We start from the raw sequence: 235,233 nt of genomic DNA on the forward strand, positions 1-235,233 counted from the left end.
AGCAGCCTTACTGCTGAGTAGGATAACTAATGTCACTATTGACAGATGATCACACAGCCCTCCAGCACAGGTCCTGATGTGCAAATAAAGGACGTCAATACTCACATGTGAAAGTGTCCCTAGAGGCCAAGTCTTTCGCTGTACCCGCATTACCCATTTGTCGGCCATATGGAGGTGGCAGAATGCAAAAGGAGGCTGCACAGGGTGGAATGTAGGCATGAAGGGGGTCAGATCTATGGCTTGGCAGGTGATGAGGTATATTGAGGTACAGGCCAGTCCCCTTTCCTAACATGTGTACTACCCCTGTGCGGCAACAAACATGGGTGTGGCATAGGAAGAATTGGTGATCAATGAGCGGGAACAATGAATGTGTGCTAGGTGTCCGGATACAGGCGATTAGCCTTTCAGCACACAACCTATGCACACCATATTCCAGAGCTTTTTGGTACACCAGCACGTGCATGGGTGTGAGTGATAATGCACTAGCTGACACTCATTACTGTACAGCAACAGCGGTTTCCACGCTTGCTACTTGCAGTGAGGAGGATGACAGGGGTTCAGACAGGGTGATAAACTAATGTCTGGCTCTATCATAATACTGGAAACATTTCTGGCTCATAAGGTATGTAGGATTCACTGCACTGTCACCCTCATACTGTACAGTCCAATGGTACGCTGGGCAGGAAGGTGAACATTTGGGATGATGTTCGGTCAGCACTTTGACCACAACCCTATCTCCACCCAGTCCGCCCACAATATATGCAAGCCCATCCCACCCAGCTTGTGTAATTGGTACGGGTCGGTGTGTGTCACAGCTATTATGACAACGATGTTGCTGGCCACTGCACCAGCCCATACCAGGATGGCATCTTGGGCTACAGGTGGTACCTAGCCTCTGCGTAACACACCCTCCCTCTGCACCAACCACTCTCAGGTTTACCCCTCAACCATGATACCATGCAAATTTACACATAGCCTCCATGTACTGTACCTTATAAGGGTGCACCCTTCTGGCAGCACGCCACCTGGCTGCACCCGGAGATGTCCTCCTCAAGGGTATATAAGGAGGGCCAACATTGCCATGAGCCCCTGCCATGCCCGGCTACAGTGTTGTAATACCTCACATGTGCATCCTTAACAATTGTGCTCCATGCTGCGCCACAGTTCTGTGGTCCAGGAGTTCCACTAGCTGGATGCGCAGACATTAACAGGCTGAACACTACATGCTGTATCCTCAGACATGGCAACCTGTCCTTCATGAGGTGGAATGTGCCAGGGAAGCAAGATGTGCCTAAGGGTGCTGACAAATAGCATTGCAGTGTTCAGTGTTGCACCTGGCCTGTGAACCACTACATACCCAGGCCACACAGTGGCATGGACATGTAGGCAACACCTTACACCATGTATGGCAAGTGGTCGATGGCTGAGAGCTTCCAGATGTCCACCTACAGTGACAGACCATCAGTCATGGATTGTGTCCTCCATGGCCGTACAAACAGAGTCATAATTGAGTACAGAAGTGTGTGACACGCGGTGATACAAATATTCGTTATACTCTACTGACTATTAACAGAACAACAATCATTTACATGCTGCAGAATCCCAGTGGACTTTCCTCCCTACAGGTGTGCTGTTCAGAAGGTTACAGGTAACCAATGTTGCTCACACATCATTATCAGCAGAATATTAGTGTTTCCACATACTGTATGACCTGTGGCAATGCCTGACAGGCTATATTTGGAGAAGCCCCCTTTACCTCACTGCCCAAGTATGTATTCCACAGGAGCTGGTGGACAGTGGTTTTCCCAGTCACTGCTAACTGAGCTGTGTGCAAGAATAGAGGGAATATGGGCCAGACATGGGCCTACATGTCCCTCTGCGTGACATAGATGCACCCATACCGCTCCGTTGGGAGGGTATATGTCCCATCTACATGATGTCCCTCAAGAAAGGTTTGCAGGTACAGGAGCTTCAAGACAGAGTATGTCGAACAACAGGGGTGAGGTGGGTATATAACGTGATGGTGACACAGGTCACACTGTATGTGGAAAAACTAATACTCTGCTGATAATGATGTGTGAGCAACATTGGTTACCTGTAACCTTCGCAACTGCACACCTGTAGGGAGGAAAGTCCACTGGGGTTCTGCAGCATGTAAATGATTGTTGTTCTGTTAAGTCAGTAAAGTATAACGAATATCTTTCAACACTGACAGATACCTGTTACTGGCCTGCACTGGTTGTCCAAACAACATGCGCCATCAACAATGACAGTTAACCTTGGAGAGTGGCTTGTATATGTGTGTGTGGCGAGGTGAAATATATGAAGACACTGAAGGACTGTGGACCACACAGTGTTGGCCGTCAGATAGTGGTCACATGGTGGACGTGGCCCACACTGTAAAGGGTCCATGCACACCCCACATCTCTGAGACGGCACCGGAGGGATGTGTGTCACAACGGATGGTGACCCCTTCTTGCAACCATTGCCCTTTTCTGACCATCCAATTAATATACTGGTGGCTAACACTGACTGCACACCAGCAGTCAGCACATCTGTGTGCACATGGACACCAGGTCAACACACTTAAGGCCTGTTGAGCATGCCTTCACCGGTTGCACCATGTAAACAGATATGACACATTAGCATTAATATCTTCACCTCTCCATACGACTAGCAACAGCCTAGTTATCTGGCTGCTGACAGTCTGTGCAACTCCTTTAATACACGGCATGCAGATAGCAACATAACCCTTCCCATGCCTCACCTTTCAGTGGCCCACAACCTTAATGCTAACACAGTAACTATAGGAAGCCTTCCCTGGCACACAACAAATCCATGGACATGATGCCATGGTGGGGATTAGGGATGTGAATCAGGTGATCGATCGTCTTAACGATCGATTTTGGCTGGGGGGGAGGGAATTCTGATCGTCATGGTTTTTGTTTTTTTTAAATCGTAAAAAATCGTAAATCGGGGGAGGGCGGGAAAACCGGCACCCTAAAACCCACCCCGACCCTTTCAAATAAATCCCCCACCCTCCTGAAGCCCCCCAAAATGTTTTAAATTACCTGGGGTCCAGTGGGGGGGTCCCGGCGCGATCTCCCGCTCTCGGGCCATGGCTGCAATAAAATAAATGGCACCGGTGGCCCTTTGCCCTTACCATATGACGGGGCAAAGGTAGCGCTGGCGCCATTTTGGTTCCTGTCACCTGACGTCACGAGTGCAGGAGATCGCTCCCGGACCCCCGCTGGACCCCCAGGGACTTTTGGCCAGCTTGGGGGGGCCTCCTGACCCCCACAAGACTTGACAAAAGTCCAGCGGGGGTCCGGGAGTGACCTCCTGCACGCGGGCCGTATTGCCAATCTTCAAAATGGCGCCTGCGCTACTTTTGCCCTCACTATGTCGACATAGTGAGGGCAAAAGTAGCACCGGCCGTATTGCCAATCTTCAAAATGGCGCCTGCGCTACTTTTGCCCTCATTATTTTATTTATTTATTTTTATTTAAGGGTTTTTTATATACCGAGGCACGTTTGCAAAACATCACCTCGGTTCACATTGTAACATAACTTAGCAACAAGCTTTACAATATTATCATTTTTTTTTTTTTTTTAACAGGGAGAGGGTTAAAAAAATTATGTCGACATAGTGAGGGCAAAAGTAGCGCAGGCGCCATTTTGAAGATTGGCAATACGGCCCGCGTGCAGGAGGACGCTCCAGGACCCCCGCTGGACTTTTGGCAAGTCTTGTGGGGGTCAGGAGGCCCCCCCAAGCTGGCCAAAAGTCCCTGAGGGTCCAGCGGGGTCCGGGGGCGATCTCCCACACGCGTGACGTCGGGAGCCAGGAAACAAAATGGCGCCGGCCCTACCTTTGCCCTGTCACATGATAAGGGCAAAGGGCCACCGGTGCCATTTCTTAACGCAGCGGTGGCCAGAGAGCGGGAGGAGATCGCGTCAGGACTCCCCCACTGGACCCCAGGTAATTTAAAACATTTTGGGGGGTGTTCGGGAGGGTGGGGGATTTGTTTTAAAGGTTCGGGGGTGTTTTAGGGTTTTTTTGGTGTGCCGGTTTTCCCGCGCCCTATTTAACGATACAATACAAATGCCCCTGACGATAAATCGGGGGCATTTGTATTGTATCGCGTATCTAACGATTTTGGACGATTTTAAAATTATCTGACGATAATTTTAATCGTTCAGAAACGATTCACATCCCTAATGAACATCCCAAGGATCCATAAGTGATGCAGCAAGTATATAAAAAGTATTAGATTGTCGTGGTAAAACCAATTGTCACAAAATACCATAAAAGTATTTGAAAAGAGCTTTGAAGACAGCTAGAGCAGAGTCAGAACCATCTACTGAGAGGCTCTGAGCAGCAGGAGAACTGGCGTGTCTACCCTAGTAAGGGCCAGCCTATGGTAGTTTTAGAGGTACTGTTTTTATTTCAGACAGAAAATTAAATAGTTTATCGAAAAACAGCATATCCAAATAGTGGCATGACGACTACAAGGCACCTACAGAGCAAGAAAGGACACAAATAATAGTGACATGAACACTAGAAGGCATACAAAGAGGAGCAAAGGACACCAATAATACTGGCATGAGCACCATAAGGCAACTACAGAACAAATAAAGCAGTAGCAGCAACAGTGGCATGAACACACTGAGGCATAAAGAGTTGGGTATGACAAACAGCACAGTGGCATGAAAACCCCCAAGATAAAGATTTCAGATATGACAAGCAGCAGAGTGACAAAAAATACCCAAAGCATAACGTGCAGGGCATGGAAAACAGCACAGTGGCATTAAAACCCCCAAGAAGTAGAATGCAGATTACAGCAAATAGCAGAGTTCACACAAAACTTCCAAGGCATAGAGTGTGGGAAAAAGCAAACAATACAGTAGCATCAAAACCTCAAGGCATCATGAGAAGGACAAAGGGCACCAACAACAGAGGAATGAACAAAAACATCCCAAGGCACCAAATGTGACATGAATAATCCAAGGCACCGTAGAGAGGAAAAATGATATCAGCAGCGGCAGTAGTTCCTTAAGCCAACTTGTGAAGGACTATCTGTTACTCCACTAAGCTCTGCAGCATTAAATATTATTGAATTCCATTTGATGCCTAAATCCTGCATCACTTACTGCACAGGCACCCCAGCAGCTTCCTACTTCTCATTCTTCATGCTGTGATGATAAAGCCAAACTATTTTCCTGGACCTCTTGATCACTTCTTGCAGGACTAAGCTGTCGTGTTGTTCCTTGGCTCTCAGGAAATCTTTTATTGCCAGGTGCAGCAAGTATGTAAAGCACTGGATCTTCTCATAGCCCACATCTTCCACTGACTTTTTCATATTTGCATCACTATCACAAAAAAACCAGGAACAATAGTCTTGTCTTTCCAATCTAGCTGCCCACCCTACATCATCTTCCTTATTGCTGCTGAGATATTCATCATGGTATAGTTCTTGTCTATTTCCTGGTATGCAGCAGGGCCCATTTGTATCCTGCTGTTTTGTTACTAGAGCTGTTGCATGCTCCTGCCTTATGCAGCTGCCTTCAGTGGGCTGTCAGGGAAAAATAGGTATGTGTAGAATTCTCTGTGGTTCATATGTCCTAATAAAATGGATGTTTTTCATCTCTATCTTGACCAGCTGCAACTGCATGTAAGCATTGCACAAATTTTACAGTCTGGGGATTACCTGCCTATTGAATGATGTCAAATAAAGGGCTAACTGCTGCTGTAGTTGCTTAAAGCCTATGTTCTCTATCTTCTGTAAGGATTGGTCATCCAAGGTAACCATTTTCGTGAAATAGTACGTGGCCACCTTTGATGCTGCCTGTATCCTATTACCAGACAATGGGGTGGTGACACATACCATCGACTCCATGGTGGCTTTCCATTAATGAGGGATTGAGGCTGCTTGCCTGTCACCTCATTGTAGAAAGAGGCCAGATAGAGTCTGTTTGGAGGACTGACTTTCCTGTTCTAGTGCTTTCCTTTTGCTGCTGTTACTGCTTTGTTGATTGGCTAGTATTGGTGCCATCTTCTGAAGATCCTCATTTCCCTCAGTACTTGCTCACTTGGTGCTCTAAGCTCCTTCAATGGCTTTTGGTATGATCTTTATGCTGATGACTCCCAGTTCTACCTCTATACCTCAGAAATTTCATCAGGAATCCAGTTCCACATCTTAGTCTGCTTTTCCGACTATTACTCGGACATCCCACTGTCATTAAATTTAACATGGCCAAGATAGAACTTCTTATCTTTCTCTCAAACCCACATTCCCATTCCCCTTTCTCTATTTCTGTGGATAACACTATCTTCATCCCAGTACCTGTAATCTTGGGGTCATCTCAAACTCTATCTCCTTCTTTACATACATCTAAAACAGTGCTAAAAGTATATCATTTTTTCTCTATATCATCCCCAAATCCCTCTCTCTTTTCCCAATGTACTGTCAAAACCTTATCCAATCTCATCCCTCTCACTTTGACTACTGAAAACTGCTCCTCATAGGTATCCCATTGAACATCTCTCTCCATTATAGTCTATTTAAAATTCAGCCACATAACTTATATTCCACCAATGTTGCTATGTTTATATAACACCTCTTAAATCACTACATCACTTCCCTATCCACTTCTGTATACAGTTCATGCTTCGCTTACTCACCTACAAGTGCATTCATTTTGTAGCTCCTCACTACCTCTTCTTCTTTTTTCCCCCTTTACACTTCTCTTCATGAACTCTGTTCATTGATTAAGTCACTTTTATCCGTGTTCCTTCCTCCCCACAACTCCTGATGTTACAATTCTGTCTGCGTCTGGGGCTGCGGGCAGCCTCTCACCTCTTTCTTCTACCTTTGTCCACGGCCCAGAGGCCGCCGATGCCCTCTCTGCGTGGCTGGTGCTGCCCCGGTGCTGCCCTTGTTGCCAGGAGGCTGCCGACAGTGTCCCCATGCGGTACAGAGACCGCTGACATTCCTGCTACTGCCCGGTGGCAGGGAGCCACCCAGGTGCAGCCCTTGCGGCCAGGAGACCGCCGACAGTGTTCTTTCGCAGCTCGGAGGCCATCGATGTTACCTTCTCTCCTCCAGAGGAGGGACCTCTATCCTTCCTGCGCCCTCACGGCTGGAGCTGCCGTTTGGTCCCTCCTCTGTGGCGGGGAGTCGCCTCCGTCACTGGGTGAGGGATTGCGGCCTAGTTCTCTTCCTGCTCTGAGCCGATAGGATGCCGCTCTCCAGGGTCCTGCCTTAGGCGTGAGGCCACGCCTCTCTTCCATTCTTAAAGAGCCCACGGTGGGAGTAGTCCTGCGGCCCCTCCTGATGACCTCATCATGGGTGTTTCTTCTCAGCCCTATAAGAAGGGCCTGTCTTCATTGCTTCATTGCCTTCACAAGGAGCCAGTCCTCCTTAGGACTTCTCTTCATTCCAGCTTCTCCTAGGCACTCTGTTCCATGTGGGAATTCCTTGTCTTTATCTTCGTCTTGGTTTCTCGTCGGATCCCTTGTCTTCATCCTGTCAAGCTTCGATGTTCCGACGTCCTTGATGTACCATCTTCAAGATCCCCTGAAGTTCCAGTAGTCCTGATGTTCCTCTGGTCCGTCTCTTCAAATCTTCGAAACCTCCTGATGTCCTAGATGATCTTCTTTTATCCAGATGGCCTTCTCCTCGGCAGCACAAGCCTCCGGAAAATCCCTGCTTTTACTGCTCCAAGCTTCAGGTTCCAAGCTCCGAGTTCCTTGCACCGAGTCCCTACTCCGTGTTCCTTGCTCCGAGTCCCTACTCTAAGTTCCTTGCTCTGAGTCTTGGATCCTGTGGTCCTACTCCAAATCCTGAATCCTGTCTGGGTCTTCGGAGTCCTTTGCGTCTGCCTTTGTCCATGCCTAAGAACTCTACCTGAATCTGTTCTGTTCCTGCATGACCCGTGCCTTGCTTTGATTGGCTGTGGAGGGCACATCTTGGTGCAGGCCTCGCTGGAGTCTTGGGCTTGTCCTAAGATTGGAGCCTGCTTCACCGTCCATGTGGTCCGTGACCTGCCTTGACTGGCTGTGTAGGGCGCACGGCATGGCAGTACCTACTCAGTACTCTCCTTGATCCTGAACCTCGTTTGAATCCTTCAAGTATCCTGAGTCTCATCTCAATCCTTCAAGTACCCTGAGTCTTGTCTCACTCCTTCAAGTATCCTGAGTCTTTGTCTGAATTGGTCTGTTCCAGCCCTCAGCCTCTATCCGTCCTGTCGCATCTGCCGTTCCCGTACGACAGGTCTGATGGGCTATTGAGTGGCTGGAGGGCTACTCCAGAGACCAACATTGCATTGCTGGTTCTCTGATTCATTCAGGTTTGGCAGAGGCCAGGGTCTCGTATCTCCAGATAGTCTGCCCGTGCTTGGGTACTCCTAGCCTGCCTCAGCGCTTCCCCAGAGCTCCTCTGCAGTCACGGTGTGGCCCAAGGGTACACAATCTTCAGAAATGGTACCATCCCCAGTGCATCCATAACACCTGACTTTGCACTTTCCACCTTGCTGTACCATATGTTTGGAATAGGCTTCCTTGAGTTGGTGATTCATGCTCCTTCTTTGCCCTTATTCAAATCCAGTCTAAAATCCATCTTTTTCAAAATGCTTTTAAATCTTAACCCCCTGGTTCTGATCATAGCCTTTTGGATTTAATAATTGTCTTAATAAATGAAATGTCAAAGTCTTGTATGTGCCCTGTATGTTATAAGCTCTGTGTGCATTTGAACAGTACTGTGTATATCTAGAAGTATTATCAAAATGATGAGTAGTCATAGTAGAAGTAAAAGTGTTCTTCTCAACATTTTAGCAAGTCAAGATACATGTTTTGTTTACCAAACATTGATAGTGTGTGCCCATCTTAAATAAACAAATACTGATTTGTTTTACAAACCTATGTCATAGAAACATATAACATGATGGCAGATAAAGCCCACATGGCCCATCCATTCTTCCCATCCACATCACTTGCTTAGCTTTATGGTCCCTAATAAAATAAATCAGAGATTGGTTTAAGAATATATTTTCTGTTAGATATCTTAAATGTATACTTTGCTGTATTCTGCTGGGACATTTAGGGTACATAAAGGAAGTATAACAGTTATGCTAATCTACTGTATTGTTTCACAAAAGGTGTTAGTATGAGTTATCAGTCACAACATGTAGAGACTTGTGTTACAAGTGCAGAGAATTATGTTATATACCATACACCCTGTCCTTGGGGAGGAAAACAGAGCAATTACAATGAGTTTTGCCTGGTCACCATGAAAATCCTAATTTCTACAGTGTTGCAAAATCGTAGTAATTTTCCAAGGTTTCACAATTTTGCCCACAAGACACAAAGATAGAAAGTCACACAGGTATAAAAAGGGCGCATTCTGCCAGGCAAAGTACCGCTTGGAGAATCTCTCTTCCAAAACTCTTTTTTTAAGCTGATCTTGTACTTTGACAGAAACAACCATGTCTGCAAAGGGTGGTGGTCATCATAAGCAACAGTGCCAAGATCCATGCCAGAAGATATCTGATCCATGTCAAACTTGTAAGTAATATAGCAGTATGAAAACTAAATCAGCATAATATTTAGGGAAATATGCTTCGTGATATAATAAATGCAATTTTGTAGCAAGGGACTTAATAGTTCTTTAATTGTTTTATAAGTTTCATGATCTATGGGACTTAGCAAATTTATATCAGTGAACCAGTTATTTAATGGTGAAAATACTGTTGTTAAATTAAATCTTAGTCAATTATGCTACAAAAAGTCAGTTTATAATTAACCTAGTATGCAAAACTACTTTGGTATATAGTTTGCCAGGCTTAAGTGTCAGACTTAACTGAATAATTCATGGGCTTTAACAAGTCCACTAGTTTCATCACCCCTGACTTATCCGGCTAAGTAAGTGACCGATAAACTACTTAACCGGATAGATCGGGGCACTCTGAAGGCATTCCAAGGAGGAGCAATATTATAAATACAAATATAGTGGAATGATGGCCTACGGGGAAAAAAGGGGGCAGGGTGGCGAAAGTATGCAGCCGGCCGCATCGCAGCAGTGCGCTGTGTGCCCAATGTGATTGCGGCCGGGCCGCACACTTTCGCCCCCAGAGCACCCCAGGAAAAGGTGATTATTTTCCGTGGTGCTGCCGGCGATAATGTGTAAAACATTATTGCCCACAGTGCTGCCGGGACAAACTCCGCCCAAACCCCAGCCACACTCCTCCCCTTCCCCTGATTTCAATTGCACTGCCGCGATGCGATAAGGCCCTAACACAGGTGATAAATGGCACATCGCAGTTTAAAGAATGACCCTGTTAGCCAGTTATCCAGATAACACCAATATTTGACATTATTTGGCTAACTTAGTTGACTAATTAACTGGTTAGATAGCTAGATATATTGAATAGTATAAGTTAATTGTATAAGTTTACCTGGCTAAAGGGCTGATGCAATAAAATTTGCAGAAAGTGGGCTCTGACTTTTCAGCGTCCGCTTTCTTAGCGCTTGCTTGGAGCCCGCAAGGGGAGCGCCATGCAATAAATAAATTAGGAGGTTGCGCTAGCAAGGAGGCGCTAGGGTTGCTAGCGCAACCTTAGCGCCTCCTTGCTAACGTGACCCCGCGGATACCGATGGTCTGCCAGTTATGAACACCGATGCCAATAAACTCGGCGTCGGTTTTCATTACTGCAGCCAGCTGGTTATGAAAACCGACGCCGAGCATATCGGCGTCGGTCTTCAAAGCGGCCGGCAGAGGTTTTTTTTTCTTTTTTTTTTAACTTTAAAAAAGTACAGAAAAGCAGTTTTTTCTGCTTTTCTGTACTTTTTTTCAGTGCGCTCAGCTATTAACGCCTGCTCCAGGCTGGCGTAAATATCTGAGCGATAAATGTGCGTCTGAGACGCACATTTATCTTTTTGCATTTGGAGTGAATGAGTAATAGCCTCATGCACGTGCATTTGCACGTGATGAGCGCTAGCTCATTCACTCCACGTCGGACGCGCGTTAAATAGGCTCTAATCCCCCTATTGCATTAGGGGTTGATTAGCGCCTATTTAACCCGCATCTGACAGCGGGTTAAACAGTGCGCTCGGCTGAGCATACTGTATTTGATTGGCCCCTGACTTAGCTGGATGCCCCAGAGCTGAACATTGCCCCCAGAGTGAAAACGCATGATGGATCTAAAATATCTTTCATTTAACTTTATAAAGGTTCAGCTGCAGTATTAATTTATTATTTTTCTAGTAGATAGAGAAGTATCTAGTGGAAAGAGAATTATTTTCACTAGCTAAGCTTCATTCAACCTTCAACCTCTATTGTAATATACAGGCCCACCAAAATAATGGACTGAAAAAGCAGGATCGTATAATTTCATACAGTGGCGAACAAAAGTACTCTAAATTTTATAAGATACGCGCGTAGCCGCGCGTATCTTATAAAATCCGGGGTCGGCGCGCGCAAGGGGGTGCACATTTGTGCAACTTGCGCGCGCCGAGCCTTGTGTGCGCTGCCCGTTCCCTCCGAGGCCGCTCCGAAATCGGAGCGCCCTCGGAGGGAACTTTCCTTTCACCCCCCACACCTTCCCCTCCCTTCCCCTACCTAACCCACCCCCCGGCCCTATCTAAGCTTGTGTGCGCCGATAGCCTGCTGCTGCACCATCACCCGACCCGGGGGCTGGTCCTGAGGCCTCGGTCACACCCCCCCGGAATGCCCCCGGACCGACACCATGACCCCCGGACCTCCCCCAGAACACCTTCCCCCCCAGAATGCCCCGAACGTTGCGCCGCCCCCGACACGCCCCCCCTAGCAAAGCCCTGGGACTTACACGCGTCCCGGGGCTTGCGCATGCAGGGTTTTTTTTTAAGGGTTACGCACTTAACTTAAGCACGTAACCCTTTTAAAATCCGGCCCTGTATGTTTGAGCAGGATTGGATAAACATCTAAATAATGAGTTCTACTCTCTTTGATCAATACAATGGAAAATGCCTCACCTAAAGACCTCTTAATTAAAACATCAAATCTGCTGACCAGATACAAATTTGTCACAAATACATTTAGTTATGACAACAATATCAAATTTTTAAAAGAACTCCCATATGGACTAGAAGAACAAGATGACACATGGAAGCTGAGGTATCTAAATACAGTAGATGTCCATTCAATACCAGGTTTCTCCAAGGCTAAATTCTAGTAGTCTGATCTAGTACAAAAACAACTTTTAGGTGAGGCATTTTATATCCATAAAACGTTGCCTGTTTTATGCATATAAACCCTGAATAGTCCAGTGAGACAGGTGGGATCTGAAACTTGATAATGCAGTTGACATACCCATACTGTGAGATTTCAGCCTGGATTGACCCTTTAAAAAAAAAAAAAAAAAAAGTGTCCCTTGTGTACATCTTTCTGAAAATCAACCACAATATGACTACTCTGAAGGTGGGGGAGGGGGGCAGGGAACAGCAGAGGGCATCAGTGACACAGGCTCAGAAGGATGAAAACATACATTACCATACACATCATTAAAGAAAGGTTTCACCATGTCAGTCAAAAAATGAAAAATGTTCTTAGGGAAATTGAAGCCTATAAATAAAACCCTAGGAATAAGTATCCAGAAATGCTGCACAGTTTAAGATAGGTGCTGAATGCTTTGTATATTGAATTGTTGTCTTCCCAAAACAATTACCGTAAATATTTTGACCACCTTTTGTTGGATAGTGCATCTAGAGAGAAAAAGAAAGAGAAGGAGAAAGAGAGAGAGATAGATATAGATATTTTACTGTCCTCCGAATGCCAATGGGGTTGATAGTCATATAACTGCACTGCTTTAAACTGCTAACTCTGCGGTGCCTAAAAGGTTAACTGCTCATAGGGATATTTCTCCTATCAACTTCATCATGCGGTAGTTGATTTACAGTATTATTTATTTCAGCTTTCTTTTTCTGTAGACATATGCTATATGAACAGCATTAACTTTTTAATCTTAATACAGTGTTGTGCAGGTTATGGATTCATGTTTTAATGAGACCTCAAAGATCCCAGTAAAACACCCACAAAATTGTAATAAAGCATGACAGACAATCCTAGTCTAGCTGTGCATAGCAATATCTCGGGTATGTAGATTTAGCCTCCTGAATTCATTGTTCTTTATAGATAATTTATAGATATGTCAGATATGTATGGTGAGACCGCACCTTGAATACTGTGTACAATTCTGGTCGCTGCATCTCAAAAAAGATATAATTGCGATGGAGAAGGTACAGAGAAGGGCTACCAAAATGATAAGGGGAATGGAACAACTCCCCTATGAGGAAAGACTAAAGAGGTTAGGACTTTTCAGCTTGGAGAAGAGACGACTGAGGGGGGATATGATAGAGGTGTTTAAAATCATGAGAGGTCTAGAACGGGTAGATGTGAATCGGTTATTTACTCTTTCGGATAATAGAAGGACTAGGGGGACACTCCATGAAGTTAGCATGTGGCACATTTAAAACTAATCGGAGAAAGTTCTTTTTTACTCAACGCACAATTAAACTCTGGAATTTGTTGCCAGAGAATGTGGTTAGTGCAGTTAGTATAGCTGTGTTTAAAAAAGGATTGGATAAGTTCTTGGAGGAGAAGTCCATTACCTGCTATTAAGTTCACTTAGAGAATAGCCACTGCCATTAGCAATGGTTACATGGAATAGACTTAGTTTTTGGGTACTTGCCAGGTTCTTATGGCCTGGATTGGCCACTGTTGGAAACAGGATGCTGGGCTTGATGGACCCTTGGTCTGACCCAGTATGGCATTTTCTTATGTTCTTATGTTTTAATACAATGTGTTAACTATACCATTCCATTCACACATATTAGTGAAAGATTTATTACAATATATATTTGTGAAATTCCTAAAATGGAGAGTGGAAAATCACTTTAATCATACTTGTCTTCTTAATTTCAGCATGCAAAGATGTGCCACAGTGCCAGGACCAGAGACCTAAATGCCCAGGTATGAGAAATCATATTTACTATGAAAATTAAACACACAGTACCACATACAACTGGAATAAGTTCCATATCTTTAACAGAAGCTGAAATAGTAATTTACAGTTTAATAAAGTAATGTTTATTGCTAATGTAGGCACAGTGGAAGGCATTCACTATTATAAACAAATGGAAGTAGATTTTAAAAGCCTGGCATATGCCAAAAATTGGGAGATACGCTCACAGTTTGGGCTGGCATTCACCCACCAAATTTTAGAAGCCACCCACATGCACGGGTAACTCCCACCACGCACACATCTCAAACGTTTTCTGTAAGGGGCGGGGTGTGGGCATGGTCTGGGCGGGACACGGGTATTTTGGGACTTGGCCAAGAGATGTATGCGGAAGTACTTACCTGCCTGAGCATGCACCCAGATCCCCTGCCACGAAAGTTTACTTCTGCTAGGGATGAGATGTAACTTAAAAAAAAAAAACAAAAACTAGCAATACCTGAGGGGTTTTAAGGACCTGGGGTAAATGGAGGGAGCATAAGATATTCACCCAGGGTGGTTTGGAGGCCCTTGCTGTTAATTGGGTGAACTGGTGGACGAACTGGTGAAACTGGCAATGGCATCAACGTGAGCCTCTTTTAAAATTCCCTGACTTTCGCAGTGGAATTTATGCTCATAGGTGTGCGCCCAGTTAAAATCGGGGGCACATATGCACGCGGTCAGGCTGTTTTATAACATGTGTGTAGATACGAGTGTAAAATATAAAATGGCTGTGCCGGAGCATTCGGACCCGCCCTCGGACCGCCGTCACACCTCCGGCCCCTTCCACGGACAGCCGCCAAGCCCCCCAGATACACCCCGAACGCCGCACCGCCTCCGACATGCCCCCCGACACGCCCCCCAAGCAAAACCCCGGCACTTACGCGCGTCCCAGAGCTTTGTGCGCACCGGCGGCCTATGCAAAATAGGCGCGCCGGCACGCAGCTCTTTTAAAATCTACCCCTATATGTGAAAGTATGATCATGAGAGGTCTTGAACGAGTAGATGTGATCGGTTATTTACACTTTCGAATAATAGAAGGACTAGGGGGCATTCCATGAAGTTAGCAAGTAACACATTTAAGACTAATCGGAGAAAATTCTTTTTCACTCAATGCACAATAAAGCTCTGGAATTTGTTGCCAGAGGAGGTGGTTAGTGCAGTTAGGTAGCTGGGTTCAAAAAAGGTTTGGATAAGTTCTTGGAGGAGAAGTCCATTAATGGCTATTAATCAATTATACTTAGGGAATAGCCACTGCTATTAATTGCATCAGTAGCATGGGTTCTTCTTAGTGTTTGGGTAATTGCCAGGTTCTTGTGGCCTGGTTTTGGCCTCTGTTGGAAACAGGATGCTGGGCTTGATGGACCCTTGGTCTGACCCAGCATGGCAATTTCTTATGTTCTTATGTTCTTATCAGAGGTTAGTACTGACAAGATGTGATGATGAAAATATGTTCTGAATGGTGAATGAGGATGCAAGAAACAGGCATTGTGTACAAGCACAGTTCATAGCTAGTTAGGGAACACAGAAAGAGAGATAACACATACAGTGTGGGATGATGGTAGCTCTTTTACTCTCGTTGCTGAAAGCTGCTTGGCACATTTTACTGTCTACACACTGCATTCCCTTTCTCAAAGTTCCAAAGTCACAAATAAATAAATACTGAGCACAAAATGGTAACATGACTTAATTAAAGTCATACGATTGTTACTTATTTAATGCCAGCTAGTATATTGTGAGTTAAATCTTGACCTTGGCTGGCTGAATAAGTGAGCATAGCACAGGCTCTGAGAAAAAATGGCTGAAGCTGGAAGCACCTAGCATATACCCAAATTAGTTTTAGTAACACTTTTTAAATATATATATATATATATTAGAACTGCATATCGTATTCACAGATACTTTGTAATGATTTAAAAGTGCTATTCCTGCCTGAATTATTATATCATTGCTTCATTTATATTAACGCAGATATTATTCTAGATATTATTTTGATTATAGATTATAATAAGTTTAAAGAATATTTTAGATTGTAGTCACAAAGTAACACATACGATAAATAGGAAATATGCACAAAACAAAATATTTTTACCATGTCTGAGTGGACCTGAAACATAGTTTCTCTTATCAGTAGCCTGGCAATATTTCAAAGCAAAGAACACATGTCCCATCTCAAAGGGCATAGAACCCCCGCACACCCTATGACAGATTCAGATTCCCTGCAGAGAGCTGACCAGAAAGCAAGACAATCTGTGCTATTACCGGGGGTCTCCAGTGCTGACGTGACTCTAAACGAGAACTGCTTAGCTGATTCACTAGTTGGGAAAGAGCCAGGAGACTCTCTTCTTTACCAGTAAAGTCAAACGGCTTCTGCTAGGCCTTTGTATATAAATATTCCCTGTTAGTGGGGGGATTAAGATATTTTACTCTTGCGTATTGTGCTGATATAATTTGTTTGTATTTCCACTGGCGCTCTCATAAGCGCTAGTTTTATTTTCTCACCATATTATACTTGGCACATATACTCTTATATCACATGCAGTTGTTAGTTGTTATTATTATTATTATCATAGGAAAGGGTTGTGTAATTTTCCCAGGTGCATTCTCCTGACTCCTCCTACTTATATCCCCTACTCAGCTCCACACGTGACACTGGGTAGTTGCAAATGAAGACTTATGGCATCGCTGCTGAGCAGAAGTTGAATTCCGAGCAGGAGGAAACTGCAGGATACAGAAAAAAAAAAAGACATAACTAATTCTGCTTTAACTATTTTGTTTTCCATAGATCCATGTGACCCAAGCCCACCCCAGTGCCACCAGGATCAGGGGAAAGGATATACTAAAAAGTGCTAAGTCAGCACAGAAAAGTTGTCTTCGTAATTCTCATTCATTTTAATTTCTCTGTTTAAAAGATGAAACGAGATAGCGTAAGTTGTGACTAAATGTACTGTTCCTTTCCTTATTTAAAACAGACAATGAAAAGCCTATTGTTTATGTGTTCTGGGTTTACCAACCATTCAAAGATGATTTTGCTGCTATATTAAAATTCCATTGTTCACCAAAATATCAATCTGTTGGTCTCTTATAATTAATCTACGAAAATTCTTGCATTAGCTGTTAATGTTCTTTTCAACAGAACATTTTTTTTTTTTTAGAAATCTGTTTATTATTTTCAGAAGACATATACATTATTCCAAGACAGATGAACAGCATCATGAAAATAAACATGCTCACATATTCTGTCTTTATTCAATAAATAAGTGTGGTATTCCAGATCATTCTGAAATAGTAAACAATAAAAGGAATGCATGCATTTCACATTTTATTCAAGGCCTGAGTTTCATTAAAATCAAATCACTAGTAAATCTAAGAGATGTCCTCTTTGTATCATAAAATACACTTATATAGGCATAAAAAAATTACAGATTCTTATATACTTATCTAAAAGTATATCTGTAAAATTAAACTGATAGAGGAACTTAAAATAAACATGTTATACAATGTTAAAATCAACTACCATATAGAACAGCAGCTGAACATAGGCAAAACAAGGGCAGGATACCAATATTTTAAACATTGTAAACTTGATTTAAAAAAATTCAAAAGCTGGCATAGTACCATGACAACTGAAACCAGAAGTAACTGAACATTGCCACAGTGGAAGCAGTAACTTTAACCCACTCAGAAACATGAAATTTATTATTATTGTGATGCCGAGCAGTCAAAATTAGCCAGAGAACAGACTGCAGGCTGGACTCTGGCAAAAATCTTTTCAAGCTTTTTTATTGGTGAACAATAAAAAACAAATAATTTAGCTGGATCGTGCAGTTTGTTATCTTGAGGCTTCTATCTCTCTCTGGGCCTCCCTCAGGCCCTGGCCTCTTATCCCTGCTTGTAGTGATCTACCCTAGCCCAGAATCCCTTGCTGGGTTGGGAGTTAAGGAGGACCGATGCAGATAGCTGTAGCCAGTCCTTTAAGGTGTTTTGAGGGAGTTTCTTATATGCTCCCTCACATACCCTCCCCCTCAGCGTGGCCTTGTCAGGCTAGGCATCCAGCCATGCCCGGGCTATTTCCCGACTCTTCCTCATCGGTGACCCATCGCTGGGTGGGCTGCCCTATTTCTCCGTGAGCTGGCTGCACAGGGCTATAAAATGAGGACAATCGCATTTGACTCCTGCTTCCATAATTGCTTGATCTTCCGGGGTCGCCTGCAGGACCTGACCAGTTGCGTATTCCTGTTTATCACCATTTACACTGGTAAGTGTCTCTTTTCTTTTATGATTGATGAACTGGCTTTGGAAAAGGTCCTCACGAACAAGTCTTGCCAGACCCTGAATCCACCAATGCTTCATCCAGTTCCAGCTGAATCACAAACTCCTTACGATGCTGAGGAGGAACATCCACTAAGATACAAGTTTGCAAATGTGTTCGCCCAGTCTTGTTCCTATTTTCTGTTTTCATTCTGGGGTTCTGCTGTTGATGCATGCTCTTTCATGTTCTGTTCCTCCAACTTGCGTTCACATTCTGTGTCTTCTAACCATGGACACTCTTCAGTGCTATGGTCCAGCCTTTCAGAAAGGCTGTGGACCACAACTTACAGTAACTTACAGTTCGTTATCTCAAGGCTTCCATCTCTATTTGGGCCTCCCTCATCCCTCAGGCCCTAGCCTCTTATCCCTGCTTGCAGTGATGTACCCTAGCCCAGGATCCCTTGCTGGGTAGGGAGTTAAGGAGGACCAGTACAGATAGCTGTTCCCTCAAAAATAGCCTCTGAAGACAATTGGGATAAAGGTCTGACTTGATAGACTCTGCCATCTTGATACATTGAAAGTTCAAACAAGTAAATCCCCTGAAGAATGACAGAGTTTGAAACTAAAGTGAACTACTCTTAAGTGTTTGTTAAAGCAAAATGTGCCCCTAAATGAAATAGTCCTCCACTTGCTTCAAGATTCCCAGAGGTTCCTACAACCACCATACAAACCATACGTAGATTAGAGTATGGTACATGAATGACTATTATAACTTTCACAAGAGCTGTAATGAAGCACGTAACTAATGCAAACATGTAATATACAGCTCTAAATTCACAAATAAGGCTCATGGCATGCAGAATAAATTCATATTGAGCACAATTTTCAAAAGATTTTACCTGATAACTTAGCATTTACCCACGTAAACCCGGGGGACGAAAATTGCCATACCCCATCTGCGAAAGGCAGGGATGAGGATGGGGATGGGGAAAGGGGGAGGATTCAGCTGGCGGACAACATGCTGGGATTTCAATTTGAAATTTCTATGTGCACTTGGCTCTTAGTACCTTTCAGTCCCATTTCCCTTCCACCCCACCATTAATGTAGAGAGCTTTTCCTTTCCTATAATTTTTCAATTGCAGATTCTATGGATTTTCAGTTTCTTTTTAGCAATACTGCAAAAGTATCACTGCTTCACTACCTTTCTCCAGGCTCTTCAGACACAGTACTTCCAAAAGTATTTCCCAAAGGTTGTCTATGGGGAGAAAAAGAAAGTTGCAACCTACTTCTTACAAAGCAAGCTCAGCACTTACTCTGAAACTCAGTGAAGCTAAGCCCTGCCATCTGGTGGCAGAACACAGTCACAAAAGCCTTTTATCAACATTATATCCTTTAACCAAGGTTATAATACTCCTTACATTTACAGGCTGATCTAGAACGGACGAGCTAAAAAAGCGTGTCTGTTTTCTGTGCCCGCTCTTTAAACGCAGGCACAGCCCCCTCTCCTGGGTGTGCGATGCAGCATGCAAATGAGGGGTTGTGTTAAAAGGAGGCGCTAAGGACAATTGCGCACCCCTAGCGCCTCCTTGGCCCGGGAGAGGTGGCAGTCGGGTTAGGAAAATGGACGCTCGTTAATTGAGCCTGCGTTTCCTAATCTGACCCGCCAACGCACTTTTTTTTTTTTTTTCAACATTTGGTTCCTCCAACTTAATATTGTCACGATATTAAGTCGGAGGATGCATAGAAAAGCAATATTTTCTGCTTTTCTGTACACTTTTTCAGACTGCTCAGAAATGTGCGGATTGGGCACACAATGTTTTTTACAGTATCTGGGACGAATGACTAATAGCCTCATCAACATGCATTTGTAAGTGATGAGCGCTATTAGTTTCAGGGGAGGTTTGGACGTTCGTTATGGATGCGTTAAACCCTTTATTGTATAAGGGGTTGTGGATGTGTGTCCAAAACACGCGTCCAATCCAGGTTAAGCAGTGCGTTCAGCTGAGCGCACTTTACAGTATCTGCCTGACTGAAACTACACACTAGCAAAATACCTCATCTGTGTACATAGTATTAGTTATCTTTCCAAAGGCAAGCTGAAGATTCTTCCCTACACAGTGGGTTTTCAATATAAGTGGGCGATTTACTAAAATACATTAGGGCTCTACTCTGTAGAAAATATCTCAGCGCAATGATAAGGGGCAACAGTCTGTATCTGGCTTGCACCAGGCCTGGAGCCCTAGGGGATGCTCTGAGCACCAACAGACCACCAGGGAAGCTCTCGGGATGCGCATTCATTTCATAATGTTTTCAAAATGAAACAGAAGAAACAAACAATACAATTTTATTGATTTACTTCCATTGTGTTTTGAAAGTTAAAAATATTTTAAAAAACATGCAGTAAAATTCCTCGCCCCTCACCTTCCTCAAAGAAATGGTACAAGAAAATAGTGTCATCCAGCCCTGAGAAGGTGCCATTTTAAACGCCATTCTATGGTGCTGGGCCGGCCGATGCCATTTTGATGTAGTAGAAAGGTGCCGATGGAAGGGCTGACCGGCTCCGAGACTTTTAAAATGGGCGATCTTGGGGCAGGAGGCTGGTGACCATCCCTTCTGCCCCTTGCTAGGACCTCTGCGGATGGGGAGAGTGGGGGCCAAGGTAGTTCCCAGCCCTCAGACTTTTTCTTTGCCAATGGTGAGGGGGATAAGGAGGGGGTATTGTTTAGGTTTCTTTTCGTTTTGGGATTTTTTTTATTTTTTTAAATGTTTACTTCATTTCTGTTCAGAAACAGAGATGAAATAAACCTTTACTGACATGAAAACCTGGAAAAAAATAACCCCAGCTAAAAATTGTTTTTTCTGGCCAAACACCTCTAGGAACTTCAGTTGGGGGTGGGCAGGGGTAGAGAGGATAGAAGGTTTGGGGGAGAGGGGGAATGCAATTTATGCCAAAATGGAGCGAGGTTTGGCATGGGGAGAGGGGCCAAGGATGGCAGGGATATTTTCATTCTTTTTAAAAGAACTTTTGCCACTGGGACCAAACCACTGGGACTGCCTAAAGGGGTGGCGATGGGTGGGTGGGAGGGTAAGCTGACCTCTCAAGACCCCCTAGGGTTTTCATGAGGCTGGGAGGAGACATATTCAGGCGGCTCCCTTTGAAAGATGGTGGCCTCAGGCTGTGGCGTCACCTTTGCATGCTGCACACCCAGGGGCACTTCACTACTATATTACTCTTGGTGGTGTTTTACTGATGGGAAAAGTCCTGCAGGTAAGAAGATACGGTAATGACCCAAGGAGCGGGGTACACTGGGGATCCCCTCTGATGAGTGTAGGCATCTCAGGAATACAGATCTGGTAGTGGCCTGCAGAGTGGGGTATGCCGAGGATTTCTGTACAGTAGATGTTGAAGAACTGGTAGAAATGCTGGATCCCAGAACAGGTTCCCGTAGTTGGTGTGTCAGTACTCTGTAACACAGGAAATGCTGAATAGCTTCTACTGAAGGAAAGGTGGTAGTAGCCTGAGGCTCAGGGTACACCGCGGGAATCATCAGTACAGTTCGTAAAGTAGTAGTCAGTAGAGATACTCACAATAGATAGTTCCAGGAGAGAGAGAGATCTGAGAAGCAGGTCTGGTAGCAGTCAGGCAGGTATGCCCTCTGAGGAGCGGATAGCCGGAAACGCAGTGGAGCCCCCGAGAAGCGGGTACTCAGAGCTTTGGATGCCAAGACCAAAGTCAGGAACAGGAAGTCCTCGAAGGAGGCGGATTCAGCAGGACGGAACTCCTTGCTAACTCATAGAAGGCAAGGGCTGGTCAGGTTAAATATAATAGCGGATTGATGTCATCGGGAGGGGATGCCCCCGAGGTTCCCGCCATGATGTGTACAAAGGAGGCCATTGCGCACACGCACCTAAGTAATTCCAGATCCAAGATGGCGGTCGGCAGCAACCACGCTGTCCCGAGGACGCCAGAGAGGTCTGCGGAGATTAGCAGAGACTGCCATTCTTCCCAGACTTGATGGTGCAGGGAGAAAAGAGGTGAGCATGAGAGGTCGCAGCCATCTGCGACCGACAGGCGTAACACCTATTTTGTTGCATTTCAAGAATAGCAAAAAACAATAGGACAAAACATAATTTTGTGTTGGTTTTGCCAGGACATTCTTGGTCACTGGGGGGAGGTGGGTGGGATTCCACCTGTTTTGTTTTGGTTTTTGGGGTTGGGAGAACTTGATTATTTGACTTGGGGGGATGGGGGATGGGAAGGGGCCAAAGCCTCAACTTTATTTAATGGACTGGCTACACATCTACATTAAATCTAATTTTTCACTTTGGGGGGAAGTTGCAGCTGTCTTGACTGGTGGCTCCAGGTTGATTCAGGGGTCAACACTGACCCGATTTGCCATGACTTTTTTTTCTGGCCCACAGCACTTTAAGGTGATGGCAGTCCCATGTGGTTGGGGCCGCCATCGCATTAAAGGGCCATGCTCCACATTCTTATGTCCCACGGTGTTTGCCCGCGTGACAAAAGAATGCGCCTAACAATCACAATGTTTTTTCAGGAGAGGAGCCCCACTATTTTGGTGACAACCCCCTGCGATAGTAGGACATCTCCTGTGATAAAACATTGCAGCTTAATGCCTCTAAACCTAAGTTTGTACCTGAGGCAATAGAGGATGAAGTGACTTGACCAAGGTCACAAGGAGCAGAAGTGTCCTTCAACAGTAATGTCATTGTATGGAAGCAATCCAAAAAATACAAAATTCTTTCACTTCAATAATATTTTTTGAAAGAGTATCATGGATTCATACCGTGAAAATATGGAGGAAAAGACCTCAGAGCTCTGGCATACTATGTCAGCCAACTCAAATATGACAGTATTGTTCTAATCATTGGTCAAAAACCTCCAACCAGCGAATATTTATTCAAATTTTAATCAATCCAGTTGTTTTTTTATATATTTTTTAGTCCAATTATTTTTATAAAATTTTTATATTTTCTAAATAGAATGAAACTAATCTTATACTGATAGCCTTTCTGTTGAGTCAAAAATCCTGGCAAAAGCCACCACCGCCATTGGCCAATCGTTTCGCCATAAGCTGCTTCAGAGCGGAAATTGAACTCTAAAACCAATGCAAACAGGACTTAAATGCAGGAAACATATCTCAAAATGTGATAGCATTGACCTGTATTCTTTTGCCAAAAAATAGGAGTTAAAGTCATCTCACATCACTTACTTTTGCCGCTGATGCAAACTTGCTGCCAGCCGGGAGCAATGCTCTTATCGTTTACTTGATGGCAGTCTCACGAAACGCTGATACATGCGCTATTTATATAGTAAATAAAAAAAAATCTGTTATTTGAATGATTAAATAAATGAAACTGATACATTTTTTATTATTATCAGAATTATCATTTATCTGAAGCTTGATGGGGATGCTAACGCTATTATTGAACTTGCGCTCCCAAAAAAAGTCTTGTCTTAATCAGGAACACAAATTAATGGCACTGTATGGAAGCATGCATGTATTCTTTGTTTGTATTGGACCATCAACAAGCCTCAATTGCGCACTAATGTGCCATGTCTCCCATGCATACCTAATCCCCTAAGCCCACATGTTTCTATCTTTATGGCTGGATTCCCTCTCCCACCTAATAGATACAGCACTAGTCCTTATCCTGGAGACATAATCCTGCCATAGTTAAAACCGAATCTAAATCCAAGTGATCCCAACAACTTCCGCCCTATTTCCAACCTTCCATTCATAGCCAAAATAATGGAAAAATTGGTGAACACCCAACTTTCCAACTACTTGGAAGACCACGGCATTCTGTCTCCAAACCAATATGGTTTTCGAAAAGCTGCAAGCACAGAAACACTACTTCTTGCACTTTCAGACTTCCTCCTCGCCGGCATCGATAAAGGCAAAGCATTTTTACTAATCCTCCTCGACTTCTCGGCGGCCTTTGACACCGTCAACCATTACCTCCTCTTAAAACAACTGGCAAATATTGGAGTGACAGCTACTTCACTAACATGGTTCAAAACCTTCCTGGAAAACAGAGGATATAGGGTCAAAATTCACAATACAGAATCCCAATATCACCACTCCACCAGAGGGGTGCCACAAGGTTCATCCCTCTCACCCACCCTATTTAATGTATACCTCCTACCACTCTGTCAACTACTCACAAAACTAAGCCTTAAACACTTCCTCTTCGCGGACGACGTACAGATTGTGATCCCTATAAAAGATTCAATCTCGTCAACAATGGAATATTGGGATAGTTGCTTATTAGAAATCAAACACCTCCTTACCAGCTTAAACCTAGTCCTTAATGCGTCGAAAACGGAATATCTCCTTATAGCACCTGAAAACAACATCACGCTCTCAAAGCCACCTACCCTCCTACAAACCACCCATGTAAGAGATCTAGGAGCCATCCTAGATAACCGTCTTAACCTCAAACCATTCATAAACCGAACTACAAAAGACTGCTTCCACAAATTACATATTCTGAAAAGAATAAAGCCACTTTTCCACGCGCAAGATTTTAGATCAATCCTGCAAGCAATAATCTTCTCCAAACTAGATTATTGCAATTCTCTACTACTAGGCCTCCCAGCTTCTTACACCAAGCCTTTACAAATGGTACAGAACACAGCAGCTAGAATACTTACAAACTCCAGGAAAATCGACCATATCTCCCCCATCCTCAAAGACCTTCATTGGTTACCGATCCACTTCAGAATTATGTACAAAACCATTATGATTATCTACAAGAACATCCATCAACACACTCAACTTGACTTACAAATCCCTTTTAAAAAATACACATCCGCCAGACCCATCAGGGAACATTACAAAGAATCACTTCAGGTACCTCATGCCAAAACTTACCAACATAAATCCTACAGTTCAAGAGCTCTTTCATCAGCAGGTCCAATCCTTTGGAACTCCATCCCACCGGACTTAAGACAAGAACCATGCACCCCAACTTTTAGGAAGAGACTAAAAACGTGGCTTTTTAAAAAAGCGTTCCCAGAACTGGATTAAATTCCCCACCCATCAGCACAAACACAAAGTTAGTGAACTGTAATAAACCCACTAACTTCATACTCAGTCACAGCATCTTATTATTATACTTCACAACAGCATCATATTTGATCATTTTTGCTACTCATCTATATTTTTATAATACTATACATATTTATTAATTGATACAGTTGGCTAAAATGTTAATATTCTTCCTTCAGTTTCCTCCCCCTTTCAGATCCTAGTTATTTTTCCTTGTTTTTTGTAACTTTCTCACATCCTAAATATTGTTATTATATCTGTTAAGTTTCATTCTATATGTGACGTTGAATTGGGAAATGTTTTACTATGTTACTCTCTGCCTTTACTCACATTGTTAATTGTAAACCGGGTTGATGTGATTCCTATCATGAAACTCGGTATAATAAAAATAATAAATAAATAAATAAATAAACATACCAAGGCTATGCATGGGTGAGAAATGCTCACCAAAAGGGGCTTTCTAGGTCCCTTGATTGCATAACCAACTACATCCTTATCATTTCAATGACCTTTTTCCTGCTGAGCCCTAACCCTTCTGCATCAGGATATAGGGATGTGTGTTTAGAAAACAGATTCCCAGGGATAACTAGTTTTTCTGCCCATATTACTTCTGAACCAGATATATCCCGCTTTGGTGTAAGGACTTCGAAGTACTAGAGATCCTGTCTGCACAGCAAAGCCATGTACACTGAGGAAGCCCTATTGGTGCGAAGAAGTAACCCTATCACAGTGAAATTATCACCCAATGTTATGACTAGGTCCATTACAAAAGTGGTTTTCTCTCACTTGTGGAAAAAAGAGGTATCATATAGTAGTGCAGCTAGGTGCTTTTTCTTCACAAACTCTCTGCCACGAGTTCTAATCAGGCAAAATGCTAGTGAATCAATGGCACTTTATTTATTTAACATTTTCTTATTAACCAATTTCCCAATTCTTAGAGAAATCCAAAGCAGCCCTATATGCTCCCTGATCTCAAGTTGTCCACGGCCAGTCACTTGTTCTTGTTGCAAATGTGAACTCTTAGGCTGAGACAGGTTGATGTAATCTGCAGGAAGGAGCCTTCAGGTCCCCAACATCAGCAGGAAAACCCAATGAAGCAGAGGTTTAACTGGAGCATCACCTCTACCAGCCCACATTCCCCTCGAATTGAGCCTTTGGATGCTAGGGCCGGCAGATCTTAGGTGGGGGCTTTTGCTCGTAGAGAAATCTGTCAATGTGGCCAGGTTGGAGCAGGAGAATATGAAGCATATCCAAAGGCAGGCTAGGGTCAGAGGCAGGCAGCAAATGAGAATGTCCAGTGGTCAAATAATGGTCAGAGGATCTAGTTTACTGATATTTATTTTTTGTATACCATCGTTCGGAAGAACCATCACAACAGTTTACAGCATAGTAAAAGAGATATACAATACATAAGATCATAAATACAATGCGTAATAAATAAAACAATAATAAAAATAGAAAAACGATTATTAATACAGGCAGCAAACACGAATAACTAGGAGTCAGATAGTGGTCAGTGGCAGGCTGCAAACAAGAATATCCAGGAATCAGGCCGAGGTCAATAATGGTTATCCATCCATAGGGCAGAAAGGACAGATAGGCAGGACAAGAAGGTAAGGAGGATAAGCAGGCAAGGAGCTTGTGGAAGAACTGTAGATGAAGACAAAGACCACAGCAACTGAAGACAAGGAACTGGGGAATGAAGACACACAAGAACTGGAGAAAGAAGACACAGGAATTGGGGAATGCTGGGGCAACTTGCACTATTGGGTAGAAGAGACAGCAGTTGCTGAGGTATGGACTGAAGGGAAAGAAGGCCTTTTATAGGCCAAGGCTTATGAGTTCATCCAAGGGCATGACAGGGAATTTCCCACTGCGGGCCCTTTATGTCTGGTGATGTCAGACGACAGACATGCATATGTCTGATCTATGCCTTGAACCGTGTATGAACAACTTCAAAAAGAAATTGAAAACATGGTTGTTCAAGCAAGCTTACCCAGAATAAAAGCCACACCGTTTCCAAAAAAATAGACCACCTCGCGTCTATTCTCTCTTCCTCATATTGAGGAACCATATTTTGTTATCCTCTCTCCTCTTCACATCGAGGAACCATGTTAATGTTAATGTTACCGTTATTTCTTTTCTCTTCTACTTCTTGTTACCCTCCTCCCAGTTTTGATTCCCCTGTTAAAATGTAATTTCCAAGCTTAACCAGTTTTGCTGTAAACCAGCATGATGTCCACAACTAATGCCGGTATATAAAAATGTTTAAATAAATAAATAAATAAATAAATATGCCTAGGGGTGGCCATGGATAGAACCAGCGCTATCCTGCCATGTGTTGCATCTGGCCTGTTGGAACGCAGCAGCCTGCTGTTTGGCTGCAGAAGGAATCATTGGCAGTGGCTCAGGCCTCGAGGTAAGTGAGGCAGTTCATGGGGGAAAACCCACGGATCACCAAAAGCAACAGTTCTAATTATGGCAACTGCTATCTGGGGCAAAATGAACCCCATAACATCTCTTGTACAGTGTTCCCAACCAGATAGCTGGTAGCTTACTGAAGCTTGGGTCAAAGATCATGACCTGTACAGTAAAAATTGCCTTAGGAACAGATAAGAGATAGAGAGCTCCACAGGTAGTCTTTGAGCCAGTGGAAGCACTCAGCAGACTAGGCGGCCACCTAGGATGCCATCAATCGGGGGGGGGAGGGCAGCATCATCATGGTTATGATTCAAAGCACCATGATGTGGTCCTGTGCCAGCGGGATGAAGGAGAGACTATGCCATTGCCAACAGAGGCAGAAAACAGATCAGTGCATCTCTGGCTCAAGCAGAGGCCCTGGGCCCATTCAGCAGTGAAAAGCAGGAGGAAGAGTAGCATCGTGGCCCGGGGCCAGAGCAAGCAGCAGAAGCCATCAGAGGGAAGTGAAGCAATGTAGTCTAGCCCACTCAGGAAGTAACATCGGCCAGTCCCTGCTCAGCATGAGGAACAAGAGGCAGAAAAGCATCAGCCCCCCACAGGCCTGAAGAAAGGAAGAGTACCGTAGGCCGTGGGGCTGAAGGAGGAGGCTGCTGTTGGCCTTGTTCTTCTGGGGGAGGGGCAGTGAGAGAGAGAGAGAGAGAGCATGTCTGTGTGTGTGTTAGTGTTTGTGGTAGTTGTGGGTGGATCCTTGGGCCGGTGGCAGATGACCACGCCCCCGGGGGAAGATCCCGAGAGGGACCACCGGTCAGGCTCAGAGTATGGAGACAGACACACACTAGTTCTTTTATTAAACAGTATATCGAACCACCAGAGGTGGCAGTAGTGAGCTGGAAGTGCCCGGCTGGGCTGTAGTCCCTCAGATACTGGAACAGCGATCCTGGATAACTGAGCTGTAGAGAAACTGAATATAGTGAGTAGGCAGGGTATGCAGAGTTCAGGAACAGAACCTTGATGGTAACACTCACACAATAGTCTCTTAGAAGCAGCCCAGGAGCTGGAATGAAGTAGGCCCTTGAGGAGCGAGTACCTGGTTCCAGGGAACGCTCTGAGAGAGAGTTGGTAACTCACTGCTGTTGTAGGCAGCGATGACTTCCTGGCAGAAGTGGTATTCAGTAGCAAGTCCGGGAACGTGGGCCCTCGAGGAGCGAGTACCAGTTCCAGACTGCGATCTGAAAAGCAAAAGAGAAAGCGAGGCCCCCGAGGAGCGGGTACCCCTGGTAAGTCCGAGGAGGCAGAGTAGCAAGGTATGCAGAGAGCGAATCCCATCTGCCGATACCTGGAGGAAAGTCCTTGCTAACTCCATTCGTTAGCGATTTCAGAGACCTTAAATATCCGGTGAGGATGACATCACCTCAGGGCGACACCCCTGAGGTTCACGCCACTGCTGGAGCTTGAGTCGGGGCCACGCCGCATGTGTGCCCTTAGGCTGTTGGGAAACATGGTGGAGTGCAGTGTCTAGCCTGTCCGGGGATGCCGGAGGAGAACGGCAAGATGACGCCGTGGCAGCCAAACTTCCAACCGGCAAAGAGGGAGTCGCCAAAGAGGTAAGGTGGGCGTAGTGGAGACGTCGGGCAGCGACAATCGCAACAGTGTGTATGAGAGAGAGGGTATGTCTGTATACAAGTATGAGAGAGCGCATGTCTGTATATATGTATATAAGAGAGAACGCATGTCTGGGTATGTACCCATGAAAGAGAGCATGTCTGAGTGTGTGTGTTTATGAGAAACAGCATGTCTGTGAGTGTGTTTATGAGAGAGAGGGTATGTCTGAGTACTGTGTGTGTTTATGTTAGAGAGAGAGCATGTCTGTGTGTATATGTATGAGAGAGAGCATGTCTGTGAGTGTGTTTATGAGAGAGAGGGTATGTCTGTGTGTGTTTATGTTAGCAAGAGAGCATGTCTGTCTGTATATGTATGAGAGAGCATGTCTGTGTGTGCGTATGAGAGAGAAGCTGCATCTCTATATTATATAAGAGATAGGGCATGGTGTAGGTATGTCTGTATCTGCGATAACTTCTAGGCAGTAGAGAATCTTCAGAGTGTTTAGGAACATGGGCCCTCGAGGTGCGAGTACCGGTTCCTATCTGCAATCTGAAATAATAACTCACAATGTCTGTATCTGCAATAGCTTCCAGGCAATAGACCCTTGTAGACAAATTCCTCTTATATTTGTAAGGTGCTAGGGTGCAGGACACAAAGGAACAGCCTTCAGATAAATGAAGCATCATCCACACATGCCTTGGAGTCCAAATAAAGATAAGAATTTACTAAGTTTACTGTTAATCATTACTAGTTAGGCCAACCAGACTGAAGAGGCACCCTTCTTTTTTGTTAAGTATCAGTTGGACTAAAGGCATGCTCTTGATAAAAGTCCACATATACATGGAATGCATGTACATTTACATGCTCTTTTATAAAAGTACATGTATATAAAATAGGTGCATAAATATTCCCCTAATCAGCTTGTAAATGGCTAGTAATTAGGTGCAGAAAAAAGGTATATAACCTCTGTGTGTGTTCCCATTGTCCAGAATGCCACAATACCAGGCAAAAAGGAACCTCTACTACACAAGTCTATCTTCCATCCCTAGGAAGTGGACCTGCTGGCCAAGGAAGTCATGAAAGTACAGACCATTCTATATGGGAAATCACTTGAGAAAATCAATTCCTAATAGAAGGAGAAGACTTGGCAGGCAATAAGGAACAAGATTAACATAGTCTTCTACAACCATTGTAATGTGGAGGACCTTTGCCACAAATGGTATGACTTGCACCGAAACATGAAAGAGAAGCAGGCAAAACTTCTGGCAAAAGGATCCTTTAGCCATATCATCTTCACTGCAGCTGAATGGCAGGTACTGAGCACCATCCAGGAAGTGGTTATAGTTGGGGTCAGCCATCAAGATATCTCCAGATCAGGAAGAACACAAGGTGAGTGTTTGCAGTCAACAATGAAGGGATGTACAGGATTGTCTCTAGTCAAACTAAATAAATTATTTTCTACATATATACATGTATATAGCCAGTCTCTTGGCTCTAATACCTGTAGGACCAGCATTATCAGTACGCCCTGATGAGCAATCATGAAAGTTTTTGAGTGCCAGCATGTCCACGCCTATATTACATAATGTTTACTGAGAAACATTAGAGCTTGAGAAACTGCTAAGCAGAATTTTTGCTGGAGGGTCAAAGTTGGGGGCCTTTGGTTGCAGCCAAAACCTGCAAAAGAAATCCTATGGTATGTCTGTTGGCAAAAACCCACAACTATGAGACAGCTCTCTACTGTTTACCAACTTGAAGGAGAAGAGGCTGACCAAGACTCTAGTGCACCAGACTCCAATTGTGTCTAGACTAGGGCAGAGATCTTTGGAACAGCCATTTAGTCCAGAAGCACAGGCAGAATCAGAGGCAGTAGCTTATATCAAGGCCATGGATGCCAGGCTGGAGGACAATGAGGAAGAGGAAGGACAAGAGGAGCAAGAACCAGTGAAGCATGAGGAAAAATGCTGTGACATGTCCGAAAATTCTGGCATCAGAATGGGTAAAAGTGGCCATAATCTCCTCTGCCAGACCTAAAGATGCCATTCATACCAGCGGAAAGCCAGATAATGGCTCATAATGGCTCAGAATGATCATCTTGAATACCTCCTTCAGGGCCTGTGGGGAGAGATGCATGACATCTGAGAGGTGCATTAAGAGGCAATGCACAATGTCCAAGGAGCTGTAGAAAGACTATAGATAGTGCGTAGACAGGGTATGCTGTATACATAGCCAGTAATAGATGACAATCTCACATATGTTCTTAAAGAGGCTCAGTAGCTGGAAAGAGTTAAGCCCTCGAGGAACGAGTACCTGGTTCCAGGGAAAGCTCTGAGAGAGCCGTGGTAACTCACGAATGTCTGTATCTGCGATAACTTCTAGGCAGTAGAGAATCTTCAGAGTGTTTAGGAACATGGGCCCTCGAGGAGCGAGTACCGGTTCCTATCTGCAATCTGAAATAATAACTCACAATGTCTGTATCTGCAATAGCTTCCAGGCAATAGAGAATCTTCAGAGTCTTCAGGAACATGGGCCCTCGAGGAGCGAGTACCGATTCCTGTCTGCAATCTGAAATAGAGAAAAGAGAGCGAGGCTCCCGAGGAGCGGGTACCCCTGGTAAGTCCGAGGAGGCAGAGTAGCTTAGAGAGACAAGCAGGTCTAAACAATCCCCGCTATGAATCTGTCCTTGCTAACTCGATCTGTTAGCGAAAGTGAAGACCTTTTATGCTGGAAGCGGATCACGTCAATACAGGGGGACGCCCCTGAGATTCGCGCCCTTGCTGGTACATACGTCGGAACGTGCGCGCGCGCGCCCTACGTCATCAGGAACATGGTGGATCCGCAGCGTCGAGCCAGTCTGGGTACGCCGGAGAGAAGCGGCATGGGGACGCCGCAGCAGCAAGTCATCCATCAAGCCCGCAGGGAGTCGCCACAGAGGTAGAGAGGGTGAAGTGAGGGCTTAGAGCATCCACGAACTCAACAGTACCTCTGACTGTGCATGTAAAAGTGCTCCCCAAACTGCTAGACCACCAAAAGCTCACCTCGAGTTACTAGTTGACCCTTCTGCAGTGGTATAAATAGTTGATTAGTATGTCTTTTAGCATAGAGGCTCTCTTTCTCTTTACTCCATTCCCTCCCTCTTTCTCTCCCCAACTTCTTTTCCCAAAACAGGACTTGCAATAAACATCACAAATCTAGGTTTAGGTATAACACCAGGAAAAAAGGTGTAGCTATTTCCAGCATGATAACATGCATTACACTATCACCACAATATTAAACACCCCTCATTTTCATAAACTCTGCCCAAACTCCTCCACTTTGACTAAAATTTAAAAATGTGCGTACACATCTCGCGCTGCAATGCCCTAATACCCATGACAAGGCCCTAACACAATTTGATGATTGACCCTGTATATTTGGCAATGACCTCTAGAATACATTCCTCAGAGACTACACTAAAGACATCCTAGATAATGGAACTGGGATCTTAGAAGGAGGAGGCAGATCATATTTAATGACTCTGTTGTGAATCTGTATGATTTTATCCTGAAAAAATTGTGCAAAGCCTTCACAATGGCTTTGCACAGGATTACTTACAATTAAGTTGCTCACCTCTTCCACATGGTTCTGGGCTGTCAATCTTTTAACTAAATGAGAATGTTCCTGTGGATTATTTCCCAAGGTTGAAAACTTGGCATTATAAAAGGTATTTTTGATATTATCTATCAAACAGACTTAGTATAGTGCTAAACTATCATTTGATCCAGTCCCCTTTTTTTGAAATGGGCTTTCCAGTTCATTTTTGGTTGCAGTAAGTTTTATTTTTGTTACAGACTCCTTTTCACAGACAGCAACCAATGAAGGCCCTGACTTTTATGGTCTGGGAAATTGATATCCATGGGGGTACCACCATAGGCTTGTTGGACAGAATGGATGGACTGTTTGGTCCTTTTCTGCCATTTCTATGTTTCTATGTCTTTACCATTAAGGCCGGGTGAACATTTAGGTCTGTTAGTAAGAGTGCAGGTTAATGTAAAGGGCAGGTGACCATTCAAATGCTGACCCTTTGCAGGTCTGGAATGGCCATCCCCCTGAGAGTCTATTTAGCAGCTTTCGACAGAGAACTTGGGAGGCAGCCCCTTATGATTGGCTGAGAATTAAGAAGTAGTAAGGAGTTTTGCTTAAGTTGTTTTTCAGGCCCAGTCAGAGGAGCCAGGCAAACCCTGCCAGGGTCCTTTTCCAGTGCACTCCTTGGCTGGTTAGGATTTTCCTTCTAGGTATATTTTTTTGGGTTTAATATTTTAAGTGATAGGTGCCTTGTGGAACACCGTACACCACCTGGGCCCAGGGCATGGGGAACCCTGTGTCTGGGGCTGTCCAGATTAGGGACCTATCCTCTATACCCTCCATGAGGAAGGAGCTGTCAGTGACCTGCTGTAAGGGGGAAATCTGGTGTTAAATTCAGTTGAGGAGAAAAGACTATGATTTCAAATCCAGGAGGAAGTTTTGGCTGCTCTTTCTTCCTGTATGAAGCACAGAGCTTCATACAGGAAGCTCTGTATGAAGCTCTGTATGGGATCCCCTTGAGCTGCTTGCTTCAAGGGGATCCCTTCCATCAGAGATCCAGACAGAAGAAATAAGGAGACTATGTAAGAACCAAGGCGATCCAGAAGATCTGCTAACCGTGAGTAAGGGAAATCACAAATCACTGGGGACATCCATCTGTTGGGAGAGAAAGAAAAGTTACTCTCTGTGACATGCACTACCATTATTTCCAAATTGGAAGGGGTTTTTGACCAAGCTAAAGAGATTAGGACTTTTCAGCTTGGAGAAGAGACGGCTGAGGAGGGATATGATAGAGGTGTTTAAAATCATGAGAGGTCTAAAACGGGTAGATGTGAATCGGTTATTTACTCTTTCGGATAATAGAAAGACTAGGGGGCACTCCATGAAGTTAGCATGTGGCACATTTAAAACTAATTGGAGAAAGTTCTTTTTTACTCAACGCACAATTAAACTTTGGAATTTGTTGCCAGAGGATGTGGTTAGTGCAGTTAGTATAGCTGTGTTTAAAAAAGGATTGGATAAGTTCTTGGAGGAAATGTCCATTACCTGCTATTAATTCACTTAGAGAATAGCCACTGCCATTAGCAATGGTAACATGGAATAGACTTAGTTTTTGGGTACTTGCCAGGTTCTTATGGCCTGGATTGGCCACTGTTGGAAACAGGATGCTGGGCTTGATGGACCCTTGCTCTGACCCAGTATGGCATGTTCTTATGTTCTTATGCTGCCTACCTGGGAACGCCACTTAACACAGTCTTGGAGGGTGAATGTTTCCCTGGCCCTGGTATGTGAGTCCTGCACAAATAAAGAGAAAGAGACTGTAAGAGAAGAAAACAAGAAAATTCTGTGGTGCTGCAGTTTAAGTTATTATAGCATTTATCATCAGTGTTTGCAGATGAAGACGTTAATTTTGGACACTAACTCAGTGACTCCAGAGTATTTCTTTCACACTCACTGAACCCACCATGAGGACAAGTCATCTCTTTCAAGGAAACACAAAGGAAAAGCAAATGTGTATAAAGGATATCCCTGTTACTCTGGGCCCTGAAAACAGAATTTTATCCCCACCAACAAAGGATCTTGACCCTCTGGGAATGGGAAACATGGTAGAGCTAATCCAGCCCTGAACAAACAATACATTTTTTATGGCCCCACCCATGCAGGTCAGGCACATCGGGGTGCGGTTACATTTTGAACATCCTGCCCGTTCTTCCAAAGGATACCAACCACAAGCTGGTTCTACTGACTGTGAGTGCCAACTGTAAGAGAGTGTCAGGACTGAGAGTAAGCTCCCATTCCCTCCCATCGAGAGAATCCATCACCTGATGCTAGAGAACTGGGACTTAGCTCTGGGATTGAGTATGGCCCCTGCTTCACAACTGTAAGAGAGTGTCAGGACTGAGAGTAAGCTCCCATTCCCTCCCATCGAGAGAATCCATCACCTGATGCTAGAGAACTGGGACTTAGCTCTGGGATTGAGTATGGCCCCTGCTTCAATTTGGCCCTAACATCAAAGTGGGGGACTACATTTATTTACCATATTATACAGGAGGATAGGGAAAACTAATATCATTCATGGGGAATAAGGCAGAGAAGAAGAGTGTGAGAGAGGCCAAGGCAGTGTGCTGTATGTGACTGGGCCTGGGTGAGGTAGGAGTGGTCCTTCTTGTAGTTAGATACAAAACCTGCTAAAAAAAAACAGAGAGAGAGAAAGAGAAAAGGATAATGATTAGAAGGGTTGTGCATTCATTTGAAACAAATGCATAAAATGCAACAAATTACACAATTTTTATTTTATTTATGAACCCCAGAAATTAATAGAGGGTACCCACAAATTTAAACAGAACATTTAATTTCAATTATTTGTTTCCCATTCAAGTCTATGTCCATTTGAAAAGTGCTGCAATGAGACTGGTAATTGTAGCAAACAATCAATGCTCGTGTGAGATAACAGCCTAGCTGGAGCTGAGGTGGGAAAAGAATGCAAGTAGACAAGACAGAGGACCAATCAAGGTGAAGTGTTTTTACGTAGCCTATAGCTGTATCTCTGTCAACACAGACATCTTGCCACTGAAAGTCCTGCGCATGTGCAAAAACATGTCATTTTCTCTGTTTAGTTTCACAGAGAAGGGTTGTCTTTTTAAAAGCTCTCTTAGAGTCAAAGAAAAAATTTAAAAAAAATAAGAGAAATGAATTTTGGCATTGGAAAAGTGATTTTTCCTGTCTTCCCTGTTGCAGTCACAGTGCTATCACTGTGAGCGTGAGACAGAGTTGCTGCTGCTTTCTGTCTGTTCACTGGAACAAGGCAAAAGGTATTGGAGAAGAGATAACAAAGCACTGCCAATGAAGAAATAAAAGCAGTGATTTTTGTGTCTGAGTGCATAGTGCACTGCTTGACTGGCAGAGAGAGAACAGAAGAGCAGCCTTGCCACGTTTTTCTCTGTCAGATATTTGTTTTCTGTGTGCAAAAAGAGTTAATCAGCAGTCCTCATGCATACACTGTGATTTGGTGTGTATGAGAGAGATATTTTTACACACACCAGAAGGTATAGTCGGAGAAAGACAGAGACTGATTTTGTGCCACTAGGCAGATGCTAACTCTGCTTGGCAAGTTGGCACTGTGCTTACTAAACACTATAAGTGCACTCAGTCTGCCAACTTGATTGAGAGTGTGTGTGACAGTGTTAGAGAGGTACAGGTGAGTATATTGTGACATTAAAACACCCAGTAGCCACTTCTAATTCCATCATGCCCCTGCGAGCAAAGGAGATAGGAGGAAATGGCTGGGTAAAGGATTGGGTGTTGCTGCAGAGCCAGCCCAGCCTGTGATAAGTATAAGCAGTACTAGTAAAGAAAAAAAGAGTCTTGCTCCTTGTTTTGGGGGATGTGCAGGGAACAATGTTTTGGGGTTTATTCCCCCAGGGTATCATTTTGTTTAATATGAATAGTTTTAATAGTTTGTAGAAATGAAATGAAGATAACCCTCAGCCTCAAAACAAAACAAAACAGAAAACAAGACCACCCCTGCACCCCATTTCTCCCAAATTACGGGGGCCAGAACCCCCCCCCCCCAGTCCCCACCTACTTTGTGGGGGGGGTCTTGACAATGCAGCTGGCCTGAGGCCTAGACCCAACACTTGGGCCCAGCCTGAGGTCTGGTTCTGTTGCTGAGGCCCAGGTCTGATACCTGAGCCTGGTCTAGAGGCCAGGTCCTGTTGCTGAGGTCTCGGCAGAGGCCCAGAGCTGGCACCAGGGCCCAGCCAGGAGGCTGAGACTGATTGCCAAGGCCTTGACTTAGATCCAGGTCCGAAACTGAAGCCTGGCCTGGAGGCTAGATCTAGTTTCTGAAGCTTTGGCTTAGGCCCAGACCCAAGCCCTAAAGCTAGGGACCAGGCTTCTAGATGTTCTCTTCTGGTCGTCATCCTCTTGGAGGATGTACTGGAGTGACATCACTCCAATGCCTTCCTTCTGAATGGAGGGCACGATTTTAATATATACACTCAAAATCGGAAAAAACTGGCACCAATGTGACAAAATGATATCATTAAGATTAAGGGTCACATTACTCTCATGGTTTTTGATTAAAGGAATACCCTCATACCAGGGCCAGTGCACACTTCCGCCTACCGGCGTCTTTTACCTTTATGTACCACCGCCACTCTGGCTGCCCAATATCAAATGCAATCATAGGGTAACCTCTATTTTGTTTAAAACCATGATGTACTGCCGCACACTTTTTAGCAGTACAGTTCATTTTTCATGTTTTTTTTGTTTTTTTTTTAAATTATGTATATTTTTTTTCTTTTTTTCAGAATATCTTGTTAACTCATTTACTTTTCAATGACGCTACAAGTCCGAATATTTTTTTCTTTTTTTCAGAATATCTTGTTAACTCATTTACTTTTCAATGATGCTACAAGTCCAAGAATCTCATTTGCTCTCTTTCATTTCAACTTTAGCCCCTGTTTAGCCCCTGACGAAGAAGTGACTTCGAAACACCAGCGGTGTCGGGCTTTTTTTGCAGAGCATTAAAATTTTGGCTCCAGCAATTTGGCAGAGCATTGTCTCTGGACTACCTTTGCAGAGCATTGAAACTTCGGCTCCAGTGAATAAGCAGAGCATTGGCTCCAAAGAACAAGATAAGTGCTAGATAAAAGCGTTTCTTAAAAAGGATATTGCACTTTTCAAGTTTAAAGTTGAAATGAAAGAGAGCAAATGAGATTCTTGGACTTGTAGCGTCATTGAAAAGTAAATGAGTTAACAAGATATTCTGAAAAAAAGAAAAAATATTCGGACTTGTAGCGTCATTGAAAAGTAAATGAGTTAACAAGATATTCTGAAAAAAAGAAAAAAATATACATAATTTAAAAAAAAAACAAAAAAAACATGAAAAATGAACTGAACTGCTAAAAAGTGTGCGGCAGTACATCATGGTTTTAAACAAAATAGAGGTTACCCTATGATTGCATTTGATATTGGGCAGCCAAAGTGGCAGTAATACATAAAGGTAAAAGACGCCGGTAGGCGGAAGTGTGCACTGGCCCTGGTATGAGGGTATTCCTTTAATCAAAAACCATGAGAGTAATGTGACCCTTAATCTTAATTAAAATATACAGACATATATCAAAATGGTGCCCTTTTTGCAGGCGGAAGACACCAGAGTGACACCACTCTGGCACATCTTCCTAGTAGAGGACATCAAGTCAAGAGGATGTTGGATGGAAGAGGATGTCTGGAGACATGGTCCTCTTCCTCCGAGCATGGGACTAGGCCTAGGCTCAGCCCAAGGCCCTGGTGATGGGACTATGCCTTTGAGTCTGTCCCTGGGCCTAGACTGAGGCTGAGACCGAGGCAATGGGACCCACCCTCCAAGCTGGGATCCAGTGTCAGTCTGGGGCCCAGTTCTGTGTCTGGGCCAGTGATGAGGCCTTGGCTATGGGATCTGGCTTCCAGTCTGGGCCCCAGCTTCAGGCCTGGGTTTGGGACAAAGCCTCAGTGACAGGACCTGGCCTGTGGGCTCAGACCTAATGTCGGTCCTAAGCCTGGGCTGCAGGACCCAGTTTCTGGGCCAGGCCTGTGCTTATGCCAAGACTTCAGTGATGGGATCTGGCCTACAAACCAGTCCATGGTGTCAGGCTTGGATGAGTCTTTGAGCCAAGGATGAGGATTTGGGCCAGGTCCCGGCATTGGGCCTTGCTTGGTCCTAGGCTTCAGACTTGGCCTTGGTGATAGGACCCAGCATCTGGGCCTTGGTCTGGTCTTAGGCCAAGGCCTTGGTGCTTGGCATCTGACCTGGGCCTTGGCCATCGCTTTGGTGACAGAACCTAGCATTATGAATGGGCTTCAGCATTGGGTCTGGGCCTGGGTCTCAGCCTTGGTGACGGAACTCAGCCCCCAAGCCAGGGACTGGTGAAGAACCTGGGTCTAGGTCAAGGACTCAGTCATAGAATTTGGTATCTGGGCTGGGTCCCAGTTTCAGTCCTGAGCCTGGGCCTTGACCTCGTTGATGGGACCCAGAGTCCAGGCCTGGCCTTGGCAATGGGCTTGGGCCTGGGCAGTGACTGTGATGATGGGACTTGGCCCTGAAATTAGGCCTGAAGCTAGGCGAGGTCTCGGTCTAAGCCCCACCACTGGTCATAGACCTAGGCTAAGGCTTTGGCAACAGAACCAGGGCTCAGGCTGGGTCCTGACATCAGGCCTGGGCCTAGGCCTCATGCTGGCCATTTTAACGGGATAGGGTAAGTGGGGGACAGGGAGGTTTCTGGCCCCAGCAATTTTGGGAGGTTGGTCCAAAGATATTTTCCCTTTTATTTTTCAAAACAAAACCAAAAGAAAAACCAACAAAATTTTGTCAATCTTTCTTTGGTTTCATTTTGAAAATTTTATAAAAGAAAATATGAAATGTCTTTCATTTTTAACCTCCGAAAGCCAGGAGTAGAAGCCAGCTCAAACCATTTGAAATTAAAATTAGGAGAACATGTGCCATTCCCAATTTTCTTGTTTTGAAGTTGAGGCATAAAACAGGAGAGCCATCTGAGGCTGGTGTTAGTAGGTCAGGGTCAAGGACAGGGGCAGCAGAAGTCCAACACCCCAAACCAGCAAAGTGCTCTTCCATGATTACTGCTTCTGAGACATTATTTTCAAAAGCTGATTCTGAGGAAGAATTCAGTCTTGGATTCTCTAAATCAGAAGATATTGAAGAACTAGTAACCAAAGAGAATTTGGGACATCTAGTAATGAGTGTCTTAACCTCCAGTGAGGAGGTGGAGAAGGCAAATGTTACTGATGGGATTGACATTATACACAGCGAATGGGAAGACCAACACCAAATCTGCACAGCCAGTTCTTTCCCCTACTTATGCTGAACATTCACCTCTTCCCCTGTTGTCTCTTTTTCTTAATACAGTGCTCTCGCAGAATCCAAACATCTTTTGTCTGCTGACTGTGACCCCATTTCACTTCTCAGGTCCTACTACTGATGAGCCTCCTGAATTGCTGCTGGCAAGAAAAACCTCCTCCTGGTCCCTCCCCAATGCTGAACTCCATCTGCTCCTGCCCCTCCAGTGATGTCACCGATCACGGAAGTGAAGAGTTGTAGAAGTCTGAATGGTGCAGTACACATGCCATTGTCTCAAGCACAAGGAGTGCAAATAAAGGAGCATGCTCTTTCATGCACGACTGAGTGACTGAGAGACTGAGAGTTAAATCCATGACCTGGATTGAAGGCTGAACTATAAGTTTGATTTAATAAACTTTTTTCTTTGCTTGTTGGGTATTTTTTTCTTCATATTCATTAGAAGTCTGACTTTAATATGTTTGTGATCACTGACCCTAATCCTACTCCCGTTATTATAGGCTGAGAGCATTATGGTACTTTAGCAAATACAGTACATAATCATTACTCATATTCATGGCATAATTTTGTATCCCTTCCTGAGTTAATCAAGTGAGTGCTGCATATTCTAGATGTTTCAATGGATTTTTTTTAAATTGAATGTGAGATCTGTTATCTTTTGTCTATGTTTAAATTATAGCCTGGATTTATTTTGTATCACTGAAATTTGGTTATCTAAGGTAAGTCAAATAACTTTAAATCAATTCTGCCCCCCTTAGTATTGCTAAATATCCCAACTGCAATCACTAGGTATGTGAATCGGTTTTTGACGATTTAAAACAATCGTCAGATATATTTTAAATCATCAAAAATCATTAGAGCCGTGATACAATAGCAATTCCCCCGATTTATCGTCAAAAATTCGTAAATCGGGGGAGGGGGGAGAGCGGGAAAACTGGCACACCAAAACAACCCTAAAACCCACCCCGACCCTTTAAAACAAATCCCCCACCCTCCCAAACCCCCCAAAATGTTTTAAATTACCTGGGGTCCAGTGGGGGGGGGTGGGGTCCCGGCGCGATCTCCCGCTCTTGGGACACGGCTGCATTAATAGAAATGGCGCCGGTGGCCCTTTGCTCTTACCATATGACAGGGCAAAGGTAGCGCCGGCGCCATTTTGGTTCCTGTCATCCGACATCACGAGTGCAGATCACTCCCGGACCCCCGCTGGACCCCCAGGGACTTTTGGCCAGCTTGGGAGGGCCTCCTGACCCCCACAAGACTTGCCAAAAGTCCAGCGGGGGTCCGGGAGTGACCTCCTGCACTCGGGCCGTATTGCCAATATTCAAAATGGCGCCAGCACTACTTTTGCCCTCACGATGTCATACGGGTCATATGACATACGGGTCGTATGACATAGTGAGGGCAAAGGTAGCGCTGGCGCCAATTAACGCAGCCGTGGCCTGAGAGCGGGAGATCGCGCCGGGACCCCCCCCCCCCCCCACTGGACCCCAGGTAGTTTAAAACATTTTGGGGGGGTTCGGGAGGGTGGGGGATTTGTTTTAAAGGGTTGGGGTGGGTTTTAGGGTTGTTTTGGTGTGCCGGTTTTCCCGCTGATTTACGATTTGATGATTTTTTAACAAAAAAAACCATGACGATCAGATTTCCCTCCCCCCCCAGCCAAAATCGATCGTTAAGATGATCGATCACACGATTCACATCCCTAGCAATCACTTTATAGAAGAGGAGAAGGTTTATTGATTGCCTATAAAACCTATTTGCAATTAAAACAAGAGGACTTGGAAATGAATCACTCTTTTGAAATGCTACTATTAACATCTGCTCTTTAGAATAAATGCTTGTGTTTAGTTTCAGCCAAAGTTAATCTAAATTCCATCATAATTCTAGGGGATTTTAATATTCATGTTGACAAGTCACCACTAGAAACAAATTGGCCAGATCTTCTATCTTCTATGTCAGCTTTGGGTCTCAAGCAAATCATTCATCAACCGATGCTTGAGGTGGCCACACACTAGATTTCATTTTCTTCAGTGATCAATTTAGATCACATGGTAAACCTGATATGAATTTGACTAAAGTTTTATGGTATGATCATCAATCAATTCACTTGTCTCTAGATTTCCCAATTAAGAAATTAAATCAATGCATTGTTACAGCTCCATATATGGCCTGTGGTCATATTAACAGTGAGCAATTAAAAGAATCATTAATGCCTAAACTTATATCTCTCTCGCTGAGTAATTAAACTACTTTAGTCACACACTGGTATTAAGTATTGAATTATTTAATTGATCAAACCTCCCCACAAAAATTGATTTGACTGAAATGCATGCACGTCGCCATTTTGGTACAATGAAAGTACCAGGCAAGCAAACATTTTTAAAGAAAAGCTGAAAGAAAATGATGAAAATTTCATACTCCTTCCGATAACCAATTCTATTTGGATCATTTTAAAAACTATAGAGAATGTACATAAAAAGCAAAAAAAATCATATTATTATAAAAAATATTCAGGCTGCAGGTAATTCAGTCAGTGAATTACTTAGAGTGTGAAATATCTCACTCGTAATTCAGACCGTCAACAGTCTTAAAGTATGAAACAACCTCTGATTACTAGTGAAGCCTTCATTGAATCCTTTGAGCACTATCTAAATCTTTCACTGATGATGTCCAGGGATTCTCGTCTGTAGTTAATACTATATGTTGGGAAACTTTAAATATATTTCTTAAGTTGAAATCATCCAAATTGTAAATGGGTTGAACAACCTTTCATGCACATTAGATCCATGCAACATGTCTGTTTTAAAAGTTTTACATGATGATTTTGTCTTGTATCTAGCTGGGTCAGTCAAATCACGTTAGGGCTTTATCACTGGCACAATAACGCCATAATACATATGATAAATAATGCATCGCGAGATACATAAGCAAATTCTAAAAATGTAGTCAAATGGTAGGAGTTTGGGTGGAGTTTATGAAAATGAGGGGTGTTTAACTTTGTGTGCGATAGTGTAAAACATGCTATTGTTGTGCTGGAGGTGGACCTTTGCCCTGGTGCAGGATTGGTACGGCCTTCCGGTAGGGCCTGGAGAGCACCTGCCACCAGGAGGCGACAGAGGCTAGCTGGAGCTTCGCAAATAGCAACTCGGGTTGCCTCATGTTGAGCCCTTGGTTACCCGGGCCGCCTGGTCTTAGGCCTCGCAGGGTCTCCTAGAGAGAAAGTTCAAGGGAATGCCCACCATGAACAAGGATGCGCGGTCGGTTGCAAACAGGGAAGTCCAAAAGTCGCAGGAGGCCAGACGAGAGTGTCCAAGTGTATAGCGAGGATCAAGGCCAGAGTATCAGTCCAAAATTGTCAGCCAAAGCAGGGTCGGTAATAGAGGTCAATCCGGGCGTAGTCAGGTCAGGCAAAGGTCAAGTTCCAGGCGGCGATCAAGAGTAGTCAGGTTACAGGCAAAGGTCAAGTTCCAGGCGACGATCAAGATTAGTCGGAGTTCAGGCAGAGGTCAGGCAGCAAACAAGAGTAGTCAGAGAACAGGCAAAGGTTAGTACCATGAAATCAATCCAAATGGTACTACCAGGAATGGAGAGATGAAGGAATAGGAGACGCTGGAACAGGAGACACAGGAGACACTGGAACAGGAGACACAGGAGGCGCTGGAACAGGAGACGCTGGAACAGGTGACGCTGGAACAAAGGAACTGGAATAGGAGACACAGGAGCAAAGACAGTGGAATGCAGGAAGGCAAACTAGAGACACCAGAGTGTATGACCTGATTGCCAAGGCAATGTTCAAGGGAACGGGCCTTCCTATTTATACTAGAGCATCATGACATCATTGGTGAGCGCCAGGTCTGGGTTTCCCACCCTTGGGTCTTTAAAATAGAAGACGTCGGCCGCGCGCGCACCTAGGGGCGGGGCCAAGGAGCAGGAAGACACGGATCCCCTGCGGGATCTCTGCTGTCAGGCCAGTGTCGGAGACGGTGAGCGGGGGAGCCGGGGACGCCACAAACTTGCTATGGCGGCAGAAAGAGTGAGCCCAGAGCTGGTAGACAGATAGGAGAGGTGAGCAGGACCGGCCGCAGAACGGCCGCGGCCCAGGAAGTGCAACAGCTATCGCACAATTTAATGCCGGAAATAGCTACACCTTTTTTCCTGGTGTTATGCTGTGCATGATGCCCAAAACGGGATTTGCGATAATAATTGCAAATCCTGTTGGGGGAGAGCCTCTGGGGAGGCACACATATTAGTCAACTTTTTAAACCACTGTAAGAGGGGCAACTAGTAATTAGGTGGTAGCTTAGGTTTTGGGGGACAGTTTTACATGCACAGTCAGAGGTATGAACAGCCCAATAGACATCAGTGATGATTTGATGTGATTTGGAGTGATGAAAGGTAGACACAGATAAGATTTCTACAGTGTACTCTCGACCTAGTTTGATGCACTCTCTTCCTAGCTGCTATAAATAGTGTACTTATAAAAAAGGCTTATAAAGAGTCTCTCTCTCTCTCTCTCTCTCTCTCTCTCTCCCTCTCCAGCAGCCCCAAAATGCAGTAAAAGCCTGTCTGGCCACTTTTCAGCTCACAATATGAAAAAAATCACAGGTGTGATAACTTTAATACGCATCGCAGTAAAATAGCACACGATGCTAGGGATGTGCAGAGCAAAAGTTTATGTTCATAAGTCCATAAGTCGAATGGGGGTCCCATTTGCGGTCAATATGGACTTATGGAGAATTCCATAAGTTGAGTCTATGTCCATACGTGCAAATAAAAATTTAAACCCCTCACCCTCCTTAATCCCCCCCCCCCCCAAGACTTACCACAACTCCCTGGTGATCCAGCGGGGAGTCAGGACGCCATTGCTGAACTCTTTTGCGAGGAGCACGTGACGTCAGCGCGACGTTGGAGTGATGCGGCATCACGTGATTCCCCGCGGGTTCGCTCCGGGTCCCTCGTTGGGCCCAAAAGGCACTTTTGGCCAGCTTGGAGGGGTCAGGAGGCCCCCCCAAGCTGGCCAAAAGTGCTGTTTGGGTCCAACGAGGGGTCCGGGAGCGGAACCGCGATGGACCACGTGACGTCGGCGTCACGTCGGAGTGACGCCGACGTCACGTGATTCCCCACGCGTCCGCTCCCGGACCCTCACGGAACTTTTGGCCAGCTTGGGGAGTTTTGGTAAGTCTTGGGGGGGGGGGATTAAGGAGGGTGAGGGGTTTAAATTTTTATTTAGATCAACAATCGCGATTTCCAACGTATTCAACATAGCTATGTTGAATACGTTGGAAATCCGATCGTTTACGCCTCATCATTTTTTTAAGTTAAAAAAAAAAAAAAAAAGTTGTGTTTTCCATTTAAGTTGAAAACGAATGCACACCCACACGATGCAGTAACATGAATGAAACCCTAATCATGCCCCATTTTTTATCGCAGGCACTATTTCTGCTATATTTATAGCATTTTGATGAATCCTGGGGTAAATTAGTGAATTCCTCTTTAGAAAAAAGATTTCTTGCAGGTCAACTAAAGCAAGCTATAGTCACCCCAACCCAAAGAATATGAAAGCTGACTTAAAAGACCCATTGAATTATTATCCAATCTCATCTTTATCATTCATTGCAAAAACAATTGAAAAAATGGTTTTGAATCAGTTGCAACAATTCTTGGATGAGCATCATATTCTTGACTCTTTTCAGTTTGGTTTTTCTCCAGGTATCAACACTGAGATTTTTAACCATGCTTTACTTTTTCAGATGCCAAGTGATTATATCCTTGACCTCCTGGTCATCTCATCCATGTTTCATACAATAAATCACCAGTAATTATTGGACTGCTTGAAGGCTTAGGTATATCTGGTAAGGTGCTACAATGGTTTACCTCATATCAAAATAACCATAAATATTAGGCGTGTGCACAAAAAATAATTTCATTGGGGCGGATTTTAAAAAGCATTTACATGCGTAAATCTGGGTTTTACGCATGTAAATGCACTTTACTTGAGTAAGTGGGCTTTTGAAAATTGCTACAATATATGCCATTGAATCGTCCATAGCATTTATTCGCATAAGTGCACTTTACGTGAGTAAATGGCTTTTGAAAATTGCTACAATAGTAGTTACATTTATGCGCGTAACTCCTTTGAAAATTACCCCCAGTGTGTCTAAAGCATTTTATTTTGTGTGAGTGGCATTTCAGGTTTCCCCTGTATTGTTTTTCGGGGGTTTTTTTTTTTGTTTAGAAAAAAATGCATCCTAGTATGAACAGTTTGCAAACAGCACACACTATTTCTCTAAACCACAGACCCCAGGGCTATCAGTGCTATTGGGCACATGATAGGGGCTCACCAATGACACCGGTAGCCCCTGTCACATGATGGGGCAAAGGGAGGCCCACGCCATTTTGAATAATGGCATCTGCAGAGCCCAGGAGCAGGGGGGGGGTCACTCCCGGGCCCCCACTAGACTACCAATGACATTGTGGGAATTCCATGGAGGCTCAGGAGAGTGAGCAGAGGGTGGTTAGCTACTGGGGGTTGAATATTTTAACAGTTGGGGTGGGGCCCAGGAGTGTTTTTTAGGAACACAAAAAACAAAAACTGATAGCAAAAAACACATACAATTTTGTAGTTTTTTTCTATTGTTTTTTAAAAAACAAAATGAAACAAAATAGGAAATATCATTGTCAACTCCTTTTTCATTTCAAACGAATGCACATTACTAATAAATATCGAGTAAAGGTCCATGATCAAACTTCCAGTTGGCATTCAATTAATACCAGAGTTACACAAGGGTCGGCCTTGTCTGCCCTACTATTTGTTGTCTATCTTCAGCCTATCTGTAGCCTACTAGTCAAACAAGGCGTAGGCTATGGAGTTTGTGCTAATGATATACAATTATTTGTACCTATAACTTCTACAGTCACCAGTGTTTTATACAAAAATGGATGTATACCAATAATTTAGCTCTAAATATTTAAAAAACAAATATAATTTTTTTAAAGCAGATTTCCTTCAGCAACATTTCCAACTTTGTTCACTTTTTGGGATTGGACCATTAAAATCTCACCAGTTGTGAGGGACCTAGGGGTGTTATTGGAATCAAATTTGTCCTTAAAAGAACAAATAAGAGCAATACCTGCCAGTGCCTTTATGAAACTCAAAGCATTACATTGTTTAAAGCTGTTTTTGATCTTGACTGATTTTCATAACATCATATAGTCTTTAGTCATCTCAAAAATAGACTACTTCAATGTTTTGTATGTTGGAGTGCCTGCATATATGCTGAAATGCTTGCAAGCAGTTCAGAACGCAGCAGCCAGGCTATTATCCAGATCCAAATTATGTGATCCCATCTCTCCTGCCCTCCATTTTTTACATTGGCTCCCTATAAAATGGAGAGTTCAGTTCAACATTGTCACCCTAATACATTGAGCTCTAAGCAATGATACTTCCGTCTGTGCCAATTCTAAAAATTTACAAGCCACAGTGCAATCTGAGATCATCTGGCCGTAACTTGTAGAAGTTCCCACAGCTCATCAAGTGCACCTAGATGAAACCAGGGAGTAGGGATGTGAATCGTTTTTCAACGATTAAAATTATCGTCCGATAATGTTTATATCGTCTTAAATCGTTATAGAACACGATACAATAGAAATTCTAACGATTTATCGTTAAAAATCGTTAAATCGTGTTAGTGTGCACTAACTCCCCGTTAGTGCGCACTAACTCGATTTAGTGCGCACTAACTGAAAATGATACAAATAAACACTTTCCAGGTCACTGAAGGTCAGTTAGGAATGAATATGTGTTCCTATTGGCTGGCTGCCCTCTTATCTATTGATGTTACCAAGGTTACCACTGAGGTGATGGTTGGGGGGATGGGAAATGGAACTGGAAACTAACGAACACCAACAGAAAATGAAACAAAGTGTTCACACTTCCCAGGTCAGTAAAGGTCACTTAGGAATGAATATGTATGTATGTATTCCTATTGGCTGGCTGTGCTCTTATCTATTGATGTTACCAATATGGTTGGGGGGATGTGAAATGGAAACAGTTAGAAGCTTGACAAAAAAAGTAATGTAATGATCAGCACTCACGTGACTAGAACTTGTTTGTTTATTATTTTTGTTAGCAGGCACCTGAAATGCTAGTGCATGTTGAATTTGCCAATCACTGTGCATTTTAGAAAGGTGGTCCTGGCTGGAACTGTACACAGTTCAAATATATGTAATTGATTGTTGGTAAGTGTATTTTTTAAGTAGCCACACTGGCACCAGTATGTTTACTTTTCCTCCTACTTAACTCACTAGCTCAGCTTTGTAAGAAGGGCTTCTCTGCTTGTGTGTTGTTTTTGTTTGGTGTGAGGAGAGCAGAAACATCAGATCTTTATTCAATCTACTACAGTCATCTCTTACAGTGCCCTATCCCTATTAATACCAGGAGTGTTGTGATCTTCCTGCACACAGTGCCCTAACCCTGATACCAGTCTGAGACAGCTCCCTCCCTGCATTACTAGTGAGAGGCTGGCTTCACAGACAGGGGGGAGCTGCCTGACCCTCACTCCTGACTTCCCCCATGTCCCAGCTAGTGAATGATGTGTGGGTGAGGGGGGGGGGGGGGAGGATGGTGAAGTCTGAGACAGCTCCCTCCCTGCATTACTAGTGAGAGGCTGGCTTCACAGACAGGGGGGAGCTGCCTGACCCTCACTCCTGACTTCCCCCATGTCCCAGCTAGTGAATGGTGTGTGGGTGAGGGGGGGGGGGGAGGATGGTGAAGTCTGAGACAGCTCCCTCCCTGCATTACTAGTGAGAGGCTGGCTTCACAGACAGGGGGGAGCTGCCTGACCCTCACTCCTGACTTCCCCCATGTCCCAGCTAGTGAATGGTGTGTGGGTGAGGGGGGGGGGAGGATGGTGAAGTCTGAGACAGCTCCCTCCCTGCATTACTAGTGAGAGGCTGGCTTCACAGACAGGGGGGAGCTGCCTGACCCTCACTCCTGACTTCCCCCATGTCCCAGCTAGTGAATGGTGTGTGGGTGAGGGGGGGGGGGGGTGGATGGTGAAGTCTGAGACAGCTCCCTCCCTGCATTACTAGTGAGAGGCTGGCTTCACAGACAGGGGGGAGCTGCCTGACCCTCACTCCTGACTTCCCCCATGTCCCAGCTAGTGAATGGTGTGTGGGTGAGGGGGGGGGGGGAGGATGGTGAAGTCTGAGACAGCTCCCTCCCTGCATTACTAGTGAGAGGCTGGCTTCGCAGACAGGGGGGAGCTGCCTGACCCTCACTCCTGACTTCCCCCATGTCCCAGCTAGTGAATGGTGTGTGGGTGAGGGGGGGGGGGGGAGGATGGTGAAGTCTGAGACAGCTCCCTCCCTGCATTACTAGTGAGAGGCTGGCTTCACAGACAGGGGGGAGCTGCCTGACCCTCACTCCTCCGGGGTATTGTGATCTTCCTGCACATAGTGCCCTATCCCTGATACCAGGGGTGTTGTGATCTTCCTGCATGCAGTGCCCTATCCCTATTAATACCAGGAGTGTTGTGATCTTCCTGCATGCAGTGCCCTATCCCTGATATCGGGATGTGTGCAAGAAGATCACAACACCCCCGGTATCAGGAATAGGGCACTGTGTGCAGGAAGATCACAACACCCCCAGTATCAGGAATAGGGCACTGTGTGCAGGAAGATCACAACACCCCTGGTATTAGGGATAGGGCACTGTGTGCAGGAAGATCACAACACTCCTGGTATTAATAGGGATAGGGCACTGTGTGCAGGAAGATCACAATACCCCTGGTATCAGGGTTAGGGCACAAGTTCTAGTCACATTGACTGATCACATTACTTGTTTTGTCAAGCTACCAACTCTTTCCATTTCCCATCCCCCATATACTGTCAGTAGGAAACTTGGTAACATGAATAAATAAGAGGGCAGCCAATAGGAATACATATTCATTCCTAAACTGACCTTAACTGACCTGAAAAGTGTCAAATTGTATCATTTTCAGTTAGTGCGCACTAACTCCCAGTTAGTGCGCACTAACTCCCGTTAGTGCGCACTAACTCGAGTTAGTGCGCACTAATCGGAAAAAACGATTTTTAACGATTTTTTAACTAAAAAATCGTGCCTAAGACGATTTTCTTGCCCTGCCACACGATTTCTATCGTTAAGACGATATGGAAAACGATTCACATCCCTACCAGGGAGTAAACTTTTTATGTTACAGGCACAGTCCTACCAGATAACATCCTAAGCATTCAATGCTACCTTACTTTCAGGATGCATGTTAAAGTTATTTTATTTTCAGCAGGCATTTTCATTTAATACATATAGGGGTCGATTTTAAGACCCACGCGAATGCATCCATGTGCAATTGGTTACCAGTGCACACACATGGATATGGTTATTTTATAACACACATGCATCGGCGCACACGTATTATAAAATACGATATCCGTGTGCACATGCACGGCAGATTTTAACATCCGCGCACGCATGTGCAGACAGATGGGCTTCTCCATGTGCAGGGGGGAATATTTTAAAAGATCACGTGTGACAACTGGATTAGGGCTTCCCCAGTTCCCTCCCAGTCCGGAGCGGACTGGGAGAGAACTTCCCTAACCTTCCTACCCTTTCCCCTTTCCTCCCTGACACCTAACCCCTTCCAAGCTACTTGCTTTTTTTTGTTTAATTACTTACTGCTCCTCTGGAGCAGAAGTAATCTCTGCAGTCTGGCTGGTTTCTGGCGCGCGCTTGCCCGGGACAACATTGAACGCACAGTCCCGGCCTACCCCCTTGCCCCGCCCCTCCCAGCTTGGACCACATCCCTCAGCCTGCCCCTTTTTTTGGGCTTGGAACTTCTGCATGTAATGGGGGTTAAGCATGTGGCCAGGCCATGCTTGCTCTGTGCGCAAGGCCCAGCCACGCATGTAACCCCAGTTATTTATGCGTATGGTCCTTTGAAAATGTACTTGCTAGTGTTTAACATATATGTTTGATCATGGATTTACTGTATTATTTTTATGGTTTATGTATTTTTATTAACATTGCATACTTTGTTAGTCTTTTATGATTTTTTTCTTTTTCTTTAATCATTTGATAGTCATTCATTTATTTTTTATTGATTATTATTTTGTTAATGTTTTCATTTTGCATGTAAATTTGTAAACTGCCAATACATTGGATTGAGAAGTTGTAAATTGTGAAATAAATACATAAATAAATAAATTTGATAATATCTATGTCAGGCACAGAGCCTGCTCAGAAATTCAAATGGTTTATTCTTCCTATATAATATCATTATGGATAAAGCCAGTTATGGGTGACCAATGCAATTGTATGTGATCTTTAAAAAATATATATATTTATTGAAAATATTTTAAAATATACATCACTGAAATATTCATGACATTTCAAGTCTACATAAAGAAAAATACATAAAAGAGCAATATTACAGCACTTGAACAAACTGATGAAGGTATAGCTGAATGAGCTACTTTGTTAATTTCTTGTATATCAGAATCTGTTAAAAATGTAATAATGCATTTGTATTTTAGTAACAAAGATGCTCTTAAATGTTTGTAGTTAAACTCAAATTAGATGGAAGGTTGCAAGTTTTATACTTGTAAAATTAAGGACATATCTGAGAGGAATGTGGATCCAGCAGGGAATTATGAGTAATCAATTTTTTTCTATCACATATGATGAGAATTTACATAGCTGAAAAACACAACCAGGGCAAATCCTCTTCAATCTTGACTGTTGCCAGTTGCAACACAAAGCAGGCCATAGTTGTGGTTGGCCTTTGCCATGGCATTTGGTCACAAGTGTTAATGGTAAGGATATGCCTCGTGCGTTGTATGAAAAGGAAGCAGCAAGGCAGCAACAAGGTCACTTGGATACCTGGCATAGACGGGAAGCAAGGCAATTGATGGTGTAGGATTTAAAGCACCTCTGTGTTGTAGATCAAGGCACATTCCGGACTTTGCACAAGTGAAATTTATGATGTAAAATGTATCTGATCGGTATATATGATGGGCCAATAGAACAGAATAGTAAACTGATATTGGGAACCTCTGTCCTTGAACCCTCTGTTTCTATTTTACCTTCCAATCTCTAATTTTGTCCTCCCTTATTAATTACACACACAAAAAAACCACTTAAACTTTCAATTGCCAAGAGCTAAATTTGGAAAATGATTCATTCCAAAAAAGTGACAAGGTATAATTTGCATATTAAACATGCCACCGCATAATTTTAAATAATTCAAATGAGAAAGTACACTGGGTGATATCTACCTTAGCTTTTAGACAAAAAATAATTACAGAATGACCCCTAATTATGTGTGGTTGAGTGGAAAATCATTTGTCCCACCCTTCTGAGCCAGGGAATCCATGGTCTCATGGATCCAGTGGCATGGGAAATCCACCTTTTGACCCTTTGCCAGGCCAGTGTCTGGCCTTCCCAGGGCTCAGATAAGGCCCAATTTCATTTCTCCAAGCTAGGGTAGAAGTTCCATGTGCTGCTGATGTAGTGCATCTGGATCTGCATCCTCTCCATCTGCCTCATGTTCAGTGTTTGCTGCTACCTCTGCTGAGCATGGGTACTGGTATTGTGTGGCGGCAGGAGCAAGTGGGTGTTTGTATAATCCATGGCCTCTCAGCATTAGAGGATGGGGCATCCTTCAGCATAGAAGATGATGTGGTCTCCCAGTAGGAGGAACTTTGGCTGCTGGGGGTACTTTTGGCAGTCAGATTGCCTGGGCCTCTTGCACTGGAACAAGTGAGGGTGCTGGCAGCAGGTGAGGTTGAGGCTGTGCAGCAACAACAAGGAAAGGCCTGGGGAGTTCCCAACAGAGACCAAGGGGAGATGAAAAGACAATTACAGGCCAGAATTGTTTCAGTGAGTGATGTTGGAAGTTGTTGGTGGATAGGTTGAAGGTAGATTTAGAAGGGATAGCGATGGTACAGAACCAAAGGGGAGGTGGGCTGGGAGGGGAGGGTTGGGGGTTGAGTTCTGTGATTTCATGGTTAGGAAGAAGAAGGGGCTGTCAGAGAGGGGTTGGCATATAGGGAGAGAGATGGAGGGAGTGGATAAATGAATAGGCAGGAGCAGGGATGTGAAGGAATGGGGTGGGGGTTTTGGAGTGGAACATCAGGGGGGGGGAGATATCTTATGTTCCTGTTATTGCATGTGTTGCTGGTTCCATTTGGCAGACAGTTGCCAAGAAGGAGCCAGGTTCTTTGACACAAAAGGCTTGGAGGGAGAGGTCATCTGTAATTTTGGAGTTGGATGGGAGTGGGTCCAGAGGAGGTCTTCAGGAGGCAGTGCCAGTTAGAGTGGTGGAGAGCACCATGGTCAAAGGGTGAGTCAGGGAAGTCACTCCCAGTAAGTCAAGGTGCAGGCGGCAATGTAGGAAAAGAGGAACAAGAGATCTTACTCGAGCACATTATCTATATCCACTTCTTTAGTCATCAGATTTTGGTTCAGATTCTCCAGAAAGAAGGGGGAGGTTAGAAGAATATACAAAATGCCATGCTGGGTCAAAGCAAGGTCTATCAAGCCTAGCATCCTGTCCCCGACAATGGCCAATCTGGGTCATAAGAATCCAGGAGATTTATTTCTTGTTACTCAAGTCCAGGGAAAGGAATCACTTTCTTTGTCTATCTGGCTAATAGTGTTTTTTTCTTCAGGAACTTGTCTAAACCTCTTTTAAACTACACTAAGCTAGTAATCTGGACCACATCCTCTGGCAACAGATTCTACAGGATTGGATAACTTGTTTTAAATCAGCTGGTTGTTAGTTTCATGGAATGTCTCCTTCTTTTAGTATTATTTGGAAGGATAAAAAATAGTCCTTTATTTATCCATTTTACCTCCTCATGATTTTATAACATTCTGTCATGTCCCCTTTCAAGTATCTCATTTCCAAGCTGACGAAGCCTAACCTATGTAGCCTCACATCATAGGAGAGCTGTTTCACCCCTTTTCTTAATTTTTGTTGACCTCCTCTGCACCTTTTCTAGTTCCGCTATATGTTTTTGAAATGGGGTGACAAGAACTGCATACAAGTTGTGGTTGCACCAGGGAATGATTCAAATTGAAAGATATATATAATATGTACATATTTAGATCATTTAAATAAATCACAAAACATGTCAACAATATATTACAACCCATAAATCAATATCCTAAATATATAACTATACAATTTAAAAAAATGACTGCAAATTTAAAAAGAAACAAATATACAAAAGGGCCCACAGTACTAACAAACAAAATGATAAAACAAAAAACACAAAACACAATCACCCTCAGAACACTTTAAAAAAACAAATATATTGTGCTTCTACTCATCATAAAAATCCCCAACTTAATTTCAAAATGTTGGAAAAAATTGAAGAAAAAAATCTCTGTTCTCTCAAAAGTTCATTTTATATGATTATAATTAAAAAATCCACCTCACCTCGACCTATCAGGTGGCCCTCTTATAAAGATATAAATACTTAACTACTATGAGCACTTTGCAGATAGTCTCTCTCTCTCTCAGTCTCTCACTTTCTTTCTCCCTCCTTCAAATGCAATTCTAAAAATTCATCATGAGTTGTATTATGGCTATTTCAACATATCACAAAGCTTAATGCCAAGGAAAAAGCTGTAGTTATTTTCAGCGTGATAGCATGCGTTATGCTATTACATGGTGCAATATGGCCCTTAATTTAATTAAAACCCACCCAAACTCCGATTCTGCCCACCTCAAAAATTTGTATTCATGCCATGCATTGCGCATGCATTACCACCATAATGTATTTTGATGCATAATCTGAGTGGAATGATGGAGCAGGGTAGAAAATAGTAGTAAGCATCATAATCCAACATGTTTCACTTCAAACTTCTTCAGGGATATTCCAGTCTACCATTATCAAAGAAGTCACTCTTCCATTTTCTCTAAAACACATAAAAACATTTTAAAAAATCCACCATAACCCCAAAACATAAAGTAAAAACAAACCAGATAATTTAACCTTATATTTTGGGATTGTTTTTACTTTATGTTTTAGGTTGGGTTTTTGAATTTATGATGTATTTATGCTTTTTAGAAAGGACACAGGAGGGGGTCCAATGATAGAGACACAAAGTAGAAGAGTGACTTCTTTGACAATAATAATGGGTAATATCTCTGAAGAAGCTTGAAGCAAAATATGTTGGATTATTATACTTGCTACTGTTTTCTACCATGCTCAGTCTTCTTCCATTCTATTTTCTTAGGGCCGGATTTTAATAGTTATGTACGGGCGTAGATTTGTGCACACAACCCAGCGTACACAAATCTACGCCCGATTTTATAACATGCACACGCATGTTATAAAATCCAGGGTCAGTGCGCGCAAGGGGGTGCACTCTTGTGCACCTTGTGTGCGCCAAGCCCTAAGGGAGCCCTGATGGCTTTCCCTGTTCCCTCCGAGACTGCTCTGAAATTGGAGTGGCCTCGGAAGGAACTTTCCTTCCACTCCCTTCCCCTATCTAACTCACCCCCCAGCCCTACCTTACCTTTATTTTATTATTTATGCCTGCCTGTGGTAGGCATAACTTGCGCGCACCGGCCAGCTAACGACGCACGATCCCCCGGCACAGCCGCTGTGCTGGATACCTCGGTCCCGCTCCCGGACCGTCCCTGGACCGGCACCCCGCCCGCTTCCTGCCCCTTTTTCAAAGCCCCGGTACATACGCGCATCCCAGGGCTTGCGCGCGTCACCGGGCCTATGCAAAATAGGCTCGGCGCGCGTAACCCCCTGCGTGCATAACTCCAGCCGGATTTACATGTGGAGGGATTTTAAAATCTGCCCCTTTGTGTGTGTGATTTTGTGTACATTTGGCAACAAGAATTAGGACTGTGACGACTAACAACTATGGTGGACAACAGCTGTGGTAGGGCTGCCTGTGTTTCCTTTGGATTTTTGAATTCTAATCACATAAAATGAACTTTTGAAAGCGCATAGAGTTTTTCTCTTCAACTTTTTCCAACATTTTGAAATAGAGTTGGAAAATTTTATGATGAGTGGAAAGACAATATATTTTTTAAATTGTTCTAGGATGACTGTTTTGTGGGGGTTTTGTTTGTTTGCTTGTTAGTATTTGTGTCTTTTTAGTTTTGTTAAATTTTGTAGTTATTATTGAAATTGTATAATTATTTATTTTGGGTATTGACTTTTGAGTTAAGTTGTAATATATTGTTACTTTTTTTGATTCATATGGTTATATTTATTGCAATTTATTAAAATTATTAAAATATGATACATCTTTCTATTTAAATGATTTGTTTATAGATCTTTTTTTACCTTAATTTTGGTATTCTGTTTGTACCATGGATTGATAAAGAGATAATATATTTTCCATTTTATTCTCAATTCCTTTACGGATCATGTCCCAAATTCTATTTGCTTTTTTAATCACTGCCACTCACTGAGCTGAGAATTTCAATGACTCTAGATTGAGGTGGCTTATTTCAGCTGAGAGGGATCTGGAATGTGCTGGTAGTGAAAAAGGACAGGGGTAGAGTGACTTTGAGGTAGACTGGTAAGGCATGGTCTTTCTGTGAGGAAGAGCACAGATCCTCCTCTCTCTGCTGGCAGAGGTATAAAATGGTTTCCTTATTGAATCTGAACCTGCACATGACTTGCTTCTCAGATAGATCATAAAACTGTTCTTGGGACTTATACATCCTCTCCATGAGGCATCTTCTCCTCCTTCTCTGTTACCTTTCCGTCTGCATACACTGATTTCATAGGATCCACACATTCATAGCATGCATTGCTGCTCTTCCCACCACCACCACCTGTAACACCAGACCCACCACCTGTTACAATAGGCAAACAACCAGCAATGACAGACACAGACTCTTCAAATACTGCCAGACATTCTGAAAGGCAGCCAAAAGAAAGCCTGAGACAAAAAGAGAAGACAAGCATAGACAAACACAGAACAAATGAGGGGCACATCACAAAAACAGCATACAGAAAAAAAAGCTTATCAGGATCTGTATTGGGACCCTTACTTTTCAATATATTTATAAATGATCTGGAAAGAAATACGATGAGTGAGATAATCAAATTTGCAGATGATACGAATTTGTTCAGAGTAGTTAAATCACAAGCAGATTGTGATAAATTGCAGGAAGACCTTGTGAGACTGGGAAATTGGGCATCAAAATGGCAGATGAAATTTAATGTGGATAAGTGCAAGGTGATACATATAGGGAAAAATAACCCTTGCTGTAGTTACACGATGTTAGGTTCCATATTAGGTGCTACAACCCAAGAAAGAGATCTAGGCATCATAGTGGATAACACATTGAAATCGTCGGTTCAGTATGCTGCGGAAGTCAAAAAAGCAAACAGAATGTTGGGAATTATTAGAAAGGGAATGGTGAATAAAACAGAAAATGTCATAATGCCTCTGTATTGCTCCATGGTGAGACCGCACCTTGAATACTGTGTACAATTCTGGTTGCCACATCTCAAAAAAGATATAATTGCGATGGAGAAGGTACAGAGAAGGGCTACCAAAATGATAAGGGGAATGGAACAGCTCCCCTATGAGAAAAGACTAAAGAGGTTAGGACTTTTCAGCTTGGAGAAGAGATGGCTGAGGGGGGATATGATAGAGGTGTTTAAAATCATGAGAGGTCTAGAATGGGTAGATGTGAATCGGTTATTTACTCTTTCGGATATTAGAAAGACTAGGGGGCACTCCATGAAGCTAGCATGTGGCACATTTAAAACTAATAGGAGAAAGTTCTTCTTTACTCAACGCACAATTAAACTCTGGAATTTGTTGCCAGAGGATGTGGTTAGTGCAGTTAGTATAGTTGTGTTTAAAAAAGGATTGGATAAGTTCTTGGAGGAGAAGTCCATTACCTGCTATTAATTAAGATGACTTAAAAAATAGCCACTATTACTAGTAATGGTAACATGGAGTAGACTTAGTTTTTGGGTACTTGCCAGGTTCTTATGGCCTGGATTGGCCACTGTTGGAAACAGGATGCTGGGCTTGATGGACCTTGGTCTGACCCAGTTTGGCATGTTCTTATGTTCTTATGCTCTTAAGCATTACATATACTGTCCAAAAACTCCCACCATTCTGCTCTCTCCAATTTTAGCAGTATCCAGCATGCCAAGAACCAGGTCCCTAAAGACAAGTCAGTTTCAAATTTGGCATGTTAAATAGCAGGTGTAAAAGCATCTGCTCATAGCTGCTGACTTATATGTGTACTTCATTTATAAAATACAGAAGTATGCATGAATTTGCAAAGCATGCCCTGGCGTGCCACAAACATGCCCATTTAATTCTCCACTTAACTTGCATGCAATCACGCGAGTACATATGTACTCACAATTTTGAAAAATTGAATGTATGCATGTACGAGCTACTTACACATGTATATACCCAATGTACACATGAAATCCCCCATAATTCTTTGAAAATTACCTCTATAAGAAAGGTGGGGAGCTCTTCAACACATGAGTAATTTAACAGAGCCTGTGTTAGTTATCGCTGAAACTTATACACCATGCGTAAAGGTCCGCATCCACACTACATATTTTTAAAACACCTGTTCACTTGTGAAGGCGCATTAATGTTCCACATTAAAATCACCATTTCATATCTGTGTAAAATGCCTATTTTAAAACCCTTTTGTGAATAGGGTTATGAGGCTCCCAAACTCACCCTGGGATTCATCATTCCATTGTAAATAGAGCAGAATGATGAGTCATGAAAAAAAAATGGGCGGGGGCGATAGTGAGCCTGCGGCCACATCGCGGCAATGCATTTTCACTTTCCGTGGTTGCGGCCACACTGCATGCTATCACCCCCATAGTGCCAGTGGGAAAGGAGTAGTTAATTCCAGTGCTACTACCAGCGATAAAGTGTAAAACATTATCGCCTGCAGTGGTACCAACATCAAAATGTTTTAAACCCCACCCTAACCCCTCCCCTTTCCCTCATTTAAATGTTAAAGACGTGATGCGATTGTTACCGTGCGTGTTAGGGCATTATCACGTGCAATAATGCCCTAACATGCACGATAATGGCCCATCTCATTTTGATGAATGTCCCTGTAAAGGGGTCTCATAGAAACATAGAAATGACGGCAGAAGAAGACCAAACAGCCCATCCAGTCTGCCCAGCAAGCTTCGCACTTTTTTTTTTTCTCATACTTATCTGTTACTCTTGGCTCTTAGTAACCCTTTGGTTCTATTTCCCTTCCACCCCCACCATTAATGCAAAGAGCAGTGTTGGAGCTGCATCTAAGCATAATATCTAGCTTAATTAGTTAGGGGTAGTAACCGCCACAATAAGCAAGCTACACCCATGCCCATTTGTCTACCCAGACTATGTGACTCAGTCCCTGTTGGTTGTTGTCTGTATATAGATCCACTTTTCTTCATTCTCCCTGCTGTTGAAGCAGAGAGCTATGCTGGATATGCACGAAGTATCAGACTTTCTCCCCTGCCGTTGAAGCAGAGAGCTATGCTGGATATGCACATAGTATCAGACTTTCTCCCCTGCCGTTGAAGCAGAGAGCTATGCTGGATATGCACGTAGTATCAGACTTTCTCCCCTGCCGTTGAAGCAGAGAGCTATGCTGGATATGCACGTAGTATCAGACTTTCACCCCTGCCGTTGAAGCAGAGAGCTATGCTGGATATGCACGTAGTATCAGACTTTCTCCCCTGCCGTTGAAGCAGAGAGCTATGCTGGTTATGCATTGAAAGTGAAGTATCAGGATTATTTGGTTTGGGGTAGTAACCGCCGTAACAAGCAAGCTACTCCCCACTTTTTGTGAATACAAATCTTTTTCCACATTTCCTCTTGCCGTTGAATCAATAGCTATTCATTAAGGAGCCCAATTTTATCCTAAAAGATTTAGATGAATATTTAGCTGAAAACTCAGCTACCAAAATTCAGCTGAAAATTTGCCAAACCATAGGTGGCTGAAATTGGACTGCCCAGGTCAGTCACTGAAACATGTTTTGAATATGTATCCTTAAGTAAGAATGTTACTTCTCTGAAGCTACTGGAGTGAGGGAGTGCTGAGGTCTGAGGGATATCAGAGAGTGTGTCTTGTGGGGTCAAAAGGAGCAGTGAGTTCTGCAACAGATTAGGCCCTTGCGTTTGCAGCTCTGTGTTTCAGTGTTTACAAAAGAAATATCCGGGATGCTTTGAAAGTAATAAATACATGTAGCTGTATTTAAAGTTATATTTGCATCTTACCAAAACAACCATGACATTAATTCATAGATTTATTGTGTATCTTCTGATTTTATGTAGTGGCGGTAGCTATGTGTGATATTATAACATCAAGGTACACTACAAGACTTTGCTGAAGTCAAATTTATAATGTTATATGTATCCGATCAGTATATATGAATGGCCAATAGAACACAATAGTAAAGTAGGCATTTGGAACCCCTGTTCTTGAACCCTCTTTCTAGTTTACCTTCTAATCTCTAATTTTGTCTTGCCTTTTTAATTAGAAAAAAGAAAACACTTAAACTTACGACGACTGCAAAGAGCTAAATTTGGAAAATGATTCATCCCCAGAAAATGTCAAGCTATAATTTGCATATTAAACATGCAAACCACATAATTTTAAATAATCTATATGAGAAATTACACTGGGTGATATCCACCTTAGCTTTTGGACAAAAATAATTAGAGAGTGACCCTTAATTATGTGAATGATGTTAAATTCCTATTTGCTCCTCAAATGGCTCCACCAAGGCCATTTGACACAGGGAGGAACTGTTCTTGTGTATAAAAGGCAAAGTTCATGCAGACAGGACTAAAGCCACACAGAATCTCTCTTCCTGTTCTGTACTGCTCTACACAGACAGAGACAAACATGTCTGCCAAAGGAGGAGGAGGACAGTGGAATCAGAAGACAACATCCCAACAGGACCAAGACAATAACCAAGTGAAAGCCTTTGATCGTAAGTTCTATTTCATTATGATGCAAATATTGATTCTGTTATTTATTTTGTAATTTTATTAAATTTACCGCAAGATGAAAGGGTCATTTTTTTTAAAGATATTCTTTCTCACCTGGAGTTCACCCGGTGACCCAAGGTGAAGATGTCACATGTGGAAGAACTGGGTTCAGGCCCATGCCTGACCTCAGCTCCTCAGGACAGCCCAAACTGAGATTGCTGGAAAGGCAACATTTACAATCCCCGGGATGGTCCAAGATATCAATGAAACTGTGACACCTACTGGTTAGATTCAGGCTGCTTGTAACCAGATTCCAAAGGGAAGCGTGGTCTGTGACTTTCTGTGGGAAACATTTCCAGGCAATTGAGAATGAAGATTAATGTCCTGTTCAAGCAGGTACTACCAAAATTCTCAGACTCACATTTCCTATTTTGCTCTATTCTATGACATCAGAAACATCCACAATTGGCAAGGGCGGTGATGGTGGAGGACAGTGGAGTCAGACCACAGGGAGTCAAAGCCAGGGTCGTAAGTTTCAGTTCTTTAAATATATGTTCTTCTTTAGAAACTATTTAAAACTGCTGAGTGACCTTTGAAAATTTTTGAAATCTTGATAACTGAAAATTTTGAATACAATTATATTCTATTATTCTATTTTATTATTTTCTTAAATTTCAGTCAAGAAGAGTCATACTTTATATTTAATAATATATTTCCTGGCCTGGGTTTGCACAATGACGCAGTGGTAGGGAGTCTCACACTGCTATGTGGGAGACCTGGGTTCTGTTTCCAAACTCAGCTTCAGCTCCCCACAGCCTGAACTAGGAATTCTGAATGCTGCATGGGTAGTGATTATAGTCCATCGGAGGAAGGGAATTCCAACCATCGTTCAAACAGATTCAGGAAGCTGCATACCAGGGTGCAGAGAGATTTATGGTCTGAGGCTTCTGGCCAAGATTCTTAGCTTTGATGGCTTGGCTAATCAGAAACAGGAAAACATTCAGATTACCTTTTACACAACTTTCATGACAAATTCAAGAAGCATCACAGAGTAATATTTCCCATTCTGTTCTACTTTGCAACACCAGAAACAACCAGTGGAGGAAAGTGGAGTCAGACCACAGGGAGTCAAAGCCAGGGTCGTAAGTTTCAGTTCTTTAAAAATATTTTCTTTAGAAACTATTTAAAACTGCTGAGTGATCTTCAAAGATTTTTGCCATCTTGATAACTGAAAAGTTTGAATACAATTAAAGTTGATTCTATTATTTTCTTAAATTTCAGTAAAGATGGAGTGATACTTTATATTTAACAATATATTTCCTAATATGAGATTTACTCAATGTCCCAGTGGCATGGTGGCTCACACTGCTATGTGGCAGACCTGGGTTCTGTTTCCAAGCTCAGCTTCAGCTCCCCACAGCCTGAAGTAGGAATGAATGCAGCAGGGGTAGTGATTACAATCTCTCGGAGGAAGGGAATTCCAGATATCTCTCAAACAGATTCAGGAAGCTGCATAGCAGGGTGCAGAGAGAATTGTGTATTGTAGATTTTGGCCAAGAACCTTAGCTTTGATGGCTTGGCTAAACAGAAACAGGTTAAAAATGTGGGAACATTTCAGATTACTTGTTACACAACTTTTATGACATATTCAAGAACTTTCAAAGAGTGACATTTCCTGTCCTGTTCTTTTCTGCATCCTCAGAAACAACCACATCTGGCAAGGGCGGTGATTGTGGAGGACAGTGGAGTCAGACCACAGGGAGTCAAAGCACTGGTCGTAAGTTTCAGTTCTTTAAAATGATGCTCTTTAGAAACGATTTAAAACTGCTTAGTGATCTTTGGAGATTTTTGCAATCTTGATAAGTGAACATATTGAATACAAAGAAAGTTAATTCTGTTGAAACTGCCTTTTTTTTTACTAAATTTCAGTCAAGACGAAGGAGTCATACATTATATTTAACAATATATTTCCTGACCTGATTTGGTCAAAACCTAGTGGCAGTGTGGGTCACACTGCTATATGGAAGACCAGGGTTCTTTTCCCAAGCTCAGTTTCTGCTCCCCACAGCTTGATCTAGGAATTCTGAATGCTACATGGATAGTGATTGCCATCCCTTGGAGGAAGGGAATTCCAATCATCATTCAGACAGATTCAGGATGCTGCATACCAGGGTCCAGAGAGAATTGTGTATTGTAGCTTTTAACCAAAAACTGTAGCTGTGATGTCTTGGCTAATCAGAAGTTAAAAATGTGGAAAAAATTCTAATTGCTTGTTACTCAACTTTCATGACATATTCAAGAAGCATCACAGAGTAATATTTCCCATTCTGTTCTACTTTGCATCACCAGAAACAACCAGTGGAGGACAGTGGAGTCAGACCACAGGGAGTCAAAGCCAGGGTCGTAAGTTTCAGTTCTTTAAAATTATTTTCTTTAGAAACTATTTAAAACTGCTGAGTGATCTTTGAAGATTTTTGCAATCTTGATAACTGAAAAGTTTGAATACAATTAAAGTTGATTCTATTATTTTCTTAAATTTCAGTAAAGAAGAGTCATACTTTATATTTAACAATATATTTCCTAATATGAGATTTAGTCAATGACCTAGTGGCAGGGTGGCTCATACAGCTATGTGGGAGAACTGGGTTCTGTTCCCAAGTTTAGCTTCAGCTCCCCACAGCCTGAAGTAGGAATGCGGCAGAGGCAGTGATTATAGTTCCTCGGAGGAAGGGAATTCCAACCATCACTCAGATTCAGGATGCTGCATACCAGGGTGCCAAGAGCATTATGGTCTGTGGCTTCTGGCTAAGAACCTTAGCTTTGATGGCTTGGCTAATCAGAAATAGGTTAAAAATGTGGGAAACACTCCAATTACTTGTTACTCAGCTTTCATGACATGTTCTGTTCTATACTGCATCACCAGAAACAACCACATCAACCACATCAACCACATCTGGCAAAAGCGGTGATTGTGGAGGACAGTGGAGTCAGACCACAGGGAGTCAAAGCTATGGTCGTAAGTTTTATTTCTTTAAAATAATGTTCTTTTTATAAGCTATTTAAAACTGCTGCGTGATCTTTGAAGATGTTTACATTCTTTATAACAGAAAATTTTGAATACAATTAAGGTTGATTCTGTAATTTTCTTGAATTTCAGAAGAGTCACACTATATATTAAAAATATATTTCCTAATATGAGATTTAGTCAATGGCCCATTGGCAGGGTGGCTCACACAGCTAGGTGGGAGAACTGGGTTCTGTTTCCTAGCTCAGCTTCAGCTCCCCATAGCCTGAAGTAGGAATGCGGCAGAGGCAGTGATTACAGTCCCTCGGAGGAAGGGAATTCCAACCATCACTCAGATTCAGGATGCTGCATACCAGGGTGCCGAGAGCATTATGGTCTGTGGCTTCTGGCTAAGAACCTTAGCTTTGATGGCTTGGCTAATCAGAAATAGGTTAAAAATGTGGGAAACACTCCAATTACTTGTTACTCAACTTTCATGACATGTTCTGTTCTACACTGCATCACCAGAAACAACCACATCAAGCACATCAACCACATCTGGCAAAGGCGGTGATTGCGGAGGACAGTGGAGTCAGACCACAGGGAGTCAAAGCTATGGTCGTAAGTTTTATTTCTTTAAAATAATGCTCTTTTTAGAAGCTATTTAAAACTGCTGCGTGATCTTTGAAGATAATTACATTCTTTATAACAGAATATTTTGAATACAATTAAGGTTGATTCTGTAATTTTCTTGAATTTCAGTAGAGTCACACTATATATTAAAAATATATTTCCTAATATGAGATTTAGTCAATGGCCCATTGGCATGGTGGCTCACACAGCTAGGTGGGAGAACTGGATTCTGTTTCCTAGCTCCCCACAGTTTGAACTGAATGCTGCGGAGGCAGTGATTACAGTCCCTTCAAGGAAGGGAATTCCAAACATCGCTCAAACAGATTCAGATTGTAGTCATTCCTGGCTGCAGAGAGAAATATGGTCTATGTCTTTTGGCCAAGAACTGTAGCTTTGAAGGCTTGGGTAAACAGAAACAGTTTAAAAATGTGGTAAAAACTCCAATTATTTGTGATTCAACTTTCATGTCATATTCAAGAACCTTCACAGAGTCACATTTCCCATTCTGTTCTCTTCTGCATCACCAGAAACAACCACATCTGGCAAGGGTGGTGATTGTGGAGGTCAGAGCATAGGGGGCTCACAGGTTGGAGGTGATTCATCCCAACAGAAAGGTCAAAGCTATAGTCGTAAGTTTTAATTCAATTTAATAATTTTTCCATAGAAATATTTTAAAAGCTGATGTAGACACTAACATTATATTACTTTTTGGTTAAAATGAAAGATTCATATTTTATTATTACCATTTAGGTCCATATTCAAAAGCATTTAGCCAGCTAAATTAATATATTTGGGCATATATCTGGCTAAAATCTAGCCGGCTAATAAGTTAGGTGGCTAGAATTTAGCCAAATAAGTTAAGGGCACTCCATAGCAGGCCTGGATTTCCCAATAGGCACACTAGGCCTGTGCCTAGGGTGGCAAAAATCTGTGTGTGGGTGGGGTAGTAGCCCCACATAAGATTTGCTGTCTCCCCGCTGTCCTGAATCTCACTCATCAAAGAACAGCCTTCTGCTTCCTGCTGCAGCCCCCACCCCCCTCCTCCCAATGCAGAGAACTGGAGAAGAAGGGGAGGCTGGAAGAGACAGAGCAAAGACAAACATGCCTATTCCCTATTCCTTCCTATCCCCTCCTGGTCTCTACAGGGAATAGGAGGAGAGCGATGAGGTGACAGTAGAAGCAGGGAGCAAAGAAAAGTCACTCTGCTCCCTAATCCCCCCACCCCACCCCACCTCTCCTCTTGTTATTTAGGGACATGAGGGGAGGAGGTAATCCTGAAGCAGATAGAGCAGAGCAGAAAAAAACCTGTGCTTTATACCTTCTACTCTATTGTCCCTTTTTGGAGGGGAGGGAGGAGATGGCAAGGGGCGTCAGTACGAACAATGTCTACGGGCATCAAAACCCTAAAGCTGTCACTGACCAGGGGCATAAATGGGAGGAGGTGAGTTATCCAGCTAAGTTAACCAGTTAACTCCAATATTCAGATCTAGTCAGATAACTTAGCCAACTAAGGCCTAGATTCACCATTCTAACTCAGAATGGTGAATCTAGCGAAAATGGGGGGCAGGCCTGCGAAAGCCGGCAGCTATCGCACCACCGCGGTGTTGTCGCTGCCGGCTTTCGCGTCCAATAGTGCCAATGTGAAAGGTGGTGCTATTGGGCACACTACTGGCAACGATAACGGTGCTTACCTTATCACTGCCAGTGAAGACATTGCAGCATCAGCCTCCTCGCCTCCCCGACTCCGCCCCCGGCAAGCTATCGTACATGATAAGCAATAGAAAATGACCCCCTAAGTCTAGTCAGGCCAAAGAGCTGTCTTATAGTTAACTGACTATAGTTAGCTGGCTAACTTTAAGATAGCTGGCTATATTCAATAGTGTGGCTTACTACTGAATATACCTCCAAAGTTAGCCCAATAAGTTTATCCACTAACTTTGCCATCTGGATTGTGTCTGAATTTGAACCTCAATATACCATATTTCCTGACCTGGGTTTGCTGAATTGCCCAATGCAGAGTGGCTTACACTGCTATGTGGGAGACCTGGGCTCTGTTCCCAAGCTCAGCTTCAGGTCTCCACAGCTTGAACTAGGAGTCCTGAATGCTGCAGAGGCAGTGATTAACAATCCCTTGGAGGAAAGGAATGCCAACAACCACTCAAACAGATTGAGCATGCTGCATACCAGGGTGCAGAGAGAATTATGGTCTGCGGCTTCTGGCCAAGAAGTGTAGCAATGATGGCTTGACTAAACAAGAGCAGGTTAAATATGGGGAAAAGTCTCCAGGTACATGCAAATCAAGTTTAATGGCATGTTCAAGAAGACAATAGCAAAGCTTCACAGAGCAACATTTCCTATTCCTATTCCTATTCACCTGAAACAACCACATCTGGCAGGGTGGTGATAGTGGAGGACAGTGGAGTTAGACCACAGGGGGCTTACAGGTTGGAGGTGATTCATGCTAACAGAAAGGTCAAAGCTATGGTCGTAAGTTGTAATTCATTCTCATAATTTTTCATTAGAAAGCCTTTTAAAAGCTGCGGTGTGATATTTGGAGATGTTTGCATTCATAAAAGTTGAAAATGTTTTAAAGGTATTAAAACTGATTCTGTAATTGGCCCCATTATTTTATTAAATTTCCCTCAAGCTGCAGGGTTCATATTCTATTTTGATAATATTCTTCTAAACGCAAGGTTGGTCTGATGACCCAGTGGCAGTGCTGCACATTGCTCTGTGGGATACTGGCACTCTGTTCCCAATTTTGGCTTCAGCTCCTGATGCCATTGAGGGCTGGAATATTGCAGAAGCAACATTTATAGTCCTGAGGAGAGGAGGGAATCACAACTATCACTGTAACAGTGATACCTACTGGCCAGATTCACTGCACTTCCATACCAGTTTGTAGAGGGAATCATTGTGGATGTCCTCAGGCCAAAGACTTTTGCTATCATGTCTACACTATATGGGAATAGGCTAAAAATGGAGGCATAAATGATGGTTTAGGACATATTGAACCAGACAAGACTAAAGTACAGGCCCAAATTTGTCAAAAAGACATATTTGGCCTGTACCTAGTATGGTAAAAATCTGGATACAGCAATCCACTGAAGATTTGTTGCTGAATCTCCCTCAGCAAAGAAGAGCCTCAGCCTCCTGCTGCAGACCCTACCCTCCAGACAGTGTACAGGGAACCTGAAGGGAGGGGCTGAGGCCTGAAGCAGACAGAGCAAAGAAATGACATTCTGCTTCCTAACCCAGCCCCTCCCTGGCCTCTCAACCTCTATCTTCTTCTCCTCTCTCCCTTCCTGATATCTCCACCCTGTATTGGTACTTCACCCAATAAAACAAAAATTTATTATATAGACATAACAGAGTATAGGGGGGGAGGGGTAACAAAAATATAAATTCTTCACTGCTAAAGAATCAGAAAATCACTCTTTCTGCTCTGATGTACCCTTGATGCTAGAGACAAGCATAACTTCCAAGGCTGGCAGTGATGGAGGACAGTGCGGTCAGCAGTCCCATGGCTCCCATGATGACCACAAGAAAGGTCACGGTAATGATTACAAGTTTTACTTCATAAAAATAATAATAATTTTATAAACCGTGTAAATTACTACAGACTCTTTGGAGAGGTATGCATTAGGGATGTGAATCGGGCTTCAGACGATTGAAAATATCGGACGATATTTTCAAAATCGTCAGAAATCGGGGGCTCCCCCAAAATGATAGGAAAACCCCACAAAATTGATCGTTGGGGTTCTCTTATCATTTTGGGGGAGGGCGGGAAAAAGGGCACACAAAAATAACCCCTAAACCCACCCCGACCCTTTAAAACTATTCCCTTAGCTTCCCCCACCCTCCTGACCCCCCAAAACCTTTTTACTGATACCTGGTGGTCCAGTGGGGGTCCCTGGAGCAACGGTCCGAGTGCCGGAGATCGCTCCCGGACCCCTGCTGGACTTTTGGCAAGTCTTATGGGGGTCAGGAGGGTCCCCCAAGACTTGCCAAAAGCCCCTGGTGGTCCAGTGGGGGTCCGGGAGCAATCTCCTGCACTCAGGCCATTGGCTGCCAGTAATCAAAATGACGCCGATAGCCTTTGCCCTTACTATGTCACAGGGGCTACCGGTGCCATTGGTCAGCCCCGTCACATGGTAGGAGCACAAGATGGCGCGGGCCATCCAGTGCTCCTACCATGTGACAGGGTCCGGCCAATGGCACGGATACCCTGTCACATGGTAAGGGCAAAGGGCCATCAGCGCCATTTTGATTAGTTGCAGCCGACGGCCCGGGAGCGGGAGATTGTTCCAGGGACCCCCACTGGACCACCAGGCACCTGTAAAAAGTTTTTGGGGGGGTTGGGAGGGTGGGGGAAGCTAAGGGATTAGTTTTAAAGGGTTGGGGGTGGGTTTTTTATTTATCGGCTCGGGCGCAGCTGATAAACAAAACCGCGATCGGGCCTGATGAAAAAAAAAACCACATGTGAATCGGAACCGGAATCCGAACCGATTCCGGTTCCGATTCACATTTCTAGTATGCATTAAGAAAACCACCCCAATACTCTTCATATGGTACAGGTATTTATCATCACTTGCACTGTGATTTTAATAAATTATACCTCGAGCTGCCAGGTTCATATTTTATTTTTTAACAATTACCTGACCACTTTATCTTATGTCAAACATAACAAACTGTTTTACAGAGGAAATTTTAATAAAATTGAATTAGTCACAGAAATGTTCTCTGAAGATTAAAAGATACATAATTATTGTAATATCTGGGAATTCTCAATACGTTATCCAGACTCCAGGTGGTACTGAACACTGGAGCCAGATTGGTAATGGGGTCATCAAAGGCAGGATAGGGCTTCCCTCCTTATTTCCTTGCACAAGTTCCTATTAAAGTTGCAAATTATTTTCAAGGCCTTAACCTTGGTATTTAAGGCCATCAGAGGTATAGGACCAGGATAGGACTAGAATATATCTCTAATCAGCATCTAGTCAGAAAGTTCATCTCCTGGATTATCCTTTGAAGGAAATGAAATTAGTGAGAACCAGAAAGTGCTCCTTTACAGGTGCTAACCCGAACCTTCAGATTTCAAATTCATTAGAATTGAGGTTAGAACTGAACTAGCAGGTATTTTTTTTTTTAATACAGAACTGAAGACTTACCTCAATACAAATTTCATAAGTCACTTCCTGATCCCAACATGTAATTTTGACCTTGGCTATTTTTTTTGCAAATATTTTAAGATTTATCACTTAATGCAAAATTACCAAATGATCTTCTGGTCCTATAGTTTTGATTTTACACCAGCCATTTCAGGATCCTGGGGTAGGGAAGTAACTTTTTCAGGTAGATTATATACAGTGTTAAATTTCATGGGAATGCTAATATTTAATTAATAATGTAATTGTATACTTGCAGAAATGTCATTCTATTAGATGCCTTTTTGACTGATTGTTATATTCATTTGGAATGTAGTCCCTTATGAGCGATGAGCATTCATTTGACATGAAGGTGCAAAACACAACAAATGAGGCTATTTTTGGTTCATTCTGAATGAAATGAACAAAAAAATAGCCTCAAATGAAAATACCCAAACATTTTCAGATATTTTCATATTTGTATGTTAAAAAAAATAGGGAAGGAAGTGAGCTGAAAGCTGGAAAATGTTTTATGCTACTTTTCCACTAATATCATGGTTTTATATTCTAGGTGGAGGTCATCATACAGAGCATCACAAACAAGGCCAATCTGGAACAAAGAAGCAGTATTGAAAAATGACTTCAGGCAATCAAGAACATGCATGTTAGCCCCTGCATTTAAATTGTTAGTCAATTAGCTCAATCTTATGGTAACTCTTTCATTCCATGCTTTCTCTTGTCATTTAAATTTTCCTGGTATATTAAAGTAATCCTAAGCACTAAAGCATATCATATTTGTCCTTTGATCTCTTAATTCAAAATATATTAATTTACTGACTGAGTTCCTGGAAATTTCTGGGTTCTTATTATCATGCTCTATGATTAAGATCCAATAAACCCCACTGACAACTGTTTTATGGAGCAGGTCATACTATAGCAATTATAGATTGCAATATTTTTTGGTTTGTTTGTATTACAGTAAAACAGATCATCACTCACTCAACATCTAATTTGTCAAGTCCCAACTGACTACTATCTAGAAAGTGGGCCTAAACAACAATAGGATCCTCCTCAGGAAATTCTGTTTATTCTGTAAAATAGAACAATATTTCTCAGTCAGAAAAGATAGGTTTGTGTGATCCACATTGCTGCTAAGAACTCAATAACTTTAGGTCTACCATACTGTAGGGGTGGCCTTTGGCACAGGGAGGGCGCAGGAGGATGGATAGTCTGGCTGCCAGCCTTTTCTTCACAAAATCAATTTATAATTTACAGCACAACAGAAAAGTAGCATAGAAAGCTCTGCTTACCTCAGCAACTTTAAATAAAAAATATGGCAATCATAAATAATCTTAGCATAGAATCTGCCTTCTCGTTTTTAGGGCCTCTCTCTTCCTCCCTGGGCCTGAGCTTTTATTCCTCTCCCCAGGGAAATGGCTTTCTCTTCTGGGTATCCCTTATAATGGACCGGGCTAGATAGCTGGAGTTGGTTCTTTAAGGTACTCTGAGGGATTTTCCTATATACCCCTTCACATACCCTCCCTCTCAGTTCAACCATCCTAGATTGAGTGCCAGTCCCTTCCTTGAATGCCTCCCAAGGTAGGACATTGCCATTTCTATTTTCTTTTCCCACCCTGATCTAGAATTTCTTCTTCTAATGAAGGATAGAGTTGGGGTGCAGATCCCTAAGCCAGAGCACATCTAACCCTTTAACACCTATATATGTCCTTGGCCAATCTTAGGGGAACCATCTTCTGGTGGGGCTTATCTAACTTTTCCAGGGTTACCCATCTCCACCCTTTTTGGGGGACCAATTAAGAGTTTCTGGGTTGCTGGAATTTTATTTTTTTTTTGTCTCAGTAAGCCTATCTGCTGTGGCTTCTGGTTGCCTGGAATATACAGCATTTCCTTGATGTTGTTGCTGTTGTATTTTAGTTGCCTTGGAATTCCTCATATATAATTTTGGGCTTCCCCATGGAGAGATCTCTTCTTCAGGAACAGAGCTGGTTGATTCAGCATTAAGCTGGATTCAGAGTTTCAAAGTTTGGAAAATAGCATCCCAGGATGACAGGATATGAGAGCCTTGGAAGTGCTCCCACTTCATGACAGGCCTACCCAGTGGGTGCTTAAGTGAAACCTGTGTGGTAGGGGACTTCCTTTGATCTCTGTGAATGCAAGCTAAAGTCACTGGAGGTCCATAGTCAATCTGAATTGGTTTAACTAGCTGGAATGTTAGTGCCTATGTAGGAACCTCATCCAGCTCAATTAGAACTACAAAAGTACTAAGACCAGGGCAAATAGTATCTACAAAGGTACAAAGATAGGGTGTCATTAAGTTGACATTCATAGTTTTTTCCCTAGTCTGGGGACAATTCCTCAACTGATATAAGAGATCCAATAGACTTTCTCCAAGCTAGAGTACTCCCCACCGGAATTGTTATTGGTACATGTCTGGAGTACACATTCCACATTCAACAATGTAAGCTTCAGCCTCCATATAGTTGGCCCCTCCATTAGAATTAGCTGCCTAGAAGACAGCCTGTCAGCAAATTGCCTAGATAGGTGGTCCAAGTGGACACTGGCTATTCTGCTAACTAAGCAGTTTGTTCAAAATTCATTAGGAAACAGTTTGGGTCTTCGTCTGGATTTATCTCATGGGAGTCAGAGGGGGTAAGTCAGACTGTAATAAATTGCAGAGGTTCTGCAAACTGTATCAAGCAATCCTGTTGTTTGTTCAGTTGCTCTTGTAGGACTTCCTGCTGGGAGTGCTGGGCCTATACAACTGTTTTTAGTTGCTGCTGTCCCTCTGTAAGGGCATAGAGTGGTCACTGTATGTTAGTATATGCTCTGTTGCAGTAGAGGCTTTTCTGTTCATTGAGGGGGTTGCCTCCTTATTCAGAAAAATAGCAGAAATATCTCCATCTCCTGTCCCCCCCCCCCCCCCACCACACACACACACACACACTATACACATACATTCTCTATCTTTGGGATGGGGGAAAGGAAAAGAAAAACCTGACCTGTCTGATTCTAACTCACAAGACTTCTCTGTCTGTCTTGGCAGAGATCTATTTATTTATTTATATATTTTTTATTTAACTAATGTATTTTATTTATTTATTTATTTATTTATTTATTTATTTATTTATAGCTTTTTATATACCGCGGCACGTAATGCACATCACCTCGGTTTACAGCAAACAGTAATTCAGCCAAAGGCTTTACAATCAACATCAGTGGAATAAGTAAAGTGCTAATTTAACAGAAAAACTAGGAGTATACATATCAAATATATATGAGTAATAATATTAACAAAAGTCTGACTTGAAGGGAGTTATTTGTCAGGGAAAATGAGGGTAAGGGAAAGGGGGAATCATAGAAGGGGGGGTAGTTAAGGTGAGTTACATCCAGGACAAACGCAAGGTGATGCATATAGGGAAAAATAACCCATACAGTAGTTACACAATGTTAGATTCCATATTAGGTGTTACCACCCAGGAAAAAAGTCTAGGAGTCATAGTGGATAATTCATTAAAAAATTTGCTCAGTGTGCTGCAGCAGTCAAAAAAAGCAAAAACAATGTTAGGAATTATTAGGAAGGGAATGATGAATAAAACCGAGAATGTTATAATGCCTCTATATCACTCCATGATGAGACTGAATTTTGAATACTGTATACAATTCTGGTCACTACATCTTAAAAAAGATATATTTGCACTCGAGAAGGTACAGAGAATGGCGACGAAAATGATAGAGGGGATGGAACAGCTTCCCTATGAGGAAAGGCTAAAGAGGTTAGGGCTGTTCAGCTTGGAGAAGAGACGACTGAGGGGGAAAATGATAGAAGTCTATAAAATCATGAAAGGACATGAACAGGTAAATGTGAACCGGATATTTACTCTTTCACATAATAGAAGGACTAAGGGGCAGTCCATGAAGTTAGCAAGTAGCATATTAAAACAAATCAGAACAATTATTTTTCATTAAAGGGTAGATTTTCAAAAAGCTGCGCGCATAAAAAACGGGGCTTACACGCAAAACTGCTGGACTTCTTTGAAGTGACAGGCCTGTAGGTGTGTTCTGGGCTGGGAGAGGCGTGGTGGGGTGGGGGCAGGCTGGGACAGCACCATTCATTGCTATCCTGGAGCCCCGCGCTCTGGCCAGCTGCTGCCGCGCGCAACTTACTTCAAGTTGGGCCCTGAATTAAGTGGGAAAATAAGGGAAAAAATCCCCAAAAGGTAGGATTTAGGGGTTGGGGAGGAGAGGGAAGGGAAGGGAAGGGGAAGGGAGGTTATGATAGGGGGTAGGGAAGTTCCCTCCCAGTCCGCTCCTTAATTGAAATGGACTGGGAGAGAACTGGGGAAGGCTGGGATTTGTTGCCGCGCGGAAACTGCATTACTCTCCCCCCTTGCGCACACTGCCCACACATGCGCAGTTGGATTATAAAATCCTGCGTGCATGTGTGTGCGGCCCATGTATTTTATAACATGCACATGCCGGCATGCACATGTTATAAAATCGGCGTGTCCATGTGTGCGCACCGGGAAGCGTGAGCACATGGACGCGCGCTCGCTTCTTTTAAAATCGGTGCTTAAATACACAATTAAGTTCTGGAATTCATTACCAGATGATGTGGTTAAGGCAGTTAATGTAGGTGGGTTTAAAAAAGTTTGGATAAGTTCCTGGAGGAAAAGTCCATAAATTACTATTAATATGTTGACATAGAGAATAGCTCCTGCTTATTTCCAGCTTTAGTAGCTTGGAATTTATTTAATATTTGGGTACTTATAATCTGGATTGGCCACAGGAGGTTGAGCTTGATGGACACTTGGCTTGACCCAGTATGGCAATTTCTTATATTCAGTAGGTATTTTCCCTGTCCCCCAGGAGGCTCACAATCTAAGGCCTGGAGTTATCAAAATGCGATAAGTATCGCATGGGATAGCAAAAGGGGCGTGATTTATGCTAATATACAGTTTATTGCAATTTGCACTAACTACCTAGCTTGATGGACTCTCTACCTGGGTAACAACAAGCTAGATGGAGAGAACATTGCCCAAATCTCATCTTTGGGTGAGTTTCCTCACTCCGAAGGCCTTCAAATCTTCACAAGAGACCACTGTTCTATTCGTACGTCTCACGTTGAATGTCAAAGTGGCCCCTAACCCCCTATACTAATACCTAAACTTCACCTCAAGTTACTAGGTGGGCCTCCCAGAGGAATATAAATACCTATCTAGGGAGACAACATTATAGCCAGTCTCTCTCTCTCTCTCATATTAAGGGCTTTTTGATAAATGACCCCCATAGCTAGTAGACCATGTACAAAAATTCCCATTTGGGCATTGCCTGATGAGCCCCCTCAATATTTTTTTTATCCAAGCACTAGCCCAGATGTGTATCTATTTTTTCTCTGTCTTTTTTCTTTAAAATATTTCAAAACTTTACCTTTAAAGTTGTTTTGCTGCCTCAGCAGCCCATCAAACAACACTTTTCAGTGCTACCTTTTAAAAAAAAAAGTGAATTTTTTTTCATCGGAATGTCTTCCAAGAAGAAAGCCATAGTAAATGGATTTAAATACTGTGCCTGTGGCAGGAAAATGTCCATTATAGGTCTAGTCTACAACCAAACAAATTGTTACAATTGAAAATGTATGTCCCAAAGAATGCAACTGTCCAGGGTCTGGAAAATGGAGGAACTATGTAAGTCTTGTAGAAGCTGCAGTAAGTCATCTTCCTGAAGTGCAGCCTCATCTGCCTTACCAGCTCCTCTAAATTATGCCCCCCCCCCCCCCCCCCCGCAGGCTGAATTCTAGGGATCACATAGCCATTAGGCTTTGAAGAAAAGGGGGCACCACTCTATGGTACCCCTGGAGCATTGGACACTGAAGAAACACAGATGTTCAAGTGCAATGGTGCTGTCAACACATGATGCTTGGCTATCATTAATGGAAAAAAGTATATTGACACCATTGACACTATTGGCGCCATTGATTCCAATAGCAACATTGATGTATAAAACTTTATCAACACCACCCAAGTACAAGGCTACATTGATGCCATTGATGCAAAAAGTCTTCAATGCATTGAGCCTCAGATCATCGACACTTTTTCCCATTAAACCACTTGAAGCATTACTACATCATACTGTAAATCTCTCTATGCAACTATTTGTTGGTCAGAACAAGTTCTTCACTGATCTCCATCAACCACCGAATACTAGAACACTTTTGCCAGCAAAATTATCACATGGTTGTGTCTAGAAACACTAGTTTATATCTGTTTTCTGGTGCATCTTATTTCCAGTTGGCCTTCCTTACAAATTCTACAAAGCCCAGAAGATGTACAACATTCCATTGTAGTATCAAAATATGATATTCCACCATCTAGGTCAGAGAGCACAGCAACTACAGAACTGGTGAAAGATTTTTTACCTCAATTTTGGATAAGGATAAGGAAAGTACTATTCAACCTTTCTTTTCCAAGATGTCATATTTACTTCCATGAGGAGTCCCAGAATCCTCAATATATGTTGATTCTCCATCAGAATCTCCACAGGAGGTTTCTAGCCCATGACATTCACATACAGTGGACTCTAGCCACTTGGAAGATGTGCAGCAGGAGTTTTCTCCTCTGAGGTGAGGCAATTGTGGATCCCTCCTCAGTCACCAGCTTCATCACTGGCATTCTGGATCAGTGTTCGTTTACCTCTAGGCTCTGAAAAGGGATTTATGATCTTTCCCTCCCCTCCAGAACCTTCAGGACATTCCTCTCCCCCAAAAGACCATTCCTATTATTAGGAAAAGCTCTTGGATGAATGTACATCAGGGCAAAGACTCTTGGGCAGGCATTTTGGGACTCTTCCAGATTCTGAACGTTCCAGCAGATCAAGCAGTGATTCTGATTCATCATATCCTTCAAGATTGACAAATAAGAATGTGGGAAATTCCCATTTCCTGTGCCTCTGTAGCAAGGAAACTTGACCTGAAGAGCAGAGTTCAGAAAGTAGTGGTAGAATCAGCTCTTAAAATGGTGAGAAAAAACAAGAATATATTAAAATATGCCACTAGGCAAAGATGCAAGCTACTGGACAATTTTGTCAAAAAGATATTTCAAAACACCATGTTTAAGGATAGTAACTGCTGTTCCATGCAGGTTACTCCAATGCACTCTTTTATTTATTTATTTATTTATTTATTTATTTATTTATTTTTAACTTTTTTATACCGACGTTCGTGTATAAAATACAAATCACACCATTTTACAATGAAACTGAATGTCGCATGGGAGCGTTACAAGGAACAGGGAAAACAAATAACTGGGCTACAGGAAAATTAAACATCTGTAAATTTAGATACAACCTGGGAGTAAATATTGTTATTCGATAATTACGTAAAAAACACAATAAATAAAATATTAGACCGAAAGAAGTAAACTGGGTGAAAGTTAACCTCCACTTACCATTCATTCTTAGACAGAAATCCAGATCGGCAAGCATTCCTAGACTGAAGTCCAGATCGGAAAGAACTGAAAATACTAGTGGGAATTATTTTTGTAAGGATGAGCTCAACTGAATTTCAACTCTAGGTAGGATCAGTGAAGAGATAACGAGGCAGGGATAAAAAAGGAATGGATCAGACATTCGTGAAAAGAGTGAGTGTCATATTTCGGGAAATGCTTGGCTGAAAAGCCACGTTTTGAGTTTTTTTTTTAAATGACAATGGTCATGGTTCTTGGCGGAGGTCCGGAGGGAGTGAGTTCCATTGTGGGGGACCTGCTGTAGATAAGGCTCGTTTCCTTAAGGATGTTTTTGCTGGAGGGGCATACAAAGTGCCTTTATATGCTTTTCTAACAGGTCTGGAGGATGTATGTAGACGCAGTTGGATGCTTAGATCAAAGAGGTGAGATTGTGCATGGCTTTGTGAATTATCGTGAGGATTTTAAAGAGGATTCTGAATTTGATGGACAGCCAATGGAGGTTCTTGAGGATAAGAGTGATGTGATCTCTTTTATTAGTGTTGGTTAGAATTCTACCGGCGGAGTTCTACAACATCTGTAGGGGTTTGATGGTGTTAGCAGGGAGACCGAGAAGAAGAGAGTTACAATAGTCGATTTTTGAAAGGATGATAGATTGAAGCACCATGCGGTAGTCATGAAAGTGTAGGAGTGGTTTCAGCTTTTTTAGGACTTGCAATTTGATAAAACATTCCCTTGTGGTGTTGTTTACAAAATCTTTTAGATTTAGATGGTTGTCCAGAAGAACGCCCAGATCTCTCACGTAAGGAGAGTGCTTTTGCTTAGCGAGTTGAGAAGAGATTGGTGCATTGAGAAGAACATTGTTGTCATCCTGGGAGATGATGAGAATCTCCGTCTTGTTGGTGTTAAGGACTAGATTGAGGCTGGTGAGAAGTAGGTTGATTGATTGAAGGCAGCTGTTCCAGAGGCTCAGGGTTTTATGTATAGATTCCGTGATCGGGCTGAGAATTTGTACATCGTCTGCGTAGAGGTAATGAGTAATCTTTAGTTTTGTAAGTAAGTTAGTGTTTACCCCATTGTCTTTGGAATTTGTTTACTGTTTTCATCCTCACTGCCTTTTCCAGAAGGGCATTCTAGGCATCCAGCAGCATCTCTGTAGTGACAAAATATTTTTTTAAATTGTGTACAATTTGTAGCAGGCCCTGCTCCAACCTCAACCTCAACCCCCACCCCTTCATCACAAAAATTGAGGTCCTGGAGACTGGGATCCCCACCCCCAGATCCCCCCTTAATAAACAATAATTTCCCTAGTGGTCCAGTTCAACCTCCAACCCCTCCAGTCCAAATTAAAATCCAATCCCTGGTTTTTGGGATCCCCATCCTAGCCATCCCCCAGACTTCCCAAACTCACCAAATTCATCATAGTGGTCAATTGAGGACCCAGAGCACCTCGTAGGCACCAGACCCTGTGGCAACCATTTTTCAAAATGGCTTTGCCTGGCTTGTGCCTATATCATTATATTTTGATGTACAGCAAAACAAATGTACAACTGTACAACAAAATGATGTTAGTTCCATAACACCAGCACCATCCTCCAGACAAACAATAATTTTTCAGGAGCCAGGAGATGAAAAAGACTTCTTGAGGCCCAAGGCTAGGCTTTGGCTCCAGGACAAGGGCACAGGGCTGGGCCCTGGTGCTGGGATCCAGTCTCAGGCATGGGCTCCAGCACCAGGCATTGGTGTCAGCAGCATGACCAAGCCTCAGGGTTGGGCCCCAGTGCTAGGCTTAGCTCTCAGTGCCATGATCAGGCCTTAATACCAGGCCTAGCTCGGACCTAGGTCTCAGTGCAGGGACCATGCCTCAGGACTGGTTCAGCATTGGGCCGTGGCTGGGGCCGTGGCTTAGGCCTGGGCCTGGGTGCTGAGACTAGACCTCAGAACTGGGTATAGGTGCTGGGACGAGGCCTCAGTGTCTTGCCCAGTCTGAGCCAAGGCTTCGGTACTGGGCATGGGTCATTTTATGGCCCTGGACATCCTAGAAATGGCTGCCGGGGGCTGTTGTTTTTCTAGTATTTCTTTTTTTTTTCTTTCAGGGGTTTGTTTTTTTTTGGCTTAATTTTATTTTTTTTTATCACTTTGGCAAATAAACCAAGCTGAAAAAAACATTAAACAAACCGAATCCAAATTTAAAAAAAAATGAAAAAATGAACCAAACAGATAATTTTGGGGTTCATACACACCTTGTATTTCATTTGTACTTTCCTCCCATTCAGATATTGAAACGTTTTTATCATGTCCCTCTTATCACTTCACTTTTCTAATAAATACATTTTGTGCCTTTCATTGCACAATTTGTATTGAAGCCCATTTATCATTTTAGTTCCAATCTCTGAAGTGCTTCCATATTTGCAATGTCCTTATGAAGTTAGTTCTTCATGAACACAATAATAAAGGTGGGGATTTTACAAGGGAAATATATAGAACAATATTACTTCATTTTTCCAGCTGATACCTCTTATGCATCTGAGCATACTGTTAGATTTTCCACTTGCTTTATTAAATTGATTGGCTAGCTTGAACTCATTTGAGATGATAAATCTCAAATGAGTTTTTTTTCTTTTCTAATGCATCAATTAATCTTGAATGGATTTTTGCATTCCAAATACACGATTTTATGTTCTTTTGCACTGTTGCTCATGTTTCATACACTCGACTAATCTTCAATTTTTTTCAAGACACCTTTCATTTTCCCTGTAACTCCTGGCATGTCTACTCTAGCACAGTTTTTATTTTCACCTGCAAGCAAGCACATTTATGTTACAAGTTGCTTAGCAACATCATTTTCAAAGATATTGAAGAGAACCAGTCCCACTACTGAGCACTGAGAGAAACCCAGTGGTCACGTGGCCTTCCCCAGAGTGAACCACATTTACCACCTGCAACTCAACAAGTTTCTCACTCAGTTTACAACTTTCTAGTCTACTCCCATGTTGTCTAGCCTGCATAGCAATTTTCTATGCAGAACAGTGTCATAAGCAATGCAAGTCCAGATAGGCAACATCTATTGCAGTTCCCTGATCTACCATTTTTGCCACTTCATTAAAGAAGTCAATCTGTTTTGTTTGGCAGGATCTTTCCTTTGTAAAACCAATCACAATGGGTGCATTTATTTTTTGAAAGGATCAATTCTGACTGAAACCTCACACTGTGACTTATGCCAAATGAACAATCAAGGTTTAGATCCCATGAATCTCACTGGATAATTAAGGGTTAGATAGATAGATAGATAGATAGATAGATAGATAGATAGATAGATATACTTGTACATAAGTGTTGCAGCCCCGGTCGCCGCCATAGCGACCGGGTCCTTACCTCCACCGGGGTCTTCTCCGCGCTGCCGCGAGCCGCGGGATCCGGGGCCGGCCTGGCCGCATGGCAGCGGCGTCTCCACGAGGGAGATGCTGCCGACGCTGCCAAGGCCCGATCCTGACTCCTCCCCCCTGCAGGGAACGCGCGCGCGCGAGGGCTCTCCTTTTACAGGTCCAGCACCCGGAAGTGCTGAACCGCCCTCTCCCTGACGTCAGCGCCGGCGGGGGATTTAAACCTGCACTGTTCCTTCCTGCTTTGCCTTGCAACGTGGTCACTCCTGAGTGTTAGTTGCTGTTCCTGATCCTGCCTGCCAGTTTCAGCGTTCCTGTTCTTCTGACTTCTGCTGCCTGCCTTGACCTCGGTACGTCTTCACGCTTCTGACTTCTGCTGCCTGCCTTGACCCCGGTACGTTTCCTCGCTTCTGACTTCTGCTGCCTGCCTTGACTTCGGTACGTCTCCACGCTTCTGACTTCTGCTGCCTGCCTTGACCTCGGTACGTCTCCACGCTTCAGTCTTCTGCTGCCTGTTGTGACTTCAGCTCTTACTCTCACCTAAGTCCCAGCGGTCCGGGTCCCTACGGGCTCCTCCTGGGGGGACCTCGGACTTCCAGGGCGAGGCCACCTAAGCCCTAGCGACCCGGGTGTCAACAGCTCCTCTGGGGGCGTCTCGGGTTTCCGGTGAAGATCCTTCTTCGGCTGTGCGTGATCTGCCTTCCGACCGTCTCCTCGCCGGTCGGCCCAAGGATCCACTTCCGGAACACAACAGTTTGCAAGGCCATGGATCCGGCAGACCTCGCCGGCCTGCAAGCCATTCCCGGACTTGCCCAGCGTTTGGTGCAGCAGCAACAGGTATTGGATTCGCTGGCTGCCACTGTGGAATGATTGGCGGTTCGAATGGACGCTGAACCCCTTGCTCCAGTTCCCGCACCTGCACCGGCGCCAGTGGTTACAATCCATGCTCCTACCCAGCTTCCAGCTCCATCACGGTACGCCGGGGATTCCAAGGCTTGTCGCGGTTTCTTGAACCAATGCTACGTACGCTTTGCCTTGCTGCCCAATCAGTTTCCATCAGATGCCGTCAAGGTAGCATACATCTTTTCACTATTAGACGGTCGAGCACTGAATTGGGCGTCACCCATGTGGGAAAAGAATGACCCCGCCTTGAGCGACTTGAACAGATTTGTGGAGGAGTTTAAAGCAGCCTTTGACGAGCCTGCACGCCAGACCTCAGCGACCTCTGAGCTACTTCAACTCCGACAGGGAACACGGACGCTAGCTGATTACGCATTGGAATTCCGCACGCTCGCCCTAGAGGTTGGTTGGCGAGATGATGCCCTCCGAGGCGTGTTCTTGGAGGGGTTGGCAGCTAGGATTAAGGACGAGCTGGCAGCTCGCGACCTCCCGGAGGATCTGAACTCCCTCATCGACGTAGCAGCTCGCATTGATCGACGATTACAACAAAGAGCGAAGGAGGGGCGTCCTCTTCAGCGAATGGCTCCCCTACCTCCGGTTCTCTCCAGACCACTGAATCCCAGCCCTCGTAGCTCCAGTAACTCGGCAGAGTCCTCCACGGAGGAACCCATGCAACTGGGCAGGTCCTCGTTAACACCTGAGGAGAGACAACGCCGTCGTGATCTGAGGTTGTGCCTGTACTGCGGCGGTAAGGGCCATTTCTTGGCCCAGTGCAAGGAATGGGTGGAAAACTCCCGCGCCTAGGGTTGAGAGAGGAGTGTTCCCTAGGTTGTCTTAACGCTGCTCCTCAATGTGTAGTACCAGTAACCTTGAGATACCCCCGTGGTTCCTTCAAAACGCAGGCTCTCATCGACTCGGTGGCGGAGGGAACTTTATCTCGAAGGATTTAGTGCAACGACTTCAGCTCCCCACGCAACTCCGGGAACCGCTCTTACGAGTCACCTCTATCCAGGGCACACCTTTGTCCGGCAGTATCTCTTCCATGACCTCGCCACTCACCCTCCAGACCGGTCTGCTCCATACTGAGAAAATCTCGTTTCTGGTTTTAGAGAAGTCCGTCCACCCAGTGGTTCTCGGGTTACCCTGGCTGCAGCAACATTCTCCAGAGATCCGGTGGGATGATCTACAGATCACTCGATGGAGTCCCAAGTGCTTCCACTCTTGCATTCAATCCCCGAAGGAACAACGAATTCCGCTGGCACATACTGGGTCTCTACTTCCGTCACCATATGCAGACTTTGCTGATGTCTTTTCTAAGGAAAAGGCAGAATTATTACCTCTACATCGCCCCTTTGATTGCGCGATTGATTTGCTCCCCGGTTCTACTCCACCTCGGGGAAGAGTGTACCCCTTGTCTCAACCTGAAACTCGAGCCATGTCTGACTATATCACCGAAAATCTCGCCAAAGGATTCATCCGACCCTCAAAGTCTCCCGCAGGGGCGGGTTTCTTCTTTGTCGCCAAGAAAGACGGGTCTTTGAGGCCATGTATTGATTACCGAGGACTCAATACCATCACTAAGAAGAATCGCTACCCGTTACCCTTAATTCCTGAGCTATTAGACAAACTCCAGGGAGCACAGGTATTCACGAAGTTGGACTTACGGGGTGCCTACAATTTAGTCCGTATCCGTCCCGGGGATGAATGGAAGACCGCTTTCAATACCCGGGATGGGCACTACAAATACTTGGTTATGCCATTCGGACTCTGCAATGCTCCTGCCGTATTCCAACATTTAATGAATGAGATCCTTCGGGAACTACTATAATCTTGTGTTATTGTGTATCTTGATGATGTCCTCATCTACTCCCCCGATTTGAGTTCCCATCGGCGACATGTTCGACAGGTGCTTCAGATTCTCCGGGATCATCACTTGTATGCGAAGCTGGAAAAGTGTCTCTTCGAGCAGGAGTCATTGCCCTTTTTAGGGTACATTGTGTCCTCAACAGGGTTTTGCATGGATCCCAGTAAGGTATCTGCCATCAGAAATTGGCCCCAGCCAGTGGGTCTGAAAGCTTTGCAACGCTTTCTAGGATTCGCAAATTTCTACCGGCATTTCATTCCCCAGTATTCACGGTTGGTGGCGCCGCTCACCACTCTCACCAGGAAGGGCGTGGACGCTCGAATATGGCCTAGTGAGGCATGTAGGGCCTTTGAGGACTTGAAAGAAGCTTTCCTCCATGACACCTGCTTACGTCACCCTGACCCGACACGGCCCTTCTTTGTGGAGGTGGATGCCTCCAACATAGCCGTTGGAGCGGTCCTGTCTCAGAATTCTAGTTCCGGACACCTACTACCTTGCTCCTATTTCTCCAAGAAGTTTACGCCCGCCGAGGGCAACTATGGAATAGGAGACAAGGAGTTACTCGCAATTAAACTAGCCTTAGAGGAGTGGAGACAATGGCTGGAGGGGTCTCTTCATCCTGTCACAATCTACACGGACCATAAGAATTTGGAATTTCTGAATCAGGCCCAACGACTCAATCCCAGACAGGCGCGTTGGTCGCTTTTCTTCAGCCGGTTTGACTTCGTCCTCAAGTATCGGCCGGCCTCTAAGAACGTCAGAGCAGATGCTTTGTCTCGTTATGACATTCAGGAGGAAAGGCAGGAACCCCTTCAATACATCATTGACCCCGCCAAGATTCAAGTAGCCAGTACTTCGGTATCCTCTCTTGGGAGAGTGGTTGTTCCCCGCAGAGATCGCAGGAGAGTCCTCGGGTGGGCCCATGACTCCCTCTCAGGGGGCCACGCCGGCAGGGAAAGGACGCTCGATCTGTTGAACCGCTACTACTGGTGGCCCAAGGTGAGACAAGATGTACGACTATACGTGGATTCTTGTCCAGTCTGTGCCAGACAAAAACCTCTTGGCGGTCGGCCGTGGGGCCTCTTACAACCACTACCCATTCCCACCGAGCCGTGGACTCACATCGCCACAGATTTTGTGGTGGACCTGCCATTGTCTGAGGGACATTCTGTGATATGGGTCACCGTGGATCGGTTCTCCAAGATGGTGCATCTGGTACCCTTACCCAAGCTTCCGTCGGCACCTGAACTGGCAAATTTGTTCACGCAACATATATTCAGGACTCACGGACTTCCGCAAAGTATAGTATCCGACAGGGGTCCTCAGTTCACCGCTCACTTCTGGCGGTCTCTCTGCAAAAAGTTCGGAGTTCAGCTAAACCTGTCTACTGCCTTTCATCCACAGAGTAATGGACAGACTGAACGGATGAACAGGTCTCTGAAAACGTTTCTTCGAAGTTTCGTCTCCGAGAAGAGAAATAATTGGGTTTCTCTTCTCCCCTGGGCCGAGTTCGCTTACAATAATCATACTCACTCTGTCACTGGCCAGTCCCCTTTCCAGATAGTGTTTGGACGCCACCCAAGACCACCAGTACCTGTTCCAATTACGGTTCCTTCACCAGCAGCCCTAACAGTAGCCCATCAGATTCATCACCGTTGGAAGACAATCCAGCAACGACTTATCACATCCGCAGAGAGGGCTCGAAGATGTGCCAATCGCCACCGTCGCCCTGCACCAGTATTCCTACCGGGTACCAAAGTCTGGTTGAGTACCAAGAATCTTCAGCTGCCAGGTCGATCTCGGAAATTGGCTTCCAGATACTGTGGTCCTTTCCAAGTAGCGGAACGAATAGGTCTAGTGTCCTACAGACTTCGTCTTCCTTCATCTCTCCGCATTCACAACGTGTTCCACGTATCACTGTTGAAGCCAGTGGCATTTTCACGCTTTCATCATCCAACAACTGATGCACTCTCAACCTCCTCTACCGAAGAACCCACGTATCAGGTACGGGAGGTACTGGACGTACGCTTTCGCGCCCGCCGCTGGGAGTACCTTCTAGCATGGGAGGGATGCGGACCCGAGGAGAACTCTTGGGAACCTGCTCGGAACATTTTGGACAAGTCCCTGTTAGTTCAGTTTCATCAAGCCAATCCTGGGAAACCGGGACCCCTGCGGAGGGGGCGTAAGAGAGGGGGTACTGTTGCAGCCCCGGTCGCCGCCATAGCGACCGGGTCCTTACCTCCACCGGGGTCTTCTCCGCGCTGCCGCAAGCCGCGGGATCCGGGGCCGGCCTGGCCGCATGGCAGCGGCGTCTCCACGAGGGAGACGCTGCCGACGCTGCCAAGGCCCGATCCTGACTCCTCCCCCCTGCAGGGAACGCGCGTACGCGAGGGCTCTCCTTTTACAGGTCCAGCACCCGGAAGTGCTGAACCGCCCTCTCCCTGACGTCAGCGCCGGCGGGGGATTTAAACCTGCACTGTTCCTTCCTGCTTTGCCTTGCAACGTGGTCACTCCTGAGTGTTAGTTGCTGTTCCTGATCCTGCCTGCCAGTTTCAGCGTTCCTGTTCTTCTGACTTCTGCTGCCTGCCTTGACCTCGGTACGTCTTCATGCTTCTGACTTCTGCTGCCTGCCTTGACCCCGGTACGTTTCCTCGCTTCTGACTTCTGCTGCCTGCCTTGACTTCGGTACGTCTCCACGCTTCTGACTTCTGCTGCCTGCCTTGACCTCGGTACGTCTCCACGCTTCAGTCTTCTGCTGCCTGTTGTGACTTCAGCTCTTACTCTCACCTAAGTCCCAGCGGTCCGGGTCCCTACGGGCTCCTCCTGGGGGGACCTCGGACTTCCAGGGCGAGGCCACCTAAGCCCTAGCGACCCGGGCGTCAACAGCTCCTCTGGGGGCGTCTCGGGTTTCCGGTGAAGATCCTTCTTCGGCTGTGCGTGATCTGCCTTCCGACCGTCTCCTCGCCGGTCGGCCCAAGGATCCACTTCCGGAACACAACACATAAGTACAATTTCCTTTTGTTCTGAATAAGACCACTTGCATTTTGCCTTGGAGAAACCCGTTACTGAATGGATAGCTTCTGTATTTAAATATTTCAGTATCCATAGGGATGTCTTTTACATTTTTTTATATATTCTTCATAGCTAAATGGAATTTCTGACAATGTTATATCTGTTCAACATGTAGCCCCTGGGCAATATCCCCAAAAGTTCACATCTCAAACTTTAGATCCTATTTGCACAGTCCTCACTACTTTATCAAACCATACGAGAATTGAAGATCCCCTGTGGGAGGAAGCTCCAATTCAAGGCCCTTTTGCATTAGTCACACACCAGTCTTTCTTCACTTTCTGTAAATAGCACTGATGATCTCTTCACTTGGCAGTATCAATAACCAGGCTAGAAACTATGGGCTTCAACTCAATTTCACTGAGAGGAGGCAAAAGTGACATGATGATTTCCTTACAAACTCAAAATTGAAAATAGTTCAATTGATTATCACAAGCTGATTTGCAATAGATGTGTGACCTTACTTTCTCCAATTATCTCAGACAATTCCTTTAGTGATTTGACTCTTTACTTCTCCATATTTTGAAATCCATTCTATCAACACTAAGGGCCTCATTTTCCAATATCACATTGGAAAGAAGCATCACACTGCACAAAACAGGCTGTTCCATGAAAGGGTTATCATGGAGAAAGAGAGAGAGACTTGTTATAATGTCTACTCCCTAGACAGGTATTTGTATCCCTATGAGAGGCCCACCTAGTAACTCGAGGTGGGGATTAGGTAAGAGTGTAGGTGGTTGGGGCCACTTTCACATTTAACGTGAGACGTACGAACAGAACAGTGGTCTCTTGTGAAGATTTGATGGCCTTCGGAGTGGGGAAACCCACTCCAAGATGAGATTTGGGCAATGTTCTCTCCACCTAGCTTGATGGACAACAACAAGCTAGGTGGAGAGAACATTGCTCAAATCTCATCTTGGAGTGAGTTTCCTCACTCCGAAGGCCTTCAAATCTTCACAAGAGACCACTGTTCTGTTCGTACGTCTCACGTTGATTGTGAAAGTGGCCCCAACCCCCTACACTCTTACCTAATCCCCACCTCGAGTTACTAGGTGGGCCTCTCATAGGGATACAAATACCTGTCTAGGGAGTAGACATTATAGCAACGTTCTCTCTCTTTCTCTCTCTCTCTCTCTCATAAGCCATGGACCATGATAAACCTTTAATGGCCTCTAGCGCACATTGTAACACAAATGAAAGGGTTGTAGCTATTAGCCGTGCTAACACTGCAGCTGTTTCCCGCTTTACATATACTCTGCCCCCTAAATTACAAATCACATTAACAGCTGTTAGTGCAAATTTATCTCTCATGGTAACTCCTTGGAAAATGACCCCCTAAAAGTGCAAATTCTCTTACTTTCCCCAATTACTCTTTTCCCAGTCCCAATAATTGTTGACCCAGTCACATTTGACTGGGATAAACTTGGGATAGATTAGGATAAACTTCTTTATCCCAATCTACCTCCAGAAATCTCAACAGAGTCCCATTTCTCATACCTATTCCAAAACCCTCACTAGTATTCACTCTTTTCTTTGTGATGTCTGATGGACACCTTATCACCTTATCTGGTGGTTTTCTCTGAGTTCACACAGAATTCATAAATCATACCTCAGCTTCTGCTCCCTGAAAATGGATGTGAGTCCATTCTTCCATGCTGATACATTTTCTTCTCCTTCAGTCCTTTCAAAATGGAAAGGCACCACTACTCAAACTAGCAGCAGCTAAGACCCTGGCCCCTAAAGTACTCACTAACAAAAGTGACAACATATTTTACAAAAAGAATCCAGCAAGAGGTAGTAAGGGTGGAAAAATCATCCTTCTCTGGCAACTTAAACAGTTACTAAACCATGGACAAGAACTATGGGGGCAAAGCTCTCTGCCTCCTTTACTAATCCCAAGTCTCTATGTAGAGAGACCCCAGAGACTTAACACAGCATAAGACATGCTGTCCTCTGACTGAAAATTCAACAGAACTATCCATACCCTAATATGGTAACAGGGGTTTATAAAGGCTTTGAGCACACCATCTGCTTCTCCCACATGGGGGAGCAAAACCCAAACCTCTGCTTCACTATTCTCTCTCTCTCTCTCCCCAGTAGTTTGGTTCAGTCCTTCTGGCAAGGAAACCAAAGATTCCTTGCAAACATATCAAATATTTTAAATAATTAAGAGTTTTAGTAATGGTGCATTTTCCATTATACTGATCAAATATATTAGAGCTCATTATCTTGAAATATATTCAATTCTTGCCAAATATATCAAATATAATTTTATGATCATTCTTACTCATAAGAACATAAGAACATAAGAAAATGCCATACTGGGTCAGACCAAGGGTCCATCAAGCCCAGCATCCTGTTTCCAACAGTGGCCAATCCAGGCCATAAGAACCTGGCAAGTACCCAAAAACTAAGTCTATTCCATGTAACCATTGCTAATGGCAGTGGCTATTCTCTAAGTGAACCTAATATTTTGCTTAGCCTGTACATTATCATAGAAATTAAAGGTTGCATGAGGCTTAGCCATTGGTGATAAATAAACCAGATGTATTTCTATTAAAAACTCTTTAAATAGTATATTATGCTATGAAGAGTTGATAACATAGTTTATAAAGCAACCTTTAGAGAAAACGCAATGGATCTGAATATTTTAAATTTAATTTATATTTATATATGTTTAGCAGCAATATTAATTGACTAACATTATTTCATTCAACATCACTATTGTTCCACCTTATGGCTGACCAAAATTTCCCAGTTAAAATGCCTTTACCAGTTAGCTCTCCATAGAAGCAGTGAGATGGACTCATTGAGTGCCATTCTGTTGTTCCCCTCTAGTAAATTCAGTATAGCCTCACTCTTTTGGAGTTGGAGCTTCACTTGACTTCTCCAGGCCTCCTGCAATGGCAGAAGGCCTGGTTTGATGGGATCCTAGTTGGATTTGACCTCAGATTGACACACATTTGGTCTTCTTTTGCCTTCATTTCTATGTTTCTATATTGTTGATGTTTAGGACCACTTTCCAGACAGTAGTCAGTTGGGACTTGACATTTTAGATGTTGAGTGATTGATGATCTGTTTTACTGTATTACAAATGAACCAAAAAATTGTAATCTGTAATTGTTTTCTACATTTGCTTGCCATTGGATGGGTTCTATTGGATCGTAATCATAGATCATGATAATAAGAATCCAGAAAGTTCCATGAATTCAGCCAATAAATTAATACAGTTTATATTAAGAGACCAGAAGACAAATATGATATGCTTTAGTCAATAGGCTTGCTTTAATATTCCAGGAAAATTGCATTTAATCAACTGAAGAATTTAGATGAGAAAAGAAAGTATGGAAGGAAAGATTTAACAATATAAGATTGATCTTTTGAAGTCAGAAGGAAGGACAATTTAAACACAGAGGTTAACATGCATGGTCTTAGTTGTCTGCAGTTGTTTTTCAATATTGCTTCTTTGATCCAGTTTGGCTTTGTTTCTGCTGGTCTCCACATTGACCTCCACCTAGAACAGTAAACATAGTATTAGTGGAAACGTAGCATAAAACACTTTTTCTGACTTCCCTGTATACTTCCTTCCCTATATGAGGATTATTCTATCTGAATATTTTTTTGCATCCGCCATAAATATTTTTACATCTGTTTACTAAAGGGTTTCTCTGATTTTGTATCTGGGGAAAAAAGCTTCATGCATAGGGATTTTAGAACACTGACACCTTGTCCTAAGACCTATAAAGTTACACATGCCAAAATTAAGGAAATGGAAAACAATAATGAAAAGTTTTCTATTAATTTAAGTGCATCTAGACCAGTGATTTACCAGTCTGAAATCAGGGGAATGCACTATCTCTTTATGTTAACAGATACCACTGACAAGGAGAAAAATCCTCTTTTGAACAGTATATGTCACTCACTTTCCTCTTTCCAGATTCTATTTAGACTTATTTCAGTACTAATTGTGTGGTGCATTACCAGTAAGTATAGTGTGCAGAAAAGAATTGCTTGAATTTCTAACATGCTAAAATTTCCATATAAAATGAGAAACTATAGATAAAATCATTACATGAAGTAGTGCTCAAAATTCTATTAAACCAGTTCTTGTTCCTTCATATAATTAATGATTTATGCTATTGGACCAATAGTACTATTGGTTCTAATCAAATGAGCATCTTAAAACAGGAAGAGAAGGGCTACCCTTTCATTCTGAATGTTCCTCAAGCGATATGGTTGAAATTTCACATTTTCAGTATAGCTTTTCATTATTCTACCAGCTATGGTGTAAGTCTTATGCTTGGCTGAAAGTCGTTATATAGAATATATATATGTGTGTATGTGTATAAACACTCCTTGCTGCTTTCTATCTGAATAATGTAGCAAACAACATCAAATGCAAGTTCATCTTAGTCTGACATAATGTAGCATCTGAATCAAACTATTTATGTGACTTATATTCAGCTATACATTTTTGTTTCCTTAACTAGAAAAAGCCTCATTGATCAATTTGGTTACTTTGTGCCTTTTTTCACTACTCGAGGCTTATACAATAAACTTTAGTGTATACATTAATACCTTTGTTTTCATGCTAAAAATATTGAGCTATGCAGGAAGACTTTACTGTACACATTAACGTGGGCTGAAAAGGCACTAGAATGAGCACACAAAAATGTGTGTCTTCAGTTGGAAATGAAAGAAAGTCATATGGAAATGCAGGTTTAACATGCTCTTGGTAAATAGCATGGTATGCTTACCTTCCACACTATTTACTGAGTGTTCACTAACTGAATAATTTTTAATATCTACATTGGAAAGATATTAATTTACCAATACGGGCCTGTTATTTACTGAGGAAAAGCTAAATAGGAAGATTAGTCTTGAAAGGAAGAGTGGTCTTGAAAGAAAAACAGATAACCTGAAACAGAGAGCCCTAAAAATGAAGGCCATAGATAGGAAATGATGCTGTATAACTACATCCACAGGGTCTTGGGGATGAATATTCATTTGAGATATCCTGAAAACCCAACTGGCTCAGGCAGGTTGGGGGCCCAAGGACTGTGGCAGGTCTGTGGCAGGGTTTCTCAACTTCTGTCCTCAAGGGCTGCAAACAGGTTTAGTTTTCATGATGCCCACAATAAATATTCATCAGATATATTTGCATACGCTGGGTCCAAGAATTGCATTAAATTGGCTTATTTTGACTATGCAGAAAATAAAACCTGTTATCAGCCATTGAATATTGGATATTCAAACCCCTGATATGTAGTACATTAGAAAAAAAAGATGAATCATAAAAGATTATTATTGAATTATTTGATAGTTTGAAAAATATTTAAACTGCATTCAAAAACTTTTAAATGCAGCTGATTAATTGCAGTTTTTAAATTTATCAATTTAGTTTAATTTCTGGTTGGAGAATGTGGAAAGTCATTTGAGTAAATTAAAAAAACAATCAGATAATGGTATAATAACCTTCCCCCTTCTGCAGCACATAGATGTCTAAAGAAGAAATATAAATTACTTAAATAAGTGTATTCCTCCAAGAAATTATATCGATCATGAATTACTATTCCCTGAGAAAAGCCCACCTTGGTTTCTAAAATTCCTTCTGCATTTAATTTAATGTAATCTAAAATGTAATCTAAAATGTTAAAAAGCTATTCAAAGTTATCAAGAAAGCAAAGATATAAAGAAAGCAATACAGGTTACAGTCAAAACTAATACAACAATCATTCTACAGGGCATCCATAACAGAATGACACTTTTGCAAGCACACAATTACATGACTAAATACGTAGCATTATAAATGAATATTACAGTAGAGCATAGCATTTACGTAAAATGTAAACACTGTGTAATGTACCCCTAAAAAGTGATTTCCCTACTTCTGGGATCCTCAAATATCTGTGGTCAAAGTTAAACTGTAGTACAAGAAGATCACTCTATTTAATACAATCAAAACTGAAAAAAGTAGCTGAGATCAAAACTGAACTTCTAAACAAGGGAGTGATTTATTCAATTTGCACTGAGAGAAAGAGGTCATTTTTCAGGCCATTATGAATAACCTAGTAGTTCAATTCTAGCTTCACTTCTAATGGAACTTAAATCCAAAGGGGTGGGTAGCACCAGTGAAGGAGCTCTTTCTGGTTCTCACTGCTTTCAGTTCCTTTCAAGGGTGATCATTGAATTTAAGGGGTCATTTTCTATACCTTTCGCACGCGAAAGTTTTCTTAGCAATTCCTTGCTATGCCATATTGCAGCAATTCTGTTTCTTCTAATTTTCAGTGAACTTTTCTGTGACAGTTTCATTAAAATTCCATTAAAAATTTCATTTAATTTCATTAAAAAAATAAAATATGAACCTGGCAACTTGAGGTACAATTTATAAAAATCACAGTGCAAGGCTTTTTTTTTTTTAAAAGATAACAATAAGCTGGATACGTCTATAGAATCTCTTACTTCATCATAAACAGCCCTGTGGTTTGGCAGTTCATTAATTGGGGCTTTCATATATCTGATTGCCTTTTTCTGTTTTCTTAAAAACAATGTTCCTTGGTTTTCCCTAGTTTTCCCCCCTCTTTTGTGGATCTCCTTATGAAGTTGCTATTTTTATAATTAATTTGACTGATTGTATAATGATTTGTGATGTATGCTTCATTTTCTTTTGTTTGCACTTGATATAAATGTGAAATGCAAATTAGAATACAAAAAAAAATGACAGTGCAAATAATGAAACATATTTCCATCACATTAAAAATATCAGTGTTTTTTAATACATAAATCTCCAAAGAATTTGTAGCTATTTACAGGTTATAAAATATTAATAATAAAAATAGTTATTATTATTATGAAGTAAAACTTGTGATCTTTACCTTGGCTTTTCTTATGGGAGTGTTCTTCATGTGAGTGGTGGGACTGCTGACCGCACTGTCCTCCATCACTGCCAGCCTTGGAAGTTATGCTTGTTTCTAGCATCAAGAGCACATCAGAGCAGAAAGAGTGATTTTCTGATACTTTAGCAATGATGAATTTAGATTTTTTTTGCCCCCATACACTGTTATGACTGTATAATAAATTTTGTTTTTTGTTGGGTGAAATATCAATATAGGGCGGAGATCTCAGGAATGGATAGAGGAGAAGGAGACAGAAGTTGAGAAGACCTGGGATGGGAAGAGAAGAGGAATAAATAGGGACAGGAGAGGATGGGGGGGGGGGGAGGAGGAACAGGAATGGGGTAAGAAATTAACAGGAATGGAGATGGGAGAGGAGATTGAAAAGGATAGGGGACTGGATATGGAGGCGAGAGAGGAGAAGGAATGAAAAGAATGGAAAATGAGAAAGATTGAGGAAGGGGCAGAAGATAAGAGGGAGAGGACCAGTGATTTGAGAGGTGGGTGAGGGAGGCAGGATGTGGGATTGAGGAAGGGGGGGAGGGAGAAGGAGAGGGATCAGCGTATGCAGGATCAGGAAGGAAGGGAGAGGCAGAAAGGTAGGAAAGTTTTAGGATCTGGCAGACAGAATCTGAGAAAGGAAAGATTTAAATTGCAGTAGGAGGAGGAGGAGAAAGGTTTCCATAATGTCGTCTAATCCTGCTCTCTAATGGATCTCCACTCCTTTCTAACCTCTTTCCAGGTCACACACACACAGACACACTGACACACACACACACACACTCCATTCCCTTTTTCGCTCAAAGGCAAATACTTTTGATATATGCTTAAAGGACTAGGAACTGTTTAGTTCATAATGTCTGTACAAAGTTGTGTTAATCTGCTATATATTATACAAATGATTAATAATAATAATAATAATAATAATAATAATAATCCACAGTCTCCACTCTCTTCATCCTCTACTGATCCATCTCACAGCCCCTCATAACTCCCCAAAATGCTCCCTCCTTGCTCAGTCTGCTCCAGGCTATCCCCCGTCCCCTCATGTTCCCTGTAAACTGCCTGGGAGGAAAGAGACTGGAGAAGGAAGCAAAGACTGTGTTTGACTGAATGAGATTCAGCAACAACTCTTCAGCTGGACTGCTTTCCCCAGAATTTTGCTAACACAGGCCCAGGCTTAATATGCCTATTATCAAATACAGGCCTGTACTTTAGCCTTGTGTGTATTCACAACAAACTGGAGTCGTCGTCCCCCCCCCACACACACACACACACCACACCCCCCCCCACACACACACACACATTTTTAGCCTGTTCCCATATAGTGCAGCATTACAGCACAAGTCGGCCTGAGTACATCCACAATGATTCCCTCCACAAATTGGTCTGGGGGTGCCTTGAATCTGGCCAGTAGATATCACTGTTACAGTGATAGTTATGATTCCCCCCTCTCCTCAGGACTGTAAATGGTACTTCTGCAATATTCCAGCCCTCACTGGCTTCAGAAGCTGAAGCCAAATTCGGGAAATTAGCCCCTGTATCCCACAGAGCAATGTGCAGCACTGCCATTGGGTCATCAGACCAACCTTGTGTCTAGAAGAATATTATCAAAAATAGAATATGAACACTGCAGCTTGAGGGAAATCTAATAAAATTACGATGTCCATAACAGAATCAATTTCTATACCATTAAAACATTTAAAACTTTTATGAATGCAAACGTCTCCAAACAGCACACAGCAGTTTTTAAAATGGTTTCTAAGGAAAAATTATCAGAATGAATTAAAACTTACGACTATAGCTTTGGCCTCCAACCTGTGAGCCACCTGTGGTCTGACTCATCTGTCCCCCACAATCACCGCCCTTGCCAGATGTGGTTGTTTCTGGGGATGCAGAGTAGAGCAGAATAGGAAATGTGACTCTGTAAAGCTTTGCTATTGACTTCTTGAACATGCCATGAATGTTGAATCACAAGTACTATGAGGTATTTCTTCATTTTTATCTTGTTCCTATTTAGTAAAGCCATCATAGCTACAAATCTTGGTCAGAAGCTACAGATCAATAATACTCTCTGCACCCTGGGATGAATGCATCCTGAATCTGTTTGAATGATGGATGTAATTCCCTTCCTCCAAGGATCTGTAATTACTTCCTCTGCAGCATTCAGTGTTCCTAGTTCAAGCTATAGGGAGCTGAAGTTGAGATTGAAAACACAACCCAGGACTCCCACATAGCAGTGTGTGCTAATCTACTACTGGGCTATTCAGTGTACCCAGGTCAGGATATATATTCTTAAATACCAAGTATGACTCTGTCATCTTGACTGAAATTTGAGAAAATAACAGAATCAGCTTTCATTGTATTCAAAATTTTCAATTATACGGAATGCAAACATCTGCAAAGATAACAGCAGTTTTAAACATTTTCCAATTTAAAATATTTATATATTTTTAAAGAACTAAAACTTACGACCCTGGCTTTGACTCCCTGTGGTCTGACTCCACTGTCCTCCAGAATCACCACCCTTGCCAGATGTGGTTGTTTCTGGTGATGCAGAGTAGAACAGAATAAGAAACGTTACTCTGTGAAACCTTGCTATTATCTTCTAGAACATATCATGACATCTGATTTCCAGGTGCCTGGAGTTTTTCACCTATTTTTAACCTGTCCCTGTTAAGCCAGGCCATCAGAGCTACAAATCTCAGCCAGAAGCCACAGACCATAATTCTCTCTGCACACTGGTATGCAGCTTCCTGAATCTGTGTGAGAGATTGTTGGAATTCCCTTCCTCTGAGGGGCTGTAATCACTGCCTCTGCAGCATTCAGCATTTTTAGTTCAAGCTGTCAGGAGCTGAAGCTGAGCTTGGGAACAGAACCCAGGTCTCCCACATAGCAGTGTGAGCCTCCCTGTCAATGGGTCATTGAGTAAATCTCATATTAGGAAATATATTGTTAAATATAAAGTATGACTCTTTCATCGTGACTGAAATTTAATAAAAAGGCAGTGTAGACAGAATTAATTGTCTTTGCATTCAACATTTTCAGTTATCAAGATTGCAAAAATCTCCAAACATCACTCAGCAATTTTAAATTGTTTCTAAAGAGCATTATTTTAAAGAACTGAAACTTACGACCAATGCTTTGACTCCCAGTGGTCTGACTCCACTGTCCTCCAGAATCACCGCCCTTGCCAGATGTGGTTGTTTCTGGTGATGCAGAATAAAACAGAATGGGAAATGTGACTCTGTGAAGGTTCTTGAATATGTCATGAAAGTTGTGTAAAAGGTAATCTGAATTTTTCCCTGTTTCTGATTAGCCAAGCCATCAAAGCTAAGGTTCTTGGCCAGAAGCCACTGACCAAAATTCTCTCTGCACCTTGGTATGCAGCTTCTTGATTCTGTGTGAGTGATGATTGGAATTCCCTTCCTCTGAGGGACTGTAATCAGTACCCCTGCAGCATTCAGCATTCTTATTTCAAGCCATGGGGAGCTGAAGCTGAGTTTGGAAACAGAACCCAGGTCTCCCACATAGCAATGTGTGCCACCCTGCCACCGGGTCATTGAGCAAACCCAGGTCAGGAAATATATTGTTACATATAAAGTATGACTCTTCTTGACTGAAATTTAAGAAAATAATATAATCTAATAATATAATTTAATTGTATTCAAAATGTTCAGTTATCAAAAATCTTCACAGATCACTCAGCAGTTTTAAAAAGTTTCTAAAGAGGATTATTTTAAAGAATTAAAACTTACGACCCTGGCTTTGACTCCCTGTGGTTTGACTCCACTGTCCACCACAATCACCGCCCTTGCCAGATGTGGTTGTTTCTGGTGATGCAGAATAGAACAGGACAGGAAATGTCACTCTGTGAAGCTTCTTGAATTTGTCATGAAAGTTGTGTAACAAGTAATCTGAATTTTTCCCACATTTTTAACCTGTTTCTGTTTAGCCAAGCCATCAAAGCTAAGGTTCTTGGCCAAAACATACAATACACAATTCTCTCTGTACCCTGGTATGCAGCATCCTGAATCTGTTTGAGAGATATCTGGAATTCCCTTGCTTCAACTGACTGTAATCACTACCCCTGCTGCATTCATTCCTACTTCAGGCTGTGGGGAGCTGAAGTGGAGCTTGGGCAGTGGACAGTGGGCACAGAATCCAGGTCTCCCACATAGCAGTGTGTGCTATCCTGCCAATGGGTCATTGAGCAAACCCAGGTCAGGAAATATATTCTTAAATAAAAATTATGACTCTCATCTTGACTGAAATTTGATAAAATAACAGAATCAGCTTTCATTGTATTCAAATATTTCAATTATCAGTAATGCAAACATCTCCAAAGATAACACAGCAGTTTTAAACAATATCCAAGTTAAAAAAAATATATTTTAAAAGAGCTAAAACTTACGACCCTGGCTTTGACTCCCTGTGGTCTGACTCCACTGTCCTCCACAATCACCGCCCTTGCCAGATGTGGTTGTTTCTGGTGATGCAGAATAAGAAAAGTTACTCTGTGAAACTTTGCTATTATCTTCTAGAACGTGTCATGACATCTGATTTCCAGGTACCTGGAGTCTTTCCCCTATTTTTAACCTGTTTCTGATTAGCCAAGACATCAAAGCTACAGTTTTTGGCAAGAAGCCATAGACCATAATTCTCTGCACTCTGGTATGCAGCATCCTGAATCTGTTTGAGTGATGGTTGGAATTCCCTTCCTCCAAAGGATGGCAATCACTATCCATGTAGCATTCAGAATTCCTAGTTCAAGTTGTCAGGAGCTGAAGCTGAGCTTGGGAACAGAACCCAGGTTTCCCACATAGCAGTGTGAGCTGGTGATGTGCAAAGCCCGAACGTTGAAATTGCCTAATTCGTCCTTGATGATAGCACATCCCTAGTGTGAGCCACCATACCAATGGGTCATTGAGTAAATCTCATATTAGGAAATATATTGTTAAATATATAGTATGACTCCTTCATCTTGACTGAAATTTAATAAAAAGGCAGGGTCAACAGAATTAACTTTCTTTGAATTCAACATTTTCAGTTATCAAGACTGCAAAAATCTCCAAACATCACTCAGCAATTTTAGAACAAGAACATAAGAAATTCCCATGCTGGGTCAGACCAAGGGTCCATCAAGCCCAGCATCCTGTTTCTAACAGAGGCCAAAACCAGGCCACAAGAACCTGGCAATTACCCAAACACTAAGAAGAACCCATGCTACTGATGCAATTAATAGCAGTGGCTATTCCCTAAGGGGTAGATTTTCAAATTTGTGCGATCGCGTACTTTTGTTCGCGCACCAGGCGCGAACAAAAGTACGCTGGATTTTATAAGATACTCGCGTAGCCGCGCGTATCTTATAAAATCCGGGGTCGGCGCGTGCAAGGGGGTGCACATTTGTGCAACCTGCGCGCGCCAAGCCCAGCGCGCGCTGCCTGTTCCCTCCGAGGCCGCTCCGATTTCGGAGCGGCCTCGGAGGAAACTTTCCTTCACCCTCCCCCCACCTTCCCCTCCCATTCCCTACCTAACCCACCCCCCTGGCCCTATCTAAATCCCCCCCTTACCTTTGTTTCATGATTTACGCCTGCTAAAAGCAGACGTAAATCTACGCGCGCCAGCGGACTGCTGGCGTGCCATCACCCGACCCGGGGGCTGGTCTGGAGGCCTCGACCACGCCCCCGGGCCGGCACCACACCCCCGGGCCCACCCCCGCAATGCTGCGTCACGCCCCCGAAACGCCACGTCATTTTGGACACGCCCCCGACACGCCTCTTTTACAAAGCCCCAGGACGTACGCGAGTCCTGGGGCTCTGCACGCTGGCGGCCTATGCAAAATAGGCGCGCCTGCGCGCGAGGGCCCTGCACATGTAAATCCGGCCGGATTTACGCACGCAGGGCATTTAAAATCTGCCCCTAAGTATAATTGATTAATAGCCATTAATGGACTTCTCCAAGAACTTATCCAAACCTTTTTTGAACCCAGCTACACTAACTGCACTAACCACATCCTCTGGCAACAAATTCCAGAGCTTTATTGTGTGTTGAGTGAAAAAGAATTTTCTCCAATTAGTCTTAAATGTGCTACTTGCTAACTTCATGGAATGCCCCCTAGTCCTTCTATTATTCGAAAGTGTAAATAACCGAGTCACATCTACTCATTCAAGACCTCTCATGATCTTAAAGACCTCTCTCATATCCCCCCCTCAGCCATCTCTTCTCCAAGCTGAACAGCCCTAACCTCTTCAGCCTTTCCTTTAGTTTCTAAAGAGTATTATTATAAAGAACTGAAACTTACGACCCTGGCTTTGACTCCCAGTGGTCTGACTCCACTGTCCTCCACAATCACCGCCCTTGCCAGATGTGGTTGTTTCTGGTTATGCAGAATAGAGCAGAATAAGAAATGTTACTCTGTGAAACTTTCCTATTATCTTCTAGAATATGCCATGACATCTGATTTCCAGGTACCTGGAGTTTTCCCCCTATTTTTAACCTGTCCCTGTTTAGCAAAGCAATCAGAGCTATAAATCTTAGCCAGAAGCCACAGACCATAATTCTCTCTGCAACCTTGGAATGAATATATCCTGAATCTGTTTGAGAAATGGTTGGAATTCCCTTCATCCATGTGCCTATAATCACAATGGCTCTGCTGCATTCAGCATTCCTACTTCAGGCTCTCCTGGGGAGCCGAAACTGAGCTTGGGAACAGAACCCAGGTCTCCCACATAGCAGTGTGTGCCACCCTGCCACTGGGTCATTGAGCAAACCCAGGTCAGGAAATATATTGTTAAATATTAAATATCACTCCTTCATCTTGATTGAAATTTAATAAAATAACAGAATCAGCTTGTATTCATAATTTTGACTTCGAAAATAGAAACATCTTCAAAGATCACAGCAATTTTTAAACAGTGTTTAAGCAAAAAATAATAATTTGAAAGAACTAAAACTTACGGCCTTGACTTTTCTGTTGGCTTGAGTCAACTGAAACCTGAGAACTTCCTGTTGTCTGACTCCACTGTCCTCCACAATCACCACCCTTGCCAGATGAGGATGTATCTGGTAACGTAGAGTAGAACAGAGAAGGGTTATTCTGTGAAACTTTGGTATTGTCTGCTTGGACATAACATTAATCTTCATTCGCAATTACTTGGAGTTTATTCCCCATTTTTAACCTTAGGCTGAAACTACAAATCACATTTCCCTCTGGATCCTGGTATACAAGCTCCCTGATTCTGGTCAGTAAATGTCAGTGTTTCAGTCCCAGGGACTATGTTGCCTCTATAGCAATCACAGTTCAGGCCATCCTGAGGAGCTGAGATCAGGCTTGGGAACTCAGTCCAGGTCTTCCACAAAGCAGGGTGACACCTTGACCCTGGGTCATTGGATGAACCGCAGGTTAGGAAGAATATCTTTAATATTACTAAATGACCCTTTCATCTTTAGGGAAATGTAATAAAATCATAATGTAAATAGCAGAATCAATATTCCTTGCGCTAGAATGAAATATAACTTACGTTCATGATGGCCTTTTGAGTGGTCATCATCTTGATCCTGTTGGCCTTTTGACTTCTGATTCCATTGTCCTCCACCTTTGGCAGACATGCTTGTCTCTCTGTGTAGAGTGGTACAGAATAGGAAGAGTGATTCTGTGAAGCTTTAATCTTATCCTAATGAACTCGCCTTTTTATACACAAGAACTGTGTCAAATGGGCATTATGCGTGCCTTGGTGGAGCCTTTGAAAAGCAAATAGGAATTTAACATCACCCACATAATTACGGGTCCTTCTCTAATTATTTTTTGTCCCAAAGGTAAGGTGGATATTACATAGTGTAATTTCTCATTTAGATTATGTAAAATGATAGGATAGCATCATTAATATGCAAATTATACCTTGTCACTTTTTAGGAATGAATCATCTTCCAAATTTAGCTGTTAGCAAACATAATTTTAAGAGGGGACAGAATTCAAGATTGGAAGGTAAAATAGGAGCAGAGGATTTAAGGACAAGTGTTCTAAATTCCAGCTTTACTGTTTTGATCCATTGGACCATCATATATACTGGTTAGGTACATTTTATTAGGGATGTTTGAAGAAAAATGTTTTGTTTCAATTTGTTCATTTATTTTCAAATCATTTGTATTTGTTTTTTTCATAATTATTTTCCGAAATCTGTAATGAATCTACCTATTTTACTTCAGATTCCTTATTTGTTTTAAATGAATGCTCATCCCTACATTTTACATTATAAGTTTGACTTGTGAATGTTTGAAATTAGAAGATGCACAGTTTAACTGTGAAATGAGAATGTAGTAGTCTATCTTTAGGAACATTGGTAAGATGAAAATATAAGTTTAAAAGCAGCCAAATGTATGTATTACTGTTAAGTATCCTGGATATCTTTTCCTTAATAATTCGAATTGAACCAATCACTTTACTGTGCTGTTTTGAGCACTTTGGATGCTGACAACATTGACTATCCTATCTGATAGAGAATACTGATGTCCCTTGGGGCCTGCCAGCCCTGCCCTTCATGTCAGCACCGAGTCACCGACAGGCCGTGCACCAGGCAGCTCATTAGAAGTTTCCTTTGCCTGCAGGCCTGCCAGTGGCGGCCGAACAGTAAAGAGCAGAAAGGCAAAGGGCCGGTGCCTTTGTGTGTCCCTTCATGGTCGCTAAGATTGAGACCAAGGGTTCAAGAAAATTTGTCGAGCTTTTATAAGGTGACTATAGGTAATTCATATCTTATATTTTTCTTTTATTTCATTTTTAACAGGATGCATTTGTAACACTGCTTATTCAATTATGCCGTTGATGATGTTAAATGTGTTATTTGCAAACATAAGAACATAAGAAATTGCCATGCTGGGTCAGACCAAGGGTCCATCAAGCCCAGCATCCTGTTTCCAACAGAGGCCAAACCAGGCCATAAGAACCTGGCAAGTACCCAAACACCAAGAAGATCCCATGCTACTGATGTGATTAAAAGCAGTGGCTATTCCCTAAGTCAACTTGATTAATAGCTGTTAATGGACTTCTTCTCCAAGAACTTATCCAATAGGGATGTGAATCGTTTTAGGACGATTAAAATTATCGTCCGATAATTTTAATATCGTCTTAAACCGTTATGGAACACAATACAATACAGATTCTAACGATTTATCGTTATAAATCGTTAGAATCGTGAGCCGGCACACTAAAACCCCCTAAAACCCACCCCCGACCCTTTAAATTAAATCCCCCACCCTCCCGAACCCCCCCCCCAATAACTTAAATAACCTGCGGGTCCAGCGGCGGTCCGGAACGGCAGCGGTCCGGAACGGGCTCCTGCTCCTCAATCTTGTCGTCTTCAGCCGGCGCCATTTTCCAAAATGGCGCCGAAAAATGGCGGCGGCCATAGACGAAAAAGATTGGACGGCAGGAGGTCCTTCCGGACCCCCGCTGGACTTTTGGCAAGTCTCGTGGGGGTCAGGAGGCCCCCCACAAGCTGGCCAAAAGTTCCTGGAGGTCCAGCGGGGGTCAGGGAGCGATTTCCCGCCGCGAATCGTTTTCGTACGGAAAATGGCGCCGGCCATACGCGTATGGCCGGCGCCATTTTCCGTACGGAAAATGGCGCCGGCAGGAGATCGACTGCAGGAGGTCGTTCAGCGAGGGTTCCGGCGCCTCGCTGAACGACCTCCTGCAGTCGATCTCCTGCCGGCGCCATTTTCCGTACGGAAAATGGCGCCGGCCATACGCGTATGGCCGGCGCCATTTTCCGTACGAAAACGATTCGCGGCGGGAAATCGCTCCCTGACCCCCGCTGGACCTCCAGGAACTTTTGGCCAGCTTGTGGGGGGCCTCCTGACCCCCACGAGACTTGCCAAAAGTCCAGCGGGGGTCCGGAAGGACCTCCTGCCGTCCAATCTTTTTCGTCTATGGCCGCCGCCATTTTTCGGCGCCATTTTGGAAAATGGCGCCGGCTGAAGACGACAAGATTGAGGAGCAGGAGCCCGTTCCGGACCGCTGCCGTTCCGGACCGCCGCTGGACCCGCAGGTTATTTAAGTTATTTGGTGGGGGATTTAATTTAAAGGGTCGGGGGTGGGTTTTAGGGGGTTTTAATGTGCCGGTTTTTCGATTTTTCGATTTTTCGATTTTTAACGATTTTTAACGATTTTTCACGATATTTTACCCCCCCAAACGGCAACAATACGATTCCCTCCCCCTCCCAGCCGAAATCGATCGTTAAGACGATCGAGGACACGATTCACATCCCTATTATCCAAACCTTTTTTAAACCCAGCTACACTAACTCCACTAACCACATTCTTTGGTAACAAATTCCAGAGTTTAATTGTGCGTTGAGTGAAAAAGAACTTTCTCCGATTAGTTTTAAATGTGCCACATGCTAACTTTATGGAGTGCCACCTAGTCTTTCTATTATAGTTTTATAGTTGCCATTTATTATGTCCATTCTACCCTTGCCTGTTCTATGTAAAACGCACTACATGCATAAGTTTTTGTTATGTTGTGAACCGATGTTATATCTTGGATGAATGTCAGTATATAAAAACCAATAAATAAATAAAAATAAATAAATATTATCCAAAAGAGTAAATAACCAATTCACATTTACTCATTCTAGACCTCTCATGATTTTAAACACCTCTATCATATCCCCCCTCAGCCATCTCTTCTCCAAGCTGAACAGTCCTAGCCTCCTTAGTCTTTCCTCATAGGGGAGCTATTCCATCACCTTTATCATTTTGGTCGCCCTTCTCTGTTCTTTCTCCAGTGCAACTATATCTTTTTTGAGATGCAGGGACTAGAATTGTACACAGTATTCAAGGTGCAGTCTTACCATGGAGCGATAAGGCATTATGACATTTTCCATTTTATTAACCATTCCCTTCCTAATAATTCCTAACATTTTGTTTGCTTTTTTGACTGCTGCAGCACACTGAACCGACAATTTCAAAGTATTATCCATTATGATGCCTACATCTTTTTCCTGTGGCTGTTTTGTTGGTAGACGTTAACATGACAAGTATTTCCATAGTAATTAGGAGAGGCAAATATGGGGGCATACTTCCCAATAGACAGATGCCAATTAGAAATAGGATACTTATTCCACTTTTAGGCCAAAATATATGAGTCATTTCAATAATAACTGACTCTGAACTGAGTAAATTTATAGTGGGATATGTGAATGCGAGATCCATTAAAAGAAAGGAAGAATACCTATTTGATCTTATGGAACCCCACCCCGGTGTGCTTGTTCTGCACAGTGGGGCCATAAACTTATTTGTATGCTCTTTGGGGCAGAAACCCTGACTAGTTCTTTTCTGTGCCCCTTTTCCCAGGGTGTGGATCCTTTGGCTTGGGCAGGAAACATAGAAACATAGAAATGTTGGCAGAAGAAGACCAAACGGCCCATCCAGTCTGCCCAGCAAGCTTTCACACTCTTTTTTTTTTCTCATACTTATCTGTTACTCTTGGACCTTAGTAACCTTTTGGTTCTATTTCTCTTCCACCCCCGCAATTAATGTAGAGAGTAGTGTTGGAACTGCATCTAAGTGAAATATCTAGCTTAATTAGTTAGGGGTAGTAACCGCCACAATAAGCAAACGACACCCATGCTAATTTGTTTACCCAGACTATGTACTTCAGTCCTTGTTGGTTGTTGTCTGTATATAGATCCACTTCTCTTCATTCCCCCCTGCCATTGAAGCAGAGAGCTATGCTGAATATGCGTGAAGTATCAGTCTTTCTCCCCTGCCGTTGAAGCAGAGAGCTATGCTGGATATGCATTGAACGTGAAGTATCAGGCTTATTTGGTTTGGGGTAGTAACCACCATAACAAGCAAGCTACTCCCCACTTTTTTTGTGAATGGAAATCCTTTTTTTCCACATTACCTCTTGCCGTTGAAGCTTAGAACAATGTTGGAGTCACATTAACTTTGTGTATGTTTATTGAATAAGGGTATTATCTCCAGGTAGTAGCTGTCTTTCCCGAGAGCCACCTACTCTTCATTCACATCCTCTAGATTTTATGGATCCACAGTGTTTATCCCATGCCCCTTTGAAGTCCTTCACAGTTCTGGTCTTCACCACTTCCTCCGGAAGGGCATTCCAGGCATCCACCACCCTCTCCGTGAAGAAATACTTCCTGACATTGGTTCTGAATCTTCCTCCCTGGAGTTTTAAATCGTGACTCCTGGTTCTGCTGATTTTTTTCCGATGGAAAAGGTTTGTCGTTAACTTTGGACCATTAAAAACCTTTCAAGTATCTGAATGTCTGTATCATATAACCCCTGCTCCTCCTTTCCTCCAGGGTATACATATTTAGATTCTTCAATCTCTCCTCATAAGACATTCAATGAAGACCATCCACCATTTTTGGTCGCCCTTCTCTGGACCACCTCCATCCTGTCTCTGTCCCTTCGGAGATACGGTCTCCAGAACTGAGCACAGTACTCCAGGTGAGGCCTCACCAAGGACCTGTACAAGGGGATAATCACTTCCCTTTTCTTGCTCGATATTCCTCTCTCTATGCAGCCCAGCAGTCTTCTGGGTCCTTTTGGTTCCCACACGGGTGGCCAACATCCTTTTGGTTACTCTGGGAGAGGGGAAATCTCTCTTCTCTGTGAGTGCTGTGTGCCTAAATAAAGATGCTAGATGTACTGGGTTAGTGTCCAAATTTAAATTTACAGAATAAGATAGCTGCAAATGGCACAATGAATATGCTTCCAGCACCACATCCTTTCTTCTCTGAGTTACAGTATTCACTTCTATCTGTGCAGGAATCCTACCACTCTCCAGGGTTAGGTGAGATGGAGGTCCTGATGGGCAGAGCAACCTTAAAGCTGGGCAGACACATCCCTTCCACAGATGGCCAAAAATCCTGTCCTTGCATAGAAAGTAATCTCTTTCGTCTCCCCAGGGGTTGAAGACTCCTGTTGGGCATCCTCTGAAATTCTTACAATTCTGTTACTCATGGTTAGCAGGTTCTTCCACTTCTTTAGATTTATCTCTCACTCTCCTCTGCACCCTTATGGGAGGGATCCCTGAAAACAGGTTCTCTTACCCTGCTCCACTGCAGGTAGGAAGGGGCAGCCAAACCTCTTCCTCCTGGATATCTCATCTGAAATGTCCTTTTCTTTTAACCAAAAATAACACTGGAGTTGTACTTCATAACAGGTCACCACATCTGAGGGCTGGTCTTCCCTATCCCTGGGCATCCTGAACATAGGGTTCTCCATGCCCTAAATCCAAAAAAGGCCCAGGTGTCCAGTGAGGCTACTACCTGGAAAGATCAAAATCCACAAAACTACCCAGAGGGGTTTCCAAACCAGCTAGGGAGTAAACTGGAAGGAACACTCTCCTGACCATGGTCAGGAATCCCAGGCTGTGTTAGCCTATTCCCTCTCTGACCTTGCCTGAAACTATAACAAGAGATAACTGCCATCTACCTCCTAACTCTCCAAACATTATACACAGCTGCCTCTAGACTCTCAGGAGAGAGCTGTTATAAAGCCTCCTAGGGGGACAGAATTTAGAATTTAGACTCAAAGGGAGGGACTAGAATTTGAATGGGTCCTCCCCCATCCACTAACCTATTCCAGCTAATTCTTCCCTGGGCATACTGGTAACCACAGTATGGCTCTTGATTACACTTAGTTTACTTTACAAGAATGAGAGAGCCAAATGTCTGCATGCACACCATATGCAATACTAAATATGCAAGCATTCATGATGGCACTGGCCGTCCATTGCTCCTACCATGTGACAGGGGCTGACCAATGGCACCGGTAGCCTCTGTCACATAGTAAGGGCAAAGGGCTACCAGCACCATTTTGTTTACTGGCAGCCAATGGCACGAGAGCAGGAGATCGCTCCCGGGACCCCCGCTGGACCATCAGGGACTTAAGGCAAATTTTATTTTTTTTTTGGGGGGGGGGGTCAGGAGGGTGGGGGGTTGTAATTAAGTAAATTGGAAGTGTTGGGTTTGGATTTTTTAAAAATAAATGTGCCCTTCCCCACCATACTAACCCGAAAAACAAATTTTCCCCGAAATTTCAGGGAAAACCCGATTGTTTTTCGGGTCTACCGATCCATGCCGAATTGGACAATTTCTTTGTAATTTTCCAATTCGGCAAAAACGAATGCACATCCCTAATGTCAAGGCACAATATATGCTGCTATGGACCTTCATAAAATCCGTGCATACCAAGCTATTTTTGGCTTATGTGCATGCTTACTGGGTCATATTTAATCATGGGTCCTCAAGTCACTTTTTAAAAAATCTTTTTCTGTGCATATAAAATCGCTTACTTCCCTTTTTAGTTTTGTCTTCACTTCTTCAAATGGCAAATTGCAAATCCAGTGGCAGCTGTTTAAATCATGAGATCATCTAACATAATGCTATGTTTCAAATAGAACTCTGCATCAGGGGTAGATGCTTTGGCGATGTCATCATGTCATTACATAAGAACAGAAAGAGTTAAAAATGACACACACAGAAATTTTCAATTACAAGAGCAGCTTCATCTCTCACTGTTGCTAACTTCAGGGCAACTATTACTTCAGGACTGCTGTGCCATACCACTTCCAAATGCTGCTCCGCACTTTGGCATACTGGTATCTTGAATCCTGTTCACGAGCATGGTCACGTGATTAGCATGAAGTACTATTGATGACAGCTGTCAAAGAAATGTCAGCAATTAGAAGAAGAGTCCATTCAATGTCCATATTTAACCCATTTGGGAACACGGAATCCATACGAAACATCCAATGTTGCTCATGTTTCAATAAAAGTTTAATTATAACTGCTTATAGAATTTAATGCTTTAAATTGCCAACAGTGAAATTGCCGGTGTGAAAGCCGGCAGCGATAACACCATGGTGGTATGATCACTGCTGGCTTTCGCAGGCCCCCCGCCGCCCCCCGTTACCGTGGGATTCACTATTGTCTGCGGTATTGGAAAATCCAGGCCTAAGTTGCTTTATTAAGATTTACAAATCAAGAAAATATATCAGACAATATTACAAATCACATTTATAAGAAATACATACACACATTAAAAAAAGAATACATAAACTGTTTCTTAATAGTAATAATCAAGAGTCAACCTTACTCACTATCATTCACACCCATTCTTACTCATTAATAAAAACATATCCAACTTGTGACACTGATGAATGCTAGACAGATAGAATTATATATAATTCCTTCTATCTCATTAAGTAATTTTTCTGTATATCCTTTTCAGAATACCCCATCCACAGGCCCCATTGTCTCACTGAAGTGACTTCTTCAGGGGACTGATATAGTTCTCCCTCCAACCTAAAAACCTTTGGTCATTCACCAGTTTTTAAATCAAAAATAAATTTCAGTTTTTCTCCAGAATGTATAGTCAATCACGGTATGCTGTTTAACTATTTCTTTTAATGCAGTGCACTTCAATTAAATAAAGATGATTTCTCCATCATCTAAAAAATTAAACACTAATTAAACATCTAAATGTGCATATAAAAATTTGCTTACCAAATATCAAAGCTAACTTACTCTTCAAAATCTATGACTACATATAGATAATATCCATCTTCTATGATTCATACACTGGAAAACCGATAACATCTACAAATAAAAAATAGCCCTGTATAAACGTCATTTAAACAACTAGAATAACCTATACCAAACTGTATACAAATTATTTCATGAGATAGAAGAAATGTATATATAATTCTATCTGTCTACCGTTCAGCAGTGTCACAGGTTGGATAGGTTTTTATTAATGAATATGTTGAGATGTGGACCCTTGGCTGAGACGAGGTTGGTGCTACCTGCAGAGGAACCCCTGCAGTTCCTTGTCATCAGCAGGAGGAACTGGGCAGTGTGGTGACCCAACTGGACTTTCACCAGCCCTCACTCCCCACAGGTTGAGTCCTTGGGTACCGGGGCTATCTGGACTTAGGCATGGGTCTCTGGTGATGAGGATTCCCATGACGAGAGGAGAAGACTGAGTCAGACAGTCCAAAGTCAAGGCAAGCAGGGTCCAGGCAATGTTCCAGAGATCAGGGCAGATGGCAAGCAAGCAGAGGTCCAATGACATTCCAGAGGTCGAGGCAGGTGGTAGGCAAGCAGAAGTCCAAGTCATGTACTGAGGTCAGAAGCCAGAAATCAATCCATGAAAATGGAGGCAAGAGCAGGAATGAGGAGAGAGGAACATAAGTCAGGAACACAGCAACCAGCAGCTCCAGTGGAGTTCGATCTGTTGCTGAGGCATCTGATGGTTTCAAGGGTCGGGGTTAAATAGGATCTCGCGTCTGACGTCATTGGGGAAAGCCTCGGGCATTTTCCTACCACTGGCCCTTTTAAATGCAAAAGATTGGCATGTGCACGCGCCTAAGAAGCAGGCTGGAGAATGCCTGCAGGATGATGTCCTAGTTGCGGTGCACAGGAGAACATGGTGGGCCAAAGCTGGTTGAGGGCAGCAAGGAACGTTGGTGGGAATTCCCTGCCATGATGAGGGAACCAGAAGAGGTCCCAGCCAAGCTGGTAAGCGGGGCCAAACGTCTCACTGTGCGGCCGGCCTGTGTAACAGAAAATAGAAGGCTGAGGGGGGATATGATAGAGGTGTTTAAAATCATGAGAGGTCTAGAACGGGTATATGTGAATCGGTTTTTTACTCTTTTGGATAATAGAAAGACTAGGGGGCAAGGGGGAGAAAGTTCTTTTTCACTCAATGCACAATTAAACTCTGGAATTTGTTGCCAGAGGATGTGGTTAGTGCAGTTAGTATAGCTGTGTTTAAAAAAGAATTGGATAAGTTCTTGGAGGAGAAGTCCATTACCTGCTATTTTTTAAGTTGACTTAGATAATAACCACCGCTATTACTAGCAAAGGTAACATGGAATAGACTTAGTTTTTGGGTACTTGCCAGGTTCTTATGGCCTGGATTGGCCACTGTTGGAAACAGGATGCTGGGCTTGATGGACCCTTGGTCTGACCCAGTATGGCATGTTCTTATGTTCTTAGATGGTTGTGAATGATAGTGAATATGGTTGACACTTGATTGTTGTTTTTAAGAAACAGTTTTTATATTTTATATTTTTGTATTTTTTTTAAATGTTTGTATGTATTTCTGATATATTTGAATTGTAACATTGTCTGATATTTTTTCTTGATTTGTAAGTCTTAGTGAAGCAACTTTGTTTATTCAATCCGATTTAAAGCATTAAATCCTATAAGTTTTTATAATTATTAATGTTAATAGGATTTATTTTAAACTCTGATTTATGATTGTACCTTGTCAATAAAAATGTAGCCTGATTTAGACTGGATTTTTGACGAGTCAGTAGTCAAAAGGTCAAATGCACACAGACCCCTAGATGAATCAAAATGTATTAACACATTGATAACACCCACATTAAGAAAAAGGGGCATGTTTTAGGGAAATTTTAGAATGACCACACCATGAAATTTCTACTAGGTTCTCTCACCCTAGTTTGTTGCACTCTATAACAGGGTAACATCAATCTAGGGTGAGATAACATAGTAAAAATTTCATCTTTGTGAGACTTTCCTCATTCCAAATGACATCAAATCTTCACCAAGTTGTACTGTGCTGTTCATACATCTCACACTACATGAGAAACTGGCCCCTAAACCATCACCAACATCTCACCTCAACCTATTAGATGGCCCTCTTATAGAGATATAAATAGTTGCACACTGTGAGGCCCTCCCCAGAGGTCCTCTCTCTCTCTCCCTCCCTTTCCCTTAATACAATTAAAAAAAATGTATTGTGAATTGCATTATGGCCATTTTGGGCATATTGAACAGCCTAATGCCAGGAAAAAGGGTGTAGTTATTTCTGGTGTTAAAACCATGCGATAGCATGTGTTAAGTTTTAGGGGCCAGTTTCTCATGTGTTATGCTATCGCATTGTGCGATATTGCCCCTCATTTTCCTAAATCCTGCCCAAACTCTTCCCTGATCCCACTCCTCCCCAAAATTTGCATTTGCGCTGTGTGTTAATGTTCTTATTGCATGCATTATGGAATTAATGCATGCATTAATGCATTATCGCGTGCGTTAATGCCATAATGCATTTTGATGAATGACCCTATAAGAAAGCTGAATGGGTCAAAAAAACTCAGCAGATTACAAAAAATGAAACACATTCTATCATGCTATTCAGGCTATGTGATTCAAGGGAATTTAACCTATAAATCCAGCTTTGCTCTGAGTTAACAATCTATCCTGATCTCCACCTCTTATATGTCTTATAACCTGATTTATAGAGAAACATCTTATAGTTGAAAAATCATGTTTGTATTCCCAACAATATGAAACTATAGGTGCCTCCAGTCTTTGTTTTTTAAGACAGCTGTTATGTTCTAGTAAATGGGTTCTTAAGACTCTCTTTGTTTTCCCAATTTATAATAATGAACATGGACACTGAATTGCATAAAGCACATGATCAGAAGCATAGGAAGTAAGTTATTTCAAGATGTATTTTTGCTGATCTTGTGGATTAATGAATTCTGAAATCTGTAAGGTATTAGCACAGATAGAACATTTACCACATCGATAATGTCTAGAAGGGACAAGTCCACTGATTATATGTGCCATGGATGCCTTGGACGTTGGGAGTAATACCGGACTCAAGTATTCCTTAAAACATTTTGATTGGGTCTACGATATATGAATCTTGTGGTCTTGAAAGCAAGAATGTAATTGCAATATGGACTGATGCTTTCTCAAAATTTTGACAATGTACAGCAATGTACAGCATAACAAAAGTCAAAGTTCCTTCTGTCAAATAGTCAGAATGAGTATTCAATAAGAACAATTCTCTATTCGTAAATAAAACTTGTTCATAAGCCTTTTTAGCATGTGAATAAGGAGGATACTCCTGTTCAACAATTTTTCAGATAATTGGCACGAGTGATTCTTGAATTCCACAATTTTAGTACAGTTCCTCTTAATCCTTAAAAACTGAGAAAACTGAAGACTATTCCTTAGATGTCTGGGATGAAACTTGAATATTCTAAAATGTTTTATCATTGGTAGATTTTATAAACAAGGTAGTTAGAAGGCTTCCATTCTCACTCTTCTTTACAGTGATATCTAAAAAAGGAATACATTCAGAATGATAATCCATTCAAAAATTGTAAAATGTTCTTCACAGCTGTTGATCCAACTGTGGAACAATTTGAGATCTGCTAATGTACCCCCTATATTAGAAACACATCATCTATGAATCTTTTCCAGAGTTATATATTCCTTCTAAATGGTGAACACTCAATCCATTCTCATTCAAATTCTGACTGTTACGACTATGGCTGCTGTGCAGCATCCTCACCACCAGAGGCCCCCCATGAGCACGCTCACCTGGCTGGCCCGGACTTCCTTGCCATCTGCTCCATGTCCAGAATTCCTTATTTAACCCTGCCTAGCTCACGCCTCGGTGCTTCAGTATCGAGTTGCTTTGGTCTCCCTGCTTTAGCCTCCTATTCCTTGCTTTGTGCGCCTTCAGACAGCCCGCTTCCCCGCCTTGCTCTGTGGCCTATGGGCCTTTGCTGATCTTGCTCTGTAGGCATTCAGCCTTGAATGCTTTCTTGCCCCCTCTGTCCCTGAATCCCTTTCTGTTGCTGCCCTATTACTCTCTTGCTTCCTTGCCTCGCTGCCTTTGGCATTTTGTGGTTTCATGTTCAGTGTAGTTCTTGTCCTGGTTTATCTAGTCCTGTCATTGTCTTAGTTGCCCTGGTATGCCTCCTTCAGCTCATGCTTACCTGCATCCAGTCCCATGCTTACCTGCATGCTATCCTGATTCCAACCATACCTGCATTCATTTCCAGTACAATGGACCACGCTTACCTGCATTCACATCCATGCGTACCCACATGATGTTCCAGTGTTTCCTGAAGTTCACCTTTACCACTACTCTCTCAATTACATAGACTCTTCTCACCCAGCACCAGAGATCCTTATCAGCCAGCATTCAGCACCAGAGACTCTTCTCAGCCAGCACCCAGCACCAGAGACCCTTCTCAGCCAGCACCAGAGACCCTTCTCAGCCAGCACCCAGCACCAGAGTCTCTTCTCAGCCAGCACCCAGTTCCAGGGGGGCCTTCTCAGTCAAGACCCAGCTCCAGGAATTCTATCATCCCACACCTGGCTCCAGAGACTCTACCCAGCCTCACCAGATCATCTGCTATTGCTCCCATCCTCCTGTCCTGTGTCACTCCTGCAGGTGGTGTTCACCACACCAGGCTACAGCCCAAAACCGTACAGCATGCCGAAGCCATCCACCTTCAGATATAGGGACAGGAATCTGCATCAATTCAGTGAGTGAACTTATTTTTCTGCTCTACACAATATTCCTGATACTCAGCAGTATCTTACCTGCACTCATTGTCAAACTTTGAATTACCCACATTACCAAGACTGTCTAGCCTGTCAGCTTTCAGATCAGAAATCCTGGGCATGCAGTAACTGTCAGAAGAAAAATATTTCGGCGGAGCCAAGATGGCGGCGGGACCCTAACACTGAGCTGCTTGGCGGTTTGTTTCCTCGTAAATTTTTCCTCTAAACAATTGCTATGCCGGCGAAAAGGAAGGGGAAAACAAAGACCTATCCCTCCGAACCCCCTACCTTTACCGGGCAGCAGACTATTCAGCAGTGTTTGGAGACAGCTATTAAGAAAGGGCCAGGAGGTCCGGCTGTCGAAGGCAGCGGAGGAGAGCTACCTTCGACCTCGGAAGATGTTTCCCTGAGCCCAGGCGTCAGACCTCCACCGCAAGAGCGAGAACTCCAGCAGAATTTAGCCAGCCAAAGCCCCGAAATGGCTGCTATGGATTTGGCTTCGGAGGGAGCGACTGCTGGGATTGAACCCGCTCTAAGAATGCTGGAACCCTCAACCGGAGAGAGAGATGGGAGTCCGGCGGAGGAAACATCTGCGGTTGGAGGAGAAGGTGAGACGCTGAAATGTCAGCCAGCCTTTGTCATGATTCCAAAACCAGCAAATATTACCCTTGAATCTATCTGGGATGTATTGAAGAACATGGGAAATGCTGTTAATGACTGTTCAAAGAAAATAACAACTTTATCTCAACAAATGGAAATGATCTTAAATAATAATAATGACCAAATGAAAGAAAATCAGGAAAAATTCGTTAAAATGGAAGAGGACATAAAGGTAATAAAAAATGTGCAAAATTCCCTTATTCAAGGTGGAGACTTCTTGAGTAGGAGGGTGGAATTTGTTGAAAACAGACTGAGACACTTGAACTTGCGCTTTTTAAACTTTCCCAAAGTGGTGGGGGAATTACCTCGTGTTACGTTGAGGAGATATCTCCTAGAAAATTTAGAATATACCTCTGATCAAACCCCACCTATGGACAAGGTTTACTTTTTGCCAACTAGCGCAAAGTTTCAAGTGCAAACACAACCAATGGATCTTGAAAACCTTACAGATTACCTTGAGTCATCCCACTACGAAATCATTGAAAGAGCTACACTATTGGTTACTTTTTTGACTGAAATTGATCTTAGTGCAGTCATGAAGAAATATTTTAGAAAAGCGAATAACCCATTTATGGGACAGCCAATAAGAATATTCCCTGATTTATGTAAGATCACTCAGGAGAGAAGGAAAGGCTTTTTAGCCTTAAGACAAGAAACCCTGAATATCGGGGCTTCTTTTTATCTAAGATATCCTGCTAAATGTTTAGTCAAAATAAGAGGAGATAATTTTGTGTTTACAGCTCCAGAACAGTTGAAAAAATTTATAGATTCAAGGAAACAGGGAACAACAGTTGGAATCAGTGAAATGACATAAATAATTGGTAAATAGCTAAGTACCCGCTAGGTTATTTCCTATAAGTGTTTCTTGTGTTATCTCCTTGATAATTCTCCACCCCCTCAAAGTTTGGGGTCTAACGGATACTAAGATAAATGTAATTATGTTTCTTCTGGTTTATTTTTTTTTTGTTTCTTGTTAAACTACGAAATTGTATCATGTTTCCTAAGCAAAGTTTATCTTTGTGAAATTATTTGAAATTTAATAAAATATAAATTAAAAAAAAAAAAGAAGAAAAATATTTCACTATACCAAGAATGCTTGAACTGTAACACTCCTAAGCCATGATAATGGTTAATGTCCCTGTATTCCTAGCCTACTACCCCCAGACAAAGCTCACCCCCTTTGCACAGCTACCAGACAAGCTGTTCCACAAGAAATATCAGCCTGTTTAATTAGCCTGTGTTCTCTTCCTAGCCAGGCAAACTATGTAGTTACAACTGGCACTACATTGATAAAAAATCTTAGCACACCTTCTCATGGCACCTTAGAGAAAACCTCTCAGAAAAAAATAAAATCTCTACTAGAAAGGCCTAGCACTCACCTGGTCAGTAATGTTCCTGTGACTCCCGTGCTCTGTCCTCAGACCAAGGTTCTCTATTATTTTATTTATTTATTTATTTATTAACTTTTATTTACCGACATTCGTGAAGCACATCATGCCGGTTTACACAGAACTCAGGTGGGAGATACAGTAAAACAATATAACAATATAACATTATAACAATGTAATATAATATTACTAATTAAACTAAAAACAAGAACAAAAACAACAAGACAAAAACAAAGTGAACAAAATAAACAGTACAGAAATGAGCCAAGGGAGCAGAGGTTTAAAGGGGAAAAAGGGGGAGGGAGAGGAGGGGGAGGGTAGGTTAGGGGTAGGGTAGGCTAGGGGTAGGGTGAGGGGAGGGAGGGTGGGTAAAGGGTTGGGGGGTGTGGGAAAGGGGGATTGAGGAGGGGAAAGGGAGAAAAGCATAGTTAAAAGGAAGTAAAAAGGGAGAAACATACAGTAGGATAGAGGGAGACTATGTACAGCTGACTTATGTATAGGTATCACTTAACTAAGTAGAATTACGGAAGAGTCGAAAGGTTGACAAAGGCGGTCGAAACACTGGGAAATAGTTTCTTCAAAGGGTATAAAGGGGAGGTGGTGGGGGAGGGGGAATACTAAGGGATAGGTTCTCTAGAGCAGAGAACACTAATTAAGCCAAGCAGAGCTCTGCCTTTCACAGCTGCAGGTCAGTCACGGCTGACAAGCTCCTTCCCAAGACGTTCCAGAACTGCGTGTGCTTTTACTAATCTGCAACCCCACACATCAGAACCAGGGACCCGTGGTCAGAGGATCGGCAGCTTGCCTCTACCCACCAATTGCTCTGTAGCCAGGTCTACACAGTCTTCTCAGTCTAACATGGCCAGTTCAGTCACGGAAAGTCCTACACCTTGTGGCCAGTCAGCAGCAGGCTCCTACATCCAGCCAGTTGAGCTTGCACGAGATGCCTGCAAACTGGCACCATGACCAGCAGGAGGCACCTGCATTCAGCAAATTCTTCCAGCAGCCAGTCCAGCCTACAGGGGGTAGTTATTCCCAGCCAGCTAGTCTTGCAAGGGACTTCTACGCCAGTTGTGTTGCCCCCACCCCAGGATGGATCTGAGCCTGCCATGCCACCCCAGGAGGGTCTGAAATTGTATTGCCTCCCCAGAAGGGGTCTGACTTTGCACTGCTTCCCCAGGAGGGGTCTGAGCCTGCCTCATCACCCCAGGAAGGGTTTGAATTTGCCTCGCCACACCAGGAGGGGTCTGAGCCTGCCTCATCACCCCAGGAAGGGTTTGAATTTGCCTCGCCACACCAGGAGGGGTCTGAGCCTGCCTCATCACCCCAGGAAGGGTTTGAATTTGCCTCACCACACCAGGAAGGGTTTGAATTTGCCTCACCACACCAGGAGGGGTCTGAACTTGCCATGTTACCCCAGGAGGGGTCTGACTTTGCATGGCCACACCAGGAGGGGTCAGAGCTTGCTGTGCCTCCCCAGGTCGGGTCTAACCTGGCCTCTCAGGGGCCCCAGCATTTCCAGCACGGGCTTAAGTCAGTCGCACCATCCCAGAGCAAGTCTAGACAACTTTACCCTGCAAGAGGCACCCATTTCCAACAAGCCTATTTAACGAAAGAAAACCGTCCACGCCAGCCCATAGCATCCTCCTTCAGTCAGTACCACCTGCAGAGCTGGGATCCAGGAGGAGGAGGAGGCCTTAAAAGTGGGGAGGGGGTACTGTTATGACTATGGCTGCTGTGCAGCCTCCTCACCACCAGAGGCCCCCCATGAGCACGCTCCCCTGGCTGGCCCAGTCTTTCTTGCCCATCTGCTCCATGTCCAGAATTCCCAATTTAACCCCACCTAGCCTATGTCTCTGTGCTTCGGCATCGAGTTCCTTTGGGCTCCCTGCTTTAGCCTCCTATTCCTTGCTTTACTCCATCTGGTATTCCACTTCCCCACCTTGCTCTGTGACCTATGGGCCTTTGCTGATCTTGCTCTGTAGGAATATCTTGCTCTGTAAGCATTCAGCCTTGTCTGCCTTCTTGCCCCCTCTGTCCCTGAATCCCTTTCTGTTGCTGCCCTATTAGTCTCCTGCTTCCCCCTGCTTCCTTGCCTTGCTGCCTTCGGGCATTTTGTGGTTTCATGTTCAGTGTAGTTCTTGTCCTGGTTTCTCTAGTCCTGTCATTGTCTGTCTTCCTTGCCCTGGTTCCCCTCCACCAGCTCACGCTTACCTGCATCCAGTCTCACGCTTACCTGCACGCTATCCTGATTCCACCCACACCTGCACTCAGTTCCAGTGTAACAAACCATGCTTACCTGCATTCACATCCACACGTACCCACATGCTGTTCCACTGTTTCCTGAAGTTCACCCTTACCACCACGCACCCAGCACCAGAGACCCTTCTCACCCAGCCCCAGCTCCAGAAGGCCTTCTCAGCCAACACCTAGCACCAGAGACTCTGCTCAGTCAGTACCCAGTTCCAGGGGGCCTTCTCAGCCGAGACCCAGCTCCAAGAAATCTATCATCCCGCACCCTGCTTCAGAGACTCTACCCAGCCTCACCAGATCATCTGCTATTGCTCCCATCCTCTTGTCCTGTGTCACTCCTCCATCAGGCTATAGCCCAAAACCGTAACACTGACATGTATAGATTTGCTAACAATGGGGCCATTGTGCTGATAAAAAATGCTTTTATAAATAAAAACATTCCTGACTTGTGAGTGCAAGTCTTACAAGATGCATAATGAAGCCAGTTGGTACTGCATGAGACCATGCACTACTGTTTAAAGTTCTTTGATGATTTTAAGTGACGCATCTTGTGATATTCACATGTACAGAGATGTCACATCCATCATAACCAGATAGTCCTCAGTGTTATCCTCTTGGAATTCTTGAAGGATGTTAACAAAATGAGTAGTATCCCTGATATAAGAATTGATTTTACAAATATATGGCTTGAGGTAGATTTCTGTGTATACTGAAAATCTCTCTAATACTGAATCATTGGCAAAAATAATGGGTCTCCCAGGAAGATTATTTAAATCTTTATGTATTTTTGGTAATGTGTATATTGTCGGAACAAGTGGATATTTTGGATTCAAATAAGAAAATTATTTGCTTGTTAAAAAACCTGAATTTGGTGCATTCTTTGTAACATGCTCAATTTCCTTTTGTATTGATTTAGTAGGATCAGCTTATAGTGAGAGCTTGACGTTGATTCATGATGTCGTTGACATAATTGTCCTGATCTTGTACAATTATGGACCCTACCTTATGTGCATTTTTAATCACAATGCACACGTCATTCCTCAATGACATATATTTCCATAGTAATTGGGAGAATCAAATATGGGGGCATACTATCCAAGAGACAGATGCCTTTTAAATATAGGGTACTTATCCCACTTTTAGGCCAAAATGTAGGGGCCATTTCGACAATAACCAAATCTGAACTGAGTTAAATTAATAGTGGGTAATGTGAATATGAGTTACATTAATAAAAGGAAGAATATCTATTTGATCTTATTTTACAACATATATTAGATGTAGTGTTGATTACGGAGTCATAGCATTGTGCATATGACAACATTACTTTGAACCTTCTTTGCCCACCATATATATATGTTCATATATTAAACAGACTCATATAACTGGATATGGAGGGGGTTTGTTATTAACATATCGACAACAAATGGAAGTACAGTGTCTGTTAGTTGATTTTTTTCTCACAGGTGGAAGTGATGACTGTGTGTACTGTGTATATCCTCCTGGGTAATTTGTTTAATATGTTGGCCTCCGAAGATAGCGATGAAGGATGTCATAAAGATTTCTGAACGTCACAAAATGTCTCCACCCAGGTAATGTAAACTCAATCAACTCAAAAAAATAGTTACAACACATAACCCAATAATTATTTTTTAATATATATTTATAATGATTAACTGATTGAAAAAATAATTTTTAAATGAAAGGTAAGGGTTTCACAAACAGCCAATTAAAGTACCATCTAGCAATCAATGGCTAGATGGTACTTGAGGCTCATGAAGAATTTTATGTAAGGCTAAAACATGCCAATGTTTTCATATAACCACTGCTATATCAGATGACAAAGTAGTATGCTTCAAAAGACACATCATATGATTATTATCCCTCCAGGATTTATATTGCAGCAATGCTTGCTGGTCTGAAAATTTGGCTTGTTTGTATCCCCTCCTTATAACTTTCCTGGGGTATCCCCTAGCAACGAATCTTGCAGATAATAATGCTGCTTGATGTTCAAATTCAGATAAGGTCAAACATATGCACCTTATATGAAAAAATTGACTAACAGGCAAGCTTGATTTAAAAGACTTAGCATGATTACTGTGAAACCACAACAGTTAATGTTTGTTTGTTGATTTCCTATATACTGTAGTTTGAAAGATCCCCTCTTTAACTGTGACCAACACATCTAAGAATGATATAGTTGATGTGTTCCAGACAGCTATAAACAGTAAATTAGCATCCAACTCATTAAGCCATCATATAAACTCTTGGAGAGAGTTTGCCAAGGGGAAGGTCCAGGGTGGCAATCCTGGTAGCATCCTATTGCATTGAGTAGTTCGGCAGCATCCTGACACGTTAAGGCCTGCTGACCTTAGGATGAGTGCAGCCACTTAATGGGGCTGTCCCGCGAACAGAAATATGTAACAATACCCCCCTCCTCTAAGCCCCCTCCTCAAGCCTCTTATCTTCAGCTTCTGGGGAGACATCAAAGATACATCTTTACCACCAGGGAACTTAGGGGGTTCAACATGACATCTAGGGATTCTTTGGTCTCAGATCTGAACAAGAGAAGTGTCCGCTGATTGATCATATTCTATGAGCAATGATCCTTCAAAAGGGGAAAGACATGACTTGTAGGTTCCAAGATCAATGTGTTGGATGAGGAAAGCCTCTACCATCTTGACCTCCACCGCGGCATTCTCCCCACGAGGGAGACGCCGCTGAATGCCGCTTGGACTCCTCCTACCTAGGCGCGCGCATGTGGGCAAAATTAATTACAAACAACTAACGATATGGCTTCAAAACCAAAGAAACCCTTTGTGCTATTTCAACTTGATTTCACTTGCGATGTTTTAAGCCAACTGATGTGGCTTGTAAGGTATTCATTCTATTTTATTTTATTAAAACCATCTACACATCATTTATCTTTTTATCTTCTTATTTTAAGCCCTCACTTTTTACATGTTACATTGATAGTTGTACTGTAGTTTTATATATACACACCACTGAGATCCTATCTCCTATCTCCATTTCAAGGGTTTGTCTATGAAAATAATACACACACATACATACATCATTTTGTACGGTTGTGTCATGATATATAATACTGTTTGAGTTTTTTATATGTCCAGCCTTTTAATAATTGACACTAAGACACATATTGTTCACAATTATATTACGTGTTTTAATATGTTTTGTTTAAAACATAATTTACAGAGGGTAGATGTACATTTTACATGTGTTTACAATTTTATATGTATGTGTGTCTTTTATATGTTTTTAGCCCCTGAGGCAGCTCTCTGAGCGAAACTCGGCCAGAGTCGGGCATGCTTGAATAAATTCTTGTTTACTCTGATCCATCTACTCGTTTTCATTGTCTACAGCCACCTTGGATCGGCTACCGGTTTGTTTTCTTGAAAATCTAACTGTGCAATATCACAAGATGACATTAGGTGGCAGCATAATAAAGAAACCTATGCATACACTGTACAGGCATAACAAAGATCTTCAGCTCTGATTTTCAGCCCAGATCATGATAGCAGCCTAATGTGACCCAGGCCCAGTGCTTCTAGAAGTGCTGGGCCCAGGTCATGGTAGGCTGCTTTTATGATCTAGGCTGAAGATCTTATAAGTTCAAGGAATCGGCAGGGTGGGATGGTTAGAATTAGGGTGGAGATGTGGAGGGGTGCAGAAAAGGAAAGGATGGGGACAACTTTAGAGACAATTTGGAACTGAGAGGGATATGGGGGAGGGGGAAGATAGTGCTGTGCTGACCACTATGACTTTCATTTTTTTAAATGCCTGGAGAGCTATGGGGGCTGGAGGCACTTTGGTTTCTACATTGAGTGACGGGTATGGATTTGGGCTTCAAGGTCAGCCCACAAACTGTCTATATTCTTTTAATTACAGTTGGTTATGCTAACCTTATCCGTCCTCATAAGGATGGATAATTTCACACCTATCCATTAGGCGTAAAGTTAGCATGGATATTCAGTAGGAAGTTTATCCAACTAAAAAACCCTGGATAACTTATCTGGCTAAATTTAGTCAGATAAGTTATTCGTTCTTTGGTTTTTCAAATTTGGCCTCTCAATGTTTAGAATATCATGAATTGTTCTAAATGGGATATATATGTTTTAAATAAATAAATAAATAATGGCATACCTCAATAATTGCATGAGGAGTTTTTGTAAGTGCACAAGCAGAGAGAGATTTTCTTGAGAGCTGTTGAATACTTCCATAATTATGTATAAATAGACCTGAAGTTGTTTGAAATTACTCTTTCCCCATGAAATCCCAGTCCAGAACTGAAATCAAAAGCAAGGTCTAAATAAAAATAGTGTTAGTAATATAGCTTCAGACACTGTTTCTGTTCTTTCATCAGTAAAGATTAGTCTAGAATAGATGGACAGAGTACATTGGAGGGTAGAGTGATCCTGTCCGTGCTCTTCAAACTGTTAATGTCTTATAGGGGCATAAAATAAATACCGTAAATGCACTAAAGATGTCAAGGAAAGGGGCAAGGGAAAGGTAAAGACATAGAGGATGTTTTGATTTAAAAGTTGGATGTGGTGGGAGGAAGAAGAGTGGAGGAGCTGTGAGGAGTGGCCAGTTAGAATGGGGAGAATAGTAGGTGTCCAAGTGAGAGCTATAAACAAGGAAACAAGGAAGAGAGCGGGTTTCAATATGGCACTTGTTCAGCAGCAGCCTGAAAGAGTAAATTGCTAAGGCATCTGTTTTTCTTTATTTTTTCAATAACCAAGAAGCAGAGAAACCTCATATAGTGATATAAATACAAGAATAGTAATGAGATAATCCAAAGTATGTCCCCAATAAATAGTTCATCCTGTTTGATGAATTTCTGTCCTCCTATCATTTTAAAATCTATCCATGTTGATATCAATCTGGCAATCTCTAATATTGTTAGTTTGACACTTTCAGAAGGTTATTTTCTTCCTTTACAATTAAAGTCTGCTTCCATTTTTTCCAAATTAAAAAAAACCAAACTATTCTTCACCCTGCAATCCCTACTAACTCCCATCCTATCTCTTTGTTACCATTTTTAGCAAAGGTAATTGATGAGATGGGTCTGAAACACTTGCAGGAGTTTTTAGATAATGGTGAGATCATAGACTGATACCAGTTTGGTTTTCAACCAACTCATAACACAGAAACCTTATTGTTATCCAGTTTAGATATGTTTAGAATGGGCTTGTATGGTGGAAGGAAATCTGTGTTAGCATTCTTGGATATCTCATTCCACCTTTGATATATTGAATCATGACTACCTATTGGTGAGACTGTCAGAGTTGGCAGTCTGTGATGTTGTACTAAAGTGGTTTAAATTGTACCTGGGACAATGTGTTCAGCAAGTAAGGACTGAATATTACAACTCTTTGTGGATCGCATTGAAAGAAGAGATATCATAGAGTTCTGTGTTGTCCATGACCCTATTTAATCTGCAATCCAATCCATTAATAAGCTATTGGTAGAGCTAGGGGTCGAATATCAGATAGAAGTGGATGGTAGACAAGCTTCTGTTTCCATATCCACTACCCTGTCTGAGTCACTGGGTCATGTAACAATCTTTGTCTCATCAATCAACAAATGGATGTCCATCAATAAACTAGTATTGAACATGGTGTTAACCGAAGGTTTAGTGTTATCAAGAACCACTATTACTTCTGTTCAGATGGAAAAATGTGTGATTACAAGCTCATTGCAAATAAAGAAACTAAGCATTTTCTTCATTCTGCATTATCTCTGTGACCACAAGTGAAAGTCATAGTAAAAAATGCCTTTTATAAATTATGTTACTCTGTAAATTAAAATTATTCTTAGGACTAGAGGATTTTTCTACCATGTTACAGGCATTGGTTATCACGGTCATGATTATTGCAATTCTATTTACATGGTTTACTAGAGTCTACTATTCAGAGGCGTTACAGGGTAGTACACAATGCAGCAGAATGGATGCTGACTGGAGCTGAAAGAAGTGACCATATAACAACAGTACTGCACACCCTACACTAGATTCCAATACAGAAGCATATTAAATTTAAGATTTTAATTTTTATACACAAGAACATAAGAACATAAGAACATACCATACTGGGTCAGACCAAGGGTCCATTAAGCCCAGCATCCCGTTTCCAACAGCGGCCAATCCAGGCCATAAGAACCTGGCAAGTACCCAAAAACTGTCTATTCAATGTTACTGTTGTTAATAATAGTAGTGGCTATTTTCTAAGTCAACTTATTAGCAGGTAATGGACTTCTCCTCCAAGAACTTATCCAATCCTTTTTTAAACACTGCTTTTAAACCCCTCCTGTGTGTGCTGAGCCTATTTTGCATATGCTCGGTGACATGCGCAAGTCTCGGGATGCGCGTATGTCCCGGGGCTCGAAAAAAGGGGCGGGGTGTGGGCGGTCCGGGGTGGGGTAAGGGCGTGGCCAGAGTCCTCCAAAGGCCCGCTAGGCTGGGGGATCAAGCGCCGGCACTTGGCCAGCGCGTGCAAGCTATGCATGTCCAGAGGCAGGCGCAACTCAAATAATAAAGGTAGATGGGATTTAGGTAGGGCTTGGGGGTTGGGTTAGATAGGGGAAGGGAGGGGAAGGTGGGGGAAGGTGGGATGGTGAAAAGAAAGTTCCCTCCGAGGCCGCACCGAATTCGGAGCAGCCTCGGAGGGAACGGGGAAAGCCATCGGGACTCCCCTAGGGCTCAGTGCTCGCAAGGTGCTCAAGTGTGCATCCTCTTGCACGCGCCGACCCCAGATTTTATAACATGAACGCGGCTGCGCACGCATGTTATAAAATCAGGCATAGATCGGTGCGCACTGAGTTGGTGCACAAATCTACACCCGCATGTAGCTTCGAAAATCTGGCTCTAACTGCACTATCCACATCTTCTGGCAAAAAATTCCAGAGTTTAATTGTGCATTGAGCGAAAAAAACTTTCTCCGATTAGTTTTAAATGTGTCACATGCTAACTTCATGGAGTGCCCCCTAGTCATTCTATTATCTGAAAGAGTAAATAGCCGATTCACATCTACCCAGACACCAGATGACACCAGATCTAATCCTAACCAAGTCATACTGTATATATTGTATATAGGATATATGCTACAAATTTATACACACATTCTTTTGTATTCATATGTTACAATGTTTTTACTGCAATAGTTTAATTGTTATCTTGTTAAATGTAAAATAGGGCAGATCCCGCCCTATTCAACCTGTTATCTGGAAACCGATGTGATATCTCGATCGAATGTCGGTATACAAAATAAATAAATAAATACATAAATAAATAAATACCCGTTCTAGACCTCTCATGATTTTAAACACCTCTATCATATCCCCCCTCAGCCATCTCTTCTCCAAGCTGAAAAGTCCTAACCTCTTTAGTCTTTCCTCACAGGGGAACTGTTCCATTCCCCTTATCATTTTGGTCGCCTTTCTCTGTACCTTCTCCATTGCAATTATATCTTTTTTGAGATGCGGCGACCAGAATTGTCCACAGTATTCAAGGTGCGGTCTCACCGTGGAGCGATACAGAGGCATTATGACATTTTCCGTTTTATTCACCATTCCCTTTCTAATAATTCCCAACATTCTGTTTGCTTTTTTGACTGCCGCAGCGTACTGAACTGATGATTTCAATGTGTTATCCACTATGATGCCTAGATCTCTTTCTTGGGTGGTAGCACCTAATATGGAACCTAACATTGTGTAAAATAATTGTGTAAAATAATTGTGTAAAATAATAATACCATGGGTTATTTTTCATTATATATGCATCACCTTGCATTTATCCACATTAAATTTCATCTGCCATTTTGATGGCCAATTTTCCAGTCTCACAAGGTCTTCCTGCAATTTATCACAATCTGCTTGTGATTTGACTACTCTGAACAATTTTGTATCATCTGCAAATTTGAATACCTCACCGTATTTCCTTCTAGATCATTTATAAATATATTGAAAAGTAAGGATACCAATACAGATCCCTGAGGCACTCCACTGCCCACTCCCTTCCACTGAGAAAATTTTCCATTTAATCCTACTCTCTGTTTCCTGTCTTTTAGCCAGTTTGAAATCCACGAAAGGACATCACCACCTATCCCATAACTTTTTACTTTTCCTAGAAGCCTCTCATGAGGAACTTTGTCAAATGCCTTCTGAAAATCCAAGTACACTACATCTACCGGTTCACCTTTATCCACATGTTTATTAGATCCTTCAAAAAAGTGAAGCAGATTTGTGAGGCAAGACTTGCCTTGGGTAAAGCCATGCTGACTTTGTTCCATTAAACCATGTCTTTCTATATGTTCTGTGATTTTGATGGTTAGAACACTTTCCACTATTTTTCCTGGCACTGAAGTCAGACTAACCAGTCTGTAGTTTCCCGGATCACCCCTGGAGCCTTTTTAAATATTGGGTTTAAATTAGCTATCCTCCAGTCTTCAGGAACAATGGATGATTTTAATGATAGGTTACACATTTTTACTAATAGGTCTGAAATTTCATTTTTTAGTTCCTTCAGAACTCTGGGGTGTATACCATCCGGTCCAGGTGATTTACTACTCTTCAGTTTGTCAATCAGTCCTTCCACATCTTCTAGGTTCACCGTGATTTCGTTCAGTCCATCTGAATCATTATCCATGAAAACCTTCTCCAGTACTGTTACCTCCCCAACATCCTCTTCAGTAAACACCGAAGCAATGAAATCATTTAATCTTTCCGCGATGACCTTATCTTCTCTAATTGCCCCTTTAACCCCTCAATCATCTAACTGTCCAACTGACTCCCTCACAGGCTTTCTGCTTCAGATATATTTTAAAAAGTTTTTACTGTGAGTTTTTGCCTCTACAGCCAACTTCTTTTCAAATTCTCGTTTAGCCTGTCTTATCAATGTCTTACATTTAACTTGCCAAACTCTGAGATACCTTTGAGTGTTATCTTGGTGCTAAGAATTTACCCTGTGATTATTAGCATCTTCAGGAAATACTTTATTAAATGTTCCTCCCAGCATACTTATAAGACTGTGTGAGCTGCAAGAGATAATGTTTTCTGTGAATGGTCCAATTAACATAAGTGGTTAGAGTCTGATGATATATGGTCACTATATATTTATATATATATTTATGCAAATAGCCCAAACATTTTTAAGTTTGGAACAAAATTAAAGTAAAAACAAATAAACCAAATTTAAATATTTTAATTTATTGTTATAGGACCAACTTAAGCTGGTTCCTGGCACTTAAATAAATTGTGTGAGGATCGGATATCCAGCTAACTTTAGCTGGATAACCAGCCAACTAACCGGCTTGCTGAAGATGGGTCTCATCGGAATAAGGTTAAGGTTAGTCCAAAATCAGAGGCCATTTTGTTTTCTTACGAACAAAATTGTTTATCTTCTACCATCTTCCATTACTGCAGGAAATCCTATTCCATTTAAAGAGTCTATTCATGTATTAGGGTCTGGCTAGACTCATCTTTGAGTTTTCTCTTCCTCTAACCAAGGTGTTCAAAACTCATATTATTTTTTTACTGTTTCTATGTCAGATCAAACCATATTTAATAGATCTCAAATTTCTTATATTGATTACTGTAATGCTCTTCTATATAGACTTTCTTCACAGCATTCTTTTGAATGCCTTCAAAAGAAAAAGAAGTATAATCATATAACTTCTTTGATGCAGGATTTACATTGACTTCCTATAACTTTATTCATTTAATTAAAAATAGGATGTCTGACTTTTAAGTTTTATACTCAGGTGTTCCGCCCTACCTCACCCACTTTAATACACCTTACTGTTCTTTGCATCCACTCATGCTTTTCTTACCCTTGCCTAGGGATTTTAGATTAGATATGACCAGAGAAAATATTGGTTTGTGTGTTGGTGGACCCTTGGCCCATGGTATGAGATGTTACAACCTGTGGGGAGGAGCCCCACAGGCCCACACTGATGGGAGGCGAGGTCGGGCATGGCAGGGAGCTCTGTGCAAGACTGTGGAGAGGTACGAGGATTCAGGAGGGATTCCCCAGTAGACAAGCGAGCTGCTGATACCTTGACTGAGACCCCTGGAGGGGAAGGCGCCAGGCAGGCCATAGAGTGGGAGGCTGGGACTGGCATGCAGGAAGAGTAGCAGAGACACCCCCCCAAGGGGCAGAGCTGCAGAGCGAGGGAAGTGCAGCTGTAGTGACGCAGGCTAACCTATGGAGCAGGGAAGCTCGAGCCAGGTCTCCGATGATGACATAGGTAGAACCCGAGGAGCGGGAAGCACAGGCAGTCTCTGTATGATAGAAAAACACAACCCTGAGGAGTGGGGAAGTGCTGGTAATCTCGCAGCATGTAAGTGCTACCCCCTAGGAGCGGGGAGACGCGGACAATCACAGTAAAGCACAAGGACACTTGTGTCCCGAGGAGTGGGACAGTGCAGTGAGTCTCTTGAGAAGTAGGGATATGCAGCCCCAAGGAGCGGGGAAGCACAGACAGTTCAGACAGCACATAGGCACAACCCTGAGGAGCGGGGAAGTGTAACTCCTGAGTGGAAAGGGTGTTCCAGGGGGGCAGCCCTAAGAAGTGGGGAGCCTTGCAGAGTAGGACTTCAAGAGGCACAGGGCCAGCCCAAGGAATGGGGGAGGCCAGGAGACAAGGTCCCCACAAGCACGCCACTGGCCCCCGAGAAGCAGGTACCAGATAATGTAGTCCAACAGCGTAGACACAGGAGCACGGAACAGGAGCTAGTAGAGACGTACAGAACTTGTTGCCAAGTCGGCTAGTTGAGGGCGAAGGTAGAGCTTAAGTACCTCAATCCGATTACATCATCAAGCAGGGTCGCCCTGAGGTTCCCACCAAAGAGGCTTCAAAGGAGGGCCCGGTGATGCGTGTGCGCGCTTAGGAAGGCCCGGAGACAACGTAGCTGGTAGCGGTTTCCTGGCCGATGCGAGGAGCCATGAGGAATGTGGCGGTAGAGATTGGCCTGTGCCATGATCAGATCCGGCGAGGGCTGGAGAAAGGTGTAGAATGTAAGTAAACGTGGTCGCAGCCATCTGTGACCAACGGGCATAACAGTACCCCCCTATAAAGGCCCCTCCCTGGGGATTTGGGTTTGCGAGGATGCTTAGTGTAAAACTGCCGAAGGAGATCCTTGTCCAGGATATTGGCCATGGGTTCCCAGCTGTTCTCCTCAGGCCCAAAGCCCTCCCATGCAAGGAGGTATTCCCATTTTATTCCACGTTTCCAAATGTCTAGGACATCTCGGACCTGATAGGTGACATCTGCTTCAGAAGAAAGCAGTAAGGGATCCGGTGGTTTCTTAGAAAATTCGGAGAGAACCAGAGGTTTGAGTAGAGAAACGTGAAAGGCACTGTGAATATTGAACAAGGAAGGCAGCTGTAGTTGGTAGGTAATGGGACCCAGACGGAGAAGCACCGGAAAGGGACCAATGTACCTAGGGGCAAAGCGGGCAGAAGGCAGCTTGAGCTGAATAAATTTGGTACTGAGCCATACCTTATCCCTAGGCTAGAACTAGGGTGCTGCGTGATGGTGAGCATCAAAGGCCTTCTTTGATTTCTGAGTGGCCTGCTTAAGCAGTTGTTGGGTATTCTGCCACTGTAGATGCAATTCTTGGACAGTGGCTTGTGCTGCTGGGGAGGCCACGGAGAGCAGGAGTGGAAGAGGAGGTAAAGGTTGGTGCACATAGACCACCTGGAAGGGTGACGACCCAGTGGAAGTGGACAGATGGAAGTTTAAGGCGAACTCCGCCCAGGGAAGGAGATTGGCCCAATCATTCTGCCGCAAACTCTCATAGGCTCACAAGAATTGCTTTAGAGTGCTATTGGTCCTCTCAGTTTGGCCATTGGCTTGAGGGTGGTAAGCTGAAGTGAAGTCTAAAGAAATATTAAACTTCTGATTTCCAGAAGCATGTGGTGAATTGAACCCCACGATCTGAGAGAATATGCTTGTGAAAACTGTGGAGCCGGAACACATGCTGAAAAATAATTTGGCCAGCTGGGGCACCATTGGGAGACCAGGTAAAGCCACAAAATGCACCATCTTAGAGAAGCGATCAACCATTACCTATATAGTAATTTTTATTTTTTTAATAATAATAATTTTTAATAATAATAATTTTGTTTTATGTGAACCAGCATGATGTGACTGCTGTCTCGAATGCCGGTATATAAAAATTTGAAATAAATAAATAAATAAATAGTGTTATTCCCTTTGGAGACAGGCAAATCCTCAATAACGTCTGTAACAATATGGGTCCAGGGTTTGCACAGAATGGGTAGTGGCTGTAAGAGCCCCCAAGGTCTTCCTGCAGGAGGCTTATGATGGACACACGTGGGGCAGGATTCGACGTACTCTTGGGTATGCTACCGAATGGTAGGCCACCAATAGTTTTGTTGCAGAGTGGAAAGAATCCTGGACTGACCCGGATGTCTGGAGGTCAAAGAGTTGTGAGCCCATTGCAAAACCTTTTGTCTTAGCAGGCGATGGACCACAGTTTTCCCCGGAGGTACCAGGAAGGTGGCAGAGAGGATGACCTTAGCAGGGTCTATTATATGCCGAGGAGTATCAGGAACATCCTCTGTGATGAAAGACCTGGAGAGAGCGTCGGCTCGAGTATTGTTGGCTGGGCAATAACGCAGTATGAAATTGAATCGAGTAAAGAAGAGGGACCAGCGGGCCTGGCGATGGTTTAAATGCTGGGCGTGATGTTGATACTTGAGATTTTTGTAATCCGTGTATATGGTAATCTGGTGTTGTGTGCCTTCGAGCCAGGGTTGCCATTCCTTGAAGGCCAGCTCGATGGCCAACACTCCGCCGGCGAGAAGCGTCAGGAGAATAAAGAACAGGGGTGCAGAGTATGAGTATTGACTCAATACGGCACTTACTCCAATGTTGGAGGCGTCAACCTCAACCACAAACGGGCACGTAGGGTCCAGATGGCGGAAACAAGATTCCTTTAAGAAGGCAGACTTGAGATCATGAAAGGTGGTCATAGCTTTGGGCGACCACTGGGAGGGGTTGGCCCCCTTGCGGATCATGGCTGTGAGTGGTGCTGTCAGTGTGGAATAATGGTGGATAAAAGAGGAATAGTAATTGGCGAAGCCAAGGAATCTCTGGAGGGCCTTGAGGCATGTGGGCTGAGGCCAATCACAGATGCTCTTTAGCCCCTGACTTGACACCACATAGCCCAGGAAAGGAACGGACTCTTGTTCGAAGGAGCATTTTTCAAGCTTAGCGAAAAGTTGGTTATCTCACAGCCACTGGAGGACGCGAGAGACATCCTAGCGGTGAGTGGGCAGGTCTTGAGGGAAGATGAGAATATCGTTGAGGTATACAACCACACACTGGTAAAGTATATCTCTGAAAACCTTGTTCATCAGGTTTTGAAATACTGTGAGCGCGTTGCAAAGCCAAAACGACATCACAAGGTATTCAAAGTGACTGTCGCGTGTGTTAAAGGCGGTCTTCCACTCATCACCCTCGTGGATACAGAACAAATTATAGGCTCCACAAAGATCTAGTTTCGAGAAAATCTTAGCTCCTTGAAGCCTGTCGAAAAGCTCCGAGATGAGTGGCAGTGGGTAGTGATCCTTGAGACAAATTTCGTTTAGGCCACGGTAGTCGATGCAAGGATGGAGGGAGCCATCTTTCTTCCCAATGAAGAAAATCCCTGCTTCCTGCAGGGGACATGGAGGGACAGATGAACCCTTTGGCCAGTTATCACGAATGTATTCTGACATGGCTTGGTTCTCAGTCTGCGAGAGAGGTAGATCCTACCCTGAGGAGATCTGTGTTTGGTAGTAGATTTATCACGCAGTTAAAGGAGCGATGAGGAGGTAAACTGTCTGCAGCCTTCTTTGAGAATACATCAGAGAAAGATGTATATTGTGGTGGAAGGCCCAGTAGAGAGGGATGCGGTATCGCATGCAAGGCAGTGGAGACATGGGTTCCAAGCAGTTTTCGTGGCAAGCTGGGGCCCCAGCGAGAGAGCTTTTAGGGCTTGTCCCCAATCGAACTGTGGAGTATGCTGCTGGAGCCAGGGCAATCGCAATATGACGGGATGGATAGTCTTGTCCAATATATGGAATGAGATGGTTTCCACATGCAAGTGTTATGGTTTGTGGGTTGGTGGATCCAGGTCTCTGATGATGACGTAGGTAGAACCCAAGGAGCAGGAAGCATAGGCATTCTCTGTATGATAGAGAAGTACAACCCCGAGGAGCAGGGAAGTGCTGGTAGTCTCATAGAGCGTAAGTGCGACCCTGAGGAGTGGGGAGACGTGGACAGTCACAATAAAGCACAAAACACTGTCTCGAGGAGCAGGACGGTGCCGAGAGTCTCTTGAGAAGTAGGGAGACACAGCCCCGAGGAGCGGGAAAGCACGAGAGTAATTCCCGAATGGCAAGGGTGTTCCAGGGGGCAGCCCCGAGGAGCGGGGAGCCTTGCAGAGTAGGACTTCAAGAGGTGCAGGGCCAGCCTGAGGAGCGGGGGAGGCCAGGAGACAAGGTCCCCATGAGAGTGCCACTGGCCCCCGAGGAGTGGGTACCAGATAGAGTCCAAGGACCAATGTAGTCCAACAGCGTAGCCACAGGAAAATGGAACAGGAGCTAGTAGAGACGTTCAGAACTTGTTGCCAAGTCGGCTAGCTGAGGGCGAAGGTGAAGCATAAGTACCTTGAGCAGATGACATCATCAATCAGGGATGCCCCTGAGGTTCCCACCAAAGAGGCTTCAAAGGAGGGCCGGTGATATGCGCATGCACCTAGGAAGGCCCGGAGACAATGTAGCTGGCGGCGGTGTCCTGGCCACTGCGAGAAGCCATGAGGAACTCAGCGGTAGAGATTGCCTGTGGCACGAGCAGACCCGGGGAGGGCTGGAGAACAGTGCAGGATGTAAGTAAACGCCGGTAGCAGACTTCTGTGACCGACGGGCATAACACTCTACCATTGTCTATTCAACTAGAGCAGGTTGCATCAAGTGTAGGAAAGCCTTGAGGCTTATGATACCTGTTAGTTTATCTTTTATGAATAGTTTATCTCTGGTTTTCTAATCAGGACCTGTTTTAGTGTAATTTTTATGTAATTTATATTTACTCAATATTATTATGTATATAATTCCTTTATTGTTGTTAGTTTATGATATTTTATTGACTGTCATTTTATGAATTATGTGATTTTATTTTTAATTTGTAATTTTTTATTCTATTATGTTCATTGCTTTGATTTACTTGTAAATATTGCGATTAATTAATAAAAAAACAAAAAAATAATTGCAGGAAATTTTTTTTAGAATTTTAATTCACTCACTGGTGAATTTTCAGATTTAAGCAGTGATTGTGCATGCAATAAAAAGCATATATGTGTGTAAGTACCATATACACACGTGATTGATACTCTATAATCCTTGAAAATGTGCATGTACTTGCAATATTGCACGTAAATTTTAATGGGAGAAAAGGAAGCAGTCTAGGAACATTCCAGGGCGGTGTTCAAAAGTACATGGAATAAGTTGCTATTTGTAAGAGGTTAATGCACATATATTACTGAACTTGCCTGAACACTTTTACACCTACTAATTAACTTGCACAATTGAAATTGGACTTGTCTTTTGTCTGCAGTATTTGGGTGCGAGGTCTGGGAGAGCTGGTGGTCATTCAGGGTGAAGTGTTGAAAAGTCTAGTTGAATTGGCAAAAATTTGGGTGAACTGGTGGAGGTATTGGCAACCTGGTGATTCAAAGTATATATGCAAGTATTTTCAGAAAGGTGTACACGTATTCTTTACAAAATACCTGCCTCTGCATTTAATTATGGGTTAATATGTGTGCATTGTTATGGTTATTTGAACAAGCATTCATACATTCAGGATAATCCCCTAAATATTCTTCTAATTTATTTTATTTTATTCTATTTTATCTGTTGAGTTATTTATTGAGTTTTTGCTTTTAATTATTTTATTTTTATTTTGCATTAATACTGTATTTTATTTACTTTACTTTTATTCTAATTTTAAGGGCAGTTTTTAGAATTTAGAGTTTCCTTTCTGTTCTTAGAGTAACTGATATTAAGAAATTATTTTTTAACTAAAGTTTTTGACATAATTTTAGTCAGGTTTTTTTTTAATTGTTTTAAATAGATTTTTCCAATGGATTTTGCTTGTTTTATTGATTTGCCTTGTAAATTGATATGAAGTCAAAACGAATGTCGGTATATAAAAGTAAATAAGTAAATAAATAAATAAAAATAAATAATAAATGCTTAAAATATGCACATGTATTTTTTTTTAAAGGGTAGAGAAAAGAATCTTGAATTACAAATATACATATGTATTAAACATATGCATGTTCTTTCAGAGCAGAAATATGCGGTATTTTAATAAACCATGTGGCTCCAACCAAATCTCTGCACATCCATTTTCACATGCAAATGCTGTACCAAGAACAATTTTGAAAACTGAGCTGTCAGTGATTGAAGAGACTTCCACAGAGCAGGCCAGTTTTAACTTACTATGCTTAACTTTCAGGTTGCTACATTACAGATGCTCTAAAAAAAGCATGTTCACTTTGGCGCCCAGTTTTTGAATGCACACACAGGCCCCTCTCCTGGGCATGTGATACACAATGCAAATGAGGGGTCGCACTAATAGGAGGTGCTGGGCAATTACATGCCCCTAGCACCTCCTTGGCCCAGGAGAGGTGGCTGTCAGTGGGTTTTGAAAACGGACACTCAATTTTACGAGAGTCCATTTGCCGAACCCGCAGACAGCCATGGGTTATGAAAATGGATGCTCATAAAATTGTTTATCTGTTTTCCTAACCTGACCCGACAGCACAGTTTTTCTTTTTTAATTATTTTCTTTTTGTTTATCTTTTTGGTTCCTCCGACTTAATATCACTAGGATATTAAGGTAGAGGGTGTACAGAAAAGCAGTATTTTCTGCTTTAGCCCGGGCTTACTTTACTATATTGGCATGTTTGTTTGCTAAACTAAGGGATACCCAAGAAAGTCCTTCATTTTAAAGAAATTAAAAGAGGGATAGGGATTGGAAGGATGCAAGCTGAAGTGGGACTCAAGATTGGGGGTTGGAAGAGGATATGAAATAGAATTTGAGGTTTGGGGAGAAGGAGATGAGATTAGTTGTAACTCAGGGACTGGGCATGTGGGAAGAGGAGTTGGGGTGAGACTCAATGATGGGGGGAAGAGGGACAATGAGACAAGATGGAACGCATGAATTTGGTGATAATCCTGAAATCCCTCATAGGTTAGGTTACAAAAGAGCCAGCTACCTTGCCCAACCTTAATTCTTTCTCAGTTTTTGTCCTTTAAATGAGCTCATTCTCCTTTACTGATTTAAGATTTTTCGCTTCAGTATCACCATCTAATTCGTTATAAGGTATTTTAATCTCCTTCAAAAAACCCCATTATACAGCCAATCTGGTAACCCCTTAAATGAAGGCCAAAATTGTTTAATTTATTGGTGTTTGAGCCCTTGACTTTTCTCATGTTTGTTACCATTAGAATCGATGGCCTGTGTCTGTGATGCTCTTGTAACATTTAGCCTGAGAGCAGCTCACACCTCAGGACATGCAAACATGTTTACATTGTTATGTACTGTTCAACACCCCTGTTAAACAATTTACATAACCCCTTTTATAGCAATACTTGACTCCCAATTCTAAAACCTGCCACACTGAGTATCTCTGTGAAATGGTCAAAAAAACTGGTTGCCTCTTAGACTAGCAACCAGCTAATATTTAGACATGAACTGAGTCATATTGCCTAACCATAAATCTGTGTCTTTCTTATCCTATTCCCAGAGAATGATTATCTGGTAGAGATGTGAATAGTGTCCTCGATCGTCTACAGATCGATTTCGGCTGGGAGGGGGAGGGAATCGTATCGTCGCCGTTTGGGTGTTTAGAGTATCGTGAAAATCATTAAAATCGTGAACCGGCACACTAAAACCCCCTAAAACCCACCCCGACCCTTTAAATTAAATCCCCCACCCTCCCGAACCCCCCCCCCCAAATGCCTTAAATTACCTGGGGGTCCAGCGGCGGTCCGTAGCTAAATCGGGGGAAGGGGGAGGGCAGGAAACCGGAACACTAAAAACACCCTAAAACCCACCCCCGACCCTTTAAATTAAATCCCCCCCCCTCCCGAACCCCCCCCCCAAATGCCTTAAATTACCTGGGGGTCCAGCGGCGGTCCGGAACGGCCTCCTGCAATGAATCGTGTTGTCTTCAGCCGGCGCCATTCTGCGCCGCCATTTTGCAAAATGGCGGTGCAAAATGGCGGCGGACATAGACCAACACGATTCGACTGCAGGAGGTCATTCCGGACCCCCGCTGGACTTTTGGCAAGTCTTGTGGGGGTCAGGAGGCCCCCCCAAGCTGGCCAAAAGTCCCTGGGGGTCCAGCGGGGGTCCGGGAGCGATCTCCTGCCGCGAATCGTTTTCCGTACGGAAAATGGCGCCGGCAGGAGATCGACTGCAGGAGGTAGTTCAGCGGGGGTTCCGGACCCCGGCTGAACGACCTCCTGCAGTCGATCTCCTGCCAGCGCAATTTTCCGTACGGAAAACGATTCGCGGCGGGAGATCGCTCCCGGACCCCCGCTGGACCCCCAGGGACTTTTGGCCAGCTTGGGGGGGCCTCCTGACCCCCACAAGACTTGCCAAAAGTCCAGCGGGGGTCCGGAACGACCTCCTGCAGTCGAATCGTGTTGGTCTATGGCCGCCGCCATTTTGCGCCGCCATTTTGCAAAATGGCGGCGCAGAATGGCGCCGGCTGAAGACAACACGATTCAATTGCAGGAGGCCGTTCCGGACCGCCGCTGGACCCCCAGGTAATTTAAGGCATTTGGGGGGGGGGTTCGGGAGGGTGGGGGATTTAATTTAAACGGTCGGGGGTGGGTTTTAGGGTGTTTTAGTGTGCTGGTTTTCCTGCCCTCCCCCTTCCCCCGATTTACGATTTTTTGACGATAAATCGGGGGAATTGGTATTGTATCGTGGCCCTAACGATTTTTGATGATTTAAAATATATCGGACGATATTTTAAATCGTCAAAAAACGATTCACATCTCTATTATCTGGCGTGCTAAATCTGAACTGCTCATTGCAATGAAGTCATGTGGTTATCTCACAGGTTCCACTGGCTCTACATATGACATCTTGATACTTAAAACAGAACAAATCATTTCTCTGGTAGTTACCCTCAATTATGCTTCCTAAAATCCTTCTGCTTTCTATTTATATTCAGCTTTTTCAAGCAAGTCAAAGAAAATTCTGTACAGGTACTGTAGGTTTTTCTCTGTCCCCAGAAGGCATATGTTTTTAAAGGCCAGATTTACTAAGGCTTTTCTCTCATTCTGTGTATATAGGAAAAATGCATTTTAAGCCAGTCCCTAAGTTTGTACCTGAGGCAAAAGAGAGTGAAGTGATTTGCTCATGGTCACAAGAAGCAACAGTAGGATATGAACTCCTACTGCTCTAACCACTAGGCTACTCCTAAATCCTAAATGCTGCTGATCAATTTGCTATAATTTTAATAACATAGGGAGTCAAGACTTGTGCTTATCTCGCCATCCTTCTCCCCCCCCCCCAAGAAAACACATGACACAATTGTAGCATTATAAATAGGCCACAGTTATTAACCTTAACCCAAGCCCTTGCAAACTTAAACAATTCTAAACAGTATTAACACCACCCCTCTTATTCCCCTTTCTTTCCCCTTTTCCTCAACCACCTCATCCCAGTGGTCAAGCGCTAACCCTCCCATTCCCACCTACTGCACCTCGCCCCTGCAAGAGCAGGCTCTGGACTTGAACTTTAGCCCCTTAGTTCGCAGGCTGTCCCTGCAGCAGCCCCCCCCCCCCCCTCAACTACACGAGATACTTATCCCCCCCCCCCCCCGAACTCCATTTAACCAGTGCATTCCAACATAACTTGGGCTCGGGTTCCCGCCACAAACAAGAATGAATTGCATCGCCTTGTTCCCCCACTGCAGCCCTCAACCTCTACATATCTCGGCTTCCAACCCCTCCTGCAGGGCGTTGTTAAAAATGTCTGTAGCTATGTCCAACAGAGCGGCTTCCACTCCCCATGCCCAATGATGTTACACCCAGAATCCCCCTTCCCACCCCATCCACCTGCCCATTTGACGATTTATCTTCTTCACATGCCTATTCCAGATTGGCTCCTCCTTATTCTTCAAACAGACTATTATATCTGACCAACCCACCCTGATCCGAGGCCATCTAAATAAATAAATAAATCTAATCATGACTTGAGCTAGATCTTTCTTCATGCACGTGATCAACTCCCTGAATGATTTGGAACCTACATCATTACCCCCTAGGTGGATCAAAAGAATGCTGGGTATCCCCACATTTCTACCTACTCCTGCAGGAAGGGTAAGAGGTCATCCCAACCCATGCCCCTTTTACTAAACCATGCCACCCTCCAACCCCTGCCCTCAAGGTTGAAATGCTCTCCATAAGGGCGGTTCAGCACTCTTCTCTGTGCCCTGTAAATGTACGAGTGGCCCATGATCCAAGCACACCCAGCAGTTCTTGACACCCCCAAGCGCTCTGCAATAGAAAATAGTTACATCAGTATTCTATAGGGATGTGAATCGTTTTAGGACGATTAAAATTATCGTCTGATAATTTTTAATACGTCTCTTAAACCGTTATGGAACACAATACAATAGAGGATTCTAATGATTTATCGTTTATAAATCGTTAGAATCGTGAGCCGGCACACTAAAACCCCCTAAAACCCACCCCCCGACCCTTTAAATTAAATCCCCACCCTCCCGAACCCCCCCAAATGAGTAAATAACCTGCGGGTTCCAGCGGCGGTCCGGAACGGCAGCGGTCCGGAACGGGCTCCTGCCTCCTCAATCTTGTTGTCTTCAGCCGGCGCCATTTTCCAAAATGGCGGCGAAAAATGGCGGCGGCCATAGACGAACACGATTGGACGGCAGGAGGTCCTTCCGGACCCCCGCTGGACTTTTGGCAAGGTCTCGTGGGGGTTCAGGAGGCCCCCCACAAGCTGGCCAAAAGTTCCTGGAGGTCCAGCGGGGGTCAGGAGCGATTTCCCGCCGCGAATCGTTTTCGTACGGAAAATGGCGCCGGCAGGAGATCGACTGCAGGAGGCGTTCAGCGAGGGTTCCGGCGCCTCGCTGAACGACCTCCTGCAGTCGATCTCCCTGCCGGCGCCATTTTCCGTACGAAAACGATTCGCGGCGGGAAATCGCTCCCTGACCCCCGCTGGACCTCCTGTTGCGATCCCCCCTGCTGCTGCGCTGCAGGAGGTCTCTTACCTTCTTCCAGAGGGGCCGCCTTGAAGCCAGGGGCCTCGCCTGTGTTCCATCCGGGACTTGTTCCAGGGCCTGAGAGGCCTAGCTGTTGCCTGTGGCTGCAGCCTCAGTGTTTTGGACTTCCTGTTGGGCGACGCCCTCCCTAGGGCTGGCCCGCAGCTCTCTACCCTAGTTATAGGACCAGCGGTGGGCGGTCCTGGCAAGCTCCTCCCAGGGAGTTGCCTTCTACCTCCAGTATTTAAGGACTTTCTGTTCACTGTGTCTTTGCCTTCGGATTGGGTTACACAGTTGCCTGTGGCCTCTCCCGATCCAGGTCCTCCGTGACTACGACTCCTGCTTTCGTCAGCTGCCTTGACTCCGGTCCGTGACTCCGTCTCCTGCTTGTCTTCAGCCTGCCTTGACTCCGGTCCGTGACTCCGACTCCTGCTTGTCTTCAGCCTGCCTTGACTCCGGTCCGTGACTCCGACTCCTGCTTGCCTTCAGCCTGCCTTGACTCCGGTCCGTGACTCTGACTCCTGCTTGTCTTCAGCCTGCCTTGACTCCGGTCCGTGACTCCGACTCCTGCTTGTCTTCAGCCTGCCTTGACTCCGGTCCGTGACTCTGACTCCTGCTTGTCTTCAGCCTGCCTTGACTCCGGTCCGTGACTCTGACTCCTGCTTGTCTTCAGCCTGCCTTGACTCCGGTCCGTGACTCCGACTCCTGCTTGTCTTCGGCCTCCGGATTGGGTTTCACAGTTGCCTGTGGCCTCTCCCGATCCAGGTCCTCTGTGACTACGACTCCTGCTTGTCGTCAGCCTGCCTTGACTCCGGTCCGTGACTCCGACTCCTGCTTGTCTTCAGCCTGCCTTGACTCCGGTCCGTGACTCTGACTCCTGCTTGTCTTCAGCCTGCCTTGACTCCGGTCCGTGACTCCGACTCCTGCTTGTCTTCGGCCTTTGATCAGGCCTTACAGTTGGCTGTAACTGTGCTGATCCAGGTCTTCCATGATTCCTAGTCCAGTGTCCTTGCCTGATGTCTGCTCCTGTTTCTGCCAGCCGAGGGGGCTTCGGATGTGAGTATCCCAGCATCGGAGTTCCTGCTCGCCTGGGTCTTCCCCGCACCCTCCTTCTCAGCGTGGTCCGTGACCAGCCTTCCTAGGCTGTGTAGGGCGCGTCTGGGACAGGGTGGTCCGCGACTCAGTCCCACGGGCGGGCTGAGTAGGGCGCCCTGATGGACAGTGCAATGTTCCCGTCCAGCCTTGTCTTCAGTGTCTGCTTCAGCCCTTGTCCGGATGTCTTCCTGTCTCTGCCTTGACCTGGTTCCTGAGCCTTCTGTCCTGTTGGGCCCTGGAGTGGCCAACAGGAGGGATTCGTCCCACGGGCTCTTGAGCTTCTGCCAGCTGAGGGGGCTTCGGATGTGAGTATCCCAGCATCGGAGTTCCTGCTCGCCTGGACCTTTCCTGTGTTTTTGCTTCAGCCCTTGTCCTGATGTCTCCGTCCTGCTTCTGCCCCGTCTGATGTCTTCTGTTTAAGGACTCTGTCTGCCCTCGCCTCTGTCCGGCCTGCTGCCCATTGCCGTTCCCTGCGGCAGGTCCGAAAGGGCCGGGAACAGTCGGAGGACCGTTCACTAGTCAACTTCCCCGTGTTGGCTACCATGGGCATGCAGGTCCGGCTGAGGGCCGGACTCCCTGCTTCTGTTCCTGCCTGCCTGGCTCACCATGCCTGCTCAGCTCACCTCCCACGGTGTGGCCTTGGGCTCCTCCTGGGGTCCGGCCGTGGCCCAAGGGCTCACCACCCGCCCGAGACGACCGCGCCCGCGCGCGCTCGTAACACCTCCAGGAACTTTTGGCCAGCTTGTGGGGGGCCTCCTGATCCCCACGAGACTTGCCAAAAGTCCAGCGGGGGTCCGGAAGGACCTCCTGCCGTCCAATCGTGTTCGTCTATGGCCGCCGCCATTTTTCGCCGCCATTTTGGAAAATGGCGCCGGCTGAAGACAACAAGATTGAGGAGCAGGAGCCCGTTCCGGACCGCTGCCGTTCCGGACCGCCGCTGGACCCGCAGGTTATTTAACTCATTTGGGGGGGTTCGGGAGGGTGGGGGATTTAATTTAAAGGGTCGGGGGTGGGTTTTAGGGGGTTTTAATGTGCCGATTTTTCGATTTTTCACGATTTTTCACGATTTTTCACGATATTTTACCCCCCAAACGGCAACAATACGATTCCCTCCCCCTCCCAGCCGAAATCGATCGTTAAGACGATCGAGGACACGATTCACATCCCTAGTATTCTATCCCACAGCCCGCAGAACCCTATCCCCCTCCCCTTGTCCCACCCATACAGTGTCCTATGTCCGGACATAAACCCTGAAAGCATTGGACTTCCATCACTCTACGCCTTTTATCCCCTCCTCCAAGATGTCAGCTTCCGCTGCCACCATCGCCACCCTGATCCTGAAATAATGTGAACTGTACACCGTAGTGTCCCATCCCACCCTCAAAATCACCCCATTTAACACACTGACGAATTGAAACCTGGTCAGTGGCGCACCGTCCTGATGCACTAAAAATGAACCTAATACTGCAGGGCAAGACTGTACATACTCCTGCATTGCTTTCAGTGGGCAAATCAACAGAGTCCAAGCTGGAAGAAGGGTAATGAATTTCCCTTTTCCTCTTTGACCTGTTTTGGATTTGTGAACAAACTAGGGGTGTGCATTTGTTTTCGCCTTATTGGCGATCCGCAACATATATTGCACTATTCGTAGTATTCGTGGGGAAGCAAAACGTATCGCGATTCCCCACGAATACATGAATCTTCGCCGAATTATACGGCCACCTAAATAAAAATTTAAACAAACTCCCCACCCTCCTGAATCCCCCCAAGACTTACCAAAACTCCCTGTTGGTCCAGCGGGGGGTCCGGGAGCCATCCCGCAAAGGCGATCGGTGCCATTTTGGCATTGGACGGCCGGCGTGCAGGAGTTCACTCCTGGACCCCTGCTGGACTTTTGGCAAGTATTGTGGGGGTCAGGAGGCCCCCCCAAGCTGGACAAAAGTCCCAGGGGGTCCATCGGGGGTCCCGGAGCGACCTCCTGCACTCTGGCCGTCCGATGCCAGTACTCAAAATGGCGCCGATAGCCTTTGCCCATATTATGTCACAGGGGCTACTGGTGCCATTGGTCAGCCCCTGTCACATGGTAGGAGCACAAGATGGCGCCGATAGCCATGTGACAGGGGCTGACCAATGGCACCGGTAGCCCCTGTGACAAAGGCTATCGGCGCCATGATGAAACCGGCACCAAGGGTGTGAGAGTGCAGGGGATGGCTTCCGGGACCCCATTGGACCATCAGGAAGTTTAGGTAAATCTTGGGGGGGTCAGGAGGGTGGGGTTTGTAGTTAATTTTAATTTTAGCTGGGACACAAATAGAAATGGCCGTATTAACGCATTGGGGCGCCATACGGCCGAATGCAACGTATCTGCTCCCCGACGAATCCGAATCATGAATGCAATGTATGGCGTCCCTCTGCACATCCCTAGAATAAACAGTGTTATCCCATTCCTGTGCACTTGCACATGTTGAACCAATAGCCCAACACCTCCCTTGCTGTTAGACTGAGCCACCAACTCACTGATCCACATAGCTCTGAAGAAAGCCAACGAAAAAGCCGTTCTGAATAGCAATACGTCATACCGAGACCAACACACCAAATTCAACTGCTCCGTCAAGTAAATCAAGTCCCTGTAATGGATCGGCCTTCTTGCATCGCTACATCCTCTCTGGCCTCTTTGCCACCCACTAAGCACTCGCTTCACCCAGAAGCTACACATAGGGTTCCCCCACTCCTTCAACTTTTGGAAAAACGAAAATCCAGCTTGTTTTGCCCACAATATAAACTCAATCATACTATCCTGTACCAGGCCCTCAACCCATTCAGACAACTGCAGAAAATGAGCCACCGCATTACTTCCCTTTATGTATGCCTTCCACGTGGCTGGAGTGACCAAATTCTGAATCAACGTTCATTCTTCATCCTCTCCAGGTTCCACAAATAATCCGGGAAGGGTTCTGCCTCTCTCTTCGCCTGTGGGGCACACTGCCAGAAGACCTTCCATTGAAAATGAGAAAGCGCATCAGCTATTATATTCTGCACTCCTGGGACCTGCCTAGCTCGCACATTAATGTTCACAGCTAAAGAGAGCCTGATCAACTCCCCTAACAACGCTGACACTTGTAGGCAATGCGCTGACAGCCAATTGATCACCTGCACTACCCCCATATTATCGCAGCAAAACACTACCTGGCTGTTAGTCAAGCACTCCCCCCAGATTACCAACCCCACTACTATGGGGAATAATTCCAGAAAAGTAATGTTCCTAGTCACTCCCGAAAGGACCCAGTCCTCCGGCCAAGGCTGTGCACATCATTGCCCTTGGAAATAGATTCCAAAACCTGTTGATGCTGCCACATTCGTGAAGAGCTCAATATCCTGATTCAAAATTTCCTGGTCTGGAGTCCAAAACATTTTCCCAAACTCCTAATTCTTCTTTAATATTGCTAGTGACGCAAATGTAATGATAACCTGCCTTGATCCCTACGGTAGCCGCCGACAACCTCCGAATGAAAGCCCTCCCCATGGGTATAACTCGACAGGCAAAGTTCAAAAATCCAATCAATGACTGCATTCCGCGCAACGTCACCTTGTTCACCTTCCGGACCCCTTGCACCAATGCATTCAACTGCTGCACTTTCTCCAACGATAACCTTGAGACCATTGCTACCGAATCCAACTCTATACCCAAAAAGGTCAACTGGGTAGTTGGTCCCTCTGTTTTGTCCATCGCAATCAGCACACCCAACTGACCCACCACCTCTAGAAACCCTTCCAAGACCCGATGACATTCAGTGGACTCCCTTGGCCTGACAAACAGAAAATGATCAAGATAATACAACATCCCCCGACTACTCGTGTGCTTCTCCGCCACCCACTGTAAAAAGGAACTAAACGCTTCAAAAAATGCGCAGGAAACCGCACAACCCATTGGCAAACAGCGATCCACAAAATAATGACCTTCAAACTTAAAACCTAATAGAGGTACGCTGCTGGGGTGCATTGGCAACAACTGAAAAGCCGATTCAATATCCGCCTTTGCCATCAATGCTCCACACCCGGTGCTCCGCAACATAGACAATGCATCATCAAAGGAGGCGTACTTCACAGAACAGCAAGCCTTGGGGATAAAATCGTTAACGGACAACCCTTTTGGGTAGGACAAATTTAAGATGAGCCAAATTTTCCAAGTACCTTCTTGGGAATAACTGGACAAGTGCATCCTAGCAAACGGCGGATCATGAAAAGGCCTTGCAATCCTGCCCAAGTGCATCTCCACTATCAATTTCTCTCTGTCCACATCCGCCATGCGAGTAGAGGACCTTGCATTCTGCACCCATTCCCCACCCCCTGGCCCCGTGTAAGGAATCTTGAAGCTGTCCCTAAAGCCAAAATAAAGAAACCACACCTTCCTGCTATCCGGATAGTGCTGCAGCCACCTCTCCAACTGGCCAAACACCACCGGCGAATTTGCTTTTCCTAATACCACCTCACTACTTGCCCCCTTTAAGGAGGGCACTCCCAAGTTGCTGGGCACACTTGGATGCAGGATGGGCCCCCAATGCACCCCGAACAAGCATGTCGGAACTTGCAATCCGGGAATAAACATGTGGCTTTGTTGAATCTCCAACACATATCCGCACCCCCAGCTGCCCCTTTAGCCATGGCAACACTTTATCATTGATCCCTGATCCCCGAAAGGAACTGCCCATACCTACCATGCCACCCGAGCTGCCACCACTAAACCCTCTTATCGCCCCACTCCCCACCCTCTTGGAGGGCCCCACACCCTTATTAGTCATTTGGGACAACCACAAATTAATATTCTGCATACCCCAAGACATGTAGTGGTTTCCCGCCATTTTATCCCGAAACTTCTCATTGTAATTGAGCCAAGCCCAACCCTCATAATCCTTAAAGGCCCCTAAAATACTATCTCCATACGCTAACATTGCACCATATTGCAAGGGCTGGTAATGCCCTACCACATTAGCCAACCGTAAAAACCCCCTGACCCAGTTCAAAATATTCTTGGACACGTTGGGCCCATTCTTACTCCCTCCCTTCTTCTTCTTCCCTCTCTTCTGCTCCTTCTTACCACCTCTTCTGCCTTCCAACAATTTGAAGATATTCACGTATTTCCTTTTCCTAATCCTGAGGCGCAACTGCCTAGGAACCCCTTCCCACAATCCTGTCAATGATGCCAGCGCCGGATGCCCCATGTACTGGCTGGGCCCTACCCCGCTATCCCTCACCCTCCCACTGGACCTGCTAGTAGTGGAAGAGGTAGTCAAAGAAGAACTAGAATCAGAACCCAAAGTCGCAGAGCTACCCCTCTTCATCTTCGTGCTCCATTTGCCCCCATATCCAACACCTTGCTCTCCACTCTGCTCCTGGGAAGTGCCCGCATCTCACCTCCACTCGGGGTCATCACTTGTGGCGAATTGTGCCAGGCCTCCTGCCTGGATGTAGCTGGGAACTCTATTCCAGATGTCCCTGAGGATACAAAGGCAAAAGCCGCAGAGCCCATCCGCCGCTCTACCCCCCGCAGATCACTAGTCTGCACATCGGCACTGTGGAAACTGTGCCCTCTGTCCTTAGGAATACCCACTCCCTGGTCTCCCCCCCTCCCCTCGCCCTGTGCTGCCCTGACCTCCTCAACTCCACCCCTTTCCTCCCAGTACCAGGAAGGCCAACCCCTGAACCCCATGGTGCCCCCTGGGCTGAACAACCCCTGTCCCCTGCTCGGCATGCTGACCCATCTCTCTTCCCCGCTAATCGACAACTTATCAGCAGGCTGACCAACTCACTGCCAACATGCTGTTCCGAGCCCATAGGCCTCTTGCTGTTGCCGACTCCTCTCCTACCAATTCCCCGAATGCTTCTTCTCTGACCACGACCTTTTCTGGCGTCCAGTACTGGTTCTTCTCTGCCTCCTACCTGACTGGCTCTCCTCCTGTCACTCCTGAAGCTGTCCTCCCTCGGACCTACTTGACCTCTACTCGTTCGTGACGCTGCAGTCCTGCCGGCACCACCACGTGCCAGGACCATGGCTTTGAAGGCAGCTCGACCTTGCTTGGGGCCTGCCTCCCCTCTCCCGCCACCTACATTGCTCGAAGGCAGGCCACTCAGCACTGACAGTGCCGGATGTAAACCCTTAGACAGGCCTGGGGGATGGCAGGAAATCCTGCCCCGATGCGTTGAGGGATAGATCAAGTGGGAGCCCAGCTGGCCCCAGCTACTCCGATGGGGATATTGCCCTCGCAACCTCGGGTCCAATCTTGGGGCCGCTTTTGCCCGAGCTATGGGCTGGGGCAGGTATGCAAGGAGGGCTCGTGCTCCCATGCGCCGCGGCTTCTCTCAGGCCCAGAGGGAATCTCGCCACCATTGATATACGCCGTCCCCCCTCGATGGCCTTAGCACGGCCCTTGTCCATCCCCCCACCCTGCTCCTGACTGCTCCGCATGCTCTCGAACCTCACCATTAACAAGGCACAGATGTGCCTAATATTTTCCACCCCTCGCAAATCAAACACCAACACCACCAAGGTGACCAGCCAAGCAATCTGCTTCTTCGGCTCCCAGGTAATTCTGGCCTGCACACAGTGCTGCGTCACCAGCCACCAGAATCCTGCCAATCACATGCCTGGGATTCAAACCCAGCTCCCCCGCCACCGTTAACCTAGCCCCCCCCCCCCCCCCCCCCCTCTGCCTGCTCGCTGCTAACTCCCCACTCATCCCCTATCCCTCCCCCCTTCCCTCCTTCCCTCCTGCTACCTGGCCTGGCTTCCTACATGCGCTTTTCCCATGTTATACCGGCAGCCCCAGACAAGCCTGCGCCACCGGCCTTTTATTATGGCTTTGTCTTTTGCAACCTCTTTACAAATATCATATTTTACCTCTATTTCCCAGTACTTTCCCAAGAATTCACACGTTGATGTATTTATTACAGATATTTTTTTCTTTTCTCACCATTGAAACATGTACCACTAGAGACCCAGCAGAACAAAGATATTCTGCTGATTTTATTACCTTGCTAACTTTGTCCTGGAGAGGTCCCATTTATTTTTTAACCTCAAAACCTGTACTGACATTTTGCGTAACTGCTAAACCCATGCTGGGTCTGTCTATATCTGTGTTGTGAGCCTGCCCGCGACTAGCGTGGGCAGTCTCCCTACCTTCTTGCTGCCTTGAACGCAGCCAGCCAGCCCGCTGCCAACGCTGTCCCGTGGCAGGCCAAGCCGCGACGCTCCGGCCTTCCTCGTGGTCCTAGCACCGCCGGCGGGAGTCTCTTCTTCATGTCATGAAGCCGCTCCTGCAGCCTGCCTTGCTTCATTCTTCACAGCAGGGCTGCCGCTGCCGTTGTCCTCCAGGCCTCCCATGCGGCAGGGATGCTGCTGACGTGCCTGCTTTCATCCTGGGTTCTCCTTAGGCGCAGGCACGTGCCTCTCTTCAGCTTTTAAAGGGCCAGCAGCGGGAAAAGCCCCGCGGCCCTCAGCAGTGATGCCATCAGCATGTTCCTGCTTCAGCCCTATAAAAGGGCCCTGCTTCAGTTCTTCAGTGCCTTTGGATTGGGTTTGCACAGTGTCTGTGATCTTCCTTCTGATCCAGGTCTTCCGTGGTCTCCTGTGCCTTGATGGATCTTCGTTTCTTGTTCTTTGTGTTCCTTTTCTTCGTCTCCTTGATGTCCCTGGTCTCGTCCCTCATCAGAGCTCCCTCGTCACCTGTCTTCTGTTCCTGATATTCCAGATGTTCTGTGTCCAGATGTCCTGATGTCCCAAGTCCTGAGGTGCCATGTTCCATGTCCCTGATGTCTGATGTTCCTGACTTGACTCCGTCCGTCTCATCTTCAGCTCTTTGTCCAGTTCCCAGGTCCCTCGTCTGACCACCTCTCTTGGCATGCCATGTCGTGGTCTGTGACCAGCCCATGAGATGGCTGTGTAGGGCGCCTCATGGTACAAGGCCTTCTTCTTGCCTGCAGTGCAAGCCTCCGGGAGACTTCTGTTTTTAATGCATTGTTCCTGAGTATCTTGTTCCCGGTCTATGGAGTTCCCTTGTGCCTGCTTCAGTCCATGCCTAAGACTCTGCCAGAACCTGCTCCACTCCAGCATGGTCCACGACCAGTCACAGGCGGCTGTGTAGGGCATGCCCCGGTGCAGGCCTCTACTGAACCTTCGCCATGTTCCAGTCTCAAGTTCCATATCTTCGCCTGGAGTCTGCTTTGTGTTCAGTGTGGTCCGCGACCAACCATGGGCAGCTGGCTGTGTAGGGCACGCTGCGATGCAGTTCTCACCCAGTACTTTCGCCTGACTCCTGAATCTTTCCCTGAAACTTCTGAGCAACTTGAATCCTTGTCTGAAACTTCCGAGCAACTTGAATCCTTGTCTGAGTCTTCTGAATATCCTGAGTCCTTGTTTGTCTGAGTCTCCTGAGTATCCAAGTCTTTGTCTGAATCCTCTGAGTATCCTGAGTCTTCGTCTAAGTCTTCATGTTCCTGCCTTCAGCCTCTGTCTGGCGTCACACACTCGTCGTTTCCCAGTGACAGGTCCGGAAGGGCTATTGAGTGGCCGGAGGGCTACTCTCGAGATCAGCATTGTGTTGCTGGATCTCATTGGTGCATGTAGGTCCAGTGGAGGTCTGAGCCTGCCTAGTTCCTGTTCCAGAATCCTTGCCTTGTCTTCGCTCCAGCCCTGTTCCTGCTCATACCAGCTCATCTCCCGCAGTGTGTCTTGGGGTTCCTCCCTGAACCGTGCCACGGCCCAAGGGCTCACATCTTCCTTAGATGGGACCATGCCTCCGAGCTCCTGAGGGAATGCTCTGCAACAATCTGAGTAATGACCTTGTCTGTTCACCATCTTAACCTTTCCCTTCCTCAATGATAATCATACCATAAACTCATCATGACTGGTTATCTAATTTTCTTTGGTATACCTGATTCTTTGTTATCCACCACTCCCAGCTACTACAGTCAGTATCTTTTAGAGAAAAAAAAATTCATTATTATCCCTTTTTTCAGCTTGTTTATCACCTAATCTCACCTGCACTCCTACATTATCAATTACTTTAGCATTTTCTATTGATGGATTATTAAGACTTTCTCCCACAACCCCAAGTATCAATGAACGGGTAATCCCCCCCCCCCCCCCCCAGCCTTAATGGCATTCCTCCCTGCCGTACCCCCCAAATACTTCTATCAACATAATCTAGAATTTAGTTTTTGGTAGTGTCACCCTTCTGTCTGGAATATAGCATCCTAGTTCTCTTGCTAGGGGCTTCAAAATGTGAAGCCCATAGTAACTTCACTGAATCTGTTTTTTTCCCTGTGCGCCTTCCTGCATTCTTGCTCCACTCTGCATTGCCTGTTGCTGGTCCCATCTTGCATGTATTTGTTTCTCCTGCTGCACTCTGAATTGTTTTTTTTGAACCTTTTGCTTCATGACTTTCTGTTTTTATGTTGGTGGATGCTGGAATGCTATGGAATTCATTGGCTATTGAAAGATTTATTTAAAATTTAGGAAGAAATTAAAATCTTATCTCTTTCGGCAGGAATATAGTTAACAGTAGGTAATGGGTTGATTGTAAGCCTAATTTTAATGATTCCACGTATTTTTATACTATATTTTATATGTTTTGTTTGTATGTTTTATAATTGTGTATGTGTAACTATAATTAACATTTAATAAGTTTACTTGAAAAAGTGGACTATAAGTTGTTTTTTAATAAAAAAATAAATATATCTTTTTGTTAAAATTTTTCTCTGTCCTTTATTTTTAGGCTGGTTCTTCTATGACTTTGGGTTTTCTGGGCCTTCTGGGCTGCCATATTGTCCAACTCTTGGCTGGCTGAAGGCAAAGATATCAGTATTATAGGCTTGCTTAGCATAACTAGGCATTCATTTTCTGGATAATGCTGTACTATCCTTACATCTCAGGCTCACTGTCTCCTGTGTTAGTGGGAGGTAATGGCTTTTTGATAAGACATTGAAAAATTTCTATAGGAACCTCCTATATGCTAAAAGATTTATACTGGAAACAAAAAGACCTAATCACAGGTCTAGAAACTATCAAAAATCTTCACCAACAAGAAGGCAGACACTAACTTGATTCACAAGCTTTTGGGTTTTTGAGGCTAATAATTTAGGAAATAGATCTCATAACGTATGTCATCCCTTTTTCTCATGATTACATCACAGAATCATCTCAGATTTAAAAGGGACTTTCACATAAAGAAAAACAGACTCATCACACCTTCCCCCTTTCTTTCTTTCTCTCTTTCTAACAACGATAAGTTCTTTGTAATATAAACTTGTAACAAGCTTATATATCTCATATAAAATATTATTATTATATGAATAATTGTCTATGTATCTTATTCTACTATTCACTGCCCTGGGAAAGTGAACTTGGGACATGTATTACTACTATTAATAATATTACAAATGAGTGTGGCCATCATGGATTTTGTTATCTATGGAGAACCAAGGTTTGAGAGTTACTGTCATGGGGGAAGTGTCTCAAATTAATTTTTTTGTACATACCATAACATGAATGAACCTCACTCATAAGCCAAGTTATGATCTCAATTTCTCTATATAACTTGACAAGAAAACTAGAGAGAAAGGAGCTCTGAACGGTGCAACAATACTGTGTACAATTCTGGTCGCTGCATTTCAAAAAAGATATAGTTGTGATGGAGAAGGTACAGAGAAGAGCAACCAAAATGATAAAGGGGATGGAACAGCTCCCCTATGAGGAAAGGCTGAAGAAGTTAGGGCTGTTTAGCTTGGAGAAGAGATGGCTGAGGGGGGATATGACAGAGGTCTTTAAGATCATGAGAGGTCTTGAATGAGTAGATGTGACTCGGTTATTTACACTTTCAGATAATAGAAGGACTAGGGGGCAATCCATGAAGTTAGAAAGTAGCACATTTAAGACTAATCGGAGAACATTGTTTTTCACTCAATGCACAATTAAGCTCTGGAATTTGTTGCCAGAGGATGTGGTTAGTGAAGTTAGTGTAGCTGGTTTCAAAAAAGGTTTGGATAAGTCCATTAACTGTTATTAATCAAGTTTACTTAGGGAATAACCACTACTATTAATTGAATCAGTAGCACGGGATCTTATTTGTGTTTGGGTACTTGCCAGGTTCTTGTGGCCTGGTTTGGCCTCTGTTGGAAACAGGATGCTGGGCTTGATGGACCTTTGTTCTGACCCAGCATGGCAATTTCTTATGTTCTTATGCTATGAAATTGGACTGGGAACACTGGCTCATTTTATATAGTCTTCCTGAACTGGGATTAGAACCAGTAGCCTAGAGGTGAAAGGCCCAGTAATGCTGTGATTATTTCTAAGTCATCCAGTCCCCATGTGTGAAGAAAAGGAATGCAACTCTAAAAAGTTTCTTCTGTGGGACTGAGAAGATTGGGATAGACCATGGAACACATTTATCTTCAGATTCAAAAACAAAACATTTCTATATTTTAAGAAAGAACACACAACTACATCTTTATCAAAGTCAAAAGCCAATGACAACAATAAAATTGCTCTTGATTTCACCTCTTCCTGGAAAGTTTCAAAATGTGCTTGGATATATTGAGACTGTATATATGATTCAAAATATCCATGCCTCTCTAAGTAATTTATTTGTTGTTTATAAACTAAAATGTCATTGCCTGTGTTGTTGTAAAGTACATTATCAAATGAACATGCATACCATACATTAATTTTCAAAGAACATTTACTGCCTAGATTCTTTTTGAACATAGTATAAAGTACACATTTAAAAATGCAATTACATTTTGCACTGCTGTCATGTGCAGCAAACTGAGAAGGGTAAAAAGTATATGTACTTTTGAAACATGACATGTATGCATGCTATTTTCCCTGAACGATTTAAACACACCTCCAGAAGTTCCTCCTCTTAATCCAGTTGAAAATATGGAAGCTATGGAAGCTCGGGTACACTTTTAGCAACATTCAATAAGGGCACTTCTCAATAGGGATGTACATGTGAAATTATTCTGGTTCCTTTCCTTCATTTAGTTCATTTAGCTTGATGATTTGGTTCAGGGTGAATTGAGTCACTGGGAATGTCTTAAACTAGCTCAAAATCCTTTGCTAGGAAACTCCACCTGCTGCTAAGCTGGAAAATTACTAGCCCCGTTAAGGCATGTTGCCACCAGATTTCACTCTCAAACAATAAATATCTTAATAGCAGAGCTGTAATTTCCAACCATGAAAAAGACCTTGTACTAAATCCTGACAAACTGGATCATAGAAAATGGGCAAAGCAGCATCAGGATAAGTTCTGATACACAGACTATTATTACATATAATTCTATTGCAAAATATACTTATGAAATGCAGAAACCCAAAGGTTGAATGAGGTAATGAATGTTGCAAAGGGATAGCTTCTGTGTTACACAATTTATAAAGAGGGAATATTTTGGGGCATTTTCTTGCAATTTCTGTGATATGCCTTATAAGCTTTTTGGAATAATATGAACCATAGACCTTATTAAAGGGATTGAAGATGATCATATCGAGGAATGTTTTCAAAACAATCCAGTTGCAGCACTGCACACATTTTTGCACATAATTAAAATGTCCCTGCTGAACACAGCTAACAATATAAGATTGAACAAAAAGATGTTAAGTGAACTGCTCAATGATACACAGTAAAACAAACCAAGTCCTTAGATCTGCAGCTCTATGTTCCAATGCTTAGGGAAAATATCAGGGATACTCTGACAGTACTAAATTAAAATGCAGCAATATTTATTTATGCATCTTTTTATCTTCCCATTGTTCATAATACAGATTATACATTAATTCTTGTCTGATAATTTGATTGCGTATCTTCTATGTTTATACATTCATAGTTAAATTTAACATTATAACAACACCTGGGTACACTACAGGACTTTGTACAAACCAAACTTTCAAGATGGTTCAATAGAACAAAAAAGTAAAGATGACATTTGGAACCCCATCCTTGAACCCTTTTTTTCTATCTTAACTTCCAATATTTAATTTTTCCTGCCTTTTTAATTTTGAAAAAAAAAAAGTTTGCTTAGACCTAAATTTGGACAGTGATTCATCCTAAAAAGTGACAAGGTATAATTTGCATGCTAAACATGCCACCACATCATTTTAAATAATCTAATTGAGAAATTACACTGTGTGATATCCACCTTACCTTTGGGATAAAAAATAATTAGAGAATGACCCCTAATTATGTGGGTGATGCCAAATTCCTATTTGCTCTTCAAAGACTCCATCAAGGCATGCGTGAAGCCCATTTGACACAGGGAGGAGCAGTTCTTGTGCATAAAAAGGCGAGTTCATACAGATAAGATTAAAGCCACACAGAATCACTCTTCCTTTTCTGTAATACTCTACAGAGACAGAGACAACCATGTCTGCCAAAGGTGGAGGAGGACAGAAATCAAAATGCCAACAGGATCAAGATGATGACCACTCAAAAGGCCATCATGAGCGTAAGTTCTATTTCATTAGAATGCGAAGAGTGTTGATTCTGTTATTTGTTTTGTGATTTTTTAAAATTTTCCTCAAGATGAAAGAGTCATATTTTTTAAAGATAGTCTTCTTTCCCTGGAGTTCACTCAGTGATCCAGGGTCAAGGTTTCACACTGCTATGTGCAAGATTTGGGTTCAGGTTCCACGCCTGACCTCAACAACTCAGAACAGTCTGACTGAGATTGCAGCAGAGGCAGCATTTATAATACCCAGGAGGAAGAGAGTCCTAGACATCACTGAAACAAATTCAGGCTGCTTGAATACCAGATTCTAGAGGGAACTGTGGTCTGTGGTTTTTTAGTGGGGAAAGTTTCTAGGCAATTAAGAATGAAGAATAACGTCATGTCCAAGCAGACAATACCAAAGCTTCACATAATCAAACTTCCTACTCTGTTCTATTCTATGTTATCAGAGAGATCCCCAACTGGCAAGGGCAGTGACTGTGGAGGACAGTGGAGTCAGACCACAGGGAGTCAAAGCCAGGGTCGTAAGTTTCAGTTCTTTCAAATTATGTTCTTCTTTAGAAGCTATTTAAAAATAACCCGCTGAATAATCTTTGGAGATGTTAGCAATTTTGAAAACTGAAAATTTTGAATAGAATGAAAGTTGATGCTGTTATTTACACTGCCACTTTTTAAATTTCCAGGCAAGATGAAGGAGTCATACTTTATTTTTAACAATATATTTCCTGTCCTGGGCTTGCTCAATAAACCCAGTGGCTGAGTAGCACACACTGCTATTTGGGAGACCTGGGTTCTATTCTAAGCCTAGCTCCAGTTCCCCAAGACAACCTGAACTAGAAATGCTGAATGCTGCAGAGGCAACATTTACGTTTCTTGGGATAAAGGGAAGTCCCATACATCATTGAAACAGTGACACGCCTATTGTCCAGATTCAGGGAGCTTTTATATCAAGTTCAAGTGGTTTGTGGTTTCTGCTCAAGGTTAAAAATGGGGGATAAACTCCAGGTAATTGTGAATTGTGTCTGCTTATGTCCAAGCAGACAATACCAAAGCTTCACATAATCAAACTTCCTACTCTGTTCTACTCTATGTTATCAGAGAGATCCCCAACTGGCAAGGGCAGTGACTGTGGAGGACAGTGGAGTCAGAGCACAGGAGGTCAAGGCCAGAGTCGTAAGTTTTAGTTCTTTAAAATAATGTTCTTGTTTAGAAAACTGCTGTGTGATCTTTGTTGATAATTGATATCTTGATAACTGAAAATTTTGAATACAATGAAAGTTGATGCACTGTTACATTTTAAAATTTCAGTCAAGATGGAGTCATACTTTATGCTTAACAATGTATTTCCTGCCCTGGGTTTGCTCAATAAATCCAGTAGCAGGGTTATTCACACTGCTATGTGGGAGAAGTGGGTTCTGTTCCCAAGCTCAGCTTCAACTCCCTACAGCCTGAAGTAGGAATGCTGAATGCAGCAGGGATAGTGATTACAGTCACTTGGAGGAAGGGAATTCCAACCATCATTCAGATTCAGGAAGCTGCATACCAAGGTGCACAGAGAATTATGGTCTGTGGCTTCTGGCTAAGATTTGTAGCTCTGATGGCTTAGATAAACAGGGACAGGTTAAATATGGGGGGAAAACTCCAGGTACCTGTGAATCAAATTTCATGACATGTTTAGAAGATAATAGCAAAGCTTCACAGAGTCACATTACCCATTCTGTTCTATTCTGCATCACCAGAAACAACCACATCTGGCAAGGGCGGTGATTGTGGAGGGCAGTGGAGTCAAACCACTGGGAGTCAAAGCCATAGTCGTAAGTTTTAGTTCTTTATAATAATGCTCTTTAGAAACTATTTAAAACTGCTGCTAAGTGATGTCTGGAGATTTTTTCAATCTTGATAACTGAAAATTTTGAATACAAAGAAAGTTAATTCTGTTGAGATTGCCTTCTTATTAAATTTCAGTCAAGATGAAGGAGTCATACATTATATTTAACAATATATTTCCTAACCTGGGTTAACTCAATGATCCAGAGGGAGGGTGGGTCACACTGCTATGTGGGAGACCTGGGTTCTGTAACCAAGCTCAGCTTCAGCTCCCCACACCCTGAACTAGGAATTCTGAATGCTACATGGATAGTGATTGCCATTCCTTGGAGGAAGGGAATTCCAACCATCACTCAAACAGATTCAAGATGTCTGCATACCAAGGTGCACAGAGAATTATGTTCTGTCCCTACTGGCCAAGATTTGTATCTCTGATGGCTTAGCTAAACAGGGACAGGTTAAATATGGGGAAACAACTCCATGTACCTGTGAATCAAATTTCATGACATATTCAGAAGATAATAGCAAAGCTTCACAGAGTCACATTTCCCATTCTGTTCTATTCTGCATCAACAGAAACAACCACATCTGGCAAGGGTGGTGATTGTGGAGGACAGTTGAGTCAGACCACAGGGAGTCAAAGCCAGGGCCGTAAGTTTCAGTTCTTTAAAATAATGCTCTTTAGAAACTATTTAAAATTGCCTAGTCATCTTTGGAGATTTTTGCTATCTTGATAACTGAAAATTTTGAATACAAAGAAAGTTAATTCTGTTGACACTGCCATTTTATTAAAATGTCAGTGGAGATGAAGGAGCCATACTTTATATTTAACAATATATTTCCTGACTTGGGTTTGCTCAATGATTCAGAGGGAGGGTGGCTCACACTGCTATGTGGCAGACCTGGGTTCTGTTTCCAAGCTCAGCTTCAGCTCCCCACGATAGCTTGAATTAGGAATGCTGAATGCTGCCGGGGCAGTGATTACAGTTTCTTGAAGGAAGGGAATTTGAACCATCGCTCAAACAGATTCAGGATATTGCATACCAGGATGTAGAGAGAATTATGGTCTGTGGCTTCTGTACAAGAATTGTAGCTATGATAGCTTGGTTAAACAGGAATAGGTTTAAAATGGGGAAATCAAGTTTAATGGCATGTCCAAGAAGACAATAGAAAAGGTTCACAGAATCACATTTCCCATTCTGTTCTACTCTGCATCCTCAGAAACAACCACATCTGGCAAAGGCGGTGATTGTGGAGGACAGTGGAGTCAGACCACAGGTGGATCGCAGGTTGGCAGTGATTCATGCCAGAAAGGACAAAGCCAAGGCCGTAAGTTTAAATTCATTGTGCTGATTTTAGTTTAGAAAAATTTTTAAAATTGCTTAATGATATTTGGAGATGTTTATGTTCATAAAAGCTGAAAACATTTTCATGGAATGAAAATTGATTCAGTAATTGACATTGTGATTTTGTTAAATTTTCTTCAAGCTTCAATGCTCAGATTTTATTTTTAATAATATCCTTCTAGTCACAATGGTTGGGTTTCAGTTCCTAAGCTTGGTTTCAGCTCCTTAAGCCAATCAAGGCTGGAATACTATAGAAGCAGCATTTACAGTCCCCAGAGAACGAAGAGTTCCAACTACAACTCAAACAGTGACATTTACTAGCTGGATCCAGGGTGCATGCACACCAAGTTATGGAGAAAATCATAGTGAATGCCTTCAGGCAAAATATTTTTGCTGTGAAGTCTGCACTATATGGGAGAAAGTTAAAAAGTGGGGATGGGGGTGGGGAGTGGAGGGAAACAGTTGCGAATGACGGTTCAGGACATGTTGAAGCAGAGAATAGTACATGCCTGGATTTGCCAATAGGCAGACTGGGTTGTGCCTAGTGCAGCAAAATATCTGTTGGCAGTCAGCCAGCTGAACATTTGCAGACTCCCAGCTGAGGTGAATCTCACTCCACACAAAACAGCCCAATGCTTCCTACTTCAGCAGTCCCCTCCCAAGTAACATGCAGTGCATAGGAGTGAAGGGATGAACAAAGCAGAACAAAGGAAAGGTTTTCTGCTCGCTAATCCAGCCCCTTCCTTCCTGTCATTCCCTCTCCTGTGCAAGGAAGAAGGGGTGAGGCTTGAGCAGAAAACCAGGGGGAGCCACTCTGCTCCCTAATTCACACCTTCCTCTGTCATTCAGAGAGAGGATGGAAGAGGTGGAGTAGACAGAACAAAGGGGGATCATTTTAGGGGGTTACAAGAGAGTTAAAGGGGGATCACTGGGGAGAGCGAGGGACAAGGTTGGAGAATTATTATGAATCATTTGCATAGTACATACCGCATACCGCATGAATGCAGCACTGTACAGTAGGGATGTGCATTTGTTTGAAACAAAAATGGAAAATAGGACGAATGAGCTCATATTTTTTCTTGTGAAGCAAAACAAATTCAACCTCCAAAACCCAAATGTGTCCCTTTGATTCGTTTTTAACAAATATTGCACAGTTTCAAACTGTGCACACTGTTTGCAAACTAAGGGCTGGAGTTTCTTATGGCTCACCTCTTATTGAATCCTGCGGTAACGGGGGGTGGGGAGGGCGAATCAGGAGGCAGGACTGCGAAAGCCGGCAGCGATCGCACCACCGTGGTGTTATCGCTGCCGGCTTTCGCACCCAATAGCGCCACCGTGAAAGGTGGGGCTATTGGGCTCGCTACTGGCGGCGATAACGGGTCTTACCTTATCACCGCCAGCAAAGTTACCGCCGCATCTGCCCCGCCGCCGCCCCGACTCCTCCTCTTCTGGTGCTGACTCCGCCCCGACTCCACCCCCTATCTAGCTATCGCACGCGAAAAGTCCCTTTTTTGCGTGCAATAGGGATAGAAAATGACCCCCTATGTGCATTATTTGCCAAAAATGAATTTAAAAAAATTAAAAGATGATAAAATAAAAGATTTACAAAATGAAAAAAAGTAAATATAAATTAATTTTTTGGCCATGCACATCCCTACTTTACATAATGAACAGTTCTTACTCCTAGGAGCTTACAATGAAAGATGTCAGCTTGGGGACATATGTGCCCTTCCTCAATCCTAGAACTTCTCTCCTTTTACCACTTCTCTCCCTATCCCAGAATCCTGATCCTCCTTATTTTCTCCCCTTCCACAATATTCCCCATCTTCCATCCTTCCCAGCCCCAGTTTTCTCTCCATCTCCTTCCCCCACGGTGATCTCCTCCTCCCTTTCCTCCTCCATCTCCATTCTTCTCTCTCTCACTTCTCTTCATTCTCCATTCATCCCTCTCCTTTAACCATATCCGGTCTTCTCACCCTCTCTTTCTTTCCCTTAAGATCTTCTCTCCATATGGATACTTCCCCCCAATAAAAAACAAAATAAATTATACAGATACAACAATGCTTAGGGGTTTAAAAAAAAATCTAAATTTATCACTGCTAAAAGTATCATAAAATCACTTTTTCCATTCTGATGTTTTATGCATTGCTAGAGACAAATGTATCTTCCAAGGGTGGTGATGATGGAGGACACTGCGGTCAGCAGTCACATGAGGACCACAGCCATAAGAAAGGTCAAAGTAAGGATTACAAGTTTTACTTCATAACAAAAATAATAATACTTTTATGCACCTTGTAAAATTGCTATAATTTTTTAGCGTTTTCAATTAGGAAACCCTTCACCTCCCCAATATTTTTAATTGGATGCAGATATTTCTCATTATCTGCACTGTGAGAATGATATTCAGTGCTACTTAGTTGGATAAGTAGGGACTTATCCAGCTAAGTGGCAGTGGCTGAAGGGACTTATCCAGCTATGTTCAGGGTTCACCACTTAGCCAGAAAATTACTTATCTGGATAAGAAGATAGCCGGATATTGGGTGGGTGGGAAATGGGCATTTCAGGGTGATACAGTACTTATCCAGTTACCTTAGCCAGCTAAGTGCCGATATTTGGACTTATTCGGTTAAATTAGACCTGCCATAGAACATGTCTAACCTAGCTAGATATGACTTATCTGGCTAGTGACGATTTCTGCAGGGATATTCAGCAGCATAACCATGCTGCTGAATATCCCATGTAAGTTAGCCAAATACTGTTTGTTTTACCTGACTAACTTACCAAAATATCTAGGACTGAATATTGAGACCTGTGATTTTAAGAAATTATACTCAAGCTGCTAGGTTGATATTTTATTTTTAGCAATAACCTGTCCACTTTATGTATAACATGCTTTTTTATAGATGGAATTATAATTAAATTAATTTAGTCATAGAGAGGTTTGCTAAAGATTAGAAGAAACAGCATGACAGCAATACGGCCTAATTGGGAATTCCTAAGTGAACTTTATCCCAGACCCCAGGTGGTACAGAACTCTGGGGCCAGATTGATATTGGGCCATCAAAGGAGAAAGATGGCTGTCCTTTCTCTTGATTTCCTTGCTCTGGCTCCTTGCAATTCATTTTCAAGGCCTTAGCCTTGGCATTTAGAGCCATCAGAGGTATAAGACCAGAATAAATCTCCAAGTGAACAGTGCAGTATACTCCAGCAAGACCATTAACGTCTAGTCAGGAAATGTATTTCAAGGATTGTCCTTTGAAGAACTGGATACTAGTGAGAACCAGAAAGAGCTCTCTCAAGGTGCTGTCCACCCCTGTGGAATTCAGTTCCATAAGCACTGACCTTAGAATTTAATTTCTAGGGGGTTTTTTTTGTCAAGGCCTAAAGACTTTCCCCTTTTCATGCATTTTATAAGTCACTCCCCAGTCCCAGAGTTCAGTTTTGACCAGTCAGTTTTTGGAAAGGTTTGAAGATTTATCACTTTAAGCAACATTAACAAGTGATCTTCTGGTCCTACAGTTTAGCTTTGGCTCCAGTCATTTAATGATCCTATGGGTAGGGAAGTGACCTTTGGGGTAGATGATACAGTGTTTATGTAAATGCTAACAGTCTATGGTGATATCAATCTGTAATATATTGCAGAAATAGGGAGGAGGAATAGCCTAGTGGTTAGAGCAGTGGACTATGAACCAGGAGACCAAGGTTCAAGTCCCACTGTCACTCCTTGTGACCTTGGGCAAGTCACTTTACCCTACATTGCCTCAGGTACAAAAACTTAGATTGTAAGCCCTCTGGGGATGGAGAAATGCCTACAGTACCTGAATGTAAACCAGTGTGGTATCTCAATTGAGATGAATGTCAGTATATAAAAATAATAAATAAAATAAATAAATTAACTAGTAATGTTATTTATGAAAGAGATGCTATGAGCATGCTAACCTGAGCATACTCAGTTCAATTTTTCTCTTGACTGTTCATGCTGGCTTATTGGGGAAAACAAGTATGCCTGGCACATGGGCTTTCTTGTCAGTGTGAAGGAAAGAAGTGGGAGATCTATTAAGATTCAGAAGAAAAGGTCAATGGATAGCGGAAATTTCCAGAAAAGTAGAAAAAGGACACAAGCGCGTGTTTAGAGCCATCAGTTTTCTGTCAGAACTATCTTCAAAAAACATGGAGCTAGATGTGGTTGGGGATAGAAACATAGAAATGATGGCAGAAAAGGACCGATGGTCCATCCAGTCTGCCCAGCAAGCTTCCCATTGTAGTATCTGCCGCACCACGCAGGTTACCCCCATGTATCAGTCAGTTTTGCTTGAAATTCTTTGCTTATGGTCTTGGCCATAGAAGCAGTCTTGTGTTTTTTTTCTTAACGTTTGAGAATCAGTACCCCAGACTGTAAAAAAAAGTCATGGCTTGTGTTGGTTGTCCCTGAAGCCAGATTTTTCTTTCCTTTCAGCTCCCAGCCCCATGTTGCAGTTGCATCAAAAGCATCAAGGCTAGTTGGTTAAGAGTAGTAGTAAGGAATCATGCAAGTGGGAGTTCTAGGGAGAAATGTGACTGCTCTGTATCAGATGGGGACTTGTATCTGACCATTTGCCCATTTCACACCACTCTAAATACCCCTAATACGATCCAGTCTGTTTCCATATCTGTATGAAACCTCTGTGCCTTACAACTGATAGGCATTGCTTAAGAAGCCTCTGTGATGTATCACTTCACTGTTTTGTCTGAGATTTAATTTTGTTTATATTTATATTTTCCCTCTCGTGGCTCTTCAAAAGCAGATTACAGTCAGGTACTTGTGGTATGATGTATATGTTAGCTATGTTTGTTTTGCCAAATATAAATCTTATCAAATGTATTCATCCCTAACAGCATGTAGGTACAGTTGTACAGTGTTATCTCTTGCTCATGACCTTCATTTTTCAGGCCCTGTATTTCTAGTTAGCTGAACCCTTTTAGGGGCATGCTCAGTTTTGCATAATCTTGCTATTTAGCTTCTCCACAGTTAAGTAACACTACCAAGTAAATCGTGGGATTTTAAAAGGGGTGTATGCCAACGCCATTCTCAGTTTTTACCAGTTTGTCCCCAGTTTGCCCAGTTAAGAGATAGGTCCTCCAACCCTCCTGGCTTTATAACCTTCACTCTCCCGAGTTAGCCCCAACCCTTAAAACCCCGCAGATCTGCTTAATTTTCTTTAATTTTTAACTTACATGGAATCCATTTCAGAAGTAAAGTTACTCAGCAGGGGGCCTTAGTATTTATGCGCACATCTTATGTTCATGCCCCAAATGCCCATGCCCCACCGAGACCATACCCACACCCCACCCCTTTTTGCACGCTGCATCTACGTGTATCTCGGTGGCTTTCAAAATCTGCTCAGTGAGAATGAGCCCGACTTCTTTGTTCATCCCCTAATAAATGCACACGTTAGGCTTTTAAAATTCACCTCTAAGCATTTTTTTCCCCAAAATTAAAGAAAACCTTTAGTAAATAGGACATTAAATCAGGCACAAGAATGTTTCTGTAAATAAATATTAGGGTTGAAGTAATCCTTATATAGGGAAGGAAGGTCATATACAGGGAAGTCAGAAAAAAGGGTTTTATGCTATATTTCCACTAATTCTATGGTTCACTTTCTAGGTGGAGGTCAGTGCGGAGACCAGCAGAAACAAAGCCAAAGTGGATCAAAGAAGCTGTATTGAAAAACTACTTCAGACAATTAAGATCATGCATGTTAGCCTCTGTGTTTAAAATGTCAATCATTCAAAAGATCAATCTTAGTATCTTTCATTCCATGCCTTCTTTCATCATCAACATTTTTCAGTTGATTAAATACCATTTTCTTAGTACATTAAAGCAATCTAGTGATTAAAGCATATCATATTTGTCTTTTCCTTTCTTAATACAAAATGTATTCATTTATTGACTACATTTCTGAAAATTTCTAGATTGTTATCATGATCGATAATCAAGGTCCAATAAACACCATTCACTGGCAAGCGATTATTCTATGAAACACAGTGTACTATGGCAATTATGGATTATAAATTTGTTTTTGATCACTTATACTACAGTAAAATGAATCATCATCCACTCAACATTTAATCTATTAAGTCCCAACTGACTTCTGCCTGGGAACTGTGCTTTAACATCAGCCAAAGCATCTTCCTCAGGAAATTCTGTTTAATCTATAGCATGGAACAATGCTATTCTGTCAGACAAGATAAATTTGTGTGATCCATATTGCTGCTAAGAATTACAGAACTTTGGGCCCTATAAGTGGGCATGTGTATCAACCTTAGGTTAACTCCAGCAAGGATCCCACCAAACCAACTCTGTCATTGAGAAAGATCTGGAAATATTGTGTGAAAACATGTAGTCTGTTCCAGGCCCAGTAGAATGAAGCTATCCTGTTTTATTAGGGTGTAGAGCAGATTAGGCAATCAATGAGTATATCTCATTGCTCCTATGGAGAGCTGTTCACTGGCAAAGGGAACTTCCTCAGAAAATTTTGGTTCAAACATAATGCGGAACATTTTTGCTGAATGAAATAATGTTGGTGAATTAATATTGCTGCAGAAAATATATAACATAAAATTTAAGATATTTAGATCCATTATGAGTTTTCAAGAAGCTTTGGAGAACAGGTAATTTTCACACACAAGGTTAATGTATAAACTGTGGCATTAACTCTCTGTAGCATGATAAATATATACTTTTTAATGGTAGAAAAACACCTGGTTCAATTTTCTCCATTGGTTCAGCTTCATGCAACTTTTAATCTCTTCGATAATGCACTGGCTAATCAAAATAAAAAAAACAGAGCATACATGATCATAAAATTCAATTTGATATATATGACCAGGTTTGGATAAATTCTAAGATGATGAGTTCTATTATCTTTGATCAGTAAAATGGAAAATGCACCATCCATATACCTCTTAAATTAAAAGATTGACAGGCAAATTTTCAAAGGGCTGCATGTGTAAAAGTTGGGGCTTACGCACGTGGTTGGGCCCTGTGCTCGCCGCGTGCATTTTCAAAAGTGCCCGGGAATGCGCGTAAGTCCCGTTATGCGCACAAGTGCCAGGCCCTGAAAAAGGGGTGGGACGGGGAGTGTGGTCTAGGCGACGCAGGATGAAGGCCGGCCGGGACAGCGGCCATTAGCCAAGGAAGCCTGCAGGCCGGCTGTACCTTTCTTCTGCTCTGGAGAAGCAGTAAGTAATAAAATAAAAAATTTAGGGAAAGGTAGGTTAGGTTTAAGGGGTGGGGAGGAGAGAGGAAGAGGGAGGAAGTGTAGGTAGGGGGGTAGAGAAGTTCCCTCCCAGGCCACTTCTTAATTGGAGTGGACTGGAAGGAAACTGGGGAAGGCCTGATTGCGTCACCGAGTGTATTTTCCAAACGTTTGACCCTGCGCACGCTGCCCACACATGCAAGCGTGGATTTTAAAATCCAGTGCATGTGTGCGCAGCCATCCGATTTTATAACATGCGCATGCCAGTGCGCGCATTCTGTTAAATTGGCGCTTCCATGGGCGCGTGCCGAGAAGAACACGCACATGGATGTGCACACGCTGTTTGAAAATCTACCCCTTTGTATGTTAGCTATTAAGGAAATATAAAAATGTTAAATGAAAGTTTGTATGGATTGGAATAACAATCTTACTCATAGAAGCTGAAATATCTAGTAAATACAGTAGCTATTCGTTCAGTATCAGGTTTCCCAAAGGCAAATGCTAGTATTTTTATCCAGTATAAAAACAACTTCTATTTTGAGTCTTAAGTATGTATAAACCCTGAATTGATGGGAGATTGATGAGATCTGAAGCTTGATTATAGTCAAATGTTTTTTATTGAATAATGACAATCAAAATAGTAACATGGATACAGTGTTGGGACTCTTCACGTTCTCCGTCCTCTACAGTTAATATAAAACACAGCCGCAAGCATTTTCACCGGTACCTCTCACATAAAACACATATCTCCAATACTATCTTCACTACATTGGCTCCCAGTTAAATTCAGAATACAGTACAAAATTTTATCTGTTGTCCATAATTTAATTCACAATGACTCTTCAATTTGGTTATGTGCTCTACTCCAAATTTACCAGCCCAGCAGACAACTCCGTTCATTACACAAAAATCTCCTGGTAGCCAGACTAAATATCATGAGATGCTGTGCCTTCTCGGTCGCCGGCCCCACGCTCTGGAATACCCTCCAGGATCATCTAAAACCAATACCATCACGCACAGAATTCAAAAAAATCTAAAAACATTCCTCTTTGCCTTTAACACCCCTGATGCTGCTATAAGCTGACAATTAGTATCAAACTACTATTTCTGGAGCCTTTGGTTTTATTTTTTCCTTCTCTCCTTATCCCTCACCATCCTATGGTTTTTATTGATACCTGCTTTATTGTTCGTTTTTACATGACATTTATTATGCATGTTTATTTGTAAACCATTTTGCCCGACTTTTCAGTTTTAAAAGTGGTATATAAATCCTTTAAAATAAATAAATAAATACATACCCATTAAAATACATTTCAATAGATTAACATCAGCAAACCAATAACTATCCCAGGTGTTAGCATGATAAATAAAACACATATTACTCTAAATAAAGTACTATCCACAAGATATGAAAAAAATGACAAGATCATCTTAAGTCATTAAAAAATTGGCTCCTCGATCTGTGGGACAAAGAGTCTATATATGTAGACCAAATACGCAAGTATTCAGCCTTCCATCTGGGAGAGGCAAATTTAGCCCCACTCTTCTCAAAACTACAACGTTGTGAACTATATTTCTCCAAAAAGTAAAACTTTGAGTTTGGATCCCTCCAAAAATGAAGAGTGGTTTTTTCCCCATTAAAAAACCTTTTGCAACCAAAGTTTGACATATTTATTTCCAAGGGAAAAAGAAAAAAATTCATCAAATAATACTAATGCTAGATCACAGGAAATGTCAACACCCATAATTCTGTTCTCATAGGATTTTACCCTCCACCAAAAGGTCTGAATGACAGAATAAGAATAAAAGTGATACCCCAAAGTCCAGGAGACAAGGAATATTTCAAGCAAGAATCTGCAACTGTTATCCCAGAAAGATAAACTTGACACTGAGAAATATAGAAACAAATAAGGAATTTGTATTGCATTTTCCACCATGGCATACTTTTTGAAATCACACACTCTTTTGGCTCTCACACACCTTATGTATTCCGGGCACCGAAATTGTAAACAATATCCCAAAATGCTGGTACACCTGGTTTCTTCTTTAAGGATTTGGGAATAGCTATTGTCTCACAATACACTATAATTTTGTAGGACCACTGCTCATAGGGTCAAGGTATTTTACCAGACTCTTTAGTGGTTTCTGGTCCAATTTACTTTGTATATTTGTTTTGTAACTTTTTGTAACTTTTACTTTCCATCACACTGATGAGAACTCCAAAGGTCACATTTGAAAGTCAATTAGCTGTCACTTTTTTCAATCCCACTAGAAATTAGTTCAGCAGTGATACTTATCTGCATAGCCCAACACGATCGCGTTTCGGACCCCCACTCTTGAGGTCCTGCTTCAGGGGACAAAAACTTTCATATTCATTCCGTGACAATCATCAGACAACCGATATGCTAAATTCAATAGCTGTATCCATCCATTGTTGTAGACGCGATCCCGAAACTTGACCTAAAGAGAGCCTATAACTTAGTTCGCATTCACAGTGGCGACGAATGGAAAACAGCCTTCAACACTCGAGATGGTCATTTTGAGTACTTAGTAATGCCCTTCGGCCTGTGCAACGCACCCGCTGTGTTCCAGAACATGAGGAATGACATCTTGCGGGACCTGTTGTACAAGAATGTAGTAGTGTACCTAGATGACATCCTGATAGTTTCTCAGGACTTGTCTACTCATCTAGAGGACATCAAACAAGTACTACGAAGACTTCGAGAACATCGGCTCTAGGCCAAGCTATCCAAATGTGAATTCCATAAGGACTCTGTTCCTTTTCTTGGCTATATTGTGTCTAAAGATGGCTTCCAGATGGATCGTCAAAAATTAAAGAGTATTAAAAATTGGTCCCAACCTACCAGCCTAAAGGCCCTGAGACTATTTTTAGGGTTCACTAATTACTATAGAAGTTTTATAAAGAATTATTCTTCTTTAACTGTGCCCTTAACTGCGATGACCTGGAAAGGGGCCAATACTTCTAAATGGTCTGCAGAGGCCATTTCCGTGTTCGAGGATTTAAAGACTGCCTTTTTTCACTGAACCATGCCTGCATCATCCAGATCCAGACAAGCCATTCATCGTGGAGGTTGATGCTTCTGATGTCGGTGTGGGGGTTGTATTGAGCCAAACCAGAGACTCCAAATCCTTACGACCCTGCTCCTTCTTCTCGTGACGTTTCTCTCCGGCAGAGACGAACTATGGGATCAGAGATAAAGAGCTCCTGGCTATTAAGTTGGCATTGAGGAATGGTGGCCTTGGCTCGAAGGTGCTCAACATCAAATTACCGTGTTTACGGACCATAGGAATCTAGAGTATCTCCACCATGAGCAACATTTTAACCATAGACAAGCCAGATGGTCCTTATTTTTTAACCGTTTTGACTTTGTGCTCAAATACCACCCCGGAGAAAAGAATACCAGAGCTGATGCCCTGTCATGCTCCTTTCTCTCGGAGGATGTTCCAGAAGAACCTCAGCATATTATTTACCCGAAGATAGTCACCTTGGCAGCTACTCATACTGTGCCCGCTGGTAAAACCATCGTGCCTAAACACCTCAGGAAGAAAGTGCTCTATTGGGTGCACGATTTCAAGCTGGCTGGCCATCCTGGTCAACGCCGTACCCTGCTGAAGCTACAGAAGCTGTAGCTGCAGAAGTAGCATCTTGTACCAACTGTGCCAAGCTCAAACCTACTTCTGGCCAACCGTGGGGATTGCTGCAACTGCTTCCAGCTCCGGAACAGCCTTGGACGCATATTGCTACTGACTTTGTAGTCGATCTTCCCCTCTCTGGAGGTATGAATACCACTTGGGTCACAGTCAACCGCTTCAGCAAGATGGCCCATTTCGTGGTGCTGCCTGGCTTACCTTCAGCCTTGGAGCTTGCGAAGCTCTTCATAACCCACATATTTTGCCTTCATGGCCTACCGAAGCACATAGTCTCGGATCGGGGATCACAGTTCATGGCAAGATTCTGGAAGGCTTTGTGCAAGCTTTTCGACATCTCTCTAGATTATACATCAGCCTATCATCCTCAATTACATGGCCAAACAGAACAGATGACTAGGACCCTGAAACAGTTCATTCGGGCCTATGTGAGTTGCCATCAGAATAACTGGGTCGAACTGATACCATGGGCTGAATTCACCATTAATTCTCATCCAGCATCATCCACTGGATCAACACTTTTTGAAGTGGTATATGGATGTTCACCATCACCATCAATGCAGAAGATGACCTAGAATCAAGATTGAAGCCGTCCTTGATGTCTGAAGACAAGGCAAGACTTGCCTTGTCTTCAGACAAGGCAAGACTTGCCTTGTCTTCAGACAAGGCAAGTCTTTCTTTCATGGGGAGGTTTTGGCCCCGAAAAAAATTCTTGGGAGCCTCTGGCTAATATCCTTGACAAAGCGATGCGCCATCAGTTTCATCTCTCATATCCTTGGAAACCAAAACTTGGAACCCGCAGAGGAGACTGCTTTTTGAAGGGGGGTACTGTTGCGACTGTCACTTCCCGACGGCTTCAGTCCACCTACATTTCCTTTTTTGCAGCTCCTCCTGCTCTTCACGGACGTCCGGCTGCCACAGCATCCACCTGCTGTCCTCTCCGGCATCCCCGGAATGGCTTGGGTGCTGCCTCCCGCCATGTTCTACAGGTACCTTAGAGCACGTGCGCCGCACGGCCCTCATTCTTATTTCCTCATTGATGCGTTCTTCAGGGGCGTCCCCCTGTGATGACATCACGCTGCCTGGATATTTAAGCCTACAGTTTATTGCTAGCCATTGAATTAGCAAGGGGGATTCTTACGGATGGGATTCGCTCTCCATACCCAGCTACTCTGCCTTTCCAAATTCCATTGGACTCTTTCTGCTAACGGGGTACCCGCCCCTCGGGGGCCTCTTTTGCTTCTTTCAGGTCACTATCAGGTAACTGGTACTCGCTCCTCGAGGGCCCATATTCCCTGACCTGCTCTCTGCATCTATCTCCTCTTCTACTTGGAAGAATTCACTACAGACACCATCAGTGAGTACTACTATCATCCATGCCTCAGAGCTGTCTCCCTGGAACCAGGTAGACGCTCCTCGAGGGCCTGCCTCCGTTCCAGTGCCACTGCCATCTCCTACATGGAACCGCTGTGTGAGTACTTTGCCAACGAGTCTCTCTGCTTCCAGGGATCTGGTACTCGCTGCTCGAGGGCAAGCTCTTCTTATCTCGGGGCTTCTCCATATTTATCTATTTATTTATTTATTTATTTATTTATTTATTTATTTAAAAACTTTTTTTATACCAGCATTAGTGGGTACATCATACTGGTTCACATACAAACCAAAGGTGGAAAATGCATAAAACAGGAACAAGGGGTGGGACCGGAAAGAAAAGAGAAGGCCGAAAGAAAGCACACAGGGCAATTAATAATGGAATTCTGTGAATGTTCTATTGTACTCACTTTCTCAGTTCTCTCTACTACAGCACTGCTACCGAAGGAACCGCTGTTCCAGCGCCCTGGAGAATACTAGCCCAGCCGGGCTGCATCTTCTACTCACTACTGCCACCTTTGGTGGTTTATCAAACTGTCTAAATAAAGAAATATCTGTGTTTGTGTGTCTAGAGCTGATCCTGAACTGTGGCCCCTCACGGGACTTATCTCCATGGGCATGGTTAGTTGCCACAGTGTCCAAGGGTCCACCCAAACCTCACTAATTATAACAGGCCCTTGCCTCCGGGTTGCATCAACCCCACCTCAGCCCAAGGATCCACCTCCTACGCAACATGGGGCATATTTACCAAGGAAAATAGGAGCAGCCGAAGAGTGCTCACACCCGTGCCTCGCAGATTGACACCATCTTGCCTCCCCTGTCTGTCACTTACAATTCTAACCATAAGGCATGGGATAACCTGTACAGAGCAGCAGTCACAACCCTAAAAACCTTGCTGAGCAGACTGAATAGGGCATTTTGGGGTTTTTCTGCCATTGTTTACTATATTACTATGTTACAAAGGGATCATATGATGCATGGAGGAACCTACAGATTAGATAAGCTCCATGGTAATAATGCAAAAGGAAGACAGGAAATTGTGGATCTGTTTAGACCTAAAGGACCTGTTTAAATATATTAAAAGAGAGAATTTCCCTTTTCCAACCAGAACTGAAATGCTAGGAGAAATGTCTGGAGCCAAAGTCCTTACAATGCTAGATGCCTCTAGCTGCTTTTTTTCAGGTGCCTTTAGATGAGACAAGTCAACTGCTCTTTATTAGGGATGTGAATCGTTTTTCGATGATTTAAATTATCGACCGATATTTTTTAAATCGTCATTAATCGTTAAAGAATGTGATACAATAGAAATCCCCCCAATTTATCGTAAAAAATCGTTAATTGTCTTAGTGCGCACTAACAGGAGTTAGTGCGCACTACCCATTGTTTGTGCACACTAACATAAAATGATACAATTTGACACTTTTCAGGTCAGTTAGGAATGAATATGTATTCCTATTGGCTGCCCTCTTATTTATTGATGTTACCAAGGTTCCCACTGAGGTGATGGTTTAATATATGGGGGATGGGAAATGGAAACGGTTGGTAGCTTGACAAAAAAATTAATGTGATGATCATCACTCATGTGACTAGAACTTGTTTATTTATTATTTTTGTTACCAGGCACTGGCACGTGAAATGCTAGTGCATGTTTTGAATTTGCCAATCCCTGTGCATTTTAGAAAGGTGGTCCTGGAATTATTATACACACTTCGAATATATGTATATGGTAATTGTTGGTAAGTATATTTTTGAAGTGGCCACACTGGCCACAGGCCAGTGCATTTAGTTTCCCTCCTACTTTTACTCACTAGCTAAGCTTTATAAAAAGGGCTTCTCTGTGTGTTGCTTTTGTTTGGTGTGAGGATGAGGAGAGGAGAAACATCAGCTCTTTATTCAATCTACTAGATCTATTATATCAACCTACTCAATTTTTTATTGATTTATTATATCAGTGAATTAATAATTAATTACTAGGTGGTGGTGAATGTCTGATACACTAGGCAACTAGCCTAGTGTCACTGTCTGGCTAGGCTAGTGGCATTTAGCAGAATTATTAGTAGCAGTACTGAGCATTATATTCAAGCCTAGGTAGGCAGGCAGGCAGTGCACCACTCCAGCAGTCACATCAGTGCTTCCTGTGCAGTAGTGCAGCATTATTTATTATTGATCAGTCAGTACTGTTAGCTGCAGATGGTGATTGATTGATACTAAAATATCAGTCTAACTACTAAACTAGTGTGTCGTCTTACAACTGTGCCAGTGTGTTGGTGCTGGACTTGTACTTGAACCTTACATTTATAAATAGGGATGTGAATCGGGCTTCAGACGATTGAAAATATTGTCGATATTTTCAAAATCGTCAGAAATTGGGGGCTCCCCCGAAACGATAGGAAAACCCCACAATATTGATCGTGGGGGTTCTCTTATCATTTTGGGGGAGGGCGGGAAAAACGGCACACAAAAATAACCCCTAAACCCACCCCAACCCTTTAAAACTTATCCCTTTGCTTCCCCCACCCTCCCGACCCCCCCAAAAACATTTTATAGGTACCTGGTGGTCCAGTGGGGGTCCCGGGAGCCATCTCCCGCTCTCGGGCCATCGGCTGCCGTTGGGTGGGGGAAGCAAAGGGATTAGTTTTAAAGGGTTGTGGTGGGTTTTTTGTTTATCGGCTCAGGCACAGCCGATAAACAAAACCGCGATCGGGCCTGATGGAAAACCACATGTGAATCGGAACTGGAATCCGAACCGATTCCGGTTCCGATTCACATCTCTATTTACAAATCAATTGTTTGTTAGTAGCGCTAGTATATTAAGTATAATACTTATTAAGGGGTAACCTAGTGTCACTGGCTAGTGGCTGGCTACTAGCCAAGCCAATGAGCCACTAGTCAGATTACTAGTCACACAGTTACCTGTCACTTGACTATATCTTATCCTCTCTCCTGTGCTCTGGCTGGTGCTATATTTATATATTAGCTGCTTAAGTTAAAAAGTAAAATACAACACAATACATTACTGAACTACTCACTGGCTGCTGTGCCAGCTTACTTTGTTGGCGCTGGACTTGAGTCTGCCTGGCTGGCGGTTATAATTTATAAATCATTCAGTATCAGTAGTGCTATTAAGGGGTAGTGGCTGGCTAGTGGCTGGCTAGTAGTAGCCAGTGAGCCACTAGTCAGATCACTAGTCATCACACAGTGACCTGCCACTTGACTATATATCCTATCCTCTGTCCTGTGCTCTGGCTGGGGCTATATTTATATTAGCTGCTTTAGTTTAAAAAGTAAAATACAACACAATACATTACTGAACTACTCACTGGCTGCTATGCCAGCTTACTTTGTTGGCACTGGACATGAGTCAGCCTGGCTGGCGGTTATAATTTATAAATCACTCAGTATCAGTAGTGCTATTAAGGGGTAGTGGCTGGCTAGTGGCTGGCTAGTAGTAGCCAGTGAGCCACTAGTCAGATCACTAGTCGTCACACAGTGACCTGCCACTTGACTATATATCCTATCCTCTGTCCTGTGCTCTGGCTGGGGCTATATTTATATTAGCTGCTTTAGTTTAAAAAGTAAAATACAACACAATACATTACTGAACTACTCACTGGCTGCTATGCCAGCTTACTTTGTTGGCGCTGGACTTGAGTCAGCCTGGCTGGCGGTTATAATTTATAAATCACTCAGTATCAGTAGCGCTATTTAGGGGTAGTGGCTGGCTAGTGGCTAGCTAGTGGCTACTAGTAGCCAGTGAGCCACTAGTCAGATTACTAGTCACTCAGTGACGTGTCACTGACTGACGAAGTCACTCACTAACTATATCCTTCTTTATATCTTATATATTAGGTGCTGCTATCAGTACACTGCTGTGCCAGCTTACTTGTTGGTACTGGATTGGACTTGCAGCTTGACTAAGCCTGGCTGGTGGGCCAGTGGCCACTGGTTATAAAATCACCCATACAGTGCTAGTATAATTAAATTCCTGTTCTCTGGGGCTGCTATAATATTACCTGCTAAAGCCATAAAGTTTTAAAATGTTTGGTGGTAAACAAGAAGAGTGCTACTGGAAAGAGAAGTCCAGTCCCTAGAAAAAAACTGTGATTAGATAAGAATGATACCCCTTCTAATGCAGCTAATGTAGAAGTGCAAGGTAACTTGCAGGACAAGGAAGGAGCAAAATCAGGAAAATCTGAAGAAAATAGGATAAAACATAAGCATTGTCAAGCTAAGTGTAAAACATTGATAAGACAGGCGAAGAGAGAATTTGAAATGAAATTGGCCATAGAGGCAAAAACTCATAATAAAAACTTTTTTAAATATATCCAAAGCAAGAAACCTGTGAGGGAGTCGGTTGGACCATTAGATGACAGAGGGGTTAAAGGGGCTCTTAGGGAAGATAAGGCCATTGCAGAAAGACTAAATGAATTCTTTGCCTCCGTGTTTACTAATGAGGATGACGGGGAGATACCAGTTCCGGAGATGGTTTTCAGGGGTGATGAGTCAGACGAACTGAACGAGATCACTGTGAACCTGAAAGATGTAGTAGGCCAGATTGACAAACTAAAGAATAGCAAATCACCTGGAACGGATGGTATGCATCCTAGGGTTCTGAAGAAACTAAAAAATGAAATTTCTGATCTATTAGTTAAAATTTGTAACCTATCATTAAAATCATCCATTGTACCTGAAGACTGGAGGGTGGCCAATGTAACCCCAATATTTAAAAAAGGCTCCAGGGGTGATCCGGGTAACTATAGACCAGTGAGCCTGACTTCAGTGCTGGGAAAAATAGTGGAAACTATTCTCAAGATCAAAATCGTAGAGCATATAGAAAGACATGATTTAATGGAACATAGTCAACATGGATTTACCCAAGGGAAGTCTTGCCTAACAAATCTGCTTCATTTTTTTGAAGGGGTTAATAAACATGTGGATAAAGGTGAACCAGTAGATGTAGTATATTTGGATTTTCAGAAGGCGTTTGACAAAGTCCCTCATGAGAGGCTTCTATGAAAACTAAAAAGTCACGGGATAGGAGGCGATGTCCTTTTCGTGGATTACAAGCTGGTTAAAAGACAGGAAACAGAGAGTAGGATTAAATGGTCAATTTTCTCAGTGGAAAAGGGTAAACAGTGGAGTACCTCAGGGATCTGTACTTGGACCGGTGCTTTTCAATATATATATAAATGATCTGGAAAGGAATACGACTAGTGAGGTTATCAAATTTGCGGATGATACAAAATTATTCAGAGTAGTTAAATCACAAGCAGACTGTGATACATTACAGGAAGACCTTGCAAGACTTGAAGATTGGGCATCCAAATGGCAGATGAAATTTAATGTGGACAAGTGCAAGGTGTTGCATATAGGGAAAAATAACCATTGCTGTAGTTACACGATGTTGGGTTCCATATTAGGAGCTACCACCCAGGAAAAAGATCTAGGCATCATAGTGGATAATACTTTAAAATCGTCGGCTCAGTGTGCTGCAGCAGTCAAAAAAGCAAATAGAATGTTAGGAATTATTAGGAAGGGAATGGTTAATAGAACAGAAAATGTCATAATGCCTCTATATCGCTCCATGGTGAGACCACACCTTGAATACTGTGTACAATTCTGGTCGCCGCATCCCAAAAAAGATATAGTTGCGATGGAGAAGGTACAAAGAAGGGCACACCCCTCTGTAACCGTCACTGTGTATCAAGTGCACAAGCCCCGCGCTACTGTAATCAAGTTCCACATGCTAAATATGTCAAGTGCACATGCCATGTAACATTGTATATTAGTTCATTTGCATATATAACCCTAACCGAATGCAAATAGTTGTATCGCTGCTTGTTAAATATCCTCTCTTTTACTTGTGTACTCACCCAGTTACCCCCTCCCCTGTTCATTGTAATTTCCTTTCCTTCTCAGTTTTTTGTAAACCGACATGATGTGTCCTACGAATGCCGGTATAAAAAAGTTATTAAATAAATAAATAAATAAACTAAAATGATAAAGGGGATGGAACAGCTCCCCTATGAGGAAAGGATGAAGAGGTTAGGGCTGTTCAGCTTGGAGAAGAGACGGCTGAGGGGGGATATGATAGAGGTCTTTAAGATCATGAGAGGTCTTGAATGAGTAGATGTGACTCGGTTATTTTCACTTTTGAATAATAGAAGGACTAGGGGACATTCCATGAAGTTAGCAAGTAGCACATTTAAGACTAATCGGAGAAAATTCTTTTTCACTCAACGCACAATAAAGCTCTGGAATTTGTTGCCAGAAGATGTGATTAGTGCAGTTAGTGTAACTGGGTTCAAAAAAGGTTTGGATATGTTCTTGGAGGAGAAGTCCATTATTGGCTATTAATCAATTTTACTTAGGGAATAGCCACTGCTATTGATTGCATCAGTATGGGATCTTCTTAGTGCTTGGGTAATTGCCAGGTTCTTGTGGCCTGGTTTTGGCCTCTGTTGGAAACAGGATACTGGGCTTGATGGACCCTTGGTCTGACCCAGCATGGCAATTTCTTATGTTCTTATGTTCTTAAAGGTGAAAGTCAAATCTGTGCAGCTGCAGCACACTTTATTGTTAGATGAAATGCTAGAGAAAGTCTTGAATAAAGAATCAGAGGACTCTGAGGAGGAGGATGACGATGTTGATGATGATCATGGTTTTTGGCGTATTAAAAATTCTGAGGAGGAGGAGGAGAAGAACACCACCAATGACAATGTACTATCAGATGGTAGTTCTAGTAATGATGGTAGTCCAATTGCAAAAACCACTGTCAGTGCCAGTATTCCCTATTCCTAAACCAGTTGAACATCGGCAAGTTAACACAACAACAACTTCTTCTGCTACTTCTTGTAATACTACTACTAGTACTACTACTATGACAATGACAAGAAGTGTCCAGCCTAGAGTAAGGGACAGTAGAAAAACATCTATGGTTTGGAATCATTTTAATGTTGTGGCTGATTGGAGATGTGCTGAATGTATCCATTGTAAAAGGATGGTGAGCCGTGGAAGAAGTTTTAGACATCTTACTACCACCAACATGAAATATCACCTTGAAAGAGAGCATAGAGCACTGTTGCTTGCAGAAGAAGCTGCAGGGAAGCCACAGAAGGAAATTAGTTCAGAAGATTGTGTGTATGTGAAGCAGAAGCAGTCTCTTTCTCCTTCTCCTCTTCCCCGGCAGCAGCGGCAAGCTACTATTGAGCAGATGGGGTGGTGTCCTTCTTCAATTTCACAGACTAGGAAGCAAGTAATATACAAAGTGGTGACACGACAAATTGCTGTAATGATTGCTGAGGATGATCAACCACTGCAGATTGTAGAGAATGGTGGATTTAAGAAGCTGATCCATCTTTTAGCCCCTAATTACAAAATTCCTTCAAGAACTACATTTACCCGTCAGGTGATTCCTTCCCTGTACTCACAATGTCGTGCTGAAATGCAGATTGTGATGGCAAGGGCAAAGGGAAGGAGCATACATCTCACCACTGATGTTTGGACTAGTATGAATGCAATGCATGCCTATTTGTCTCTAACAGCACATTGGTGGCAGCTGGATGAGGTATTAACTGACAGCACAAGAAGCAGTGGCAGTAGCACCAGCAGCTCCAAAAAGCTTTCTCCAGAATACCGGTGGCCTTTACTGCATGCTCAAGTGCTAGACAAGAGACATACTTCTGAAAATATCTTACAGACAATTCAGGGGATGATGGAAGGATGGAAAGGGCTACTTAGAAGCAGTGATATGGAATGTTTAAATGGATATGTTATTACTGACAATGGTGCCAATATGATTAAGGCTCTGGCTGATGGTGGATTCAAGGGCATCCGATGCTTTGCACATACACTGCACCTGGTAGTGAGGGATGCTTTGGGGCTAAGTGGCAAGGAAGTGCAAGGTGCTGGTACTAGTCAAGACCTGAAGCGGTTGATTGAAAAGTGTCGCAAAATAGCTGGGCATTTCAATCGCAGTGTGAAAAGTGGGAAGGAACGCAGAGAAAAACAAATAGCAGTTAGGGCACCATTGTATAACCTTGTTCAAGATGTGCCTACCAGATGGAATTCCACTTATCTTATGTTGGAGAGATTGTCTGAACAACAGACACCTCTGCATGATTTGGCAATGGAATCAGAAATTGGATTGGAAAATCCACTTGGATGTCAGGGCTGGACAAACATTGCACAGATGGTGTATGTCCTCAAGCCTTTCAAAGAATATACTGATGAACTGAGTGCAGCTACGGCCAGTTTATGTGATATCACCCCTGTAATATATGATCTGGACCAGGTATTAGAGGAATATCTGCATCAGACAGATTTGTCAAAGGAAGTGTTGCAGCTTGTGAAATGCTTAAAAGAGCAAGTACAGAAAAGGTTGAAACCTCTAATGGAAAGGGATAGCTATATGTTAGCTGCTATGTGTGACCCACGTGTGAAAGGCAATTTTGCTCTCAAGTGCAATACTCTTGAATACTGGAAACATAAGTTGATTAAAATGGTTGAAAAGATTTCAACTCCTCCCACTCCATCCTGCTCAACTGCTTCCAGTTCCACCAGCTGCTCCCCTCTCATGATGACACCCCTTTCTCCTCCCAAATTTCATCACATTGGTGCTATTTCAAAAGCAAGAACAAGACTTGGCAGAATTGTGACTGGTGGTGCTGCTAACCAGCAGCAATACCTGCAAGAGAAGGTTTCAGAAATTCATGTGAAGAATTTTCTCTCTGAGCCAGTTCAGAGCATGGAGTCAGATCCCCTGAGATATTGGGCAGAAAAAGCTTCAATGTGGCCTAATCTTACCATAGTAGCACAACACTTTCTTTCCTGCCCACCCACCAGTGTGCAAAGTGAAAGAGTATTTTCATTGACAGGGAACATTGTGAGTCCACACCATGTACGTTTGAATCCAGACTTAGTAGAGGAATTGATTTTCATCAAAATGAACCTTCTGCTGCTTGAGAATGCGAAAATTCACTGTGACTGGGAGGAGGAGTGAGTCTCTTGTCTAGGATGGGGATGCAAGGTTGTTTGGGGACGCAGCAGGATGGAGCATTCAGCAGCACTGCCTCAGGATAGAACTGCCCCTGCCTCTTCACCTCAGGTATCTGCTGTTATCATCTATCTTGTCAGCTTGATGAATAAGAACTTTGTATATGCAAGAAAGAAACCTAAATTTGTGTCTATCAACTGTGTGCTAGTATTTTAGCAGCTGTTAGAAAACAGGTAGTTAGAGTACTTTTGACCATAGTCTCTAAGTAGTTAATGTGTATCATACTGTGATAGGGCATGGTTTATTTTTCAGGCTGAGACAGTTTACAGGTCAGCTTACCAAATCAGTCCTGGGGATCCCACAGCCAGTTGGATTTTCAGAATATCCACAATGAATATGCATGAGATACATTTGCATATCATGGGGACTCAGTATATGCAAATTTACATCATGCATAAAATCCAGCTGAGCGGTTCCCAGGACAGATTTGGGAAGCCCTGGTTTATAGGGACCAATTTGTCTCACTCTCTAGAAATAAAGCCTGACCACCTAAGTTAGTGCCTAAATCAAAACCATCTCCACTATGTGTCATGAGTTATTTAACATCCATGTGGTCAGTATTCAAAGGCTTTCTCTGGCCAAGATTTAAATATTTCTCCCTGCTGAGCAGATACATGTTAAGCTGAATTTTCAAGTTGCTTTAATAAAAAACAGCATTTACGTGTGTAAATAGCATATACTTGTTTATATAGTACAACATGAGTAAATCTACACGTGTGAAAAAAAGGGATGGTCCAGGTGTTCCCAAATGGAGGCCAACATTTATGTATGTAAGTCGCTATTTTATAAGAGATTTACTATATGTGGGTAGATTTGGCAGCTTACTTAATATTTACTCTCGCTCTTTATCTGGAGTAAGTGATCGTATAAGTCTTAAAAGTGAAATACTGACTAGGTGGGGGTCTGGGAGAAATGGGGGAAGCTGAGGCTGATCTTGATGAGTTGCAGATGGACTGGAAACAAAGACTAATTGATAACACTGGTAATTTCATTGCTGTGTGCATGTTAGAAAATCTCTTGACAAGCACACATAAATCCCAATTTATGGGGGATAAAAGCATATAAATTTTGCAAGAAAAATATCCACACATATATTTTTTAAGTTAGAAGTAAAAATATCTGGGTATAGTAGTTGCGTGTCACTACTTAGCTGGATAAGTCTTAAAAGTGCTACTTATATCCATCTAACATGTAGAGCCCCTAAGCTGCGATGTATTTTTGCAGGACAGGTCCCACTATCGTGGGGTGGGGGGGTGTCACTGTGATAGTGAGGCCTTTCCCCCAACAAAAAAAACACTGTGGTTCTATGGAACTTTGTTTTGCTTATGGCCAAACACTGTGGGACAAAACAATGTGGCTAGCGGCCCTTTAGGTTTTGATGGCTGGCAGCCCTAACCTCAAGGGACTGCCACTGCCTTAAAGGACTAGCTGCTAAATATGAGTTGAGCAAGGATCAGGGCTGACCACTCGAGGCAGCCCTAACACCCCTAAGTAAAAAATAAAAGTATTCAGTATGTCACATGACCCAACCCAGTCTTCACTCAAATGCAGTCCCCCATACACCGATAGTGATAAAAAAAATCTTTCAGAGTATAGTGCCCCCTCCCTTCCCCTAAATGAATAAAATAATTTCATTGGGGTACAGAGGGACCCCCCACCACCACCACCTGCACCCTCACACCTTCAAAAGTTGAAAAAATCCCTCTCAATGGGGCTCGGGGGCCCCTTAGTCCCTGGCCTGGTCGGCACCCTTTCTCAAATTGGCATGATCAGCCCTTGCCTCTGTCGTGTGACTTGGGCAAGGTCCAGGGATCAGACCTAGTCATAACTTATGCATGTAACCCTTTTAAAATCTGGCCCACAGTGCACTGCACAATGAATATTGCATTGGCCCATTTGAAAGATGTGTGAATGGTCAGTAGCCATGGTTGAAGCCTTGACGTTGGCGCTACTTCTCACAAGTATACAACTTGTGCTAATTCAACCAGACTGAATTTTTATTTCTGAATGTGTATGACTGAGTGCCATACTAAATTAAAAAAAAACTGAAATTTGTTGGATTATATATATAATACGATTACGTACATATCTGTTCTCTGTAAATTTAGTACCATACTACTTCATTTAGTAATAATAAATCCAGGATGCTACTGCTAGACTGATATTCAACCTTTCAAAAAGAGAACATATTTCTCCAATACTACAACATTTACATTGGCTTCCCATTACTCACCGTATAAAATACAAGATCTTAACCACTATTCACAACTTACTTTATAACCCCAATTCTGTATGGCTTTGTTCTATGCTACACATATATAAACCAACAAGACATCTCCGATCTACCGATAAATGTTTACTAGAAATACCGTCAGTCAGATCCACCAGCCTAGCCCTAACAAGGAAAAGAGCTTTTTCAGTTTTTGGCCCATCTTTGTGGAACTCAATACCAGACAATATCCGGATGACACCTAACCGAAACGAATTCAAAAAGCTGGTTAAAACTTTTCTATTTAACGATGCATATAACTACAGTCCTATCACCTAAATAAATACCCTGAATTATCCATATCCGTTTGACACTTGCTATGAAAGAATTATTTTATTTTATTTCATTTTCTTTACGTATGTGAATTATGTTTATGTTATATACTTAAATTTGTTTTATTATGTATGTAAACTTGTAAACCGTCAAGACGGACACGTAAGTGACCCCATGTGCGGTATATAAAAAACTTTTAAATAAATAAATAAAAAATAATAATGAAGAATAAGTTCAATAACTTCTTTAAATAAATATAGTACAGTAATAACATAATATAAATACAGAAAGACATCTATGAACGTAATCAAGCACAGGACAGTTGTCAGTGTCACATTATAATAATTGAGTCCACTAATATTTCTCAAATTAAAAACATTTTATTAACTAAAAAAATATAACAAAAATAAATAATATTGTTATAAAAATATAACTTTCAAATGACAAAATAATAAAATAAAAAACAATTATGGGTTTAGCACCCCACTCAGGGCTAATTTTGATACTCATTACTCAAGGATGTGGAGAGGAGGATGGTAACCCGGGAGGAGGATCCTGCTCTGAAGCAGAGGGCACTGGCATCTCCTCCTCACAAGGCATCTCGTGAGGAGGAGATACCTGTGCCCTCAGCTCCTGAATGGCCTCCTCCATGGCTGACAGCCTCCTCTCCACATCCTTGGAATGAGTATCAAAATTAGCCCTGAGGCTGTTTACTCCCTGCAGGATCTCCTTCAGCATGCCAAACTGTGCATGCACAGTGCATACGCAGCTTGGAGGAGATCCTGCAGGGAGTAAAGCAGCAGTGGTGCTGCTGGTGCTGGTGCTGCTGGGCCCGGCTGTGGCTGCCTCCATTCCAGCACTGGCAGTGGCACTGGTGGCTGTGACTGCCTCTTCTTGCCCTGTAAAGAAATGTAAAACAATTCAACATAACATATAGAACAATACATATATGTGAAATAAATAAGCAAATATTGTATGCACCAGCAAGTTTATAATATTAAAATAAATTCAACCCCTTAGTTTACTAAATTACAGGGTTTTAGAAAAATGAGTTTATATTCTACAACATCAGAGAGGGAGAGTGGAAGGAGAGTGGAGGGAGAGTGGAGAGAGAGTTAAGGGAGAGTGGAGGGATATCATTCTAGATAATTAGATAATATTATATAAATATATAACATAACATATATCTATCCCACCCTATATAACTGACTGATCACAAACAATAATTTTGTTTTTCAGCCTCAGACAGATACTAGACACACTACTACTACTAGTACTTATGTACTGGCCCTGTGGCCCAAAATACAAGCCATTAAGCCCGTGAAAATGGACTACATTAAAAAAAAAAAGTTTTTCAGTTCGTTTTTGAACACGGCACGCTTCTACACTTCTTCTTCCTCACTCATCCTCTTTCTCCCACTGCCTCCCTCCCCTCTCACTGACTGATATCCCCTTCCCTCAGTCTCACATTCCCCCCCCCCCCCCATTCACATTTGCAGCACGTTGGTCAGGGATCAATTATCTAATAATATTACCTGGCCCACCCGTGACAGTTCCCTCCGTCCTCCTCTGCTGGCAGCTACTGGGCCCAGGAAGCCCCACCTCGTCCCTGCTGGTGTGTGGTTCTGTACGAAGACACAGATCAAAATTCAGAGAACAACAGTTAAAATTTTAAAAAGAGGAATTAGATCTGACACAAACATTATTAAACACAAATTCCATTATAATTAATTGAATAATATTTGTGTACTTGTGTAGTATTCTCAAAACAACCTACCAGGCAAAGGACGAGCTAAAGTCCTGCGGATCTCCTCAAGCCAATCACCCACGTGAAGCCTCAGATGCCGACCTGAGAATTAGAGGGAGAAAGGAAATAGAATAACATTGATTGATTAATAAATTAATTACAAACACAACATGCCCAAGTTTTGCCTTGACCTATTAGGTTATTTTTTTATGCAATATATAAAATTCAGTAATAAAAAAATACTTAGCTATCTTTCAATGTGGCATTCCAAATTCCCAAATACAAATATACCACCATTTCAAAATGATAAATATAAATAATAGTACTAGTGATAACATTATCTCTCACCTTTCTTCTTGAGATCTTCGATCTCACGCGGGTAAGAGGCTCGCCGGCAGAACTCCTCCTGGAGAGCCACCCAGGCAGCAGACTCCCTTTGCAGGTTAGGCCTGCTGCCTGGAGGGGTGTACAGATTCTCCTCATCCAGGAGGAGTAGCCGGGCTAGGAGGTCCACATCAGCCTGTGTGAACAGGGGCTTCCTGGACCTAGTATCAGCTGCCTTGGAGGAGGACAGTTGGGCTGACTCCCTATCACGATCCATCTACAATGAGAAAATAAAAAAGAAGATGAAAAAAAAGTATGTTCAGAAGCTCAGAATGCAAAGGGCTGAAGTATCCCACCCTTCACATCCCTCTCTCTCTCCCCCCCCCCCCCCCCCCCCCCCTGCTGGTATATGGGAGAGAGAAGGGGAAGGGGAAGGGCCAAGCAGTCCCACTCCCTGGTCTCTGAAGGACAGATCTCTTTAGAAAATCAGAGCTGCTGAATGCAGGGGCTGTCTCCCCCTTCACATCCCTCTCCCCCCCCCCCACCCCCATTGCTGGTTTATGGGAGAGAGAAGGGTAAGGGAAGGGAAGGGAAAGGGGGAGGTGAAGGGCCAAGCAGTCCCATTCCCTGGTCTCCGAAGGACAGATCTCTTCAGAAAATTAGAGCTGCTGAATGCAGGGGCTGTCTCCCCCTTCACATCCCTCTCCCCCCCCCCCCCCCCATTCACTGTGCTCAAGTTTGCAGTTCCTGTGTTAAACTTCTTTTTTTTCACTAGAGTAGCATAAAATAAAATTAAGTACTTTGTATATTAAACTAAAGAAACTTTACATAAAATGAAATTAAGTACTTCTCTATTTAATATGCTACTTTAGTGAAACAAAACATTTAATAAAGAAACTTACAACCTGAGCTTTAAAACATTAACATACTATAGAAAAACTAAATAAAAAAGTGTATTATTAATTTATTATACTTACAGTGGTTACATTTAAACAGCAGGCTGAGCCTAGACTGGCTAGGCTACTGGCAGTGGCTACTGCTGGGTGATGGCACTGACACTGCTGCTGTGCTGCAGCCTGCTGAAGGGTGTGCATCTGTTTTCCACGTATTTGTAATCTGCAACTTATTTTGTCCTATATGTTAAATACGTGGGGAGGTGAAACGCATCGCGACTCCCCACGTATTTAACAGATTTCTGTTTTATTTGGCCTCCTAAATAAAAATTTAAACCCCCCCACCCTCCTGACCCCCACAAGACTTACCAAAACTCCCTGGTGGTCCAGCGAGGAGTCCAGAAGCCATCCCTGCATTCTCACACCCTCGTTTGCCGGTTTCATCATGGCGCCGATAGCCTGTGTCACAGGGGCTACCGGTGCCATTGGTCAGCCCCTGTCACATGGTCACCGGCGCCATCTTGTGCTCCTACCATGTGACAGGGGCTGACCAATGGCACCGGTAGCCCCTGTGACATAGTATGGGCAAAGGCTATCGGTGCCATTTTAAGTCCTGGCATCGGACGGCCGGCGTGCAGGAGGTCACTCTGGGACCCCCATTGGACCCACAGGGACCTTTGTCCAGCTTGGGGGGGCCTCCTGACCCCCACAAGACTTGCCAAAAGTCCAGCGGGGGTCCGGGAGCGACCTCCTGTCCGATGCCGTCCGATGCCAATACTCAAAATGGCACCGATCGCCTTTGCCCTTACTATGTCACACATAGTGAGGGCAAAGGCGATCGGCGCCATTTTGAGTCTCAGGGCAAAGGTGATCGGCGCCATTTTGAGTATTGGCATCGGACGGCCGGCGTACAGGAGGTCGCTCCCGGACCCCCACTGGATTTTGGCAAGTCTTGTGGGGGTCAGGAGGCCCCCCCAAGCTGGCCAAAAGTTCCTGTGGGTCCAACGGGTGTCCCGGAGCGACCTCCTGCACGCCAGCCGTCCGATGCCAGGACTCAAAATGGCGCCGATAGCCTTTGTCCATACTATGTCACAGGGGCTACCAGTGCCATTGGTCAGCCCCTGTCACATAGTAGGAGCACAAGATGGCGCCGGTGACCATGTGACAGGGGCTGACCAATGGCACCGGTAGCCCCTGTGACACAGGCTATCGGTGCCATGATGAAACCGGCAAACGAGGGTGTGAGAATGCATGGATGGCTTCTGGACTCCCCGCTGGACCACCAGGGAGTTTTGGTAATTCTTGGGGGGGTCAGGAGGGTGGGGGGTTGTAGTTAATTTTAATTTTAGCTGGGACATGAATTTAACTCGCCGTATTAACGCATCAGGGTGCTATATGGCCGAATGTAACGCATTTGCGCCCCGACGAATCCGAATCACGAATGCAACGAAAACTTTTTGGCTGCACATCCATAGCCTGCTGGCACTTTACTGTTTTGGCTAGTGCGTGCTATATCTGGTAGCAAAATGGCCACGGGGAACAGCACCGAGCATGCGCGGCTTAGTGCACACTAACCGCGATTTAATGCACACAAAAATAAATTAGTTAAATATATGGTTCTACGTTCCCATTGACTGTCTCCAAGGTGGTGGTAGCCAATGGGGATGTAGAACGATACCTCTAGCTAACGAACATTTCCTCAAATGTTACTTTTAAACCATTAAGTAACAATTTCCGTTAGTGTGCACTAACCTTCCATTAGTGCGCACTATTCGGAAAAACGATTTTTTTTACTAAAAAAATCATGCCGATCAGATTTTTTTCTCCTGCCAGATGAACCCGATCGTTAAAACGATCGGGCACACGAGTCACATCCCTACTCTTTATATTTACTGCACCTTTTGGATTCAATTGTTTTCAGCACTTGCCATTTGGACTTGGTTTGGTACCAGAGATGTTTTATTGCTCTATTTAAGAAATGATGGTCAATGTGCCAAGTACTGAAATCTACATGGATAACATCCATAGCTGGGACAAAGATATGGAGTAGCATGATACTGGACTGCAGAAGGTATTGCAAATAGTTTGAGAGCAAAATCTAAAACTAAACAGAAAAAAAATGTCACTTATGACAGGGTTCCATATAATACCTGGGAGAATATCCAACTGATAGTGGCTTATGCCCAGATGTAGAAAAAAGAGCAGTAATAAAAGGAATGCCCACCCTACAATGCAAGAAAGATGTTCAGAGAATAATGAGCATGCTTAATTTTGCTGGCAAATTCATACCAGTTTTGTCACAAAAAATAAGAATTTTGAGAGATCTGTTAAAATTAGACACTGTTTGGGAATGAACAAAGAAGCAGTTGCAGTTCAAACCTAAAGCTGTAGCAGTTCAGCAGAAGCAAATAAAGGAAAATTTAAAACTCTGCAGCAAAATTATGGCAGCTTTGCACTAGCGAGCAAACACAACAGTTCACATTCTCCTGAAATTTAGTAGCAGTTTCTTCGCCTCAGAGTTTATACTCAAAACAGTTCTCTAAACCTTCTCCAGTTACTGGGGCTCAATTGTCTCCATCGTTCTTTGCTGGGAACGAGATCTAACTTTATATCCTCCCACTCATCTGGCTGTGGCTCAAATGGGAGGAACTCCATTTCTTCCCTTTCTTCCTGCTCCAGGCTCTCTTTATATATCTCACTTGTCACCTGAGTGAGGTCAGAGCAACCATGCTCCCCTGCACTCAGAGACCCATTGAATGCTCCAGTCCTGCTCTCTGATGGGAGTTGTAATTTCCTTGCTTATTTGCTTTCTTCAGAGGATCTGTGTCTGAAATGCTTGGTTCTCTTCTGTCCAGACTAACCTGATACAGTGGCAAGGGCCCCTACCTATCACACACTTAAAAAGATGAAACTGTATTATATCAAAAGCTATAGACAAGAGCCAAGCACAAGCAGGCTTATGCTAAGCCTGTGAGACACCTCCTACCTCTAACAGAGAATTCCAGGGTTTGTATCCAAGAACCTAAATTCTGAGAAGAGCCTTCAAAGGTACTTCAGAGACTGAAGCCCAGCTCACCGACTCAGGCAACAAGTTCATAACAAACAGAATCGTTAGATACTTGCAAATGAATGCTCACTGATGATGAGCAGAGTACAAAAAGAAAGCCATTCACCTGACATCTGCTACTGTGGAAACCATGACTCCTACATCTGTGACGAAACAGCCAGCATGATGTCTGTGGCTTATGTGAATTTCCATAAAAGAACTGTGCTGCACCTGGAGTCTTGTGTTTTACTGACGATATAAAACAGACACAGCAGGGCCGCAGTTTTCTGTAATGACATAAAGAAACAATGAAAGGCAAATAATGGTAGGCAAATTTGCAGATCCTACAAAAAATTGCTTGCAAAAAATAAAGCAAAAAAGTAATGCCAAAGAAACTGTGAGCTGGCAAAAAAATGGTTGTTATTATGAGTTAATCCCCCCTGCAGCAGCAATCCATTCAAAACACGGACCAGTGTCAAGAAAACAAACAAAAAAAAAAGCCTGGAAAAAGAAAGGGGACTTTGAACTGACCATCAAAATGTGTTGTGTTAACGCATGTGATAACATGTTAACATGTGCATTAATGCCATAATGCATGTGAAAACACTGTAGTGCATGGTGTGAATGGGAAAAACTTTTTTTTTTGGGGGGCGGGGGATTGGGAAGGAGGTGTGGATGGAAATTGGTTAAATTTGTGGCAATTTTGCCCAGATTTAATACTGGGAATAACTATACCTTTTTTGCTGGTGTTAAGCTGTGTGATATGCCTAAAATGGCCATAATGCAATTCATGAAACATTTTTGGAATTACATTTTGACTATTTCTTGGTAAGAGGAGAGGGTGGAGAGAGAGGGAGAAAGAGTGAGAGAGAACAAGAGTATCACTGTGTGTACCTATTTATAGCTCTATAGGAGGGCCACCGAATAGGTCAAGGTGAGGTATTAGGGTTTAGGGGCCAGTTTTGCATGCAGAGTGAGATGTACGATTTGATGTCATTTGGGGTGAGTAAAGTCTCACAAAGATGACATTTTGTACTATGTTCTCTCACCCTAGCTTGATGGTACCCTATTATTAGGGGTGTGCATTCATTCCCTACGAATTGGCCATCCGCAACATATAGGGACATATTCGTTGTATTCGTGGGGAAGCGAAAAGTATCGCAATTCCCAACAAATACAACGAATCTTCGCCGAATTATTCAGCAGTCTAAAGGAGCCAATTTAAACAAATCCCCCACCCTCATCCATTGCTCCTACCATGTGGCAAGGGCTGACCAATGGCACCAGTAGCCCCTGTGACATAGTAGGTCAAAGGCTATCAGTGCCATTTTGAAACCGGCAGCTGAGGGTGTGAGTGCAGGAGATGGCTCCCGGAGCCCCCGCTGGACGACCAGGGAGTTTTGGTAAGTCTTGGGGGTGGGGGGGGGGGGTCAGGAGGGTGGGAGGGGGTTGTAGTTAATTTAATTTTAGCCAGGACAAATAAGAATTAACATATAAACGTATCGGGGGCTCCCCTTGCCGAATGCAACGTATCTGCCCTCCCGACGAATACGAATCCTGAATGCAACGTATGGTGTCTCTCTGCACATCCCTACCTATTATAGAGTGTCCCCATTTCATCCAGTTCTCCCTATCCAGAAAGTATTTCACTTTTAAGACATTTATGATCACTTACTCCAGATATTGAGCAGAAGTAAATATATGCAAGTAAACTACGAAATTTATGTATGTAAATTGCTTATAAAATAACAAGTTACTCAAGTAAATGTTGGCCCTGCCTCAGACACATCTGGCCTGCCTCTTTTATACATGAGCAAATTTACTCACGAACCCTGATTTATGCGTTTAAATTGACTTTCCTAAAACTATATATACTTTTGTATATGTAATTTTACATGCATAACTCTACATTTTTTAGCAGTAAATCTTAGCTGCCAGACCATTGATTTTTCCTCATTCTTTGCTAGATCCATTCTCATGTTTTCTATATCTTCCTAGATGTTTTCTAACCCAGTCACTTTAGGAACCATATCAAAGGCACTATATTTATAAGTCACCTATATAGAATTGTGTCAGAAGTCGTTCTGAAATCCAAGTACACTAAATCTAGTGCTCTCCATTGATCTAGGTCTATGGTCAACCAGTTATAGAAATTGATAAGATTTGTCTGATAAGAACTACCTCTGGTAAAACCATGTTGCATTGGATTGTGCAATCCATTGGATTATGCAAACTTCATGATCCTCTGATTTAGCAATGATTGCATTAATTTGTAGATGCATATATATATATATATATATATATATATATATATATATATGTAGCCTTTTGATTAAGAACTTGTTAAAGTTTGAAACACGGTCCCAATGTAGGGGGGCTGAAGACTTCAACCTGACAGAGGACAACCTGAAACTCCTGCCAAACAGAACTTCATGTACCAGAATTCCTTACTTCATAGAGGGTCTATTGCCTGCAGTACAGCTGTAATTAGGACATTGAGAAACTCTCTGTCAGCACATTGCACATTTTCATTTTTGGCTTCGCTGTTCTTATTCTCTGATAAGCTTTCACTGCTGTATCCTAGAATAGAACAATGGATGTATTATGTGAAGGGCTGTATTGCTGCAGACTCGCAAATTCCTTTCCAGAACTGCAAGTCCCGACAGCCTCTCCTGCAGAAGTTTCACGAAGGTTCCAGGTTATGTCTAAGGAGGGGGTCAGTAGCCCCTCAGCCGGGATATGCTTGCTCAGCAATGTGTAGAACGCATGTGTAAAAGATAAGGATTGTGGAATGTATAAGAGCCAGCTCCTGAAGGGGAGGGGCACGCAGATTTCTGAGCCATTGTTCTCAGCTGTGTCTTGCATGCAATAAAAGTCTTTCTTTTCGGACCAGTTGTCTGGGCCTCTTTTCTGATGGTAACATTTGGCGACCCAGATGGGACCGGGGCCCTGGGGACGCCACATTGGCCCCCCAATCGGTCCGGGAGATTTTGTGGCGGAGTGATCCCCCAGACTTGCCTGGTGAGTGGCCACCGCTGAGTTCAGTGATCAGGTTTCTGAGGGGGTCATTCCACAGAGATCCTCTGAGACCTTTGGGATTGGTTGATCCGAAAAGAAGGCTTTCTTGACGATCGGAATCTGGAACATTGCAGGCGAGTATTTTGGGAAATATTTTAAGACCGATCCATTATTACGGAGGATCGAGGGGGCTTTGATCACGCCCCGCGCGTGGCCGAGTAAGAACTAGGTTCTGAAACCCCACAGCGGCTTGGGAAGTATTGGTTTCTTGTTGTGTGAAGGAGAGTGTCTGTCTGTAATCAGACAAAGAATCACTGCATTTTCAGCTGAAGGTACCTTTAGAAAAAAAAAAGTTCTGCTGTGGTAGATCGGTTATAGAAATTTCTTTTTGTGATCAAATGCATTATTTCTTTTGATCTACTCTGGTGATGCAGACTATTTTTACTTAAGGAAAACTTATTAAAAGTGATTGTGAATTATTTATCTGTATATGTGTTAATAAATGTGTACTGAACAGCGGCAGTTAGCCAGTGAGGCTGAACATGTAGCTTGCAATCTGTTTTTTTTTGTTTGTGTCTGGTTTCTGCTGTAGTATAATGCATTACAATTGTTATGCACAAAGAGCACTGGGAGCTGAAGAGTTAACTAGTTTGGCTGGGCAGAGGCTGCTTCTCAGCGGGACAATTTAACCCCTAAAACATTTCTCTGGTACGTTTGGGTTTTCAAATTATTAATTAAGGATTGTGATGTATGTAGCTGCTATCTGTGAATTGCAAGCACATGTACCAGGGATTTTTTAAATTGTTTTTAATTGTTTTAAACCCTAATAGGAAGAGATTTTTGGTTTACAGATGCCGCACAAGATCCTTCATTACTTATTCCAGAGAGTTAAGATATTTTAGTTTATTATTAAAGTAGAGATGTGTTTCCTGCATTCATTGTATTAAAAGGTAAACTTCGAATGTGTCAATTATAAGTAAGATATTGCGTTTTGCATTTCCTTGATTACTCACAAGATGATCTGCTGTAGTTTACAATCAGACCATTGCATATGTCATTTGACAGACATAATATGATGGACATTTTATAGCAGCAAATTCATTATTACAGTACAAAAATGTAATTATAAAATGGTAGTGCGTTCCACTGCGTGTCAATATGTTAGTACGTAATGCGTAATGCATTTCATTGCGTGTCAGATATTAGTGCATTCAATATGGCTGTGCGTTTCAATGCTGGCGTTGTTAATCAGAAGTTTTCAGTTTTCTCATATCTTCCCTTGCTCCCTTGCCTATTCACTCGATACATCCACAGGTTAGTCAATTATTTATTGGGTTTTTTTTTCATCAGCCTATTGCAGGGCACCTGTACAATAAGAATATCTTCTAATACCATGTTAATTATTGTTCTTACTTGTTTCCTATATATTATCTGTTATTTAAAAGTTACATTGGAACGCATGATAAAGTATGAACTCTCTTTTTCTGACGCAGTTTATTTTGAAGCTGTCTCTGGGAAAATTAGAGGAGAAATGATTAAGAATGGGACCTTTGTTAAAAGCTTAGCAGTAATTAAATATGCGGGGCATAGCAAGGAAGACAGCAAGATAAGACAGCCAAGCATGCAGTTCTGACTGTGGGAATTACAGGATGCCGTTTGTAAAAACACAGAGAAAACAAAGATTTAATATTAAAAATTTTGTTTCAGTGGCAGGCGCAAGATATTGGAAGTTGTGGGCAAGAGGAGGGGCCACTATGCAAGATCAGGAACAAGATCAAATATGATTTGGCCAAATGATAAAGTAGTGGCCCACACACACACATTATATATACTGCAATTATGTTCTTTTACCACTGGTGGGGCTGGGCTCCTGCTATTACCATATGTTCTTAGTGTTTGCAATGTAATTGGTACAAGGGTACAAGGCTTCCAAGGGTTTGATTATCACTCCTGCACACCTAAAGCACCCCTGGATCCTTGCCTGCAGATCCAGGTTGACTTTATTGAATTAACCCAATGCCAAACTTACAAGTATGTAGGAAGCAATGTTTTGCAGCTTCTCAGCATCGTCTGAACTAATTTGCCTCCAGGCGCAGGTCACCTATTCAATTTCCAGATGGACTGTGATTTTTCCATCGTATTTTGAGATGTATGGGAACAGGGATCAGGAAGAGAAGAAAAGGGCCCGTCCCTGCAACCAGGAACTTAATAGTAGAGACCCGACATCTGAAAGAAGCTGCAGAAGGCCGAAGGCTTTGAGGGCATGAGCCTCAGCCAGTTAAAAGCTATAGCACACCAGGTATGTGGAAATAGAGAGGAAGAGAAAAGAGAGAAGGAGAGAGTGACTGTTAGCCGCCGCTCTCGAGGACAATCGGCTGCAAAAATGAAGGCCATTGGAAGCGAGACTGTGAAGAATGGCAAAAGAAATACGGGAGCCCTGCAGTGAATACTAACGACAAAAATGGACCTGCACCGACACAAAGGGGCCGAGGAGGAAGGAGATCGGACAACCCCCACTGGCAGATGGCGGGGGAGGCAACAAGGAGCATACAGCCTGAAGAGAAGGGAAGAATCCCCACTGACCCTCTGGTGGAAATCCATGAGGGAACACAACAAAATCAGGGGCCTGTTGGACTCAGAGGCCAATGATCTGTCATGACTGCACCAATTGGCCCCCCGACAAAAGAGACTGTTTCTATAGTGGGTGCCTCAGGTCAGGTACTCACTGCCCCTCTGCAGAAAGAATGAACTATACAAGTAGGCGGGACCATGGTATCCCACCAGTTTATCCACGTCCCTGATTGTCCAGTTCCCCTTATCGGACGGGACCTGCTGTGTAAACTACAGACCACATTGAGATTTCAACCAACAGGGGAAGTTAAAGCCTCCTTTGGGGACCATCCAGTGATACTCATCTGCCCCCTCAGGGAGAAATGGAGATTACTTCCTCAACCAGTCAATACCCAGAAGACACCCCATCATCGACAGAGACGGAATTTGTCCTGGAGGATTAGTCGTGAACGCCCCCGGTCTGGATCGAACTAAAGCAAGGCGCCCAAATAGTTAACCAAACCCAATACCCCGTGCCATATGCCGCCAGATGCAGTAATCAGATCTGAGTCAGAAACACCTGAAACAGGGAGTCCTGGAAGCAACCAGATCTGAGTGGAACACGCCTTTGTTACCAGTAAGGAAACCTGGTACTATCGACTATCGACCTGTACAAGATTTAAGAAAAGTAAATACTCAAGTGGCAGATTTGGTAGCACTCGTGCCAAATCCGTATTCAATCCTGGCTCAAGTTTCTTCTAGTTCCAGATGGTACAGTGTTATTGATCTCAAAGATGCTTTCTTCTCTGTTCCAATAGCAGAGGAATGTCAGAAAATTTTTGCCTTCACTTGAAAAATGCGCAAACTGGAGAAAAGCAGTAGTATACTTAACTCGCCTACCCCAAGGATTTAAAAATTCACCCACTCTGTTCTCGGAGCAACTGGCCAAGGACCTGAAGATGTACCGGATCACACATGGGCCAGTTGTACAATATGTGGATGATCTCTTGATATTTAGGGAAGCATACCATGAATGTGCAGTATCAACCCTATACTTGTTGAAAACTTTGTACTCGAAAGGGTATCGTGCGAGTAAAAAGAAAGCGCAAATTTGTGAAGTAGAAGTGGAATATTTGGGTTTTCGTCTCAGAAAAGGCACTCGTCGACTTGGAATCTCTCGTTCTAGTTCTATAAGACATCAACCTGTACCAACCTGTAAGAAGGAACTCCGTGCGTTTTTGGGAGCTGCAGGATATTGTAGACTTTGAATTGCAAACTATGCAATTATTGCTCAACCATTATATGATAAATTATGAGGCAAAGAAGCAGAATCTTTCAATGGGAAAAACAAGAATTAACGAATTTGCATTAACTGAAGGAAGCCTTGATCTCACCCCTGCTCTAGGGTTACCTGATATAGCAAAACCATTTCATCTGTTTATAGATGAGAAAAAAGGCATGGCCATTGGGGTATTGACTCAAACTTTTGGATCGTGGGAACGACCTGTTGCATATTTGTCAAAAGGAATGGACAATGTTGTTAAAGGATGGCCTGGTTGCCTTCGAAGCATTGCTGCTGCATGTTTACTGATACCTGAAGCTGTTAAATTAACATTTGGACAGACTTTACAAGTAACAACTCCTCATACTATTCAAGGACTAATAGAAACTCATGGACCAAAATGGATGACTAATTCACGTCTCGTCAAGTATCAAGCCTTACTGTGTGAAACACCTGAAATTCAAATACAAGACAGCAAAAACTTGAATCTGGCTACTCTTATGCCAGCACCTGAACCAGTTGCCCATGACTGTGAAGAAGTCATGACTACAATACATTCCAGTAGGCCAGACCTGAGGGATCAACCCTGGCAAGGAGCTTGGACTTTATTCACTGATGGGAGCAGCCAAATCATTCATGGGATACGTTCTGCTGGATATGCTGTAGTATCCGAAGATGAAATCATTGAGGCTCAACCTCTTCCCCCAGGAACGTCTGCACAAAAAGCTGAACTAATTGCCCTTACTCGAGCTCTGCAGTTGGCAAAAGAAAAAAACTATAAATATCTATACAGACTCTAAATATGCCTTCCTTACAATTCAAGTGCATGGAGCATTATAGAGGGAAAACAATTGAACAATGCATCAGAAGTACGTGAATTACTAGACGCAGTTTGGCTACCTCGCAAGGTGGCTGTAATGCATTGCAAGGCACACACTAGGAAATCAAACCCTATTGTCAAGGAAATCAGAGAGCAGATGAAGCAGCAAAAAAGGGAGCTCGGGAACCCTTCCAAGCAGCATTAATTGCATCGAATCATCAGGCTTCAGGCAGTCCTGGAGCTCATCACCAACTACACTGCTTTCACTCTTAAACTCTGGGCAAAACAAAATACCAAGATTATGACTGCAGTGTACCAGAATAGACTGGTTTTAGATTACCTTCTGGCCCAGGAAGGAGGGTTTGTGGAACATTTAACCTCTCCAATTGTTGTTTACAGGTAGATGACCAAAGCAAGGTTATCCAAGACATCAATGATCGCATGGTCAAGATGGCACACGTCCCTGTCCAGCAGTGGAATAGTGCTTGGGATGGGCCAATGGATTCCGTGGTTGGTTTTCCATGATCGGTGGATTTAAGAGCTTGTTTGTTATCCTAGCCAGTTTAATTCTGTTTTGTCTTTTAGGACCCTGCATTATTCCTTTCTTGCTCAACCACCTTCATCGGATGATGGAGGACATTGCTGAACGAAAAAAAAGCCACGCAGCTCCTGTCACTGTACATGTATTCCTCTGAGCCTATAGAACCTGTTTAACCATCCTCATGTTTTATCCTGGGCCATCTTCCCATACATGACAAGTTCGGGCTACAAAGGGGGGTGAAGCCAATAGGGCCCATCCGTCTCAAACCCGTGAAGAAACCATCGGACTGTTTGGGAAATTAGGGCCCTCTGAGAACTCAAATTGCTAATTTTTCTTGTTTCTGTCACTTTCAGCTCCACAGCTGCGTTGTGATGGTGTGATACTTTTCATAGAGAATGATAAGTATCAAAGGGGGGAATGTACGAGGGCTGAAGGCTTCAACCTGACAGAGGACAACCTGAAACTCCTGCCAAACAGAACTTCATGTACCAGAATTCCTTACTTCATAGAGGGTCTATTGCCTGCATTACAGCTGTAATTAGGACATTGAGAAACTCTCTGTCAGCACATTGCACATTTTCATTTTTGGCTTCGCTGTTCTTATTTTCTGATAAGCTTTCACTGCTGTAACCTAGAATAGAACAATGGATGTATTATGTGAAGGGCTGTATTGCTGCAGACTCGCAAATTCCTTTCCAGAACTGCAAGTCCCGACAGCCTCTCCTGCAGAAGTTTCACGAAGGTTCCAGGTTATGTCTAAGGAGGGGTCAGTAGCCCCTCTGCCGGGATATGCTTGCTCAGCAATGCGTAGAACGCATGTGTAAAAGATAAGGATTGTGGAATGTATAAGAGCCAGCTCCTGAAGGGGAGGGGCACGCAGATTTCTGAGCCATTGTTCTCAGCTGTGTCTTGCATGCAATAAAAGTCTTTCTTTTCGGACCAGTTGTCTGGGCCTCTTTTCTGACGGTACCATGTCAGGCTGGAACACTGAGAATTGAAATGGGCATTGGGCATGATAACACTACTACCCACAGGCATCCAATTTATATTCAATGGTGAGAATTCAAATTAAAGAAGAGGAACACAAGAAAAATCTACAATTGAATCTTCAACTGAATAAGATAAGTTCTGTGAATTTTTGTTATGCTCCGAGGCACGGGGGCCTTCAGATTCTGTTATGATCCGAGGGCTTGGAGGCCTTCGGATTCTGTTACAAATGCGCCCTCTGGCAGTTGTTATGGACCGAGGGCTGAGAGGCCTTCGGCTATGGTTATAAGCACAGGAGCGCGGTCGTCTCTTAAGCAGGTGATGTGAACCCTTGAGCCACGGCATGACCCAGGGAGGAGCCCCAAGACACACTGCGGGAGGTGAGCTGGTGCGAGCATGGTAACAAGAGCAGGACAAGGCTGAAGGAAGAACAGGGGTCCTAGGTCTGACCCTCTACTGGACCTGCACGCCCCAGGATGACCAACAATGCAATGTTGATCGATGAACAGTCCTCTGACCGTTCCAAGCCCTTTCGAACCTGCCACTGGGTACAGCAATAGGCAGCAGGCCGGACAGAGGATGAGGGCAGATGGAGTCCTTAGAACACAGAAGACTTTGTACTAGGACTGGAGCGAAGACATCACAGATGAGGGCTGAAGCGAGGACATCACAGATGAGGGCTGAAGCGAGACACTGTAGATGAGGGCTGAAGCAAGGGTCAAGAACTGGTTTGAGACTGCGACGCAGCGACCCTACACAGTCCACCCGCAGGACTGATCGCGGACCACACTGGGCTCGACGCGGACTCCAGGAGGAATAGTGGAAGCTGAAACCAGGACATGATGAAGGTCCTGAAGAGGCCTGCCCTGGGACATGCCCTACACAGCCCCCCTTGGGACTGGTCATGGACCACGCCAGGCTCAGAGCAGGTTCAAACAGAAACTTGACATGGACGGATGCTCTGAAGACCGGGACAAGACTGAAGCAGGATTCGATTCTCAAGGATTAAAAACAACGGACTGAAGCAGGAAGTCTTCCAGAGGGTTGCACTGCGGAGATGAGGATGGCCTTGTACCGTGAGGAACCCTACATAGCCCACCCATGGGACTGGTCATGGACCATGACAGCGGTACACCAGGAAGGTGGACATCAGGGAACCAAGGCATGGAGGCAGAGATGAAGGTGAGAACATCAGGAACATCGAGAGAACAGAAGACCAGAACATCAGGCACCGGGAACACGAAGATATCTGATGACAGGGACAGAGGACGAAGGACATCTGGAATATGGAGACAGAATATGGAGACATCTGGAATATGGAGACAGAGGATGAAGGACATCTGGCATATGGAGATGAAGCCGTCAAAGCAGAAGAAGACCACGGAGGACCTGGACTGGTCAGAAGACACTGACGACTGTGGAACCTGATCCGAAGGCCAGGAGTGACTTAAGAGGAATCCCTTTTATAGGGCTGAAGCAGGAAGACGTCGTCAGGTGAGACCAGCAGCACTTCCTGTCAGTGGCCCTTTAAATACAGTGAAGAGGTGCGTGCTGGCACCTAAGGGAAGGCCCTGAAGAGCTGCAGCACCGTGGACAGTGGCACCCAGCCGCGCAGCAGCAAGGAGGAGCAGGCAGGCCACAGGACAGCCTCCAGGCTGCCGGACGAGGACCCTGAGAATGACGTCAAGGCTCCCTGCCGTGAAGGAAGGGTAGCAGCGGCGTCCCCCTGGCCACAGAAGGACGGCAGACTGTCAGCGATCTCCCGACCACATGAGTGAAGGCCAGCACGCGACTCGGGCCACGGAGGAGCGGAAGGCCGGCGGCTACCTGCCACGGGAAGGCAGCATGGCAGCCCGATGGCATCTGAGGTGAGAGGCCTGCTCGTGGAGGGTAGCTCCGCGGGCAGGAATCGTAACAATTTTGGCAATCTCAAGATTATGTTAAGAATGGTTTCAGATAGTTATAGAAAAGACTGGAAATTTTACTTGCAACAGAAAATTTCAAAAAAATATTTTTTGCAGTTCCACATCTGGATGATAGTGATAATGTTCGATGATTATATATAAGGTAGAAAAAACAAGTGGTTATACAACATCGGTGATGCCTATTTGAAGGTCATTTACAATTTATGAGAGTCTTTTATGTGTTCTTGCAAATAGAGGGGAGGAGGATTATTAGCAATACATAAGTACAATATATATTTGCACAAAGGTTGCTGTGTAGATTTGTATATATTTTATAACCCGCACATATCATGTATACACTTTATAAAATACAGATGAAGGTTTCCGTGCACCTATATAAATGCGTATATGGGCACAGGCGCAACTGTTTTAAAGTTATCCTGCCTATGAGAAGTTCAAAATGTTGTGAAAGTTTGTGAGAAATATATTTTAAGATTAATGTGTTTACCTTTTATAGATCTATTCCTTTTCCCATTGTATTCTGTGCTGTTGTGATTCATGTTTAAAAGTATCTAGTGTGGACAAATCGTTTTAGCTTCTTGCTTTTAGTTTGTGCTTACATCGTGCCTTGATCATATTCCCTAAGCTTCTTCTTCTTTAGTCAAGCTGTTAGTGACCTCAGAAAAGTAATGATGCATGTCTGAAAATGGAAAATGTGATGAATGCAAGCAGCAATGAAGATAATAATTTATTATGTACTAAAGAGTGAGGAGTATCCTACAAACCTTGATTAATAGGGATTATTCACCTTCTCCAAGACACCCAAAACTTCTCTGCTGCCATTTTCAAAAGTAGGTAATGAATATTTTTATTCACTTGACTCAGTAAATGTTTTTTTCCAAGAAATTGTTTAAATTCCTGATGGGCTTGTATTAAGCCTTTAGGGGTAGTTTAAACTCATTCGACCTTCTGCTGAGCTGGAAATTTACTAGCCCAGATAATGAGAGCTGCCACTAATTCTCACTGTCAAACATTAAGTATCTTAAAAGGAGAGATATAATTTCATACCAGGAAAAACACTTATACTAAATCCTGACAAAGTGGATCATAGAAAATGTGCAAAGCATCATCAGGATAAGCACTGACAAAACAGGCTATTATTAAATATAATTTAATTGTAAAATATACTTGTGAAATGCAGAAGCTTTAAGGCTGGATAAGAATGCTGAAAATATTTAGCTTATGAAGCAAGTTCTTTTTTTTTTTTTTGTTATTTTCTTGCAGTTTCCAATAAATACAAAAAGTTTATTGGAGTAACATGAACTATGGTTGAAGTTGATAACATTGAGGGAATATTAAGGTTTATTTTCAAAGCAATCTAGCCACATAAAAAAAAAATTGATGTCCCTAGACTGTCCAATTTTGCACAATATATACACAATGAAGTGAAATTTAATGGCCCAGCATGCATCAATTAGATTGATGCGTGCACAATTCAGGCTGGCACGCGCTGACAGAAATTTAAAAGCCACTCATATACGCACATATCTCCCGCTGTGCACATATCTGAAATGTTTTTAGAAAGGGGTGGGGCATGGGTGTGGTTTGGGCAGGGCATTGGCATTTCAGGGCATGGCCAAGAGAAATGTGCATAAATACCTATGCGAAAGCCCAGATCCAGTGGGTTGTACGTTTATTCCTGCTATGGAGAAGACTTATGCAGTAGAAGTGGGATTTGCCGACTCATATGTACCCACTTAAAATTAGGGGCGCATGTGCATGCAGACAGGCTATTTTACAATGTGTATGCATATATGCGTGTAGGTTATAAAATGGCCACGTATCTGGGCACATGCCGATGTTCACGTGACAAAGTATGCCCGCGCGCTGGTTTGAAAGTTACCGTCCCTGTGCTAGTGATCAAATTGTTAGCAGGTTTTATTGGTACTTTGATGCAGTGCAGGGTATTTGTTTTACCATGGCATTATAAATAAGGAGCTATGACAGAGCTGGGTAGTGAAACATGGGCCTCATCTTTGCTTTTCTATCATACTGTTGTCTTCATATCCAAGCAGTGATCCATCCTTTTGAGATAAGGGAAATTTAAGAAACTCTATTGAGATGATTTAAAAATAAGTTATTGCACGTGATTAAAATGTCTCCATCTAACACAGCTCACAATTTAAAATAGAACAGAAGAAAGGCGAAATAAAAAATCAAATCAAATAAATAAGTGACCTCAATGAGGGGGAGTGGCCAAGATGGCGACTGATTAAGAGGTGTAGAAAGCTCTCTCTATTACCTGCTTTATTGTTTCCTGGATTTTTGGACTTTTACCTTTCAATTTCATGCCTCATACGAAAAGAAAAGCTAGGCTTCAAGAAAGCCTAGCTGTTGCCGAAAGTTTGAATACGCAACAACCTACTATAGAGAAGTTCTTTGCATTGACGCCGATGGAGCTGGGAGCGAGGGCTGCTGTAATCGGAGAAGCAGAGCGAGCTTCCCCGATAATGGCCGAAGAGATCTCGCTGAGTCCCGGCGCGCCTGTAATGCCGTCCCCACCCCAACGGGCGAGAAGCGTGGGAGAGGAACTATCATCAGCACCCCTGGATAGCCCCACTGAGCTGAAAGCACAGAGGGAGAGGTGCCAAGGAGGAAATCGAGGAGGGGAAGAGAAAAGTGAATGGAGGGAGAGTCCGCTGGTTCTGACAAAGGGAACTTACCTGTCCCCACTTTGAGAACTGACTGACCCCGCTGAACTGACATTGGGAGAGAATCGGGACAATGATACTGAGGCCACATGAGGAGGTGAACAGATCCAAGTAAGACCTTTCCTGGTTAAACCAGCTAAAATATTGATGGAAACTCTATGGGAGGTATTAGCTTCAATAGAAAGTGCAATTATTGGGTTGTCAAGGTCTGCCTTTGAAATAAATAAAAATACTTGGTATAATGAAGAGAAAATAAATAAACAAGAAAAAACAGCTTTGGAAGTGGAAGAGAAAGTGAAACAGATTGAGAAAAATCAGCAGAGCTTAATACAATCTGAAAATGTCCAAAATAAAAAATTGGAAAATATAGAAAACTCTCTGCGGAGAACGAACATAAGAGTTGTGAACTTTCCCATTATACCTCAGATATCGCCAGTGGAATTATTTAAAATTACTTAACTGAAAAGTTAAAGATACCGAAAGAGGCACTCCCATTAGTTACTAAAGCTTATTTTCTACCCCAAAGGAAAGCTGTAAAAGATCAAGGAAGTGTGGAAGAACAGACGAATGCGATGAATGTGACTGATTTACTGGAATTATCTCAAGAAGAAACAATTACTAAAAGAGGTGTTTTACTAGTGACTTTCGCCTTTCTAGCCGAGAAGAATAATATATTTCGAATGTACTTTAGAAATAGTGCAGAACTATTCTATGGTGAAAAGGTGTGAGTATATCCCGATATTACTGAGGCTACACAAGATAGGCAAAGGAAATTTCTAAGTATGAGATCTGAGGCATTAGCCATATGTTCAAAATTACTGTTCGATACCTATGTAAATGTTATATAAAGTATCAGGGTAATGATTATATCTTCTTTGAACCTTCGCAGTTAAAATTATTTTTGGAAACTCACCCAAATGCGACATGATCAGTACATTAGGCATTTGTGAAGGCTATTCTTAGTATTTTCCTTTTATTTTATTTCTTACTTTTTTCGCTCCTTGTAATAAGGCTATCTCCCATGTATTCCTTTATTTTTAGGTGGGTACAAAAATGGTATTATAATACTCCTATGAGATTATATTGAAACGTTAATTCCTTGTTTCTTGTTTGATGTATCACCTTTAATTGCTTCACATTGTTATACTATGTGTAAATTTTGAAATGCATAAAAATAAAATAAATAAATAAGTGACCTGCTCAAGGTCACAGAGTGAAAGGTGTTAAGTAAAATGGATCAGGCCCCTGGATTTGCAGCTCTGTGTTCCCAAACTTAAGAAAAAATATCCTGGACACTTTTTCAGTAATAGATAAATGATGTTACATTTAATGTTATATTTATATCTTCCCACTGTTCCTAGAAATAGATTAGTCTATTAATTATCATTCCATAGCTTAGCTGTGTATCTTCTAATTTTATACCCTCAAAAAGAATTATAACAATATCACAGTACACAGCAGGACTTTGCACAAATCAAACAAGAGGCAGTTGTATCACTAGACAGGGTGAGGTGGTGACCTCATGTGAAAAATTTTTGAAGTGGCAGCAGGTGCCCTCTATAACATCCCTGCGACAGCCACCTCATTTTCCAGCCAAATGCCGATGAGGTTCTCACTCCCTGCTGACAAGAAGTAGAATGTCCGCGCGAGCCATGGTGCCAGATAATGATATCCTAGCATGATTCCCATACCTCTGCCAGCAGGAATAAGAAGATCTGTGCAGACCAAGGCAGTACCAGATAGTCACATTCAAGCGGAAAAAAGAAGACATATTCAAGCTACAGTGGCACTGGATAATGATATGCCGGTGGGGTTCCCACAACTCACCGTGAGGAAGAAGATCCACATTGTCAAAGCAGCACCAAATAATGATGTGCCAGTGGGTCATCACACCCAGCTGGCAGGAAGAACACCTGGAGCATATGGTCTTAGCAAGCACTACCAGGGATGGAAATGGAATTCCTGGTATGTGCCATGGTGCTTGTGTGTTCCAAAGTGGAAGAATTATAAGTGTATGAGAATGTGTGTGAGAATGAGTGTTTGTGTGTGTATGTGTGTGTGTGTGTGGGGGGGGGGGGGTGTCTGTGCGTGTGTGACAGAGTGAGAAAGAATATGAGAATTTGACTGAAACTGTATGAGAATAAGAATATGCATATGAGTGAGCATTAATGTGTGAGCATGAAAGATTCTGTGTGTGTGTGTTATGTGTCTCTGTGAGTTTGTGTTTATGAGAGCATGTGTGTTTGAGTGAGTTCATATGTATGGGATTGATCAGGTTTGATAGAGTGTATGTGTATATGAGAGAGAGGTAGGACACAGTTCATGTGCAGCCCCCACTACAACTAATCAAAAACATCTCAGAGTGACTGGACATCTAAAGCTCCCAAGTATGGAGAGTGGGAGATTTTATTTATCCTCGTTAGTTTTAATTGTTGGATATTATTCAAAATATCAGTATAAGTTTACTATGAATGATGTTTTATATTACTTGAATGTATTGTTGCTTTATGAAAAATAGTGATGTTTATGTTTTTCTATTGTTGCACAACATACTGAGTTCAAGCCTATTGTGGTTTCCAGTTCAGTTTTTGTTAGGACCTTTCTATGTATATTTTATGGTCACTTTATTCTGTATTTGATGATTGTCTATCTCTATTCTGCATGTGTGATCAAGGTGAGGAGCATGGAGTTTCTCTATAGGGATCTATAGCAGCCTGGCTTGTTCTGTTTTCCCTAATAGGAGGTGTATTTGTGTTTTAGGGATTAGCATAATATTTGCAGTGTTGCCTTTTCATAGTCAGAGTTGTTACTGTTTGAGTGCTGGTAGTTAGTACTGTTTTGTTATGAGGGGTTTATTATCTCGTAATTATAATTTAGTTTACATATGCCTTTCTGTGAGCCACATCTAATGTGCTTTACAGTAGACCTAATATCATATTAGTTTCAAATGTCTTTTTTGTATTTTTACAAGGTTTTCTGATTAGCACCACAGCAGTATATGTAGATATTATTAGGACTTTTGATTTTAGGTTTTAACCAATAAATCATGAGAAAACATCCCAATGCAAAATAAAAATATAAATAGACTAACAAAGAAAAAACAAAATGTTCCTTAGTACTCTTTCACCCATCCATTGCCTACCCTGGATCCTCTGTTTTCTTTTTTCTGCCTTTTCCATGCTAATAACTCAGCTACACAAATTATTTGATTCTACTGGAAAAGATACCCAATAATAGGGCAAAAACACTAATTTTTGGTTTCCTCAAAGAACCCCAAATTAGCTGGAAAATAAACACCTAAATTTACAATTTATGACACCTAAAACCATAAGCCTTAAATATAATATAAATGTTGCCATAAATAATATTTTTACCTTAGAAAACTGTAATTTGTTCCTCTTACATGTAGAATCTTTTATTATGAAAGCATAATTTTTTATTGTGTGTAAAGAGAGCTTGGGGTACAAGGCTGTAAGGTTCATCTCATCTAGAGCACCCAAAACTCTGGCACTGGCCCTGAGAGATTGTGCCACTCACAGACTCCCACTATTCACCCACCTCCTACTTCTCCAAGCAAAGGGTGGGTTGCAGGTGGCAGAGTTTTCAGCTTTCTAGAAATATCACTGACACTCTATCTGCCACTCTATTATGACCATTGCCTCTCCCTTTCCCAAGGATTTCTTATCACCAAAAGGGCCAGACTCCTAGGTGGGACCGCACTTGGCCCTCTTGAATGGTTGCCAAGTGACTCCAGATTTTCAGGACAGGGTGATCCAGACCTGGTTTTACCCCGTTGCATGATGGGACTTATTTTTATTTCCCTAATGCATTCCCTAAGAAAATCAAGACTATAAGTACTTGTACATAGGGAAGTAAAAAAAATATGGAGCAAGTTGGCAACCCTACCCTCTTGGTGATTTGACCTGCACTGTGTTTTTTTTAAGAGGGGGGGGGGGGACCACCTCATCCTTCACCTCAAGCTTCAGTTGCCACTGAAACATACCTACGGTGCAAATATATCTGATCAGTCTAGTTCAACAAAGGAATAAAGTTAGCAGCTACAACCCCTGTCTTACAATCCTCTCTTTCTGGCTTTCCTCCAGTTTCTGATTTGGTCTGCATTTTTAATAAGGAAAAAAAGACTTTCATTTAGAATGAAGCTGATGTAATTTTGCATGAGTTTGCTGTGGTTACAAATGGACTCCATAGTAAAGTTTTGCTAGAAGCTTGCTTTAAAGCCCTTTTTGTACAGCAGTTTTCAAAAAATTAATAATTAATGAGCTGCTCTGCATAATCTTACATCAAAGCACTCAATATTAAATTTAAATGAAGTTTTGTATGTAATACAGTACACAAAAAATGTCACTGCTACAAAAGCCAAAATCTGCAAAAACCTTTGCAAATAGGGCTTTTCATATAAAAACCCTAAGGTTGAGTGGGGTTTATTGTGTTTAATGTTGTAAAAGCTGTTAGTGTAGCTGGGTTTAAAAAGGTTTTTGGACAAGTGAACCATTGTTAAGGTGGATTAGGGAAATCTACAGCTTGTCCCTGGGATAAGCAACATGGAGTCTATTGACCTTATGGGATCCTGCCAGGTACTTATGACCTGAATTGGCCACTGTTGGAAACAGGATACTGGGCTTGATGGACCTTTGGTATGACCTAGTATGCCAACAATTATGTTCTTATATTCTAAAGCCCTATTTGCAGAAGCTTCTGTAGTTTAACACATTAACACGTCAGCACCAGTGTTTGCACTGGACTAAATTGAAAAATGATTCATTTCAGAAAAGTTGACAAGGTACAATACAGTATTTATATGTAATTTTAAATAATCTCAACAAGAAATTATACTGGGTAGTGTCCACTTTATCTTTGGCACAGAAAATAATTAGAGAATGACCTCTCATTATGTAGGTGAAGTTAAATTTCTCTTTGCTCTTTTAAAACTCCACCAAGGAACACGTGATGCCCATATGACAGAGGGAGGAACAGTTCTTGTGTATAAAAAGGCAAGATCATGAAGACAAGACTAAAGCATCTAAGAATCACTCTTCCTATTCTGCACTACACAACACAGACAGAGACAAACATGTCTGCCAAAGGTGGAGGACAGTGCAATCAGAATACAAAATGCCAACAGGACCAAGGCAATGACCCATGCCAAGTGAAAGCCTTTGACCGTAAGTGCTATTTCAATATAATGCGACAGATATTGACTCTGTTATTTACATTGTGTTTTTTAAAAAATTTCATCAAGATGAAAGGATCCTATTCTATTTTCAAAGATATTCTTCCTGACCTGGAATTTACCCAATAACCCAGGGACAAAGTATCAAACTGCTATGTGAAAGACCTGGGTTCAGTTTGCATAGTCCAGCCTCAGAATCTCATAACAGCCTGAATTGAGTCTGCTACAGAGGCATTTACATTCCCCAGGAGGAAGGAAATCCTAGACATCACTGAAACAGTGACACCTACTAGCCATTTGCAGGTTGCTTATATAGCAGATTCCAAAGGGAATTATGATCTGTGACTTCTGGCCAAGGATTGTAGCTATGAAGGCTTAACAATATGGGAAAAATAAAACCTGGGGGAAGAATTCTTGGTAGTTGTAAATGAAAGCTCATGGCGAGTTCAAATAGACAACACTAAAGCTTCACAAAATCACACTTCCTATTCTGTCTACTCTATACCACCAGAAACATCTCCAAGTGGCAAGGGTAGTGATAGTGGAGGACAGTGGAATCAGAGCACAGGGGGTTCCCAGATTGGAGTTAACTCATGCCAACAGAAAGGTCAAGGCCATGGTCATAAGTTTTACTTCTATAAAATACTTTTTTCCCCCCTAGAAACAGTTTATAATTGCTGTGTGACCTTTGGAGATCTTTGCATTTTTGATGAATACAATTTTGAACACAATGATAGTTGATTCTGTTATTTTCTTAAATTTCAGTGGAGATGAAGGAGTGTTAATTTATATTTAACAATATATTTCCTGACCTGGGTTTGCTCAATGACCAGGTGGCAGGGTGGCACACATTGCTATGTGGGAGACCTGGGTTCTGTTCCCAAGCTCAGTTTCAGCTCTCCAGGAGAGCCTGCACTAGGAATGCTGAATGCTGCAGGGGTAATGATTACAGTTTCCTGAAGGAAGGGAATTCCAACCATTGCTCAAACAGATCCAGGATGCTGCATACCAGGGTGCAGAAAGAATTGTGTATTGTAGTTTGGGCCAAGAACTGTAGCTCTGATGGCTTAGCTAAATAGGGGGAACATGTTAGGTACTTGCAAATCAAATTTCATGATGTTCAAGAAGATAATAGCAAAGCTTCACAGAGTCACATTTCCTATTCTGTCCTACTCTGCATCCTCAGAAACAACCACATCTGGCAAGGGCGGTGATTGTGGAGGACAGTGGAGTCAGACCACTGGGAGTCAAAGCCATAGTCGTAAGTTTTAGTTCTTTAAAATGCTGAGTGATCTTTGAAGATGTTTGCATTCTTGATAATTGAAAATTTTGAATGCAATTAAAGTTGATTGTGTTATTTTCTTAAATTTCAGTGGAGATGAAGGAGTGATACTTTATATTTAACAAATCATTTCCTGACTAGGATTTTCTCAATAACCAAGTGGCAAGGTGGCACACTCTGCTATGTGGGGGACCTGGGTGCTATTCCAAGCTCAACTTCAGTTCTCCACAGCTTGAACTAGGAATGCTGAATGCTGCAGAGGCAGTAATTACAGTTCCTTGGAGGAAGGGAATTCCAACCATCACTCAAACAGATTCAGGATGCTGCATACATAGAAACATAGAAATGATGGCAGAAATGGACCAATGCAGAAATGGACCATTGCCCAGCAAGCTTCCCGTGGTAGTATCTGTCATGCAGTCAACGCTGCTTAATGTGTTTTGCTTATGGACTTGGCCGTAGAAGCAATCCTATGTTTTTTTTTCCTTAATGTCTTCTCATCATTACTCCAGACTATAAAAAAGTCATGGCTTGTGTTAGCTGTCTCCAAGTCCAAACACCTCTTTCCCTCCATCCCCCACCCCCCTCCTTCAAAACAGAGAGTGATGTTGCAGTTGCATCTAAAGCATCAAGGCTTATTGGTTAAGGGTAGTAATCCCATGCCTTCAGTTAAGGGTAGTAACTGCTGTTCTGTGCAGTTTACCGTCCCATGCTTATCAGTTCCTCAGACTGTAAAAGTTGGGGGCCCTCATTGGTTGCTGTCTAAATGCAATTCAACTTTTCCCCTGCTATTGAATCAAAAGTATCAAGGGTTATTGGTTAAGGGTAGTAACCACCACACCAGCAAGTTACCCCTAGGTACGCGTACCTTGTTTCCTTAAAGACTTGGCCATTGAAGCAATCCTCTGCTTTTTCCCTTATGTCTGCATATCAGTATCCCAGACCATGAAAATCATGGCCCTCAGTTTTCTTCTGAATCCAATTCCTCCTTTCTCCCTGCTGTCTAAGCGAGGAGCAATGTTGCAGTTACATTAAAGAATCAATGCATATTGGTTAAGGGTAATAATCTACATGCCCTCTAGTAAGGGTAGTAGCCACTGTACCAGCAAATTACTTCCCTGCATGCTTATCTCATTTCCGTCCTCTAATCTTTAGAGATCCATAGTGTTCATCCTATGCCCCTTTGAATTTTTTGACTGTTCTGCACCATCTCCTCCAGAAGGGCATTCCAGGCATTCACCACCCTCTCCATTAAGAAATATTTCCTGACGTTGATTCTGGATCGCCCCCCCTGGAGTTTCATTTCATGACCCCTAGTTCTATTGTTTTCTTTTCAGTGGTAAAGAATCAAAGTCCATATATCACTGAAACCTTTTAGGTATCTGAAAGTCTGTATCATATCTCCTCTGCACCTACTCTCTTCTAGGGTATACATATTCATATCCGTCAGCCTCTTCTTATAGGTCTTCCGATACAGACGCCACACCATTTTCATCACCCTTCTTTGAACTGCCTCCATCCTATCTCTATCCTTTTTGAGATACAGGCTCCAGAACTGAACACAATACTCCAGGTGATGCCTCATCAAGGACCTATAGAAGGGCATTATCACCTCCTTTTTCTTATGGTTTATTGCTCTCTCTATGCAGCCCAGCATTCTTCTGGCTTTAGCTATGGCCTTGTCACATTGCTTTGCTATCTTCAGATCCCCAGACACTATCACCCCAAGATCTCTTGGTCCATGCAGATCAGTCTTTCAACTCCTCTCACATATAGCTCTTTTATATTACCGCATCCAAGATGCATGATTCTGCACTTCTTGGCATTGAATCCCAGCTGCCAAATCTTTGACCACACTTCAAGCTTCCTTAAGACATTTTTCATTCTCTCTACTCCTTGAGATGTGTCCACTCTGTTGCAGATCTTAGTATCATCCACAAATAGGCATACAACCTTGCATCTCTTCCACAATGTCACTCACAAAGATATTGAATATAATCTGTCCCAACACCGATCCCTGTGGCACTCCACTTAACGTGACTCTCTCTTCAGAGCAGATTCCATTTACCATGACACACTGTCTCCTATTGGTCAACTAGTTTGTAATCCTCACCACCACCTTGGCCCTCACTCCCAAGCTTCTCATTTTATTCACAAGCATCCTATGCAGGACCGTATCAAAAGCTTTTCTGAAATCCAGTAGATCACATTAAGTGTTCTTCCTTGATCCAATACTCTAGTCATCCAATCAAAAAAATCTATCAGATTTGTCTGACAGGACCTTCCCCTGGTGAATCTATGCAGCCTCAGGTCCAGCAACCCATTTGATTGTAGATAGCTCACTATCATTTCCATCAGCAGCATGTCCATTAATTTTCCCACCACCGATGTGAGGCTAATCAGCCTGTAGTTTCCAGCCTCCTCTCTGCTACCACTCCTGTGAAGTGGGACCACCACCGCTCTTCTCCAATCTCGCAGCACCACTCCCATTTCCAGGGATCTATCGAACAGGTCCTTCACAGGACCCACCAGCACATCTCTGGGTTCCTTCAGTATCCTGGGATGTACCTCATCTGGCCCCATCGCCTTGTCCACGTTCAGTTTGCATAGCTCTTTCCATACATTCTGTTCCATGAACAGAGTTTCATCTACCCTATCCACATCTAGTATCTTGTGTATCAGCAATGGTCATTCTCCAGGTTCTTCTTTAGTGAACACTGAACTGAATTATTTGTTTAATATTTATTCTATTTCTTTATCTCTCACCACACATTGTTCTTCAACACCTTTCAATTTCACTATACCACTTTGGTATATGAAAAATGTTTTGTCACCTCGCTTTACCTCTTTGGCAATTCTTTCTTCCAAATGGCAGATGACATTTTGCCTTTGTATTTCTTCGACTCTCTCCCTTTCACCAAGCATTCTTCCCTGTGTTCCTCTTTTTGGGATCCTTTATACTTCTTGAATGCTGTTCTTTTTGTGCCTTTATTTTTTAGACACTTCCTTTGAGAACCAGATCGGTTTCTTTTTCCTCTTACTCTTGTTTACTTTTCTAACATATAGATTTGTTGTTTTTGTAATAGCTCCTTTCACTTTGGCCCACTCTTATTTCATCTCACCCATTTTCTCCCAGTCTTCCAGTTCTTCTTCCTGAAAGTCTGTACTTGTGAAATTCAAAACTTGGGGTTTTTTGTATCTTCTCTGTATCCTGTTTGTGATATCAAACCATAGCATCTGATGATCACTGATGTGCAGATGGCCACCTACTCAGACATTTAAGACTTTATCCCCATATGTGAGCACCAGCTCAAGTATCACCCCCTCCCTCATAGGTTCCATAACCATTTGTTTGAACAGAGCCCCTTGAAAAGCATTCACTATCTCTCTACTTCTTGTAGATTCTGCAGAAGGGATACTCCAATCCACATCCGGCAATTAAAATCTCCAACTAGCAACACTTCTCCCTTCTTTCCAACCTTTTTGATGTCTTTGACCACATCTCTGCCAGTTCTTCTGTTTGATTCAGAGGCCTGTAGCCATACCGATGTAAATGGAAGCACTATCTTCTTTTTTTTAGGACAGTCCATAATGCTTCTTCCCTACCCTATAACCCTTGCATTTCAGTTGCTTGCGTATTATTTCTGACATAAAGGACAACTCCTCCACCTGTCCTTCCTAAACATGTTATAGCCAGGGTTGGCCATATCCCAATCATGAGATTCAGTAAACCATATTTCTGTTACAGTAACAATGTCTAATTCTGCTTCCACCTTTAGATCCTGCAGGTCTGGGATTTTATAGCCCAGACTATGAGCATTTGTGCTCATAGTTTTCCAGCTTCTCTCCTTGGACATCTTTTCTGCCCTATTCAGCTGATTTTTGTTAAATTCTTCATCCACTTCTTGGAGATTTTGGGGGTGACATTTCAGTTTCCTTTTGCCATCCCCATTCTCCAGTTTAAATGCCTTATGGTATATGATTTGAATTTTTCACTTAGAATCCTTTTTTCTGCCATAGACAGATGTAAGCCATCTTTGACAGAGAGCCTTTTACTGTTCCATATACATCCTCAGCCCCAAATAAACCAAAACTTTCTTCCTTACACCAGGTTTTGAACCATGCATTGAGATTATTTATATGGCTTAGCCTCTCTTTCCCCTTTCCATGAACAGGTAACACTTCTGAAAAGGCAATAGTTTTCACCATGTGTCTAATCTGCTTCCCCAGAATCTGGAAATCTCTCTGTATGGCTTAGATGTTGTTTCTAGTAAAGTCATTGGTTCCAAGACGGATGATAAGGTCAACTTCAGAGTCCTTACTGTCTTCATTGATTGCACTGATTATCTGATTAGCATTTCTACCAGCTGAGGATCCTGGAAGGCATTAACAGTAGTGTTCTCCTCGAAAAGAGTTCCCAAATTAGTGCATCTGATGACTGAGTCTACCAGCATAATAAGCTTCTTCTTATGGGTTTTGGTTGAGTTATGGAATTTCTGTGCACATTGGGTTTCTTCTTTTCTTTCTGATCATACCTCAGTCTCCATTGCTATAGAAACTTCATTTAACAATACAGAGGAAGCATTTTGTACTTGTGTCACTTGAGAGAGTGGATGTCTCTATGTCATAGGTCTTATCCTACCAGAAGCCATTGTAACCCATTTATTCTTGGGTTTCTGGATGCTCTGTGCAAGTGGAGGAGGGCATCTTGGCTTCACTATTCTGAGAATGGATATCTTTGGGTCACAGGTCTTATCCTACCTGAGCCCACTGTAAAACCTTTGTTTCTGGGTTTCTGAATCTTCTGTGATGGGGGGGGGGGGGGGGGGGAACTCCTGAATGCTGTAAAGTAGATGAGGCTTCCTTGGTGCAGAGAGAATTGTGTACTGTGATTTCTGGCCAAGAACTGTAGCTCTGATGGCTTGGCTAAGCAGGGACAGGTTGAAATTAGGGGAAAAACTTCAGGTACCTGCAAATCAAATGTCAAGAAAATAATAGCAAAGCTTCACAGAGTCACATTTTCCATTCTGTTCTATTCTGTATCACCAGAAACAACCACATCTGGCAAGGGCGGTGATTGTGGAGGACAGAGCACAGGGAGCCAAAGCTATAGTCGTAAGTTTTAGTTCTTTAAAATAATGTTCTTTTTTTAGAAACTATTTAAAACTGCTGAGTGATCTTTGTAGATGTTTGCATTCTTGATAACTGAAAATTTTGAATACAATTAAAGTTGATTCTGTTATTTTCTTAAATTTAAGTCAAGAAGAGTCATACTTTATATTTAATAGTGATGAGCTTCGTTTTTCTGGCTTGGGTCGGGTTTCGGTTTGGGTGCTTCGTGGGAAAACTTGTTTTCCCATGGATCATTTTTCGACAAAAACCAAACTGGAACCTGAACCCGAAACTGGAAAAACGAATAAAAATCCCCCCACGAATCGGAAAAAAAACTGCGAATCGGAAAAAAACCAACACACCAACCCTTCACATTTACTTTCTTATAACCCCCCCCACCATCCCGATCCCTCCCCAAGACTTACTAAAAGTCCCTGGTGGTCCAGTGGGGTCCTGCGAGCGATCTCTCCCTCCATGCCGTCGGGCTGTCGGGCCTGCTATGACTCAAAATGGCACCGATAGCCTTGTCCTTACGATGTCACAGGGGCTACCGGTGCCATTGGTCAGCCCCTGTCACATGATAGGTGCAATGGACGGCCGGCACCATCTTGTGCTCCTACCATGTGACGGGGCTGACTAATGGCACCAGTAGCCCCTGTGACATCGTAAGGGCAAGGCTATCGATGCCATTTTGAGTCATAGCAGGCCCGATGGCATGGAGGGAGAGATCGCTCGCGGGACCCCGCTTGACCACCAGGGACTTTTAGTAAATCTTGGGGAGGGATTGGGATGGTGGGGGGTGTATGAAAGTAAAATTGAAGGGTTGGGGTGGGTTTTTTTTAAATAAATGTGCCCCTCCCCCCACACTAACCCAAAAAACAAATTTTCCCCGAAGCTCGGGGAAAATCAGTTTCGTGGTTCAGGTCCCCCCGAACCACAACGAATTAGGAAATTTCCCCCACAGTTTGAGCTAGGAATGCTGAATGCTGCAGAGGCAGTGATTGCAGTCCCCTGAAAGATGGCAATTCTAACCATCAAAACAGATTCAGGATGCTGCATACCAGAGTGCAGAGAGAATTGTGTATTGTGGCTTCTGACCAAGAACTGTAGCTATGATGACTTGGCTAAACAGGAACAGGTTAAAAACAGGTGAAAAACTCCAGGTACCTGCAAATCAAAATTTCATGACATGTTCAGAAAGATGATAGCAAAGTTTCACAGAGTAACCTTTCCTATTCTGTCCTACTCTGTATCACCAGAAACAACCACATCTGGCAAGGGCGGTAATTGTGGAGGACAGTGGAGTCAGACCACAGGGGGCTCACAGGCTGGAAGTGATTCATGCCAACAGAAAGGTCAAAGCTATGGTCGTAAGTTGTAAATAATTCTCATAATTTTTCCTTAGAAACATTTTAAAAATTACTGAGTGATCTTGGAGATGTTTGGATTCATAAACACTGTAATTTTATTAAATTTAACTGAATACAAATAGTTGTATTTATATTCCACTTTTCAGTCACTTCAAAGCAAATTACATTCAGGTATTATAGGTATTTCCCTGTCCCCTGTCGGCTCACAATCTTAGGGCTGAATTTAAAAAGCATTGCTTGCATTAAAAAGCCCATAAACATGAGTCTTTAATGTAAAAGCTGCAAATTATGTGCATGTATGCATGTGCACAAGTTAAAAAAATGAAGGCAGAAAAGGCACAGGGCATGGGCCTGCCGGGGCAAATGTAAATCTGTATTTTCAAACCGGAGGCTGCAGCGCACAGGAGCTTGATGAGGAGCAAGTCTGCAGAAATCACATTTTGGGCCTAACATGACAGATTGAATGGTCAGAGTAAAGCAGGGGGAGTACAGGATCAGGAACCAAAGGGATCTGGATGACCTCGAGACTGGTCAAACTGGTAGAATAATTTGAAATACTGTGACTGTTCTTCGTGCGAGCATGTTTTAAAATCCGCTTTCCTATGCACGTCAAAGCCGACAAAGTCCTCAGGTAGATACGCAAAGTGGGGTAGATTTTAAAAGAAGCGCGATCAGCCTACTTTTGCTTGCGCATCAGACTCAAGCAAAAGTACGCTGGATTTTAGTAGATACGCGCGGAGCCGCGCGTATCCACTAAAATCCTGGATCGGCACGCGCAAGGCTATCGATTTTGTATAGCCTGCGCGCGCCGAGCCGCGCTGCCTCCCCCCGTTCCCTCCGAGGCCGCTCCGAAATCGGAGCGGCCTCGGAGGGAACTTTCCTTTGCCCTCCCCTCACCTTACCCTCCCTTCCCCTACCTAACCCACCCACCCGGCCCTGTCTACACCCCCCCCTTACCTTTGTCGGGGGATTTACGCCTCCCGGAGGGAGACGTAAATCCCCGCGCGCCAGCGGGCCTGCTGCGCGCCGGGCCGCGACCTGGGGGCGGGTACGGAGGGCGCGGCCACGCCCCCGGGCCGTAGCCACGCCCCGTACCCGCCCCCAAAACGCTGCCGACACGCCCCCGCAACGCCGCGCGCTCCGGCCCCGCCCCCGACACGCCCCCCTCCGAGAACCCCGGGACGTACGCGAGTCCCGGGGCTCTGCGCGCGCCGGGAGGCCTATGTAAAATAGGCTTCCCGGCGCGCAGGGCCCTGCTCGCGTAAATCCGCCCGGTTTTGGGCGGATTTACGCGAGCAGGGCTCTGAAAATCCGCCCCAGTACGTTTGCTGGAGTAACCGCTTTACATTAGGAGCATACTCACTCATGGCAGGTGTGATTTAAATTATACACACGTGCAACTGTGCACTTGATTTAAAATTCCAGCGTATGTTTGCTTGTGCACCATATGTGTGCGTATGGCCGCCTGCGTGTTCATTTTAAAATTAGCCTGAAAATTTTTACCTATAGCAATGGAGGATGAAATGGTTTGCCTAAGGTCACAAACAAGGGTAGCAGAATTTGTATCTGGCTTCCACTGCTGTAACCATAAACAATAAAAATATTTTACTGCAATGAAAGTTGATTCTGTTATTGACATTGTGATTTTATTAAATTTCAATCGATATGAATAGAAAATACCAGATCCATAGCCAGGCCATTTGGCACCTATGGCCAAGTGAAAATGTACGTCTCGCCATGAATTCAACATACAGCACCACAAGCTGGGAGACTCTGTTAAAAGTAGGGGGCTGTAATGTTCATGGTTATTTTACCCCAGCAGTTTCCTGCTGTTCCTTTCGGCTTCCAGCTCAATCAGAACCAGTACAGGGATCCTGGCAACATTTTGTAAGCCTTCATTCAAACACTGAACTGGAAACTCCCAGAAGCCAGACTTTGTATGCCATGCAACACCAGAGAAATAGAAACACATTTCCTCCTGTATTGTGCATGAGATGCACATTTCCAAAGTTGTCATATTCCATTCACTAAACTGAATATAAAATGCTTTTTTCTACCCTTGTTTTCTGGATATTTTATTTTCTAATCAATTTGGTCCTCATCTCTTTATACTATTTTCCTCTTATTGGTTCCTAACACCTGTTAATTTTTCATTTTATTTCTCTCCTCCTGTCTTCTTCAGTTCCTCCCCTACACCTCTGTCTAATAGTAATCTTTCCATTTTCTTTTCCATTTTCTTCATTCTCTTTATCAAACAGTAACAACCCTACCAATGAAAAAGCAACACTGCAAATATTACACTAGGTCCTATAACAATACACATCCTATTAGGAAAACAAGCCAGGCTGCTATAGATCCCTACACAGAAAATACACACTTCCAGAAAACCTCACCTCTGTCACATGTGCAGAATATAGACAGACACTCACAGAATAAACAGACCATAAAGTATAAATAGAAACATGCAAACAAAAACTGAACTGGAAACTGCAAAAAGCTAGAATCTGTATGCTGTGCAACAAGGGAAAAACAGAAACATCACCAGTCCTCATAAAATATCAAACAATAAAATCAAGAAATATAAAACATCAATCATAATAGTAAAATCATAATCAGAAAAAAAATATTTCAAAACAGCTGACGAACAGAACAGCATCCAATAATTAAAAACTCATATAAAACTTTTCCAAATGGCAATAAAATATTTCAAAACAGCAACAACAAATACAACAAATAGCATCCAATAATAAAAACTAATAAGGATTAATAAATCCCCTGCTTTCCAAACCTGGGAAAGTTTGATTTCAAGATGCCCTGAGATTATCATAGATTATCAGGGTGGGAGGAGAGGCACACAAACTTTACTCCCTCTCCCTAACACACACATGCTCATTCGCACTCTCACTCTCACATGCTCAGTCACATACACACATACGCACATTTGCTCTCTCACATACTCAACCATGCACATACATATGCTCACTTGCCCTCTCATATGATCATACACACATACATGCTCATTTGCTCTCTCACCATGATCATGTATACACACACACGCTCATTCGTTCTCACATGCTTAGCCATACACACACATGCTCGTTCACTCACATGCTCAGTCATACACATACACACACGCTTGTTCGCTTTCTCACATGTGCAATCATATGCACACACACACATGCTTTTCTGTTACATGCACAATCATAACACACTCATGCTCATTTGGTCCCTCACATGCACAATTATACACACACATGCTCATTCACCTTCTCATAAACACACAAGCTACTGTGGTCTTTCACACAAATGTTCAAACATACACACATGCTCTTTGCTCACACATGATCATACACACACATGCTAATTTGCTTTTTCACATGCTCAATCATACACAAAAACAAAAGCTCGTTATCTCTTATATGCTCAGTCTTACATACACATGCTCTTGTTCTCTCACACACACACACATGCTCAGTCATATACACACATGCCCATTCAGTCTCATATGCTCAATCAATAATGTAGAGACACACATGCGCTTTCGCTCTCTCACATGTTGACACGCAACATGCTCCTATACTGTTTCTCTCTCATACACATGATCAACCATACAAATACACATGCTCGTTCTTTCTCTCTTTCTCTCTGGAGGCGGTGCTTTTTATGACTGCTGGGGCAGAGTGAGAGGCCCATTTTTTAGGCCACGGGACACTCTCTTCCTAAATACGGATAAGGTGGAGGAGGCCAATGCTTCTTCATGGGGTGCGCTCCTCCTGACTTCAGAGAGTGGAAGGTGTATGCTGCTTCTTGCAGCTCTGCAAACCACACTCATTCTGACTGCTGAGGTGGGGTGAGAAGCTTCTTAGAGCTCCGTGGGCTGTACTTCTGTCTTCTTCTGACTGCCAGGGTGAGATGGGAGACTATTTCTTTTTTCAGCCAGTGGGACACACTCTCTCTGCCGTGGAGGAGGCTGTCGTTGTTCCATGGGTACGCTGTTCCTGACTTACAGGATGAGACCGATGCTGCTTCTTGCAGCTTCGCGGGCTGCTCTGCTCCTGACAGTGCATGGGGGGGGGGGGGGGGCAGCAGCATTGGTGATTTTTTTGTCCCAATTTGAGGGAGCTGCTGCCACTACTTCTCCACCCCCCTCCCCCCCAGACTCCAGAAGCTGGCACAGCACCACTTTTCCCCTACTGCAGCTGAGCTAATGAGGCACCAAAACTCTATTGGTGAAAGGGAGGCCTGCAGATCACTACCCTATTTTGAGATTGATGACGCTCCTGATGGATGGCGCCTATGGCCGAAGCCATTTCGGGCATAGGCTAGCTATGGTTCTGCAAAATACTTCCTGACATAGGGTTGACCCAATGATCCTGTGTCAGAGTAGCACACTGTTATGTGGGAGAGATGGGTTCAATTCTCAAGACTGACAATACTGCAAGGCAGCATTTATAGTATCTTGGAGGAAGGGAGTCCCAACCATTACTTAAATAGTGACATCTGTCAGATTCAGGGGTTTGTACACCACGTTATACAGAGAATTGAGATACGTGGCTTCTGGCCAAGGATTGTAGATTGCCTTGGCTACACAGGAAGAAGTTAAAATAGAGAAAAAAACTCCAGTTGGTTTTGAATGAAGTGTCAGGACATGTTCATGCATAGAATAGCGAATCTTCACAGACTCACACTTCCTATTCTGTTCTATTCTTTGACATCAGAAACATCCACAAGTGGAAAGGGCAGTGGTTGTGGAGGACAATTGAATCAGAGCACCGGGGGCTCACAGGTTGGAGCTGATTCATGCCAACAGAAAGGTCAAAACTATAGTCGTAAGTTTAAATTTATTTTAATATTTTTTTCTTAGAAACCTTTTAAAAACTGCTGTGTGATTTTTGGTAAATGGCTCATTCAGAAACATTGAAAATATTTTAATTAGATAAAAGTTGATTGTGTTTTTGTCACTGTTATTTTATTACATCTTCCTCAGGCTGCATGATTTATATTTTATGTTAATAATATCCTTCCAGACCCAGGGCTGGCCTGATGCCCCAGTGGCAGTGCTATACACTGCTGCGTGGCTGACCTGGGTTCAATTTCCCAGACTTGGTTTCAAGGCAGATGGGGCTGGAATACTGAGGAAGCAGCATTTATAGTCCCCAAATGAAGGAAGACCCAGCATTGACAGCTACTGGCCAGATTCAGGGTGCTTACATACCAGGTTATAGAGGGAATCATGGTGTATGTCTTCTGGCGAAAGATGTTTGCTGTGATTATCTGCACTGCATCAGAAGCAGTTAAAAATAAGGGGGCTGTGATTGACAGTTCATAACACGCTGATGCAGACATGAGAAAAATATTGCAAAATTATTCTATTTTGTTGTGCTGTGTATTGCTAGAGACAAACACATCTTCCAAGAGTGGCAATGATGGAGGGCAGTGCGGTCAGCAGTCCCAGTGCGGTCAGCAGTCCCAGGGCTCACAGGGAGCTGGTAACCAGTGCCAACAGAAAGGTCAAGGTAAGGATTGCTAGTTTTACTTCCAAATAATAATAATAATTTTCTAATCTGTGTAAAAATTGCTATTATTCATAGGAGAGGTTTCTATTGCAAAAACCTCCCATTATGTTTTGAAGGTACTGTATTATTTAATAGTTCAATCGGGATTTTAATAAATTGGACTTAAGCAATCAGGTTCTCAGTGTTATTTTAACAATAACCTGACCACTTTAGGCTATGCAAGATATATCAGCATTTTTACACAGGGAAGTTTAATGAAACTGATGTAGTGAAAAAAAAGTTTACTCTAGATTAGAAGAGATACTGTAATTAGGATCCTTCTTCGAAAGTCATGGCTCACTTGGTTTTGAAAGCTCACTTCCAGCATTATCTTCAGATTCCATTAAAAGAAGACACAGTGGGGTAGATTTTTAAAAATGGCGCGTTCGCGTACTTTTGTTCGCGCTCCAGGCGCAAACAAAAGTACGCTGGATTTTAGTAGATACGCGCGTAGCCGCGCGTATCTGCTAAAATCCAGGATCGGCGCGCGCAAGGCTGCCGATTTTGGGCAGCAGGCGCGCGCCGAGCCGCGCAGCCTGCCTCCGTTCCCTCCCTTCCTCTACCTAACCCACCCCCCCGGCCCTATCTAAACCCCCCCCCCACCTTTGTCCGGGGATGTACGCCTCCCGGAGGGAGAAGTAAATCCCCGCGCGCCAGCGGGCCGCTAGCGCGCCGAGACACGACCTGGGGGTGGTTCCGGAGGGCGCGGCCACGCCCCCGGACCGCCCTGGGCTGAAACCACGCCCCCGGGCCCGCCCCCAAAATGCCGCGTCCCGCCCCCAAAATGCCGCGTCAATCGGCCCCGCCCCCGGCACGCCCCTGACAAAAAAACCCGGGACTTACGCGAGTCCCGGGGCTCTGCGCGCACCGGCAGGCCTATGGAAAATAGGCGCGCAGGCACGCAAGGCCCTGCTCGCGTAAATCCGGGCGGATTTACGCGAGCAGGGCTTTTAAAATCCGCCCCAAATTGCACAGAATTCTGTTTTAGATTTGGATGTGGAATTTAAGTTTCAAGATTTGCCTTTTTCAAAATCTGAGCTTGGAAGGAGAGAAAATTCATGAACCATAGTTTATGCCTAAGAGGATAGCAAAGAAAGGGATCTTTCTAAGTATGATGTAAAAATTCCTTCTCCCCCCCACCATGCCCCAATAATAAAACACAAATAATTTTCTGTATATAAAGTAGCAAAACAAATATATATATTTTTAGTTTATTTTCCATCAGCTTTGGTGGTATTTGGCAGAATTCCTCTCACCCTCCTGCAGATCCCCCAGGGGACCACAGGCTCCCAGTTGAGAATCCCTGTTCTAATGACATTCTTGACATTCTTGAAATCCTGCATAGAAAGAAGCATTTTTGAAATACAGTGCACCCATGCACTCTTTTTGAAAAATGTAAAAGGACTCAGCTACATCTGACACAGTCCCCTGGAACCTCAGAAAGCCTCTTTGATGTGGAAAAGTTTGTGTCTGCTACGAAACTAAATGCATCCTATCAGGAGACTGAAAAGCCACATACCTGCAAGTTATTCTTTTATGCTGATTAACTCTATTTTTACCCAAGTAGCAAGTATAACTCTTTGATATTTACCACAGTGTACCAAAAGAAAGCAAACAATGATAAATTGAACAATGAGGTAAGAAAAGAAAAAATGCCAGAAATATTGTGTTTTTGGCCCTCCATATCTCAACCATATCTCTTGAAGAAAACGTAACTGAATAGGGTAGACTGCCCCTGCCAGTCAGCACATCTCTCCAGACTTAAAGTGCCGGCTTATAGGTAACAAAGAGTACAAATCATTGGCATTTGTATGCGAATCCACCCAAAGTGGATGATTCTTAACTGGGCAAACTGGTTGGGCCATCTTTGTCTTTATCTGCCATCTTTTGCTATGCTACTATTCATTATCAGAAAGAGCAAGGCCTGCTTTTAACCACATTTTCTGTATTACCTCGTTTAATGATTTTATTTTATATTTTCCCACTTTATGTAGTACTTTGGGTATGTTAGAACTTTAAACAATTCTATTATGGACACTATGATTAATACAGTAAACAACGAGAGCTGAGACAAGTCTATTTAGAATTTGCAAAGAGGAAAGGGAGTGACACACTCTGTTCAGAAGAGGCCATTTCTCCCTCAGTGGCGTCTGTTAACATTCAGAGACACCTCCCTGTCTTCAGGCTGCTAAATCGCTAGTTTAAATATAATTAGATATTGCTGTATTTTACACATTTACACATAAAGGAGCTAAAGCAATGTACAGTTTTTTCATTCATTATTGTTTTCCTTTTTCTTAATTTCAGCCCCTGTGCTGATGTATAAGGTGCAGGGATTCTTTCAGTGCTTCAGGTGCCCTGTGTAGTGAGCCTTTTTTCTAGATACAACATGTGAAAAAATCTTTAGTACATTAGACCCTAAGGGGGTCATTTATCAAAGTGCTATATGGCGTTTTTGCATGTGTTAAGCACCTTTAACGCATGCGAAAGCACCATAACGCATGGTGCAATGCAAATAAGAAAAACAGGAGGAGTTTGGGGTGGGCTCACAGTTTTGCAAAGCCATATTGCATGGCTTTAACTACACCTTTTTCATTTGTGTAAAGCTGTGTGATAGGGCTTTATTGTGCATTGTGATGTTTTTAGTAGTTTTAAGCTCCTGGAGAGCTAGCCTAACTGTCAGAGCCCTTCTACAAAGGGGGTGGAGGCGGGGGGGGGAGGGGAGAGACTAGCCATAATGCCCTCATCCTAGGTAGGTATTTATATATCTATGTATTTATGTATTTATTTGTTTTTTATTTTAAAACTTTTATATACTGGCGTTAGTGGGGACATCACACCGGTTCACATATTAACAGCAGATAAGAAATTACATTATAACAAGGCATGGGAACTTGGCAGGGGAGAACAATAGCGAAGCATAGAAGGATAGTGAACAAGCCGATAAAACATTAAACAAGCATTTACAGCATTAGTAACATTAGATACATCAGTAACCTAAGATGATAATCATGGGGTATAGAAGACTGAATTAGGGGTTCATGAGTTAGGTGCGTAGCTAGGAGCATTTGGTAACATGGTCTATTCTGGGTGCACCTCCCATATATCTATAGGAGGTCCACCTAGTAACTCAAGGTGAAATTTAGGTAGTAGTGTAGGGGTTAGGGGCCACTTTGACATTCAAAGTGAGACTTACGAACATTACAGTGCTCTCTTGTGAAGATTTGATGACACTCAGAGTGAGGAAACTCAACCAAAGATGAGATGTGTGCAATGTTCTCTCAACCTAGCTTGATGTTACCCAGGTAGAGAGTCCATCATGCTAGGTTGAGAGAACATTGCACAAATCTCATCTTTAGGTGAGTTTCCTCACTCTGAAGGTCATCAAAACTTCACAAGAGAGCACTGTTCTGTTCGTATGTCTCACTTTGAATGTCAAAGTGGCCTCTAACCCCTACACTAATACCTAAACCTCACCTCGATTTACTAGGTGGGCCTCCCATAGAGATACCTATCTAGTGTGAGGGCATTACAGCATGGCTAGGATCTCTCTCTCTCTCTCTCTCTCTCCCTCCCTCCCTCCCTCCCTCCCTCCCTCTCCCTCTCTCCCCCTCCCCCTCCCCCTCCCTCCCTCTCCCTCTCCCTCTCCCTCTCCTTGTAGAAGGGCTCTGACAGTTAGGCTGGCTCTCCAGGAGCTTAAACATGGTCCCCCCAGTGGCTGTATGTAGGAAATACAACAATTCTGGCACTTATCACAAAGTGCAAAAAAGTTATCACAATTTGCACTATCTTACTGCTTCACATAGGTATTAGCACAAATTGTAATAAACTGCATATTACCATAAAACACACCCTCTTTCTATCACATGCAATATTTAGTGCATTTTGATAAATCCAGGTCTAAGTCAGCCAAGAGTGATGATATGAGTGAATTTTATTAGCTTGTTATCATTTAAAAAGATTAAAAAAATAAAGATGTGGACGTCAGATAGGGAAGGAAGTATTAAGGAATTATGCAGGGAAGCATGAAAAAATGTTTTATGTTACCTTTACACTAATTCTACGCTTCACGTTCTAGGTGGAGCTCAGTACACAGAGCAGAAGCAAGGCCAATGTGGATCAAAGAAACAATATTGAAAAACTGCTTCATACAATCAAGATCCTGCATGCTAATCTTTGTCTTCAAATTGTCAATCATTCTGATTTGAAAAATCTGTCTTATAATGATAATTCCAAACTTTTTTTAGCATCAAAATTCATCATTTGATTAAATACAATTTTTCTGCTCTATTAAAGCAATCCTAATGATTAAAGCATATCATATTTGTCTGCTGATCTTTTACTACAAAATGCAATTTTGTAATCTCTGCTGGGATAATTTAAAAAACAGGGGCCTTTAGGATTCTTAATAGGATTCTGTTCATTAGAGAACATACAGGCCGATTCAGTAAAGTCCGTGGGAGAGCGGACGAATGCCCGCTCTCCCGGTGCGCGATACAGTATGCAAATTAGGTGGTGTGGTAGAAACAGGTACAAAGAGGTGCTAGGGACACTAGTGCCTCCCTAGCGCCTCCTTTTAGCCCGGAGCGGTGGCTGTCAGCGGGTTTGACAACCGACGCTCAATTTTGCCGGCGTCGGTTCTCCAGTCCGCTGACAGCCATGGGCTTGGAAACCGGACACCGGCAAAATTGAGCAACCAGTTTTCGGCCTGACAGCTGCCGGCCCATTTTTAATTTTTTTTTCTTTTTTCTTTTTACTTTTTTTTACCCTTCAGGACCTCCGACTTAATATCGCCATGATATTAAGTCGGAGGATGCACAGAAAAGCAGTTTTTATTGCTTTTCTGTGCATTTTCCCGGTGCCGGCAGAAACTAGCGCCTACCTTTGGGTAGGCGCTAATTTCTTAAAGTAAAATGTGCGGCTTTTCTGTATCGTGGGGAATACTTAATAGGGCCATCAACAAGCATTTGAATGTTGAGGGCGCTATTAGGTGCCGCGGGTTGGACGCGCTTTTTTCGCCCCTTACCGAATAAGGGGTAAGGGAAAACGCGCGTCCAAGAGCAGGTTAACAGTGCGCTCTGTTGGAGCGCACTGTACTGTATCGGCCTGATAGTAAATTTAGTAATCTAGTAGGGTGAATTACTCACTGCACAGGGCTGACGAAGCCTTTCTGTGGATGGTATCAGTGGCTCTATTCAAACACAGACTTGGAATTTACTCATGTAAACCCATATTTTCCCTGGGTACTTGACAGAAGAAAATATGTGTGGCTTCAACAAATGTCTGTTTATTTAAAACAGAGAAATATTTACAGTGTCAAATCCACAGGTACTTCTAAAGTGAATGGTTATTCCTTCAAACATTTGACATGGTAGCATATTTACTGCTCTTGAATTCATATAATTACTTATTTTTTCAAATTAATCTCAAGGTGAGATACAATCAGGTAAAGAAGGTAACTCTCTGCCCCAGAGTACTTGCAATCTAAAGGGGTAATTTAATAAGCCGTGTAAGGTGTTTATCACACAGTAAATTCCTAGTACAGTGCTTCCCAACCTGTCCTGGGGACCCCACAGCCAGTCAGGTTTTCAGGATGTCCAAAATGAATATGCATGAGATATGTTTGCATACCATGGAGACTCTGTATATGCAAATTTATCTCATACATATTCATTGTGCATATCCTGAAAACCCGACTGGCTGTGGGGTCCCCAGGGCAGGTTTGGGAAGCCCTGGCCTAGTGGTAGTGATAATGCATGGTGTTTTAAATACCATGCCTCATTTTGCCCTGAATAATGCGACAACAGGAATGAGCTACTTTGCATGCAACTGCCTTGTGTGTAGCTCATTACTAGCTAACGTTTTGAAAATAAGAACAACAGCTTGTTAGAAAAATTGAAAATTGTGCTATTTCCTGGAAAGTTTCAATTCTGGAGTTGTAGCTAACATTTCTTGGGAGCATCGGGATGCTAATCCATATCATGATACTACCAGATGAGGAAATTAAAGAGCCAGAGGAGCCCAAAGTACCCCCTCCAGTTTTGACAGTCCCTTGAGACCCCATCTCCCCTCCCATGCTGCCCTCTGTGAGGGCCCAAGTTAGCAAATGTAAACTTTCAATCATAGTAAAGTCCATGTCTGCACTCCCCCAATCTATGCCCCTTTAACAAAATATCATCCCCCTGGACCCCGACCCCACAGGCCCTAACCAGAACATACCTGGTGGGCATTGGAGGCCCAGAGCATTCCTTAGGCCTCTGGTCCCAGCACTGACATGTTTCAAAATGGCACTGGCCAGCTGCAGTCCTAACGTTGTGGGCTTATGTAACATACATAAAGGGTTTCTTAAGCTCATTAGAAAGGGCTTAAAAATGCATACCCTGTTATTAAATAGGGCCAAAAACATATGGGAACACCTGCTCTTACTGTGCCATAAGGCTACAGTTTATTGACTGAATTCATGGAAATTTCTAGGTTTTATTATTGTTTGGGATCAAGATGCAATAACCACATCCACTGGCAAGAATTTTTACTACTCTATCCCTGTGGCAATGAAGAGACAGAGTTGGGCTATTGGGAGGCAACTGAAGGAGATGGGAGGAGCTGCCCATGGCACTTATGAGTCCTTTCCTGAGGTCCTAGGAATGTTGCTGTTTAGTTTGGTTTCACAGCGGCAGCCGTGGGAAAGCTGTTAACTGGGACGAGTCACCGAAAGTCAGTAACACTCAGCAACAGCATATGCAAACAGAGTTCCAGGAAAAGAATCCAGCTAGACAAAAGTACAAAGAAAGATAAAGGTCTAAACAAAGACAAACACACACACATAAGAAAAAGAAGAAAAGACTGAATTAGGGAAAGAATGAAATATATCTGACAGGTAAAATAATAACAGAGGCAAACAACTACATAATAATACTTCTGACCCAATCAGTAGTGGACCCTTGGTCCGGAGGGTACTCACCGAGGAGATGTCCTGATGAATTCCCTTCCGGAAGATAAAGCGGAACTCAATCCAGCGAATACAAGGCAGACGGCAGGCAGGCTGAGTAAATACCAGGCAGGGTCAAGGCAGGCAGCAGGCAAGGCAAGGTCCAATTCCGGGCAGGGTCAAGGCAGGCGGCAGGCAAGGCAAATCCAGTTCCAGGCAAGGTCAAGGCAGGCAAAGCAAACTCCAGAAGAAACCAGCAAGGACCCTGTTGCAAAGGCATTTGAGCCTTTCTGGGGAGAGGTTTAAATCTCCCTGGGTGTCTGACGTCATCATCCAAGGCCGACCCGACTCTCCTGCCTCGGCCCCTTTAAGGGGGAGGGTCCTGCCGCACTCTTCCCGACGCTGTTCTGGGGATGCAGGGAGAGATGTACCATGGCCTGCGCGATACGCGGCCGCTGCCGAGGGATCCACTCGACCCGGTAGGAGGTCCCTGCCGGGAACCCCCTCTGCCCGGGACCGCAACAATAATAATATTTACACTTACCTGCTACCTTCATTGTTAAAAAACTGTGGCATCTGGAAAAGAAAAAGCAAAAACAAACAATCAAATTCTTTACAACCTTATAACATCCATATATCTTATTAACCACACGAAAATATCAGAGATTAAAGAAAAGTCTTAGTTATACTTATTTGATAATATAAAAGAACTGGTTCAGATTATCCTTGAAGAATTTAGACAAAAAAAGATCACATTAGCTTAGTTTAAGTCTAGTGTTTTGTTTGCGTATAGATTGAATCTGTTTTTCTTTAAAATTGTTTAAATATTTTAATACATTTTGAAAATGTGTAAAATTTATTCTTATTATTACTAATGCCATCTGATTTAAATTAAATTCTGCCTTCCATTTCTACCCCTGGGAGACTGCCTGGGTGGGTTTTAGACCCCTTTTCCTATAGGAGAAGACCCTGCAGGCAGGGGTATTTTTTCTGACCCTCACTCTAGAACACAATACCTAGTGATTCTACTTATAACATCTGAAATCCCATTGCAAATTGGCACTTAGCCACCATTGTAGGAGATTTACTATTCATTTCCTACATGCTTTAACCTCTTGAAAGTAGTTATTTACAAGTAAATTTTAAAAGCCCGCTGTGCATAAAAAACTGAGGTATGCTCATGGCCCAGCCACGCCTGTAACCCCTGTAATGCACCGAAATACTGGGCCCTGAAAAAGGAGTGGGCTGGGGGACATGGTCTGGGTGGTGAGGGGTGGGACGGTGATATGTGTGCCTCAGCTTGAGACCAACATAGAGACAGCAACTGACCCAGAATCCTCTGCTATCTTAGCCTTTCTGGCTATGTGAACTTTAAATGCCCTACTGAGCTTGACCTGGAGGAATACCAAGGTCACCTGGACAGCAGTTGAAGCTGGCAACAATTTGTGATGCCTAATTATAGGGCCACAAAAGCAGAAGGCAATGATTAGAACCTCAGGCTAGAATGAATGTTGGTTATAGGGGCAACTGTAACAGGGGCATCTGTAAACACTGCACACAGCCTAAGATGTAATGATTGCCCTGAACAGCAAGATTTTAACAGAACAAAGGATTATCTAAAGAGTGATGGTAAATGGGCCCCAACATGGAGAACTGGTCAGGGTAGTTTAGGGATGCTGTATTATGCTGTTGACATGACAAACTATATACATGATAGTCCAGGTGGTCACGCAACTTAAGAATTTGTGACCTAGTACTGTATTGTATTTTACCTATAAAAGAAGGATCAGTTCATGTATACAATGAGATGCTGGTGGTCAGTTTGTCAGAAAAATGGCATCCAGCATCTCTCAGGAATACTTATATTGCTCAATAAAAAATTATGCTTTCTACAAAATCTAAGTGTTCTTGAATCTCTGGGTAAGCGTCATAAAGCGTGTTTTGGGTGTTAAACATTTTGGAACCCCAGATGGGACTCAGCGGTGGCTGCGGCCACCGTGCATTGTGCAATCTTGCGTCTGAATATTCTGGACAGGCTCAGACCTAACACTGGTAATTGGACAGTAATTAGCTCTCGTCCAAAGGAAGTTACCCAGATAAAGATTTCTGGATGTTTATTGAAAAGTGATGCCCAGAGACAGAAGATTTATGGATGCCTATTTAGAAGTAATACCCGGAGATAAAAGAGAGAGAGTGTGCTCGCACCATTTTGGTAAGTGAAAGACAGATCTGTATGTAAGTATAATTTTGCAGTTAGCAAGTAAAAGATTTTCTTTGGCCAATTGTAGATAAAAGTGCTGGAGTCTTCTAGTTGTCTTTGTTCCTGCTTGTTCCTGATTCCTGCTCCAGCCCAGCCTTGTTCCTGTTTCCAGCCCGTCCTTGCCTGCTTCTGTTCCTGCTTCCCCTTGGCTCGTCTTCCTGGCTCCTGACTTCGGTTTGTTCTCCGGTATCCTGCTTCGCTGCCCGTCTTGACTCCAGGCTTGTCTCTGGTTTCTGCTGTCTGCTGCCTGCCCCGACTCTTGGTCCATTTCCACGTTTTGTCTCTCTGCTGCCTGCCTCGACTCGGACTTGGACACCTCTGTCCAGGTGACCGCACCTAAGTCCAAGCAGATCGGGTCCCCAAGGGCTCCTCCTGGTGGGATCTTGGGTCTCCAGTGGTGAAGATCCTGTTGGTCCCCTAGCTCTGGTCTGCCTCCTGGTTATGACTCTGCTGTGGGCCTCCCTTCAGTCCTGCATCATCATCTTCTAGCCGGCCCAAGGGTCCACAATCATAACATTTCAGTGCCAGAAAATAGTGGAAACTATTCTAAAGATCAAAATCACAGAGCATAAAGAAAGACATGGTTTAATGGAACACAGCCAGCATGGATTTTCCCAAAGGAAATCTCGCCTCAAAAACCTGCTTCATTTTTTTGAAGGGGTTAATAAACATGTGGATAAAATTGAACTGGTAGATGGAGTGTATTGGGATTTTCAAAAGGCGTTTGACAAAGTCCCTCATGAGAAGCTTCTAAGAAAATGAAAAACTCATGGGATAGGAGGTGATGTTCTTTCATGGATTACCAACTGGTTAAAAGACAAGAAACCAGGAGGGAGATTAAATGGTCAATTTTCTCAGTGGAAAAATATAAACAGAGGAGTGCCTCAGGGATCTGTACTTGGACCGGTGCTTTTCAATATATTTATAAATGATCTGGAAAGGGATATGACAAATGAGGTGATCAAATTTGTAGATGATACAAAATTATTCAGAGAAGTTAAATCACAAGGGATGATTAAATTGCAAGAGGGCCATGCAAGACTGGAAGATTGGGCATCCAAATGGCAGATGATATTTATTATGGACAAGTGTAAAGTGAAGCATATAGGGAAAAGTAACCTATGCTGTAGTTACACACTGTTAGGTTCCATATTATAAATTACCACTGAGGAAAAAGATCTAGGCATCATAGTGGATAATACACTGAAGTCGTTGGCTCAGTCTGCTGTGGCAGTTAAAAAAATAAAGAGAATGTTGGGAATTATTAGGGAGGGAATGGTGAATAAAATGGAAAATGTCATAATGCCTTTGTATCGCTCCATGGTGAGACCGCACCTTGAATACTGTGTACAATTCTGGTTGCTGCATCTCACAAAAGATATAGTTGCACTGGAGAAAGTACAGAGAAGGGCAATAAAAATGGTAAAGAGCATGGAACGGCTCCCTTATGAGGAAAGGCTAAAGAGATTAGGGCTGTTCAGCTGTTGAAAATCCAGCCCGCGGGGCTCCGCGGCCGGTTCCCCTACCTACCACATTGCTCTCCGGCATCCCCAGCGCGCGTTGGGCCTGGTCGGGGCCTTCTCGCGGTGCTCCCTGTGTGAAGGAGATGCCGCTGACTCTGAGCACTTGGGCCCGCCCCCTTAGACGCATCTGCAAGGGAGAAGATTTAAAGGGGCCAGCGTAGAAAGGATGGCTCCACCCCCAAGATGACGTCAGACGCCCGCCAGTATTTAAATTTGCCTGTCAGCCTTCTTCCTTGCCTTGCAACGAGGTTCTCTCTCAGAGTTTGCTAGTTGCTCTCTTCGTTCTTGCGTGTTCCTGATGCTGTGTGTTCCTGAGTCCTGCTCCAGCCTTGTTCCTACTCCAGCCTTGTTCCTGCTCCAGCCCATCCTTGCCTGCTCCTGTTCCTGGTTCCTGATTTGGCTCATCTTCCTGGCTCCTGACTTTGGCTCATCCTCTGGTATCCTGCTTCGCTGCCTGTCTTGACTCCTGGATTGTCTTCAGTCTCTGCTGCCTGCCTTGCCTCAGACTTCTCTTCAGACTTCCACCTTCCTCAGACCCCACCTAAGTTCAAGCGGCTCGGATCCTTAAGGGCTCCTCCTGGGAAGATCTCGAGCTTCCTGTGGTGAAGATTCTGTTGATCTCCTGGGTTTGATCCGTCTCCCGGCTGCGACCACCGCTGAGGGCCTTCCCTCGGTACTGTATCACCATCTTCTAGCTGGCTCAAGGGTCCACGATCATAACACAACTTGGAGAAGAGACGGCTAAGGGGGGATATAATAGAGGTCAATAAAATCATGAGAGGTCTAGAATGGGTAAATGTGAATCAGTTATTTACTATTTTGGATAATAGAAGGGCTAGGGGACACTCCATGAAGTTAGCAAATAGTACATTTAAAACAAGTCGGAGAAAACTGTTTTTTACTCAAAGCACAGTTAAGCTCTGGAATTTGTTGCCAGAGGATGTGGTTAGGACAGTGTAGCTGGGATTTATAAAGGTTTGGATAAGTTCCTGGAGGAGAAGTCGATAAACTGCTATTAATCAAGCTGAATTAGGGAATAGCCACTGCTATTACTAGCATTAGTAGTATGGGATCTACTTAATGTTTGAGTACTTGCTAGGTACTTGTAACCTTGATTGGCCACTGTTGGAAATAGGATGCTGGGCTTCATGGATCCTCAGTTTGAACCAATATGGTAACTTCTTATGTTTTTCTATTCTTATGTTCTTGGGTAGCCTGGGCTGGGGCTGAGGTGGAGGAAGACAGGATACGCTGCTTCTGTGGCTCGGGGGATGGGAGGTTGGTGGTTAGCACAGGCTATTATGTAGCTCAGGCTTATGGGAGTTCAGGCTGTGCCAGAAATGGGGTGGTGGGAGGCATTTCAAAAGGGTCTTTGGGGGAATTTCCACAGGTTAGTCTAACATGAATACTTGTTTGACAGTAGCCAGATTTTGTCTTCCTAATTGATAAGTGGTGCAGTTCATCAAATTTGGAATATTTGATAACAAAAATCCTGTTTCTAACCAAAAGAGAACTCAGACAATGTTACATATTGGTAATCAACTGTGTAATGACTCACTGGGGTTCATTACTAAAAGGTTCTAGTTAATTAATTTAGCTAGAACAGTACAGGTTTTGAAGTTAGAGGAGGTAGAGGCAGTTTATTCCATGTTGGATTTTTTTGGGCCTACCTCTAGAATTCAGGCAATCTCTGCCTGGTGTTCTTGAGAAGGGTCAGTGATCTGCCTTTCTAGTCCAGTCACTGGTTGTCTGGGTCTGTATCCCAAATAATTTTGGGATTTCAGAGATTTTTCTTTGTAAGAAGCAGCGAGTCTCCTGGGTGTTGCCTGGAGAGAGGTCAAGGGGAAACCTTTCCTTGGGGGACCCAGGATAGGGAAGACCTGCCCCTCTGCAACCTCCTGGAGAACAGCGGTATGGTAATGACCCGCTGCAGAGGTGATTGTTGGACTCCGTTTTGGGAAGAGATTTTTGGTTAGAAGAACTGGGAGGAAGAGTTTTGCTGCCCCCTTCCTGCCTTGGAGAAAGGAACATTGAGAGCTGTGTGTTCCAGTGTGGATCCCTTCCATCATGGGATTTGGAGATAAGGAGTGTTCGACTGAGACACTGGCGAACTGTGGTTAAGATCAAAGTGAGGTCTAGTGAGGACCACCCTTCAGAGTCTTTACCCTGGGGAGACAGGGAAATTGAGGCTCTCTGTGCTTACACTGTGTTATCATTTTTGCCAGCGCTGGAGGGGATTTTTCTTGCCCTCCTAGGAATCTCATTTATCCAAGTCTGGCATGTGAGAATTCCTCTGTCCTGGTAATATGAGACCCTTGGACACAAAGAGGAAGGACTGTAAGTGGTAAAAATCCTGCTGGGGTATTAAGAACTGCTTTGAATTGTGCTATTATTTCATCTGATTCACCTTCACTAAAGTATTTCATTTGGACACTCAAACAGTCTCCTGTGTGTTGTTGGCACTGACAGCATTCACAGCAGTGAAAGATTTACACCTCTCCCAGGGAAGAGAGAAACTGTGTCACCCCTGTCAATCCAGGCCTTGAAGGAATAAAACCCTTCCCCTCACCAACAAGAGGATTCAGGCCCTGGAGAAAAGAGACTTGCGTGAAAGCTAGAGTGTGGATCCATCCCCCAAAGAACAAACAATTCTTTTATGGCCCCTGTAGTACTGGTATATAGTAGCCACCCTAAAAAGGGTTTATTCCTGCAATAGTATATCATCAAACAACTGAATGATAATATCGCAATAGAAGCACAAGGAAAATGTCTTTATTTGACCTCAGGACTACCTGTGCATGCATCAAGAATGCTCAATATTACAAAATTCATTCATTGGTAACATGATAGACAACAGCTACTCTGACACCTAAGCAATCACAGGAAAAATACTGGCACTGCTTCAATACTATCAGCATACAATTTGCCCCCTAAGTCAACCCCTTCATATATACAATTAATGCACAGTAAGTTTTGTTTTAAAGCACTTTTATGGGCAAGATGTTTGCTGTGATTTGTAAGATTAGACTCTGATAGAACATTAAATATATGTTTAAGTGCCCTCTCTAGGCACTGAAGCAACTGAAGACATTGAAACGCTGTTAGTGTTGGGCAATTTTCCTTCTGCAGGACACCGCCGACTTGGAAAATAATACAGCATGCCTATGCTTTAAAAGCACATTAAATCTATAAATATTGGTCCTGCCAAGTGTTTGGATTACTAAGAGGGTAACCAATGAACGTTTGTAATAGGAACAGCTTTACTAGAATTTAAGAAGAACAATTTATTTGCTTTAATTTGAAACAATTTTATTAACATGTAAGAATTAAAAATGGTAACATTTCATTGTAAAAAAGAAAAGTATATTATCATGACGGCCTCGGAGGGAACTTTTCTTCCGCTCCCCGCCACCTTCCCCTCCCTTCCCCTATATAACCCACTCCCCAGCCCTACCTAAATCCCCCCCACCTTATTTCAAGTATTTGGCAGGCGTATCTTGTGCGCGCCGGCCAGATGCCGGCTCGCCATCCCCCGGCACAGCCACTGTGCTGGAGGCCTCGGTCTCGCCCCTGGACCTGTGCCACGCCAACACCCCCGCCCCCTTCCCGGCCCTTTTTCAAAGCCCCGGGACTTACGCGCATCCCAGGGCTTGTGCGCGCCGCCGAGCCTATGCCCATTTGACACTGGGAGGAGCAGTTCTTGTACATAAAAATGGCATCTTCATTCAGACAAGAATAAATCTTCATAGAATCATGTTTTGTATTCAGTACTACTCAACTCAGTATTTACAGTATCTGGAAGGAAGAGTTCCAACCAATTATGAAACATTGATACATAGAAACATGACAGCAGAAAAGCAGCAAACACCCTATCAAGTCTGCTGATCCTCACCAACTACTCATCTCTACAATCCCTACAATTTCCTTATAGATCTCTTTTGCTTGTCCAATGCTTCCTTGAATTCAGCTCCTTGAATTCAGCTCCTTGTCTCCACTACCTTCACTAAAAGACTGTTCCATGCATCCACCACCCACTCTGCAAATAAATATTTCCTTAGATAACTTCTGTCTATACCCATTCACCCAAATCTCATAACTCCTCAGTACAGAACCTCCTTTCCATTGTTACTTTAGAGTATCTTTATCATATTTTCCCTATCCCGCCTTTCCTGTAGGGTGTATTGTTGTAAAGCATATGTCTCCATATGCTTTACAACACTAATCATTGACAATTTTAGTATCCAATCTCAACCTAGCTTGATGTTACCCAGGTCCATCAAGCTAGCTTGAGAGAACATTGCACAAATCTCATCTTTGGGTGAGTTTCCTCACTCCGAAGGTCATCAAATCTTCACAAGAGAGTACTGTTCTGTTCGTACGTCAAAGTGGCCCTTAACTCCTACACTAATACCTAAACCTCACCTCGAGTTACTAGGTAGGCCTCCCATAGAGATACCTATCTAGTGTGAGGGCATTACAGCCTGGCTAGTCTCTCTCTCGCTCTCTCTCTCCCTCCCCCATGGTTGTAGGAGGGCCCTGATAGGCTAGGCTGGCTCTCCAGCAGCTTATCATTGGTTGTATGTAGGAAATACAAATTCTGGCACTTATCGCGAAGTGCAAAAAAGTTATCATAATTTGTACTTCGCATAGGTATTAGCACAAATTGCAATAAACTGCCTATTACCATAAAACACACCCCTTTTCCTATCGCATGTGGTATTTAGTGCATTTTGATAAATCCAGGCCTATGTGACATGTTGAGTAGGTGATAGTATATTGTCTGTAGCATAAATAGGGACTTTTGTTTTCAATTATTCTTTTATTTTTCCTTGTACTGTCAATGTAAAAACACAAAACAAATCAATGAAAAAACAAATTTGTTATTATACACAGGAGATAAATGA

General features: G+C 43.2%; 2 protein-coding genes and 1 long non-coding RNA gene across 31 annotated transcripts; 2 read left to right on the forward strand and 1 right to left on the reverse strand.

Moving 5' to 3' along the window:
* Nucleotides 1–9,392: 9,392 nt before the first annotated feature.
* LOC115095528 lies at nucleotides 9,393–17,094 on the forward strand. The gene is made up of 3 exons (XR_003857803.1): nucleotides 9,393–9,562; nucleotides 13,956–14,003; nucleotides 16,814–17,094. It is a non-coding gene; the product is annotated as an uncharacterized LOC115095528 (long non-coding RNA).
* A 44,021-nt stretch (nucleotides 17,095–61,115) lies between these two features.
* LOC115095529 (uncharacterized transmembrane protein DDB_G0289901-like) lies at nucleotides 61,116–223,936 on the forward strand. Of its 23 annotated transcripts, none has more exons than XM_029609352.1 (16): nucleotides 61,116–61,281; nucleotides 61,733–61,807; nucleotides 62,368–62,421; nucleotides 62,982–63,017; nucleotides 63,644–63,682; nucleotides 64,203–64,211; nucleotides 64,251–64,295; nucleotides 64,812–64,904; nucleotides 155,977–156,051; nucleotides 156,641–156,715; nucleotides 207,486–207,560; nucleotides 212,631–212,696; nucleotides 213,953–214,063; nucleotides 218,782–218,892; nucleotides 219,460–219,579; nucleotides 223,697–223,879. In XM_029609352.1, the coding sequence occupies exons 1-16, from the start codon at nucleotides 61,122–61,124 to the stop codon at nucleotides 223,753–223,755; spliced, it is 1,203 nt and encodes a 400-aa protein (XP_029465212.1). In that variant the 5' UTR covers nucleotides 61,116–61,121; the 3' UTR covers nucleotides 223,756–223,879. The 23 variants fall into 23 exon arrangements, with proteins under 23 accessions (XP_029465212.1, XP_029465204.1, XP_029465217.1 ...); XM_029609344.1 differs by having other exon boundaries at nucleotides 62,982–63,056; nucleotides 63,629–63,682; nucleotides 223,697–223,878; XM_029609357.1 differs by lacking the exon at nucleotides 62,982–63,017 and having other exon boundaries at nucleotides 63,629–63,682; nucleotides 223,697–223,880.
* Nucleotides 90,013–101,324, reverse strand: LOC115095531 (loricrin-like). Of its 7 annotated transcripts, XM_029609369.1 has the most exons (10): nucleotides 101,171–101,324; nucleotides 100,608–100,712; nucleotides 99,952–100,026; nucleotides 98,062–98,136; nucleotides 97,406–97,480; nucleotides 96,782–96,856; nucleotides 96,120–96,194; nucleotides 95,444–95,533; nucleotides 93,630–93,725; nucleotides 90,013–90,268 (listed from the first exon to the last, which is right to left on the reverse strand). In XM_029609369.1, exons 1-10 carry the CDS (start codon nucleotides 101,256–101,258, stop codon nucleotides 90,207–90,209), a joined length of 816 nt encoding a protein of 271 aa, XP_029465229.1. In that variant the 5' UTR covers nucleotides 101,259–101,324; the 3' UTR covers nucleotides 90,013–90,206. The 7 variants fall into 7 exon arrangements, with proteins under 7 accessions (XP_029465229.1, XP_029465232.1, XP_029465233.1 ...); XM_029609372.1 differs by lacking the exon at nucleotides 98,062–98,136; XM_029609373.1 differs by lacking the exon at nucleotides 97,406–97,480.
* Nucleotides 223,937–235,233: the final 11,297 nt, after the last annotated feature.

The sequence above is a fragment of the Rhinatrema bivittatum genome, chromosome 7 (assembly GCF_901001135.1).
Source record: "Rhinatrema bivittatum chromosome 7, aRhiBiv1.1, whole genome shotgun sequence".
Classification (NCBI taxonomy): Eukaryota; Metazoa; Chordata; class Amphibia; order Gymnophiona; family Rhinatrematidae; genus Rhinatrema; species Rhinatrema bivittatum.

What these genes read in the sequence shown, in the direction of transcription:
- LOC115095529 (XM_029609342.1), top strand. Translation starts at nt 61,122, where the DNA reads ATGCAGACAGGACTAAAGCCACACAGAATCTCTCTTCCTGTTCTGTAC. An exon ending in CCAAGTGAAAGCCTTTGATC is followed by an intron (nt 61,282 to 61,732) that starts GTAAGTTCTATT and finishes CTATGACATCAG; the next exon opens with AAACATCCACAATTGGCAAG. An exon ending in TGGGAGTCAAAGCCATAGTC is followed by an intron (nt 207,561 to 212,630) that starts GTAAGTTTTAGT and finishes CTGTATCACCAG; the next exon opens with AAACAACCACATCTGGCAAG.
- LOC115095531 (XM_029609369.1), bottom strand. Translation starts at nt 101,258, where the DNA reads ATGTCTGCCAAAGGTGGAGGACAATGGAATCAGAAGTCAAAAGGCCAA. An exon ending in AGGGAGTCAAAGCCAGGGTC is followed by an intron (nt 96,857 to 97,405) that starts GTAAGTTTTAAT and finishes CTGCATCACCAG; the next exon opens with AAACAACCACATCTGGCAAG. An exon ending in CTCCCATAAGAAAAGCCAAG is followed by an intron (nt 90,269 to 93,629) that starts GTAAAGATCACA and finishes TTACTGTTCTAG; the next exon opens with GTGGAGGTCAATGTGGAGAC.